The sequence below is a fragment of the Anabas testudineus genome, chromosome 8, assembly GCF_900324465.2.
Source record: "Anabas testudineus chromosome 8, fAnaTes1.2, whole genome shotgun sequence".
Taxonomy (NCBI): Eukaryota; Metazoa; Chordata; class Actinopteri; order Anabantiformes; family Anabantidae; genus Anabas; species Anabas testudineus.
The window spans coordinates 11,817,429-12,020,590 of record NC_046617.1 but is presented as its reverse complement, the minus strand read 5'-3'; the positions used below and the strand labels follow the sequence as shown (position 1 = coordinate 12,020,590).

Genomic DNA, 203,162 nt, shown 5'->3' with positions numbered 1-203,162 from the left:
TTTATGGCAAATATTTTACTTTGCCCATTTGCTAAAATTTCATTACGCCTCCTCTAGCCACTTTGGCAGCGACATGCCTAACTGGCTTAATCATTAGTCCTGCTTTTATGCATAAAAGTGCATAAAATGACGGGGACATCTTTGGTCTATTGGTTCAATTTTGTGTTTTCGACAACCATTACCCAACTATTAAAATGACTTTCTTTAATTCAACACTCTGGCTGAGTGGTTGTGGTGATGTTTACAGTAGTCTGCTGACAGTACCACTTACATTGTGAACCATAATTTCAGACCCACATTTAAACGTGTGTTATTTGCTTGCACACTGGCACCTATCTGAAACCAAGAACAGACTTCAACAGGTCTTTTTTTGCTGACTGACTGTCCCTTTGCACATGTGCAGGTGGTTTTTGGTCTTACAGAAAGTGTGACTGTCTTTGCTGCTTCCATGAGACCATTTCCAGGTGAAGTAACAGACATGGCACCTGTACAGTGCTGTGCGTTATTGTACTACTGCTGAGCTACATGAAGCACTGAACCTCAAATCTGCCTTAAAATAAGTTAAAAACTTTTTCAAGAAAGAAATAACAAATAAATCTACAGGACTGTGGAAACTCTGCTGAAAAACGTATGCTCTTTTCCAATTTTTATGTAAACCAATTTTGTTGCCAAGTTGTATGACTATGTGGCATTTCAGATGGCTCAGCGTTAAATTTAGATTTGACAAAGGAGGCAGCTTTATCCTTTTATGCTCACCATTCATGTTTGATAAGCCAATTTTCTCTTGATTGAATAGCAAGATAATCACCTGGAAGCTTACTCATACTGACAATTTATTGGCTTTGAAATTGTTCAATCTTTCATCTGTGGAAAATACAGAATGATGTCAAGGTGCTGGTAGAACTCAGGAGAAAGTACAGAAAGTATATTTAAAAATTATCTTTGTACGTACATCATCACGTTGTCAGATTTCTTTTTTTTTTTTGTACTCGAGCTACGCAGATTGTTACGTGCAAGTCTGAAAAGAAGATAAGATTTATAAGTGTTTTCTTTGGAATACTTTTCATTAAAGCTGCGATTGGTTTCTCTCATACTGTACCGTCTGCTACATAAGAAAACATTTAAGACAGAAAGATTTATTACATATCCAAAAGGGGGCAGTAAGACTTGTCTGTAAAACCCTCTAATTGTATTTAGTCAATTTTTTTGCAGTTGGATAACCTTCAAGTGCTCAGTGAGGTTGGAAGCATTTTTCTATGTGATGTGACCGTTTGCTTGTTAAATACACTTGTTACTGCATTTCGAGAACTATAAAATGAAACCTTTTTTTAAAATAAACAAAATGTGTTTTACCTTTAAATCACAGGGAGACTGTGCCACTACACCGTTTCAACCAGTTCATGTTGTTAACATTGGATTAATGCACTCAAAAGTGGAATATTGTGTACAAGTATGCTGTAGTGACTTTTCTTTACATTCCAGCTTTTTGATAATGACTTTTATTTTCTTGTCTAAATGTTGTTGTGGCTCAAACCTATGTAGAAAAATTGAAACTAAAGTAATGATGATGAAATGAGGAAATTATTCATGTAGTACAATGCCCTGTTTGCCCTCTGGGGGACAGTGTTTCACTGAAAAATGATATACATATGCTTACATGTAGTGTGCCCTTGCAATGATGTAGAAATTCAACATAATTGTGCAAGTAACTGCTAAAACAAGAGGATACGAGAGGTGTTTTCAAGTTTGTGTTTGTTGAAAGTATCATTTTCATATTGAGTCAAGAGTCAAGTTAACCATTTGAAACGTGCATGTGAAAAATTAACTTTTGCAGTATTTAGTTTGTTTACTTGTTTATTGTAGGCCACTGTCATGTTGATGCCATGTTGATCATTTTCCTCTTTACTTAGTGTCTGTCTGCTTCAGTTGCACATACCGACACTCAGTGTGTGTTTGACTGAACAGAAGCTCTTAACCAGGAACTTTGCAGCTTCATTACAATATGACAGTCCTTTCATGAGGACAGCCAGCAGCTGTTTAAACCACGTGGCTTGTGAAACATCGTTCATCTAAAAATACAGACTCTCACACTGTGAGAAAAGAGTTGTGAGTCTTGGTCCAGCAACCGTATGTGGGTTTGTGGCTTCTTAATACTTAACGCTGTTCCAGGTATTATTTTTCCTCGTACTACCTTTTACAGCAACGAACAATCCATCATGCTCAGCCTTAGAAGACACCTGATATTTTTCCATGTCCCATGGTTTACTTACTGTCTATATCGATGTTGGTGTTTGAGTGATGGTAGCCGTCTTCAGGGTCAAACTCATGACAGCTTCACTTCTGATGCCCTGTCTCTGATGTAAAAGTCAGGAAAAAAGGCAGATTAACTTTCTTACTGTAGTCCAACCTGATGAATGATGGGCACGAACAAGCGATTAGCGTGTATGTCAACAATATATCTACATCAGCTCTTTTTTTTTTTAATAGATAATATGTTGGTTTCAGAGTGGGACTCTCATGCTGCCTATAGCTAATGGACAAGTTACACAACCCTGTTTAACCTGTGCAAAAAAAAAAAGAAATCATCTAATGGTGAGACAGTTATCATCTGTGGTTGTCATGGAGCTCCCCAAAAGAGCAGCATGATGACATAGGTAGGTAATGACAGATAATGCACTGTATAAGATGCGTACATCTCTGTCGCTGTTTGTTTTCAGCGTATCTCGTGTTTTAGTTTGGAGTGAAGTCACAGACACAAGTTCATATTTGTAGTTTCCGCTTTATCAGGCACTCTATCACAGACAGACTACGGACTGACCACTCTGCTGGAAAACAACCACCGGGGATAAAGTTAATCATGTTAATGATGCACACACACACAAATGCTGTCTTTTCTTTCATGCTCTATCTCTTTTTTTTTTTTCTTTGTTTATTGAAACGAGGAGGAACAGACCTCAAACTCTGGTTTGAAACAGAGAACTGACAGATCTTGGAACAGTGTTCTCAACAGAAACAAAAAGTTTTTAAACTGGAATAATTTTTATACCAGATGTTGTGGTTTCCATTCTCAACAATGGGAAAATCATTTATAGCTTTGATTTTTATCTGATGGGATGCTCACTGTGTACATTGACAACATGCTTTTTTAAAATGATTGCCAGACACTCTGTTAAAACAGTCTCATGTTTCAGTCTCTGTGAAGGTCTTATCAAATAGAGCACATTTCTCCCTCACAGAGAAACATGGCATGTACCACTATTAAAGAGAGTGCTCGTGTGTTTGATCATACAAAGGACACGCATTCAATTTTATGCTGATGAGAAATGAGCATTTACAATGTTTCTGTTCCACTGTTACAACAGTAAACACAGATAAGATATTTAGTGCTTAATGGAAAGTCTACACCCAACAACTTATAGTGTACGTAACAGGATTAATCCATTAAGAGCTGTTTGTACTGTCTGGTACGTGATTTGGATCTGGTACGTTCATGTAATGTTATTATATTTATTATTTACTGTATGTCAAGAATGCAGAATTCGTCATTCTCTAACATTTCTACTCCTGTAGATTGATGAAAACAAGAGGAGACGAGCAAACGTTCACTTATGTGAGAGTAATTTCCATTCATGATAAAACCTTCTATTGTTGAAAATGTAATTGATGTGAAATTCTATTTTTTTATAGGTCAGCTTTGCTTTAATAATTCCATATCCTGAACCACTGGCATGCAGCTGCAATACGTTTCCACATTCTCACGTGTGCGATAATAACCAGTGGGACAATAAACACCTCAGTGATTCATATGTTGGCTTCATTTAATTTAATTAGCTGCAGTGGACATTTTTTTGTGGAGTAATGTATCTGGCCACACTTTTAGCCAACATTTGCAAACACAGGCTGACTAAGGCGTCTTATTTTTAGCAGGTTGGTGTTAATATCCTATATTGTTTCACCGTCTTTCGCTCTTCTTCCTAAATTCTGATAGCTTGTCCAAATAGTGATTGGGGGTTGGGAGTTGCATGGTATGTAAAAATAAAAGGTCACAACTAGCCCACCCTAAACACAGTCTATCCCTACTGTGGGAAACTGATCCTGGATGTTAGTTTGTTAATATGAGCAGCTCTGCTCTGCTCTGTCCTGTTGCAAGTCCAGAAACACCAGCCAAACCCATAATATGTCCACCAGACACATTGGTTAGTCTTCATGCCTTAAGCATCTAATCTTTTAACAGAATCTACAAAATTAACACAAACAATGTGTGCAGCAAAGGAACAATCCAGTGTAAGACCTCTTTACAAGATCTCTGTTAAGTCAGTTGAGGATAGCGTCTTTTAACCTGCTCAAGAAACCAATGTTATAACAAATCTGCTACCAACAGCCGTTACTTCAGCCAGCCAAATTAATGGTGACAAATGAGTCTGCTTTTGCCTAAATCTGTGTGAAATCAAGGATCTCCGTTTTAATATAAGGAGCCATTGTTTCCCAAATCACGTTGAAAGCTTGTCTTGGAGAGTAGCAGTCAAGTTCACTTTGTGTATCAACTTCCTGTAACGTTGGACATGATCTTTATTTGCTTGTCACCACCCCTGGACCAGTCTTGATTGGTTGTTTCTCAGGTCGTAACAGGTCAGATACTCTCGCACTACGTATATAAAGTGTTTTAAATGGACTTTGTATAACCACGTGTTTGCAGCGGAGGATCTGTGAAACTATATTCAAACCAGAAAATAGCCATTTCACTGCGGTTTTCACTTGACAGCACTGATATGCCTCTTTTCCTATCTCTCGAGATATTTCACTGCCTCTTTCTCACTGGGTGGTAAGAGCGCTGATCTTCTTGGTTTGGACCGATGACATAGTTGAGAGAATGAGCAATGGTTTCAAATTTTGGAAAAGTTTGTGGGATGGTGAGTGAAAGCCAGGCTTTTCTTTCTAAGCCTTTATAGCCCCCTCCTCTCTCTGCTCCAGCCTCCGGTCCTTTGCAGCCAGTGATCTCTGATCACTGCTGCCTAAAGCCAAAGGGAAGGATGTCACTAAGACATTATATAAAGATGATAGTGAGTTTGGTGACTGGAGGAATGAAGCATCAATCTGACCATTTTGTTGCTGTTGTTGTTTTGTATTTAGTCCATACTCATAACATAATGACAGTGTGTGTAAATTGAATAACAATGCTTTAAAAACTGAATTAATCCAAACTACAAAGCAAATGTTAAATTGTGTGGTCCAAATGAATCTGCACTTATCTCTGTGTTATCTCTTCAAGACACAATTCATCTAATTGTGAAGCAGATCTAATGAGCACTCTTAGTCTGACAGCTAAATTATAGTGCAATAGGAAGAGCGAGCAAAACAAGACGCTGCTGCTTGCTGCTACAGCTGCAGCTGGTAATGAGGATGATTTCTAAATGAAACGTAACGTAATAGAAGAGCAACACTTGGGCTCTTTGACTGTGACATTAGGAAGATTTTGTAGAATACTTGTTCTTTTTAGATAGTAGCCCACCATGGTTCTATCATCCAGCTTCCATGGAAAGGTCACACATATCTCCTACTATATGTCCAAGATGATAAGATAACAGCTGCAATAATGGAGAGATGGAGAGTTTTATCCAAGGCCCATTTTCCCTGTTAGAGCAATTTAGTGTTTGCTTTAATTTCTACCATTTTGGTTTGTGCGGCAGGAAGTGATAAAACTAAAATGATAAGTGAACTCTGGGGGTTTGTATTTATCACAATGCTTAATAACATCAGCAGACAGACAGGGGCTATTAGTGCACCAAGATAATCACATTGCTTATCAACCCAATATAGCCTAGACACTGAGTCAGTCACACTGAACCCTGTTACCTTTGGTTTTCCTATGATAAAAGCATGACCACAACGATAGAAAGAAAAAAGTGTTTGTTGGAAAAATTCACACTAAACTACTCTTAAAGTTTGTGAAAAACAACACTGTTCTCTAAAGCTGATCTGCTGAGCCTCTGAAAGACGTCTCGTCTGTGGGTGGAACAAACAAAGATTTAACAAATGAAATCCATATGTGCATTGCTGTGTTGGTATCAACGTATTGATATATTTTCAGGTTATGTCACAACACACACGATTAACTTTATCCCCGGTGGTTGATTCATCACACTATTATACTATTAAACATAATTACAGTGAATTGATTGGTTGATGTCAGCCTTACATTTTTACCTGTGTTCTTATCCATGAACAACTTGCAGATGTCTGATGTTTTTCTAATGATAATAATACTCTGGAGCCAACTGCTGAAGCCAGTGACTTTTAATTACCGCTACTTAGCTTGTGTTAAAAAACAATTTGTTGAGAACTATTTTCAATGCAGCATGACCTCATTGCTTTAAGAGCTGAGATTTGAAGCTGCCAGTGCTGTTGGAACGGAGGAATCAGGTGTGATCGCTGTGTTTTCTGGCGCTTTCCCAGTGGTCAAAGCAGGTTTCTCCTCCAGTGAGAGTTGCTGTTTTTTACCACCTATCCAAATAAAAGCGTAACACTTCTGACGAGAAAGAGATTAATCTTATGACGCAAGTAACGTTTCCATTATATTTCTCCGGATTTGACAAGGAAGATAAAAGCGATATGGCATGTACGCCTCTGGCATGTCAACTTATGTATTATCAACTGATAAATATCAACAGTGAAACAGTGAAAGTCAGTACTTTGTCTACATTAACTTGAGTGAGTAAATAAGGTTAAACAGGTTTTGACAAGAGTGACTCATTGATCCTCACTGACCTCATTGATCTACTACATTACAGTAGCAAGACAAGCTTCAGTGCTCCTTCTTCAAACACAGATCAACATATGTGTCTGCAAATTCCAATATGCCTTCATCTATTGAACTATGACATTTTGTCCTCATTTAGCAGATAAACATAGGTTTTGGACATGTTTGTATGTATGAACTGTGAGTCCCAGTGGAGTGGAGTTGTTAAGTCATTAACACCTTGTGGGTTGTTGACACCTACATGTGGATTGTTGTTCCACTTGGCCAACATGTGTATAAAGGCGACGTGTAAACTTGTGACCTAACTGTGAAGGGATGTCAGGACCGTGATGTAAATGGCCGACAGATGGTGTCATTAACTGCCCCCTCTGTTTAGTGATGGTCATTCCAGTTTGATGTAGATGGCCTCCTTTAATCCTGTGCTATGTACCAACTGTGCCATGCCAGGCAAACGACCACTTCACATATGCATGGCGTAACACAGACGAGCCAGCTCCATCTGCACCTGAAAGACAAGAGACACAGCTTTGAAGACAGAAATGTTCACATTCTGTCCAAATGAGACAAATGAGGAAAAGGGATCATAATGGTGTTAAACACAAAAAGGTGTTAAACACAAAACATTACAGATGTACATTATTTCCATTTCCATTTCTCATGAATGCCAAGTAAATCCCAAGTCTCATGCTTTTTAACTGCTCTGCATGCACCGCCTGTGTTCACATTGGTTCTCCTTAAGTCAGCATTTCAATTGCAGCAATAATAGTGAAAAGCGACAACTAAACAAGTGATGCATTGCCTATGTAAAGCATAAACTGAAACAGTGTTCACCTATGAAACTGAATTCGCATCAGTCTTAAACCTTAAATGTGCAATTTGGAAATATCAGTCATGTAAATTATGCACAATTTGTGGTGAATGAGCTACACACGCAAAACATGGTTATTTGTCCCTGTAGGACTGAGAGCTACTTATCAAGCTCTTCATGTGAGCCTGTGCACTCCACCATAATTAGTCAGGTTTGCCGACCTCCAAAAAATATTCAATATAAAATGTGACAAACGGGTCCATATATTATTCCTGTGCTCACAAAGATGTGCACACAGAAAGCCAGAATGCAGATATATTTCATAAATGTTCTATTAGATTAGAGTAGAGTAGAGTAGATAGATACTGTATTAATTTAAGAAGGAAAATTCTGGTGTTGCTTTAGCCATTACACAGAGAAACATACATACACATACAGAAGATAATAGGAATATCCATATATTCATTGTACAGGGTGATGGCTGTTGTTGACTTCCTGTACCTTTCCTTATCACAGCAGAGCTGGAGAAGTCTCTGGCAGGCTGTGGAGAGAATGTGTGCCGCTCTCCATGATGTTCAACAGCTTGATCAGCATCCTCCTCTTCACAACCTGCTCCAAGGGTTCCAGTGAAGTCCTCAGCACAGAGCCAGCCTTCCTGATCCGTTTGTTTAGTTTGTTGTTGTCCCTGGATCTGATTCTGCTGCCCCAGCAAACAGTGGCAAAGAAAATTGCACTGGCTGCAACAGACCGGCAAAAGATTTGCAACATGTTCCTCAGGAAGTAGAGTGTGCTCTGTCCCTTCCTGTAAACTCTGTGTTGCATTTCCAGTCCAGTCTGTTGTCCAGATGAACTCCCAGATATTTGCACCCCTCTACCACCTCTGGAAAGGTCAATATAGGCACATATTACAAATTATTGCACATTATTTTGAGTATAATATGAAATGTAGTTCAGATAGAGTGTTTTTATCAATTTATTTAACATTGAATACATTTAAATATTTACATCAGTAATTTAGATTTTCTATAGAGACAGATAATAATTAATAGATCTGTGTATCTCTATTCACAATTTCTGTTGATCACCTTTTTTGTTTTATTAGTTAAAACACACTGAACATTTTGAGGACTTGTACTGTAGATGAATGAGATGGCTCGTGAATTTTCCTCAACATTCAGTTTTAATGGAGCGTGATACTGAAGATTATTCAAAGTAATTTCTACAACATTTCAAACAGAGATAATACAGAATCCATTAAATCTGAACGGCTTTTTATGTTTATGGTAAAATGTTGCTGCCTCTCTAAAAAGGCTAATGTCTTTTTGTGAGACACTATGAGTTAAATGAAAACAAACACAGCGGCGTTCCCCTTCACTTTAGCCTTGTTTGTTGTAAACTGGCCTGACATTTAAATCTCTAAAATAAAGTCACATTTCCCAGCCTCTGCCTGCCTCGAACTTCAGTTTATGTTTTGCATGAATGTGCCTGGGGACAGTTCTTTATCCATTAACACATAACAGTGGAATATTGTTTTGTGACCACATTATAAAACAATTGCTTTCATTTCCTTTTCTTGTATACTCTGCCCCTTCGGCCAAATTGACTTGATTTAAAATAAACCATAGATTCACCTAAATGCCCATTTCAGATGATGGAAATAACACCTGGCATTATAGCTAAAACGTTCTTTTGGACGCATGCGGGAGCGACATTTGCTTGTGTCTATGCCTCCTCTATTAAACAGCAGCAGAACAGAGTTAGTAGGATATTGTTTTGCTCACACCTTGGCCTCTGATAAAGAACCAATTCTGAGGGAGGCGGATGTTAGTCATTAGCTGGGCCATGTGTCATCAACAGAGGATGGAACATTTTCTACCAAAAACGTAATGGGTCAATAGGTGTCAGTACTCTGTGTTTGGAGTGACACACGAAGCTGCAACAGGCCAAGTAGTGTAGTACATTGGTTCTGTATTGATCCTGCGTTCATAAAAAACAATGAAGCTTAAAAAACATAACGTGGATGTAGATTAAAGTAGTGGCTCCCAGTCTTTTTTTGACTTGTGTCCTCTTGGAAAAACCTAACTGTTTATTATTTTCACACATATATGTGTGTTTTTAAGTATCGATTAATAAAGCCTTTTTTTTATGAAGAACTTTTAATCAAAGCACCTGAGTTTATTCCACCACTGTCTGATTTAATCTTGTTTCCTCAATCAACACTTTTATCTTTTGCATAAACCACTTGTATATATCTTTAAGTGAAACCAACTAAAGCTGTATTTGCATCTATGCATCTAAATGCTGTAATTGAACTGATTTACTACTGTGTTCCTGCACCGTGTTTGATTTTGATTAAGTAATGAGGTGTACTGGCTGCGCTGTACCCAAATGCTGCCAAAAAAGGTGAAGGAATGTGGTGCACTTTGTCTGTGCATGTTTCTCTCCACACGCCTGTGACAGTCATTTAGATAGAGGAGTGGCTGGAATGGAGCATATGATTGCATTAGCTGCTGAACAGCAGTTGTTCTCATCACCGGGGTTATTTGCATTTTATGTCCAGTGATTCTCAAATGAAAAAGTCTCTGGGAAACAAATGGAACAGGTAAATGATCCAAAGAAATGACACTTGAGAGATATGACAGGGCCTGAATGGAAACACTGCTGGTGCTTATCGGGTACAGCCAGTAGAACACGATTAGTGCAGATTCCCAGACCAACAAGGTGGAAATTTAAACAGTAAAACTGGATGTGATTTTGCCACACTTGTGCCTGCATGCAGCGTCTGTCTCATCTGCAGCCTCAGAGCCCCTGGTGAAAATCTCGTCATTACATAAATGGGCCCATTAATCCCACTCAGCAGAGGGTGACAAGCCTCTTAAATCTGTAATTGATTAATTATCCCCACTGCAATGCACTCTCACCAAGACATTCAAACAATGATAAGTAAAAATGTCAACAGCATAAACAAAGGTGAGTGCATGTTTTGTGTATGTAAAAGGGGTTTAACATCAGCTGACTGCTTACTGTCAAGAATGTGACACTGACCCCTAATAGACTGACAAGAACCAATCTATAAACTGAGAGTTTGTTTGAAGGGATGAGTGGATGTTGGCAACTTCCAGCGCTGAATATAAACCCAACAGGCACCACAGGGCTTTTACAGTTTGTGTTTGTGTTAAAAGAGGCACAGACAGGAGCTCTCCTCTTGTGTGGGCAGAGCGGCAGCGGAAATATGTTTCCTCACACATCTGCTAATCGTATCATGTAAACACACCATACTTACTGTATATTAATGATCTTTTTAGTGCATTTGTGCCGCACATGCATTTGTATACAGGTTATTATTTTTTATTATCCATTATTTTTTGATTAATCAGATATTTTAAATAATGAGAAAATCTCAAATCAGATTCACCTAAAAGCAACCACAGAGAGTGTAAACAAGATCCAGACACGCTGCTTCCTTGTCATTGTCTGAGCTCTCCTAAAATGGACTGAGCTGAAGTGGAAAAATGGTCTTGTGGTCTGATCAGTCAAAATTTTAACTTTGGCCTCTGGGTTAATGTAGAGCGGGTCATCTGATTATTATAAGTGTACAGTTCAAAACCCAGCAACCCAGGCTGTGGGGGTGGATTAGCGCACACAGCAAGGGCAACCTCTGTGAAGGCACCACCAAACGCTGCTGAACAATAATACAGGTATTCAGGCTCTGGAGCAACAGATGCTACCATGCACACGACATCTTTTACAGGCAATGTGTGACTTATTTCAGCAAGGCAATGCCAAACCCCATTTGGACCTATTACAATGAGAATAGCACAATGGATCTGTGGTAACAGAGTCCAGGTGCTAAACTGACCTGCCTGCGGACTAGAGCTGAGGAGAAAAACATGACAAAGGAGGCCCTGAACTATTGAGCTGCTAAAATCCTACATCAAACATTAATGTGAAAAGATCTTAAGCTAATGGCCTCCTCAGTTGCCAAATGCTTACAGAGTGTTGTTAAGGGATGGGGCGATGCAACACATGCTTCCATCACAAGTCTTTTGAGAAGTTTTGCTGGAATCTATTTCAAAATGAATATATTATATATACATATATACATTATATATTTTTTAAAAACATGTTACGTTTGTGTTATTCAAGGTTTCAAATGGTTCACAGCATGTTGAATAATTACTTGTTTAGAAAGATAGTTTGTTGTGGTTCTTTTGCATAGAATTAAATGTCAGCTATACAAAATATTGATATGCTTTATCTAGTCTAATTTTAATTTTGCAAACATCTGCAAGATACGACGTTGCTTTTTTCATCATTGCTCCCAAATGCTATCAAGTGTGCTCTTGCAGAATCCTAATGCAAATAACAAATATTCATTAAACCCTTTGATGAAAGCCACTTTTCAGTCAGACTGCATGCTTTTAGATGGATAGGAAAACCCATCAACTCTCTACCAATCACTAAACTTAACCCTATCCCTTGCTGTTCTGCTGCTGTTTTCATCTCGTGTGCCCAGTGTTGTTTTTAATGAGCGCTGAGCAGAGCACCTCAAGCTCCCAACCACTGCAAAGAAAAATACATTAATTACATCTTAGCAACAACTTTCTCACCTCCACATATCCCTAGAAGTAGTTACCATGCACCCTATGCTGCGAAAACATGCATAATCAAACAGAGTCTCTTGCTGATAGGGCAATCATCTCGTCAAGAATAACGTCTGTGCCATGACACGAACAGCAAAGTTAACACAAGGAAAAACAGGCCGATGCTGGAGCATCCTTTTAAAAGTAGTAAGGGGATATTGAGGGTATAAATACTAGTAGGTAAAGGATTGAAGAAAGTATGCTAGTTGACATTTTCTGTAATGAATTACAGATGCAAATGCTTTAGCTATCCTGCAGATAATCAATAAATGGTCACTTAGCTGAAGGGTTAGGGTTTGCAACTGAACGGCTTGTTCTAATTATCTATTGCAGAACTGTAATTGTTTGCATATTGTGTGTGAGTAATGGGTTTAATATAGAAAATCACAGGAGACAAAGCAAAATGAAAGTTTCTGCCAAAAATAATACCACAAAATTGTGGTAATGTTTTCTAAACACTTTTTTTTTATCATTTCCATATTGTCTTCTCAGTTGGAATTTCTTTATATTGCTTTATTCTTAGGGGTAAATACAAAATGTACTGTACAAAGGAAGTATTTCATTTAGAGCATCTCGCCCCAGTCTCTGACACCATAATAAAATCTACAGTCACTAATGTAAAGAGGAAACAGGCATGGATCTCCTGCGTCATATTTATTCCCATGCTGCCAGAATCTTTTACAGCTGTTGAGTAATTTATTTATTTTATTTCAGTGTTTTTGTTCTCATCAGCGTGACTTCTGTCCCCACCAATGATATCACACACCTCTAAATTAGGAAGAACTATAGACTTCAATATGGCAAAACATCTGCTTTGTGGTTTAACCTGTGGTTTTGCATGCCACGTGTGAAGATACTACATGTACATGTTATGCACATGGCTCATTCATTTGTGTAACCATGTCTGTCATGTATGTCTCAGGTCACATTTTGTCTCTTTTCACATCAATAGATTGAGGCAATGGTTGTTAATTACTGCCACATATCCACAGCAAGTTGCAAACTTTTAAACAGAACACATTAATACATTGGCTTAGTAAAAAATCTCTAGTCATTACAATTAATTCAACACATTTATGCCTCATCAAGCCACTCACTACTTGGGTGAGGGCAAGATTTTGATCATGGTTTAACCCCAAAATATTAAAGCACAAGACATGACATGTCTGCTGTAATTATAAAAATTAAAGCAGGGGAGAAATGCATTTTTATTCATCTTGGATGTTGAATCGATTCATGTTACATCACTAAATCTGCTTTTCTGCACAACCAGAATCTGTGACTTGGGCCTGTCTGTAATAATATTACTGGGAAGACAACTGTGGGTGCTCGCACTGCACATCTGTATGGAATTAATGGAAATGACAATTACAGAGTAGCTTATTTAAACAAAATTAATCAATCAATTAATCAATTTGAATTAAAAGAAAAGCAGCCGTACTTTATGTGGTTCTAGATACTATGATTCGAAAGAAGAGAGGTGTTGTTTTATATCCCATTTTAAAAATGTTGTTTAGTGATATGAATAAATAATCATTTTGGTCGATGCTCCTGCTGTTGAATAATACAAAAAGGACCTCGTTGAGGTTTTCAGAAAACTGATGATCCATTAGTGTCATTCACATAAAAATAACTCCATATTTTAAGCTGTAGACAGAGAGATGTCTGTGATATTTATAAATCTATTCGTAACATAACTTAGTATACGTAAATGCAGCTTCTACATGTATTTAGCTTGTATGCACACATGTACATTGACACTCTGAAACACAGTTTATGTTTTCAACAGATGTTGAATCAGTGAATGTGCACCATCAGATTTAACCATTACAGAAGCTGTTTATATTCTGTTCACTGTTTTTTTCTCACTGGACGTGTTTGATCAGCTGCCGGACATTATCCTGCTCTCCCTTTTTCACTCCACACTTCTTGGACTTCTCCATTTCCACTCAGTCTGCAGTGAGGTGTGAAATGCATTGTTTCCTGTGCCAGCGCTGAATCATCGCAGCCTGGTTCCAAACATAACTCCCTTCCTCCTTTCTCTGCTCTCCTCTTGATTCCCATCACCACAGCACTCCCACATACCTTGCAAACTACAAGCTGGAGAGTCAAACTGTCACGGCTGTGAGCTATTTTGACGTCAGTTTTCTTGTTCGTTCGGCTTTATGTGGAATTTGGAAACCACAGAGTGTGAGGAAATGGTGGTTTTGCCAGCATAGGGATTCCTGGGAACTGACAATTTAAGTAGATGAGGACCAGCAGTGAGAGTGAGAGAGGACAGGGACAGAAATAGAAACTTGGGCCATGTCAGAGACTGGTTTTATTTCTCAATCAGTCCCTACCTCACATGTTGAAACATTGTTATTCCTCTTTACAACAATGTGTTCGATTTGCTATATTTAGCAGGCAGACTGAGGAATTGTTGTTTTAACATTTCTTAATCATTCAGTTTTTGTTTCTCTCTGCATTTCATAAATAAATACAGTATTTTAGTTTTAAATGTGATCTGGTGAGACGTCTCTTTTAAATTTTTTTATGTTACCTGTGCTAGAGGATAATCCTTGATTCTCTTTTGCTTTTGCTTTAGAAGTTGAATTCTGTCTCTTTGAAAAATGAGACTTTATAGATGGAACATCTGCACCGTCTTTGTATCTCTGCTCCAGTTATTTCGCTGATCGCTGCAGACGCACTGTGCAATAGGGGCTTTTGAGAGAAATATCACTGAGATTATTGTAGCAGAACAGAAGGCTGGCACTCTGAGCCACGCTGCGAATGGCACTGAAGACCCAGACAACAACAAGGAGGGCTGATGTTAATCTCTGAGTAATACTGTGAATCATGCCTATTGTCACATGCATAAAATATAACTCTGCTCACTTCCCACCGGGTTAATCTACCAGTTGCTCATAAAGAACAATTTCCGAGTGGAGTTTAATTGCAAGTTTTTTAGGGACACCACTCTTAATTGCAACTGGAGTAATTTACCATCTGTTTGCTGTGCTTGATAATATGATAATATGATAATAATAATAATAAAGCAGGGACTCAAATCTCAGTCAATCAAATGAAGAACAGCATAGTAACAACCGTCATCTCATATGTTCTACACTGCATCATGTCAAATGCTTTCATCCCTGAAAGAAAATTAAAGAAATGCTGATAATGATGATGTAGTAGGAGAAATGTGACAAACGAACTTCCATAGATATATGAGCCCATTCTGGAAATATTAAGAAGGTGTTTTCCTTTTGTTGTATCTAGGCACTCGAAAAATACATTTCCTTGTATTGCAATTAGGCGCTGTAATGGTTCAGTCATTTCTACAACATTAAAATGCAATAGAAATTTTATTTTTTAGAAAATGAGAATTGCAATGGTTAACCAATAATATCTGTGAGCTCTGATGATGGCATCCACCCAACGACGAGCTATAACTCTAATCACACCAGACTGTGTTAATGGTAGTTTCAGGATGATTAACCTGTTCAACAGCAAGACTCCCCAAAGGCATTTTAAAGTAATTACTCTGTCTAACTTTAACTTTAATTTAACAACATGTATTGCCTAAACCTAACCACAGATGGGGCTCAAGATGTAAACTCTGGATTCTGGTGTCAAAGTTTTGGGCTTTATACACACATCATTCACCTCCTCCATCCTCGCGTGTAGGATATGGTCTTGGAAGTAACTCTGGTCACTAGTAAGCTTGTTAGTCAGGTCGGCGTAACAGGGTGAGTCTGTATTAGCACCATACTTTTTGTGTGTGCATGTGGGTGAAGAGCAATGTTTGTTGCGGTGGAGGGATTTTACTCAGTACAAGTCAAAGGCCACTTGCAGTGAGTTGATTGCAGAGGGTTGATCACTGGTGTGTGTGGGACTACTACCAGTTCGACTGTGTGTAGGTCCCATGCATGCACTCGTATTTAGATGTTGGTTTATTTGGTTACTCGCGCTGTGTTCCTTCTCTGTAGTGTACATACTCGCAACTTTATGTAAATGTAGATTTGAGATTTAATCTTTTGTGTCTCTTGTGTTACTGTGTGCAGGCCAAGGTCCATGTTCAGCGCTCTAACCTTAAAGCTAAGCACCATGCCAGGTGCTGCAGCCTGAAGGGTAGTTTAGGGGTTCCCAGAGCTGGTCTCTGCTTGTTTTCCAATCCCTTCCCTACCTGCTGATGAGCTGTTTAGTCAATCAGGAGATGCATCTCAGATGAGGAGAAGAGACAGTGAACATCAGTTTGTTGGAGGGAATTAGTGAACAGTGACACCTTACACTGCTTTGTCTTGATGGATTAAGAGTGAAAAGACATTAGAGCGATGCAGACATCATTTGACAAGGTGACCCTTTGTCGTGATAAAAGGTTTATGCTTACTATTTCATGTAAAGTGCAAGTTGTGAGCAAAGCAAATTGCTGTTGGCTGTTTTCCAATTTTGTTTTGCCGGAGCTTTTATTTTGTTTTGTTTTCAAATTGCAGCTCTAAGGAGATGGGCATCTGGGATGTGAAGCTTCGCCTATTTCATTTAAATTGAATCTGAAATGCAAACTGGCTTTTATTCTCTTGAGACAATCCAGTTGATATTCAAACTGATAAAGTGTTTGCGAGCAAACTAGGAAAAGAGAAGATCTGAGTACTGTCAATGATGCTCCATCACCTCTAAAGAGTGCAGATTGGAAACACTTAACCTCAGGGCAGCGCAATAATGCCGCAGGAGGGAGGGAATAAATAGTGGCCTGGTTCTGTCTGCAAGTCAAGTGATCCAACATCATAATATCGGGGCATTTTCACTGTGGTGGTACTTGTTCTATTGGCCCTATAGACAGCGTGGTTATGAAAACCTTTGTCATAGCTGACAAAAATTCAATCAAATCAATTCTATGGTAAGTAACCATGCAGCCAGCCAAGATTTATATTTTTATAATTTTTAATATGATTAGACCTGCAGGGAATTTGGGCTAATTGTTAGGCAGTGGCTTTATGATGGAGGAGCTAAAAGTAAATGAATTCCAAAGGACAGGGTACATGTTCTTTATATTTTATTATTATCATTATCATTATTATCACCAGTCAGCCACAGCGTAACGTAGATCGCCAAGGTGCTAAAGTCAATGTTTTTACAATTTATCAAATAAGTAATCTGCAAGTTGAAAGGCTTGTTCATTTACATTTAGTCTTTCTAGTCTTGGACACTTTCATCCAAGCAACTTACAAGGGTAGGTAGGGTAAGCGTAAGCATGTCTTGCCTAAGGACCCCTACTGGAGGTAAGCCACGGCTGGTACTTGAACCCCAGTCTCTCACATGGAAGGCAGTGATCTTGCTGTTTTTAGAAGGTCAAACTGAACCTTGAGGGTAAAAGACACAATAGACACAATAGCTGACAAGACAGTAACATGTAGATGTTTCCCAGCCCTGCTTCATGGTAAATTAATTTTCCTTCTAACCACTTCATTGCAAAGTAAATGTGATACGTTGTTGAAATAGGGAGACATAATGTCTGTTCGTGCAAATGTTTTCGACAAAACCTGAGGTGTGCCATTGTGCTGCATGCTCCAGTAAATACTGTATTTGTTGATTTATGATGGTCTAATGGTATGGTGTGGAGTAACAAATGAGAAACTGTCGGTGGAGATACACTGTTGTTCTGCTCCATCATTGCCAAGGTACCTAAGCGTTGCCTGCCCATGACTGATGAACTCCTCCTAAAACAATCGCAACTCCTCCAAAGTTCACAGGCGCTGTGAGAGCTACACCAAGTAAATAGATGGGTGTGTGGTTAGAATGGATGTTGTAATCAACAAAGGTCCTTATGTAAGAGGAGACTCAGTGTCCCTCAGACTCTCACAGCAAAAACCACTACATCCCCTCGAAAGACACTGCTCAGCCTTTTTCCTTTCCCTCCCCATCAGACACGTTTGCTCTCTACCTCTTGCAGGCTGGCTACAGGCACGCTGGCTCAGCTCCGCTCCAGGAGTTTGCTTATTTTGCTTCTCTAGCTTGGACACACGCAGAGATGAAGATCAGTGATGGCAGGCGGTACTTTAGCATAGATGAAGATCATTAAAGGGAGATTTGATGCTTGGGACGAGTATGAAGAGATGTGTTCCTGGAGCTTCATACAATACGATATGTGTGATAAGATAAAGAAAAAGAAACATCACAACTTCTAATTAATCCAGAACAGCCTGCACCAGTAATAAATCTGCCCTATGTTTTTTCCAGCTAGTTGCAATCATTGTCATCCAATACTCCGACCTCTGCAAAAACCAAAAGCATTAAAATGACTCTTGTTCGTGTTAGTCCATCCATCCCTCTCAATGACATGTGGTTTACAGAATACCGTGCTGTATAGATGCACATTCGCTTGTTTATTCTTTCCAACTGGAGTGATACACAGACATCCTATTACAACAACAATGACCGTACATCATTGTTGAGGAGCAGCCCTAAGCACATACTGCTCACACTGTAATATGACAAAAGGCGGAGGAGGTAGATTTGATAGAGGGTGCAGTGCTCTTGTATCCAGCTGAAACTGCTGTGAGGATCAGCTATCAAACCACAGATGCCTCAGATGGACATACTGATCTCTCTTATTCCCCAGATTATAGGGGCTTGTAGGTGGAAAGATGATGCCGGCCAAGAAGAGGCTGTACTCGGAGAGAGGAGTCTGTGGTCAGGGGGCTGAGGATTTGTGGTGAGGGAGCAATAGGTTGTTTTGTAATGGGGGTCTTACACGAGATGGAAATGCAGAGAATGCAATGAATGGCTTAGAGATGATGATTACTCCCCTTAATAAAACGTGTCTGCATCATAAAGGACGACATTTTGGAGCTAAAATAAACAGTTGTACACTGAAATATGGCAGCAGTGAGATGCCAAATCAGAAGCCGGTTTAACCCGTGATGACTTGTGGTCATATATATTCTACTGGAACCAGGGATTATTTTTATTTGCACTTGTGGACCCTGGTAGATTCAGTGGATTTATGAGCACACGTGAATTCAGAACAGGCAGCTTTCTGTCTTTTATGTGAAACCAGCTGCGTTGTGACTGAGCGCACAGTACAGTCCAAATCCAAGAGGTAATCATTAACTTAACGTTAGGTTGTTTGTTTACATCTCCTACCAGGGGGGTTGAGCACTACACCGTGCATCAGTATTCACTCACCGCTTTGCTAGATAAACGAGTGTGTGGAGAACACGGGAGACAGCTTTAATCTCCTGGAGGCTTCTGTTCGCTGATCTGTTTCCTCAGTGTGACTTGGCACCAGGTAGCAGAGCAGCAAGGTGTTAAAGTAGCTTCTCACTCAGAACTCAACAGTCTCATTAAAACCATATTTCCAGCTAAGGGACTTTCCCCAGGGAAGAGGACTTTTTTGCAGAACCTGGATGTACGACCTGCGTTTCCACAGGAGTCCCACCAGCTATAAATGACAAATATACCATGTTCTTGTGTTTTTCTACTAGGGAAGAGAAAAAGGGACAACAACCTTTTTTTATGCTCTACAGGGGATGGATGAGGCAGAACCAGGTCTTTCTTCAGACAGGACAGGAGCAGCAGGACCACTGCACATAGAAATCCAGGACAGCCAGAGACACCTAATAATAGCCAAGGCTTTATAAAAATGATGTATGAAGTATGAAAAGTATTTATTGAGATCATAAAGATGGTAATAAAAGCATTAAAAGGATGTACATTTACTTCTATAGGTAAAGAACAGATCCATGATTTTGACATAATAAGTCAGAACACAGTTGTGGAGCTGTCTGCATCTGGTCACAAGGTTTATTATTGATTTCACTAGGCAGAAAAATCCATTCAATCAGGGTGTTGTTGTTCAATTAGGGAGGTTGATCTAATAATCATGTGTACTTCCACATTTAATACTTAGATTCTGATAATGCACTTCAGGTCATTATTATAACTACAACTTTATTACAGTTAAAACATGCAGCTTAGCAGAGTCCTTTTTAAGTCAAGAATAGACACATTTAAAAAGATAATTATTTCTTTAATGTCTTCTTGTCCTTTGTGCCATTTTTTCCATTTCCTATCATTTCAGTAACTACCACATAATTTAAAATAACGTTTTTCACAAGCTTTTGTAGGAGCCCAGCTGGAGATTTTGTAGGCAGACATTTGATTTCCGAGATGGTGCTATGAGTTATGCCAAGGTGGGACACCTTAAGAATGTGATGGACTGTGAAAGAAAGAAACAGTCTTTGGGGGAGTTTCATCGGCAATGTCTGAAATAAGGCAGTGTGAGTACTAGGAAACTGTTATATAGCTATAGCTATAGCCAAATCCCAGAATAAACATGACATCAGTTTAGCTTTTTTGGGGGGGGGTTGCAGGATGGTAAAATTGTTCATTTTCTTGTAATAAAGGTTTTGTAATTAAAACCCAGAAATCGGTCTTATTAAAAAGTATTGAAAGCCTGTGTCACATCTGTATTTTCTTAAACAGTGTTTAATGGAATGTAAAACAGCCATGTGCATTGTGTGGAATACAAAAAAAAAAAAAAAAAGAATTGAATTTAAATCTAATCAAATTAAGACTGTAGCTTGTTCCTGATCATCCTACCAGCTAGGAAAATCTGTGAGGGAAAAACTAATGAGTTACCATGAGATAACCAACGTTCTTAATTGTTCTGTTGCATCTGACAGAAAACCACTGCGCCCCACAGTATTCCCCGAGTGTGGATGTGCAAACTACTGTATATTGAATACAGGAAAAAGAAAACTGCAAGACTCAATCACATTCCCTATTTTTCTAATCTCGCTCCAAGGTTTCTTCCTGACCTCACCTCGCAGCATCTCCTCTTCAGTCTCCGTGAGGTGGTTTACTGACAACAAAACAAGGATGAACATTCTTTTGGGGCAGAGTTGTGTAGAGTCGGAGTACCACAGACAGGGGTGTGCAGTAGTTTGTCACTTTGAAATGTTTCAGCAGCAACATAAAACAACAGACTCTCTCCTTGGGCAATTTGAGATTTCCCTACATGCCTGCACATCTCTTCCACATCATCAAACAAGAGTGTTTCCACACAGCAGTGCAGATTTATCTTTACATCAAATCATCAAAGGCTCCATTCAAATGTTAACTACACTGTGACATGACAGTATCACATCAGCAATAAGTACGTCTCAATAACACTAAGCGGTGAGGAACACGTTCTGCGTCGTTACCCACATTAGCATCTGCCTATTTTCGCCACAGTTTTATGATGAGTGGCGAAGAGAACGCACACTGCTCGCGTGTCAGCTGCTCTTAAATGCATCCCACTATGTGCGACAATCAAGCTGTCAAGTCGTTTTTCAGTAATTCATTACCAAATTGGCCAAACTGCGCATGGACTTCCAACATAATAGAAGTGAATTAGTGTCTTTTAAATAATATCTGTCAATCAAGACGGGCCCGTTATAGTATGTGTAAAATTGCTTTTGGTCATTGTCAAGCCTTTTTTTAGCTTATGTAGCAGTTATATCTTGACTTGAGTAAATGATTTTGCTCCTGGTGTCTTTTTATGATAATCTCCTTAGATAATAATAAGCAAGGAGAGAGCTATTAAGTTGTCTGTTAAATTGACAAGACTGCCTAAATTATAAGTGGAAGTTTTGACTTAACAACTGGTGACTTGATTGAGTCAGCCTTTGTAGACTTAATAGAATAGTTAACATGCCTATTCACTTTCTGATTGGATTAGCTGAGAAGATTGAATCGACTTATTGAATTATTTCTAGAAATGACAAACAAAACTTAAATTTTTTAAAGAATACCCGGACGTTGCTGCTGTAAGATATCTGCAAAAGCCTTATATTCCCTTCTTGAAGCTTTTCTCACACTGATGAGCACAGAATGATGACGTGCCTTGTGAGCTCTCCTTTTAATCTTCCTCTCAGAGAAGCTTTTGGTTATCAGACCCGCGTCCAGGCCAGCGAATTTACCCATTGGTCACTCTGCCTCAGTGCTTCCGTTCCAGCCACCACACTGTCTGAGATTGGATTTATTCATCGTATTCTCTCTGTGATGGCTCTAACCTGATTGTATATTCTGTTGATTTAATTTGGCGTGCTTGTGAACAGACTGTGCAGGGGTGTTGACAGACTATTAGTCTCAGATGAGGCTCGGCGTATGATTTGTGTGTGTGTGTATAAGCAAGAGGATCTTCTTCATATTACATGGGGACGTAGTAGTTTTAGTAGATTGGGTTGCTTTGATCCACAGTGTGTGTGTGTGTACCCAGGGGGAATCTGGTCTGCTTGAGAAAGGCGATAACACAACCTCTTGAACAAAGCTAATAAGATCTAACAAGGTGACTGATGACGCTCATGCATTAACAAAACCAGAACCATCCGGTCTTTGCTCGCCTCTCATGTTGTCTTTTGTGCAACCGAGTAAATGATGCTAATTTGGCTGAGCAGCACCCAAGAAACATGATCAAATATATTTCGGTGTCAATGTCAAAAGGATTTCATGGAAGTAAATGCTGTAATATATATGACCTTATAAAATCTATATAAAAAAAAAAAGGGACCATTCACTGGATTATTTATTTTGTTTGTAAGTGCTGGCATTGCCCGTGCTCCCTCACTGTGCCCATGTGTCAGTGGACTGATGTGATAAATGGGAGCTGCCTGGTAAGCGGATTTATACCACAATAAAAGAGGCTGGTAATTGATGACTCCGTAGAGTTTGCAGTGATCAATCGCTAAACTGAGTTAGCAAAGAGCAGTTTAGATTAGCCCTTTATCGTATTGAATGGTTTTCACTAATTCTTTCCAGGCTGCACATGAAAAGTAAAAGTTTTACTTTTACTAAGAGACACACAAAGAGGATGTGATCAGGCAGAAGGAGATTGCTAGTAGCAGTGCAGACTTGGTGAGCGCAACAAAACATTTTCTTGCGTTTATGATCCTGGCGACATCAATACATCTTCATATGACAATTTCCTCTTCAGAGAAACTGCTTTAAAAGTTAAAAGTTTATGTCAGTTATGCTAAAAGCAAATGTTTAACAACAAAGTTTTATAAACATTCACAAGCTCTGTCTCTCCAGCCATGTTGAGGAACCTGGTTTTTAATGATAGCATCAATGAGAGCCTGTCAGAGAGCTGAGGATGGAGCGCACACTGGCTTTAAGGTCCAATCACACATAATCTGTTTGTCCACATCAGGAGATAAACCCAGTTCACAGGCCTTGGGAAGAAAAAGCACCACATCCACTGACCTTTTCCCCTCCGATATATTTGCTCTGTGTGTGTTATTGAGTGCAGAAAAGATGCTATTTCTACCACTTTCCATGTTCTTGCACCCAGAGGACGTTAATTGATTCATGCTGAAAGTGGTTTGCTGGTTCTTTGCTGAACCATCACAGAAAGGAGCCTCTGTGATGTTTGTTGTAGAAAAGCATTCAGCTCAGCAACATATTGCACATAATAAGCTGTTAAGCCAAACAAGGATATTTCTTATACATATGTCTGCAGGAGATGTGTTTGTTTGTTAGAGGGTCACTGGCCAGATCTCTCTCACTCTAATTTTACTCATTTACAGATGTATCTGATCTGACTTTGACACAATTCAATTTCTATTGAACTAAGAGACTGCAATTGTCATAATACATCTGGGCTTTTATAGCAGTAATATTTTCCTGTGACCACCCTGTAAAGCACTTTGAATTGATTTTATATGATATTGTGCAGCACAAATAAATTGAGCACGAACTGTCAGAATCACCGACTAATACTGCAAATACTAATACACTGTGTAGCTCTTGAGGAGGTCACCTGGTGATAGGTGAAAAGAGAGTTCAAACTCGGACTCTTTCTCTCACCGCTGCAGAGCTGGACAGTCACGCGGCAAACTGGGCGTAGCATCTGTTTGGCAAGTTTCAGCGAGTTGCAGAAATCGCCCCACCTGACTCTGACATGATTTCCAGAGTTATCTGATCATCTGACAAGCAGATGCGATGAGGCACGATACTGATCCACTGAAAGATCCAGTGGTTCTTGGCCACAATAAGGAACAGTGTGTGCTACCAAACAGCACTGGCCCCCAGGGCGGAATCAATACTCACCTCTCTTATAAGCCAAGCTGGCATTCAGCCAGCCAGCCATCCACTGCAGTCTACATCACAAACAAGGTAAGAAAAGTCAATCCATGTACTGTTTTTTATTTTAACATTATGAGTGTTCACCAATAGAAGAAACACAGAGCGGTAAACTCTTCTTCCACATACAATCTAATTTATTCTTTCACCATTTGGACACAATGGTTAACCCGACACAATATATTATGAAATACACCTACACAGACTGTGTGTACTGATTGTTCCTCACACCTAAAATACTGTACATAACCACCAGAACCATTTAGAGAATAAAAAGGAAACACACTGACTTGGGCCTTTTAAAGAATACATTCAAACAGAACCACTTGGGTTCAAAAAAAGGAGAGCGACCCAAGCTGCTGGCTTCAAAAACATATATGGTTATAGACACAGCTTAAAATGCATGACGTTTGGAATAAAGTCAGTAAAATACTCCTATTTCCATCACGGTGTCCAAATCTATCTGTTGCTGTGTCAGTATCCAAACAATGCTCCTGTCCTGCAAAAAGAGAATAACACTGCCGATGCTGCTCCCACACCTGTTCTGAGTATTGGATATCTATCTACTGTTATTATAATGGACTTTGATGAAAAATAGCCTCAGCTTGCTTTTTTTTCTAACTCAGTCAACACCAGCACCTGGCTGAAATGCACAGAGCCATTATCTGAATGACAAAACAAGTTGTTGTTGTGCTCTAATTTAGTCCTGACCTACAAAATTACAGTGAAGCAGGGTTGCGTCTTCCTTATGCCATAAATAGGCACGACTTCTGGGAATGTGGTGCGATACTGTGTATCTTTGAGTGGGACTGATGACCTCTGACCTCTGTGTTCTGTGTCATTCTCACAGCCTCACACTCTCCTCTGGCTGCTGTCAATGACTCATCCACCTGTAAAACATCTACAAATCTGGAATACTGAACATTCATATCCACCTGAAAATATACTCTCACACACAAATGCACACACACACACACACACACACGTACATACATGCATGCATGCATGAAATACAATATACTGACAGCAATCAAATAAATCACCTGTATAAACACACATATACACATAGTACTTAGATATAAATTAACAATGTGTAAATAGTCATACATACAAAGTCTTCTCGAGTTAGTTCTGGCAAATTATTTAGCAACTCAATGATTAATTAACGGTCTGCTGTGTGCTTATCTTTTTCCTCTTGCTTTGAAAAATAAATGTATTCAGAAGCAACCCTACCACTGCTTAGTTAGCTTTCTGTGTCACTAGAATGCTACCAGAGAGGTTTTGTTCTGCTTTTAGGGTGTAAGATTTTGTTCAGAGTGTCCTCAGACACTGAAGAAGGCTCAATGCGAAACATATGCAGTCCTGTCTCTGTTACAGTCAGTATCCAAACATTTGTCCTAACCCTGAAACTTCACCACTGAGCACTAGCAGCACTAGTGTGTGCGTCATGCTCCCACCTCATTGCTGAGTATTGGATATATACCTGCTCTTTTACAGTCCTCATGAAACGTTAATGAAAATTAGTCTCAGCCTGCAATTATTTGTAACCCACTCAGTGCCCATGCCCGGCTGAAGTAAATGCACAGAGCTATGATCCAAATGACAAATACATTTCTGTTGTGCTCCGATAGTGAACCTGGACACATCATTAGGAGAGTCAGACTTTTTGCCATTTGCACAGTGGAGATACTGATGTGATGGCACCGCAGGCATCCTTTGGAGAATGCACAATTTGTATGCATGATCGTCCATATTCAACAACAAAGCAGATGAAAAAACTCTTTGAGCCAGAGGTGCTGTTTTGTACATTCATACTTTATGCATGTGTGCCTTTACAGGTCAAGTGTATATATCCGGCGTATTTTTATCCTTCATTTGAGTTCACAGTTTCCCCCGTCAGTTTTCATCTTATCGGGCTGAGTGGGCTACTGAGCAGAAGTTCATATACTGTAGTACACAAAGGGATGTGATGTGGCAAAGAAAATAAATGTAATGCCACTGAATTGCAACTATTCTCCTTGAAAACACACCTAGAACATTAAAATGGTCACAACTGTGGCACTCAGCAGTATTGAAGGTTTAAAACACCTAAATAAGTCAGTCAATGAACATTTTTAGCTTATTGTACGAATCAGCCCATACCGTCACTAGGCCTCCTTTTAAAGTCTATATGTAAGCCAGGAATGGCCTGGTAAGAGCAGCTGCCGATTTCCCATGGCCCCTAGATGGGGCCACTTTAGCAACACTGTGGTCACCTTACTGTGTGAGGTACACTCAACAGAATGGTTCTGCTTTTTCTGTACATTATTATCAAAGTCAGTACAGACAAGAAACCATTTACAGAGCAAAGCAAAGAAAGAAACTAAGCGTTTTGTTTTGAGTCACTTGTTTGGTCATTTTTGTGTGTGCAGTTCAATGTCCAGTTTGCTTTTCGCCTCCAGTACCGCAAAACACACAACTGATATACAAGTTAAAGCTGAGGCTCAAGCGAGGACCCTGTGTGTTGTTTTTTTGTTGTTTTGCTTTTGTTGTTGCTGTTTGAGGTTTCAGGTTTTTTTCGGGTATTATTACACATGGCTTATCGGCCTTGAGATGCTGTTGTTGTTGTCGCATCGTTCAGCATGCAGCAGTTTCCTACGCTGTCGGACGAACATCTACGCAAACCCATTCATGACGCTCACGACACATTAGACATCTCAGCGCGGCCGTCTGCTGTGTTGGTTTCCGTTTTCAGGTTGTGGAGAGGGCCGACTGCTTGATCTCCCAGGGTAGACTGCTCTGATAGATGACTCCATCAGTCCAGCTCTTCGCAGTCACCCAGGGCGGGATGCCAGAGCCAGGTGAGAGTTTAAATCCCAACAACTTTCTTCACTAAGTTCTTGTTTCCATTGGCTTCTCACAGGTGGCTCTCCACACTCTCCCTCTGAGCCTTGTAACATTGCACCTTGTCTGTAAGGCTGATGCTCGTCAGCGGTGTGCAGTTGCTGATGGTTCCCTCGTGCAGCAGGGAGGCACACTGGCCTTCCCCCTTACAGTGCACCAAGCCATTATGACAGCTAGCCATCAGCATGTGCCTCTCCTCAGGGCTGCAGATTGGAGCGGAGGTCTTGGCGATGTCTGGGAGGTGAGGCAGTCGAGACACGTGGTTCAACAGGCTGGCCGTCTTCGTGTTGGGGGTATTGCTGTGGCGGTATTCCTCCTCAATGTTCCTCCCTAGCTTCCAGCGCTTCCACTTCTTCAGGATCTCAGACTGCACCTAACAAGACGGCAGAGGTTAAAGTAGATACTATTCATATAATAGCAGAGGAAAAGTCTAGAGGTTAACAAACGTGTGGTCATGCAAAGGAGGAGACTCACTTCTTTGTTGACAAAACAGTACAAGATAGCCACCAAGAGACCCTGTGGAGACAACCAATATGAAGTCAGTTCGAGGTATTAACATTCAGTTGTCCTACTGCACACGTCTATGTTTATCCACCTTTCTGGCTGCAAGTCTGTTACCTTATGCTAAACCACTGAGTGCAACCATTTGCACGTTAGAGTGTCTTCTGTCCCACAACAGTGTACTGTATGTCTTTAAATGCCTTTTTACTTGTGAGAGAGCATGTCCTGCCCTCTCTGTCCTTTACACGTCATCTGTGTCCCCACACCAAAAGGGTCGCAGTCTTTATGTAAGTGTGACACAGCCAGTTAGTGGTCCAAACAGCATATTATGTTAATGTAATCCATCCTGACACATAAGTAAATATAGCACTTCTCTGTTGTTTGAGGAAAGCAGAGTGCAGAGATTTCTGAGTTCACTGCTGAATGAGCACTCTTTATTTATCGCAGCGTGACTTTTGATATTTGGATGTGATGAAGAGATGATTTAACCCTTTTATCTTCTCTACTTCTTAACTCTCCCACTCTAAACAAACTGTGCTTTCTACTTCAAATTTGTCTCAGTACAGGAACCTCAGGGTCATTGATGGAATGATTTTATCAGTGTCTGAAATAATGAAAATCTAAATGTTAAACTTCCTACAGACTGAGCCACTACTAGCCCAGCATATTTTTCCAAAATTGGCTGATGCTACCGTTTAATTACATAAATGTCATGGTGTTTCTCACTCAAAATCACAACTGAAGCTTTGGTCCATAAATCCCAACCTGGAACGATGAGAAGAAGAGGTCGAGGAAGAGCTTGGCAAGACGAAGACCAATGGTGCCCATTGTGGATTCGTCTGTCACAAAGATAAAGACCACCTGATGGATACCCAGCAAAGGGATCAAGGTTAAAGTGGACTTTGCCAACCTGAGAAGGAGAAGGAAAAAGACAGAGACACAGTGAATAGAAGGAAAACACAATAGCAAACAATATTCTGTACACATCAGACACGAGGGGTCAATTATGTTTTTCATTTACTGGTGTTACGTTTATGCTTTTGTGAAATCGGATGTTCTTGTTACACATAGTCAGAGGCCACAAAGCTTGAGGGGAAAGTGTGTTTGCATCCTGTCCAGGTTTTATTCTGGCCAATTTAGCTTTGTTTTCAAGAGTTTTTTCAAAATGCTGCGTCAGTTGTTTTGTCTCAGTTATTCTATTACATGGCTCATGAATCACAGCGGCAAGAAAAAGTATGTGAGCCTACTGGGATTTTGAGCTGGTCTTCATCTAAGTTGAGAGTATTATCAAGTATGATGTGCCTTAAATAATAATCTAACCTTACAGTGTGAATAATGGCACTATATTTGAAAAGCTTTTGAGGCTTCTATGGCAGGATACGACGAAGGAAGGCACTGCTTATTAAAGAACATTGCTGCACGCCTCACACTGTGAGGTTTTTGTGGTTGTTTTTTTGTGTTATTACTTTAGGCACATTGTATTTGTCAATAGTCTCGACTTAGATTAAGATCAGATCACATTTTATGACAAATAAATGGAGAAAACCATGAAATTCCAATAGATTCACATATTTTTTTGCCACTGTAGATTATAATGCCAACAGTTGGCACAGATAATTTGCCATATTTCAAATCAGAATCTGGAAAAACAAAAACATGATTTTTTTAGTTTTAACATTTAAACTCACCTGAACTTGTAATCTGTGTATCTCATTTGGTGCGCTCGAAGTTTTGACACAAGAATTTTTATGATATGGATAAAGATAAGAAAGTTGATCTGTGAAAAACAGAGGTATCAGTGTTAATAGTGCTTTGTTGTCTTTGCATCTTAACTCATTTCAGCTGAAACGCATTTCCTCACTTAGTTATAGTTATGCACATAACTGACCCTCTAAAAAAGTGTATATACTATACAAAATTATATTTGTTTTCATCAAAGTAATGTAAAATTACTTTCTTACTTTTAAAACTGTCTGGGAAAAATAGATTTCTAATGAACCTAATGTAACTTCTGACCAGAATAAACTTCAAAATTAACAACATATGATAGAACCAAAGCACTGTAAGTATTAATGCATATAATTTAGGTAAAAACATTATTTTCTTTGATCCAACTCTGTAAAATTATAACACACGGTCGAAGCTCATTATCGTTATGGAACCATTTCACAGCAGATGGCATTTCAAGAATCAAGTTGTTCTCCCGATGAAATTGTGTAATGATGTGACCTTTTTTGGTTTAACTGAAATGGCATCGGTAATTAGCAGGTGCTTGGAAGAAAAAAGTGAAGCTGGACGCAATTGTACTTATTGCCTGCCTTTGGGACTGTGTTGTTTTTAATACGTTTTGCTCATTAGAATTTGTAAAAAGAGTGAAAACTGCAAGGTGACGAACATGGTGAATAAAGAAACGATATGTATATTTTTAGTCCATTTAGTTAATAATTAAAGTTATGTTGAACAGAAATCAGGGTAAAACATGTATTGTTTGGAATAAAAATAAAAATATAAAAATGTCTCCAAACAGTAGATTAGCTTCCCAATCCCTACATACAGTATATACAGTATATATAGGTTTTGTTGGACAGTCACATGCACACACAGGCAAAAAGAGGGAAATTGTGAAATGGGAAGCAGGCGTCATGTCCCTGCGACAAATCAAACACAGGAATTCCTGTGAGATACAAGCCACTTAGCAGAACGATTAAGGCATGGAAAATGCCGGGATGTCTGTATAACGTGCCTGAAATAAGAACCATGACAAATTAGACTTATGTAAAGACCTAGGACTGACCTTTTCAGAGCACACATACAATAAAAGTCTGGTCAGAGAAGGGAGTAGCCTAGGGTGTAACTAATTTGTGCAGTTAGAAAAAGAAAACTTTCTTTAATCCAAACCCATTTGACTCTTACATGTTTCACAGATGTTAGGTTTCAACCACAGTCAGTCCTTTACACTTTATCAATAAACAAGGTGTGTTCAATACTGTAAATTATGTAGGTGGGGGGGTGTATTTCTGGGACAACAAGTAGCAAAGCAAAAGTTCTGAATACAGATCTAGGATTTTGGGGGTGAATACACTTTTTTGCTATTTTATTTTAAAGGTAAGATAATAAACAACACACATCTTACATCAAATATTAATTTTAAACATAATATAAATGTAATGAGTGGAGAAGGTATTTACCACAACTGCCAGCAGAATGGGAGAACGAATGATCCACCAGTAATTCATGTTAATATTTTGCACCCAGCACCTGAAAAAAGAAAAGCGGTGAGGGAAAGACACAACCAGAAATATTCCCCCATAGAGAATTACGCGAGACATGTCGCATTCTTTTAGACGAGACCGTAACACATTTTGTTCCACTGTTTTGCATCTTTTAACCACAGCTGAAAGCTTTACTCCACCTGGCTCACGAGGGGAGACACACCACAGCACCACTTTGGGCTTTTAAAGCTTTACATAACAACACAATGTGTCAGTGGTTTAGAAAGTGTGGCTTAACATCCCTTTCACCCCATTTGCTGCTGAAGTGTGTACATTAGAACCTAAGAGATTGCATAATAGAAGCACTGGGTGCTGAATATTAAGATCAAATATTAACATGTGCTAACACAACTTCTGTTCTCACGTGATTTCCATATCTGGCTCATAAACTGTTTTGTGTGAAAAGTTTACTTGCAGCCAACTGCTTGTGTAGTAATTATGTGTTAAATTGGCCATATGCTGCCGAATGTCAACATTTGGGAGAAAGATCATCTGCCAATTTCCCAATGTCATGCTGTTATGAGGGAGGAATCCATAAGAATGAGTTAAAATAGAAAATGTTTGTCAGGTTTTCACATTGGCTAATAAAACATGAGTTAAGGAAAGAGAATGAGAGAGTACTGCGGAAACTTACTCTTGATTTTCATGCAGGTATTTAGCTATCATCCACGGCACAAGAAATATTAATGGGGTACCTGGGGAGAAATGAGAGCTGTCTAAATGCAAAATATTTTCATCATTTTAGTTTTAAAGCCATTATCTGCTCTGACTTCATTTCCATTAATATCACACAGCACATGATGAACGTGTTTCCACTGACTGACTTTTAACTCTGGTTGAAGACGCACACACATAACAGGCCAGCTCACCCCAGCCAATGCACAGGTAGATTTTGAAGTAGTTCCTTTCTGTAAACACAGTGATGACCAGGAGGTTGTGGAGGTAGATGCCTTCCACCAGAAGCCAGTAACTGTTGGCCATGACGCTGTACTGCATCATCACCACTGCAATGCGACAGCTAACAGTTACCTGCAACACAGCAGAGCTTTCTTTTACACGTGTTAAAATATCAAGCGGTGACGTTAAACATTATTTAGTGCTAGGTCAGTGCAGATGGGAGCTCCTTCTGTCTCTGGCATTTCAGTTTCGATTTCGCCATCAGCACTCTAATTGTACAACAACAGCAACTTTAACACCAACATACAAATGCAAGCAGAAATACACCAAGCATAAAACTGCATAGCTAACTTTACACTTTTAGCAATAAAATGTTAATAATAAATTTACCACTATTCAAACTTGACTATTTAGCAATACTGTGATAAATAATAATAAACATCTTCTCTTTTCAACTTGCAGGATGAAGCAAAGTTTTGAGCTCCTTTTATTTTTATGTTGACTTGAATGAATGATTTTCTTTCTTGAAGATTAAATCTTGTTTCAGTTTATTCTTAGAAAACAAAAAACAAAAAATTCCCTGCGAGACCTTCCCCCAATATGTCAAAAGACAGATGTCAGCTGGGTGCAACTCTTTCTACCATTAATAACTGAAATGGCTTATAATAGGACAGCTTTACTTGACATATTTAACCTTTCTAAACTTTCTGTTATGATGCAGAATAAGCTAAAGGAGGAAATGACCTCAGACCCCACTTTATCAAAAAACAAAACAAAAATGATGCAGATGACACTACTGACCTCATTGTTGACCAGCAGCTCCATTGGCGGAATAGATGCCCGGGGAAACCCCTGCTCCGAGTCTCTGCTTAGGCCGTGGGACGTGCTGTTAGCCTCCAAAAGAGCATCTTTTATGAGGATGGACAGCGCTCGCAGGATGAAGGAGGCAAACAGATTCATGTGGATGTTATTCCTCATGCAGTGCAGTTTTCTGATGAATGAGAATCAGAAGCGAAAAATAATTTACATCTTTTTTTTTACATTTGTTAAATATATTGTTTTCCAATGCTTCACTTCCTTTCTCAGAATTGCTTTTAACTGATCATTATTAGTACCTGAAAAATATGAGGATGCCAAGTGCCAGCACCAAAGCCACCAGTGATAAGGAATAACCCACTGTGTACATGATCCAAATGTGGTCGTAGTACTGCTGCAAATTAAAACGCACAAGAACACATAGACCTTAGAAGTTTCTTGTTTCAGCTGCAGGTTTAACATTGCATTTAGTGTGTGACACTTATACAAGTTCAGACAAAGGCAGCATTAGGTGTTCTTGTTGGCGTAGTACATGCAGCTCTAAACTCTTCACCTCCACCTCTCTCCCCATACACAGAGTCATTCACAAGGTGTTTCATGGATTAAAAAAAGGAAGGCAACGTGTCATAACACACAGCTACTTCTTTTTTGGATGATAACATTTCCATTAGGAGTCATGCTTAAAAGCATTCCTTCTTTCTCACTAAGTAAAGTAAACCAAGTAAAAGCGACTCCAGTATTGTTTCTTACCAAAATGTGACAGAGCTCTCAGACATAAACAACAGAATTTCATGTGTTGGAATATTTTGTGCATGTTGACATTCGTAAGATGTGCAGTTTGAATTATATCTCCGAAGTTTATACTAGCAGTAATAATGTATGTTAAGATGTGTTTCCACTGTGCTGGAGCTGACATATTTCACGTCACAAGAAGATACATTAAGATTTGCTGTAACTTGTGATGTTTGCTGCAAACCTAATGACACAGCTGTGCATGTGTTTCTCTTGATTATGTCTAATAAAGAAACTAGATGAATAAATGGGAATAACAAGAGAGACATTTCTTACCGGACGTTGATCATTGGAATCACATTCGCTGGTATTCTTCATGGTTACCCATTGCCCATTTGCATCACATTCCTGATACACCATGCCGTGCTGAACTACACACACACACACACACACACACACACACACACACACACACATATACATTAAAAACAACACTTTTTTGCTCTGTAGGGTATTTTATGTCGCTCCGCATCAACATGTGTCTTACCTTTATGGTACCATGGTAGATACCACGGACAGGCCACACTGACAGTTGTGTTGGGAAGTCCATCAGGCCAACATGCATAATTGTCAAAAGTCCTGTTGCACACAAGACCTGGGGATAAAAAAACACATGAAATATGGGTCAGGTTTTTAACCTAACAATCACAGGCATTACACAGCACTCTCTGCTGTCTGTGACCTCGAATGGTCACATGCAACATTTCTTTCAAGGGATGGCTGCTGGTGGTCATTTCAGCCTCGTTACAGATTGTGTTTTTCATCTTGACTTTAGAGTAAAATCCTCTATTGACGATGTTCCACTTATTTCACACCTTTCATCTTCCAAGCAGAGGATCTTTGGAAGATGCTGACTGTTTTTAAATGTTTCTGTGTAGACAGCTGGATCACAACTGGAAGGGATCTGTCCCATCTCCTCGGTACCTGCTTATCAACTGTTATATTCATGGGGTGACAAGGAGGGTATGTGAGTGCTGTGGAGTGGCAGAGAGGAAGACTGTGATTTTACACTATACCTTTTTGAAAGTCAGACCTATGTTGTCCTGCTCGCTCCCTCACGATCAAAAAACATGCTAACAGGCTATAATGTAGTTTAACACTCTGTTGACTGAGCGAACCAGAGCCAGTTCTCTCTCAGCATGAGCAGAGATGCAAATAGAAAGCTGGGAGCGGCTGTATGCAGAGTGATTATGTGATGGTCCTGTGCAAGAAGCAGAAACTGTAGCTGCTCCATAGTCCGGTCAAAGTGTGACCTAACCATCACATCCTCTACTGCATTAGTTACCTGCACTACAAGCTAATGATAAATACAGGTTATTCCCTAGTGTGTATGCAAATTAGATTTTTTTTGTTAGTTTGTCACACTTCGCCCACGTTTCACTAGAAAAAATGCTCTTTTATTCCTAGAATTCTTGTGACAACCACCTTGATGCTAGTGTTTTCTAACCTTTAAAAATACACTATGCTCAGCTCACCGGTGCTCAGTGGATATCGGCTGTTGTTGCGTTCACACTCCTCCATGTACAATTTCCAGCTCTCCGTCAGCTCATCCAGGGTAACAGCAGGAGACATCTGAGGACACAGTGAAGCACAAACGAAGCCAGCTACAGTTTATCAACATGGCCTCTTATTCGTGAATTTATTGATGTAGTGTAAGCAGCTTGGCAGGGAAAATGTTGGGAATGTGAGCCCCAGACACACCATGAAGATGCATTAACTGAATTAACATTCATCTGTTTCACTTTACTTCATATATACAGAAGCTGTAAACAACCCACCCTCTTGCTGGAGATATAATACATCAGGATGACAGTGTTCTACTAATGTGCTGTCAGTATCGGGCTACTGTATGGACAGACTGGTACATTGCACATTGTACATTAAGTACACTATGTCATTAAGGGACAGCTTATTTAGGCTTCCACACCACAACTCTCTGGCCTGTTTCAGAAGGACTAAAGAAACAAATCCCACCTCCCAAACTGTAAAACAACTAGTCGAAGTTCACTGTATGGAGTGAAATATATACATGTATGTATATGGACATGCTTGTGTGCGTATGCTTTTGGGACCCACCTGGATTCTGCAGAAGACAATGAGTAATGCCAAAAGGAGGAACAGCCGGGACATCCCTGCCTCCTGCAGTTGGTGCTGGTAAGGGAAAGTGCAGGACAGGGGAAGGGTTTCACCTCATAAGGGGGCTTATCTATGCTCACCACACTGCCTAGATGACACAGAGACACACAATCCATCACAGCTTGTTGTAAACACACTACTTATTACCATGGCTCAGTTCGGCTGCGCGCAACAAGAGGGACAAAGCAGGAAAAGGCTGGGTCATATCTATCACACTATAATTACACCGTACGTTAAAGAGAAAATGTCTTTTGTGAGTCGTTTCCTAAAAAGGTGCTGTTGATATAGAAGGGGAGCCAGGATAACCATAGTCTCATTTACATCCTTGCCATACCAAGTAGAACCAGAAACAACAAGGTGTAAAGCGGCATGATGCAGCAGGATGGACAATCCACAACCATGCTGTCCCGAGAGTGAATCACGGAGTCAAACCTCTCCACGAAATGCTCTTCATCCCATCAGTGAGACAGCTGCAGCTCAGCAATGCTGAACTGAATCATTGACTTGTAGTTGGCTGCTGCCCACTCTCATCTTAAAGCCTCTCAGTGGGAGTGTGTGTCAGTGTGTGCAGGGGGTCACTCACCTGAGTATTGATCGGTGCCGCAAACTCCCCCGAGAGGTTTGGTCGAAGCCGGAGAACGGAACGAAATCTGAAACGTTTCTGCAAAAAACACCTTGACCATGGAAACATTTTTAGCTAAAACGTTTCAAATTCCATTCTGTTCCAGTCTCGTGGGACGGAGGAGGATGGGCTTGTAATGTGTTTACAGGTTGTGTGGTATTTGTCCAGGAGATAAGAGCACAATGTGTAATGACAGACGTATGCAGCATATGCGCTTGAGAAAGCCTCAGTTCCATTCAAAGACTTGATCAGTCGGCACTTTGTCTCAATATGTCAACAAACTCAGATCCTGTCACAGCTCATTAGGAAGTTGAATGTATGTAACCTACATCTTCAGGTACTGTAACGGACCGGTGCTTTACACTAATGGCACAAACAAAACAACAGCAAAAACATCTCAATTAACCAAGATTAAGCTCTTCCGCGCCAAACACCTGCGACTTATTAGTAGCCAGATCCTTACCAGAGAAAAAGATGAGGCCTCATTCTGCGGGTGCGTGATGTTTACGCCATGTGTCCAGTTCTGTAGAGAGGTTGACATCTGTGTGGCTGAACACATGCTCTTGCTTACGCCATGGGTTTTATGTCAGTGTGTGATATTCCTCTAAGGGTTACCCTCTTTCACATACACACACTCTCTCTCTCTGTCTCTCCCTCTCCTCTCTCTTTTTCTCCTGATTACCACATTTTCTAACGCCGGCCTGCCTGCAGCACTTTCTGCAACTTAACACCATGTAAGACCAATGATTAACCAGACTCAGTGCTCGGTGGAGTCCTGCAGGGGGAATGATAAAACAGGGAGAGGCAGAGGGTGGTGGAGGGGGGGTGTCAAAGTAAAAGAGCAAGACGCAGAAAAAAGGGTTTCCCAACGCTCTCTAGTCCTTATTTTGATGTCCCCTACAGTCATACACACCAGCCAGTGGCCTCGCAACAGATTCCTCACTGAGCATCCACAATATTCAGTATCCCAAAAGGTATGGCCTGCTCCCAAGGACCCTTCCCAAGTTTAATCCATTCTACGACCTTTACACTAAACTACCTTCTTTTCAGCAGTCTGGATCACAGTTATAGCAGCTTTCTGCTTTGATTCATATTGAACCTGCCTGTTTTGCTCAGAAATCACCAAATGTGCCTGAATCGAAAGACAAAATGATGAGGAATGAGGATGAATGAGGAAAGGAAAGGTTGCCGCTCAAAGTAAAGACACATCCTAAAGACATACCCTTTTAAATCTCTTGTTGTTCAGTTGTGCATAAACATCCTGTACAATGTGTCAGGTTGAATGTGTCTAGTGCAGGATGGTGGGAATAGCATTGGTCACTTGTTGGGAGACCAAGTGGAACTAAAGGGATTGCAGGTATGAGGTTAATTAGATTTGTTTAGTTTATCCTGTTGTCATGATATCCTGCCAGAGCTACAGTTCAAGGCTCTCACTTAGCTGTGAATCTCTCGGCCCGCTGTGGCTCCAGACCAATCAAGTTCCTCTGGAGCGTGTTGTTTAAACCTCCGAGCCTCCTGTTCCAAGAATTGTCCTGTAGATTTTATCTCTGCAGTTGCACGTCTGATTTAAAAGTTGAAATGACTCCTGGGAGTCACACAGGCAGAAGCAAAGGGACCTCTTGGGATGCTCCTGCCAGTTTGCTTTAGTTGCTTTCATACTGGAACAAGTTACTTAAATCAATAATAATGATAATGTTAATTAACTTATTTATTGACAGATGTCGAATATGAAGCAAAGTAGGTACAATTTTCACAAAGGGATCAGTGACACTTTGTAAATGACAGGGTTATTGATCCTTCTGTTTGGAAGGACAGACAACTTTTTTGCCATTTACACATATATGTGTAGAAAAAAACAATCACTGCCAATCACAAATGAATGATGTAAATTATACCTGAATGTCCCAAACAAAAACAAAAAAATGCTCTGTGTTCAAGTGCATGTTGGATGGCTCAATACAATGGCCACTAACAATTACTGTTGTTTGTTGGAGAGTACTTACCTTTCATTTGATTACGCTGTCTAACAAATGAAATTATAAAAGGGGAGTATGTATACGCATGAATGTGGAGCAACAGGGAATGAAAACAACCCTTTCGGAAAACATGACAACTGTCTGGTTCAGAAAATGCCCCTGAGCAGCAATCATGCAGCTTTCCCAATGCAGATTTGCTAGTAAAAGTAAAGGCAAAATCCTCCTACACTGCCCACCTTGCACAACTTCTATTTCTATGAGATCTACTCTACGTACATATACAGTTTAAAATACCAAAGTAGCATTGATTAATCAACCTTTGTTTCCGAAATGTTCAAAAGACTCTCAAGTTGGACTGATGGTCAATGCGGCACAACAGTGTGCACCAGTGAATTCTAATCATGTTGCTTAGACCAGATGAAATAAGGCAAAGAGGCTGAGGGCTGCCTATGCTGCACTGAGCAAGACAGGGCTAGATGAGAGCCCCACTATCTGATAATGGGGTGAAGCAGAGTTCAGAGGAGACGGAGCATCATGCAGCTACACGCTCTGCAACTTGGCTGCTGCAAGGAAGACGGGACATCACTTAGATCTAGGCGCTGCACTAGCCTTATCTTGGGTATCTCACTTGTCTGTTATTTTGTAAATGCTCCATCAACGTCAGACTTTTCTCTGACGCTCAAACTGCCGAGATTGTCTTTAATACATTAATTACAGCAATTATTTTATCTGATCTCTACTACTTGTGTACTGTTCCTTCAGAGGCCATGTTTTTTTTTCTCACATTTGTCTTTGAAGAACACCAGAGAACATGTCAGCATTTATACAGCACATTGTTTTTGACCTGATTTCTGATTTAATCTCCATTAATTGTCATTGTAAATTGTCAGTGTCACGATCCCTGACTTCCTGGTTCATGCTGCTCTCTAACTTGACTTGTACTTTTCCTTTTGTACTTTTATGTGGTAACCTTTAGAGGTTTCGAGTACTTCAGTAATTTTACTTGAATAGAAAAATTAAAGGGTACATTAGTTGACAGTGAAGTGTTTTTCTGGGCAAATACTTGCACTTTTACTTGAGTACTGAGTTTGTGTACTTGATCCTCCTTCAACAACTTGTTCCAGTCTGACTCCCTGGCTACTCTCTGATAGACTGCTCTGATTATTAGTGTTACTCATGTCTCTTCTGATGTGAAATCGAATTTGGAACTAAGGATAACAGATTCTTGGATTATGCATATTTTAGTGCACAGAAGGGGATTTTGAATGCTAGACATATAATTGATATTATTGTGCTTTTCTTTTTCTTCTTTTCCAGAACATACAATGTGTGTCCTCTAATTCTATTCATGCATATGCACACCTCTAAAAGGTAATAGGTAAGAGCCTTCCACTGGATAATTACTGCAATAATTAATATGGTACAGTTGGCAACACAAAGAGACACATAAACCACCACAGAATCCAGACCTTAACCCCACTAAGAATCTCTGGGATATATTGTAATAGACTTTACGCAGTGCTCCTATCATTATTACAAGATCTTAGTGAGAAACTAATGCAACCCTGGATGGAAATACATGTACTGACATTAGATAAGCATGTTGAAACAATCCTATGATTAATGCAAGCAAAACGTGATCCAATAAATATTACATATTAATTTTAAGTGTATTAAAAGACATTAAAAGACAGACTGTATTAGAAATATACAGTATATCCCCACTCCCAACCTTTGCTGCTTCACAAACCTGTTACATAACATGCCAGTGCTAGGAGAACAGAATCCATACATTTAAGTTATAAGTTCCTGAACAGGTTTTAAAAAAAAAAAGCAGTTACGTCTAAGTCTACATGATCCACGACATGCCTGTGATGGATAGCATCCGCTGTTAAAACATGTCGTATATACACTCGTCTTTCGCTAACAACCAAGTAACCATCCTCAACATGGCTGTGCCTTAATTTGGTCCGTCTGTCAGATGTCAGGTCAGGATGTTTCAGGGGATATGACAGGAGATATGACATGCACAGCTTGGCTAATCGTTTGCTGTCTGCTGGAGTTTCTCTGTTCAACAGTGTTTGGAAAATGTGTCAAATCTAAGGCTTTCCATGCGTCATTGAATATGATCTTTTCTTTTTCTCTGCATTACTTCAATATTCCATGACTGGGCTTAAGCAGCTCTTACATGCAAATATTGTAGAGATATGTTCGAATATACAAGTCAAATGTGCCAGAACAGTTTAGGATGTTGTGGAATCACCTAAATTATGCAAAATTTCAATAAATAATATGATTTGTAAAAAAATACATATTGAAATACAAAATATTGATGCACATTTGACTGTCTCCTCTCTCCAGTTTCCACAGATCATTTTCTCTACCGTGAAGAAAACATGTTTAAAATGATCATTGGCAATGGGCAGGAAAATGATGCTCTTGTGATGTTGTTGTTTCCTTCTACACAATGAGTGAATAGGGATGATAGCAAAAAATGGAGGCTCAATAACCCAATGAGGAACAGTGGTTCTGATTTCAGCAGCTGTGTAATGTGGGTAACCTCTGAACTGCTCTAGATGTTTGACACTGACCTTGTGACACTGTGGGAGAGCTGTCTGTCTGTGAGGATGCTCACACACCTCTAGTGACCCACGGGTTGAATGCTCCAAGCCTCCCATCTATGTGTTGGCTATTCACATGTTTTAATAAATATTCACTTTTCCTATTCAGAGGTCATATCTGAATATTGTGAGTGGGAAACAATGACAAGCGGTTGTGTAACAGTTGATAAATACCTGTATTGTGTATTGAGTGGATGTTTTTTTTATTTATTTTTTTATGTGTGTGTGTGGGGGGGAGTGCATTAGCTGGATCCTCTTTCATGAGGTGTGTGTGTGTGTGTGTGTGTGTGTGTGTTGTAGAATCTGTGCCTGCTATGATGCACCAACAACCCTACAGGGAGCTTTTGACTATTAGTTAGTGTGTTCACCATCCCACACTGGTTCTGCTGCATTTGTGGTTCAGCTGATTCAACTATTTTAAGGATTTATATATTGTGATGATCGCTTGGATTTTCTTATGTAGATTTGTCTTAAAGTTGACTAACAAATGTTTGTTTGTTGCAGAAATGCTAAATAGTTAAAAAATGTAGATGGGGTCAGTTATGTTTGTTTTAGTTTGTTTATTTTTTATTTATCTTTTATTTAGTGACTATTTAATATTTTGTACAGCACTCTGGTTAGCTGTGAGTGCTTTATAAATAAGAGTTGATTGAATTGGAAAACAAATAAAGGTAAAGGATCCATATCAACATCGGTGGTTTATGTTGTATGTTTAAAACTTACATTTCATATGGGTCTATATGTTGTTGTCTGATTTTTCAAGCAGCAGTTGAGCTACAGAACGAAATAGAGGGTGCCACTGAGCGAAGTGGATTGTGTTTTTTTGTTTTTTAATCTAAATAATTAACAGTAGTAAATGTTTTATCAAACCCTAATATGGATGATATCTTGCGCCCTTTCATTTGTAATAACTCCCTTAACTTATCAATCAATCGTCTATCTCCGGTGACTTTTTTTCTGTTAACTAACCTATTTATCACTGAATTGTGTCTGACATCAAGTAGAATTTCTGATTGTAGAAGAACATGATGGTTTTATTTACGGTAATGAGGTGATTCTTCAAACTCTGCACAAAGGTATTAACTTCCTCCAGGGAAAACCTATTTTGTGGTGCAGCCAAGAGTGTGCTCTTTATCACAAAACAATTTTCATTACACAAAGCTCATTGCTTTTAAAAAGATAAGTATATTAATCATGAACCAGGACAATCATAACTGCTGATAAGTGGAGGTTTCCAACTGTGCTGATTATCCTATATCATGAAATACACAAAGATTACTGGCCTGATAACTGTGAGACAGTGTAATTCCAGTCCAACAATTACAACAAGAGACACCGTCACGTAGATAGTGTCTGTGCAATCATCTTGGCAGAACACAACACTTAACGCAACATGTGTTAACATGTTACCAACAAGAACAGCACTTGTTTTTTGTACTTAGTGATATTCACTGACCAAGTTAATGCAGAGACACTTCATGCCGTGACCAAACTATAATAACTAATAAGAACGATTGATATTGGTGCTGGTTTCGTTTAGTTTTCTTGAAAGAAAAAGAAAAAAAAAATATTGAATACGCCTAATTAGGCAACATAAATGAAAAGCCCTGTCTGATAGGCTATAAGTTTGTAAGCATAAAAGGTTTATGCACATAATACATGATCAATTATATAAAAACAATTCCAATATACTCTAAGTAGGTTAGCTGCAACATTTAAGTGCTGTTACTTCCAGCAAAAGGGTTCAGTCTACATAATTTATTATGTAGTGTGTGACAGGGGTGATTTAAAGGAGTCACTTTAAAGGTTGTAAATACTTGTTAAAATTGTTTAAATTATTTAGATTACCTTGTAGGCATCTGTTTTTTGTTTGTTTGTCGTTTCCATTACTTTTTCCATGTGCTGTAAATGTATATTTCTAAAGTCAGTGTCATAACCCACAAAACTAGTGAAGTATTTCAGCACTGTCCCTTGACAGTAAAAAACACTGCTTTGTCACACTAATAAATCTCCTGTGTCATTCACGGAAATGTGGTATAAACAAGCAAGTAAGGAGAAAAGTGGACGCAGCAGTGCCGTCCGTCAAGTCACTTTGAAAGCTAGCACGACAAGTGAAACACAGTGATTCAACTGTCTGCACACAGAAAGCAGTCCTTAATGTGACATTTACTAACAGCATTGTCTGTCTGCATAGTCTGTGCCTGTGTCAACAGGCTTTTACATGATAGGATGGGCCTTCATAAACACATAGTGGTGAATGTTCCAGCAGCTTTCAGAGTGTGACAGTGCTGAATTTTCCATTGCAGTAAATGTCTGGATAAGGACTAAAACAACAACATACAGTCCAGATCGCCTTTCTGTTTAGATATGTGTTTGTGTCAGGGGGTCTGACACTGTACAACATAGTTGGTCCTGATAAGGGCTTGTGTTTAGGGACGGGAGCCGTTGTTTAACAAGCAGTTATCAGACGCACATGATAAACATGGCTAATTAAACCCCATGGGTGTTGTTGAGGTCAATAGCCATAATCAAAATAACAAAAAAATAATACAAGAAGAAGCAAACACACTTTCTCCCCAAGGAAAAGAACAATTCACACTTTGAGCACATGAGGACACTTGAGGAAACTGGACAGAGAGATTTGCTTCATTCTTAAACTAATCAACTAACTCCTGGCAACAGTTTCTGCGAGAGCTGCACGATCAAGTGATTGGATTGTATGAAAAGCCATTAACAGAAATAGGGGAAATGTGGCTCCAGAACAAAATAAAGGGGAGACAGATTACGAGATAAGAAAAACACACAGGATATAAAGTAATGTACAGTAGTTGACTTACTTTCAGTGTAGCCAGATGCAGGGATATCTCCAACATGCCTCTATTTCACACACACAAAAATCCCTGTGAGGGGTGTTTGACAGTATTATATAATGTTAAATATATATATATACAGCAGAGGAACAGAAGAACTCACACAGGACCCTCCTACAACGCCCTCATAATGTTTAATGTTTATCAGGTAACAGGACAGGAGTCTGCTCCCGACGCCGTGTCTCCTCTATCTTGTATCCACCTTGTATCTATTGTATATTTAGCTCTTATAGATGCTGGCAGGCAGTGTCTATGTGCGCTAATCCCCTGAGCTCCTCTACACTGCTCTGGTGCTCTGGAATTTGGCTGCCATCAGCCTGGAATTTATCAAACAGCTGCAGGAAGGGGACGTTTGCTGTATACAGTGGCAAAACACAGCACAGTGATACCCTAAATCTCCCTCACCTTATTTAGCCAGGAGGTTGATCCCACAAAAAGAAAAAAAAAAACATAATTGACAAGGAAAAGCTATAAGGAATGAGATCAGACTTCAGAGAATTGATAATTAACCCTGATCTAGAGCAGTGTGACAATGACTCCATACTGTTTCTTCTCCATTTTTACTTTTATCTACAGCAAGTTGCAGTTTTTGCTTCTACAAACACAGACCACATCTCCCTGTGTGCATCATAAACGAGTGACATTACGCTTCACGGAGATCAGGAACACTAGATTAGAACAGTACATAAACGCGCCTATGAACTTAATGTTGGTTGAATCACTGCTGCAGAGGCTGATGCTGTTTATGTGTTTAATATTATCACCTTATGCCCTGAAGAGACTGAAACCAATAATAAATTTATGCCACTAACAAGTTTAGAACTGTCTGTGTAGCTTCGGTCTGATGACCTTTATGCCACAACTATACTGCGATCCAAAAGCAATTTCTAAAAAGCTTGCACTTGGTATTCAAACTTACTAAGCAGAATAAATGACTGAATACTGAGGCATAACCTATTTCAGGCTTTGGTTAATATATAATGAATGAATATTCTAACAGAAGCTAAGCTCTACGAGGAATAAAGTTTTACATCTTACTGCAAACATGTAGGTAAAACTGTGATTTGTCTACATTTCACTTGACTCCCACAGCTTCCCCCTCTCCTTCTCTTTATCGCTCATATTCCTCATCTGTGTTATCTCACCCCATTTCCCCCACTTAGCATCTGTATCATCCCAAATCTAAATGAACTCAACTTGGCAGAGAAAGCTATCTGCTGCTCCATCTTGCTGCACACATTGTGCGCTGACACTCTGTGTGGCTCGCCTCTCAAACATTGCACATGCACACACCACCACAAACACACCCTTGCGGCAGACTGACACACAAACAGTGGATGCTTAAAGCCAACATTATATAAACTTTCCCTCAAGTGCTCTGTAATGCACCCAAAATAATTTCACTCAACGGCCCAAACTTTTTTTTTTATGCATACAGTAGCCAAGTCGTCAATTTGCTTTTGACTCCAACTGCGTGTTAACAGCAATAAAATAAAAGGTGCTATGGTGTATTTCATCTTAAAGAGCCATCTGTGCTGCACAGAGCCTCTTTGAAGAATTTAAGGTAGCTGTGCTACTGCTTTTGTTCTGCTCTAGGCTCCAGCAATACCTAAATAGGCCTCGAGTGTCATTTATTCTCCCATGAAGAGTTATGGGTTCACTTGTTGCAAGTGACCCCACTTATAAATGAATTACCACACAAACATACTGGATCGGCAGCAGCAGACGTGATCTGGAAACACAAAACTGCGCGCTCAGCCTGATATACAGTAAAAACACAAAATGTGATCCACGAACAAGGGCTGTATGTTGTCAAATGCTTCTGGCCTGGTTTGTTTTTAGTCATTTAATTAGGCAGGAAAGACCTACAACGTTTCCCACGTCTGTGCATCGGACACATAGTTTATAGACTGTAAAATAACATATCCTGCCTCTCATCCCTGAGGAGGACTGACATGCATTGTGCAGCATCAACATCTTCATGGGAATGTGTGGTGCAAGGCGAGCGAAAACACTAACATGTCATGCAACAGAAAGAAGCAGAGTGAGAAAGAGAAGGAAAGCAGCTCAGTAGATCCAGACTGAATAAATCTACAGCCTCCAGTATAATAATGTCAATGCTACCATTTACTATAAATTACTATCAGCAATTAGGAAACATGTTCATCGTAGTTCCCCGAGATGACGCCACAGCGTCACTACTGTAGATGATAAAACAAGAGCCACTGAAGGTGAACATGTCTTTTACTTGCTTGTTGGTTTAGAAATAAGATCTGTTCTTCTCATAGCCAAATCCTACTGGGTGGATTGAGTGTGAGGCTGTCAAGCTCTTGAAAGACGCTGAGCAGTTTAACACAGGCCTTTGGAGAGTCTGCATAATACTCTGTAGCAGCACTGGGTTAGTGTGTAATATATATTTGATGTGTTTAGTTTATAATAACGTGGCTCAGGGGGAAAGGAGGAGAGAGCTTAGTTAATGGCAGCTATTTAAAGGAGGGAAGGAGATGAGGTTTGACAGGCGAGAGGTGTACAGCCACTGTGACATTCATGAATCGCCCTTCAGAAAAGAAGCCGGGACTGAAAGATGTGACATTAACATCAAGTGAACGAAGACATGCCAGAAAACTCAACAATATATTATTGATGAACAATAATAAATGATGTAGTTCCTTATTCTGACACTGACTGCACAGACTATTTTGTCCTGTAAAAACTTTTCTTGACGTGTGACATGTTTGTCAACATACGTGTTTATAGAAAAGGGTTGAAGTCACCAAAACCAACACCAAACCCCTGTGGGTGCTTTTCTGTGTTCTGATGACAGGCGACTGAAAGGAGTGTGTGTCGGTGCGTGTCACATGTGGATGGAGGTCAATGTCTCCCATTGTGTACACAGCGTTTGGACGCCCATGTCCAGCCCCCTGGGTCAAAAACACACTGACATCAGCAGTCTTTACGGTGACGCAGGAGGACATGATGTTGTTTTTTCGTTTTTTTTTTTTAACAATCACAACCGCCGAAAAATGAAGAGAAAGGCTTCATTCATAGCGAGGAAACATGCACTGCTGGAAGATATTAGTCTGACACTGGGTGCTTGAATTTCTGCCCAGCCTTCGTACTAAACCGTTTCTTATACCTGTTACATCCACCAACGAGCGTCACTGCAGCAGTGCTAATTGCTGCTTTCGAGGACATTGTCTCACGTCTGTAAATTTTGCAGTTATTAAGTGTTATTGTGAAAATACGTATCAGTATCAGTATCATATTAGTAACAATAATCTCCAGTTCTGTGGAAATGTATGCTGCAGTATCTCATTAGATATGACCAGCGCGCTTCACTTAGGTAAAACATACCGTGCCGTGACTCTGAATTCATATACGCTGCATTCTGTGCATGTTACTGACCTTGCACAGCTTGTCCTTCCCCACAAAGTGGAGGAAAAATAAGCCAAGGTTGCGCCTTGCGGTTTGACCATTTCTAAGGGAATTTGGGCACATGTTCTGGTCGAGGACTGTTAGCCAAATGATTCTCTAAAGGTTTGTTGGACGGAAAAACCACAACAGTCACTTATGAGAAATGGTTTAGCAGAAGTGTTGTGTGGTTTCATACATTTTCTCAATTGCTGTAAATGAACAATGGACATAGTGTGTGTGGGTTCTATGTTGAGAGTTTTTATATTTCAAAAATAAATCTAGAAATTTGGTCAATGACAACACAAAACTGCTTAAAACCTTGATTTTAAAAAATACCAATTGCCTTACATACCCTTGAGCCATTATTTACTCTTTTACCTTTGTTAGAGGGTCTCAAATAGGCAGCTTATTTGTGTTTTCTCTCTATGTTCCTCGTCATATTCTATTGCCAGGATTATTGTTGAGGAGGACTTCATCTACACTAAACTATAGCGCTCTGGTTCACTGCATTCTTTCAGAAGGAAAAGCAGCAAAACATTTATGACATATGACACGTACTGTAGACACCTGGAGGCATTAAATCTGTATGAAATCTATTTAAATCATTCTGGACCTTATTTTTCCTTAGAGTAGATTATTTATCCACCATTTTAGATGTTTGTTTTTTATGTGGGTATTATTTTTTATAATTTAGTTGTGTTTTACACTTATGTTATTAGCAATATACTTAACTTTATAAGTTATAAAAGCTTTTTTTAAGCTATACAATTAGTATAGTATCACTATAAAGATAAACATATAGATTTTATTATTCAAATTTTTGACACTTTGATGTTTCAATTTGTGGAAAACAAACCCTAAAAGCCAAAATGCACACTGAAGGACAATGCAGAAGGCAAAACAACAACAAACCTTTCACTCTTAAATGTGCAGTGCACCAAAAATGTACGAATCATTTGTTTGTGGCTTGAAAAAAGTTGTCAAGTGGACAACGTGCGTCCCAAAGCCCATGGCAAAGACACGGTTGTGACAGTTTCCAGTTGAGCAGTGTTGAGATAAAACGAGTGCTGTTTGTGCTCTGTACTGTGATAATAGGCTGTGTTGGGGAGCAAAGGGAACTACACTTGACCCTCGACCCACACACGTTGCAAGCGAGGAGGGGATATTTTTAGCACTGCGCAAATGTGGCTCTGAACAAATAGAAAAAAGCTCAATACCGTTATCTTCTCCAGGGTTTAAAAAGCAGTTTAGAGAAAAGCAAAGCCCTGTTGTTTTCTTTTATCTTTGGTAATCCTTTGCTGCATGGCTGCCGGCACTGACTCTCCTGTAATAAATCTTTTTTGCTCCAGTCTCCACCCTACATGGAAATGCCTCCACGTGAAGAAGAATTTACTTCCCACAGGACTGGCTGGCTATCTTCCCCACTGAGTGCAAAGTGAGCTGGACATGAACACAACTGCCATTTTCCAAGCTCTCAGATCTGATCAACAGCTTGAACTGCAGTGACCCCTACGTGCACATTGCCCCTGTTCCTGTATATCAAAAGCCAAAGAGGTTGCAGGACATGAGGAAATCAACACCAACCAGCAGCGCAGTGCCAGAGTGACGTTGACGTTGACATTTATAAACGTCATTTGGCAAATAAAACACCAAATGGCAGGAAGAAAGGTTCAAATGATGCCCTCTTTGGCTTTCAATGCTGTGCCACCAGCACTGGAGTGTGCAAGTCGGTCAGTAATTAAATAATTTACATTGGACCTGATTGTGTGATTCATCTTCCTGAGGGAAAACACAAGTGATGTTTTTCCATCATCACAGCGCTCCATCTCTGATGGATAATTCCGGTCATGACCTCTGTATATCCATCTCCAACGCATCGGTTCTGAGTGAATTTCACAGGCAGGTAAATTGTCTGTAGAGTGCTATTTACCAGAGACCCTAGGATGTTAAGTATGAACATATGGAATGAAGTCACGAAATTACTCTGGGTTCACATCTGTTGAGCTCAAATATCAAAGACTATTGGCTCTCCACACTCACTTGAAAACCTTGCTCATTTTATAAAATCAAGGGTGTTGACAGTTTAACATAAGTAACTTCAAAACGCTGTTTAGATTTTCATTTAGACATAATCTATCACTTTATGAATCTGCATAGAAAATTATAGTTTCTGCTTTTATGGAATCCAAGCACAGTAGTTTGAGCCAATGTCTGGTTTCATCTGAAAACCTCTCTGACTAATTCAGCAACAATACAGGAGCTAAATCAATTATGTGTGTGTGTCTGCAGACCTCAAAAATGGAAGTCTGTATTATAAAAGTCAAACAAAAGTCAGCAAAAGTTTACTACATCAGAAACAGCAGCCACAGAGGCATTAAACAGCAGGGGGCAAACAAGGAACAATTAAAGTCAAAGAAAGTAATTTAAACAGTTCAGACAATGTTTGAATCATTACTGATGTTTTATGCAGTAAAAAACAGCGTTGCTAAAGTAGAAGGGGTAAAAAAACAAAATAATTTTAACAGCTAATCTGTAATATGTGAGCACAATAGGTGTAGGTTAAAAAAGGCATTATTAACAATATTAAAATTAACAGTGAGCAGGTTTTGATTTAAAGTAGCAGATTAAACTTCCTTAAAGAGAATCAGCTCCAACGTTTAGTCAGTCGCCTGTAAACCTTATTCACACTGGGACGCTCTTTACACTATTCCTTGTGGGACTTTCTTGAGCTGATTGAGTGAAGACAGGAAGAATATGATTTAAGCTTTTCAGCATCTGGCTGATTCCCAAAAGGGAATGCGGTCAGTCATTCGTGCTGTGAGGCTGAAATAGCGAAGCTCTTACGGAACCAAGAATGAAATGATGCATTGGGTTTCTCCAGAGCACCACAGCCCTGGTTTTGCTTTATTTACTATTTTATAATAGCTTTCTTATGTTCAGCGTGTGAAAGAGGCAAACAAAATGTCCAAATGTTTTCTAACTGTGGAAAACCACACACTTACTGAAACATAATTTATATATGAATGCAAATTCAAAAACACATATTTAAATCGCTGAAGTGCAAATCCCATTTGACCCCTTAGAGGACTCACAGTTTTCCCGATGCAGAGCAGGCATCATCAAAACACTGTCTGGATTTATTCACATGGGCAGGAAGGTAAGATGCTGGCAGCCGCCCAGACCACAAGAAGTGGTGGAATGTGATGTATCTGATTCTAGTCCTGGTACTGAGCATAAAAAAAAAAATAGAGAGGAAAAGGAAGCAGATGGTACCCAGAGACCACAGAGCCACATCAGGACACCACACAGATGGGCAAATATGGCAAATATGTTAAATGTGCACAGGAAACAAGACGTCTGCTCTGCATGAAGTCAAACAATGATGTAACAAAAGCCAACTATGCACAACAAACAAACTGCAGAAACATAGATATGCTTGGCTTCATTAATGATGTGTCTCGATAAAAACGTCCCCCAACAATATGAAATTGCGTGAATGCTGCACTTTCACGAGTGCTGTTGCGAGAAGAACTAATCACTATGTTCTGCAGGCATTTTAGAAAGTTTGATCTGCATCGAGTTCACACCGGTGCACCGCCTCCAGGGAAATACACTCACTGTAAAGTCCAACACTGCACCTTCTGCTGCCCATTTATCTTTTATATGTTTTCAAAATAACTCCAAAGCATATAAAGTGAAGCATTTCAACTGCAAATACTGCAAAATTATTAAAAAAAACATTTTACAGGTCCGGTCCCATTACATACAAGGAGAAAAACAGAATCAAGCCTTTCACCAGCTACTCACTAGTAGCCTGACGTGGTGTACCGTACTGATCTGAAAAGCAAATGAGTGATTAAAATATTCTCTGGATTTTGATTTGTTTGAAGAGGTTTCTTTAAAGGAACTAATAGTTGTTCTGCTACTGGCACACTGTTGGGTGCATTTGGGAACATTTAATAAACTCTTAAGTTATCCGTTTAACCTAGCATGTGCCTGAAAGTCAAAGTGTTGCTCCAAGCAAAATGGGAGTCGATGTCTATTCAATAAGCAGTAGATGTTTCCTGCCACTGACAGGAAGGGATTGGTTCTGATCCTTCCCATTCAATTGTTTATATAAATGTTGTGTATCTACAAGTATACAGTATGTGAAAGAGAGAGAGTACATATACATCTATTCTGTAACTTACTGCAATTCTAAAATTCTCTTTATCAGCAAGTCCAGGCCAAGTGTAAGCATTTCCTAAAGTGAATGTATCTGTGAGAAATAGAATTTCAGAATTGCACAAATTGGCCTAAGTTTGTTTACTTTTATTATGATTATTTATTTGGTTCAAGGGATGCCTGCATCATTTCTGGTATTACGTTTTTGTGTGATATTATTATTTGTATCTGATATTTTATTTATTTATTCATTTTTGCTTTTTTTTTCCATTTAGGTTTCTGTGTGTACACGTATGTTTGTGGACAAGGAGTGGGATGGCTCACTCAGAGTGAGTGGAGCCCAGCGGCGGTACCCAGACAGACTCTTATCACCACTCCGCTGCAATCCAGAGTGACAGCTCCCTGTAGTGGAAGCTATTCTTAGGCCCCCTGGGTCCATCATGGGGGTTCGTTTGAACCTGGAGTTTGTAAAGCAGCGCAGAACGTCTGTGATAACTTGATGGGTGATGACACCGGCGCTCCTGCTCACACCTGTCTTCCGCACCACCACAGGCCATCATCCAGCTCAGAGTTTCCTCACTTATCTCTCTCTTTAGACCTGTCCATTTTGTTTGCTCACCAGTCTGCCTCTCTGCAATTTAAGTCTCTTCCCTCTGCCTTTTCTCTTTCATTTCTTTCTCTCTTCCTGTGCTTCAGTCAAAGAAAAGGTAGAAAGGAGCACAGCAGGAAGTATGCAAAGCCACTGAATTGATTACTTCTGTTTCTCACTTTCATCGAGTTAAGATTTCTCACGTTCAGGAAACCACATAAGACAGAGATATGTGAGGCTAGGCTCTGTCTTCTTTTCTCAAGCGTCATGTCTTCCTTTTGTTCACCTCTCTTTAACCTCAATCCTGCAACATGTCAATTATGTATTGCACTGCAACATCGTGGACAAGCCTAATGCATTTTTACAGCATTGCATGCATTTTTGTCTTCCACCCTTTGGCTCTTAATTACAAGACAGTTTAATGTGAACATGTACTCTTCAGTCCACAGACAGAAAGCTGAATGTTTACAGACAGGATAACTCTTGTCTTGGCAGCCCGAGCAGCCAACACTCAAATCCGCAAGTTACAGATCAAAGAGGTACAGGACGAGCAAATGTTTGTGAATAATGAAAGCCCTAAAGTGCTTCGCAGACAGCACTGTAATGTATGAATGTGTGATTGGATCTGTGTGTCGCCACCGTAGCTCCAATCGTGCAAAGACATCACCATATTTGTTCTCACCCTGAATTAATATTTTTTTTGCGAGCTCTTACATAATTAGTTACATCTAAAAGGCAGCGGTCACTTGAACCATGATTCCTACAAGTGCACTTGGTTTAAAAGCTTTTTTTTAAAGGTTCAGTGCAGTCCTTTATCATTGCAATCATCACTTGCATCATCAATGTGCCGCATGAATATGAGGGTCAAATATATTTGTAACCTTAAAACACATGCAAACCCTAAAGCTATATTTTCATTCATCTTTTTCATCCACATACATAATAATTGAACTTGCAAGCAAAGAAAGTTCACCCAGCTGATTGTGGCAGCAGGAAAACACTTACATCACAAAACTGCACTAATGTCAATTCTGTATGCATTAAATCTGCACACTGATGTTTGCAAATGACCACTAGACACAACATGCTGCGATGAGCTCATCCACAAGGTGCACCTGCACAGAGCATGCATCTCTTATATCACTGCAACAGATGTGTTAGGGTAGTAATGAATATGTTTGTTTAGTTATGTGTTAGAGGTGTTTACCTAATAATAGGCACATTTATAAGCCAGTCTCTGTGCAGTGAAATACAAGATTCACAAGGGAGTGGGGGGGCCCACATGTTGTTCTCTCACTTGCGTGATGCTGCTCAAGTGGGTCTAATTAAGATCAAAATCACTCATGGACAATTAATTCCCCTAACAATTAAATCTTTATATATTCACAGTTAGAAGAAGCTCTAATGAGTTTATTCTGCCTTGTGTAGGATTACACGCTTTTTTCCCCCCAGTATAGTTCATTTGCTGCTGCTTTTAAAATTGCCTAGATAATTAATAAATTAAAAACCAGGTAGCACAGGTAGCTAAGGTATAATATATTGCAAGTTGCATATAATTATGTTACTTCTGCTCTGTACTACTGTAAGTAGGATGCTCACTGTATATGTGTCTGGACTTAAATGAAAGAAACACATCTGTATGCAGCAGTAACTTATATTGTAATTTAAAGACTGGTTGATATTTGATATGACTAGATTGTGCACAGCGTGTCTAAGCTGACTCAGACCCGCTGCTGGACTTGACAGAACCGGCCGGCAGATTCCACTTGCTGGTTTAGATAAGACTGCATTTGAACAGGAGCGATAGATAGACAGATGGAAGTCTGAAAACGTTTCTAAAAATCAATGTGTCACAAAATACACACACAAAAAAAAAAAAAAAAACACGCACAATCCCTGACTGTGGCTCTCGGAGTTTGTATAGGATATAAAGCTTTCTAAATAATAAAGTAACAATTTACAGGTGAAACAAAAAGACAATTACCGTTGAGTGGATTCCGCTGATTTGCACTATCTGTGCGTCTCTGTTCATCTTCTGAGCTGCATCTGGTGGAAAAATATTCCTCAGTTCAAGCGGCTCCGCTTGCAGCTGTAATCCAACTTTCAAAAGAAATTACTGCTCTCAGCTTCGGAGAGGAGTCCTGTGTCCTGTCGCCGACGGCGAATTATTCAGCTAATTAAATGCTAAATGCTGTTTTGAGGAAAAATAAAACTAAATTAAAAAAAAAAAAAAGTAAAGTAAACGGTTTAGCTCTATGCGCGGTTTTTGGCACCGGCGGCTGAGTGAGCGAGAGCCGCGCTGCTCCTCCTTGTACCCGTGTGACGCAACAGACGGAGGTGGATTTAACCCAGGACCGAGGTCTAGTTTGTGTGTGTGTGCGTGTGTCCCAGTTCACAAATTCACAATGTTTAATGCAGCCTAGAGTGCACTGTCTCTACTGGTTTCTATATTTATTGTAAGTCTGCCTTTCTGTTTTCTAATGTGCGTAAAGGGGGCTTTAGAAAACAGGACCCTCTCTGCGCACTGTAAGTGAAGCTCCTGCTCTGTGGCTAAAAAAAATAAAAAATAAAAAAAAATGCTGAGCATGTCCAGTTGAGTCTGATTGTGATGGAAAGGAGAAAAGATTAAAGGGACTTTGAAGGAGGATTCATTGTAGAAGCACATGGCACTGGCTTCACATCTGTATTAAGATTCATGGCAAGGAGGTGAGGGTCAGGACGTGTTGGTCAGCAGCTCACATTTGATCACTGTGATGATTTTTGACTAGTGGGCGAATGCATTTGTGGCACACAGCAAGAGACATCTGGATGCTCCAGTGTGGGCATCCAGTCGCTTTGTTGTGCAGCGTGGGTCATTTTGTTGGCGTGGTTTGGGTCCATCTGTTCTCTCAGAAGGAAGAGTCCCTGCAAACCAATCCAACGCTGTTCTGAGTGATGATCAACTTTATCCTGTGATGAAACAATTGTATCCTGATGTAAGCGGTCTCTTCCAATGTCTTTCACATGCTTGCAACCATGGCGACGGGTCACTGAATGGTTTGAGTACGAAAATGATGAACACGCACCACATCTCAACCCCACTGAACACCTATGGGAGATTATGCTATTTAGCACAGTCATTAAAACACCAGATGAGGAACTATGTTTGAGAAGAATAGAGTACAGGAAATACAGTCAAAGCTGAACACACAGTAAATTAGATGAGCACCCAGGTTACTTTCCTACCATGTACACACTTCACTCGCCTGCAGTGTAGTTTTGTTCTTCACAGGACTCATTGGCCAGATGAGGAAATTTATTTCATGGACCCTCACGGTTACAGGGATGCTGAAGCATGACTTGGCCTTAACTTAGCCCAAAACTGGAAACCGAGGTAAAACAGCTGTCCAAAGATAACACAATTCCACTTCTTAAATGCTGAGAGTCTGGTGATTAATGCTACTGTCACAACTAGTGGTTATTAATGACTGTGAGTCAGCAACCGCATAGCTTCGAAGATCAGTGTCCACTCCCTCGCCAGCACCACTGTGGCGCTCTTGAGTAAGGTCGTTAACACCGTCTGCTGCTCAGTGGCCACGGGTTGGACTGTGGTTGTGCTGGGCTGCTTCCAGCTGTGAACGTGTGTAACTGTGAGAGTCATGTCACACAGTCAACCTCTGCTCAAATGGTTGTTAATCATTTGCCCCTCTTAGGTAGAGAGATTACTTTCCTGTAAGATAGGAATTCACTTTCCTGTGCTGCAACAGAAATGTGTTATAGTTAGGTGACCTTTGGTAGTCGTAGTAAATATGACATACACAAAGTTGAAGAGTTAGAAAGTCCCCACAGAGAGGAGTTCAGGGGAGATGGATGGGTCAGACAGAAAGCTGGACTTTCCCACATGAGGCCTACATCCAGTTCCAGTGTAAAACCATTTTATCAGACATAATTAACCACGTTTATTATTTTAACCATGATAACAAGGGTCATGTAACGTTAAGGAATTATTTTAAACCAAACCACAGTCTTTGAGCCTGACCAATTAGCTTCTGTACATCAACCAACTCATGACAGTAATTTAATAATATGATTGTGTTTATGATTGTGTCCAGTATACCGCCATCAGCATGCTATTTCAAGTGACGCATGTTATCATAAGGGCGCTATTTCAAGAGATGTTCTGGTGGGTCATATGATATGACAGAAACAAACTCTCTCTAGTTGTTTAAGCTGGAGGTCTTGTTAAGACAGAGTCAGGATAGCTGTTTCCACCTGTTTTCAGTTTTACTAGTCTAAGTTACTATTACTACTATGTTACATTAATGCTATAGTATACAGGACCTGTGTCTTAATAATATTATAAATATATATTATATTCTGTATTTTTCAAAAACAGAATTTTGAAACCTACTGCGTGAACGTGACTGACTAAACATAACAACATAACAAACACAGAGCTAAACAATCGGACACAGCATTGAACAAATGAGAACAAATAGGGAAAAGGGCGGCAGGGCTACAAGCTGGATGTGAACTAAACTCAGTGAGCGCACACATAGGCTGGGGAAAACATAAATGGTACAGGCAACACAATGCAGAGCATGAATACATAAGCTTGAAAACGTAGCGTGAAACAACCAACTCTGACCAAAGAGAAGACCAAGGACATGCTCAAAGCTCAGTCCACTGATGGTAAATAGTGTGGTACGACATGGGTGTAAGACAAGAGGGCAGCAGACAACCTGCAAACAAGTAAACACAAACTGTGTACTTAAGGACCATGGCTTGATCAGAAGCAGCTGAGCAGGGGCGTGGCTGGTGACAAGAAGGGACCGTGAACAAAGTGAGAACAGGAGAAGGGAGTAGCAAGGTGCACGTATGCAGAAACCAATAAAAGGCAAAGGTCAGAGGGCAAGACAGGTGGGCAAGGTTCTTAATTATGTCAATGAGCAATAGTTCTTTACTGCAAATGAGTTTGCGTGATCTCTGCTGAAATGCCAAAAAACGAATGTGTTGTAAGGTCAGATGGATGTGTTCATAAATGATTAGACTGAGCAAGCAACTCAAAATGCATTAAATACTGTCTAAAAACATTTAACCTTACAGTAGACAAACAGCAATAACAATAGATTAGTGTTCACTGTGACAGTGAATCTCTGAACAAAACAGTGTTTCTTGCAAAAGACACACACACACACACACACACACACACACACACACACAGTGTTTAACATGAACTTTGCCCATAAACAGGGTTCATGGACCTTCTGAGTGTGTCAATAAACTCTGGGGGCTGAACTCTGCAGCCTCAAATATACAGTAATATTTTAAAATGCAGTATTAAACTTCAGCCGGTTTGTGCTGCGATTTTCACATGAGATACATTCATGCTTTGTGTCCTCGTCGGTCATTCCATCATTTGATCATGCTTATTACATCTAATAAACAACAGTATTCCTTTTGACCTAGAAACCCTTTTCACCTTTCATTTAATAATCGTTCTTTTCTGTTTACTGTGCTGATAAGAAAACTCATAGAGTATTAGTGGACTAATTCAGCAGATTCAGTTTCTCCACCTACATGATTTCTATTCAGTGATGCGATGTGCAGTACTGTAGTAGCTGTTGCTGAATAGGATGAGAGAAGGAGTGGAAAGCAGCAGCTCCTGTAACTTTTGTCCTCTCATTATGAGATATGGGATATATAAGAATAAGAATTTCCTGAGCTGTGAGATCTTTTGTCACACAAAATAGTGTGATAGAGTCCATCAGGACGGCATCACTGCCTCTACGCTGAAGTGCTTTTAAATCAGGAGGAATTAATTAAAAAGGTTCAGTCAGGAGCTGGGTCTACCGGCTACATTTATTGGCTCTATTTCTCTAAATAACAACATTTGCTGAACTGCTGTCTGATCACGGCACCATTTTTCTCTTTGTTCTTGGCACTTCATTAGCCATAAAAAGAGATATCCTAATTAATAACGACCATTAAATAAAAGCATTTACGATTTTTTAAACCCCCTTTTAGGGCATGAAATGAAAAACGTGATATGTTATGCTGCAGTTTTCTTGCTGAAAGCTGTTTAGTATAATGAACCAAAGTCCAACCAAGTGTGTTTGCATGTGGCAGTTCTCAGATTATCCAACAGAGGGACCACTAACACAAAACTGAAACTAAATTAAATCTAGCTTCTGAATAAAGATGCACACACATACATGAAGAGCTCGACGATTTCACATTTTCCTGGTGTCTTCCTCGAAGCTCCCTCACCTTCATTCTCCTGCTCTCTGTGCTGTGCCTGCAGCCTGCTATCTGCACTGCTGCTATGTCCACAAGTCCCATTACAGCGCACATGTATGTTAGCAACTGTATGTAAGGTAAATATTTGAAGAGTGATTAGCCCCCACAGAAAAAGGCAATGTAAACATTATATGTATAGTTCAATGGGTTAGACCGCTGAGAGAATTATGATTTTTTTTTTCTGGTGGTAAAACATGCCTAAGTTATAAGAAACAGACTATACAGTTTAATGCGAATGAGACAACTGGTGTGTGTACACACTGGACTATTGTGGTATTTATACATATAAATGTGAAACTTTATTAAATAAAATAAATGTATTAGCTAGTGAGAAATACTGCTGCTGCAGAGATAAACTCAAAGTAAAAGTATGATATCATATAAAAATATTCGGTGAATATTATATATTATCACTGCTATTTATTGTTTATGACCATGAAAACGTGTCTGAACAGTGTTGGCAACACTCAGTGCTGAGGTGAAAAGGGTCTAAAAAAGCAAGCTGGCAGTGGGAATAGACAGGTGTGAGTGCAGAACATAGCAGTGTGCTACGCCTTTGGATCAACTGTGGTCTGGCCTCCGGTCCCTCTGGGCCCTTAGACACAAGTTTGTTTTCAGAGTCTGGTCACGCTCTTTGAGCCTTGCCGTTCAACTAGCATTTGGCAGGATTGGATTTTTCCATGTCAAACAATGAGATCAGTGAGCTGTGACATACTAAAATTCTTCTACAGTTTCGAACCTGATCGTAAAATTTCTTTTTGTTAATAATACGCAGTGATTGGCCAGAAACTTTTTTTATATTTCTACTCAGTTCAGGGTAATTGTTGTGTGTGGTATATGTGGGCCACATTAGGCAACAATACATACCATCCCATAAATGTAATTGACAACATTGTCCATAAAATTATACAACAAAAGTTTTCAAAAGTTCAATTAGTTATAATCTGACAACTTTTATAAATCTAATACTGTGGCCTGGATTTTTCTGCTAATCAGGTCAAACCAGGCGACTTAAGGCAACTTAAGAAGCGTCCTACTGTGCATTCTTCCATTCAAGCATCTCCGTGCACTTGTGATGCCGCTTCAGCCTCCATCGGATCTTGGTCAGTAGTAATAGAGCAAAGTGCTCACAGACGAGCTGATAGAAACGGTCACGCTGAGAGCTCTGTTCTCACCCTGCAGCCTCTGACAGCCAGCTGGTCAGAGCCTGATTCTACTCATGGAGGTAGAGAGAGAGTGGATACCTCTTATCAGATGTAAACTTTCCCCTCTATGGGGTTAATAGGACCATTGCTGAGTGGAAGTAGGGTTCATGACACTTGGAGTTCAGTTATAGATGATAGAGAGGCTTCAGTGAGTTGTTATCATTTGTTAGCATATTTCTCTCTTTCTCTCTCTCCATGTTACACTTACCCATCATTTATTGCATGCAGTATTTTTTTTAATCTCTAGCTTTACCTTTATTTCCAAATTATCATTTATTAGCAGTATAATTTAATAAAATGTAAGAGCAAATATGTAGACATTCCACATGTTCAGTGAATTCTTAAGGGAAGGCTCGCCCTAAACTTGGATGATGGGTGTTGGGATTTCAACTATGTTTTCCTCTGTTTGCACAGTCCAGCTGGTATAACTGACCGTTAGTAGCTTAAAATACTAGATGGTTATTCACAATTCAGAGAGCTGTTGACTTTCAGGGTAGCTTATTCTAATTGAGTTGTAATCTACAAGGCACGCAGTTAGTTAAAATGGTCCACATTTGGTAATATTAGTCCCCCATCCCACCCCCAGACAACAGCAACACATTTGTCTATATCTGTACTGATGTCATCAAGCATCAAGCAACAGAACAAGCCTCAGGTTTAGTTGAAATAATTTCTTGTTATATTACTTACAACATTAACATTTTAAATTTAGACAGTAAGTGTGTAATGCCATTTAAATACTTTAATTCTGATCCAGTGATGGAAACTAAATGATAAGCAAGAGAGTTTTTCATTATACGTAGGTAACTCTCCTCACCTTTAGTGGGATACAGCGCATAATGTGAAAAGCAGTGTAGCCATGGATGCAGTGCTTTCTTCAATGGAGGCTACTGTACTCGGCGATAGAGCAGCTCACACAGTGTTCATAATTATTCTGAGAACAGAGGCAGGTGTTTATTCATGTGGATTACAGAGGTACAATAGAACCCAGCAACTCATGTCACACAGTTGGACCGTGTCCCTGAGTGTAAAAATGACCATTTGGCAGATAGTGTTATCTCCCTATTCATGCACACACCAACAAAGACACCATCTACTTCCACATGTCCCTCTTTCAAATGCACTTTTCAACAATTCCAACTCTCCAGCAGAGCTCATGTTACAAATTTCTGCGAATCCACAAAAACAAAATGTTAAAGTCGTGTAATACAGAATCCAAACCGCATTCATGTGTCTGCAAAGACTTGATTGCTGCAGTTTATTAGTCTCCAGTAAATCCTACAAACACAGATAAGACAGCAGAGATAACTTTCCCTCTTAAATTCATCCAAAAGGCTCAATTTGGCAACGTCTGACAAGAGCTCAGATGCAGTATTTGATTGAAAAGTCTGTTTAAATTCCTATTTAAACCAATTATGGAACTGAAGGCATGTCACTGACTGTTGCATGTTTCTGTGTTGACCTATGAGCTCTATAGTGCCATCACATTGATGTAAATTCAGCAAAGGGGGAAAGGGAGTTAGGACATCCGAACCTGAACAAACCAGCATATTATTCAAAACTGGCCAAACATATCTTATGTCAGCATTTCCAAATATATTTGGCTCATTCAAATTCTGCCTGCCTGCAGAAATGTCTTTGTACAGATTCATTAGAGTCGCCGATGGACAAGTACATTTGTTTAGATGATAGGTAACCCCTCCTACCATGCTCTGCTGCTCAAATAATAAAATTGTTCAGCATAAAGCTGCAAATAGCTATCCTGTCATCACAGCAAAATAAAAAAAACTAAATACATTATTCAACATCTGAAACTGATTCCTCCTTCGTATTGATTCCCCATTCACCAAAACACATCCAGGCTTAATGGAGCCAATGCATCGTGTGAATGGGATCAGTAAGAGGTATGTGTGAAAAGTGGACTAAACTAAACTAAAAATAAATCTATTAATAATATAGCTAATTATAATAAAATTAATAATATAATAAACTGATTTTCTTTCAGATGAGTTAATAAAATGATACAGTACATACAGTGAGCAGGATAAAACCTCTATACATAACCTCAATACTGACACCACTTCGATGTGACTCTGCTCCCAGAGAGCGATTTCATTTCCATCCAAAACATTTTGCTCTGTGAAGTTTTCAGTGACACCGAGTACTGCCTGCAACACAAAGCTGAAATGGATCTGTTTGTGTGTTTTTTCTTTTTTCCTTTTACTACTAACTACAACTGTGCCAGTCTGTGTTGTTCTGACAGGAATCAGTGAACTGGATTTAGGTTTTAACAAAGGTTTTACCAAACACCTGCTATTATGACACACAGGCAAATTTAGAAGCCTGTCCTCTCTTTTAGCCCTTGATGCCGTTTAAAACCTGAAAAATGCTAAATCACATCCTGTTGTTTGATTTCAGAATTAATGCCATTAAGAAGTGATTGCTAAATGAAACTCTGGCTTGTTTGTTGGTTGGTTAGTCGCCCCAAGACTAAGGGGCCATAATTATGGTTATTACTGCATTTAGAGTGGCATAATTGGTAATAATGGGTGGAAAGCTGGTGGGACGCCCATTCCTATTTTGGCTACAGGCCATTCAGTTAGTTCCAACTGTAGACATCCGATGAAAAGGAGTCGGCTCAGCAGCTGTTTACCCCACACAAACATCCATTCATCCTCTAGCGCACAGCACAAGCAGTTAATGATGACACCCATTTGAATATAAACATTAAAACAACTGCTGCACCACTATGGAAGCGATCTGTTGCACATATGTAATGATGGCATTTTCCTGCAGCTTTCATGCTGTTACAGTCTGGAAAGAAACAAAAACGATATATTTTTTGGAGCTGTTGTTGTACATGAACCAATATTAAAAATGAAACTCTGCCTTTCCTCTCGTCCTGTTCTCTGTCTCTCTTTATTCTGCCTCTCTCACGTTATCTCTCGGCTTCAGTTCTGTTATAGACAGTTTTAACTCACTCAACCATTGTAGAGAAGGACAGACAACACGCCTACAAACACACAATTGTTGTGAAATGAATCTCACCGAATCACATATAAATTTCCCCTCTTTCTGTTATTATGTACTCAAAATATACATACATAATTCCAGGCAACAGAAAATGAAGTTAAAAAAGAAAGTTTACAGACTGGGCTTTAATGATATGTTTGAGCTGCTTTTTGTTTGTGAACAGGCTTCAGTTCATTCTGTCATCATCACAGACTGAAACTGAAACAGACTAAACATACAGGGTCAAACTACACACACAGTAAGGAAGTTTTACCGTTTGCAGACACTTTTGGTTGCCATCAACAAGCTTGTGGCATATTTCTGGCTGGATATTCAACACCTCCTCTTGGCAGAATTAGTAGAGTTATAGTTTTTTGGCACTGACCTACCTTTTAAGCATGGTCTACATATTTTCAATGAGGTTGAGTTCAGGGCTTTGGAACGGACATTCAAAAATCCTTCTTTATCGATTCCACAACCAACTTTGACGTGTGTTGGGTTTCCTTGTCCTGCTGGAACACCCAGTTGTGAGTAGTACTGTGTAGTCTAGCTGAGGTTTGACAAGGTAGTCCTCCTTCTTCATTACTCAGTGCACTTAATGCCAGGTCACAACGCATCCACTGGCAGCACCAGACTCAGACAATGATGCTTCCACCACCATTCATTTTTTGGAATAAGATATACAATAATTTGTGTAACTGATGAGCTCAGAATCTGCAGATGTTTGGATGTTTACTACTATACTAATCTATGATCCTTTATCTCAGATCTGCACTGAGCCCCTTGGACTTTACCATTGTATCATATGTTGGTCAAACCAGTGCACTTTTTATGTTGGCACAAAGAAGCTACCAGTTGTAGTCAATCACTGTCACTAACAGGAAGTTAAGAAGTCTTGGGCTTGGCCAATTAAAATCATTTTAGAACTTCACTAGTGAATTAATAATCTGAGTGGGAACATGGATTGTTTAAACTATATGAACACCTTCTTTCATAACTGTATCCTCTATTGTTGTTGAAATCATATAACGAGAGCTACTCCAAAAACATAATAACAGAAAGTGGGAATAATTATCATGTGATTTGGTCAGATATATTGCATTTCACAATACTTGTGTGTTTTTTAGGGGTGTTGTCTGTCCTTCCCTCAAAAACTGGCTATAACAGAAACATATGTGCCTAAAGTCAAATGAGAGAAAAAGAGGTGGAATAAGAAACAGGAGTGAAGCCTCTCTGTGGAAGCACATCATCAATCGACAACGTTGCCATCTCAGATGTGTGGAAGTAAAGAAGGGGAGGTTGCATTCACTGCCACAGTGTCTCAGAGGGGAAATAAAGCATGAAAATGTCTTATAGGTTTTGTTCTTTGTTGCCCTACACAGCTTCTGACACATACAGTATTTACTGCATTGGTATTCTGGTACTTTTACTGTCTATTGTTTTAATTTCACTTTATGTATATGTTTTCTTAGTGTCTGAGCCAAACAGTTCTTACTAAATGTTCAGTTTGTGTAGGCGATTTCTGCACAGTATGAACAACAACTCATATCGTTTTGGTTTTGGCATCTTGGTCACCCACTATCTACTAATGCCTTCTACCACAGCCACCTCCTGCAATGATGTATTTGAGACAAAAAATGAGGAAAGGAGACAGTGATTTCCTAACAATGTTATTTTACAAAGTGTTTATATAAGACATGACTCAACTCGGCTACAATTACATGAACCACTGGAGCTGCCCAAAATATGACCTGGGTTCCTGTGCCATTTCATACAAATGGTTTATTCTTGATTGAGTCCTAAGAATATCAAATTGAAGTAGATTATATTTCATGAGTTTTGTCTTATTTATTTTGCTCTGCACAAACACATTGACTGCAGGATATATAACAAATGGTACTCCAAACTGTGTTAGCTGTGGATTGTTCTCACTTATCCTCATCTCATGATGTTGAGTTAATGTTTTAATACGAAACAGAAAGAGAAAACATACAACTGCTGTTGTTTTGTAAAGGGATGAATGTTCCAAAGCTCATTTCCTGTTTTGGGAAGACTTTCAGACTGTTTTCATACTGAGATTTTAATATAGTGTATATATTGCATCTTGTCTGCAAAGTTCTTTTGTTGAGACCCTGCAGTAAATGTTGGATGTACGAAGCGCAGACCACTACTGCCCCCTAGAACAAAAACAGGTTAAGCTTTTAAATGACACTGCCCCGCTCTCTGAGTGTCTCTCACTGCATCTCTCTGGTGATTTACACATAAATAAGACTATGGATCAGTGTGGGTTTTGTCTTTGTGTTCACATGGGAACAGAACATTGGGTTCAACTCACCCGAGCAGAGGTTGAAATGCAATTAACTACAGTGTGAAACAATCAATCCCAATAAACCAGGACACATACTCACACACAGCCTTTACACTCTTTCAAACTGTGCTTTTATTCCCCCATCCAGTTGTTAAGCACTGAACACTTCAGGGACTCTTCACTAGCTGTACTGTTTTCTTTGAACGAGCAAAAGCAAGACAAGAGAAGGCTGATTTTATTTTACAATGATGAATCTGCACTTAAGAACAGAGAAGCTTGGATAATATTTTGCTATTGGCTGTTGACATTGTTTCTGTTCAACTGTGCTCAGCATCTCAACTAACAGAAGGACAGAACAAAGGGCTGAGTGAGAACGATACTCGAGGAGACGCTCGCTGACTCCCCATGTCAAGTCCAAACTGACAGCCCGGGGTAAAGAATCACACAGACATTGGGGCAAACACAAGCTGTTTTCTCTGGGACAATACAATACCAGATCTTGGTGGCAGGTCTCCAGAGAACGCTTAGAGGTATCTTAAGATTAACAGAGTCACTATTCCTCCATGACACCAAAAACTGCAGAAGATCCTCCCCTCCTGGTCACGTCAAAGCCAAGACACCTTGGAGAAGTTATAAATCGATCCCTAAGACGCACGCTGATGTTTGATATGCACTACATCCCACATACTGCACAGCACCGAAGAATATACTATACTGGTGAGTAAAAATGGTACAGTTTGAACTTTTACAAAGATCCGCAGGTCAATTATATAGTTCTTCATGGGCTTTCAAGTTAATTTCTAATCAACAAATTTTAACCTTCACTTGTTATTACAATAGTTGCTTTAAATCCTAAAAAGTAGTTCTTCTCATTTTTGCAAATGTTGATATAATAATGGTTAAATTGAAGGTACATGGGTTTCCCCTCACTGCGTGTCCCTCAAAACGTCACCCTCAGTGTGTGGCTGAGAACATTTTACACTCTCACCAAAGGTCCTTATGCATTGGTGCACTACATTCAGTATATAGGTTTATTAGTGGATGTATTTTTAGCTGTATAAATGCCCTAAAAAACACAAATTATATATATTTAAACACAAAATATTTGCACCCAATGACAAGCAACTCAGCTTTCAATATTTTTAATACTACAGGCGATGTAGATCAGTTAATAGTGTAGTTTCTTCAAAACCTAATTAAATGCTCCGAAATGGTATTTAATATTCTGTTTTGTTTATTTTGTTTCCACTGTGCCTAAAGAAAAACACAATTGACTAAGTCTGCCAACTCCAGGGACGAGCATCTTTGCAAAGAAGCTTCACTCCTCATCAGTGTGATTAGTCCCGCAGGAGTGTGTTTGACCAGAGGCAGAGCCAGCAGCAGAGGGAGGTGAGGAACACTATCCACCGAGGAAGCAGGGGGAAACAACACCGTGATAAACCAGAATAGGCCCCTTGATGACTGTACAAGGAACGATCACAGCCTCTGGCTCTACTCCATTTAGTTGAGGGAGCTCAGGTGTACTGCATGTGAGGACTCACATTTTCAAAGAGGTCGTGCAAATCAGCCCTTGCTCTGAGCTGTTCCAAATAGTCACACAGCCCAGACCAGAATGTGATATATAAGAAAAAACTGCAGTCCTCCTGTAGGAGCTGAAGACAGACACAGAGCTCAAGACCAAGGACACCTATAAAGGGTTGCTTCATATGTGACTCCAGTTTTTCTCCAATCAGTCCAGTCATCAATAGGTTTTTCCAGGCTATTATGCTTTTCTAGTCAGGAATGAGCTTTATGAAAGGTTTAATTTCAGAGAAGGAGCTTTTAGAAGCTGTGGAAAATTTCCACCAGCCTTAGCAACAATCATCTCAGGCAATCGTCTAAGTGCAGAATATGAACTTTGCCATTTTAATTTAGGAAAAGCTGCCCTTTTATTCTACTGTGAAAGGGCGGTGCTTTTATCATGGGTCCCTTAAGTAAGTTACATGTCCCTGTATCTAGGGAGTCGTAGCTCTCAGAAAAAGGTCCACACAGACACAGTAACAAGATAACAGCCTAAGGAGAAGCCCTGACGGTGTTTGTAACATGTTTTTGCTCTGTGGGAACTGCCTCAGTTTACTCTGCAGCTACTTTACCTCTACTGAGGATAAGCTTCTCAACAGATTAGAAACAACAGTATGTTTGACATGACACAGGTTGTGTTTTTTAACCCTACTCTTATTTTTCTCCCATCAGAGTCCTGTTTTTTGTTTTGTTTTTTTCAAACATGGAGAGAAATGTATCTTTCCCATTCAACTCAACCTCTCTCCCAACTCACTTCGCTCTCGTTACCGCGGATGGCATCAATGCCACAGTTAAACCCTTCAGTGTGTTTGATGGGTGTGATCATCAGGTTGAGGCCATCCTGTTTGACCTGACCCTGCAGTGCATCAACATAGTTGTGGGAATCCCTGCCAACTTACTCGTCATTGCAATACTTATCCGCAATCATAAAGAGCCCTCAACTTCTGACATATACTTGGGCTGCCTGGCCTTCATGGATGCCTACTTTGGTGTCATGTCCCCCATTAACCTCCTTAATCTTTACCTTTGGAACAGCAAAGGGGTGTGGTCTGCGGTTAAGTTCTCCTACGGCGTAAAAGACACCAGTGGCCCATTGTTTCTCTCCTGTATCTGTTTGGATCGCTTCGTGGCTGTGCTCTTTCCAATTGCATTTGGGCAGCACAAACATGTTAAATACAGGATAAGCCTATCAGTGGTGGTACTCTGCCTCACCTTTGCCTACTCTGGAGCAAAGACTGTGGGAGGCCTCCCCAACTTCGAGAAGGTGTTCACTGGTGAGGTCCTGGCAACGTTTATTTGGATGGTTGTTTGTAACGTGAGCATCCTGTGGACCCTGAAAAGGCCCCGTAGTTCGGGAAAAGATGAGATGCACCCCATGAAGAAGAAGGCCTTCAAGATTGTGTACTCCATTCTTTGTATCATAGTGTTTAACTACCTGCCACCTGTAGCACTCTTCCCTTTTGAAGATCACTATTCCCCTGATGTGTTTCGCTGCTATGTGCAGCCCACAGGCTTTGCCTTTCTCAACATCAGCAGCACCACCCAACCACTTGTCTACCTGGCCCGTCTGGAGAAGGTCCCCTTCCTCTCAGACACCTGTGTTAAAACGTGCTGCATCCGTGTCTCAGCGGAAAACAAAAAAAAATCACCAGCACAAAACTCATCTGTTTAGGTTTGCATTAAAAAAATCATACACATATTGTATGAGCTCCTATGCTGATAAAAAAAAATGTACCTACAACGAAGCTTTCAGCAGTACCCGAATGCTCAGATTAAATTATTGTTTATCTCAGTGAAAATTTCATGGTTTTATTTCTCTTTATTTCTGTCATATGTCCTTTAAATTAGTAGATTTCAATGCATAGCAACACATTAATAATATTAGTTTTCTAACTTCATATATGTACCATCAATGTAGAACAAAGTGGAAAATCAAAATTCATGACTGTGTTCTTCACAGCTGCTGTCTACACAGTTAAAACACCTGCAATATTACTTTGACTTTGGCGCCATCGTGTGTACAAAATAGGCCAACAAGCAGTATGTACAAAATCCTTCAAAGTAGGCCGTTAGTGCACTTGATAAATTGAGCATCACTTGTCCAAGTTGGAATTAACTGGAAATTTAAGGCACAGACCTTTTTAATGCGTGTGTGTTAGAGTTTCCTTCATTGTTACTATTCCTGTCCTCAGTGACAAATAATTGATCCACTAAGGGCTGAGATAGTTGCATAATTAGTAAAATGCTTCATCTTCTTATTGACGCAACATTGTAAAAAGTACCTTCTCTGGCATTATTCTCAATGGATGACTGCTCTGTGTATAAAAATATGGAAATAAAGTCTCTGTGAATGTGTGTTTAAATGTATAAATGAGGGTATCGTTCACATTATCAAAAAAAGAGACTGTGCCTTTGTTGTATTCCAGTTGCACTTTGATTTGTTTGGGTGTTGTTGAAAGTGTCAGTGTTGTGGGTGGGGACGTCATTGCCCTGAATGCACCGTCTCGGAAACACAAGGTCCAGAAGCCATATTCAGGTCGAGCAGAGATCTCAACATTCCTGCGTACAGACAAAGAGACCACACCCAGGAGCCAATCCTGATTCCTTCCCGTTTCCACAACCCAGCGGTGACTTCCTGAGCCGAGTGCCGTCATGGCCACCACTTCAGCGCTCATGTGGAAGCGCTCTGGGTTGTCAGGGCAATGGCTGGGCTGCTTTGAGTAGTGGAGGGAAGTGAGGTCGTCAGACAGGATGAGGCAGGGGTGAGCCGTGTTTGGGTCCAAAGTCACTGAAGCTAGGAGGCAGGAAATAAGTCAGAAAGATTCATTTTAAACAGGGTTTGGGTTTGACTATTTTACTCTTCCAATTAACTTTGAAATGCACTCACTAATGTCAACGTGGGCCAGCATTTTCTCCAAGACTGTATACTTAAGGTTGGAGAGATGCTTGGTCACATCAATCAGTAACCCAGACATGCTGTTTGAACCAAACGCTATGCTTCTGCATCTGTGACAACAGCAGATATTTTACACTTAGAACATGCCACAAAAAAGCAAGAAAGAAAATTAATTCATGTTGCAAATTGATATTTACGTTGACCTACCTGTCCTGAGTGTCTTTAAAAGTCTGGAATATAAAAACATAGGAGTGTTATTGTGGTACAGTTGGTTTTTGGAGACAATGATTAAAAAGCTGAAGTAAAATAGACTTAATGGACCTTCAATAAAACCATATCGTTCTCTTTCAGCTGCTCCTGTATGATGGAGATGGTCTCTCTGAGAGACTGAACCTCTGCAGAAATGTCTTTAATCCTCTCCTTCGTTCTTGCAGTCTTCTCTTCTTCCTCCTTTTTTACAGCTGCCAATCTGGCCGACTCCTCTTCGTAGAGGATCTGGTGGAGCTGCTCAAACTGGTCCTTGATGATTCTCTGCGTGCTCAGGACCTGACTCTAAAGCAGATTTTTGCAACATTTTACTTCACTCTTTATTCTTAACAAATAATGGAAGTGGTGCCACCTCATTGCCGCTTACCTTGATGTAACCAAACATGTCCTCAGAGTTCCTCTGAATATGTTTGAGGCTGTCCAATTTATCTTGCAAGATCTTGAGGGATATAGTGAGTTCATCCTGAAAGTTTCACGTGCATGCTTTTAGTTTCGGATTCAATAAAATCAATAAAAGGTAACAATGTGATTGAGGGCAAACTCGTGGAACCGCATATTATTAGGTGTTACCGTAAAGACTACAAAAGCCTGTTTAGCAAGTTGTTTTTTTTTTTTTTTGTTATTGTAATTTCTCTTACCTTACAGTCCAGCACCGCCTCTTCTATAGGTGAGCAGTCGTGTGTTTTGTGCAGCTTGGATGACTGACACACCACACAGATGGGCTGTTTGTCAACCAAACAGAAGAGTTTTAACTTCTCCCCATGCAGATTACAGTTCATCATTTCTTCCTCCACTGAACTCTGTCTCCTGACCTGAAGAAGAGCCTCACAGACATTTTTCAGAGCCAAATTGCAGGGAGGACTGGACTTGGAGGCTCTTTTCCTGCACACTGGACACTCGCGTAACCCTGAGTCCCAGCAACGCTTCAGGCAGCCCCTGCAGAAGCTGTGGCTACATGACAGCAAAACAGGGTCTGTAAAGATGTCACAGCACACTGGGCACGTAAGATCCTCCTCTGGCAATGACATGATCATTACGTTGTAGTTGTATTCAATCAAGTAAATCCACAGCGTTCCAAACTGTATACAGTCCTCAGATTTAGGTCCTTAATGATTCCTCTGTCGACAGCAACATTATGGAGAACACCGAGTCAAATTGTCTCAGAAGGTATGTGCTGCCGGTCCATTGTTCTTGACATGAAAGTAGTAAATGCTGCTGGTTTTCCTGTGAGTAACAAATCAAGCAGCAGTGTGGAGAACACACTGTATGTAGCAGGACTGGTAAGCAGGAAATACAGCCCTATTGGCCAGCTGAGGCAGAGCTAAAACTAATTGCTAACTCTGAATGATTGGAATGTAATCATTCAGGTTATTAATGTGAATGTTTTAGTGTTGACATTAATGGTAACACCCCAAGGCTACACAGTAACAACCTGTGTAGCCTTGAGTTTGACCCAAACTCGCTGAACCAGCTCAGCATAGTCATAGTTTTCTCACCAACAGGATTTTTCAGGTCACAAATTAATCAGGTCACAAGAAAAAACATGAATATTGTGCTGTAGACAAACTAAGACACTGATAGTATTGGCTGGATAGTGTCTTAGGTTGATGCATCATAAAATATAGATTGCATTTTAATGTGGGATAATCTTTGACATTTGCTGTCTTCCTCTTTTTCTTTCCTTGGCACTGTGATCAGTACTCAAACAGGTAACATCCAAAAATAGTTGAGACAACACAGTGATCATTTCATCTCTATTTTTGGCACCAGAGGAGAAAAGGCATTGCATTAACACATATCTATGTAAACTGCACATTTTTAGAACTATATACTTGTAGGGATGTTTCAGATTCAGATTCTGAATGCATTATGACAGATGCTGTCTTAGACATAAAGAACTAAATGATGGACCTGTGTCTGTCGATCCGCCATGTGTTTTGTATTGCTGTGTTGTCTGTTAGCTGACAAGTACATGTCAGTGTTAGGTTATTATAACGAAAGGTAACACAACACCATTTTCACGGGATAACCAGTGAAATTAAGCAGATAATAAAAATCACAAGGCTCTTGATCAAATATGGCTGCACACCCTAGGAAGTGTATATATTGTGAAGATTTGTCATTACCAGTGTTAGTATTTAGAGATTCAACGTGCAAACCTCATGGCGCCAAAAACTCTGTGGGGAAAATGTGAAATTGTTACTGTTGAAAAATCTATAATTTATCTTGAAAGTGAACTTGTTACATTTTATACGTCATTGTCCTTGTCCTTTCAACATCAGCTCACTGATGCTGTGTTAACAATATGAAAAAACAGTGTTTCAGTAGTGACCTTGTTGATGAACTGTGTAGCTTCTTTTTGCTTTTTAGGGGGTTGGGTAGGGGAGTCCGTCAGTCCACGAGAATAATGAAAATCTTATTGAAGACTGATGCGGCTCCTCGCATCCTATCCGCCATTTCCACGGGTCTTGGTTCCTCCCTCTCTCCTCCGGTCTTTGGTTACCATGGCGATGACGTCAAGTTGCACCACCGATTCAGCCCAGTAGACGGTCTTCGAGGCGGTGCAACTAATCCCGTGCAGTCTTCTGCAGGAGCCATCATCCCGTGAGTCCTTGCCGGTCAAATTCCCATCTCCTGCTCTATCGTCCTCCTGCACATCTACCGAAAATGCGCGAAATTGTGCATTTGCAAGCTGGTCAGTGCGGAAACCAGATCGGAGCCAAGGTACTGTTGTACTTTTGTTTTCTCCCTCTGTGCAGTTTTGCATTCCGCTCATGAGGAGCTCTCTAATCCATCCTGCAAGAATTCTCTAGAAGAAACTTAATGCGGAGTCTTTTCTCTCGATTAAAGTTTCGTGCAGTGAATTCAATTTGAAATCACAGAAGACTTCATAGATATTCTCTGCACGGCATCATTGGCGTGAAGGTGCACGCACACGTGAATTTATACATTGTTGTAAAACAGACTTTATTTTATTTTAATCACTGCATGCGGAATTGACTTTGATATTTGTATTATTTGTCGAATGATAATTATTTTATATAAACATGCAAAGTGTTTCTCTAAACGTAGTACTGTAACGTTATTGTGAGTGTGGGGGCAGCCTCCCCTCCCCCTCCACATTCATGACCTATTTTTAACTCTGCTTCTTTTCAAGCCAATTTGCCGGTGAACGTCCTAATTTTAGACGTATGCGATTTGCAAATTCATCTATTTTAACATTAATAGTACGGGCCGTTTGTATAAAGATACTATTACTCATCAGATTATGCGTGAAAGCTCCTGAGACACTCGGCATTTCAGACTAATGGACTGCACTGATGACCTGTACTCCACTGCAGAAGTAAAAAGTCTTGCAGCAGACTTTGAACTTTATATATAAAGATTTTATTTTTAATTAGCATGTCTTTTTCTCTCCCACCACACCTTCTGTTTTTCTCAGTTCTGGGAGGTGATCAGTGATGAGCATGGCATTGATCCCACCGGTACCTACCATGGAGACAGCGACCTGCAGCTAGACAGGATCAGCGTCTATTACAATGAGGCCACAGGTGGGAACAATCCCTCATTTTACTTCACTTACCCAGCTACACACAGTGATTTGCATACACACCCCTGTTTTACATTATGCTTCACAAGGTCTTAAGAATTACATAGAATTACATTGAAGACATTATATATTTGCCTGATTTCAGGAGGAAAGTATGTACCCCGAGCCATCCTGGTGGATCTGGAGCCTGGTACAATGGATTCAGTCAGGTCTGGTCCCTTTGGGCAGATCTTCAGGCCTGACAACTTTGTCTTTGGTAAGCTTTGTGACTATAAAGAATCTACATTTAACTAGTGAATTGTCGCCTGTTCCTTAAATCATTTCTAAAAAACTCCCAAACTGTGATTGACTATAGGTCAGAGTGGAGCTGGAAACAACTGGGCCAAGGGCCACTACACTGAGGGAGCCGAGCTGGTGGACTCCGTCCTTGATGTAGTGAGGAAAGAGGCTGAAAGCTGCGATTGTCTTCAGGGCTTCCAGCTCACCCACTCCCTGGGCGGTGGTACTGGCTCTGGTATGGGTACCCTGCTCATCAGCAAGATCCGTGAGGAGTACCCTGACCGCATCATGAACACCTTCAGTGTAGTGCCTTCTCCTAAGGTGTCCGACACTGTGGTGGAGCCCTACAATGCCACCCTGTCCGTCCACCAGCTGGTAGAGAACACGGATGAAACCTACTGCATTGACAATGAAGCTCTTTATGATATCTGCTTCCGCACACTTAAACTCACTACCCCCACCTACGGAGATCTCAACCATTTAGTGTCCGCCACAATGAGCGGAGTGACCACCTGTCTGCGTTTCCCCGGCCAGCTCAACGCTGATCTCCGTAAACTAGCTGTCAACATGGTGCCCTTCCCTCGTCTGCACTTCTTCATGCCAGGCTTCGCCCCCCTCACCAGCAGGGGCAGCCAACAGTACCGCTCCCTGTCTGTGCCCGAGCTCACCCAGCAGATGTTCGATGCCAAGAACATGATGGCCGCCTGTGACCCACGTCACGGCCGCTACCTCACTGTGGCTGCAGTGTTCAGGGGCCGCATGTCCATGAAGGAGGTGGACGAGCAGATGTTGAATGTGCAGAACAAGAACAGCAGTTACTTTGTCGAATGGATTCCAAACAACGTGAAGACAGCCGTCTGTGACATCCCACCCCGTGGCCTCAAGATGGCTGCCACTTTCATCGGCAACAGCACAGCCATCCAGGAGCTGTTCAAGCGCATCTCCGAGCAGTTCACGGCCATGTTCCGTCGTAAGGCTTTCCTCCACTGGTACACTGGTGAGGGCATGGATGAGATGGAGTTCACCGAAGCTGAGAGCAACATGAACGACCTGGTGTCCGAGTACCAGCAGTACCAGGACGCCACCGCCGAGGAGGGCGAATTCGAGGAAGAGGGAGAGGAGGAAGTCGCCTAATACCACTCATCCCACCCAACTGCCAAACCTCATGTCACCCTACCCATCCCCCAGCCTCATCCCTTTGAATCCCATGCATTATAAATTGAATGGTCCGCCGCACTGAAAAACTGTCACCACCTAGATCACTGTTGCTCTATTATTAGACATTGATGTGATGTGTTTTCGTATGTTGTGAATGCACTGAATCATTGACACCCATACATCTGTCCTGTCATTGCGTTGCCATATTGAAAAGCAAGTGATTTTTACTGTGAAGCCTTGAAATTGGAGGATTATTAAAGTCTGATTAAAAGGCCACTTTTGCTGTCTCTGAGTTGTTATTGATTCATTTGATGTGGGATTCGGCCCCTGATACAGATTTTACAGCACTTCTTCGTCTGGCCAGTATCTCAAATTAAGGTTTCTTATGAGTGTCACAACATGATTATTGGGATCCATAAGAATATTTTAATTCTAAACTAATTATTCCTTTAATTATTTATTAGGCCAAGGTTGCAACATGGTCTCTGAAACGCAGCCTTTAAAGTTCACCTTGTATGTCACAAATAACGTGAGTTATAGATTAGGAATAAATATTCTAGAGTATTCTGCATAAAAGCAACAGATACCACATACAATCCCACAATGAAGAGTAATTTCTATCAGCTGAAAGACACACAGTCAGGAAACAGACTGTGCTGTAATGTAGATACAGCACACCACAAAAGGAACTGTTTATCTATATGACTTACCCAGCTCCCAGTGATAAGCAGAAGTTATTTTGAACAGTCTAATGTAAAAATTAATGAGGAAATCCAGTCTGTGCATTAAAAAAGCATTTTTCATGTTTATATAAGCTTTACTTAGTCTCTGCTCCTAATCAGCTTATTTATAGTTTGGACTTTTGTTATATCACCAAGTCTCAGTAAATATGAAATGTTTGTCCAGAACTAAGTAAGTAAATGGTTTCTAATATTAACAGCTTGTGAATGAGGTTTAAAAATACTTTACTTCATTTTAAATAAATTCAGTTTTGTTAAACTGAGAGCAGTAACTTCCTATACTTTATCCTAATCTAAATGTCATGCAGAGCAAGCTTATTTCTACTTCACAATCAGCTAGATCGCTGTTATTTACCATCTTAAATGTTAATAACTATACAAATGATGTACAGCCATGTAATAATATCAGTGTTGCTGACAAAATGAGACCATGTAAAAGTGTTACATGCCCACCTTTTCTCTTGCCTCCATATATTTTCATTCATAGAATACCAGCAGAAAGATTAGACTCACTCAACTAACATTTGTTATGTTAAGGTAGATAACAATTGTCAGTTTTTCCACAGACTAACAATGGTTTTGGTAAACTGTGTAAAGTTCAGCCAAGTTTAATCTGCTAAGACTGCTGAACTTATACTCCCAAGAGACTAAATTATAAATTGTTACAAATTATATAGTTCACAATGCTGTACAGACTTTTTAGTAATTTAACAATTCTGACTTGTTTTGAGTTAACATGTGGTTTTTAGTTACAGTATTTATGTATTTTTATTATTAAAATGAAATTCTTTGTCAAGCTGAACAACTATTTTTGTATATTTATTTAATAAAATCAGAAATAAATATGCCATCAAATGGTGAAACATATTCGATTATGATGTATTACGCACTGCATGGTTGAAATTAAAATTTTAAAACAAAGTGACTTTAAATGACGATTATTCAAAGAATACCTGTAAACAATTGCTTGATTTTTTTCAATTTGATAGTTTATCCTTGTTTTTAAATATACAGCAGGCTTTATAAAATTATTTATTACCATTATTATTTGCTACCACTTGTCATAAGAGTCATCAGACACATGGCAGCAAAAGAAATGAGACTGAGGTAAAATATCAGTATAAATTTTAACTGAATCACATCAAGTAGGGGTATGTGTTAAATGTTATAGCAACGGAAAGAACGAGAGTAACGCTAAACTAAAATTATTAGTGGTGATAAAATACTGTAGCTCCTGTTTTACTTATGCAGAAGAAATGTTCAAAACTTCCTTGAAATGTTCAGTTGTTCATAAAATCTATTGGAACTTAAATCCAGATGCTTGTCCTCATTGTGCCACACCATGCAGAAACCACTCAGTGCTTGCTGAAATGAAGCAGTAAGTAAATATGTTATGTTAAGTTGCCCCTCATGTGTCAATCTATCCTCTCTTTCCTGAGAAAAGTTTCCTTCAGTGATCAGCTGAAGAGAGAGAGCTTTGTCGCATGGGAACGCTGCCATCCACATGCTTGCAGTTTGCATTCTTACAGTCTGTAGAGCAAACTCTCAAATGAGTCTTTCCTCTTTTGGTAATTTTAGTGCATCTGGTGCCGCCACGCTACGCGTACCAGACTGTTCCTCTGCACTGGGTCTGTACGTCCCTTCAGTCTGCCTCTTCTTTTTCACCACACAGAAGAGCCAGCCGAGAACAGCCAAGACGATGACAAGGACACCGAGGGTGACTGTAGGGGCCACGATAGCTGCAATGTTAGGTCCCTGCAAACAGAGAAAACGAAGACAGTTACCACTACGGTGACAATGAAGTTATTTATTGGACACGAGAAAGGTTTTACACTCACAGACGGGATGGCAGAAGTGGTGTCAGTTGGAGCAGTGGTATTCCCTGAAAAGAGAGCAGCAGCATCAGGCACTGTTCAGTAAAAATGCTGAGTATTTTAACTGTAATCATCACTCCCTGTCTGTGGTTGTTACATACATGTGTGCATGTGACTCCTACGCTCTGGAAACCTGTTTGAGAGGTCTTTAAATATATGTATAATTGTTGGTGTTGTTTCATTAATTGGTTCACCACATGCAAGCACACGTGTCTAACTTCTAACATAACATTGTTCCTCTCTGTATTGTGGTTAAATATAAAGGAATAGTGCAACATTATGAGAAATAAAAAGATTGGCTGAACCAATTTCCAACAACCAGCAAAAAGAAGATTACTGGTCTTAAAAAATGAGATATAACCTGTTAATTACCAGGATACAGAGGTAGAGGTTCAAAGTAGAAATATAAATTTTACTTTCCACTCATTACTAATGGTATATAATCCATGATGATGATTAGACAATCACTATCCCACAATGAGTGTTTTTGGAAACAACTAACCTACTATTATTTAAAACTGAACAAATTTTTTTTTAAGTGTGTTTTTTTAATTACAGTAGATTATTTTATACAAGTAGAAAAAAAAGGAACAATATGCAAAAGTAACTTTTAGACTCTTCAAGGTAACAAACACAAAAAGCAGATATCACACCAGGTCGGTGCTGTTCCCAGACCGTTTAGCCATGAAAAGCCATGTGATTACTCAGTGACATCACGAAACTACAAAGTAACTACTTGAGCAGAAGAGAGAGTGTGGAGGAGGAGAAGTTCAGGAATGCAGAATATACTGCAGCTACATACAGTCAGCTGATTTAAAAACATACGGTGGTTTGAAATATGGAAAATCAAGTTTGTTGTTGTTGTTTTGTTTGCTTGTGTTAAAAAGCTACTTTGAGTCACTGTTATAAGAAAGCAGCGCTTTGGAAACCAAGTCTCAGAGCATATTTGGAGTCAATCATTTACTATGGCAAACAGCAAGCTTTGAAAGGACAAAAGTGCAACTTGATAACAAAAACAGGGGTCACAGGAGGGGGGCTGCCATGCTCAACAGAGAAAACCCAACATATTGTTACATGGCATTTTTGCCTTTATACAATTAGTCATCCTAATCAAATACTGAATACACCAAACCTCTTTCTCGTGTATTTCTCAATTCTTAAAGTCTAACGTTCTTACAACATGCTGACAAGTCTGTGCATGTTTCACATGCGATGTGGAATGTTTTTTTTATTATTGTTTTATTTATTTTTTTATTTATCACAGTAGGGATTTTTGTGTGTGGGTGTGTGCATGTTTGTGTGTGTAGGTGTGGTCACAATGATGGGCTTGTGTGGGAGTATAGAGGATGGAGGGATGGTTACTGACTCACCCCACACTGGATTACTGCTCAGTACCAGCAGTAAAACACTCCCAACCGCAGATCCAGGAACAGCCGGCACATCCGGACGCGCTGCCATGTCTAGCCGTGACCAGCAGGGCCGATTTTGGGGGGGTGGCAGACGGGGACTGTGGGGCATCAGCTCTGGTCCATTTCATTAGGTTCAGCTCTTCACTGGGTGGATTTATCGCTTTACTGAAACTGCTGAAGAGACATTATGGTCAGTGAAGACACACTGTATGTTCTGCAGGCTGCTTTAATCTTAGGTTTAGTCAGGAAACGAACACAACCACTGAGTCACCTATTCAGCCTGATGTTGAATCACCATCAAACAGGCTAGATGAAAATAATATCCTATTAATAACGCATGAAACCTAAATACACTTTAACAGCGTCTCGTCGAGAATATCATTTATCAAAATGAATACGAACTGAGTGGCTTTTCCATAAGTATAATAGAAACCCTGTCATACCCTTGATCCGGCTGTTTGCAGGTGATCGAGGCGAAACGGGAAACATCGAGCAGGTTGATTCCTCACGAATGAACCACGGTGCTTCCGCCTCACCTTGTCAAGAAATCAGCTGCAGCGAAGGGTTTTAAGTCCAATGAAGATGACAGTTCACATGCTAAAACAAACAAACAAAAAAAAAAACAACTTGAATGACTCCGAACTACATCATCGACTGCACCACAAGCTGGAGTTTTATGTAAAGCAGACTTTTTTTTTTTTTTTTTCGTCTACTCTTCAAATCGCCATTGGTCACATGATTCAGTTTCATGTTACATTACCTGAGAGCAGTTATCTACCTGCAGCACAGCGGACAGATCCTCCTTTGTACAACGTCAAAAGAAGAAAAAAACAGACAAAGTACAAAGAAAAACGCAGTTTGGTGAAGCAGAACAGACCCGATGTCTCCAGTTTCCATCCAAAAAAAACTCCTCAGAATAGACCCTGCTATCTAAAAAAAATTACTTTAATGACATTACTGCCCCGTTATGTCCGATTACTTCCAATAGCTGATTTAAAGTGAACTTTATTAATAGCCTACAATATGTTCCCAGGTTGCTCTGACATGCTCCAACCTGCTGGAGTGCAACTGCGCGCACTGCGCCTCTCTCACCTACAGGAGCAACCTGGCTGATGGCGGCGCCCCGAAACAGCGCCCCCATCAGGTTTGATGTTTCACCAACAATGTGAAAGGATATGGACATTCCTGAGATATTTTGAGGATGAATTCGGCGGCCCGCTGGTCCGGTGGACTCTAATCCTCCCCTAATCTCCTCTTGACGGACTCACAGGGGCAAAGAAAAGTAGGCTGCTTCAGGCCTAATCTGTGGTCGTCAGGTGTAGTTTTCATTCATCAGTGTGTGAAAGCACTGAGGCGTTTGTGGAAAAGCAGAGAGCTGCTATGAAAAGTATTGACTTAGTTTGGTGGTGAGCTGACCACACACTTTTTTGTCCATTTGTTTACTGCCATTATTCAACATTACAAATATTTCATGTTCTGTTTTTGCCGTGTGATTTACAGTGTTAAGTGCAGGCCTAATCCATCCTGAGTCATGTTTAGTGAAGACACGTATTAGTATATTAGGTTAATACACAATACAGTGAGCTGATTTACATCAAGATTTTATATTTATTATTGAAATTAACTGTAAAATATGGTTTAATATCAGGTGCTAAGAGTCATAATTTTGTAGACTAGGTGTCAGACAGCTTCATATTTGACATACTGGCCACTAGAGAGCACATCTAGTTTAAAAACTGTATTTTTTTTTTTTCTTGGCGTGATGGTCATTCTTTCCCTGGTGGTATGCATGTGTTTGAGCTGCTTAAAGAAATATGGACAATCTTTTGAATGGTATTTGTTAAGGATGATTTTTAAGGTTGCGCTGTGAATTCCTTTAGGGCAATGCATTTAGAAACAACAATGACCACATGTCATGAAAAATCACAATAAACAAAAAATGTCTTTATCATGCCAGAACTGTGTTGTTATAATGGATGAATTCAGCTCAGCATACTGTCTTAAGACAACTGGAATATTGTGAACATTTTTCAACATAATTGCTTTCATATTGTACTCTCACTAAGCAGTCAAGGGCGTGTGAGGCAAGACTGCTTTATTTGCATTACTTTTTGTCATTTTGTTTTTATATGATATGATCTTGACTGCTTGTTTAGTGTCTTTGTTTGTTTGATGTTCCTTAATATTAAATGTTTTTTTTTATCTTTTAATGAGCATGTGCCATCTTAGCCTGCTGTCCCCTTGAGTGGACCTCAATAAAACAAGGCTTTAGCCTTTTTGTATTTTTATTATCAACAGTTTAATGGTATGGCAGGACTGAGTAACATCACTAATGCTGTCTAAATCTATTTTTACGTCACTGGACATGGGGCATGCACATGTGGTGTAATATAAATATCTTTGAGTAGAGAAAGTGCATTTCAGCATTGTTGTAGTAAGCAGCCCACCACTAGGAGGCGATAGAAAGACTTTGCGTTTCCAGTGACGCCGACGTCCTGACGTCGCGCACGCACCGTTCGCTTGCCGTAGACGCGGTGGCCCTTGGGTAGAACAGCGAGAGCGGCGGGAGAGCGGCACGTCTATTTTCAAATTGAGTGAACGCTGCTTATTCAGCGCATTAACAAAGTAAGTTATGTGTATTTCTCCGTAAAAATAAGGATTTTGTTAGATAAAGCAGCGGGTGTTTGGCAGATAATAATGTTCACGCTATGAATTGCTTGTGTTGTAGTAGTGTTGCTTTTAAAGCATTCCCCGGGAAACTGGTTTGAACGCTTGTGTTTGGTTTGCCCCGTTTTTTAGCGCTCTAGCAACAATGGCGAAGGTGCAGGTGTTGAATGTGGCTGTCCTGGATAACCCGAGTCCCTTTGGAAACCCCTTTCAGTTCGAAATCACGTTTGAGTGTATGGAAGACCTCCCAGAAGGTAAGTACGGCACAATCGTAAACAGAAGAAGCTATAAACCTGTTGCCAGATCAGTCTGTGTACCATAGCTAACAGCTAACACAGTATTAGCCACATTAGCTACCTTTAGTTATGATTTGTGAGAAGGCGCGTTACTTGCGAAGCTTGAGTAACGTTATTGCAGCGTAACATAGTCTGACACACTTAAAGCTATTTAACTCGTATCACGTCGTATAGTACAACTTAAATATTTGCTAATATTAACTATTAAAAATTCTCATTAGTGATAGGCACATTAAAAGTGCACCACCTTATTATTTACTTTTTACAGTAGTTATGCAGGCCTTTGTGCTGGAAAGCCATTAAAATTGTGGAAAAACTGTGTGAAACTTAACTATAAAAATGACATTAATATTCGCAGGCACATTGTAGATGTTACCAATTGTTGTAGTCCAATATTTATTTTAATCAGCCACTGTCTCATATTACCTTAACTTGAACTTGTGGTTTGGCCTCTGCAATTTTGTGCATGTGATTTTATCTGTACACATTTATTTGTGTATTAAGTTTATATTAGTGTGGATGTTTGCCTAACATGACTTCAATTGATATATTTTCATCTTTTTGTTTTTTTAGACCTGGAATGGAAGATCATCTATGTTGGCTCCGCAGAGAGTGAAGAGTATGACCAAGTACTTGACTCTGTCTTGGTCGGACCAGTACCTGCTGGAAGACATATGTTTGTGTTTCAGGTGTGTGTGGTTGGAGCAGACTATCGGAAGTAGGCCTTTCTGTTGCTTTAAACATTCTTGTGGCATTTTAGTCTATCTTGACAGTAGAGAGGCAGACAGGAAACATTAGGTGTGTTGGTTACACGGCATGTACACTAACCATTGGCAACCAGAAAAACTATTGCTTTCTGTTGCTTTAGCCATATAGGATATACATAAATGAATTGGCGGGTGGTAGGGTGGTGTAGCCGTTAGCACTGTCGCTTCACTACAAGCAGGACCTAGGTTCTAATTCATGGGTCGGGCAAGTGCCTTTCTGAGTGGAGTTTCTATGTTCTCTCTATGCCTGCGTAGGGTTTCTGTGAGTACTCTACCCAAAAGAAGATCTTTAAAGATCAAGTAACACCAACTGCCACAGACACTTGTGCGGTTTTAGTTTATTTGGATCCCACTAGTTTTTCAACTATTGTCAAGTTGACTAAGAATTTGCACTTCAATAGCCCTTACCCTCTAAAAGCCAGTTTTCAGTTAATAAAAACCCAGCAGGATCACCCCATGTCTCTGTGAGACTATAAAGGACCATAAACTCAAACACCTGAATTGTCCATGATTAGTCAAACACACATCAGTCAATGGCATGTTATGTTTGAATAACATAACATGCCTCATTTAATTTATAGTTCTAATGAAATGTCATCACATGTCAGTTCCTTTTTAAGCCAAATCAGTGAGTGAATTCCAGGTGAAGGGGACTTGGCACCATTGTGGGTTGTAAGGGAGGTTTTAACCCAATTGTTTCTACAAGTAATTAAGAATCAGCATGTTGAACAAGTATTAGTACTTTTTATCTTAGTGATTCCACAGCATTTTCGGTAATTATCAAATAAGTTCTTTATGTATTTATTTACTTATTTTTTGCTTTTTCTCCCCCAACAGGCTGATGCCCCAAACACTGGACTGATTCCTGAGAGTGATGCGGTTGGTGTAACTGTAGTACTGATTACCTGCACATATCGTGCCCAGGAGTTTATTCGCATTGGTTACTATGTGAACAATGAATACACAGACCCAGAGCTTCGTGAAAATCCTCCAATCAAGCCAGACTACACACAGGTCAGGCTAATAGTTTTGATTTTCATAATGACGTGACTGCCTAATGCTCATGGTTTAAAGTATATTTGGGATAAGTAATATTTCATAAGCTTGAATGAAGAAGAGTTGTAAAGAAATTTAGTTATAAAATATTAATCTACAAATGTTCTTCAAAAGTACACCATAAAAGCATCGTTTAATAATATAATTAGATATAAGAACATGTTTTTATTGTATTAGCCATAAAATTTATAATAAGAAGAAAGATAGATTGCCTTGCATGGAACACAAATATGGCTAAAGTTGAAACTGAATGTTTGTTTGGCATGTTTGAAAAATTCCTAATAATCCTCTGAAGTTCCCCTAATTATGTAACTAGTTAAGCACTAATCTTACTAATCTGTAAGCAAGGATGTTTATTTTGGTGGTAATTTCAGTAGTAAGCCACTGTGAGTTTTACTGTTATGACATAAGTTTTTGTTTCTAGGTGTCACATTTTTAAGGTGGCTGACATTTGGAATGAAACCTTTCACTCACAAGTGAAAAATGAAATACTGGAATGTTTGGCTGCAGTGATATGATGGTTACAGTTGCAGGAGTGTAGTTTAATGTAGGTTAAATAGTTGTTCATTGTAGAACAAATACCATTTGGTCATTTTAAATCTCATTTTGATCTTCAAACTGATAGCACAAATATCCACATCAGCATAAAATAGCTGTAGGTAAAATCAAACTTATCAGTCAGCTGGAGAAGATGTTTTCAAATGATGTCAGGGTTTCCCCCCTTAGTATACACGTTCACTGTAATAAAAATACTTCTCCTAGGAAACAAGTTAAGACATGGTTTAAACTGTCTAAATTCTCATTGCACTCAGAGATTAACATTAACATGTAAATATAATAGAAATATATAATAATATCCATTAGGTATGATAAATATAACTGCATTCTTTAAACCTGTATTCTTTGATGGCTGTGCAAAAAAAAAAAAAATGTTGTTTTGTCTATCTTTTCCAGCTTCAGAGAAATATTTTGGCATCAAACCCACGTGTTACAAGATTCCATATAAACTGGGAGGGTTGCGCAGAGCGAATGGAAGATTCTGAAAATGTAGATCCAACTTCAAACTCCATGCTCCCTCCATCCTGCCTCCCAGGCAAGGCCCCGCCCTTAGGTATACTACCCGATAACTCCATGGACTGCTTATAGAGATAACTCGAAAGACAGCATGAAAGGTGATGACTTACAGCCTGACACCATATTTTGGAAGAATGCGTGAGGACATTCTCTTGGATGTACAGACAGATTTTTTTGCCTTAAAGCTGTTCTTTTTCCCCAAGGCTCACTGTCAAAAATGAACTCTCGCCTTGAGCTTCAGATGAGTGTTTGTTTCAAGGAAGGTTATGAATATCCCAATGGAATAATCATCAGATACCTGGGGACTTCCTTCAGTATGATGCTGAATTCAGTATTGAAGTAGTTTAACTCATGGAAGAGAAAATGGTATATATAAAAAAAGCAGCTGAACTGAAATAGAGCAGAAAGCTGTGGTGTGATCACCTGCCTTCCTTTTGTTGGTGCAAAACGGATTTGTACCCATTTAAGAGGATTTCAGCACTGAAGCAATAGGTAAATAAATTGCAATATGTTGCTGTACAGGAATCTAAATAACCAGACATTATATTTGTGTTCAAATTCCTTATGCACTTAAACCTTTCCCACTTACATTGTGGAGTTTTTTGGGGGGGGGGCCTTGGTACAGATATGTCACTTCATTTTTTTCTGTTTGCGATTTTGTGTTCAAATAAAAAAAAAAGCTTGTATTTGTTATGTATTTGTGTATGAATGTCTGTCTGAAAATTACCTTTCTTGTTATTATAGGGGTTATTTAGTCGTGACACGTTTAATTATTTTGATTGCCAAAGTTGGAAAACAACACTTTATAAATGCATCTGTATTGATAGCATGTTTTACTCCTGTCTGTTAAGAACATAACACAGCGTACATCTGTAACGCATATCAGTGTGAGTATCCCCATTTATTTCACATTTCTTCTAAAAATAGACTGTGTTAACGTCACATCCAATCACAGGTCGGTCGGGTAAAAAAGGGTGGCTAGGCAGCCGAAATGGCTTAAGAAAATGTTGCACTGCAAACATGATTGCACGATCGCTGCATATGATTTATCGACCGGATGAAACATAGCTTGATCAACGCAAATAACAATATTGATTAAAAGCAGAAAAGGAAAGACAACAGTTAGGATTTAGGGCGTATTGGGTACTAGCAAGGCTGGGAGGCGGGACAATGAATTTTGACAGACGAATCACATCAGTACCGTGATTGGCTGCGTCCACGCTTAACCAATCAGCGCTTGAGTTGCGACATCTGTCGCGTAAGCGTCTTTAGCCAATCAGACCCGACCAGAGGCGGGCCCCGGTGGATGGATGACTGGAGTTTCCCTTGCCGTCTGAAGATTAATGGAAGGGGTCTGTTGATCTTAGGAGTCGACTGTCAGAAGGTCGCTTCCAGGAAACGGGTGAATTAGAAATTAATGAGGAGATATCCATTTGACTTGTCCAACAGCAGAAAAAAGGAATAATTTGGACACCACTTTTGTTATCCAGCTCTCAACCGAAAAGGCCTGCATACACTGAGATAACACCTGGTTAGTTCAGGCCAGGATTCGGCTACGAGGGACGCTAGAAGCTAACGCTAGCCTGCTCGCTAGACGTGCGGAAAACTGCTTTCGACGGTCTGGCTAATGTGTCGGACTGGACGTTGGACAAATCAGGTCATATCTGGAAATAAAGGACGCTCGAGTGACATCTTAAGTTGCTCCTGTTTGCTTGGAAATTGGGGAGCTAACGCGACCAAGTAGACGTCCACTTGCAATCTCTGCTAGAGTTAGCTGCCGTGCTAGCCTAGCCAACCCAAATTAGTGTTTGCTGCAGACTTGGATATACTCGATCGACTGGGGTTTACCGAAGTCAACACGGAGAAGTGTTGGAGTATATTTTCACTCATTAGTCAATAATGGTAGCTGTTAGCTAGTAGCTAGCTTTCAGTTTCATTGAGTCTAGTGACTGTGTTAGCGGGTGTAGCATCACTCAACGACCTGTAAAAGACAACTCAGTCCGAACCCAGGGACTCCACCTTCAGCCTGCCACCATGGGCAACACGCCCACCGCAAAGAAGGGCAATGAGATGGAGAGTGGTGAGTACCTTGTACTCTTAGCTGCAGAAGCTAGCTATATCATACCACCGTTTTTGCTGTAGTCATTTCCTGTTTCCCACGATAGTACCAAGTACAACTTAGCACATGGATAATGCATAAAAGCCCAGAGATCATGCCCAGTGACACCCCATTATAAAATATAGAAGTGAGCAAAATAAGCAGATTGTTAACTTGATCTGAAACCCAATGAAAACTTTCCCTGGCCATTCACTTCCACATTTGAGCTTCAGCCAGGCTCTTTTTACTGCTTTCATCTCAACTGAACAGCAGATGATTATTTATTATCTCCACAGATTCTGTGGGAAAGCTCGTGATTAAAAGCCTCAGGTTGTGTTCAGAGGTACCAGTGGGGATGACAACAACTAGCCTTGTACAACAGTCAGAGCTTTTTTTGTGGTTTATGTTTCTGATGTTTCCTCCTTATAAGGTAGTAAAAGACCCTGTGTGGACTTGGAGTAGGATATCCTGGTTACTTTAGAACAAACATCTGTGTATAGAAAATCTGGGTATTTATTTTAAGAAATGCATAAATGTGAAGCAAGAATGAACATGCACATAATGTTTATCTAAGTGCTGTTGAATCTTAACAATGTTCACATCCATTTAATGTTATCAGAGAAGGAAAGGGGTCATATGATGCATGAGAGTGATCTTCTCCAGGCAGAAACTTGGAGCTCAGGAGTCTCTTGAACATCATGTGATGAGCAGCATTTTAAACAGGGGCACTTGCATGTGTCACTGAGTGTGTTTGTTTGCGTTCATATTTGTGCTTGTGACAGAGAAAAAAAAGAGGCTCTGCTCTTACCAGTAATGCTGTGGGCCATTGCTACCTACAACTTTTTTATTTAGTTCATCATTCTGGTTTTCATCTGACTGATTACTTTTTATTAGTTATAGTTATGAGGGGACGTGTGCATAAGCTGACAAAATAAATGGCAGGTCATTACCGCCTGAACCTCACATTTTAGCTGCAAAATAAGGTAAAATGTAATTCTGTTTATAATTAAGATGCTTGTTAAGTCCATCCAAGCACTCTTCAGTCAGTTTCACTGGCACTAGAGCATGCCTGAGAGGACACTGTTTTATGCTTTATCCATGACACCATAGATAACACTCAAGTGTGCAAACTCTGAACAGGTATCTGCAAAATAAATGTCAGCTACTTGTTGCTGGTTGAGAGTAGGTGTGAAGAATGGCAATGAGTCCCTCTGTAATGTGAACCCACCACTGGAAACCCCTGTAATATGGCCCATGGCGTTCAGGTGTTATAGCAGGGTTGGCCAATCCTGCTGCTCGAGGGCCATTGTCCTGCTTTTTTCCACTATCCTTGCCCTGCCCACTGCTGATTACCTGCATCAAGTGTGTTCTGTCAGTCAGAAACTGTTGTGTGGAGATGGTTGAAAAACAAGCCAGACAGTAAGCTAAAGGACCAGGATTTGCCACTACTAAGTTGTAGAATAAAGGTTTGCTCTTTTAATGCTTTAGAAGTTATGAAAAGTAGATAGTAGGTTATAATGAGAGACATAGGAGGCACTGTTGGTGGGAAGTCTGTTCATATGACATGCCTCACATCCATATCAGCCTAATTGCTGTGGGCACACCCTAACCCCAGAGACAGGTGCAGACCAGGGGTCTACAGCCCAAACTCAGGAGTACAAATTTTCCACAGAGCAGCTAGACATTAAGGACAATGTGGCTGCCTACAAAGCTGATTCTGACCCACAGGAAGAAGCGGGGCGTACAGACACTGAACTGCAGCAGGAAATGAAGGAGCAAGGAAGGTCCAGCCCAGGCTCAGCACAGTTAGTCACAGCAGCTACTGCTCTATAAACCAAACACAGCCGGTTAGAGTAGCTTGAAGTTGTAGCCTTCAAGACGCTGCATCACATATTCTGGACTTCTTACTATTTAGACCATTCAGACATACTGCAGTGTTGAGACTCTACACTGGCTATCAGCTGGCTCCCTCCAGCCTTATATGATGTCTGTTATTCACAGGCTGGCAGGAAGGCTGTTTCACCGAGCTGGGCCGTGTTTAGGGGACACAAGCAGTGGAGATGGCAGGCATGACCAACCACAGGAGGAGCTAGAGGCTTGCTGCTGGAGTGAGTTTTCATTCTGGAGCTAGACAAGAGTATTGGTTAGGGGTGGAGCTGTGGTTTGTGCAGTGTCCTCCTAGCTTAGCAAGTCACAGGTTGAGCTGAAGCTCATACATTTAACGGATTAGATTTTTTTTTTCTTGCTGATGTTTGTTACTAAATTAATCTCATGACTCGATGAGTGTCTGCTGGCTGTAGTTGTTGGTTGTACAAGTATGTATTGTTTCCGCCAAGGTGTTTGCGTAAGTGTGTGTGTGTGTGTGTGTGTGTATGTATGCAAAAAGAATGAATTAGTTGCACAGTGTAATAATGAACCTCTACAAACACAGATATTGTACTTATTGTTCTAGCACTTTTGTGTCATTGTCTATTGTTTCCTTAAGGTCCTTTTAAGTATATCTAATTGTATCAGTGTGTGGTAGCTCTGAAATATTTTCCTGTACTTCACACACAATATCTGACCAAGACTGTGCTCAAGCAGTTATGACATGAGGAATGGTGGCATTTAATTGTGCGTTTTGAATTGTCCATATAACGAGGTGACACCCTGTCAAAGTGCAACTCCCTCCGACTATAAATATCTGTGTGGTTCATGTCCTGCCTCTGCTCTGCTTTGCACGCAGCTGGCTTGTATAACAAGGACAGGTTTGTGTTGGGATCGCTCATCACTTCCTGTTTCCAGTTAAAGGGGCTTTGTTATGAGCCTCCACTGATTATCAGCGGACCTTAATGTTGAAATGCCAGCCACCTCAGATAAGCTTGCAGCTCTGGTGACTTGGCAAGCCCTCATACTTTTAGGGAACAATGCAGAGATGCTGAATCAACCTGAAAGTTAAGAAAAACAAAAGGAATAGAGTTTGGCAATGGCAAAGAAACAGTAGCTTCTTCATAAAGTGATAATGGGGTTTAATACCGATTCTTCCGTAATTCAGTTAGTTGTTTTCTAATGAATCTCTTTATATAAAATAGACTCATACAGAAAGGGATAAACAAAGGTTATTTTTTGGGGGAACGTAGTGATAGACAATTTAATCTTCACAGTTAAATAAATGGATACCACCACTCTACTTGAGTCCCTGCATGCACTTCAGTAGAGGTGAATGTGATATAACACAAGTAACATGACCAGCAGCTCAGTCTGTGAGCTCCTCTACTTATGAATTTATAAGTAGTTGAACTAGCCAATTCAGTTCTAACAGTAAACTATACTGTAAAACAGCTTCCCATTTGTGGTTTTGTTAGTAACTGCTTGCTCAACAGTCACTGTAAAATGTCCACTGCCAGTTTTCAGCGGTTGAATTGATTTCTCAAGTTTATACACATGCGAACACCTTTCTAGCTGACATTAAGCTCATCGTATGTCCCCCGACAGTTTTCTTATGCACCGTTTGGGGCTGAATGCTATCTGAACAAGGCCTCACGCAGACTGAGACCTATTTTGGCGCGCTTCACAGTTAAATGTCGGTCAGCTTGCCCTAATATAACCCTTCTGTTCCTGCGTCAGAGTGGGCCAGTGAGGCCCAGGGGAGATGTAGGATTGATTTTTGGAGAATCGATTCAGCGCTGGCACTTTACAGACTCTCTGGTGCATTTGGGCAGGGAGTAAAAGTTTCACTGTGGTTAGTGCAATCCTGTTTTGCTGGTCTCTTCTAAGACCGCTCTAAAACACCCAGATCAACTCTGAAAGTTTCTTCATAGTTGTGGCATCTGATCTCTTCAGCTAATTAGGGGAAGTTTTAGTCACATTTAGATGCATCATCTCAAGGGTCTTCACTTAGGCCTAGTTTTCCATAGGACTTCCTCTCTGGGTTGAATAAAAATAGCAGCTAGTGTTTTCTGCCCCTCCCCCTGGTGATTATGCCCCCGTTTTGATCAATATATAGCCACTGTGTGTTCGTGCTTTTGCATGTGTGTTTGGCATAAGAGGGAACAGCAGAGAGAGTGCCTTGTGTACAGAATAAATATTGATACTAACCAAGCAAGGGTCCAATTGATCTATGTGAGTGTAGTGGGAGCAGTGCTGATCTCTATACAATGTTTACTGCACACTGGATGTGGATGCAACTTTCTGAACCTGCTTACCAACAAACCAACAGTCTCAAGGAAGACTGAAGACGCCCTTTTGGCAAAGGCACTCGAGTCTGTCTATGGATGAGTGGGGCTGCTGATTTGACCAGAGTGCTCTCAGAGGGAAAGGATAGGTCATGAGTCAGTGGCTGTGAGGAGGAGGCCAAGGAAGAAGAACAGGGGAGACTTTGCAGGACTAATGTGTGACAGGAAGAGCTCCAGAAGGCATGCAGGGAAGAGGGAGTCATCTTCGCGCTCAAGTGAATCAGGGTCGCGCTCAGCAGATGCTGCAGCACCAGAGGTACCCATAGTCATCCCAGATGGTAAGAAATTAGGATTACAGCCGAGTCAGTGTATTGAACTGTAGCATATCACCTGAAATTTCCATTGGCTGTCACAGCAGCAAAGCTTTCCAAATCTAACAGAAAGAAAAACTGAAAGAGGATCAAGAGATGTCTTTAGTCAGCTGTTGATTTAGCTATTTAGCTTCTACCACCCCCCCTCTCCCCTCCAAGTCCTTTCTCAAGCAGCACCACATTATGACAGGAGTAGCTCCATTTGTGGCTCGTTCTATTGGATGTGGGAGATGAACAATTTTCAGGGGAAATGTTTTCTCCCTGGCGACTGGTCTGCTTCTATAGCCCTCTGTGAAAGCAACAGTGTTCTTGACATGTTTATGCGAACTTTGGTCTTTACTCTTCTTGCTGGCTTTCTCCCATCATATTGTTTGAGCTGCTGGTCTTGAGAGAATTTGCAGGAAATCACAGTAGCTACAAGAGGATTAAACCTTCATTTAGTTTTGAGTGTACATGTGTGAGAGATGGATGAAAGTTCTCACAGTTGCTGCTTGTTTACAATATCTGAATAATTTCCTTCACATATTCCTCCAACAACCATAAACTGTATATTGATATCACAAAGCTCATGAATAAATTACCGTGCACTTTCAATATTGACTGTTGACTGGCTTTATTTAAACTGTGCCCCAGGCTGTTGTTTTGAATCGATTAGACAGATAGACATTCCACCATATTCTGAAAGGCTTAACACAGGTTATCTTGTGTAAAACTTGTGCACAAAATTTCATTGCAAATTTAGTATTTTCATATTTCAAACAGTAGTATTAGTCCAGTATTTTGCATGCAATTCACCATATTCACAATTTGGCAACACAAATTGGAACTATTGTCCTTTTTTGAACAATAATTTAATTTTGACCACCTTTGTGTCCCAGGCTTACAGGACATTATCCCTGCAGTGCTAGGCTGGCTAGTTCAAACTAGTGCATAGTGAACAAGGAGGAATGAGGAAGGACGGGTTATCTACATGTTCCCACAGAACACTGTGATTAGCCTCATAAAGATAAGGGCAAGAAAAATGAACTTCTGCATATGACACTAACAAGCTGTCAAAATCTGTCCACAGGCACAAGTCTGTTGCTTTAAGACCATGCACCATATGTGCTCTTCACTAATTTTCACAAGGAGCTTTGTGACTGTTTCTGAAATGATGAAACTTTGATGAAAAGCTGCTAATGCTAACACAGCTATTACTCATTTGAAATGAGAAGTGCATTGTAATATTTATATGCAAAAGGTTCTTTACACTGATGTTAATTAAACATTAATTAATTAGAATCAGCATTGTTTTGTTTTATAGCTATATGTGCATGAAGAAACTTCTTACAGCTTGTAAATGCACTAGAAAAGGCATAACCATAGTATTTGTTAGCATCTAAACCAGGGAGTCTTCTATTGAGTTCTTGTTTTAACTACTTGCATTGGTAACAAACAATGATCAGACAAAATCCACTGTTAAAAGTACTGATGCTGTTTGGGATAGAGATGCATTTTCAGCATGCTGTAGAGTAGGAGCTGCCATAGTTTGAGATGAACGTAAACACTGTGATGCCCGTGAAGTGGAGAAATGCTGATTTTACATCTGCAGCTGAAGGCCCAGGGTCAAACCTCAATGCTGACCAAAATGTCCACTCAAAATAATGTTTTTACAATTGAAATAAGTTTTGAATTTCTCTGAAAGGATCCACTCAATATACAAGACCAATGCCCACATTCTCTGATATAAGCATGCTCTTGAACCCTGAACTTCTCTGAACATTAGGCGGGTGAGCTTAAACAAATATCTAAGTCAGTCGGCGTGGAGACTTTATCCTGGAGCTCCCTAGTACAAAGTCCTTGTAATGGCTCCTGCATGTTCTACCCAGTGACCACCCCTCACCAAAACCAAATAACCATTTCCTACAGTGAGAACCCATCTGGCCCAGAAGATCATCTGGGCACATGTGAACACACAACCCGGGACCTGATTCTTCAGACATTGTCTGGAGTGCATATGTTAAAATGCCTATATTCTAGTTAGGATTAAGGTCTGGATGCTGTCATTCCTGACTAATGTTTTTCTTGCAGTATTTCTGTGCATTGTACTGCATTTACTTTACTTGACAACTTACAGATAAGCATTTTTACACATTACAAGATGTTGGCATCACCATAAAACCTATTGAGTTAATGATACAGAGTTCGACTCTTGCTGATTATAGCAGTCCGTTTCAAAGGCTCTTTGTAAGAAAAAATATTTGTACTTGTTTTAAAATCTCCCACATGACTTCTGACTAACACTTTGAGATGTCAGGCAAGCTGCTCTTTCTTTGCCACTTTCCCGTAAAGCTGTGACTTGTGAAGTACCCCTTGTTAGTCACAAAAATTGGTTTTCAGTGTCTTCGCATCTTTTTAGTTTCATAGAAACTCACCAGCTGTTGGACCTTGCAGTCACAGGTGTTTGTAACCACAAGCCACACCTTGGCTTTATTTTGCTGATCTCTATTTATCTTGTAGCTTTTTAATTATCTAGCTGCACCAGTGATGAATTGGGTGGGTTGTGTGTGTGTAATAGCATAATAAAAATCATCTGATCGTATCAGGTCTTGGTATTAGAAAAATACAATCTCAGACAGACAAACGACAACATAAAACTTTTTTCACAGAGCCACAACAGTAAAGCAAAAAAATAAAAAATCAATCATGAAGTTTACCAATGTCCACGTTTTTTTTCCCCCAAGCTTCATTTTTGTTACATAAATATAGGCATGGTGAAAAAAGATATGTTCTTGTTTGCCTGAGGTTTTTATTTTCCTGATGCTGAGACTTGCTACAATTGTGTTTTTAAACACAAATCTAATTAAAATGGGCTCCTATTTGAAGTGACTAGTAAAGGGAGTAACTAGTACTCTTTAGTTTACATAACATTATAGTGATTTGTTCTGTTGGTTAACTTGAGCAGTATTTATGTGACAAAAAACTTGAGCATTAGGTGAATTCTGCTCCTCTACGGCCTTGTTTTTGTTAATTTTCAAAGTGAGGATAAAAGCAGACGTTTGGGTCTGAACATAATGTGGATCCACATTCTATCTTAAAAATACATATGTGGGCTTCTCTGGGTCTTGGTGGCTAGGTTAGGGTGGCCTTTTATACAAAATGCATTTAATTCTGCTCTTGGTGGGTTTTAAAAACGGATGAACTTGGACTGATGAATATCCACTTTGGCTCTAATTGCAGTGAAGGAGTTTCTTGCCAAAGCCAAAGAAGATTTCCTGAAGAAATGGGAGAATCCAGCACAGGTGAGGGAGTTTCATTCTATAATAATGCAAATAACATTGTTACATAAGTTATTACTGTAAATTGTTATACAGTATCATTACAGCTGTTTTTATTGTATGTCTGCTAATACTGTTGTTTTTTGTATTGAGACAACTTACTGGGCCATGTACGTGCTATTTTATAGTGAATATTAAGCTAACTGGCCTTCTGTTTCCACACTCACCTACTGGGGAAGACTCATGGAGGTCATGAACAAATTAATTTCCTTTCATTTTAGAGGGCAGTGCACCCTCTGCTGGGCTCATGTGAAATATGTTTTTTTTTTAATGGCTTCATCTTTGATATAGTCTATATAAACAAAAATCACATCTTTATTTCAAATTAAAACAACAGTAATTACTGTAAATGCTGACATGACAATACTTTTTAATCTAGGTATCATTTAGGGAAGCAGTTAAACTAAACTAGGCCATATTGTATGTTTTGCACCCTTTCATCTTCCTGACATCCTGTTCTACCCCTCAGCAAACTGCGGCATTGGATCACTTTGAGCGTTTGAAGACTTTAGGCACTGGTTCGTTTGGTCGAGTCATGCTGGTAAAACACAAAGAGACGGGCCAGCATTTTGCCATGAAAATACTTGACAAACAAAAGGTACAGTAGTTATTTCTGATATGATAGTGTCTCTCATTAAGAACGTGTATAAAGAACATTCACATGAAAGTGTGAGAATAATTAATTGCCTACAAAGTGTAGATTTATATTGCGTTAATTATACATTTATTTATCCTTCTGAACTAACAAACTGTAGGTTTTTGACATCACCGTTATTCTCTTTTTACAATCAATTGCTGGTTATTAGCACCATGAAGAAAGGACAAGTGACAGAATCCAATTTCCTTTGAAGCACTAGTGTGCTTCCTCTGATTGGTTAATAGTCATAGAAATGCTCAGATGTCCTTCAGCCATATCTCTACTAACCGATTGGTCATCATTAAAGAGGTCCGGCCTTTGCAAAAATGTCATTGCTATTTGTATTATTGGTACAGATAATACCTAGCTGTATTGGACATTGAGGAGTTGGTGTTCAAACAAACATTTTTCAATAATTGTGATCCCCTCTTTTTTTTTATTTCAATGTGTTCTTGTATATCTGAGTCATTTTGGCAACCTGTGTAGCCTGAGTTACTCTATGTCTTGACCCCTCTAAGGTAGTAAAGCTGAAGCAGATAGAGCACACACTGAATGAGAAGCGCATACTGCAAGCTGTCAGCTTTCCTTTCCTGGTGCGATTGGAGCACTCTTTTAAGGTATGCATTGTGAAGTTAATCTATTTATCTTGAAAGCTCTATAGCCTCCTGTTTGTGTATGTTTTGCATGTCAAAGTAAGACTGATCTCTCCTCTGCTCCCCTCCGCTCACAGGACAACAGTAATCTGTATATGATAATGGAGTACGTACCTGGAGGTGAAATGTTCTCACACTTAAGAAGAATTGGTAGATTCAGGTAAATGGACTTTTAGTTAATTCACTCTAAATATTTCCGCACACTGATAGCTCTCTGTAATTGTGGCTGATCTGTTTTGCAGTGAGCCACATGCCCGCTTTTATGCAGCCCAGATTGTACTGACCTTTGAATACCTTCACTCACTGGATCTCATCTACCGAGATCTGAAGCCGGAGAACCTGCTCATCGACCAGCAAGGTTACATACAGGCAAGGATCCCGTGTTTGTTTCCTTAGCCATCAGCAGCAGCTGGTCTCTGTGCTCTGGGATTACATGATCAGTACTTAGTTGTACAATTTCCCTTTCAGGTAACAGATTTTGGATTTGCTAAAAGGGTGAAGGGCCGGACTTGGACACTTTGCGGGACCCCAGAGTACCTGGCACCAGAGATCATCCTCAGTAAAGTAAGTGTTCACCTCAGCCCATAGCAAACAACAATGCTTCTTATACTGAGAGTAGATGAGTTCTTACTCCAACTATAGAACTTATAGGACCAATGTTCTGCCTAATGTCTGCTGTCAGCACTGATATGACTTTTGTTTTAAGAATATGTCATCCCTTATTTCTTTTGTCTTTTCCAGGGTTACAATAAAGCAGTGGACTGGTGGGCTCTGGGAGTGCTGATATATGAGATGGCTGCTGGGTACCCCCCCTTCTTTGCAGACCAGCCTATTCAGATTTATGAGAAGATTGTATCAGGGAAGGTGAGTTTAGAGAACACAGTCACAAGACTCCCTTTTCACTGCCATGAGTAGATTGGTTGTCCTGACTGTCAATAATTTATAGATCCTCAACTGATGTGTGATTGTTTCAAGCTATATTAAAAAACAATAATTATTTAATAATGCATTTTAAGTAAATATTTCATACCAGTAGTATATTCCTCAGATGTGAACATATTTTATTTTTGTACTGTATTGATATATTAGACCAGATTAAAACTTTTGCCTCCTGTATTTAATATTTTATTCCAAAAAAAAAAAAAACACTGAAATGTTTTTATAAATCATGTTCTAAAATGCCTTAAACCTAAAAATCACTACATTTGTTGTCCCATAATTCCTCAGTTCCTAAACCCCTTGAAAATAGAGTTGTCATGGTTATGAGTGCATTATGATTTCCTTGGTTTTGAATGAGTAGGACACAGATAATGAATCTTGCACTTGACATTTTGTTAATGCCATTTTATTAGATATGTACAACAGTGTCATGTAAACTTTATATCCGTCAACTAACAAGTGCTCTTAGTTGAACATGGCGTTATAGTTGTCAGTAGGTTAGAGTCCCTCACGTAACTGGTCAGCGAGAACAGCAAAAATCAGTTGCAATTCGGTGGACCAAAAGGATTTATGCAACATAAGAGTCTGAAGAAAGTGTAATGCTGCAAACAAGCAGACATGTCACAACCTGGAAAACCACAGGAAAGGTTAACATTAGTGGGCACAATGTCATTTTAGTCTGTACCTACAGCTGTAGACTAGAGTGTGGCAGTCTATTTAGCTTGAGGTATAACATACTATGCTTGAAAACAAAAACGCACACAGCTTTTATGTTTTGCAGGTTCGCTTTCCCTCCCACTTTAGCTCAGACCTGAAGGATCTGTTGAGAAATTTGCTGCAGGTGGATCTGACCAAGCGCTTTGGCAACCTCAGGAATGGAGTCAATGATATCAAGGGCCACAAGTGGTTTGCCACCACTGATTGGATTGCCATCTACCAGAGGAAGGTGAGGTACTGAGGAGTAAACCGCCTCGTTTTTTTGAAATGGTCTCAATAGCTAATGGTGGTTACAGCACTACTGCCATACAATTTAAAGATCAAATCTTTAAATTGGACAATCGTCAGGTATATTTTGCATATGCATAAAGCCTGAATTAGATTGATATTTGACAAATGGTTTCACAAAGGTCACATAACAAAAAAGGGACACCTTAAAATGACTCATCAAAAAAAGGCTGCACACAGAGGGATCCTCTAGTCAGTCACATATCGAGTGCCAACACTGTGTAAACAACATAGACAATAGACATGATAAGAAGGACAAATTAAAAACTACATTTTATTTGTTTATTATAACAAGAAGAAAAGCTTGTGAGCTCTTAGTGTTAATATCCTTGTTAATTTCTCGGCCATAATGCCAAAAGTTCATATCTTTTTTCTTCAGAGAAATCTATGAAATTCCTAGCTGAATTAGAAATAGATAAGGTGGCTTGAGGGATAGCAAATGTGAGCACAGGATCACATAATTAACCCTGCAGTGTGACCACATATGGATTAATGGGCAAGTATTAAAGCGTGATTTCTCGATTGTATAATGTGTTTCATTCCCATTTTAATCAGCTTAAGTTACTGTGTACAGCTGTAAATGTACGTAAATTTGTTTTTAAATTGTCTTTTTTTTTTTTTTTTGATCTTTTGAGGCCTATTTCAATGTCATCCAGGAGTTTATGGTGCATGGTGCTGCGGTGGTGCTCTCTATTAGACCAAACTAGATCATTCTGATGATTTCATTGTCCTGTGTGTTCCAGGTGGAAGCTCCCTTTATTCCTAAGTGCAAAGGCCCTGGCGACACAAGCAACTTCGATGACTATGAGGAAGAGGAAATCAGAGTCTCCTTCACAGAGAAATGTGCAAAGGAGTTTGCTGAGTTCTAGATTCCAACCATGAGTAGCGGCAAGAGAGAGACAGGGATTTAGAAAGGAAAGGGGGTCTGAAGACAGGAAGCACTAGGATGGACTGCTAGCCTGCTTATATGTAATGACAGTGACAACAATGTAAAATCCCCTCAATGGAAAGGTAGGCAAAGTGAAGAAAGATCAAACAGAACCAGCAGTGTTGCCTTTTCTGATTGTTTCTCAACTGTTACCTATTCATTTAATTTGTCCCTCTTGTGTTTGTGGCAGGGGCTTGAGGAGAAAAGGCGGAAGTTGTGGCTGCTTAGACAGCTAGATCTTTTGATGTGTAATGACACGTTTTGAGTCTTTACAGGTTGAGGCATTGACTTTGTGTTAAGGTACTAAATCTGCTAGGCTTTTTTGTTGTTGTTGTTGTTGTCGTTGTTGAACAGGCCCCACTCAGCAGGATTCTCAGAATGGTTGTATTTTGTCACACTGGTTCCCCCTCCATCTCTCCATCCTGAATCTCTCCAAGCAATACCAAGTCCAACAGATGTGCCTATCAAATTGCCAACTTGTTGGAAAACTGTGTCGAAAGCATTGGTGCACAGCTTTGGCTATGGTGGCATTGGCCCTGGTGCCCGTTTTTGGTTGAAAGCTTGAAAACTCTCTGCAGCTGCCTTTGACTGCTCAATGTGGCAGGGGTGACCTCTTTGATCAGAGTGAAAATTATTTATCACCGTAAACTTCACCTAGGTCTTACTCCTTTTGGGGAGCTGTAAGAAATGGTATACATCATGAGGTCTGCGTTTAAGACTGTCCTTCTCTTGGCTGAATTTATTAGAGCATTTTTAAAAGAAAATCCTATTGGTGATCATTTTGTCCTTTTATGTCAATCTCTGTGCTTGTGTGTTATTTAGTGCTCAAGGGTGGGTTAAAAAGCTGTGATTTAGCAGCATCTAACGTTGTGATCACACTCCTGACTATTGTTTATTTAATTCATAGTACATTTATACATGTATATTGAGAATATATATATATATATATATATATATATATATATATATATATATATATATATACATATACATATATATATATATATATATATATATATACATATACATATATATATATATATATATATATATACATATACATATATATATATATATATATATATATATATATATATATATATATATATATATATATATGAGATAGAGAATATAAAATATCCATCTTTTACAACATTGTCTCATAGCTGTGAAACTGATTTAAGATTTCATAAATAAACAATATAAATTCTGCCAAAATTGCAAACTGAGAATATTGCAAGGTTTTCTGTATGTAACTATGATGGTGGTGGATTTTAATACGCAAAAAAGTAGCAAAATGTTTCAACAAAATGTGCATGTTATTTTTGTATAATACTGTATCACTTTTAAAGAAGACATGGCAGAGCATTATGCTTTATTTGTGCTGAGGTACCTGAGATTGTGGATAACATACTTAACTATTAAAAAGGACTCTCAGCTGCTCTACGCTGAAGACGGAACAAGAACCAGTCAAATGTGTGAGAAAGTTCTTCTGGGTTTGGTTCATTGCTCAGTTGTAGGGCAACAGTTTGCTCATAATTGTCATTGAACCTGTGCTTGTCACTTTGCTAATTTTTTTTCTCCCCCTTCCTCTTGTATATATCTTACGTGGAACACCTTCGGACAAATTTGCAGTCAAACCAACTTTCAGGACTGCTGAACTTGAAATTGGAATGGTTTTGTTTGAGTTTTCCAGCTTTGTGTATAACAAATTATATAAGGAAGTTGTCCCCTTTTGCCAAGTTTATTTCTGTGAATGCAAGACAATCGCAGACCAAATCTTATTGCTGGTTTGTTGACTGAACACATAGTTTTGGTTTTATGAAGGATATTGGCTTTTGCGCGCACTCCCCCCTCCCAATCCTTGATAAAGCCCTATAGGTGCTAGACTCTCACTGAAAAGCTTCTGTGAATTGTTTAACGTGCATCAGTCTATTTGTCCTAAAGTCTTGTAACATGACATTTTTGAGAATGTTTTTGACTCTAAACAATTTCAGTAAGCTTGAGTAATTATTTTTGCAGTATCTTACTGTAATTGAGATCAAATGCAGGATACATTTTTGAATGTCTACTCTGATGGAAATGTGTCGATGCTTTTTGGGAATGTGTTTTTTTTTTCCCCCATGCATTTCTTTGGTGAGCTTGGTTTTTCTCACATACGATAAAGCAACCTAACAGCAAGACATGCCCTGGACCTGAGACATGTTTGAGAAACCATTGTTTCCACAGCCAACAGCCTCATCACCATTGAACCTTTTGATTTGTCAGAGAGCATCACATTGAACAATGCAGTGGATCACCAACCAGCCGGTCGAGTCTTTTGCAAATAGTAAAGCACATGCCACACCCTTCCAAATCTCCTGTTTAATTGATTTGTGCAAATGCTTTGGGAGAGCACATGTAGTATCTTTGGTTTTCTGTTCTGATGAATGACTAAATTAGGGTTGGTGGGTAGAAGAATCCACTTCAGACACTAAGGCATTCACAATGCTTTTTTTTTTTTTTTTTTTTTTTTTTTTGGTTACCCATAAATTGTCAATTGTCGTTAATTCTTTCTATCAACTAAACACTATCAGCTGCTCATTGTGAGTTTTTCTCCTATGTTTGCTGTTTCTTTTCATCAAGTTTCCATACACTCTTTACTGAAACATAACACTTTTTACATCTGAGATGTTTTGCGCTCATATTTTCTAATTGTATTTTCAAAAAAAAAAAAAAAGCAAAAACAGAACAATTATCTTTTCCTCATGACCTGGGTACAGTGATTGTGTAGTCTATTGTACCTTTTGGGAAACAATACTCTATAATCCTTGCCTTTGACAGTCTTAACTATCTTACCCTCTGGAGAACTTGACAGATACCCTTACAACACAATGAGTATGTTAAAAAAATATACATAAAGTAATATTTTGCAAAATGTATCATTCCAATAAAGTTTTACTTGTTAAGACTAATATATGTGTGCATGTGTGTGTGTTTTATATAAATATATATATATATAAATAGGATCAATTCAGCAATTAGGATAAAATGAAGTACGAGTCCATCAGAAAATTAGAAGCACTGAAGTCCTCTATACACTCATACCTTGACCGAAAAGACTGCAAATGATTAAAATCAAGAGTAAAGAGGTTTAAATTGTGTTTACAGCACCAATATCTTCAAATGTATTCATAAGACAAATTCTTTTAAGACCCACTTTATTTAGCTTGTGGCGTTTGCCTTTGCAAACAAGACAAAAATCAACTTGCTCCATAAAAATGGGGAGGGTTTGGAGACAAGAAGGAACTGCTGATACCAGCCTGTAAACCTGCCGGAGGAACTGGTTCACTTGTATTTTTTGATGTTACCTCTGACAAAATCAGCACCATGAGTTTGGAAGTATTTAACACTGTATTATCTGCTCACATTCAGCCATATGCGTTGGATGACGCTTCCACTGTGCACAAGGACAGTGATCCAAAGCACGCTTTGAGTGCAACCCAAGACATTTAAAGGTGAAGAAATAGAATATTCTGCAATGGCCAAGGTAATCCCCTGACCTGAATCAAAACGAGCGTGTGATTCACTTGCTAAAGTAAAAGAAAACAAACAAACAAAAAAAAAAAACCTGGCAGAAGTTCACCAGAGAAGCAACAACCAAGTATTAAAACGAACAATTTCATTTATAGCTATATTATATTGTAAAATCGTGTGTATTGTAAAACCCTCTGTAAATTGCAGTTTATGAATGCACATTTTGACATTTTAACAATAAACACACCCTTTCAGATCTATCGTGGGCGTGAAAAGAGACAAAATGACAATGAAAACACGTCTAAATATGCAGAACTGACTGTAAGAACGTCTTCATACACACATAACATAAATTTGTTTTATAAATGTTGGACGTGTTAAAACACAAACTGTTGTTTTTTTTTTGGCTTTCAGTGGCTCTAACGTTTTGTAAACTAGGCTCAGATCACAAAGTTAGACTACATGATGGACTTGATTCTGTAAAGTAGCCTGCAGGTTTTTACAGGGCAGGTCAATTTCCAGCGTGATGAACGTGTTTTCCTCTTGTGGAGGCGTCTCTGCTTTTTTTTTTTTTAAAAGATGTGAACTTAGTGAAAACAGGTGAACTTCACTCGGCATCAAATTTCTTTTTCTGCTTATGTTTTGCACTCGTCGGGTCCCTTGCAGGACTGCCGCATTCCACCTTAAAAAAAAAAAAAAAAAAAAAACCAGCCCTCTCGAGTGAAACTTTTGAGCCCCCTAACTCCGTCGGTCCACCTTAAGCGCACACGCAAACGCAGGAGGCGTTCGGCGAGGTTTCCGCTTCTCAGTGGGGCTCGGACCGCGGCTCACGAAAAAACACCGTGTGTAGCGTTCACGGTTGACGCACTGAGGTGGAGGAGAAGCCAAGAAGCAGGCGAAGCAGCCGGGAACAAACATGTCTGAACCCAAGTACCGCGAGTGGATCCTGGACACTATCGACTCGCTGCGGTCTCGCAAAGCCCGGCCGGACTTGGAGAGGATTTGCCGAATGGTCCGGAGGCGACACGGGTCCGAGCCCGACCGAACCTGCGCAGAACTGGAGAAACTGATTCAAGAGCAAACCGTGTTGAAAGTTAACTACAAGGGCTCCATTTCATACAGAAACGCCGCCAAGGTTCAGAGGAGAAGCAGAAAGAAAGACGATGTCACGTTAGCGATGGCTGCGAGAAGGAGCGCGGTGGAAGAAGCCAGTCATTCCGACCTGAGCAACGGGGACAGCGCGTTAGGTCCCGCAGACCAGGACGAGGAGGATTTGGAGGTATGTGGCTGGAGCTTGATGCGAGGGAGGGAGCCCCGCGACTCACCGTCACATCACGGTCTGCGAAATGAACAGGTGGAGGTGGAGGTGGAGGGGGGAGGAAGGAAAAGCGGGGCCCGGCCGCGGAGTTGTTAGTAACATAAACGTGTCTCCCTTTTTATTTATTTATTTATTTATTTATTGTTTTTCGGTCTGGTCGTGGGGGAGTGTGGTGAGAAGGGAGTGATTTTTGCACCCGCAAAAAAAAAAAAAAAAAAAAAAAAAAAAAACTGCCGCAGACGGGGAGCGGCGGTTGGACCTCGCTCGAGCGAAAAAAAAAAAAAACAACCGAAGGTGCGCGTGTGGCGAGCGCGGCGCGCCGGACGCGGCTAGCCGGGCCGAAAAGCGCGTGAAATGGACGCTGAAGGCGAGCGAGGAGAAGACGGGGGAAAAGTTGCACCGTCCGCAACTGCAAGTCGAGCCACCATTATCAGCAGCAGAAAGCGCTTTTCAAGCCCAAACTCGGCGTTGAGCGAAGGGGAGGTGGTGGTGGAGGAGGAGGAGGGGAGGGGTTGTGTTGAGCTAGCAAGAAAAAGCTAGCACCACGCCGGAAATGAAGCGAGTGCGCTTTCGAAAATAAGAGCGTCAAAAACGCGCGCACGCCTGTGACGCCTTTATTTTGAAGCTCCATAGGTGGAGTGTGTGTGCGCATTTTCGCTGACTTGTCAATGTGGGAGTGGGTGAAGGGGGGAAAAAAAAAAAAGTCTCCAACACCGCGGATGTAGGAGCTTGATGGGGGGGGGGGGGGGACGCTGGGACATTGTTGGGTTGTTGTTTTTTTTTCTCATGTGGGGAACACGAGAGTAGTTATCCAGTGCAAAACACCAAACGCCACCAGAGTCATCGTGTCCACACTACATTTTTGCCTCCCCCACGACGAGATGTTACCCCTCCCGTCTCGACTTTAAAAATATGCCCATCACTAGGTTTTGTCCCGTAAACGCCGAGCAAATCGGTGATTATCGGTGCAAAAGTACTTCTAATAAACATGTGTTCAGTTCATCCGTGCAAAACGAGCCTGTTTTTTCGAGTGATGGGCGATTAGCAACGCAGTGCATAAAGTCGAGCCTCTAGATCCATTGTCGGACACACTGCCAAGCCCGGTCACGTCTAATGCTCGGTGTGGGCTGTTGTTATGGCCTCGATCGTCCCGTACGGCAGTTGCATCTCTTCTCTGTGTCCGTCGGCGATCTGCTGACAGTATTTTAAGATGCCCCACAGCATTGTGATGCAGTATAAGCCAGAAGCCGATAACAATGTGAGACCTGAACTAACGTAAAGCGACCGCAAACTGTTCGTCCGGCGCTAGATGGCGGATGCGCTTGTCCGATTTGGGTTAAGCTGAGATCAAATTGACTTTGTTCTCTGAAAGGCATGTGTGTCGCTGCAAAAACGAATGCTTCGCTACTTTGAAAAGACTGATTCTCGGTGCATGTTATCCAGGTTTTACCCGAATATGAGGGTCAAATGTCTACAGTGACGTGTCCGATAACGGGCTCAATTGCGTTACTCTTTCTGTTCCGTCGCTTTGACTGTAAATCGTTGACCCGGTGCAAAGTCAAAGTGGACTGTGATCGAGGCGACTGGCGATCGTTGTGATCGGAGAGCTGCGTTGCGCTGCCCGTCGAGTTAAAGCTCGGGGTTATCTCTGCTCTGCCGCGGCTCGGCCCCGGGGAGCGCTCCGTTAAAGACCACAGACACAATGGCGAGGTCTTTACCGCGGCTCACCAACTCCATGCGCACTTTGGGGGAAATTTGAGGAAATAAAAAAAAAACCAAAAACGCCTCCCATCGCCCCCCTTATTATACTCCCGTGTATTAGAATTAGAAATCATAAGGCCTCTAAAGAAAGGGACGCACCGCGCACTGCGCTGTGCTCGGGAGTCGGGGTGAAAATCACGTTGCGCTGAGATCCGCGGGGCATCCTGTTTTTGTCACGGTGTCTCGGTGAAAGTTATGTGAAATGCAGTAGGTGGGTGAATGCCATAAGCGGCTCTTTCCACAGGAGCGGGGCGGGCTCAGTGCGCTCTTGTGCTCGACTGCTGGGTCTTGGACACGCAGTCGCACACAAGGTAATTTTTCACTCGGGGCGCCGTCGACAAAGCGCCCCCCCCCCCTCCTCATGAGGAATGAGTGCGTATGTTCAAACTACTTGTAAGCAATCGGGTCGCAATCACATATGTACAAGTGATTATTTGCCTGGAAACACATTTTCTGGTGGCCGGGCTCAGATTGTCTGTGTGGAGTGAGCACTGCACCGCGGAAAGGGACGGAGGCATCCAGTGGCAATAATTTAGCACCACAGCGGTCAAATTACGACATCTGTATGAGAGCGTTTTCATGTGACACGTTCAGCCTACAATTAGTACTCAATCATGATAACTGTCCCTCGTAGGCTCGCAGGCTTGAACAGCTCTTTAAGTTGTTGTCACATAACAAACTTGAATGTTTGTGGTGGCTTTTCTTCCACTGGATTAAATGTATCCACTGCACATTGTATAGGCAGGACATGCTTGACATAAGCTGTTTGTTTAATTCTGCACTTATCTAAGATGTTTTAAACATTAAGTCACATAATCGCTGTTAGAAAGTAATGACAGTATTATACATATTAAAGGGGTTGGAAAATACAGGTTTCAGGCATGCTTGTGTTTTGCAGGCGGACACATCTGTGGCTATGGACACAGACAGCAATGCAGATGAGGAGGGGGCTGATGAGAGCAGGGATAGGCAGAACGGACCCTCTGCTGACCGCACGTATGAAGATGCTGCGGTGCACTGTGACTCTGTGCGAGCCGTCTCTGCCCCCTGCTCTCCCTCTGGCACTCGGCCTGGCCCAGGGCCTGGGTGCAGCTTTGGCTCAGGCCTGGACTGTGCCTCTTTCCAGAAGGCTGGTGAGAGGCCCAGCTCCTTGCCCCCCTCCAGCCCCAGGGCCCTCGCACACAATGACTGGGCTTATGATTCGGCTGTCTGCCCAGTGGAGCTCCAGCACCCAGGAATGCAGAGAGACAAAGGTATTCCCACTGTTAGACAAAGTCTAATATGCACTGGCACAGTGTAATATTGTTTTTTTGTGTAGGTTTTCTGCTTAGTTTTGCTCTAGTTATGAAAGTACGGGCGTTTTTAAATACCTAGATGATTAATTGTTGGGTGACATGTTTGTTGACGGTAGAGATGCCTAGGTTTATGTGAGGTAGATGTAGAGTTGCAGGAGAAAATAACAAGTTTTCATGGCTTAGCAAAGCCTCTGTAATGTGCATGGTTCACTCTGTGTCAGCAGCAGCCATGAAGCCAGCAATCCACCCAGTGACTACCAGCCCTGGTGCTTTAAAAAACAACGTGAAGAAAGAAGATGGAGGCAAGGTGGAAGACAGCAGCCTTTCATCTGACCAGTTGGTACCAGACTATGCAGCACGCCTGGTAATTGACCTCTGTTTCTTTTGTGACAAACAACAGCACCTGTATGTCTCCTGCTTCTTTGATCTCCGTGCTTCCCACCACATTTTCATGTTCCATTTGTTTTTTTCTGTTTTGCTCGTCAACAGGATGAGACAAAACCTGCATGTGATGGACGACCACAGACACTGTCTTTGCCTTCTGATAACTGTAAGTCACACAGTTCCCTTTTTTTTATAAAGGTGCTGCATAGCTTGCAACTATATTGCAGAGAACAGATTGATTACTGGGGTTCTCTCTTAATCAGGAAAAAAGGGGAGTTAATAAATTATATTTTCTGTTTCTCATGTAGCTATACGGCTTTTTCCACTAGACATTTCCTCAAGGCTTTATGAGAGTGTTTTGAATGCTTCACAGACCTGTCCTGCTACCTTCAGTCCAGGCAGCACTCACTTTGACTGTTAAAAGTCATTGCTGTACTGCTCTTCTGAAATACTGCACCATTAAGCACAGAGGAGGAAATCAGCAGAACAGATATAGTTTGAAAAAAAATTACAACTTAATAAAATCACAGAAGACAAAGACATCTGCAGAGGTTTCGGGGTGCCTTCATAATTTGTTATCCTGTTGAAATTCTGATATGTGACATGGTGGCGTTTAATGCGAGAGGAGTGGTTAGAGACTTTTTAACAGCGCCAAACTAGTGTTTTTATCCCTGCGAGTACTGTGTAACGGTGTGCTGTGTTTGTGCTGGGGTGTTGTTTTTCTGGGAGGAACAGAACCCATGGAACAAATAGAGGCTTCACATTGATGGTGTTTGATGTTAAAAGCTACAAACACAGATCATTTTGACTCCAAGAAAAATATGAATGCTCTTTGGCTCCGCCGTGCCTCACAGATTCATTAAAGTGATATTTTCCAACAACACGCCATGAAATCCATTAAATAAGCTGTGTGCAAAAAAAGAGTCAGTGGTAAAATATGAATAAATTTAACAGTAATTTAACTTCCACTTTGTCCATAGGTGCATTTAAGAATATGGATGTATCACCCTTCACAGCTTCTGAAGATGGTCTTCTGAATGGTAGTAAAGGTGATGAAGTGTGAGTATCTTGTCTTTATATTCTGCACCAGAAATGTATTTTGGCAAATTCTGCAGATCACATCTCCTCCTTCCGCCCACAGTAGTTCAGTACAGCTTTATCAGCCTTTACCCTTCAGTACTTCTTTCTGAGGGACATTGCTTAATATAATTACAGTTGGCTACACAAAAGGTCACATCTAGTCTTGAAAAGATAATAATAAAGTGAGAAATTATCCGCTGGTGAAAAATCACACTCTGGTCATTGTTTCTGGTTCATTTTCATCTACTTTTCCTCCAGCTCGGTGACGAAGGACAATATGAGCCAGAACTTGTTGCAGTGGACTGTGGCTGATGTGGCCAGTTACTTCTCAGCTGCAGGTTTTCCAGAGCAGGCTGTGGCATTTCGAACACAGGTTAGTGCACACAACTGCCACAGAGGGCGTTATTTACACTGGAAGCCAACCTGCTTTCCATTATCCACAGTGTTTTCAGAGGCAGATAATGTGCACTGTGTTGCACTTTCCAAAATTGGTTTGTGTTGTAACTTGTTGACTTTGTTTGTGCTTATCAAGATAAACTTTATGACTTTATGCACTGAAAGAAAACTGTTTTGAGGTGGTTAGGGAAGTTCTCTGATTTCTCAATTCAAATAAAAAATGTAATTTCTTCACATGATTTTGAGGTTAAATAGCTGCAATCCGCTAACAGCATTCATTTAGAAACCTAATGATGAAAGTAACTCCCTATATTTTCACTCCATAACAGGAAATTGATGGGAAGTCCCTTCTCTTAATGCAGCGCAGCGATGTGTTGACAGGCTTGTCTATTCGACTTGGCCCGGCCCTAAAAATCTATGAGCGCCATGTAAAGGTGCTGCAGAGGACCCACTTCCTGGAATACGAAGACCTCTGAAGTGGCGATTGACATGACAAGACAGACAATGTTGCATTGACCTAAACATGTATGCAGTGTCCTCTCCCATTTGGATCCTGCCACCCACCTTCATAAACGCAATATATAAAGGGTGAGTGGAGGGGGACAGGCTGCGGTGGAATTAACTTTCACTGTGAGAATGACCAGAAACTGACAGAAAAGTCATCCTACCTCTCATTATGGTCTTTGGTTTTCATTTCATTCCATGTGACCACACTGTCAAGGAACTCAACTGCCATGTTCAGCGTATGCTAAAGTGCAGGAGCAGTTGTTTTGTCTGCAAAGGATGAATAATGGCAGCCAGTGAAGAAGACTGAGGCTTGCACCAAGTGGAGTGCCTCTGGGCTAATGTACCCACACAGAAAAGACTGTGCTGAGTAAAGTGGTGTCACAGCTTTGGGTCCACAAGCAAGAAAACGTCGGCTCGTCATTGCGGTTCTGCAGTTTCTCACTGTGTCCTCCCTGTGTCTACGACAGTACCTTCTGTTAGTCCAGTTTACAAGTCACACCCATAAATAGGAAGCACTTTTGTCGTGCGACTGGACTCCTGACTTATTATGCCACCAATAGCTGCTGATGTTGGATTATGTTTTCAATGTCTCTGTAACACTGAGATATAACCAATACGATCTACTACAACTTGCTGGCAAGGCAATATGATTTCTTGTTTCTTGTTCTTATTCAGAAATGACTGTGGTCCAGCCCAATTCAGTTTTTGGGAACAGTAGCAGAAAGACAAGGCAAGAAAATGTCATTTGCTTTATATATATATATATATAAACAAAACATAGTTATAAACTTGTGAGAATTGTAATTGTAAAACTGAGTGTATTGTTTTAAATTCAATACAGCTGCTTTATGCCTGTTTACAGAGCATAGACCTTGATCAAATGCAATATTTTTATGTTATCATCCATTTATAATTTGTCCAGTGTCACTTTATGTTTTGATCTAAGCCAGCCACTTGAATTGTTACATTCCATATGATGTAGTCTACATGTCCAATGTATCTCCCTTTTTTTATCTGTAACACAGAGACTTCTTCCAGAGTGACAAATAAAGCTTGTGTCTCTCTGTTCAGTCGCTTGTGTTGTGATACTCTCCTATCAACACATCACATAAACGATATTAAATGCATTGACAGTGCACAGAGATATTAATGGTTTGATAATTGAAACTTGGTCTTTTTCAACTCAACACCTTTTGCAACATTTAATCACCTTATGTAGGGAAGAGGTGTGTATCCATGCTGTGACCTATCTCTATCATTATTCTTAAATGAGAAATACAGTGGATGTACAGATGTAGCAGAAACACATGGCATACAATTTCTAATCCAGATCTACTAACTACCATGGTCTAAAGGTCACTTGGATCAGACAAATCAGTAGTGAGCTGCGTGAGGCCACACAGTTGTCAGCTCCAGGCTGCACTCCAGTTTGACAATGCAGATCAGCCTCTTTGTTTCTCAACTCGGTGGGAAAACTCACTGATTAGGCTGCGAGAAGCTATGGAAATACTGTGATGTTTATAACAAGCAAACAGGGCTCTACATGACTAATTTCACAACTTAACAAAGTAGCAAAATAAAAAGGATATTTTTCCTCATCAAGATCACTTACAACGTTAAATTAAGACTTTACTGTAATTCTGAAGGCTCCACTTGCCTGCGACAGTCCACACTGAGAGTAACTGTAAATGCTTCCTACTGTTATCTCGTCACATATAAGAAAATGTTACGTAAAGTCCATATGACCAAAATGAATCTGTGGTATAAACTTTAGTACACAGCTTCTAATGGTTGGGTTGAGGAGGCCCCTAAAAAACAGCCCCGATCAGTGTGGAGTTAGGTGTGTGTTGCAACCATTGTTTTGTCTGCTCAGCCAGGTTCTACAGGATGAAGGGGAGTATGGAGGAGCGCAGGGTTGGATAATCTCTGAACTCCTTTAAGTAGCTGCGGTGTTTGCCTTTGGCCCACACAGTCATCTGGATGAAGGCCACGAGAGTGAAGAAAGCCACAGGCACACACTGGGTCATTACTGTGAAGCCGATCCAGGAGCCCAGCTGTGAGCAAGAAGTTTACACACAAACACACAGAGCGCATTGAGATTTGTTTTTACAAGTGTCAGCTGTAGCCAGTAGATGGCAGCAGAAGAGCTTCTTATAATTACACCACACATGTCAGCCTGTAATGATGAAAAGCTGGCAGAAACATTTACTGGTATTTGTGCAAAACACATAATAAACAGATAAGGTCCTTCGCATCACACGACCCATGTTCTTACATACAGATTGTAATTTAACAAAATTATTGGACAGAAATCATGATTTAATATGTGTGGATATTTTGTGTGTATTAGTTAGTACCCACTTTGAAAAATGTGTATAAGTATCATTAATTGATTTGTGTATGTTTTCACCTCATACGTGTAGTTTGGACAAGAGACCAGCCAGAAAATCCATGTGAATGGATTTTTCGTTGGGTAAGGAATCTTCTTTGTTTTAGAGCCTGTATCATAGGTAAACACAAAATGATTCACGTTTTACTTTGCCTATGTTGACTCCTTTTAAAAAAAAATGGAAATATCTCCAACCTAAAAAGTTGATTACCGCAATATATCACTGTTAACAAATGCATACCTGCAGATTTGAGGTTACGAAGCGCAATATGGATGGAAAAATTCCCCACCTGACAGAACTGTGGGAATATTAAGTTCCAGAGTTATATATCTAGAAAATGATTTTACGGAAATGCAAATATCAAATGTCAACAACTCAAACTCACCAGGAAAATGTAAAGTCCTGTATTCACCTGCTGCTGCCCATAATCTGTCAGTGTGTCACAGAAAAAAAGATACAGATAGATAAGATGGAAGTCCATTGTGACTGGTGACTAGTAAGTAGGCTACTTACAGGGCGTGGTGTAGAGAGGGTGGTTAATGTAGTACGCCATCCAAGCTGCTGAGCACCAGTAATAGCCACAGTTCTGGAATAGACAGTGTGACTAAAATAAACCAAACTGTCAAGATAATACTTCACATCCATTTAGTTTGGATTTCTGAGAATAAGAGCACAGCACTAAATAGTAAATATCAAGTTCGAAGGTCAAAATATGCAACTTACTCACCTTAAATATATTTCTGAGAGGCATGGTCCCATGGGAGATACGATGCACAAACAGCGTCTCCAGAATCCTCTTGATGTAGTGGAAGGAGTGACACATGCAGGCCAAGCTGCAACAGGACACACACACACGCATACAGTATTTAACTCTGATTAATACATTGCCCCGCGGCAGTTCATTACACTTGGCTCTGACTCACTGTCAACATGGCAATATGTTTCACGGCTGTTTGTCGTGTTCGGGGGGCATTTGTGCAAAGCCTGGGATTGTGTGACACACCGCAGCAGCATCGCAACAGATCCCTGGAAACATAAGCAAGCTGATACTCACTGCACGACCCAGTGCTTGCTGCTGGTGAAGTCATATTTTGGAGGGTAGATGAAGGGAAGGCGGAAGTAGAACATTAGGTAGATGATCAGTGGACCTGCGCACTCTGTCAGGAAGACCTGAAGTGTGCAAAGAAAAGGCAGAAGTGTTTGAGATGTTGTTTACCTTTAGCTGCAAAAAGATAAGATATAGAAACTAATAGCACGAAATATACTTATAGCATGATCCATGAACAGCATTATAATTAACAATGCAACAAATTAACTTCTGTAACAGCGACTACCCTAAAAATAAAAAGAATTGCTTTGTTAGATCCAAGAGAAAACGTCATACACATCACTGACACTGGCCTAGCTTTAACTTCTCCAAGAAGCCATTTGTCAAAACCAATCGATCTTCTTCTCCTCACCACTGACAACCATTCAGTGTAACAACAACAGTATTCAAGATGTTGTCATGGAGCAAATCACGCGCTAAGACAGCTCGTAATATCAGCTTTCCACCACTGATATGATCAAGCAAAGCAGCACAGCTGACAGTGAAATCGATCCCTGAATCAGCACCTCGACCAGAGCCCTGGCTCAGCGTGCCTGACCAATAACTACTGGTGATCTCGGCAGGGACACTTCATGCTCCACCACTCACGCTGGCATCAGACTGATGCCTGGTAGGGCACTGGGGGCAGTGTTAGAGCTTGTAAGGACAGGGAATGTAGAGACAGGGTGAGCGAGGGTGAGTAACTTAGGGGGATAAACACCTTTGGGAGAAATGGGGCCATGAGATTTTATGTCCTGGGACAGAGGACAAGCAGAGCTAGAGGGGAGAGAAAGCTGATGCTGTCTGTTTCTGGATATGTTTCAACATATCACAGAAGACATGTATGCAAACTTAGCATTTCTGGTAATAGAGGGGCTACATCTTGAATACTGACGCATCAACAAAAAGCATATTCTCAAGACTCAGTTTTCATAATTGAATCTCAACACAATCATCTGTATTACTGAAAACTAAAAGAAGGTGGGAATTGATCTCTAAACACATCATACTGGAAACATGCACTACGTTAATGTAAAGCATTTGCTGAAACACGAAACACCACTGTATGAGCTTAAGCACTGCATGCCTTGGTGGACTCACAGTTCCCCAAGTGACCTGAGGACCTAGGTCACTGAAGTAAAAGCTTGCTGTGGTTCCCACAGGAAGTGTCTGGAGAATGTCCTCATCCCTGAGACTCTTGGCCTCTGAGAAACATGACAGGTAACATCAGATTACACCACATACATTTATAACTCACTTGTCATTCAAATGAGTTGCATATACGAGGATGTTTTTGGAAAAAATGCACATACTTGCATCCAAACGCAGGGATTGTCTGGCTGGGTACCACTTTGGATCTGTCAAAACAGAGGAACACACTTTACTCTTGCTATGGTAGTGTACGCTGTAATTCAAGACCAACCAAATAGAAAATTTAACATTTGGTTTTATTTCGTTCAGCTCACTCACATGATTTGTGAAACAAAGATTTGATGTCCAAAATAGTGGCAGTTGGCTCTACCTGAAATATAAAAATCAGAAACGATTGCTTTTTTTTTTTGTCCTTAGAAATTTTCATTACTTTTGGAACGTGTCATGGTGCACTTTGCCATTTTCATTTTACCAATATAATGCTCTCTGATATGACCGGGCACATTTATACAAGCTGCTAATCAGCGGAAAGTTCTCGTCAGGTGAAGAGGGACTTCTCACCTCCTAACTGCCCCCCCCCCCCCCCCCTTTAAATAGAAATGTACAGTAACTGATAATAGCTGCACTCCACTGGGCTGTGAGTGAAGTAGATGATTATGTAAAATTACCCATGTGCCGACAGTGAAAACAAACATTTTCCCTCTGACTTCATTGCAGAGTAATCACAGTATGTGCTTATGCTACTTTTAGCACAGGCGTAAGAGCTTTAAATCATGAAACTTTAAATGGAAATCTCTGGGAGGTGATAAACTACACTAATAAACTTAAAAGCCAAGGCATGCAAAACTATTCTCAAGCACCTTTTAGTGACTTCTGGACATTTTAAACATCTGTGAACAGATTTCACGAGGTAGTTATATGCGAGTATTACCATTCCTCTAAAATCACTATGGTCAATATAAAAAGTGTAGGTAATGAGAAACCTTGACACCAACCTTATCCAACAGTAAGAGTTTCTCCTTGGTCTTCAAGTCCACGATCTCCACCTCAAAATACACAATCCTTTTGGCCTTTTTAGGGGGTTTTGGTTTTGGCCTTGGTGCAGCCTTCTTCTCAGGTTCTGCTCCATTCACATTCTTTGCCTCTAAGGCGAGTATATCCATGACACTGTTTGATCCCAAACCTCAACAGCCTGAAAACACAACCTGTGATATGCCCGGCGACGCTGGTTGATTTCCACTGGTATGTGTAGTAACTTCCAGCTGAACTGTCAGTCCAACTCAGATTGTGTCTTCTCTGGTGAATTTCTGACTTTCAGAATAGCCCTCCACCTCGAAAAGAAGAATATATGGAAATGTGTGACACACTTTCCTCCCAGATTTGTGTAAGAGAACGCAGGCAAGCGAGCGGGAAAGAAAGTGAAGACGAGTAGAAGAAGTGCTAGAAGTCTAAGAACATAAAGTAAATCTGCTTCTCACCTGAATAGCAGCCTCTTCATGATCCACAGCCCCCCTTCATGCTGCAAAACGCACTGAAGACGAAACCGGAGACCCCCAAGACATAATCCATAGCGCACCATTTGCTAAGGCTAAATATAAGTTGCCTGATTTGCTCTGCACTGGTTTGCTAACCTTGGGAAGCCACATACAGCCCTACCCAGTGTCAGATGCCAGTGTGCTGACATTAGACCTATAAGACACATCCCCTATCTGCTCTGCTCCTCACTTGGTTACATGTCAACAGGTCCCGATAGACACCTGGTGCTTCTTTTCTCTTCCTGCACTCAAGAACAAAGACCAGCATGTTAACTTCTGTGTGGTTCAAGGTTTACAGGCTGAATGAACAACATTGTTTCTAAAATACTTTATGTAATGGGTTATGTTGTGAGAGAGGAGTGTAGAAAATGCTGACTGGGAGAAGATCAGAGACGCCTTTCAGTGCAAATAGTCAACTTATCATAGCACGTACCCCACTGCATATCTATATTCTGTGGTCTATTAATAACTAGTAGTCCTAGCGAGATCACTGTTTGCATTCCAAGATAATTTTGTATTAGAACAATCATGTATTGATGATCAGAACTGTAATACACAGAGAAGCTGAACTGCATCTGTTTCTTTTTAAAAGTTGTAACACTCAGGTCTGACCGGAGAGGAATGCTTCAACACAAGGCACCGTGGGATCAGTAATCCTCACAGAGAAAGTCTTCATTACTTTATTACTGCCTTCTAGATACAGGGCCTATACAGTATTCAACTCTTATATTTAACATTAAACCCTGTTCAGTATTCAGTTTGCAGTATTTACTCCCTTCTAGCCAGTACTTGGTAGGTGCACCTTTGGCACCTATGACAGCACTGAGTCTATGTAAATAGTGTAGGTTTCAATCTTCTTTGCCTAATGGACACTGTTATCATTCCTCATACTTCTTTGCAAAACTACTCATGCTCTGTAAGGTTGCATGGGGATTGTGAGTGAACAGCCCTTTCATGCCACAAATTCTCAATTGGATTAGGTAAACGCTCTGACTTGGGCAATCATTGACAATTAACAATTAACATTGTTGTTTTGAAACCATTAGTCTGTGGCTTCGGCTGTACACTTGTGGTAATTGTCTTGCTGGAAAAGGAAATCTTCTCTCAAGTTGCAGTTCTGCTAGAGAGTGGGTCAGGTTTTCATCACGATTTCACTGTATTTGCAGTGCATGGACACTGAAACAACAAACCCCTAGTATTTTCTTTATTTATCTTTTTAAGATTATCTTGGTGGATGTTTTTGTTAAATTCTTGATAAAACTGCACCGCAAAGGTTTTGATCTGATCTGAAATCTCTGCAGCCCACTCATGCGCTGAACTTATTTCTGGTCCCCTCTAGTAGGTGCTGTAGAGCTGTGGGCCACCAAAACAACCAGTGAGTAGTTTCTCACAAGGCCAGTTTGTCTCCACAAACCAACACACCCTTAAAAAACAGAATCTAATCATATGGAGGTCTCAGAGCAATCATGTGTAATAACAAATTTACACTTAAAATTTCTATACACAAACACTGTGTCGGTGTCAATGTGTAGACTACTGAACATATACTGAATTCATATCGTGTTAGATTCATCAGCAAAAACAATCTGAGACAAAATTGTGCAATTATCTTATCTTCATGATGGTTCATTGTTTATATGTTAATTCAACTGGTAATTTTGGAAGCAGCAGTTTTTAGTGCACTCATGGTACTGTCCTGTATTATACCTAATATTGCCTCTAATACTTTGTCCAGAGTAGACTAAATAACATTTTAACTTTAATGAAGGCTGCTGTGTTGAACTGCATTACTTTTTCCCAGGTATACTAAGCTTTACAAAGCTTTAGAATAAAATAATCAGGCCTCTGATAAGTGTGGAGGAGCCCTCTTTACATCCAGTCAGTGAAGAGCTCACAACACTGAGATCAGCATTGTGACATGGGAAGGGGCGAATGCCTTGGCGCATGCGTACTTAAATTAAAATTAGTAGAAGGGTTAGTAGTAAACGCACATGGCAGTAGATTCAGTCTACACATTGAGGTTAAGGTAATATCATTAATAGATGTTTTTGCTACATAGATGTATTTTAGGCTTTTAGTTTCAAGGCATATGTGGCCACTTTTTGATGTCTCCCGCGGTCGAAGCGAAACAGGAAGTTGCAGGGAGTGAATGCTCTCGTCGTGGTAACGATGACACAACATCAGCAGCTCCAGCTTCTTCCAGAAGTTTCCTCCGGCTTGGCGGCAACACACGAATACTTCATTTAGCAAAAATAGTTTTATGTTGTGCAGCTTAAATTTAATGTCACTGCTCTTGTCGTCTCCCGGTGTTTAGTGGAGAGCTGTCTTCGGACTTTGACAAGTGGAGGAGGCTAGTTAACCTTCAAGTTAGAGTTAGTTAGCTAGGCAGCTACCGTCAGGAGCGGTGACAGCTGACCACACGGAGGACATGTGTGTGTGGGACTGACACTGAAGGGAAACCGAAGCGTCCTGTGCTCACAATGCTTTTGTGAAGGGGAAGAAAGAACTGACAGGTCATTGTAATGGGTAAAGATTACTACAAAGTGCTAGGAATAGCCAAAGGTGCATCCGAAGAAGAGATCAAAAAGGCGTACAGAAAGCAGGCCCTGCGTTATCATCCCGACAAGAACAAGTCTCCCGGAGCTGAGGATAAATTCAAAGAGATCGCTGAAGCCTATGACGTCCTCAGTGATGCCAAGAAAAAAGACATTTACGATCGCTTTGGAGAAGAAGGTACGTTTGCTAAACCTCCAGTTGTAACTTGGTATGTTTTATTTATTTATTTATGTTTACTTCTTGCGGCCACTTTTCGTACAACTTGTGATATTAACGTTATGTTTCAGTTCAGTAAAAACTCTGCACTTGCACTTGTCACTTTTTGCATTGATGCATCCTCCTAATGCTCCATTGCTGCTCTTATTCCGCCGGTAATCACAGAGTAAAACTGGGTGTGTGAGCACAATAGGCGCAGCTGCAGAACTTGCTGGAAATAACATGCTCTCCTCTGTCGTATCAGTAGATGACTAGACCGATTGTTCTAGTTTGAGTAGTTCAAGAATACACAGATTTATTTTCCTCTCAGGCTTTCCTCTTCTCTTCTGGGTACAGAAGACATTTAGATGTTAAAATGGGAAATATTAAGGTCAACTTTACCAATACTGAGCTAGGTTGCACCCCACTGTGCCTTCTCTATATTAGAAAACCTATCTGCTTCTAGGTGAAAAAAAAAAAACCCTCTAGATGATGTCATCTGGAGGAGTTTTTCATTTCACATGGAGGTACTCTGGAGGACTGAGTCACAAAAAGTATTTGCAGAGAAATATTCTGAAATAGAGAAGACAGAGGGAAGTTTTATACTCCTCATACCTCCTCATGTATTAACCAAGCTAGAACCATGGGATGTAAGCTGAAAATCCTTGCTTTAAAGAAATATAATATATATTTTGTAAGTAAGCATATTGAAGAGGCTCTTGAAAGTGTCTTTTTTTTTTCTTATAAGTGTTAAAACAGAGTTTTGATGTTTGTCTATGTCTCCTTTCTCTTTAGGATTAAAGGGTTCTGCTGGAGGCGGAGACGAAGGAGCCAGCAGTCCAAGCTTCAACTACACCTTCCATGGAGACCCTCATGCAATGTTTGCTGAGTTCTTCGGTGGCCGAAGCCCATTTGATCATTTCTTCTCTCAGAATGGGGATGACAACATGGACATTAATGACCCATTTGCAGCATTTGGCATGGGAGGAATGGGAGGCTTGGGTGGTTTCCACAGGTCCTTTAAATCCCACCCAGGAGTCCCTCATAGAGCATATGAAAAGAAGAAAGACCCGTCTGTGGTGCATGAGTTGAAGGTGAGTCTTGAGGAAGTCTTCTCAGGCTGCACCAAAAAGATGAAAATTTCCCGCAAGAGACTGAACCCCGACGGCTGCACCATGCGCAACGAGGACAAGATTTTAACAGTTGACATCAAACGTGGCTGGAAGGAGGGAACAAAAATCACGTTTCCCAGGGAGGGAGACGAAACTCCCACCAACATTCCTGCAGATGTTGTGTTTGTAGTTAAAGACAAACCCCACCCAGTGTTCAGAAGAGATGGATCAGATATAGTTTATCCTGCAAAAATATCACTCAGAGAAGTAAGTGATCACTGACAGATCAACACTGGTTTCTGTTTGTGTCTGTTTAATACCTAGTTTTCAATTCTCTCTTTCTCTCTCTTGGTCTTTCCCTCTCTCCAGGCGTTGTGTGGATGCACAGTCAGCGCCCCAACACTGGATGGCCGGACTATAACTGTGACCTCCAGAGACGTTGTCAAACCTGGAATGAAAAAACGCATTGTTGGAGAAGGGCTGCCACTATCCAAGTGCCCCGAGAAGAGGGGCGACATGATCTTGGACTTCACCATTAAATTCCCAGACAAACTGGGCCAGAACACTCGTGATGCACTGAAAGAGATTCTTCCACCATGACTCTGAATTATAAAAGGTTTGCCCAAAAATCCAAGTAGTAAAACATTTCCAGTGATATTTTGGCCTAGACAAATGAGGCCCGAAGCAGATTTGATTTCAATATCCAGTGGGTTCAGTGAGTCTTAAGACCTGGGAACTGACAGAACAGCTGACTTTGGTCCATTAGGAATGCACGCTTGCATGTACGTGGCCTGTGTTCAGTAACAACCTGCCACACTGTCAGATTAATGGAAGAAATGTGGACAATATATAAAATATGTATGTACATAGTCATGCCAGGTGTAAAGTAAAGCTGTTTTGCTACAAGGAAATCAAGAAACCCAGTATTCTTAAAGTTTGCAGAATGGCACCAGTTAAAAATGTAATTTAGTTTGTAATTTAGCAAATGAGGATTTTGTTTAACAGTAGCAGTTTTTGGAAGAGCTTTAAGGTAACACACAGCCAGGTGATTAATAGTACCTCAGGTGCAATCATGCTTACTTGAATGTAGATGTCACTACATTACCCAGCAGGACATGATTTTGGTTGCTCACCAATAACACAGATACTTGTGTTATGTGTGGATCCTGAGCAGTGAGCATTATAGTACTGATTAGATCAGTGATATTAACACAAATTCTCATGTTATTAAGCTTTAAGCAGATTAGCATCTGCTAGATATGACAGATCTACATTAAATACAGTTTTGTCTTTATCAAAAGAAAAGTGTTCAGTGGCTCTTAGTCACACTCACAGTGTCTGGAAGATGAACATAAAATACACACAAACCTAAAAGTAATGGTGTGCGGACATCTTCAGTTATGACAAAGCAGTGAAGTTAGTTATGCAACCTTACATGTACAGTAACCATACCAGTCAGCCCCATGCAGTAACACAGCATTACACTGATTTTAAAAGTCTCCAGTCTTGCATTAAGACATTTAAAATAACTCTAATAACAAATTATCTTTTAAATTAAACTTGATAAAATTCCTTTTTGGAAAACTAATTTTTTCGTTCTATTGAAAGTTTTGGAGGTTATAGTCTGACACCTATTTAAGTTGCTTATTAGACTGGGATTAGGCTCACATTCACCTTTTAAGGTGAACTCAGAGAAACCTTCTTTTGTAGTGTCACACTCGCACACATACCTCTTTCTGGCCACAAAAAAGAGCAGATGACTTATTATTTAGAAAGTTAAATCAGGATCAATCAAGGTCAGATACAGGAATCCCTAAGGTTTAATATTGTGCAAATGTCCTCTTACAAGATCTTAGTTTTCCAGGAGTGCACACTTTATTATGTAAAATATTTCAGGTTTTGTGCCAAATAATATATGTATGTGAGTGTGTGTGTGTGTGTGTGTGTTAGTGTCTAAAAGTGTGTAGAGTGCATCTCTTCATGTGGTGCTTAAGCTATTTACTTAATTTGTACCACTTGAGGATGCAGACCGTGTCCTTTTTTATTTTTAATATATCCAATGTGGTATCAATCTGTTGCATAAGTCTGGTACCATTACAGGTTGATGTGAAACTAAGACTACCGGTAAGCCCCGAATTTAAATGCCTGCAGAAAGTAGGATTTTGGTTTGATTGTTATATGACTGAGTTATATCATGTCTTCTCTTCCAGCTCATACCTGACAGAAATCGCTTCATGATGTGCAGTATGTGTAAACTTGGTTTCACAGTTTAGAAGTAGTCCTAAAAAACACTTTCTTTGTTATATTCAGCTCTGTACATCTTTGACTGTGAAGACAGACGCTAGCTAATAAGTTAACATTTGAACCGTTTTAGTGTTAATGTGACTGTCCGAGACCGACTGATCCTCTCTGCTCCTGCCGAAGTTTGAACATGTGGTTTAACGTGGCTGTAGGAATGTGTAATCTCTGTAATGTTCTGTAACTCCTTTGTTGAACAGGCAGATTTGGAGTTTGTTTTCATCTTTGAAGGAAAAATGATGTGAGCCTTGTTTTATTTGACCTCTGGTTTTATGTTGTTTTAAACATTTCCAAGATGATTTGAGTTTTGACAACAAAGCTGTTAAACGGATAATAGGATGAAAATTGTAATAGAGCATTCCAATGCTGAGGATTTAAATTTTCACATTAAAGGATCTGGAAAACACAACTGCCAAATGTCTTGTTGATTCAGGTCATTTTAACAATTAAATATCCCCAAAACTCTTCTCTTAAGTGTCACTGTAATTAATTACTTTATGATTTTTGATGATGCTGTTGTTGTTATCTGTCGGTAAACAAGTCTAAAAGCCTTAGGGCCAGACAGCGGCCCTTAGAGGCTGAAATGATTATTACAATGCACAAAATTAGAGTGTTGAACAGAGGCAACAAGAGTCTTTTAGAGCACTAAAACAAGGTTAAATGCTCTGCTGGAAGTCTAGAAGTGAACCATCGTGGGGGCTTGAATATCAGACACATTGCAAAACTTCAATGAGCTCCTGCTTTCCATAGAGCAGGCCTGTGATTAATATGAATGTCTCATCCAGGTCCAGTTACACATTTGGTGGAGGACTGAATATGTACACTGCTATTATTATTGCATGTTAGGTTCTGAGTGGAAGTATAACCATTGTCCTCTGGTGGTAAAAATGGAGAACTGGAAGATTGGACCAGAGATATTAAGATCAAGATCTTAATGTGTACAACCCAATGTTATTATCATCAGGAATCGCAATATCAATATCTGTAAATAATACTATAAATGACTGGCTTGTGTCTCAGTATATTTATATTTTAGTCACAGGACCGAGCATCACTTTTTTCTAAATTACATCTAACATAGCATTTTTTTAATGTATGAGCCTCATAGTGCGGCCAGTCTATTTCTACGAGCTTCTCAAAGAGTTTATTAAAACAGGTTTTTGCTCTCACCACAATCATGAAGTCAGCCACAAAACTATCAAAATGTTAAATATCTATATGTAACCTCAGAATAAAACTCTGATGTCAGGTGACCACCAGAGGGAAGTATATACCCATGAATACAGCTAACTACTGTTTCCAGGCTTTAAGTAGATAAAGTGCTAAAATAAAAGTCAGTGTGGACATTTGTCATTAACTTAGATTATGGCTCTAGTGTAATATAGCTGGTTAATACTACTACTACTAACAATAAATACTAATAGTTAATATTGTGACTTTAACGCAACACATGCTGAAGCTTAAAATACCTTTTATTTAAAAATTAAATATAAAACTGCAAAGTCGTACCTTATATTTTCACACGTACACATGACATATTCACTAATCTGACAATTAATGTTCAGGATTGTGTCCTATTCTTTATTCTTCTATTTTTTTTTTTTTAGTAAACTTGATTTATGATGGTCTTCAGCTCAATCGTTCCACTGGGAGTCCAGGATTTACGAGGAAACGTGAAGGCGTCACCGTTCCACCCCTGCGGGATGTAAGCTAGTTAAATCTCCGACACACACACACACACACATACCGACACACAGATCCTGTACTTACCTCACTGTCTGTCCAGCCCAAGTTAGGACCTTAACCTGTCAGGAGCGAAGGAAAAAAAAAAGATAGCGGACTTTCTCGGCAAGTGTAACGTGATTTTCCACCTTTCAGAGCATCACCGTTAGCAGGTTAAGCTAGCAGGAAGAGCTAACGACAGTTGGCTGAAACTCCTTCTCCGGTAAGAATGACTGGTCTGCCATGTTTACTCCCTTCTTATCACGTCCTGCGATAGTTAAGCTAACTAACCCTAAAACTTGAGAAATGCTAACGCTGCCGCTAACTACCAAGATAGATTAACAGGCACAGATTTAGCTTCCGTAGCTCAGTGCTAATGTTTGGTTCTACATGAGAGTTATCAGCGTTTGTGTTGCTAGAAGTGTGTGAAATGTGCCTCAGAGCTAACGTTAGCTCGCTGCTAACGTTAGCTCTGCGTGATTTCTAAGCTGCTGTTCAGGCTGCAAGATGGATTTTATAAGCAAGAGGCAAGCAGGTAAAATAATGTTGTAATATATCTTTAAGGTTAGCAGTATTGCATACATTACATACATGTTTCTAGAGGCATGTAGTAGTACAGAATAATAAAAGTGTAAGCTCATGGCTGGTCAATTGGTCAATGTATGAAGGTTGAAGAGTTTCTGTTTCTTTTTTTCAGCAGATGTCAACTGGACTGCACAATACTAGATATGTGAACTGCTATGTGTGAATCTGTAATTGCGTCCAGTGTCAGGTTAAGACAGCTGGTCTGGAGGGCCATAGCAGTACTCTGACATAAACGTCCAGCAGACCTGATTTTGCTGAACAGGTGTATGTTGGCCTGGATCACAGCACAATTCCACTGAGCAGCCTCTCACCCTTCACTCCTTCTGCTGCCCCCATCGGACTACTATGCCTCTGGGTTTGGGAAGAAGGAAGAAAGCATCCCCTTTGGTCGAGAATGAGGAAGCGGAGCCTATCCGCGCAGGTCTCAATGTTGCAGGTGTGGATGGCCTAGACGGAGGGGTTGTTGGGCTGGGAGAAGGTGCCACCTCTGAAGGTCTGCCTCCTCCGCCCAGCAGCCTGCGACCTCGCCTCATCTTCCACACCCAGCTCGCTCATGGCAGCCCCACAGGCCGCATCGAGGGCTTCAGCAATGTGCGGGAGCTCTATGCCAAGATTGGTGAGGCCTTTGGGATACCACCATCAGAGGTGAGTTGTTGTGCTGATTTTGATGGACGTAAAGATAAATAGATTTGCTTCAGCGTGTCATGGAAGATTTTTTTAAGGTACATCTAATTTGTGTGCTGTGTCCCTTTACAGGTTATGTTCTGTACACTGAATACTCACAAGGTGGACATGGATAAACTGTTGGGAGGTCAGATTGGACTAGAAGACTTTATTTTTGCTCACATTAAAGGCCAGAAAAAGGAAATAGAGGTGTTCAAAGGGGAGGATGCTCTAGGATTGACCATCACTGATAATGGAGCTGGCTATGCTTTCATCAAGGTGTGGAACATCAAATGGCAAAGAAAATTGATTTCTGTTGACTCAAGTTTACTACAGAAGAAAGCATAGCACTGGTCTATATTTAGAGAAGGTGGAGACAGAGTAATTTGAGTGTTTTTGTTTTCAGAGAATTCGCGAGGGAAGCATCATCCACAAGATTCAGGTCATTAATGTGGGTGATATGATCGAGTCCATCAATGGCCATCGCCTGATAGGCTGTCGGCACTACGAGGTGGCCAAGATGTTAAAGGAGTTGCCCAAAGGGAAGGATTTCACCATCAAGCTGGTTGAGCCTCTCAAGGCCTTTGGTGTGTGTAAGAAAAAGAAACCTGAAATAATTTGAGATAAGTTTCTTGTGTTCAATTGGGCAGGCAGTACAGCCCCACAGTGTGGCAGCCCAATGTGCTCCTCAGTCTTTGTCAGAGTCTTATCTGCACTCTGAGTTAGTGGACTATTCCAACAGTCCACTAATAACCAATTTGCTAGGTTTTATAGTATATTAAATGTAATCCATCTTTGTTCTCAGAGCAACTCTTAGAATAATTGTTCATAATCTAAACCCTTAGACTCTTAACCATCAGATGCAAGCCTTGCAGAAGTAAGGCAGCTTGAAGTGCTTGAAATAAGGACCTTTGCTGCACATACAGTACTTGGCACAACTCAGTGGCACATTTTCTTTAGTTGGAAGTTCAGATGTAGTCTGAAAAGGAGGTAGAGGTTTTCTTTAGAAGATGTTATCAGTGTCACAACTGGAGAATAATAACATTGGCCCGATTAGGACTGTAAACAGGTGTGATTGAATATTTAATTTGTTTTGTGTAGATATGATCAGCCAGCGATCCGGGGGGTCCAGGTCAGCATCAGGGGTTCAGCTGGGGACTGGCAGAGGAACCCTTCGGCTGCGATCTAAAGGTCCTGCTACGGTGGAGGAACTGGTGAGTTGTGTTGACTAATGATAGTCTCTGGACTGTTTTAGAAAATGAAATTATATGGTATTGCTTGAGTTTGTGTGTTGTAATATTTTCCCTACAGCCTTCTGCATTTGAAGAAAAGGCCATTGAGAAGGTGGACGACCTCCTTGAGAGCTACATGGGCATCAGAGACAGTGAGCTGGGTAAGTGTGTGTGTCATGGATCAGTTGTGTCCTTTTGCTGGTTTAGGTTTGCTAAATGTCTTCTGACCTCTCTGTCTCATCAGCGGCTACCATGGTGGAGCTGGGAAAAGACAAAAAGAACCCAGATGAGTTTGCTGAGGCTTTAGACGAAACCCTGGGAGACTTTGCTTTTCCAGATGAATTTGTCTTTGACGTCTGGGGTGCCATCGGCGATGCTAAGGTTGGGCGGGTGTAACCACAGTAATTAATGGATCAGAACAACCTGTGTCTGACACCCACAGCGTTCAGCACTACTAGAAAACACAACACTACTGTCATGAGTTTTGTATTGTTAATTTTGAGCATACCCTTTTGGGAGACTCTGCTAGAGGATGAATCCAGTGAATGGGAGAAGAACACGACTGCAATGACTTCCCAAGTGCTTTTATTTGTCTTCCGGCTTTTTCCTGAAACTACAGGCACACTGATGAGCTTTTCCTCTGACTGCGTCACATGAACCTGCATGTCACTGTTGTAGTTGCTGACAGTGGAACAAGTACAGCACAAGTCTCTGAACTGGGAGAATAAAAGACAACTGCTAACATGAAGTAGATATTTGATACTCAGTAAAAATGTGATTTTTTTTTTTTTTTTGTTTTTTCTTTTCTTTTCCACATTGCACTGTGTTGCACTGCGCTGTAAACCAGCAACAGAAGCGAACAGAGACCGCACTGTACCTCACCTGGTGAGTGGCACAGTTATTGCACAGTAAAAGGCATCGTGCCTCCCTGAACTACAGTGTCGTCCTGAACCACTCGATGTTACTGTTACCAGTTTTATAAGCATGTGCTGTTTATAGTTTTATCCTCATTATGAATTCTGCTGGTTTTATGTTCTTCTGTTAGGTGTGGTTACAGAAGGGTCATAGTAAATTGTAGCTCCAGACTAAATGATCAGTGGTGTTTATTCACTGTTAACACGCTCCATGCTGTAATGACGTTAACTGTGTAGACGGCAGCACATTCCAGTTTTTCATATATTTGACAGTGTTACAAAAAAGTCAGTGTTCTTTTCTTTGGTTGAAAGACTTTCAGTAGGAATGAGAAGAAGGTTTGTGGATCATGTTGAAGTGTTGTTGTTGTTTTTTTTTGTTTTTTTTTAAACTAGTGTTTTTATATAAAGTGAAGTGATGTTTATTTTAAAACAAGGCTTATGTAACAGGTGGACATGTAATCTTGTGTTACAGTTACATTATTGTTTTGACACTACAGTCACAAGAGAGAGCAGTATTAAAGAAGATGCCTTCATTTTTACATTTCATGCATTTTACACATTTTTGTTCGAAGTATGCATTCTGTTGGAAGGTGCTGGAAAAAAAAATCAAGTAAACTGTTGGAGCAGAATGAAACCAAACTACTTCCATTGTGTGTTGAAATGACTTTGTTTTGTTTGTGAAGAGGAAAAACAGGCAATGTTGCACCAACTACTCAGCGTAGGTAAACTTGTGTCTTAAAACACCTCTGGTGTTGACCCTTTCAGTATGTTTAAATGTATGAAGCTATTTTGTAGGTTTGTTTCATTCTTCAGAGTTAATGAATATCTAAGTGGGTTTATGTAATAAAACTGATGCTTTAGCACTGTAACACTGAGAAAAACACATTATTTTGATGGCTTTGTATTACACATTTGTGAATGTCCAATTATAATGCAGTAACATTGAAATGGCAGTTTTCTTCTGTTTGGTATTTGCTGAACTCGCTGTGATTGGCTGCACTTGGGAGTACGTTGAAGTGTAAAATGGTTATTTAGATCAGATTGTTTGATCTGCTGGAATATTTTCCAGTGTTTACAGAAGCAGTCCCTGATGGCATGTGTGTTTGTTTCCTCTCCCTCCCGTGTCCTCCTGAAATATATATAACATTTAACTAGACAGTCAAATCAGTTTGAGTATCAGCGAGTAATAAGATAGGTCCTTGTAAACCTGATAGTACTGGTCAAGCTCACTGGGGTCACTTGCAGGACCTGCATGGTAATCAAGGAAGGTGGCAAACGTGATATCTGTCCCAGTTTAACACAAAGCACTTTATCACTGTATGTTTCCAATATAAATATACAACAAACCTTTATGCAGGCATTTTGAGTTGTGTTTACGTCTGGCATCAACCGGGGTCCTACTACTGTTGCTGCTGTGGTTTTCACACAAAAAAATAGACAAAAAAACTGGCAGAAAATGTTCGGCAACATGTTTGTGTTTTCTGTGATGACAAAAAGATGCCATTTGACGCTGCTGGAGTTTGCCCTGTTTTACAGAACGACGTGGTGACACATCTTGTATACACCAGAGGCGAGGCAAACCAGTTCTTCGAGTCCCTGTAGATCTATAACCCTGGTTGATCATAAACTGTGTCCAGATTATTCTGTGCACTGCAGTCAGTGAGGAGCGCGCCTTGCTAACAGAACACTTTCTGCAACTAGCAACCACAGATCTTAAAGTCACCACCACCACAACAACACCAAAAGGAACCTGCCATGGCGTCGCGTCCGCGAGCTTCATCTCAGCCTGGGAAACTTTCCTTCTTCAACAGTTCCAAGGCACCTTCAGCCCTTCGGCTCCGCGCTGCTTCCTCGTTTACAGGCACAATGCTAGAGGAGGAGTTGACTTGTACTGTTTGCTATGAGATCTTCAAGGACCCTGTGGTGCTCAAGTGCAGCCACAGCTTCTGCCACGGCTGTCTGCAGCAGTTCTGGAACAAGAAGAAGACCAAACGCGAGTGTCCCATCTGTAGGAGAACATGCTCCCTGACAGAGCCTAGAGTCAGCCTGTCCCTGAAGAATGTGGCTGAGACCTTCATGAGGGAGCAAGTGCACGGGACGACCACAGCTACGACAGGAGCGGGGGTCAGTGGAACGGGGGAAGAGGCGAGGATGGTGGAGGCGAAGTGCACCACACATGGAGAAGTTCTCAAACTGTTCTGCCTTGATGACTTCGAAGCCTTGTGCTGTGTGTGTCACACATCCAAGAAGCACCAGGGCCACAAACTGTGTCCCTTGGAAGAAGGTGCTCAGGATCTCAAGGTAATGTGCTGTCTTGTTTCCAACTATTTGTCTCTATACAAGTGTTCAAGAACCATAAACAACTTTTAAAAAATGTTCTCACTATTGAAATGAAACTGAGAATAGTGGAAGATTCAACATTTCCTGTCATGGCATCAGCGTCAATGCAGGATGTGTATTCTCTGATATTTTGACGTGTTCTCTACCCTCACCCCTCAGACAGAGCTCAAGAGAGAGCTGATTCCGCTGAAGAGCAATCTACGTCGCCTGTATGAGGCCAAGCAGGAGTGTGATGACACAACTGTGCACATGAAGGTATCAATAAATACTAAGATCCATGAAACAGTAGAGGACCTGCAGGAGGCTGATGGAACTGGGCGACTGAAGTTGAGCCTTGTACTGTTCGTGTGTAAACACATCAGGCAAGGTGCTAGAAGAGACTCATTTAAGTGTACATTAATGTCGACCCTTATTTCATGTGTGTTAGAACCAGACTCAGGCCACAGAGAAGCAGATCAAAGAGGAGTTTGAGCAGCTCCACGAGTTTCTGCAGAAGGAGGCGGCAGCCCGACTAGCTGCCCTGCAGCAGGAATACGATGAGAAGAAAGAGCTAGTGAAGAAGAAGACAGAGAGCATCACTAGAGATATCCTCACTTTTTCCAATGCCATTGTTGCCATTGAGAATGAGATTGCATCCAGCGACGCTCTCTTCCTTCAGGTGAGCACGTTTAACATGATTTTCTCTGTGAATTTCAACTCTCCTCGCGAACAGTGTTCATAATTCTTTCTGTTTTCATTCCAGCATTATACCAACACAAAGAAAAGGCAAGTCACTTTCTGCAGTATGCTCCGCGCCTGTATGCCACATGTAGCTTGTTAGTTATACTCCTGTGTGTCATTTTCTTCTCAGAGCTCAGATCCCACAGAATGATCCAGAAAAACTGCCGGGTGTTCTTATAAATGTGGCCAGTCATGTTAGTTCTCTCAAGTACTGCGTGTGGGAGAAGATGGTGAAACTGGTCCAGTACAGTAAGAGCTCCACACAGACATATTACTTTATATATTTACCTTCACAGTGTGTTAAAACTGGTTTTGAGAGGACTTTTTCTGAGAACATATCATTCTATCTTTTATTTCTATCTATCTCTTCTCCTTTTAGCACCTATTACCCTGGACCCCAACACTGCCTACTCCTGGTTGTCTCTGTCTCCAGACCTGACCAGTGTGGCCAACAGCGGATCTCTGCAGCAGCTCCCAGACAATCCTGAACGTTTCGGCCAATTTGTGTTCGTGCTTGGCTCGGAGGGCTTCACTTCAGGCCGCCACGCCTGGGAGGTGGAGGTTGGTGACAAGGAGGACTGGATGCTGGGAGTGGTCAAGGAGTCTGTTGACAGGAAAGGCCGCATCTCAGGCTGCCCCAGTAGTGGTTTTTGGATGATCTCCCACTCTGACGGCGAGTACTCGGCCATGACGAGGCCCAGCACCCCGCTGCACCTGGAAGGGGAGCTGACCCGAGTCAGGGTCCAGCTGGACTACGACTGTGGAGAAGTGACCTTCTCCAACCCTGTGAGCATGACACCCATCTACACCTTCACTGACTTCTTTACTGAGAAGATCTACCCCTTCTTCTGCCCCGGTGCCAACATCAATGGGAAAAACCCCAACCCTCTGAAGATCTGCCCCGCCAACGTGGCCGTGTGGAACAGTGTGACATGGTGATTTGAGAAGATCTTACGAAGCTTGTCTCAAATTTAAGAAATGGTGTGAATGAAATAATTTATGATGATTATGAAGAAAAATGAAGATAACACAGGCAGAACAATCATTGGTTTACTTTTAATCACCATTTCATGTTTGACTGCAGTTAATAAAGCCAAAAAAAAAACTGTTTTGTTATTATTTTTTTTAGCACTTGCTTTTTTTTGTTAGCAGCTAGCTGAAATAAGTAAGACATCAGGCTATCAGAGTTTGCTATGATTATGTGACAGTGATTAGATACAGAAAAAGGCTGTTCGAAGCTACCAGGCAATGGGCTTGCCTTTATAATCCAGGAAGGTTCCAGTGTCCCTTTCAGTGAGGGAGGCTATCACACCAACCATTCCCTTCACACTCTCCTGGGCATCGATATCCGCCTGGTGAGACAGACACAGTTATAATGAAGAGTGTCACAGGTGCTGATTACTACTACAGTCATGGGTGGTTGGCTTTTTATTTTACAAAAAGCATTTTTTTTGTCATATTTGCTGAAACTTTCATTAGACTATACTCTGGCAATGACAATCACAATGAACACATTTGGTTCCTTTGGCTCCTCCTAGTGCTCCTTTAGGTGAAGTACCAATCAGAGCCAGGAGGTTGTGCTAATCCTATCAATCACTTCTATCACTGCTCGTGCACACTTGGAGGTGCTGGGAGGGGCGTACGAAGCAGGGCCGAACATCAGAGGAGGGAGCTCTCATGCCAAATTCACCCATTTGTCACAGTTTCCTAACCCTACTTTAAGAAATAGACAGCCTGTCTAGATACAGGCTTCATGGCTACATTCACACCTAAATTGGTTCAGAACATTGTTTTTTTATCTCAATCTCATGTGACCTGACTTGTGACACTTCTAAATCAGCCTGACACATTTTTTTCACTCAGTCAGTCTATGCAATCATGTAGGTTCATGTCTACACACATAAGAGAGCAGTGTGAATGCTAAATACCAAGAATCAGTTTTGAGTAAAGCCTGTTAATTAAATACTAAAACCCTTCAATGTGAATGAAACATACACTGTAATGAGATACATCTCCATGACAACTTGACAGCTTTGTTAGTTTTTCTTTTATTAAACTCACTGACAGGACAAACATATGATGTACTGTGAGTTTATGTAGATACAGTAATGTAAAACTTGACTCACCCCCTCTCCACCCATGTCAGTGCGGACCCAGCCAGGGTGCAGTGCAGCAAACAGGATGTCATCTTTCTTCAGCTCCTCTGAAGCACACAGTGTCAGCATATTCATACCTGCCTGAGAGAAGAAGAAGAGTGGGAGGACAAAGAGGGGACAGAATAAAAAAAGGGCCGGCGACAGATGAGCTGCTCCCCTCGATGAACTGAAGACAAAACCTTTGAGTAGCAGGTCACATCGTTAGTAGGTTGTTGCTTACCTTGCTGATGCGGTAGGAGATGGCAGGCAAGACATCATATGTGTATTGTATAGATTGAAATGAGCCCAGAAGTGCAGAAATGTTGATGACGGCTGCTTTTCTGCAGGACATCCCTGGTTTCCCACTGGCCTTCACTGCTGCACGAAGGAGAGGCAGGAACTCCTAATAATGACCATGAGGAGGCAAAGAGAAACTCAGCAAGAGATAAGAAACCTTTAAAGTGCAGTGGGTGGCAATAAGCTATTTCCCCCTTTTATTACAGTTATTACAGTTGGTTGCTCTCTTTACGCACTTTGGTGATGTTCGTGGGGCCTACGACATTGGTGGTGAAAGTGTTTTGCATGTTCTCTGTAGTGGTGGTTTGCAGACTGTCTCTGTGCAGGATCCCTGCATTGTTAATCAGCAAGTTGAGACCCTCTGTCCCCACCACAGAGCCCACCTGCTGGGCCAATTTTTTTATGCTACTAGGGTCAGAGGCGTCTGAAAGAGATAAGAAGAACATGGAGCATCAGTAGTGGTGGTCAATAGCAGAAAATCAAATGAATGAAACACTAGTCAGAGAGTCAGTGCCAGTGCATGTCTGGACATGGGAGCAGGAGTTATGAAATAGAGTTCATACCCAGATGGATGATGGAGATGACGTTAGGATATTTTTTTGCCAGTGTTCGCAGGGCCTATAAAGAGAGACATAAACAGTTTATGCAAAAGAAAATCCCTCACATGTCTCGTTAAAATCATCTGTGCAGGTTTCATCTGAGTCCTAATGATCTCTGCAACTTTTAACATAAAGAAGAATTAGAGAAGTAGAAATAAATAACTTAAGGAAAGAAGTTAAGACTTTCACCTCAGCCTTGGGTCCATCTGGGTCTCTGCAACAGGCGAACAACTTTTTCACTGGTTGGGACGTCTCCAACATTTGCTTAACCATCTCCAGGCCCAGGCCTCGGTTGGCCCCGGTGATCAGAATGCTGATAGGCTGAGCTGCCATTTCCTTCGCCTCAGTTTCCAACAAAAAGTCTGTCTGAGCACACTGAGCTCACTTTCAGTCTGTGTTCGATATTTAGCCTTGTCCTTGGCCACTCCCATGTTATACAACCTCAATATATGTTTTCCCCTCCCTCAAATTAAGCAAGTCATCATGACAAGTCAGAAATGTGTAGAGATGACACAGTGGGGGGATAAAGCTTTAGCATATGATCAAGCGACATTAGACACACTCATGACTTTAAATAAAAGGAGCCCAAACGCTGTGTTGATAATGATCAGATGAATGGAAGGAGTGGAATTCATGTGGGCATGGATATCTATCTAGGAAAACAACCAATTAAAACACACCCTGTGCTTTGTTTACACTAACTCACTAAACCAGTTGGCTAAAAGTCACATTCGACTTTGCTTATATAAGTCACATGGATAAACAGACTGACCTTACATAACGTAGAACTGGGTGGTCTTTGATGAGCTGGGGGGACATTAATGTAGATGAATTAGAGCCATTTAGTGTGAGTCATAGTCGGTGTTGATGTGCTGAAGCAAAAAATAGCTCGGGGACGTGAGATCGGTAAACCACACAAAAGATAGACTGTCAAAATAATGTGAATCCTTCAATGTCAAGCTTCTCTTACATCTGACAATCGGGTCTGAAGGGATCCTGCTCACAGCTGCACAAATTCACACCAAACAAACGATAGAGCAGTGACAATAAGCTATAATGACTGACCTTTAATATATACATATTTTCATCTGTTATAATGGCACTGAAGCTACAGCAGTGGTGTTTGCAAGGGAGCATTCACACCGCATGGCTGCACTGTTTTTGTTGTGCAAAAAGGGCACATTCAGAATTTCTGGCAAAAAGATTTACACAAGCTTGCAAATCCTTGATAAACAAACCGTATAAATGTCCACCCTAACAAGTGTTGTACAGTGAAGTTATTCATTTGTTTCTTTATACAACTAAAAGTCTGATTACAGCTGATACATTAGCAGAATGATCTCACTCCTGTTGAACGGCTTTCACTTGTTCTTAGAGAAATGTAGAATGAAAATGAAATCGAGCAAACTACCTTCTTGTTAAAATGGATATTTATAGCAATTTGCAATAAATACAATAAATAAATGTATTTGTAAAGCTTATAATACAGCTTCAATACCAGAGAGCTGATTCAACACCTCTCTGACACCAAAATGTCTCCAAAATGTCCCATTATAAGCTTCACAAATGTCTTTTATTGCAGGGTTATTATACTGGATAGATTTGAGTTCTGTTATTTTGTCCATCCCCTGCAACAAACATGCGAGTCAGTAAAAGCAAGCTGTGGCTGGACGGCTCACACTGACTGACAGAAGCGGAGGGCGAGGGACTTCAAGGAAAAACAGGCAAACAATACACTCCTAACTGAGAACAGTAACTATTTCAGACAACAGTGTGACTGAATGCCCTGCACTGACGAAATGTTCTCAACGGTCTGTTTAAGTCCATTATTGAAACTGGTGCTCTTTGGATTCCTCCGCTGCTGGTGAGCATAAAACAAATGTCTGCATTTGAAAGCAGCACATTGAAACTTTTGAAAAGGATTTATGAGGACTAAGAAAGACCAAAACAAAACGAAACAAATGAAAAAAAAAAAAAAAGACACGTGTGTGCACTGTAGTGTCAGCATTAACAACATTAGGCATGACGAAACACAACTACGACACAGAGGAGACAAAAATACATCCCTTGGCTTTCATTTGGCAGCAGTTTCCTTTGGCTGTCCAGATAAAATTGGCAGTGTCTTGCTCCTGATCCATAAGCATACATACAGATTCATTCCCTCACACTCACACACACACACACACACTGCACATTCATTCTGCACATACACGACGCAGTACATAACATGCGCATACACAGATATAAATACACAAAGTTTTTCATTAAATGCACTTCTGTGTCCGCAGCTTTCCGCTTTGAAAATAGGAAGGTGCATAAATAAAAACATTCCTATCATTATACTGTAGAAAAGGTCCATGCATGTCCGGCACCTCTGAGTTGACGGAGACTGAATGTGGAGAAAATATGAGGGCCATTAGCCATCTGGCTGCATCCCACTGCGTCAAACCAGTTCTTGATTTCTGTTTCCCCCCTCAAGAGTGTGTTGTTGTTGTTTCTCCTCTCAATGGCAGTGTTTTGACAGTTTGTCTTTTTTTGTCTCTCACAGATGGGTGCTGTCCTGCGTATCGAACCTGTGGCTCTCAGAGAGTCCAGCGCTGCACTTCCTGCTGCTCCCCTGATTGGGTACCAGAGAGAGAGGGTCTGGTCTGATTAGGTACCTGCAGATGGGGCACAGACAGGGTGGCAAATAGCAGCCTGCAGTATTTGTAGCTTTCATGCTGTGCTCATTTCATAGGGCTATTAATTATATTTAGTGCTGTGTACTCACACAACATCGTGCAGCTCCAGTCTGGTGTCTGGAGAAGGGTTGATGAGGATGTACGACAGTCTGTTCCCTTGGTCTGTCATCCCATCTGACACAGGAAGAAAAGAGGTGTGTGAGGCAGGAAATAGAATAGGCACAGGATATACTGCAGGCTGTGCTACATCCGCACACACAGAATAGAGGCTATGTTGCAGTGAGTCACAAGACAGGAAGACAAAAGTATATAAATATGGACACAGGTGGAATACAAAGAGAGTATTAGACAGTGAACAGCAGAGGTGGAATGAAGTAGATCAGTAGAATTAAAAGTACCAATGCAACATGTAGAAGTAGTCTATAAATAAATAAAGTCCCTGCATTCAAAATCCTAAACATAGAAAAACACATATTCTCAGCAAATGGTCATGTTATCAGCAACATTTGGATGAAGTCCCAAATATAAAAGTTCTCATGCTGCAGAAAAATTATCCATGTGATGTTATTTGTTTGGGGCTGATACACATTAATGTATCTTATGAAGCATTCTTCATAAGATAAATCAGAGGGGTTGAGGAATTTCTAACGGGGCAAAAATTCTGTACTGAATTTTATCTGATCTTCACTTTTGCTTTATGTTGTAAATAAATTAACTAATTTAATAAATTAAAAGTAAGTATTTAGTTAAAGTAGACACTTTTTTTTTTTTACCAATGTACTGTATTTTATAAGCTTATTATGCTTAGCATAATTAGTTCACCACATAAATGTAGAGTAAAAAGGTCACTTTCTAGTTCAGAGGAAGTGTATTGCTGTAGAATTTTGATGTGGCATAAAAGGGAAATAAATAAGGCAAAAAAATAAAGTATAAATATTTAAGTGTAGTGTGCACAACAGCTGTACATATGAGATCAGGAGCAGAATATTTAATACACAAAATCCTGCAGACTCACTGAATCCTGTCGGAGAGAGGCCCAAATGTTTCATTCTTGTTCGCACCAGGGCGTTGAGTTCCTGCCTCTCTGAGCGCCTGAACAGGGTCAGTCTCTGCTGACTGATCCTCTCTGCCGCACTTCCCGGACCACCTTTGGCCCCACTAGAGCTCCGACCTCCCTTCCTGCTCAGCCGCCGTGCCCACTGCATGCTCTTCCTCCTGAGCAGTGGGTGGTCTGAGGAATGGGAGGAAGTGGAGATGGGTTCTGAGGAGGTGGAGTTGCGGTGTGCACCAGACCGGGACAGTAGTGGCTCTCTGGGTTCTCGTGTGTCCTCATAGTCCTCGACTGTGATGGATACCTGGGACTGAAACATACATATAACAAGATGTTAACAAATCGTCTGTCATGGCGCAAATTCAGTTAAATAAGTTATTTACCAGTGCTATTAAATGATTTTCATTAATAAAAAATTAAAAAACGAAACTAAATGACAGTAGCAGCTGACCTCAGAGACCAGGAGCTTGTGGGCTTCTGTCCGGTAGATACCTATGGGAATATCTCCTGTGGAGGAGCATAGTTTCTGGTAGAGCCTGCCGTAAGTGCGGATCCACAAGTCATCCTCTGTGATTTTCATCTTTAAAACAAACAGCACAATAAGAGCTTCACATGCACTCCACTGTCCAAACAGACTGCGTTCAAGATGCTTGTGTTTGGCTACTTACGGCACATAGGAACCCTGAGCCAGGCATGGAGTCTAAACCCAGCAGCAGCCTGGTGATGGAGATCATGTAGTCCTTCACAAATGACTGGCAGGAGCACACAGCAAACAAGTCAGCAGGAATAGATCATATTTTGGCATCGTGCAACACCGGGGGAACAAGGTTTTTGTGATTCAGTGACTGTTTGAAATACCTGGTAGAGAAGAGTGTCCAGCATGCTGACACTGAACACCTTCCCTGCTGCAAAGGGCAGGCGAAACATAAACACCAGGTTGGAACCTTTCTCCCTCTCCTTCTGCGAATCAAACACACACAAACACATGTCTTACAGAAGATGTGTGTTGCTCTACTCAAACAGCATTTTATAGCCTTCTCATTGAATCTGTATTGTTTTTATAATGTGGAATTAAACCAACAAACCCCATGAATACACGCATGAAGGAAAAGGCTAGAAATCCACCAAAGGTGCTTCCAGCTGTGAGGCTGCTCGCTGCTACAAATTTTAATAATAACTGTCTCATACTAATGTTAACCCCAGATTGAAATGCATTTTACGATGTCAATTTACTGATTTGGTAATAAATATTATTGATGCCCAACAGGGGAATTCATCCGCAGCCACACAGCGAACAAAATTAACAACAACCGATATTAAAGAGGCAAATAGCAATAGGATGGAAAGAATAAAACCCAAGGCTATAATCAGTGACAAATGTTCTCTAAAGATTTACAGTGGCTGTGACAAAAGATCGCTGCAGCCTTTCATCAAAATAAAGCAACAACGGCTAGGTTATACAATGCAAAACAATCTGTGAGTTTGTTCCTATAGTCTCTGGTGTTTGAAGGTAAATAAGAGACAAAGAATATGAGATTTAAAGCTATGAAGTTTTTACCTTTTCCAGTTTGGACAGAGCCAGAGAATAATGGTCTTTCACTTTGAACTGCATAAAGCGCATGTTGGCTGGATGTGTAAGCTCCGTGATGATACTAAGAGCTGGGAACAATCTGGGGAGAAAAAGAAGCACCGATTATCTGGAAGGGTGAAAAACGCATAGCATGTGAGACGGTGGTGTGTGGGAGAGGCGAACCTAAAGAGGGTCTGGACATTGACGATGGTCTTTGCATCAGCCATGTAGTCCTCCTCTGCAATCATGGAGCTCTCCTTGTCAACTACCACCATCGTGTCGGCGAAAGTCACTCCACATCTCAGCAAACTGTCCAGACTGCGCAAGGACATGATGAAGAAGAACGAGTGTTGAGCGGCAGGTTGAATAAATAAGTGCAAACGATGTCATATGAGAGGAGAAGAAAGTTAAAACAAATAAAAGAATTCAAAGGATTACTTGTCGATGGAGCCCACTGTGTAGAACACCATGGGAAACCAACAGATTGCCTCCAGGAAGTCTGCTTCAGGTCTAAAACAATCAAAATACAAATAGCAACTTCAGATTTCCAAAAGTAGAGATTTAAACATGCCATGATGAAAAGCTAGAGTACCTTAGGGAGAAGAGACCCCCCTCTCACTTAATCTGAGAAATACAGCCCAGCCACACTGCCTGCAGAGAGAGCTGAAAATAACAGCACTCCACTGAAGTGACTCAGCATTTTATTGCCTTTTTATTGGATTCCACTCTCCTTTGGCTGCCTGCATTTGTGTACCAGCCACAAAACACGACACAGGATTGCGGAGCACCTTGTCCTGAATGGGTTCAGCATTTCCCAAACATGTTTACTGTGACCTTAAATAACTCTGTTTTTCTACTCCACTGGCTTTTTAAGGAGGAATCCATTTTCCCCATCCCGCGCAGCATGGATTGGTAGTGGAGCTGTCACGCTCACGGCAATCACTTTGGATAACACCTGTGTCAGTTTGACGCTGGTTTTTACACGCGTGGCAACTGCATCACACCAAATAATAACGATTTAGTCTTACATGCTTTCTAGCAGCAGCACGATGGGGTTGAGTTCCTTCCTGGGGCGGTAGTAGGCCCGCAGAGGCACGATGAAGTTGTAGAGGCCGTTCCCTGCACTCTCCGCGGACACAATGATCAATTTGTTTTTGAAGCCATATGAGCGGGCGTCCTCAAAAGGTATGTGGTGACAAGCCTAGGAGAGAAAGTAGAGTAGAGGATGACATCAATCTGAACTTGAACATAAATAGCATGAAATTGAAACCCCATACCTTGTCCATACGCAGGCAGCAGAACGGCATCTTCTCTTGCAGAAGATGGCACAGTGCAGGTGAGCTGCCGATGTATGGAGAGTTCAGTGGGTATCCCTTCACCCACCTGCAGCAAAAGCCCACAGTTACCCCTGAGCATGTTCATTTCAACAACCCGGTGAACACACATTCAAACTGCATGTTAAGTGCTTACTCGCAGTGTTGACCCCACCAGTGGGCCCCCTCATCTCGGTCGCTGTCTTCCTTTCCTTCTTCTCCCCCTTCATCTTCCGACTGGTCTCCCAGCAGGTCAAACGTGGGGTTGTTGACACCGTCCACCAGCTCCAGCACGGGGGCGATGCTGTGTCGCCTCTCCTCAACCGAATCTCCCATGGCAGGCAGAGCCAACGTGTTAGCGCCACCCATCTCCGTCCTGGAGCTGCTCCTGCTTCCTCTTCCACTGCCCATCCCTGTGCTTCCCTGGTCCTGGCCTTCAGGGCTGCTGTCGCTGGAGTCCTGCAGGTCAATGGCAACAGTGCCTGAAACACACACACACACACACAATTATTAAGAAACTCCATCACAATCTAATTAGAAAGACAGGTTATAGTATAAACAGAAGCAAAAGCATAGAAAACCGGTGAGCTTGTCAGTGTAACTGTTGTCCACCAGGTGGTGTGTTTGTAAAACTGCTGCATCTGACGTTTCTCTTTTCATGTGTGACTTAGAATCAGATACATGGAAATTCCTGCAAATCTCTGAATATTTTGAATCACAAATGCTTCATTCTGACAGCCGTGCTGTGGTCTAAGACAGTTTAATGACAGGTTTGACCAACAAAAAAACTGCGAACAGAAGGTCAGTGTGTAAATGGTACTCTTAATACCAAGCCTATTTGACTGACCCATGCTGGCGATGATACTGTGGACTGGCAGACGGGTGAGCCCATGGTAGATGGTTTGGTGCACTCCTCTGGTATTTCCCCCTGTGCTGCCCCATGATGGCTCCCTCTGGCCTCTGACAAATGCTGAATTCTCCTCTTTGGAAATATTGATGTAAAAACATGTGTCAGAGGCCCCCATGATGTGACAAGGACCAGGGTTCAGTAGGATGTTTGTGGTGTCCAGTCTGCGTACTCCAATCAAACATACTCCATACCTGCAGCCACAGAGACAGGGTCAGCTCTGCATGTATGCATGGTATGTCTTCAGTTCTTGGCTTTTGCGCATTATGACTTACTTTTTGTGAGCATGAAAGGAAGCAAAGGTGAAACTCTTGCCCTGGTATTCCCCAAAGAATTTACTTTCCTCCAAGCGGATGTGATGCACCTCATTGGCTGAGCAGCGGCGGTAGGTTCGGTGCCATTGGTCTGCCGAGCATGCACCACCCTCCCTGAGACAGAAAAAGAAGAATCGGCCATGTGGGGAAAGACTGACCTTTAGAATATGCAACACAAAGCATCTGCCTCAGCACCAAGGCCATATCACTTAATTTTTCACTCAAGGTTGCAGAGGTAACAGCTTACATCTCTGTTTAAGCTGCTGATCAATACTTCAATCAGCACACCTGTGTGGGCAAGGACACCCAGCCTTTCTGAAAAATAGGTCCCAGATGTTCACATTCACACAGTTAAGTGGACAACAGTTTTCTCAGGGGGATATGGCTTTAGACGCGGAGGCTAAAGAGGTGATAACAGGAAGCAGGGTTGTGGGGATGTGTGAATGTGGGAGGCCTGTGACAAAGACTGCATTATATAAACAAGTGTTATAGCGAATTTGCAGTTTACAAGAACTAAGTGCAAGGCAGGGGAGGAGGACAAATCCTAGTTATGTAGCAGCCAATAAACCAAATGGCACCCAGATATAGAAGCGTACTTATGAAACACCATGCTTCTGAATGTTGAACTCATCAGCCACCAGCTCTAAAGTAGTTATATTAGTATTTTCACATATAGATTCATATATTTTCACATATCATCAGAGAATTTGTCCTTTTTATGTTCCCTGCCTGTTTATTATTGGAGAAAAAAAAACATGTCTGTTCTAGTCTGCACAAACATTACTGAAACAAACCTTCAAATGAAAGCCACCATTAGTAATTTGCATTAGGTTGCTGCCTTTATTTGATCTGATTTTTGGAGTCAGATAAGAAAGAGGCTGGTTATTTTTGCAAAGATACTTTTTTGTTAAGTTGGTATAACAGAAAGTAGCTTTAAAAAAAGATGTATCAGTCTTCTGTCTATACTTTAATTAAAATAACTGCCCAGACATCATATTTATTTGAAGGAGACCATCATTAGACTGAAAATACAAAATAAAACCATCAGAGAGGTAACAAAAATAATTGGGAGTGGCTGGGAGTTTGGAACATTTTTAAAAATAAGGAATTAACCAGCAAAAGCCCGGGAGACTGGAAGTGTGTGTAAAAGGATCCTTCAACAACATCTAGTCAAGTCATGTATGATCAGATCTGAACCCTGTCACTGGTGTTTGCTAATGACCTGACTGCTAATAAAAGTATCAGGATGAACTCTGAGGTGTATAGGGCTATCTCCTCTGCTCAGATTCAGACAAATGCTGCAAAAATGGATGCTGCTTTATATGGCAGATGAATAATGATGCAATAAATATAGCAAAAGCTAGCAAAGAGTTTGTCAATGCAAATCAATGGGGTATTCTTTAATAACCAAGTCAGTCAAAAAGACCCACAAAGCAAAAGTAAAAGCCTGGCAAAGCATCTTGAGGGATGAAACTCTGCATGTGTTCATGTTCTATGGGTTCCAGAAGATTTTTCTTATGTTTGTACTTATGTTAGTTTCATTCCATTACTTATGAAAATATGCGTGTGTATGAAAATTGTTAATTCCTAAAGGTTAATGCCACACTTTTGTCAAACACCATGAATTTAAGCTGGAAGTCCAGACTTTATTCACATCTTGAATATTTAATTTCAAATTCAATGTGTAGATAGGCCAAATACCAAAAAAAAAAAAAAAAAAAAACATGTCATCATTCCATTATTTATGGACCTAACTGTATAATTATGCACAGTACAAAAATGTAAATGTAAAATGTAAATCAACATGCAATTGGCTGAATGCTAAGCATAAATATCCTTTGTGTATCCTACCTGTTGAGGGCTTGAAAGGCTCCTACACGCTGCTTGAAGGCCTCTTGGGGTGTCGTCCTGAGAATAAATAAATAAATAAAATAAAAGACACAATAAAAAGCTCAGCCTGAACATTATATCTACTGTATATTTGAATAAGAGCACACTTTTAATGGGGAGCTAGAAAGTGAGTGAACTCACTGTCCTCTGGAGGAGTGGATCAATAGAGTGATGAGTGTCGATGTACCAGGGCACACACAGTTTAAAGCCAGCATGGCGTACTTAAACTCCTCTTCACACACCACATGATCTGCAGACACAGGAAATGAGAGAGACAAAGCGACAGAGGTCAGACATGCCTCGGCAAAACACAAACACTCTGCGCGCTCCATAAAGGTTTCAACTCTGAACCAAACAATACGGCACTGAATACAAATGTGCATTTTGATAAGAGTTTCCTGGGCTCGGTAGGTGCGTGTGTGGATGAGTGAGCAACAAAGGAACTGATTGTTTTCCCTACCTGATGTGTCACTTCATTAATCCATGTGTGTGGGTCAAGGAAGAAAACCCTCAAAGGGTCAATTCATCAAGATCACAAAAAAAAAAAAAAAGAACTTTTCTACTTTTCTCTCAGTGATATTTAGCCAGGCACAGTGTGAACAAATTGTGGTGCTGCCATAATCATTGTCCTTACTAAAATATTGATCAGCCATTTAATTTATATATGTTGTCTAGTTCTCAATATAGCAGTGTAAAAGCCAAACATGTCACAATTTTATATTTGCAAATGTTTGTAGATGCTTGATGCTCGTCTCACCTCAAACATTTAAGCAATGCTAAAAAAAAAATCCTGTTTACTCCGATGGGACCTATTTGATGTCATCGCTGTAGCCTGCAGCTCAGTTTTTTGCAGCCAGCGATTTAGTGTCAACCTTATTGAACCACCTTTCACTCACATCATCAAACATTTGACACGGCCCTGCCCGAGAGCCAACCAACCAGACTGAACAAACACAGATGAGTCTCTCGTTTACCTGTTGCTACACAGCCGCGTCTTTGAAAGGAAAAACCAATAGAGCGATTAATGTTTGTAGTGGGCCAATCAGCGAATTGGGCCAAGGGAGCAGCCATTTCCCCTGCTGTGTAATTCCTGATTGCATTATCTTCTGTGATGAGCACGCAGGCATATTAGAGCTGCCTTGTTTACCCACAGCGTCGAACTAGGTCCTAAAAGCACAATGTGTGTTCTGTATTAGGGAATAATTGGTGACAAATGCCTGACATGGAGAATCAAACTCTGTCAGGAGTGTCAGAAGGTCAGCTGAGATGTAAATGCAGCGTTTGAGAAATGAGTCAGGTCCGTTTTTCTTGAAGCTGAGCGATAAAAACCGTTGATTGTGGATATTCTGTTGATGCACCAATGTTCTTCAGGCTCTGAACAGTACATCACAATGCAGCTCACACACAAACGCACGTGGAAGCCTCTTGCTATTCAGCCTGTGAATTTCTTTCAAAGCGGAAGCTTTTACAGAGCAATGGACATCAGAAGACTGCCGCGATAAAGACGCAACACTGATGTTTCTTTTTTGTTTTCTACAGAGAAACAGCATTCATTATGGTTCCACACACATTCTACTCTAAATACACACACGCCCGTCCCCAAGTCCCAACGCAGACACAGTAGTCACACACCAAATTGAGTCTTTTTTTTTTTCCGGTGTCCAATCTCCACTGTCCCTCTTTCACCTCTCTTCACCACAATCATCCTTTTCCTTCCCATTTTCTTATTTGCTTTCCCTTCACCACAGCCCTCCATTGTGCACTCTGTACTTCAGGTACCTGGACCCAGACCAGGAGAGAAACCAATTACCGACCTCGAAACACTGCACACACACACACACACACACACACACACACACACACACTCTGTCTCTCTCTCTGTCAGTTGCCCTCACTTAGAAGATGTGGGTTTTCGGACCCATCTTTTCAGACTGTGTCAGACTAAGTTTAATAAAGTGTAATCGTGTGTGTGTGTGTGTGTGTGTGTGTTGATGTGGTTATTTTCACCCTCTTCAGAGTACAATTACTACCTGACCACAGGTCCAGCGGTTGAACTAATTAAATCAGTAAGCTGTTATTGTTCGTTATGAGTGAGCTGCCATCAACGCCGCGTGGACACAATGAGCTGAGCGACTGGCTACTGTTGTTCAAAACATAAACTGAGGAGATTAATCAATGAACACTCTGTACCCAGATTACTCAAAAACCTCAGGGTTTCCTGCCCTGCTGCAGCATCATACCGACAGATCTTTTCTAATGAACACCAAGCTGTTATTAAGCTATTCCTGTGGAACAAATTAAATCTTGTATCTCTTGCTCATTTATGCCTCCCACACTAGCACTTAGTGAGTATATTCTAAGTGGTGTCAAAAAATGGCATCTGTACTTACAGTAATGTCCGTGTGATTGACCGCATGCTGAGTCTACCTACCACGAGTACAGGACTAGAAGTAGTATTCAGCTGATATGAACTTTCATTTGTCCAAACGCATGAGTAGAAGTGTTTAAAGCTGCAGTAGTAACTTTTTTAAGAATAAAAATATCTTATAAAACATCTTAATCTTAATGTGGAGAGGTGCTGACAGACTCATTAAACAGCACTGACAGTGGTGTGTTCAGGTTTACCAGTGAGGCTTTCCCTTCTGACCAGTCGGAGAAGTTAATTGATTTCTGCCTGATTATTTCTTGTAATTTGGTGATGACTCATTTCTGAAGGGTGGTGCAGGGTGTAGCAGATGGTAGAAGACCATCGCAGGGAGCAGGGAGAGGGAAGGCTGGGCAGAGCAGAGTGGATTGACGTTAGTGTGCTGCTAATGCTATCTTAATTTGGATACTGTAGCTTTAAAGTGGCACTGTACTTTCACTGTTGTACAGGGCCTTTCTTATTCAGCACCAAATAAACAACGAAAACTAGGCTGTTCGTTACTTCATACCGAACAATACACTATATTAACATCAGACAACTCTAAAAAAGCTGGTTTACTTGTGAACATGAATTCATCTTGCAGCATAACAATTTCTGTCTCACTAATTCACAGTCAGTCTGTGTCAGTGAGAGGTTTAAATGGCACTTCAGGGGAAAATGAAGATTGTCTGCCAGGTTAGTGCAACAGCAGAACTCATCAAAAGAAGGGGATTTTGTTTTGCCAAGGTAGCAAAGTGATAAGTTAATCATTGATAGAGACAGCTGGGATGAAGGCGGCGAGCTAGAATTGAGTTTGACATTCTCCAGGGCTGTAGGCAGAGAGATGTATAAGAGACAGGAAAGGATGAGAGAGAGAGAGTCTGGTTCCTCTTCTTTCCCTCGCAGATGATTGACTGGCATCTTCTGCTGAGCAGGAGAAGAAGGGAACCTCTCCAAAAAGCAATGTAAAAACTCACAGAAATCCTCAGAAGGCTTACAGCCAAGCTGAGCCAATCTGTCCTGCACTTCTTCAGAGCTGGGAGGACACAGAGCTCTGCTGCTGCACGGCACGCTGACAGAAACAACATTTTTTGAAAGCTCACAAATCAGACGGACAAAGTCAGGTAGGAAATTGGATGTGACAGCTGATGACACACACTGAAAATAAAGCACAAACAGGACATCTCAGTTTCCCATGTCACTGTGATGCAACGCTGTAGTAGCAAAACAATAACGCTTACCTAATCCTAATCACTCATCGTTTACATTATTATCTTGACTGGTGACAACACAATTGAGCCGACAAGATCTTTTTTTTTTTTTTACCAAGTGTCATCTTATTATCCCCTGAATCCTGATGTGATGAAATAAGAGCAGTTGCATTCAAAGAAGACACACACACACACACACACACACACACCCCTTCAGTGCCAGCACATTTCATTTCACACTCTCACTGCCCACCTGCAAATTTGACGTGGAACTTGTTCTCTGGCTTGAGAATCTGGACGTACAGGGGGCAATTTGGAGCAAAGTCTTTCACAGCCCAGGCTCGCAGGATGGTCTGATGATCCTGAGAAAATTGGAAATGAAGATAAGTGAGATGGATGGAGTGAAAAGATGGGAGAGAGAGAGAGAGAAGAAAAGTGTGAAAGGTAGAAAGCCATCATTAGCAGCATCAGATTGTCTCTCCTTACTAATAATCCTCTAAAGCCACTGACTGCACAGAGCAATTGAGTGGCCCATGCAACATTAGTACAATTCTGACATGATGCTATGGAAAGGGATTCAATGCTGTATGTAGAAAATCCACGTCATGGCCATATAGAACTGAGTAAAAGTGGCCCTGAGATCCTTGTTTTATACTGTGCAATTAATATTGTAGTGGAAAATTATAAAAGAAGCACCAGTAAAAGAAATTCAGGGAATGCAATGAGTTAAATCCACTCATTGCATTGTATTTTGTAAAGCATTGCTCAAATGAAAGCACGGTACGTTAATATTAAAAGCAAATAACAAAGTGTTTTTGCTCATATGCTTTAAGAAAACAAATATTAAGATGTATAATCAGGCAGCGAGGAACATACAGCAGCTATGCGGTCCACTTCAAACCGGTTACTGAGGATAAAGCAGGCCTCAGCATCGTCCATCCTGCAGGCAGTTAGTAGAACATGTGGCCATGGGAGCAAGAGAAATAAATAAAGAGGGAGAGGGAAAGAATTGGGGAAGCAGTGAGAAGAGAAGACACAGGAAGGAGGGTGTTGTCATGTTACTGAGGGAGAAGACAAAAGAGAAAAAGCAGCAGGACAATAGAACAACAAATGAACAAATGTGTCTTTCAAGCCCACACCATTTATGGACGAGATAGTAGGAGGCAAGGAGACAGGGAGATTTAATAAACATGGTTTTCGCTCCTTTTCTTTCCCTGTGACAGAGCTAGCCTAAGGTGCTGCGGCTGTATTATCAAAAGCCAGGGGGTAAACAATAAGCAATATGACTCAAATGATAATTACAGCTGTTACTTCAAGGCTGCAGGTGATTTAGGTATTAATTATGAGCTGTGGCCTTTCGTTTCAATTCATCTTAACTCATTTTGTGACAATAGAGCTTTTAATGGATATGTAGAGACAAATGGAAACGTACGTACTAAATGCAGCTATAACATCAGTTACATACTTTAATACTAGATCTTTTATATTGTTGTGCTTGGTCACAATAACTCACTTGGCCCTCATCAGATCTTGGTCTTTGAGGGCAGACCCCTGCAGGTAGATGACTCTCTGGGCCCAAAGAGGAACATGAAGGACCCTCCGGACCTGGACATCCATCTCTGCTGGGCACAGAATCACCACATAGTAGTCCTAGAAAGGCACACACAAACATACACACTAATATTAACTGGCAACCAAAGTTCAGTCTTCACTTTTAATATTAGTTTGACAAAACACATCTCAAATCTAAATCAAAACATAGTTTTGTCACGCATACAGGAGCCAAGCAGTGTGACTGTAGCTATTTTTTATGAGGGAACTCTAAGGTTTTAAATAAAGAGACTGAACTGAAGTTACCTGCATGTGTCAAAGTATGCACATGCACTTGTATTGAACGCGGAAATACACACGAGTGTGTACCCTCAGGAAAACACACATCTGTGCTCCAACATGAATGCAACAGTGTTTGTATCCCCCCCCTGTTATTGGTGAACTAATCCTCTGCTTTAACCTCAGCTGCTTGTCCTCCTGGAGAGGATTACAGACAACAAATACACACAAACACAAGACACCCCCCCGCATCATCCTCATGTTCTACTTAAAACCATTTGTAGAGACCTGTAGGCGGGGGTGAGCGAAGAATTCATTCAGGAAGTCCATGAGGAGGTCAATCTTGAGACAGCTGACACACAGCACCACGTGTTTCTCTGTCTGCGCCCTGTAGCGGCTGTAGTTCCCCCCGGACTTCTGCCGCTCCATCCACAGAAAGGCCAGCTGCTCAAACTGCATTCAGGATGACATGCATCACATTCAACTGATGGAAATTGGATTAGGTTAGCTGGAATACAGGGAGGATTCAGGTGGTACATGAAACGGAAACAATGCCGTATAGTGTTTCTGTCTGATTAGGGAGAGTGTTTAAGGAAATTAGATAAGTGGAGATTTGGTTCAAGATGAGGCTGAGCGTAATGTGACAGCAGACATTAACAGGGGAAGGTAAATTAGGGAAATAACAGTAGCCTCAGTCTGTTTTTTTCAACATGCTGAAGAGGAGCAGGTGGACAGATGGATGTTGCAAAGTGTTTTAATTTGTAGATAAAGAGATGCAAGAAAGGAACAGATCTTTCTCTCTGTTTTTACATGGATGATTCACTAAATAACTTTACAACTATTACAAATATTACAAACTTCTTATTACACTTTTTTGTTTGTCTAATTCTAAATTTCCTTTGTTTTTTGTTTTTTTGCTGGTCCAGCAAGAACCATCACCCTAATGCTAATGTTTCTCCCTGTCAAAGCAGGTATACTACAGGTCCTCATTAATCCTAACTGTGCGTCTGTACAATGTGGTATTGACAATTTAGTTCAGCGCACAAATTTCACTCATAAAGATTTCTTCCCCAAGAAGCTCCTCCATTAAAGTGACACAGACTCAATACTAAACAGGTAACAAGACAAGCAGATGTAGTGAAGCCTGTGCCAGCTGCGATTCAGATCCTCAGCTCTTCAACAGTCACAATAAAGGACTGACGATGCTCCTAAAGATAGATGTTGGCCGCGTCAACAGAATTCAATAGATATGCTTTGTTTGTGTACTGTTTATCTCTAGGGAGTCATTATTTGGTCCAAGATGTAGCTGGTCCACTTTGTGCCAAGGTAATGTTAGCCTGGTAAAACTGAAACACGATCGGGGCGTTTCACATCTGTATGACAACAGTGTTTTCTTCATCATTTCATCATCATTTGTGTGCAGACAGTTCTCAATCATACCAGCTGTGGTAGATTTGTGATGCGAACAGTCAAACCTCGATTTTAGCCAAAAGAGAGAGTAGATACATTTATTTCATTTTAAGAGAAATATGAAGAATATGTCCTGCAGTTATGTAGTGTGGTGAAAAAATACAGAAGCTGAAGCGTGATGTGCCGTATGACTTCCCTGTGCAGCCTGGAGACAGAACAGTACACATAAATACACACACACACACACACACTCAGGGTGAGGCTTGGGGTTAGGGCTAAGGGGGAGGGAGGGTTTCTAAATGTCAAGGGGTATTTATGGATAAAAGATGGGGAGAGAGGACTGCATGGCATCCATGTGGTTGATGTACAAATCGTCATTTCTCTGTGAGTCGTCTCATGAAAGTTCAGGAAAAGTATCTTCATGCTAATGTCTTTTGTTCTTGTGAAGATATTTGCCATCAACCAGTCACAGCTGATGGAAAAGAACAAAACACTCAGTATGTGTTGATCAGGCATGTGTGGGAAGCAGCCCCAAACCTTCTGTTTATGTGACACAATTTTAAATAAAGAAGAATTATTAAGTTATAGGATCATCTCAAAAGAAAACTAACTAACAAAACCAATGCAAGTTAAATACATTTTATGAATTGTTCATGTGTATTGTGCGTTTGATGTGTTAGACTGGCCTCTAACTGCAGGCACAGCACAGGAAATTCCTCCCATTAGCACTTTCACATCTTTTGGGAGGCACGCAGGTCTGTTAGCTACCTCACAGATAAAAGGTATACATACATCTGAGGAACAACAATTAGGATACAATGTTTGTGAAGGGCCTTTCATCAGCCCCTGAACAAACAGTGTGTGTGTGTGTGTGTGTGTGTGTGTGCGCGTTAACAGTTCTTGTAATTCTCTGTCATGAGCTTCCCTCAGTGGAGCCGCTAAATGACAGGAGAGGGATTTGGGGGATTGAGTGAGTAAGGAATACACTGTTGCTGTTCTCTGAATAAAAATAGTGTTGTAAATCTATGTAGGATGCAATGAGTCATCGTATTATTGTGCAAGAAGGAAATACAAGAATTATTAGTCTTAATGATCTTTAGTCTTTAATATTTCACTGATTGTTTTTTAAGGCATATTTGAATTTAATTTAGCTGAGATTTCAAATTAACTTTTGAAGAAAAAAGTTAAATTAAAAATTAAATGTGAGACTGGTGAAATGGGTTTTTGGACTTTTAAAGCTTTCTGTTACGTGTTTATTATGTTGTTTTATACTGAGACAAATTATGACCACATCTATTTGTTTTTGTATGGACTTGATGTGTGATTGTACTGCAGGTTATCGCCATTGTTTCTTACCTGAATGGGAAGTACAATTAGTGCCACAAAGATCATGATGACCACCAGCAGCTGCGAGGGCCAGATCTGAGGAGTGACGTCTCCGAAGCCCACGGTGGAGAAGGTGACCACGCAGAAGTAAAGCGAGTCGAACAGGGTCAGGTTGTTGCCCGCTCGTTCGAGGTGCTGGATACCGCAGATGCTGATGGAGGTTGGCAGTGTAGAAAAGATGAAGAAGGAAGGAGAGTGAAGGAAATGAGTATCACTGAGATAGAAACCCCACCCGCTGGGTGAAGTATAGCTGCCTGTAGGGGGGCTGTCTTTCATACAGTGCATGTGTGACTTCGTATGTATAGAGATGGAGGTGGATGCTCCAACTGTTTTTCGTATAGCACAGGCAAACATCTTTAATACATTTGTAGAAAAGAAGTATTCTTGCAGTTTCAAGTATTTCAATGAGTCCCCTATAAGGCGAGATGGTCAGAAAGCTTAATTCACCCTGTGTGTTGGATCTTCTGGATTAGCTCAGGCTTTCACACCAGATATGCATCCTTCACTGCACTCAAGCAATCACCAGTTGTTATTTTAACTCTCACAGTTACCAGTTTTCCTTTCTGCTCACTGTCTTTCTTTTGGCTCCATGACCAGCATTTGTTTTTAGCTTGTTCATCTTATCTTTTCCTTTCCTCACCCTGTCTTCCTTTTTTTTTTTTACAATCTACTCTTAACGTAAGCTGCGAGGATACTCACCATGTAAACATGAGACAGACCAGGGTGCTGATGAGTATCACCACCTGGTTAAACATGGCTGAGTGCGTCCGCTGGATTGCCCTGTGAAGATCATTCTGCAGACACACAGGAAGATAAGTGTAAACGTACAGAAATTACAATAACTCAAGCATTAAAAAAACAAACAAAAAACAAAAAGCATTGATGTATTAAAAAAATAGAGTGGAGAAAGCAACAGCAATAGATAAAATATTTAAATGTGCCAAATAGGAGATTAAAATATTTAGAGTAGAGAATAAGCTTATTAGCTGGATGTAATAGGACAGATGGAGACAGAAAACTTAAAACCTCATTGCCAAATCCAGGTTGCAAAGTTAAATGTTTATTTACTAATTTACGTTCATGCTGACAGAGATGGGCAATTGCATGCCAACAAGATAATATAATATAGAGGTTAGAAACAGAAGAAGAAGTTGGACAGGTAGCTAGTGCTTTACTCACGATCATGTTCTCCAAAGCGTGTTTGGCCAGCCAGCAATTGAGAAATACAGGAATAAAGAGATTTCTTAAGGAGGGCAAAATCACCTGTGAAGAAAAAAAAGCTTGAGTCTTGGTTCATTCTCATCACTTCGTTATAATGTAAGTAGTCAGAGGATTTCAGGTTGTGTCAACGTCTTCTTGTTGTGCGCTGAGCTACTGTAGCAGGTATTAAACGTGTGTAGTGTGTTGTGGGGGGGTGGTGGGACCTCAGTGCCAAAAACAAATGGATGTCTGAAAGGCTTCCTGTGCTCAGTTACACATATTCTTCCACTCACAGTGATCATGAACGGAATGGCGCTGATCATCTCCAGAATGAAGGGGACACGTAAGACCTGCTCCCAAACGTTGCCCTGGAAACACAAACCACACACACAGGTCGGGAAACTCCATCGCCATGCCAACCCTGTTTCCTAAAAATTACATTCCTATGCAGCTAAGCTACAAACTCAATTATGTTTTCGCAGGGAAAGCAATGCACTGGATGATTATGTTTTTTTTTTTTTTGATTGAATGAAACGCTACATTTATTAAAAGAAAGCGAGTCGCAATGCTCCGGAGTCCCACGTGTGTTTGGGCAGGAAAAGCACATTGGTTCATTTTAGAGAAAGAATGTAGTTTTGTTTAAAGGTTAATGAACATATGTCTGAAGTGACAGCAACATTTTCCTGTATTAAACTAACCCAGTGCTGTGTGTGACGAAATATAATCACAAAAGACTTGACAAACTAGCTGTTGTACTGTAAGACCTGATATTGATATTGAATTGATATAATATATGCATTGCGGAACACTTCATTGATATGTGCAGTATCATTTGTGATTTAGGATGTACTTTGTAAATGTCAACAGATCCTCGTTATGTTATAAGAAAACTTAATATGGTTGCAATTACATTCCCTGCAAGAATTAGCTTGCACTTGAGTTGTATGGAAACTTTACCACATCAAAAGCCTAATTGCAAAGAGTCAAAGGGCAGAAACTGACTTTTGCACCTTAGAATGGATGGTGATGTTAAAGGGTTATACAAATCTCTTTCTCAGTTTCCATTAAACTTTGCCATTCAATTAGGATGTCAGCCATGGCCATTCGTATGTGTCTGCCGCCTGCATCTTGCTGACCTAAAGCTGACTAGTGTAGGTGGACAGGCACCGGGTATGTCCACAGGAATCAGTCAGCTCTAAATGCTAAGGCCTCTAGATTCCAGAGTAATCTGCACAGAGACCACTTCATAGGCTTCTAGTGTCAAGTACATCAAAGGCAGGGCAACCCATTGATGGATCAGCCCCCCACTGCATCAACACCGGGGCCTCCCCTAAAGTCTTTCTTATGTGTCAATTACAGGACAGCGCTGAAGAAGCCTGATGGCCCACTGACGGCCTTTCCAAATCCAAGAGCAAAGAAGCAGCATCAGGGGAGAATAAAACACTTCAGTTTAGCAGAGAGAGCAGAGCAGAATAGTGGAAAAACAACCCCCCCACCCACCCACGCCCCACACGTAGACATCACAGCCACAGACATCACAAAAGGCTTGAGAATGGCTGCTGGAGGGGTGGGGGGTGGGGGGGCATGAGGAACTCACCTTATAGCTTAGATACACGAGCAACATAGTTTCTGAAAAGCTGATGAAAGCCACTAGCACCTGCAAAAAAGAGGGAGAGGTGGGGGTGGGGGATGGAGGGATGGAGAAGTAAGAGTGAAATATAGAGCTACAGACACAGAGAAGAACCGAGATAGTCAGAGAAAGACCAGAGCAGAGAGAAATTAGGAGTCGCAGAGATGGAAAGGAGAATGTGGGAGGAATCAGTAGGCGTGCTGATGATTGAGCTTCAGAGGGAACAGGTTTAAGTGGAGCAGGGACAGCCTGGTGTCTGATTGTGTAGATATATGTGTGTAATCATATTTCAAGTGTAAATACATGTCAAGTACAATGATCTTATTTCATGTATTCAAACCCTGTGCATTCATGTATGAAGAAATGTGTGTTAACGGGCCGAGGCCTTGTTTGCACAGGAGCGTGCTTGGTCTGTCTGACCTGCAGTGCCCACAGCGGTAGAGGTCTATCCACCCAGATGATCAGTTTCCTATAGAGCAGAAGAAAAGACAGCACAAAATATGTGTATAATAAAAGTCAAAAATTAGACAGCACCCAACATAAGACAACATCTTAAAATTATTTTCCGCCCCAACACAATAACGCTCAGCTGGGGATCATGATCACAACTCATGTCACTACATTCAATTTAATTATGCTGTTTTGCTCAGTAAAGTGTACAGCTGCCAGTGTGGTCACATTGTAGGAGAAAAGTAATATTCACACAATCAAATGGAAATTTACAGGCTTATTGTGAGAGAAAGGCGTTTTTTCTTTTTAAAGACACCCTGGGGCTTATCGTGGCTGCTTGCCTGCCTGTGTTCTGATTTGGTCCTATGAGTCTCCTGCCTGGAGCAAGACGCAGCCCATCCCTTTCCTGAGCTTTCTCTGTCAGGCTCCTTATTCATTTGGAGCCAGAGCTTAGCCAGTGTCACCAGCCACCAATTAGATCAATAGGTCCCTAAGCAGGAGACATGGCAAAGCCTCAGGTTCATGTACACTTCCAGATTTCTCTCTCTCTCTCTCTGCTGTTGTATATTACATACTTTATCTCCACTAGATCGCTGTTGATTAGGCTGCACAGGCACTACATACATATTATGCTGACAGGAAATCCATAGAGTTGGATTGTGATGAATGAATGTGGATTTGTAATGCCCACTGTCAGCATTGTGAATTGCATCAGTTAAGTGAAGTTGCATTGATTGCGTTATACAACATTTCCCGACCAGCGGGCTGGTGTTGGGGATGCCAGTCCTCCAGGGTGTGCAGTCTCATGGTCTCTGTCTGCAGGCTACAGGCTGCAGGCTGAAGCCATCACTCCTAATTAGAAACTCACATGCTTACCAGTCAAACTCACTCCAGGGACGGGTTGATGTGTTTTGTTTGGTGCAATTCACTCCACTCGTGCTGCAGGTGACAAAAAAATAAAAAATAAAAAAAGACACCACAACAGGTGTAATTGTTCTTGCTATCAAGCCTCCACGTGCACACAAACTTTTTGTCACTTCATTACACTCCTTTTACCACCATTGCTCTCACCAGTCCTGTCTTTCCTCTTGTGGGTTGTCCAAGAGGACTCTGACAATGTAGAGGAGGCAGCTCAACACCTTCAGAGCAAAGTTAAACATTCGCACCCGCAGACCTGCAATACATAAAAAAAAAAGATCAGCTGTAAAAAATAAATATCAGCTGATTAAATTATCAACTTATGTTTTTATTCCATTTTAATGATCTTTTTAATAAAAAAAATAAAAATGTAATGCATGATTTGTAAAGTAAATACAAGCAAATACGTGTAAGTCATGAATAAGAAACAAGATGACATGAACAGCAACACACAGAATAGCTCTGAGGAACCACTGGCAGCTCATGAGCCACTAAAGTACCAAAAAGTTTCCTCAGAATGTTCTGCAAAACATGACTCACATCTTCTGAATTAACCATGTGCAGCCATGTTTTTTTTTTTTTTTCAGCAGAAAGTTAATCTCTAGTGAACCACAGTTTATATTTGGAATAATTAAAGGTAAAGGTTAGTTGTTAATATTAAATGAATAAAATGCTAAATAAATGTGGAATCATGTCCACAAACAATCAAATTGACAAAGACGTGAAACAAAAAGAGTGAACAAGTTAAACAACTGGTGATGAAATGCTGAGCAAGAATGACAGCACATCACACGATAAAATGAATTAAACCTTTTCGATGAATAATAAGGGCAACTCACATCGAAATTAAACAAACAGCAGACAGGAAGTTCTTCGGAATAATTACAGACAGAAAAAGCAGGATCGCAAACACTCACTGGATCTTTGGTTTTTGATGAAAAACAGCTTGAGGCGCTCCTTGAAAGTGTTCTCATTCACATAGAACTCTACCTGCACCCTAAGAGAGGGATGGAGAGATGAGCACAGACAGTAAGAGAGAAACAGAGAAACTAGTGCGAGAGAAAAATCAGACGAAAAGTATGTGGGAGGTGCTGCAGGTGACTGAAGGGATAAAATACTTCTTTAATGGAGTCAACAGACGAGACAAAACAAGTGGAGGGCTGGGAGACAAAAGAGAATAGAATAAAGGTGAGGAATAAAAAGTGTACAATTGAGGAAATTGGAGATAGAAAGGGCGATAATGATTATTTGAACACTGAAAAGTATGGAAATAAGACACTGTGGCTGGTTGCATTAAAGACTAATGGCTTTTGGAGGAAATGGTGTTCCTGCTTGTTCGCCTGCCCATAGGCCCAGACAGCTGCAGTCAGTCTCGTTATCTCCGCTGATTAAATATAGAGCAACAAATTACTTCCCTCTGATGTTTCTGCTGAACATGGGAGGCCATAATTACTGCTCTTTCTCCCTTTCCATTCTGGCACCCTGCTGTTAGAGGGACCTGCACAGACACATACCTACTGTACACACACCGGCCTAAAATACACATTGGCAAGAGTGTCATTAGGATTATTAGACCATTCACACACCCATCTGACATGGACGCTCATGAAGAGACATGATGAAACTGCGGGGGGAAAAAGAAAAACCCTCTTTAGACAGCTCTTACATGTGTACAGGCACATAACCAGACAGACTGAAGGTGACTGTATTTCCTGTCTGACCACCTCGGGGGAGAATTCTCAGTAGCGCTCCTTTCATCCTATGGAGGGAAGAGGGGATGATTCAGGTCGAGGATTAAAAACGCCAGGCCCGGCTCACTGGTGGTCTTCTCACAACACACAGACAGATGAAAGAGAGGAACAACAACTGCAGTCTATTCTCCTGTCTGCAGGAAGAGGAAGAGGTTGTGGTGGTGGCAGCGGCGGGGTCTTCCCAGGGTTCCAGAGTGACGCTATAGCAGCACCCCACAGACACACACAAACCTAAACCAACGTCAGTCATTCCCAGCAACACTTGGGGTTGGGGGGTGGTGGTGGTGGGGGGGTAACTATCCTCTTTGTTGCTATGGCAACACTGGATTCGTTGTCTTTTTCCTCTCTTTCTCACATGAACAGATGTGAGCAAACACATGCTTGTGAAGTGTGTTCAGCCGTCTCAGTCTGTAGCTTCACTCCAACTTTTTGATGCTTTTTGATCCACTCGCTCGCTGAGCAGCCTGCTGACAATAACAGCTTTTGCATACATGATGGAAAACACCGAAACATGCGGACACACACACACACACACATCTCCCCAGGCTCACAAAAGCCCAGTGGTGTGTAGTTGCACCTTTTGATTAGAAAATGACTTCATATGGATTGCTAAAGAGATGGGACACCCTGCAGTATTTGCTGTTATAGACAGTAGAGAAGTAAAAAAATAAATTTTGTGTGTATATGTCTGTTTGTGATGACTCGTACTGAGCTAATTGACCATATGACTGTATGCGTTCTTTTATGAGCACAGCTATCAAACTGTCCACAGTGGCAATAAGCACAGTGCACTACTAGTTTCTAAAGCAAATATTATTACTCGGCCATTTAAAGAAGCATGGCTGTATTTGCAAAATTAATATAACTGCGTTAATTAGAGAGAAAATCAGATTAAAGGCCCTAAACAAATGTCAGTGATTACACATTGTTTACACTTGCATGTTGTTTAGCATTAACAAGCGCCAGGATGGCAAAAACAAAACCATATTTTCATGCTGTGTGATAATTTAGCATCCTGTGAGCAAAGGTCTGGAAATGCTCAGAGAGCTAAGTGACATGTTATTGTTTTGTCTTGTGGGGGTTGACATTCTACAGGAGCGTATTAAAAGTGTATTATGCAAAAATCTTTACATTCAATGCAAAAATATATTATTACCAATGAAAATACTGGCAGCGTTCAATGACTCTAATCAACATCGTTCTTTCTTTCTTTCTTTCTTTCTTTCTTTCTTTCTTTCTTTCTTTCTTTCTTTCTTCAAAGGTTACTAAAGAACACTGTTTTTGTTTAATGTAGTACACAGCCTAGTCTGCAAATTAGAAGATAATCAAAAGGCATTAAGGATTATTACAGTACAATGACACGCCATCAAGATGGTTTTATTCAAATGCAGAGAGGATATCTTTGTGTAACACATTAATGAAATTAGGAATGATGCCCTCAAGGGGTCACATTATGCTCTTTTGGTTTTTTTGTTGTAACTTCACTGTTGTGATGATGATGGGTGATATAAACATTATCAGTCCATAAACAGACCGCTATTTTGGGTCCACATGCCCACCATATACACAGTCTGCGCCCACCTGCTTAGGGTATCTGGGAGGTTTTTCCGTCACTCTGTTTGGTCCACTGACAGCCTTCTGCAAGCTGGCCAGTCAGAACAGAGTGGGCTTGAGGTGAGTGAGGCCGTAAGGAGACAGGAGCTAAAATAAACCATTTGAGTCAGAGCACTTTCCCTCAAGCTAATGTCCTCTTAAACAGCCAAATCCATCAGTCACTGCACCTCTACATCTGACCATGACAGGATTTTATTATTTTTTGCCAAATCACCATTTTCTTACTGCCTGCTATTGCCTTAAGACACTTAAAGTGTCATCTGCTCCTGAAACAATCCATGCGTCCCTCCATTCATCAAGATTCTTAAAGCTTCCGCAGACTCTGTGACGAGATAACTTCCCACGAGATGAGGATAACTTCTGAGATCATCCTGCAGCTCGTGTGTTTCTCTGAGCAAGAGCTTTTCCTCTTGAGTGTAAAACAGACGGTGAAAAGTAAAGTGGAAATATGGGCCAATAAAGCAGTGAGCTGTGGGAGAGATTTACAGTTAGGATCTTTAATCTAAGTGGTGAATGGGAGAGAAAAATGCATTAAAAACTCATGGAGAGAATTATTTTAGAGCAAAAGACACGCAATCACATCAAAATGGCACCTCTGGGCAACAGCCATGTATTAGCCCCTCAAGACCCTCCAAAAAGCACAGGGAAAATAAATGATAAGATAATTGCTGTGAAAAGCTACTTTGGGATCTTTGCTTTGTTGCAGACATGAAAACACATCATTGGATGAAGGAACAACCATTTGAGAGTAGTAGTTCAAAATTCATCATGGGAGAACAACCCATAAAGGTGTTCCCCCTTCTTTTCTCTCTCTTCTCTACCTCTGATTCAAAATATCTAGCCTAGTCCAGTCTATCAGTCTAATTATTTTGAGCCAAGGTACTAAGGCTCAAATCTCATCGGCTCTAATAAAGGAAAACCACCAGCGTTAACAGCTGTAAACAAGAAAGCATGAAGGAAGGGGAATGGCATAACATTTCCAACCTGAGGCTTGAGAGAGAGAATTTGCATTTGTGCATTTGCATTGAAAGAGAGTGAGAGGGAAAGAGAGACAGAGCAGACAAAAGTACAGAAAGATAAATAGACGTAGACAGATGGAGAGACAAACAGACAGAGGGGCACATGCGGAGGAGGATCTTTGAGAGAGAGAGAGCTGAACCTTGTTCGCCTGCTGCTTCCACCCATGCCTGTGCTCTATAATGACACAGCGCTGGCCATCTAATGACACAGTGGAAGAGACTAAAGAAACCCAAATCTATGCGTGCACAGCAACGCAGCACTGGCTCATCACAACCTCCACACAAAAACTCTGAAATGGTATTCATAGCAGTGGTGTTGTAGAAAAAACACACACACACATATACACACATGCACAAGAAATAAGGTAAGAAGATTCTGCCTGGAAAAACACACATAAAGACGAATTACATCAAGATTTATTCAGGGTAATTAATGCAACCAAGCAAAAACATGTGCTAGGAAAACAGAAAAGGAGACCATCAACCACCTCAATGAAAGGGTGGCTTCAAAAATGTTTAACTTGGTTCCTATGGTTCTAATCTTGGAAAGGGGGGAGTGTTTCCTATTGTAAACAACATATCTGCTTCAAGTTAAAAAAAAAACATACGAGTTCAGATGGAGGAGCTCTGGAGAAGCAGACTGACCAAGATTACAATCTCTGTAGTCAGAGCAACCAGATGACTTCATCTGAAATAAAAACACCTCCAGTTTATGTCATCTGGAGAAGCTTGAAAGAGGGAGATATTTTCATTTTAAAGTTTAATTAGAGCAATAGGAAGCAAGTTGAACGTTTATGAACGATCTGAGGTTCAGATAAGAAAAGGCAGGTTTTAGGATGAATGGAAAACATACTTGGACTTTAAAAGGAGACTGTTGTAGTCGAGTGAGAAACTACTGATGCTCATAAACCGCATTGAAGTTTGCCAGACATGCTGTATTAAGATGAATGGAGGATCCTTTGAAGAGGACAAGGCCAAATAAGCAGAAATGGGGTAAAAGCAAAGACATTCAATAAAAAAAATAATATATACAAACTACAAATGAGGGCAGGAGACATTCAGTGGGATGACAAGAGGCAAATCAATTGCACATCACCACTGGGCCCCTTTAACAGCTTAGGAGAGGCAAGCTGCACTCTGCTTCATAAACCCCCCCCCCCCCCCCCCCCAATGATTGACAGAATGGCTTGTCCCTGACCCACATACTGAACCATTACACACATTACAGTGTGTTGATGACAGGTGAAGATGAATACAAAAGAAAAAGAAATACAAAATGAGAATATGTTCACATGTCCTCTCTGAAGAAAAGAGCTTCTTCTTGCGATAATGGGCACATTTTCCTTTCAAGTCTGACAATGCAAGGTTAGATTTTTTTTTTTTTTATATCACTCATCAGTGCTATTAAATTGATTTTAACATTCAGATGAAACAAGCAAGTACTGTCATAATAACTTAATGATGACTTTCAAAAAGGGACCTTTAAAGAGTCTGTCTTCTTTCTTGTCTCTTTGTCTGTTTACAACTAAAGCAGAAAACCAACCAGTCTATGTCATGACCAATTTATCCACAATTCTTCCTACTGTACATGTCTATAGCCTCCAGCAATCACCGTTGCGACCCCAGTAGCCTGCAGCAGGAAAATTACAGCCATCACTTACATGATTAGTGCAATTGTATGGCACAGTAGATTGACAGTAAGTAAGTATGAACTGCAGCTTTTTCTTGTGGATTAAAAATCTCCATACATCATCAGTGGAAGTGCTCCAGCCGTTCCTCCTCCCTGCTCCATGACGTAACCAGCCTTGCCTCATCCTTTTCCTGAAATGATCATTCTCAACTTATTGCTCACTGGTGGATGTGCTGAAACACTCACATAGCCTCCTCTGTTTACCTAAAGGAGGAACACAGAGCTCCTCTCAACTGTCTAATTCACAGAAAGCAATGACTTATCATCATCTAAGTTTGTTCACTAAAAAAAAAAAACACCAATCCATCCTTCCTAGCATGAACCAAAATATGTCTTGAATTGATGTGCAATACTATTAAAAGCCATTGAATGACGTACCGTCTCCCTGTCACTTCCAATTTAATCAACGCAAGACATCCGTCTATTTCAAAGTGGCCTTCGAAGCCCAGCTTTGGTGATGACTTGTGCGATGCAAAAGGAGTGAAACACGAGAGGACTCCTCTATGTTGCCCATCCCCTGTGTCTCACACCACCAGAGCCCCTAAGTGCTCAGACACCTACTAGTCAGCTCCAAGGCTGTGTCAGTATCCACAGCAGGAAGGCTCCTAAGTGTTGACAGTGATCATCTAACCAGGAGGCTGATCAGGGAATTTAATACCTGGTGCACTGCAGAAAAAAAAAACTCTAAAAATAAAAGAGCCATGATGACCATCTAGGACACACCCTGCACTGGCTCTGTCGTCACTACAGCCCTGGGCTTTGATTTATTAATGATAAAAGTGAAAAAGGCCACAACAAATGCTCCCTAGCCACTTTATTAGGTACACCTCTAGAAAAACAAATGTAATCCAATACAGCAGCTCTGCCATGAATTCTACTTTTACAAGGTTCAGTTTTCTCAGTTTTGGTTGAAACTGTCAGACCCTATTTATATAAAAGAGGGTGCTAAAACATTTGAAACACCTCCTAATATAATGCACTCCAGTCTCAACGACTCAACCACCCACTGTGACCTCAGTAATAAACATATTTTCACCTTTGTGACAGTTTTAACGAAAACTGAGAAGAGAATTCATGGAAGAGTTGTTAGATTACATTTCTGTACCTAATGACGTGGCCAGTGTAGATGACCTGAACCCTACCTAGCCCCAAGATTCAGAGGTTGGCGTAGCAAAACATACAAAGTCAAACTCTCCATGTGCGACCAAACCGTGTCTCGTACTTCTTTTAACTATACACGGACATCTCAGATGACAGCAGCAGCTCCCACCAGATCACACTCATACTGTATATAAATTCTTTATTGTCCTCTCATTTGCTCCCAAACAGACCTAAAGTCCAGCCCTACTAGCAACCTTTGCTTTTTGCCAAAACGACTTAGACTTAAATGTTTTATTCATTAATAGGAAAGTACCTAATGCTTTGGTTTTATTACCCTACGCCGCTCTATGTCCCTTATGCAGATCCCTCCAATTAATTCCCATTAGCAACTGGGTGTTTTTAAGTTGATTTCACAGCCCAATTATGCACATGGCTGTGAGAACCTGCACGTGAGTCATAAAAGAAGTTATGAGGTCTGTCTGCTCCCTCATCACCCCTTCTCTTTCATCCAGCTTCGGCTCTGATAAAATCACCTTTTCACAGAGTGACTCTTCTCATCACACATGTCATCTGTATTGTTAATAACCTGCCTTTGTGCCAGCTCTACCTCGGCAGATACGATGCATAAAACATCAGTGGCTCTACAATTCATTATAAATATTGCTGTCACCTTTCTAAACTGTCTTATAAATGATATGACTAAATAACCATCTAAGCTCTGAAAGTCTCGCTAAATGACATCAGTATCCAGCTCAGAGTGAAGACTAAGCACAGCAAAACTGGTGTGAATATTGGCAATATTGATGGATCATGCTCTGCAATGGCCTTACGAGATTAACGTCTGCCTGGAACAATTAACAGGGAAGAAAGCGAGTAGGACCATGGGGAGAAAAGAAAGAGTGCACTAAGACAGAGACTGAGCTGGAGAAGATGCGGACGCGACAGCCATTAAGAGATTGTTTCAAGCACAAAAGGCTGTCATTTGCTTGGTAATCCTGAACTCCGAGGAAAGCTCCCGCTGAGGCTGCCTATTGTGGAGCGATGAAGACTGTGTTGTGTTTTATTTCACTTTGACAAATTAGACACACAAGCAGAGCTGTGCAGGGAGTCATGTGTGTGTTTATAGGCTGTTGTGAAATTGCTACCAACGCTGACAAAAATAAATAAAGTGCACTAAAATTTTGAGGCGGATTAATTGCTAAGCAATAGGCCAGAAGATGTAGGTATAAAACTTTTTCTTTGTCACTGAAAAGCAACGAGAGCAGCTAGATGAGTGTTTGGGTGATAAACAGATATTGAACATTACTTTACAAAAAAGTAGTTGAGAATAAATTTACAGAAAGTTAACACACACATTTGATATCAAGTTCATTTCAAGGAAAACCCAGATGCACCCTTGACTGGCAATATTCTTATCAGGAAGCAAAAGATCTGTATTTAATTGTTTAGTCATCTGACATTTCCTCAAAGCAGAAGCCTCTGACTCACTGCCAGAAAATATAAATACTGTTCGAACAGTGACATCAAATGCTCCTACTTCTCTGTCCTCGACACTTTACTGTAAGAGCAGGAAACACACTGACATTTCACTTACTGCTCAATTACAAGGCACAACCTTTATTAAAGTCATGGGAAGTACATAGAAAATGACAGTTGGCTGCTGTAACCCAACTTTTAGCAGCAGATCCTTATTCAAATTCTTTCTGGGAGAGAGGGCTTGTTTCACTGTGTGGAGAGGAAACGAGGCCAAATTTCATTTTGTTTTGCTCCAACTTGTCAAAAATAGACACAGCCAATTAGAATTTCTTTTCAGTTTTGCATTCTGTTGAGGAAATCTTGTAAACTGTGTGAAATGAAAGTGGAAAATAATTAGGAATATACATGAGGACAGCCCTGTCCACAATTGTCCACACACACATACACAAACCACAGCAGCTTAGGACACAGGTCCATTTAAAAAAAAAAAAAAAAAAAAAAAAAACACTAGAAGAGATTAAAAAGGAGGTACTACAGAAAGCAGGAGTACAATTTGGAGCATAGGAGATCCCAGTGTGTGAAATTATTTATTAAATCAATTCTCATTTTTTAAAAGTCTGTGCTGAAAATTGCTTCACCTAAGAGCCGTTCAACAGCTTTAGCAAAATGTATTCCACTGAGTTACAGGAGGGCTCTTGAAAGAGGGGAAAGCCTGGTATTGGAGGCACTTTAATCAGAACCAAGATGTAGAGGAGAGGGAAGGAGGGGGGGCAAATGTTAAAAGAGGGGAATGTATGGATACACACACGCAAGTACACACACATATGTCCAGAGGGATGTGAGCTAGGAGCAGAAAAGTGCTGGAGGAAGGCCTATGGAGTGTGACAGAAAAGGGACAGTGCTCAGTAGTGTGTGTTCTCTCAGAGGAGAGTGGAGCCATATGTGTCAAGGAGATAAGTTAGACGAAAACACGGTGACATTCAGACGTGTGAGAGAACGTACGGGCTGGAACGCGTCGTACTGTATGGAGCTATCTGTTCACCTGTGCCCAGTGGGAGCATCTAGTGTTAGTTAGAGGTTTGATTAATGGACCATGGCAGACAAACCCAACGTGATTCAGCCGTAATTAAGCTTTCTGTCACTATCAATCACAGCTCGCGCTTCCTTTCTAATCAGTCCATTTTATATCAGCTAATACTCCCTGGACACCCAGATCAACATCTTGATCTTCTTAATGAGGATTCCTCTCACACACACACACACACACATAGGAATCTCGACATGCATGAAAGCATGAATGCATACAAAAACACCCAGCCCCCCACCCACGCAAACTAAGCACACGCCCACACAGAGGAAGCTATAGTGAGTGTGCAAACGTATACACGCACATTTCACTACATGCATCAGGATTCAGCAGACTGTGTTTCTGTTTCGCTGGAGTCAAATGCTCAAAATGAATCTTCTTACTACAGTACAAGACACAGGCAGCACTGGAGTGTGCACTGGACATCACAGCTCTGCAACAAAACAAAGTACATGTAAAACACACCTACACCTACACAAGTTTAATTGGACACACACAGTCCTTTCCAGCTGTTTCAGCAGCCTCCATGCCATCCAAAATTAATCACGTTCACCAGTTCTGTCTTTGTGATATTCACTTGCTGATATCAACGAGGCCAAAGGAGAACAACCAGAGGGAGCAGGACTGTTTGGGTTTCGACTGTGCAAAAAAAGACGCTTTGATTGGTCAGGAATGCAATTACACAGTATGAGTTACATTTACAGGACAAACGGACACTCCTGGGTGCTTCAGCATGGCCAGCTGCAATAATAAGATAAGCATTATTAACAAGTCATTGACAATATAACTGCAGAGCCTCTGTTATAACTCCTGGCAATGGCTAGACTTCAAACGATAATCTCCCCCATGACTTCAACAGCAGCTTTCCCCAATAATATGACTCCAAACACCCACTCAAGTCGACAAGCAAGTGTTTTGGTCCTTATTTCCACCTAGCAACAGGAGACACCAAGCGTGAGATGGAGGCTAAGGTTTTCCATTAAACAGAATAATGAAATAGCCAAATTAAGCAGTGCATATCACATGGCACGTCAACCCTACTGTCCTGCAAATGGAGTGTAAGCAAAGGTTAATTGCCAGTTACTGAGCACCCACTCGAAATTGCCTGTCCAGGTGCCAGATGGTTCAATGCACCTCTGAGGAAATATGGCATGAGGATTAACATAAATATAGTCACATACTATATCTTCCTGCTTCATTTCCCAACTGAAAGGAAGGTGTTTTAACCTATTTACATGAAAAATAAATGAAATATCTCTGATATCTTAATGTTATGTCTCTCAGCCTCTTTTGAGTTCTGCTTCTCTTTACATTTCTTTAATTAGCTCATGTCTTTTGGTGTGTTAGTAGTAGATTTAGCAACAGTCGCGTCTGCGCAAACCTGTTGCAGCATCCATAACTGAGCAGCACAGCTGACAGTAAATTACTCCAAAACATTCACAGACCGGAGACCACAGCATCACAGAGACAGAAATGCAGACAACACTTTTTAGAACAAGGTGATATTGTGTTCCCACAGGGTACAGATGCGCAATAGAATCAGTGCGCCGTGCGTAAACGGTGCAAGCGGCGTCTTTACCTGTCGTCAGCCTGCCAGTCCCCGAGCAACAGGTCTCGGAACCGGTACCGAGGGGGCAGCGGGAGCACCTCCTTCTCCAGTTCGACCATGGTCCTCTTCAGAGCACAGAGACAAAGACAAATATCACCGCAAAAACGCGGATGTGGACACCCCCAAAACAAACTCCGTGCCCCTTCCTTCTGCTATTGAAAACGTAGATTAATAACGAATATATTGGTACACCTCATGGTATCGTTTTCGACCTCCCTCCTAAACAGAAAAATCAACTTCCCCTTTTTTCTTGACACCAGTCACAAAGCAGCTCTACTTTCTTCCTTGCAAGGCAACAGGTCGAAGATGTTCATCCGTCGGTGCGTCTACTGGAGGCTCCACTATTACTGTGACAGCTGGAGAGCAACTGGTTGTCTCCCTCAACACCAGCATCCTCCCTGTTTGAGCTAAGCATGGATGCACTGACTGCAAATGTGTAACCAACCCTTGGGGAATACTACACTGTTGCGACGACTTTTCATTTCAGAGATACAAAAAAAAAAAAGCAATGACGGAAAAATCTCACAAAAAAATTCAAATAATGTTCTCCATCAAACATCTGCGCAGCGCCACAGGCACTGTACTGTTCCCTCTTCTGCTGAATGATAACACTATCACACATATACACGTGATCTCTAAAAATGTCTATCATACCTCTGTGGAGATCTGTGCGCCTCTCAGTCGTGAGTCTCCAACGACATTTACGTATATTGATTATCTGTGCACAGAGAGTTGTGGTTTGGGCTTCTATCAACTGTAACGTGGTTACACTTATTTTCTGTGTCAGTTTATGGAAGCACATATATACATAATGGGGATGATCTTGCTTAAATATACCTGAACACATCCAGTTTGTTTAGTGCAACGCTTTGGTCGTGCACGTTGATTTTCAGACACTTAACACGATTCTGCACGGCTTGCCAACTAAGCTCTAGAGCTGTTGCTCAATCACCAAGCATCCATATGCTAAATATAATCTAAACACACAGTTGGAGCTGAGGATATTTCAATAAAACACTTCTTTTTATGCAAAAGAACCATGAGAAGTTCCTTTGAATGTGGACTATTATATTTTAAAGATACAGAAGTCCCCCTTTTGACTCCCTACTACCATTGCCTATTTCCCCTTGTGAATATTTAGCTAGTTCTTATTATTACTAATTCATAAACACTAAATCAAGCTAGAAGCACTCAACTGAACAACGGGATTTCTACTGTAGCTCTGCACTGATGCACTAGACACCTGCAACACACAACAGGTGTTATTCAAATTAACTTCAAATTAATATTAATTACAAACAAATGTGCCTTAATAAACCAGCAGGCCTGTAGGCGCCAAACAAAACCTTCACTTAGAAGGTCAAAAAGGATTAGTGCCAATTGAATTAATGAAAAAGAACAATAGATTGCAAAGATCATTTGATATTATTTAGACAGATGTAAAATTTTGAATATGAATAGTGTTATTGTTTTTTTTTTTTTTGCCCTCTACAGCTCAGCTCATGCGCCTAATTTGACTATAATAGCATGTTATTTTTATTTTGAGACAGCTGAACTTACATAGCATATCATTCAGTTCCACAGTCAAGCATCTTGTCTATTTTGCCCTCTGGTGGCGATCATGACACAAACACACAATCTATAGTGAGCTGGGTTCATTTATCTGACAGTTGGGTGACAAGTCAGTCAGGATGGAGGTATCAAATGCATTTATTAAGCTTGTGCCGTTTAAAGGAATTAAAATCCTCTGTGATATGCTCAGCCACAAAAAAAAAAAAAAAAGATTGACAGGAATGCAAAACAAAACACAACATTTCAAGTGGGTGGGCCTAACTGCGTAGCCATGGTAACAACAAAAAGTGTCTGAGCATATCACAGGAGATAGTTCATGTGTTTCAAACCTCATTTAAACCCCATTCAGTCTCACATTATCATAATGTGTACTCTGAGGACAATTTGCAGAGGCGGAGTGAAGACGCTTGTCGCAAAAGGCAATCAGGCTTGATCCCCGCAGATCAAAAAAGCCATTGTTTCCACTGCCAACAAAACAGGTGACGCAAATACAAATATAAACAAAGAGTAAGAAACCAGTCGTCCATAAAAAAGTCATTTAAAAAGATATAAAAATCTTTCGGTCACATCTGTTTCCGTTTAGATTAAAACTGTTAGTTTCCAAGTTTTATTCCAGTGTAATGTTAATAGAGGCGAGGGCATCCACTGCCCAGCTGGGATACTGGTCACGGGAAGGAAACATCCGCTTCATGAATGTCCGTATAAACTCAGGGAAGCGGCCTTCCACAATGCTCTGTCTCACAGAGCGCATCAGGTTGAGCTGCAAAGAGAAATGCGTCATGAATCAAGGAAGAACAATTTCGAATATTGATCACCAATGGGACATCATCTATTCTTATTCCCCATCAGAGTGTATGGATCTGCTATAGGTCAGCTTCCTCAGAGTTTACTGTACTAATGTTTACATGCTAATATTTACTATGGTAACATTATAAGGCCACATGTACAGTTGCTTCAGACTTCACTGTGTTGTCAGTTCGATCTGAACATGAGACAATTTCCCACCAATCTACACTCAATATTCCGTAATGACAAATGAAAAAAATGTGTGAAATCAAGTGTCTGAAATTGAAAGAAATTGAAATCTCTCATTTACAGAAGTATTCAAACCCTTACTTCAGTACTGTGTTGAACCCCTTTATCAGCAGTTACAGCTTCGAGTTTTCTTGATAAGTCTCTACAATCATTGCACACCTCGACTTGGGCACTTTATACCGTTCCTCCTGGCAGATTGGATGAGAAGCATCGGTGAACTGCCATTTTCAGCTTTCTCCATAGATGTCAAGGACAGTCAGAGACTTGTCTCAGAGACAGTCCAGCATCGTCTTGGATGTGTTTTCAGATCACTGTTGTGCTAAAGGACCCCAGTCTTCAGGTCTCATGCAATCTGGAGGAGGTCAGCGAGCTCCCTGTATTTGTATTTGGCTGTATTCATCCTTCCTAAAACCTGACCAGTCTCCATGTCCTTGTTGATAAGAAGCAACACCAAACTATGAAGCAAACAGGATACATCCAAACTTAATTTAAACTGCCACATTGAAGAGACTGAACACTTTTGTAAAGTACAGATTTCAGCTTTAGATTTTTAATAAATTTGCAAGAACTTCTAAAACATGTTTTCTCTTGGTCATTATGGGCGATAGAGTGTAGTTTGATGGATAGTTTCATCTGTTTGAAATGTTTGTCAACATGTACTGATATAACCTGACAGTATCTGTTGTGCTCTTTATGCTCTCTTAACAGGAACTGAATTTTGGGCCACATCTGTCATACAGACTTCATTGTTTTGATAATGTCAGGGCTGCAAGCAAAGCACGTTTTTGCCATTTTGACAGTATGGGGGGATTTATTGGCCATGTCTGAGGTTGAGATTTAACATTATAATTTGAATTTGTCAACATTTTTTTGTATTATTTCAGGACACCAGCACCACTGACCTCAAGGTTCTTAGTATGTAGTGTTTATGCTGTATATGAAATTGATGAATTTGATAAAGCTTAACTATAGTTCTAGGCTATGATAGAGCTATGTAATTAAATATTATTATTAATTTTTAACTTTTTTTTTTGCTAGAATACTTCCAATACTTACCTGATAGGCAATGTTATGGATGGTGATGTGATGCATGGCTGCAGTATCACTCTTGAACAAAGCATGTAGGTAAGCACGACTATGTCTGAAATAAAATGAAAAAGGCATATTATGTACATATTTACAACATATCCATAACAAGGAATGCAAACATTTTGGCATTGTTAACCACCAGCAAGCCATAATATTAAAACTACCCCTTCATCAGGAAAAAAAAGAAGAAATAACACCTTCCTGCTTTGACGAATCCAGGAAGAGACAAACCTTCAGTCTAATACCATCATCTATTATATTAATCACTCACCTCTTGCAGGTGGGGCACTGGCAGTCTGGGTCTATGGGCTGAAAGTCTTTGGCATACTGCTTGTGTTTTACCTGGAGAGATCCCCAAGGCACCAAGGCAGAGCCAAACCTCTGAGAGAAAATAAACATTGATTCTTGATATCTATGATAATCGTAACTGCTAAATGACAATTCAAAATGTGTGTAAGGTCAAAAGAGCTTACTGCAGTGCGGGTGGGAAACACGCAGTCAAACATATCACATCCTAGAGCGACGCACACCACCAAATCCACAGCATACCTGCAGCATGTGAGGATCACACAAATTCTCATGTCAACTCATGACACTACAGTCAATAAACAGCAGTGTTCTCAGTAGGAATTTCACTGCATTCACTCAAACATACCCCACACCCATGAGGTAACGAGGCTTTTCTCGTGGCAGGTGGTCCGTGCTCAGTGTGACCATGCGCCAGAAGTCATCCTTCTCCTCTCCACCACTCAGGCCACCAATAGCAAAACCAGGAACATCACGTTTAGTCATTTCTACAGAAAGAGGATATGGACATCTAAAGCACCTTTTTAAGCAGGAATTGGGAAATGAAATGTGCATGTGCATTTCTGTTCTCCTTCCCTGTTAAATTTCACGGTAAATATCTAGTGTAATAGAGAGTTTATACCTTTATTGCCTTCCACCTAATTCACACAGTATATTTGTTGGATTGGAACATAAAAGCTGAGCTACAAGCAAAAGCTACAATCATGGGTGCATGAAAATGAGGAAACATTGCATTTACATATTTTAATTAATATGGTGTTTTTCCTAATCACTAGAAATAAGTGGATTTTCAAGGCTTTTAAATATTCATTTAAATTATTTTTAAAACGTTCTTTCCAGCTCTTTTTAACATGATCCAGTCATCTCATATGTTTGTATACGGTGAGAGAGATATGTGAGCAAAAGTGGAAAAAACATGATCATTAATGAGCTACATTATTTTTACCATCTAGACAGGCTTTACGAAGGTCTGCATTCAACCCTCCCTGGATGATGGCGAAAAGGTTCTGTTTGTCTGGGTTTTTATTGGCTGCTATGCAGCGGTCCAGCCAGCGAATGGATCTGTGCATGGCCTCTTCCACGCGTGGACCTGTCACAGTACTGCTGACCACGTCATCCAGTTGCATCATAATGTCTGATCCTACAAAAAATAAAATCAGGAAAAATACAGAGAGGCTCTCGGTTAACTACAAGGAAACTAAGAGGAAGACCCAAACCTGTGTTGCTTGACACTGAAACAAGATATTTTACTGCTCAGACCTAGACTGTTCTGTATGCTGATGGATTTCTCAGGACTTAGGAGGATCTCTTTGCCATCATAGGGGGATTTGAACTTAACCCCTTCCTCAGTCACCTCTGATAGCTCAACAAGAGACACCATTTGAAACCCTCCACTGTCCTGTAAACACAGTGAAACACACATTATAGCACAACGCTCATTAGCCACATCTTGGACTTGCACTTTACATTTTAGAACCTATGACTTATTCATGCAGAAAAGGCCCCACTCACAGTTAAAAGATTTCTCTTCCAGTTCATGAATCCATGCAAACCATTGGCTCTCTCTATCAAATCAGACCCCTGTAGACAGCAGAGTTGACATGGAAAACACATTCACTATACAGAAAGTTGCATTAATCCATATAAAAACTATCGAAACACAGCGAATGAGAACATTTGCTATTATTTTAGTGTTACCTACCGGTCTCATGCCGAGGTGATACGTGTTCCCAAGACAAATCTGACATCCAAGACCTTCTAGCTGATCCACAGTGATTCCCTTCAGAGTCCCCTGAGTACCGACAGGCATGAAAACCGGGGTGCTAACGGTGCAGTGTGGCAACATGAGATCACAAGCTCTTGCCTTAGTCACTGGGCATTCAGCAACAATTCGCAGAGTGAGGGGAGAAGCAGCCTTTAGAGCTTTCTTAAGCGACATGTTGTTTACTGCAGCATTTGAATCAGACCCACACTCTACGGTAGCAGCCATGTTGCTGTGAACATGTGACGTAAAACTGAAGGTCGGTTTGACCAATAGGAGTGCAGCTCTTCTTCTTCGACGTTTAACGGCTGTAGCCATTGGTGAGGGATTATATCATTGTGTTATGTAATTGGTTAAGGATGAAGAACACGCCTCAGGGTTGACCAATCAGGATGCTTATTTTACAGAGCGACAGCTGAATTAGCCAGTAGGCTTTCTAGTTTCTCAGACGAGCGGTGGGTCCAGCTTCACCGGTTTCGATCGGATGTCTCCTCCCCGGACCGGATGGCGTTCATATAGAGGAAGTTTTGTTTTGCGAGTTTTCCGTCCGTTTCGGCTTAGTATTTCGTGTATATGCTTAAAAGGACAAATTATACACACATGATATTAATGTGAATAACATTGCCGGTAACTGGTGAAGTGTTCGCTGATAAAATACAAGTACGGACTGTTTGAGACGGTGCAACTCAACACTTCAGAGTAACCCGAGAGCACCTTACTGCTAAGCTAACGTTACCTAGCTAGTCAGTGCAGCTAGCGTTAGCTTTGGTCTGTTGTATTGAAGGGGCTGTTGTAACGAAGCCATGGGGAACCGGGGCATGGAAGACCTGATTCCCCTGATCAACAAGCTTCAAGACGCTTTCAGTTCCATTGGCCAGAGTTGCAATTTAGACCTTCCTCAGATTGCTGTGGTCGGTGGACAGAGCGCTGGAAAAAGCTCAGTCTTAGAAAATTTTGTTGGCAGGTAAGTGATTGTCGTTAATGACGTTAACCCTTCTTTATAGTTTACGCAGTTTTATGTGGGACTTAAAATCTCAAGCTGTTTTTGTGTGTACGACAGCTACGATATGTGTGGGAATGTCATTTGCAGTTAAGCTAAGCTAACCTTATCCACCTGTACGGAACGACAATTGTGAGTTAGTTGTTGACCTGCCTGTAAAGTGCAGAGTGGATGCAGGTTCAACTTGATGTAGTAAACCAGTCCGTCCGCCTTAGAGCTTAACACATATTTTTATGAAGTTGGGCTGTTGAAGTGTAACAGACACATTTGAAACGAGAATGAAAACAAAAGTAAAATAGTATCGTTACATATTAGTAGCAGCACTGGAATATGCCCTTTGCCCGGAACACTCCCAGATTATTAATGCTTTTCAAAGCCTGTTCATAATTGTATATAGAATTTCTATATGAAATAATCTAGTCACTGTTGTTTGGCTGTCAGCTGTTAATTTGAGTTTCAGTGGGTCACATGACAGTTTATTGTTTTATTAGCATGTTTTTACCTTTTTAGTTATGACAATACAAATATATGGAGGTGCAGTGGAGATAAACCAAGTCACACCCTTTCCTTTGGGGATGTGGATTTTTGTAGCTAGGTTTATTGCTATTGCATTTTTTATAATGCATTGCTTTTGACCTCAGAGCATACAAACACTCATCAAAATTCTGCACAAACTCACATCTGTGACAGACACAGCTTCTCTTAGCATCTTCCTCTTTTGCTACTTTTCTGGCAAAAAAATTAAGGAAATAAGATTGATGTGTCTCTGTTATCTTTGATGTAAATATCAGGTTAGGCTACAGCATTGTTTAACAGGCTGGTTTGTTCTCTTCTTCTTCATCAGCTGTAAGTGAGATTACCTTGCAGATAAAGTAACAAAACAAGTTTGCTCCAAAGTAGCTTGTTTAACAGGTTTCAGGCTAGTTGAGAGAAAGTGTGTGTGTGTGTGTGTGTGTGTGTGTGTGTGTATATACACATCCGCGTACTTGTGCGTTAACCAACCCACACAGCAATCACACATGTACATGCAGGCCAGCTGACAAAGAAAAGGAAGTACATCAGCTTTTAAAAATGGCCTTTGGTTGTAAACATACAAGGCAAGAGCATGTCAACCACATGTAGATTACATTACCATTCAATGCACTTTAATTCACGTGAGTGAGAGTGCACCTGACACATATCAGTTTAAAATTAACATGAAAAAATTCATGCTGACCTCAATTTTCCTGCCTAGGTTGCCCTTCTACTTTTTGCTTGTTAACAGGATTAATACATTCATTTCATAAAATGTTACACGAGCACTTTGCAGGTATGTTATGGTATACATATATTTGCACATTTTTATGATGTTCATGTGTGAGACACTTAAGTGTTTCCACATGATACAAAGCTCAGCAGCTACTGCTAATGCATACTGATGCCATTCAGGTGATCTTGGGGGCCATCCAATTGAAACCGTAGAAGTCAGACTCATAGCTACTTACTTAAACCTGGAAGCACTTGGGAATTGCCACACAGCACTATAGCAACAGACACACTCATGGAGAGGTGACTCATTGTTGATCTAAGGGCTTGGTAGAGCTGAGGAGCGGCCAATACCTAAATCCTTTCCCTTGCTTTTTGTCACCTGTCACACAGGACGTTGAGTGTTTAGTAATGTAGGGTAATTGATTTGCAGATTATCTGTGGTAATGGCAGACAAACCATGAACACTGAGCTACTATGCCACAACTTGTTGCGTCAGGCTCTTTAAATGGCAAATTTTCTGCCATCATAATCTGCATGTCTGCCACTGTGCACTGCACTCAAATAATCATTCAGCACATTTAGTTTTTGCTTTAAATTACCTGACTGCGTTGGAGTGAAAGGGTAATATGGGGCTGGACCAAAAAGGAAGTGCACTTCTCCTGCACTGAAATATGGCGTGCTGGAAATGTCAGCCCTTGTAAACAAGCTCATCTTAATGATCGATGCATGATACGACGTTTTAACTGTTTATTTGCATTGCGGTGCCGCCTTCTGCACAACTTTGCTCTGGGGAATACAGTAGGGCTAGACCGTACTGTATTTACCCTGTACTTACTGTACCAGTTATCACAGTCCTGATTTTCAGCCTGAACAGGTCAGGTGGGATTTGCTGCTTGACCCGTGTTGCTGATGTGATTTAGGTCCCTGTTTCCGTCAACTTTGGCTGGCTGCTCTGCATACTTTGCTGGACAGAAACTAATCAAATCAGTCTGGCTCAACAGCCTTATGTATTTGTGTGTTTATCTCTTTTCAGTGGTGTGTGTATGTGTTAGGCTTGTTCTGTTTAGGTTTGCGCTAAGGCAGAGTACAAAGGAACATGTTGCTCAGAAATTAAACATAAAATAAATATAAGTGAATTCATGCCATTCAGGTGCATTAGTGCTATGGCCCTGATATTATACTGGCTAGCACAGCTAAATGAACCAGAAACATCTTCTGTGTTTTTAGTTACACAGTACCTGTGCTTATTCCATGCCAAGTCAAAATACCCACTATAGAGAAAGGTCATGGATGGATATCTTAGAAAAGCCTGCACTTACTTGTTTACACTAGCTGCTACGTGTATACTTGAAGGTTTTTAGAATCTCTCTGAAACAACATCAAAATAATTAAAAATTAGATTCATAAAAGGTAACAAGTTAATAGTTTTAGAGGCAAAAACTTGATTGTAGTAACTTTTTTATTTATACTTTGTTATACTCTGTTTTACTTACTGTTATATTGGATTATAATTATGTCAGTTTAGAGATGATGATCAGAACTGCTTCTTTATTTTTATTTTTGTCCGTTTTATGATGTCATTGTTCGAAGTACGGAATAAAGACGTCATATCTTGGACTGCAAGCTGGCCGGGTGGAGGCTGTTATCAGTCGTTATCTCTGGCAAGTAGACTCCTGAGGAACAAGGAGTTTTTTCAACTGTTGGACCAGTAGTTCTAAATTTAAAGCTTTACAAGGTTATTTATTTGAAATGGTTTGCTTTTTTGAAAATAGCTAAAGGTTGGCAGGATGACTATATAAAATAATTATACCAGTCTGGGGGCTTATGTATAGCATAGTAGATATCCCTGTGAGGAAGAAGTACAGACAGCAGAGTGACAGAGAGTGAAGGGATTTTCCACTAAGCAGTTGGATTTTGGAAATGCTCGAAGAGGCTTTGCTGCCTAGTGATGCCTCTTGGTACCCACAGTAACGCACAATTGTGTGGGAATGCAGGTAGCCATAATTATATGTTCATTATAATACCATAAACCCAAAGGATCTGTCTCCCTCCCCAAACCACAAACACACTTTTGTGTACTTCATCCTCATATGAGATTGTACTATAACCTCAGAGTTTCTCATAGCAGTTTATATGTTTGAAGATGAGCCCACTGTAAAATTGAGGAAAAGGAGATGGGATCAGATGTGGGCTATGGCTCCTCAGTTGCTCTCTCTGCTTGTTACAGGCAGAGGCTGTTGAGGCAAGCGGGCAGGGGGAGGGGAGTTGGTGCTCTCTCTTGCCTTTGCTTTCTCTCGTGTTAGATGAAGGGGAGGCTGGCAGTCTGATGCTCTTTGCTTGGCCATTCATAATGCATGAAATGATACACAATCTGCTGAGCCTCGTCTATCATTTACAGCGCATCAATAATGGAGTCCTGGCCTCTTACTTCTTTTCAATATGCCCCTGCTGTTTATCTATTCCTGTTTTTTTCTATGTTTTACGTACACTTTGTTGCCACTTTATTTTATTATTGCAGCCATATATTGAACTACTTATCCCATCCTCCCACACATATACACACACCCTTGACTAGCTTTGATCTGTATCTCTCCCTCTCTTTTTCCATTCCTCATCTAGGCCTTTCTTTCTATACTGTTCAATGTGTGGACGAATGCCTGCATGCTTCCACATTATGTGCATGACACAGCACCAGTGCTGAACGGACCTGTAAATTTTTGCTGATGAAAGGAACATCCAGAATGTTCCCCACTGTTTCACCACAGGACCACAACCTGCAAAAAGCAGGCAGTATGTTGTATCCCAGCTCTTCTCTTTTCTCCTGTCATGTATCTGACACATTGCTTCCAGTCTGAAGCCAGTAGGCATGCTGAGCACCACCATAGCTCCCTCAGGCCTGTAGGTTTGGCAGAATGGAGTAAAAGGGGAATGTAGGTTACATCACTTGCTTAGCTCTGCTAGATAACTCCAGGACTAGGGCTAGTAATTCCCATCAGATGTAGGATGTTTGCAGAGCAGCGGAAAGGCCTTAAGGACTGGGAGGGGAGTGTAGGAGAGCCGACTAAGCAACTTTGACCTCATGGTTAAACATTCCTCAGGTTCCTTGCCACTTCAAGCACAATAAACAAACCATCTGGCGAAAAGGTCCCTGTTGTTTCATATAGGCTGTTGTCTGCACAGTTGCAACAATAGCATATGCCATTATTTGTTTTTGTCATATCGTCCTCCATGCTCTATCTTACAAAGTACAGTTCAAGTTTGAAGTTGACAATGTGCTAATGAGACATTGTCAAGTGTCAGGCTTTAGTCTGTTGTGGTTAAAGTGTTGTCATGGTTGATATATCTGGAATTGACACAGGGTGGGTTCACACAAAAGCCAAAATGACCAGTTGAAGCAGAGCCAGTATGTCTAGCAACTTGTATCATTATGACTGCAAAGTTTAAATCCACCATGAAACATAATTTGCACTTTTCCAAATGTTTTGATTTGTAAGCCCAGTCTTTAGAGGGACAACTGATGACCGCATCAAGCGACATGTTTTGTAGTTGACAATCTGTGTCAATTCCAGATATATCAACCATGACAACAACTGTCTGTGGAGCAGCTTCTTAGATGATTTCTTTTTAGATGGCATTATCACTACAGTCTGTTTAGTTCAGCATAAAAAGAGACTTGTTTAAATTCTTAAATGAGAAGTGAAATGAAGTGTAGAATACTGTGGTGTAGGTAACGTCTGTAAATTTTATTTTAGGGTGGTATAGTCTAAAGTCTGCATAATGACAATAAAGTTGAATCTAATCTAATTTGAAACTGTTCTCCCTCAACAACAAGAGTGGCTGTGCATGGATTGATCTCTAAAGCTCTAATGATGAGAGAAAATGACTTTGTATCATTTGATTTGTTGTGAGACAAGTTGGAGGCGTGAAATTCTCCTGTGCCCATCAATTTACCGGAAGCCACGCTGTGAGAAAATGGACATTGAGTATAATGAATCATTGAACATTCTCCCTGTCTCTGGTTCTCTTTACTTTTCCTTCTTCTGCTTTATCCTCAACTGCCCATTTTACCCAGCTTGTCCTCCCACGTTTTGATGTCCTTCATTCATCTATTTTTACGTCATGCAATTGTGGTATTTATTTTTCTTCCTCTCTTTTCTCTCTCCTAGGGACTTTCTTCCACGTGGATCAGGCATTGTGACCCGCAGACCTCTTATTTTGCAGCTGGTCAACAATAAAGCAGGTGAGTGTGTTTGTTCTCTGGAAAGCTGCATCCTTGCCATTGTTTATAGTTGCCCTGCATATAGCCTCTCTGTCACAGTGCCTCAAGCTAGTCACAGTGTCTGCTACTTGCTACAATCATCACTTCAATTTAATATTATCCTTGTCTATCTCTTCTCTGCTGTCTTTTATCTTTTTTACCTTTCCTTTCCTTCCTGTACATTACTTTGTCCCTCTCTGTGCAGAATATGCTGAATTCCTGCACTGCAAAGGAAAGAAGTTTGTGGATTTTGATGAAGTGCGGGCGGAAATTGAGGCGGAGACGGACAGGATAACAGGCTCCAACAAAGGCATCTCTCCCATCCCAATTAACCTGAGAATCTACTCTCCACATGGTACAACAATACATTATTGTTTGGACCTGTTTGATCTGAAATCCGAAACTTACTTTTGTGATGTAATGTGTTCAGTGAATGACTGTCACAAAGACCTATTCATCTTCTTGTGGGAGCCATCACTGAGAATTCACTCAAATACTAACCCTAACCCTCTAACACAAGCCCCAGTAAAATGTTGAATTGAGGCTTTCAGTTTAAATGTTTGTTGTTGTTTTAATGAGAAGAGAGGAAAATGTAGTATGAGTATCTTTACCGGCCATGTATTATACAAGATCACATTAACATTATGAATAGGGTTCATGTTTTCTTAACATGGTGATTGGCCTTTCATTGACAGTTTGACAATGGTCTTGACTAATCATTTAAGTGGATCACATCCCAACTACTTGGGTCTCCAAATGCCATATCAAGTAACTTATGCGTCATATTAAAAATGCTTAAAAAATACTGTGGAAACACATTACCTGATGTTCAATGATATTTTGTGGAAAATCATATTTTCCTTTTGTCCGTGTCACTCAGTGCTGAACTTGACCCTGATTGACCTTCCGGGAATGACTAAAGTTGCCGTTGGAGACCAACCAATAGACATCGAGCACCAGATCAGGGACATGCTATTGCAGTTCATCACCAAGGAAAGCTGTCTGATCTTGGCTGTCACCCCTGCCAACACTGACCTGGCCAACTCTGATGCTCTGAAGATTGCCAAGGAAGTGGATCCACAGGGTAACCATACAGCTATTTTGTAGCTCAAACAAATTCTTGATTCCACTTGTTTGGAAGGTGTGGCTTAACTTTTCATGATGATACAGTCTGATCAGACCCTTGTGATGTACCTGCAGGTAAAGACAGCAACAACTCAGCTTTAGCTAACAAGACCAGAGTTAGGGATGGATTGAAAACATCCAAATGTACACATGTAATTTTACTCACAGAATGGTCCAAAAATCATCCTGGACACTGTGCAGGTCTAATACACTGCTACAAGAAGAACTTGCTTAATGTTATTGCTGCCAAAGGTGGTTCAACCACCTATTAAAACACGTTTTACATTACTTTTTCTAACCGTTAAGTTCTGTGTTTAAGGGGTGTGTTCAATAATGACATAAAAGGTCATACCTGTTTTTGTTTCATCAGCTTAGAAAAATTGTCTCTTTAGATAAATATCACTTCTGTGAAGATCAGATCACATTTCATGACATAGTTATGCATCAAACCAGGGAATTGTTTCTCTTGCACCTATAAAATCTCCCAGTTAGATATTTCTTCTCTTTTTGTGGCTCTACCACACACAAAAGTACACTGTGTTGCGTTCCTCACAGCAGCACTGGTGAGGCATTCAGGGAGATTGGAGATTGAGTGTAGGCTGTTTGTACACAACATATCGGCATTATAAATTTGCTGTCAGCCTCCCTGTCAATTAAAACTTGGCATTGGCCATTGGAGAAACCTGTACTGGTCAACCACAACTGGGTCAGAATTTCTGTCTTTGATGTATCTTTTAAGCTGTTTCTTAACCAGTTCTAGGAAAAGGTGAAAGATGCTAACATTGTTCTTCTGCATATCAGTATCATATGTAGTAGGAAACAACATGGTATTAGAAGTGATATAGATACACACGTATTTGTACAGGTCTGCGCACAATCGGTGTTATAACAAAACTGGATCTGATGGATGAAGGGACGGATGCAAAGGAAATCCTTGAAAATAAACTGCTGCCACTGCGTAGAGGTAATGATCACCTATACACATACACACACACACACACACACACATTTTTGGGCTTTGTTTTTGACTTTAGAGTTACTTATTTGCGTTATTGTTTGCAGGTTACATCGGTGTAGTGAACCGCAGTCAGAAAGACATTGATGGCAAGAAGGACATTCGTGTTGCCCTAGCTGCAGAGAGGAAGTTTTTCTTGTCCCATCCCGCCTACAGACATATGGCAGAACGTATGGGCACACCACATCTACAGAAGTTACTCAACCAGGTCTGCTATCAACTTTTCTAACACTGTGAAATACTGTGAATTTAGCACCTACCAGGTCATTAGTTCTCTCAAATAATAGTACTACCTCTGCTTGTCTCTAGCAATTGACCAACCACATCAGAGACACTCTGCCTGGTCTGCGCAGCAAGCTGCAGAGTCAGCTTCTCTCCCTGGAGAAAGAGGTGGAGGAGTATAAGAACTTCCGTCCAGATGACCCGACACGCAAAACCAAGGCCTTATTGCAGTGAGTGCACCTGAAGCTTGAGCCTCATAACAATACAGCATAGATGTATATTAATGCTGAGGGAACACAAGAATGTTCTGGATGCAAAGGTCAACTGTTTATCAGCCCTGCACATTAACTTTAGGAGGGATTTTAGCCCTCCTTAGAGCAGATCTTCAACTCAGGAATGATGATTGGTTTTCTTCCAGTGGACTGGTAGAGAGTAAACCATTCTTTTGCCCCTTTACCTCTTCAAGATCAGACTTTAATAGTGAAGAACCAGATTTCTTTTATTGAAATAAGGCAGGGTCTTTCCAGGTTCCCACATGATTGTCATCATCTTGATTAAAACGATTTGGAAACAATATTTGCCACACACACAATATGAGGAATGGATTGGATTTTTTTTTTTTTTTTAAATAAACTTTTTTGTACAGTTAAACTGCGTCACTGTACAGTTGAAATTGTATTAATGAACATTAATATTTGCACTGGCTCATGTTGCAAGGCCATTCTTTACACTGCCACTTTTTTTTTCTTTTTTGTTCTTTAACTTTATTAGGATGGTGCAACAGTTTGGTGTAGACTTTGAAAAGCGTATTGAGGGCTCCGGAGATCAGGTGGACACCAATGAGCTTTCGGGTGGCGCCAAGATTAACCGAATTTTCCATGAACGCTTTCCATTTGAACTGGTCAAGGTTGGTGTTTCATGAAGTTGTGACAAGCTGGGTACTATTGATTTTGTGTTTTTGGTTTAGTTGTCTACACAAAGATTGAAGTACTATTTTTTTGTTTTCTTCTCCCACCCTTTAGATTGTGTTTGATGAAAAGGAGCTAAGGCGAGAAATCAGTCATGCAATCAAGAACGTTCATGGTGTCAGGCAAGTGACCCGACTTTCAAAGTAGCAACCCACTGAGATCAATACACAACTGTATTATCTGTTTTCACATAAAATACTACTGTACCCACACGCTTTACTTTTTACATTCATCAAGGCTTTTATTCTTCTATAATGCTAGTTTTTATAATCAAGCTTTGCCATTACAGACTACAAGTACCAATTCAAAGTGGTGTATTCAGAAATTGATTTCTACTGTGATGGGAAATGTGTTTTCTCTATTCTACTCCCTTATCTCCTCTCTGCAACACCTCTCTCCAATCCTTTTCTCTTTCTGTCTGCTGAAACCGTAAATATATTTTGAGGTTTTGTGTTACATGTACTTTTGACCATACCTAATTTGTGGGTTTGTGTTTGTTACATTCACACTCGACTGTGCTTTATCTGTCTTCCCCATTTTGTGAATGTCACTGTGTTAATTTTCAGTTTTTCCCATTGTCCTTAACCTTACATCACTTCAGCCACATGGTTGTACCTCATTATTTGTCTAATCATTTGTTTTTGTTTGTTTTCTTTTTTGGCCTTTGTGTTAACTGTCCCATCTGTCTGCCGTTGTGCCTCTGTTTCTCTGTGCATCCTCAGAACTGGGCTGTTCACTCCAGACCTGGCGTTTGAGGTCATCGTGAAAAAACAGATCATTAAGCTGAAAACGCCCTGTCTCAAATGTATCGATCTGGTCATTCAAGAGCTCATCAACACATTCAGGCAGTGCAGCAACAAGGTACTGCAGGTGTCCAGCATCTCCCGACTCAGCCGAGACATAGGGCAAGGGCAACCATGGGTGTGCCAGAGCGTACGCTGACACAGAACATTAGTTGACAGTTTTTGGCCACATCTTGAAAAGTTTCCACAGTAGGTTTGTTTTAAAAAAGCAAAGTTCTGTGCAGTTTGCCCTCAGCTCAGCCCAGCCCAGTGAGCCCTGTGTGCAGGCAACGCTGTCGTGTTGTGGAGTGTTGTGACAGGTGACGTGTCGTCGTGGAAACGAGATGTTTCAGGAAATGTCTGAGCATCTCTGGTCTCTTTCGGACAAGCTGCAAGTCTCACAGCCCAGTACACATAGCCAGCAAAACATTGGGTGGTCTGTAGGCTTTAAGTTTGCCTGAAGTTGGAGGTGTTCATCTAGCTAGATTAATTTAGCTTAAGAGGAACTGGCTATGCAGCAATGAGGATGTGAAAAACTTGTGGCTTGTCTGCCACTGCTTGATTTGTCTGTGAAGAAGTAGAAATGACTAACTGAAGATTTGTCTGTCTTTATTTCTCCTTTTTCCTTCCTGTCTGTCTTTCCTTTATCTTTTCTTAATGTCTGCCTATCCCTCTCCCTATCACTGAAACCAAATGCAATCTGACCTCGTGACCTTCCAGAACAGGGCTCTTCACCCCTGACCTGGCTTTCGAGGCAATAGTAAAAAAGCAGATCCTCAAACTTAAAGAACCCAGCCTCAAATGTGTGGACCTTGTGGTGTCTGAGCTCACAGCACTCGTCATGAAGTGTGCCGTTAAGGTAACCAGGGATGTATCTGCTGGGATGATACAAAAAGAGAACAGATTTCTTCCTGTGTAAATGTGTATCTATGTCATCCAAGTACAATGATCACCCCAGTGAAGTCAGATAGAACCCCTTCGCTTGCCACTGCAACATCCATATTCAGTCATTTTAATGTGTGTGTTGTCCATACACCCTTCCCATTGTGGAAGACCCCATGCAACTCAGATTGAGCATTGACCTACAATTCATGTCAAATTTTTTTTAAGCATAACTTAAAAGTTCCACCATCCAGCTCCCACATGCTGTTAGACCATCAGCATCAACTCATTAAATCAGTTTATTTTCTGGACCCTTCTATTGCGTCCTCCATCTCTTTTTGCCCCCGGACCCGGACATGTCTGCTCATGTGGGCTGAGCAGAGCCTTACTACGCTCCCTCGCTGGCCCACATGTCAGAGTGGCATTCTGCTATGTGCTGAACTGGATGGAAAGAGAGTGATGTGAGGGGGGGTGAGATGATAAAATTGCCCTTGTCCTCTGTGGGTACAGTGGCAGCTTGAATTAAGTGTTTCCATAGCAACAGTGCTATATTGCCATCTTGTGGACAGAGGAAGGGCCTGCACTCTATTAAATGCTCAAACATACACTCATCCTTCTATGTTTCTCTCAGTTTCACCTCTGTCTCATCCTATGCTGTCACTTTTTCCCTCTTATTCAGTAAAATCAATTCTACCAGCAACCAGAGATGATTTTTTCAATTTATTCACAATTTGGAAATTTTCTCTCATCTCTGTTTGAGTTTGTGTTTTATTATTCTAAAAAATTATTACTAGAGCAATGGCAAACCTGAATAATTCACACATTGACTATTTTAACAAAGTCATCCCTTGCTGGTAGTAAATACCTTGTAAAACAGACAGTCTCTGTACTGTGTGTGTGTGTGTTTGTGTGTGTGTGTGTGTGTGTTTTGGACTGAGGTTGCCTGAATTGGTGTGGCTCTGAAATGTCACTTGACTGCTGCTTTCCCCTTTTCTTTCTTTTCTACTTATTCTCATTTCTCACACCTGTTTCTCTGTCATACCTGCTGGTAAGTATGACCTATTAAGCTCACGCTCACATGTAAGTGTGTATGTGTGCATGTGTGTCTTAATTTGGTGCTGCAGTTGTGTGTTATGGTGCTTTTCAGCTCAATTCATACCCCAGACTGAGGGAGGAAACTGAGAGAATTGTCACCACCCACGTCAGAGAAAGAGAAGGGAAGACCAAAGACCAGGTCAGTTGCTAGGATGTTGACTTAATAGAACAGTAACCGCTCAGGTCAGCCTTTGATGGTTTTTATTTAAAATACTGTGAGATGTGCATTTGAGGTATAGTCCTATGCTAATATGATGTTTAGAGGCTAATGAGAAAAGGTGACGGATCAAGTTGTCTTACATTAGCACTAGATCCTAGCATACAGTGAAGTTAAAAACTGACAGTGTTAGCTGTAATATTGTGTGTTCTAAGGCACAGAATAGGTGCAAAAGACATATGCATAATGTGATTTTTGCAAACGTCAGACAACTTTTACTTGAACAGTAAAAAACTTTCCACTGCTGGGCAGGGCTGCTACAGTACTTGGTGTGATTGTTATCATTGTTTGTCAGTTGATGTCAGCATGTTAACTTGACAGCAGAACAAATAAAATCTTAATTAGAATTTGAAAGGAAACACTAATTCATCACAGTATAACACCAACTCATTTAAACTACAGGGATATCAATCTGCCCATTTAAGAAGTACTTAATAGTTAATAGTGATTGTGAATCAGTCCCACCTGCAAATGGTGCAGATGAAAATGGCAACAGGTGCCATGGAGAGACAAAAGCAAGACAACCCCCCAAAAGGGAAGGTGGCCACAGGCAAATGCTCTCTCCTTTTTTATTACCGATTTGTCTTAAGGTTTGTGTTGTGCCAGTGTTCTTGTCACTACTTGAAGCAGCAGGCAGGACCTGCATCCCAATCGAGTTGAACAAGTTTTACAGCTACTTTCAAGAAGGCAAACCTGTGCATTCACAAGAAGGTTTGCTGTGTTTGACAGCAAAGTCTAAAGAACATCTTAAGCTGGACATTGTCAAGCTTACAGCCCAGCACCATCGCTCAAATGGCAATCACTAGAGAACAGAATAGGCAGGTCTGCCATTGGTGCTTTTTTCTCTTCACAGAGAGAGATGAGTTTTGCAGTTCACGTATGACAAGCATGAAATGGTCCCAAGATGCCACAGTGAATGTTATGCTGCCTGTAACATCAGGCATGACTGGTTTGGCAGTAAGTCAGTGGTGGTCTGGGGAGGCATGTCCTTAAAGAGCTGCACAGACTTCATTGTCATAGCCAACCGGGGTACCAGGGTACCTCACTGATATCTCAGCACACATTCCCTGACTCATCAGGAGTATGCCTAGATGTTGTCAACAAGTAATATGTCATATTTCTTCCCACAATGTTTAAAACACACATTTAACAACCTTTTACAAAATGTTTTTAAGACTAGTTGGGCTTTTGAAACCACATTTACTAGTTAAAAACCAAGATTATTCAGAGATTTAGCTTTAGTAGCCACTATTTCAGGAAGTGAGTGAGATGAAGTTGTGATGTTTATCATTATATTCTCAATTCCATGACATTTGTAATTTGATAACATCAAATTGTTTTCATACAGCCTGTAATTTCTGTTTCAGTGGAAAATGTGAAATATAAGAATTGAAACTTTTACTTGTGCTCTGTGGTGTTTTATCTGTTATCTATGATTTTCTGTCTCTAATTAAGGTTCTTCTGCTGATTGACATCGAGCTGTCCTACATCAACACCAACCATGAGGACTTCATAGGATTTGCTAAGTATGTATCTGCAGTGTCCTTTCCTGCACTTTTTAAAGCCAAACTTACAGCTTGTTGCCAGTGACCCTAGATTCAGCACAGGCGTGATTCTGATTAACTAAATCTCGCTTGTTGTTTGAGGGCTTGTGAGTTTACAACGGGGAAAACCCTGTAACCCTCAGCAATCAATGCACATAGAACCCAGCTGCCATTTCATTAACTTAAAAAATCACCAACAACTAAAAATAATCACCACTTGACAGTTTCTAAATCAAAGCTTATAATTGGCTGCGTTTTGAAAGATACATTACTATGACGTAGCATGCCAAATATCGATTCAACCACATTGGAGCATGTGTTTCCAAGTGGCGAAGGTCTATGCCACAATAATCGAGGTTGCATTAGTTACACACCTCTTGCCCTTGCATGGAGCAGTATCTGCAGCATTGACCCTCAAACAAAGTTAATAAAGCAATGCTTGATTGCTAGACAGATAAACTTCCTGTTTGCTGCAGGCTGTTTGAGGTTTACTGAAAAGTATGCTTACATGAAATTAAAATGGACAGCGCAGTGTTAATGTTGTGCTACTTTCAGTTAGACTGAAGCTGTGGTGCAATGGAAACTGGCTTGCACATTGCAAAGCACCTGCAGGGTTTTGTGGTGTATTTCTAAGTAGTTTAGAGTTCTTGGTTAAACTTACATTGCTGCTAGTGTAGCAGTTAGCATGTAGTTGAGAGGTGCTTGTGTCCTCTGTGTGGGTCATGTCACTGACTGTGTAACAAAGCAAGCCCCTGTGTGCATGTGTGTAGGTTTATGCATAGCCTCTGCATGGCAAGTAGATTGCTGTAATGTATCAGAGGTAGGCCAGGGCTATTTAATGGTTCTCATGACGTCACTTTCAGTCTTGACTACAGAAGGCTGGATGATGGTAGCTCCCCAGGGTACAGCAACAACAGGTGGGCTGACAAAAAGGATGTAGGGTTGTGTGTACAGTATGTGTGTGTGACAGACAGTTTGACCCTTCATGTTGTCCAGAATTCTCTGCAACCTGCGTGTGTAGTAGTATGATAACAACAATAATAACCTTGAGAAGCTCCAGTTTCATTTATCAAATACAGATAAATGCTTTATATAAAGTACTAAAGACTTTAAAACATCTGAACCGTTACATATTCATAAAATTTAATTGAAGAAGAAGTGCCACATACATATTTAATGTGTACATTTTAAACAGACTGCTTGATGTGATGTCATACTTATTTATTTTCTTTGTGTAATGACAGTGCCCAGCAGAGGAACACAGCTGCAAACAAGAAGAGGCCCATGCCCAACCAGGTACATTTTATCACTCAGTTCTGGCCTTTTCACCAGTCCCAGATTTATCCACTCTTGACTGGTGCCTCCCCTTAGCTGCCTATTAATCTACCATGTAACCCTACCTGACTGCAGCAATGATTTAGCCCATAGCCATTAATCTATCTGCACATCTCTAACTGTTAATGATACCTTTCCTGTAGCCAGCCCAGGTTCTTCTAATCCCGTATTGTTTGAACTGGCTACTCCTTGTCCATGATGTTGGAAACCCAGTACATCTCATTTTCTGTTTTATTTAGATGGATACATAGCCTAGTTTGCTGACCTTTTAACGAGTATTTATCAGACCCTGAAACATGATTATAATACAGCTTATCAGCTTTAAAGATTGCACTTTCAGTCAGGGGGGAGTTATTAAACTTAAAGAAGACCCTGCTTCCCTGCTTTTCTGAAACAAACATTTATTTCTCTGGCTTGTATTAATTTGTAATTTGCATGTGACCCAGGCATGTTCTTCAACAGCAAAGCAACAGTTAATTGCAGAATAATGAATTGTTTTGTGGCCTTCCCATTAACTCACGAGCATCTTTTGTATTGAAATTCAGAATGTGCATGGACCTCGCACCTCTCAACTCAGCAACAGATATGACTTAACCAAATTGTGTTACACTTGAAGTAATTCTAATTGCATGTAACTCTCTTGCTCTGTCTCTCTCTCTCTTTCTTTCTCTCTTTCTCTCTCTGTCTTTTTCTGGTTATCTTATGACATTCCTGTTTCCTCCTTTTTTTACACCTTTCAAATCATATACAATTTTTCATTCCTTCTCCTTCTTTGCTCTCTCTTTGCTCCTCTTTCCTTCCAACCCTCCACCTATCACCCTTTTCACTCTCTCCTCCTTCTTTCCTCTCTCATCTTTCTCTCATCCTTGCCTGCTTGCTTTTTCATTTCTCTTGCCTATGATTTTATACTACCCTCCTTTGCTTTAATTTCCCTTCCTATTACTGCAGGGTGAGATTCTGGTAAGTACCCCACAGATTTAAACCACACCCTGCCAGGGGGCAGCAGGGGGTAGGCCATACAGATGAACTGAGGCCATCACACATAGGTCAGCTCATATGGTTAGGGTGAGTTCGGTGAAGTAACAGAATTAACAGTTGACTCCTGCAAATACAGGAATCGATGCTCTTCACTGTAATAAGTTGTTCTACCCCTCTGCAGCTTGACGGACTGTGGGAGGTCCATGAGGAAAAGGTAGAGTCTCCAGACCGATCAATCTGATATCACTTACAATTCTAGCATCAGCACACAGTTACCAGTAATTTGGAGCTGTCTGTACAATAACATCCAGCATATCTGCTCTCATAATTCTCAGTTTTATTTAAATAAGACAGTAATTGTCTTTGACTGTGCATCCTTGGGTAGCTACTAACATGGCACTTTTTCCATCAAATATTTTAAGCAAAATCTGAATTAATTAACTTGGATATATATTGTTGGCACTTCAGTGTATGTTCTCTTTAAAGACCACAGTGAGCGAACAGGGAAATCTTCCACCACTGACCATGGATAGCATCAGTTCTTGTGTTTTAAGGTTTATACCTCTGCTGCTGTCTCATGCATGGTGTCTCAAAAGTTTGCCTTGTGAGAATCCTCGTAAATGTCACTGGGGACAAGCGGGGAGGGAGTGGGGAGTGATCGAATCAACAACACACACTACACATAATTTTCATTGTCTTGAAAAATCATTTTCATTCATTTATAGTGTTTTTAATTTGTTTTTCCAGACGAAATGCATGTTTACAGTTTTTAAGTCACAATTGTCTTATTACAGTGACTTAATACATTAGCTGGCCATGGCTTGAAGATTTATGTCAGTGATTTAATCAAAATGTTTCATTGCTCAAATTTCTTGATTGATGTCTGTGAGTTTTCATAACTTTCAAAATTTTTTCTACACATGCCCATTTTAATCAAATGCCTTTCCTATGCTATGATTTTTTTAAGTTTATCTTAAATAAACATCTTCCATTAACTATTGAATACTTAGATTTACAGAATATTTGGAAAACCTTATGACAATTGTGTACCACAAGCAAATAGTGATACAAAGGCATCTCGTCTGCAACACCCTAACATATCATTGTTTCCTCTTTCTTAATGTTAAATTGGTTATAACATTTCCAACTGACTTGAATACAGGGGATTTCAGACTTTTCTTTGTTCCTGAGAAGTTGTGGTTTCTCCTCGCCAAGGCAAACTACCAGTTTAGCTCCTGTGCTTTTGTCTCCTCCTCCCATGTTTATGTTCGAGCTTTTGAACTAATGAGTTTTTCTTTAAAACTCACTCCAGTCCTTTTCTGGATGGAGAGAGTATTTAGGATATATTTCCACTTAGCCTTATTAAATGAGAACACGCATTTCTCAGATTTCATTGTACTTGAAATGGAGTCTGTGGAAAAAAATTAAATACAGTAGCTATGAGGGCTCCTCTAAAATGCATGACTTTTTTCTTAGAATTTGGTCTTCTCTCTCTGTCTCGCCACTTCAGAACATTACCGTTTTCTTCTTTCTATCCTTCAGTCAGTCCTGATAACTCTATCAGTTAGTTACTAGCCTCTGTATTCAGCCTGTTTATTAGCAAATATTTTCTCCTCAACTAACCCTGTCTTTTGAAGTCCCTTATAATCTGCATTTTTTACTTAACCATGCATAACCCCATCTTGTTTTTTTAATCCACGCCATTTAATCCCACTAGCCCTGTTCTTTTTTAAGTTGTATATATGCAAACCTTTACTGACCTAATAACAACACTAACATACCACCGTCGACCTTTGGCCATTAACTCTGTGTCATGGCTGGTATGGTCTGGACACCATCTGGCCTGATTTGTTAGTTTAATGGTGTCTTTTCTGTTCAGTGAAAGATAACAAAGACTATGTCCGACCTTTTGATGCTTTTGTATACATTATATATTATACACAATATTTATTATTGTGCATGGATCACTGTCCTGTAGTCAAACCATGCTGTCTAGTCTTTAATTTTCACATTAAATCCATGTGTATGTCATGTAGTGTATATTTAAGGTTAAATGCAGATGCAGACATTTTAATATTAAGATAAAAAGTAATAAAAACATTCACCGTGACTTGGCAGGTAAGCATGTATGATTTTATTAATATCAGTCATATCTAGTCTTAATGGGGCAACACTTACTGGGGCCCTTATGTCATTACTGTATAAGCCTGTTTGTTAAAGCTGTTTTCCCCCATCCTCCTCGTACCCTCTCCCTACCACCTGTTTTTTTCCCCACCTCTCTCCTTGCATACTGCAGGTGATTAGAAAAGGCTGGTTAACCATCAACATCAGCATCATGAAGGGAGGCTCCAAGGAGTACTGGTTTGTACTGACTGCTGAGTCCCTGTCCTGGTACAAAGATGAGGAGGTGAGAAGAATCTGTGTTGCATTTCACTGGACACACAGTAGATGCCTAGCTAAGATAAAATTACATTCAGCACCACAGGAATGCATTTAGATGCAGATACTGAATTTGACATTGTTTGGATAAACTCTTTGAAGTTGTTATTCATCAGCTACGCTGGCTGCAAGTGTGGGTGTCCCAGCCCAGCCTAACCAATGTGCAGACTACTGTTCAGCTGTAGTCTGATGAACAGGTAGTCTGAACACTGGGGAGGCGGGGGGGTGAGGAGAACTCTGATGGGAGGAAGGACCCTGAGGTCATTGCGGCTGCAGGTTACTACCCTAGGACAGTGGTACAGAGGGCACAGAGAGCAAACATTAACTTAGTGAAACAATTGAAAAAAAGTCATGTACATTGAAAATATTTGTATATTAGGAACAGTACTATTCAAATGCTACAATGCTTTTCATCCTGTTAAACATATTTTAAATAAAGCATACATTAAATTTCTAACTTTACTTTAAACTTATTTAGATAAATAAATCTAGAGAGTGTTTAGCTGTATTGTTGAGGTTAGCTTAAACTTTACAGTTTATTTATAATGTAGACATTTTCAAAGTTGTATTTAAGTACTTGGGGGAGTAACATTTGGTACAAGGAAGCTTTCATTGCATTGATGGGTAAAGTTTGATTAAAATCCCATACATTTTCACTGATTGGTTTTGGACTAGATTCAAAATAAGTTATTTTTTTATATCCAATGTGTCTATAATGCATAAAATGTACACATAGCATTGCGGTCGCTATACTCACTGCTTGATCTTCTTCCCAAGGCCTTGGTCATATCCATTTCTCCAGCGAAAAAAATAAAAATAAAAACCTTACGATAAACCATACTACTACAAATCACTCCTAAGCATGAACTCCAGTGCAGTGGCCTTGTTGTGCCCAAACTCCAACTGGAAACTGGGCATTTTTATGTCGGTCACTTTTAGCGAAAACGCATAGAGAAAGAAAGAATGAGAGAGGGAGGATGGTGGAGGCAAACTGACGTGGCAGGCGGGCTGAAATGTTCCAGCCGGGATCTGACTTTGGAATTTGCAGGAAATCGTACTGGGTTACGGCAGACAGAGGGGGGTGTGATTTCTGTGTGTGTGAGTGTGTGTGTCCTGTCATACGTTTTAGTGTTTGGGCTTTTCGTATCTTTATATCTATATGCGAGTGAGAGAGTTTATGTGCACACCCAAATCACCCATGTTAGTTCAGTTCATTCAGGTGCATGTATGTTTGTTTGTCTTTGCACATGCAATTAAGTGTGTGTGTGTGTGTGTGTGTGTGTGTGTGTGTGTGTGTGTGTGGTGGGGGCGGGGGATTGTGTGGAACTGTTAGTGATGTAACTGTTGGGCCTGCGCCACTCTGTGTTAGTTCAGACGTAAATGCTTCCAGATGTCTCTGCTTAACAGCAGAATCTGGCACCCCTTCCCCCAAAATTCCTTCACTACTCCTTCTCTTCTTTTCCTTCTTCTCCTCCTCCTCTTCATCGTACATTTCTCCACCTCAATAGCTTGGTGGTCATCCACAAAGAGGAAATGCATTCCTTCCTGTCTGGTCATTGGTGAAGTGTTAGAGCCGATGTTCTGCTTCCATGTCTGTTATGAAAATATAAACAAATGCGTACCTTAAGCTGCTTTAACCTTTCTTGCTGTATGTTCCAGGTTTAGGGGTTCCTCTATTTTAATGGAGTGGCTCCTGTAAAATCACAATTCTTCTGTCTTATACTAGGAAAAAGAAAAGAAGTATATGCTGCCCCTGGATAACCTTAAGCTCAGAGATGTGGAGAAAGGCTTTATGTCCACAAAGCACACTTTTGCAATCTTCAACACTGAACAAAGGTCAGTTTATGCTGTTTTTTAAAATGTGTGAATGAATATTGATCTTATCTTTTTGTGTTTGCGAGCAAGCATGTGTACTGGGTACGCCTAGTCACAAGCACTTGTGTTTTTCTGTTGTTTATCCATACAGAAACGTATACAAGGATCTTCGCCAAATAGAACTGGCCTGTGAATCTCAAGATGATGTGGACAGCTGGAAAGCATCCTTCCTCAGGGCAGGAGTTTATCCAGAAAAGGACCAGGTATGTAGGTGGTACTCTGGTTTCTTTGAAAGCCATGACTTAGCCTTTTAACTTAGCTGACATGCTACTTTTATTGAGAAAAACCACTATATAAAGATATATTGGTGATATGTGTTGTCTGTGTTCTTATCAGACTGAGAATGAAGAGGCTGCCCCTGCGGACACTTTCTCTATGGACCCTCAATTGGAGCGGCAGGTGGAAACCATCCGCAATTTGGTGGACTCTTATATTGGCATCGTCAACAAATCCATCAGAGACCTTGTGCCTAAGACCATCATGCACCTTATGATCAACAGTGTAAGTCCTCAGCAGAAGACAAAAGACTTAGTAAAGTAAAAGTGTATTAGCACTACGCTAGATTTTACATAAAAGAATACTACTGTGGTATCACTTCGACCTTACTGTACAATTAACATCCCAGAACACGTGGTGGGATAGTTGGTGTATTTTTGACTTTTTGACCTAAACACTAAAAATGTGAGCACACGATCTTACAGTGCTCTACATGGCCTCAGCAGTGCATATTGTAATACTGCCTATATGTAGTATTTAAATATTTATTTATTCAGGGTTAGGCATATGTATATCAGCTTTGTTGCCCTTATAATATAGCATCTTACATTACTACATTCTTTATAAAACCCAGTGATCTGAGTTGAAATTAAACAAACTATTTAATAGAGCTAAATGTGACAGTATAGTGTTACCTTTTCATTTTAGTTAAATGTTGGTTGTATATTTCATGTTAACTGAAGGTCATAAACTTAAAGACGCTATTTAACAGAGCTTGTGATGCACACAGCATCACAAACAATTGTCTCCCAGTCTATAAATAATTTTTGCTCTTAGATTTAATTACTTCCTTTCCTTCCTATCCCTAGCCTGTCAGTTATTTAAGCCACATTTTGTCATTTCTGGACCTTGTTAAATCCATGTTTGAAAGTTTACTGTTTATCAATGTATGTCACCACCCACCATCTGTGTTTTCTAAATGCCAATTTTAGGCAAAGGATTTCATCCACTCTGAGCTGCTGGCCTACCTCTACTCATCTGGAGACCAGAATAGCCTCATGGAGGAGTCAGCTGATCAAGCCCAGCGCAGGGATGAAATGTTGCGCATGTATCATGCACTCAAGGAGGCGCTGCTCATTATTGGTGACATAAGCGCTAACACCATCTCCACCCCAGTACCTCCACCTGTAAATGACACATGGATCCAAGAAGCCAGGTGAAATGAGTGTGAACTAGCATTTAAATGAGCTGTGGACTAAATACTGTAGGAACTGGAACATATTGTACTGTACCTAGTAGCACATGCAAGTGTTGGAAAGGAACATCTTTTAGAAAGGATAGAGATGAAACATTCTTCCATCCACTTCTGTAGGAGAATTAATGGGATCTTTCAGGTAATAATTACAGGTCAGTTTCATTTACTCATATCTTCCTCTCAGCCCCACCCCTCAGCGCAGGCCGTCTCCAGCATCAGCCGCGCCACCCACCCGTCCGCCTGCTGTTCGGGGCCCAACACCAGGACCACCCATGAACCCTTCCCCTGCCTTTGGAGTCCCACTCAACCCTTCTCCCGCCTTCGGTGCTCCACCAATCCCATCTCGCCCAGGCCAGCCCATGAACGCTTACAACAGCAGCCTGGATCCCTTCAGCGCACCCCCACAGATCCCCAACCGACCAGCCCGCATTCCACCAGGTGTACCCAGGTATGACTTTCTTTTTATAGAGTCATCACCAAAGTTTTATGTTAGTTTTGTAATTTTGTTTGTCTGATTAACATTTCTTTTAAAAGTCAGAAGGCTGGTTTGTCATTTTCTCCCCCTTTATCCTCTCTATAATGGGTATCATTTATTTTCCTCTCACTCTTACTTCTCTCTAACACGCTCCCTCTGTCCTCACATACCCTCTTTTCTCTCCGTCGGGTTGTTTTGGTTTCTCCACTGTGTGAGCACGTCTCACTCTTTGTTCTGTATGTTCTCTCCTCATTACAGCCGAAGACCTCCTGGTGCTCCTACTCACCGACCCACCATTATCCGCCCTGCTGAGCCCTCCTTGCTAGACTAGACCTGTGGCCAAGCCCACCTAAGTGTGTGTGGGTGTGTGTATCTGCACACTATAAGGCGGGGGCTCGAAGGGAGGGGCTGACTGATAATGATGCATAATGTGCATTGTCCAGCCGTAATAATGTGTCTATTCAAACAATGTTAATAAGCTGCTAATGCTGTCTTTATCAGTGCACATGGAGGAACGCCCTTAACCACTTAAATAATAATATTTGACTGCTGTGGAAAATGTGTAATGGAAAGTAAAACCCAGCAGATCTGGGCGGTACATTAGCTTCTATCAATAGAAGATGTGTATCAAATTCAGTCGAGAGCTTTTTTTTTATTGTAATAACCTGTTTATTTCCTCTGACAAGGTTCCCAAGCAGAAACTCATTAAATAACTTATTAACTGTTACAGGCTGGCTTTCCTCTCCCCTCCCTTCACCTTTTTAGATTGGCCCATATGCTGTCTAGATCAGTGTAATATACATAACCTGTTAATGTTTTACTGGGTTCTCATTTCCTAACTGATTTCATACTGGAAAACAATAGCTTTTTATCACTGGTAAAAAGGTTTTTTGGTGGTGTCAATAACATTTTTGTGTGTGTTATTTTATTTTGAGTGACTTTGTCCTTTTTAACTACCATCATAAATGTAGCTTTAAAAACGAAATCCTAATTGTATAATAAGAAACAGGGCCGGGTTGCAAGAGACGAGAAGAATAGGCTTCAGCTCCGCCTCTGTCAGAAGATGTCAGATTGACCAATTAGAACCCGAGCACTTCTAACCATCTAGCCTTACAACAAGCCACTCTTAACGAAGATGTTGTAGTCCATTACCAGAACACTATGCACAAAAACCTGGGAGAAGGAAGGAGACAGGCTGAAGGATGCACTTTGTGAGAAGCTTTCTCCTCAGTTATTCTGTGTTGTTAAAGCTTTGAATTTGAATCCCTTTTGTTTCAGCTGAAACCTTCAGCCTTCGGGTAGACTTTAATTCCCGGATTTGCTGATTCATATCGAACAGAGCACACAGTACAGTTTCCTTTCAGAAAGGATGAAACTCAGTCAAACAGTGGGGTGTGTAGATTAGGACAGATCTTTGATTTATCATATAAAGATGGTATTAAGCACTGAGGAGTGAGCACATTCTCCTTTTGGGCTTAGTTATAAAGGACATTTATTAATGCTATCACTTCTGCATCCATGCATTGAATATCATTATATATAGCTGGCTTAAACTGGATAGTTGGCACTTGTCTCATTTAATTACAGGGTTAATGATAAAAACATGCTTCTGATTATAATCTAAGCCCAACATGTTAGAATACAACTGTATGGGTTCATAAAACTTACCAATTAGATCTTAATCAGGTGAATGGGGGGGAAAGCGACTGGTCATTTCCTCATGCGTTATTTATAACCTGGGCATTTGTCTTTTTTCTTTTTTTTAATGGTTGCAATTGTATAGGTTCTTTATAAGTAAATGCTACTCAGCCCCCAGCTTCTCCTGGACTGTTTGGGGTTCTGCTACAGGGATTAGCTTAGTTTCAACAGGAGGGCACTTGGGGCTGCACATATACAGCTGCGATTATTTCATAATGGTATCTTTCTTAGACCATATAAAGCCTGATTTTCTTGAACTATTGTAGTTGTCTAGCAGGGTGTGACATTTGGTTACTTGGATGTCTTCTGTTTTTGGTTTGATCAGTAGAGGTGTTAAGTGGGTAGTGGGAGTTGTGTATGTGTGAAAGCACATCCTGTCTAGAGAAGCTGCCTAGACTTTTCTCTGCTCTCACCACAGAGGATAGAAACTTAATTAGCCAACCTGACAAGACAAAGAAACGGAGAGTTTTAAATTCCTTACAAACCACAGAGTCTTGAGACAGAATGTGCTTTTTCCTTCCCCTGCATCTCTCTACAGGCCTGGCTTTAAGTGACGGTGCCGCAAAGACTAAAATGTTCTTAAAGAACAGTCTCAAGTGTTTCAATTGAAGACCCTACACTTTAAATCTTTCACAAGCCACTGAGACACAAAATGTGGTACTTTGTATTATTAACTTGTTGCCATTCTTATGCCTGTCACTTCAGCCTACCCTTGAGACGCCCAGACTGTAAGTGTCCTGTAATACATTAGGTCGCAGCAATACTGCCTTTCTCTATCGATGTATCCTGCCTCTTTCCTCTTTCCCTCTCCTGTCTGGATGTGGTGGGAAGGGTTGAAAACCAACCTGCAAATGTCTCTGTTTTGCAAACCCTTGTCAAGTGCCTCTGTAGCAATTGATTTTGAATAAACAAGATGAACTGATTTAGAAAAGAGAATAAATAAAGAGGTGTTGTGTACAATAAAGGGACTCTCTCTGGTGGTTGGTGTTTTCTTGTGTCCTGTGTGATACACTCTCTCCTGTCTCTCTCTCTCTCTCAGGTAACGTAGAGCCCCCTCTGGGATTTCCTGACCTCAATTGCCTCTTCCTACATCTAAACAAATTCATATTGACATAATCAAGCATATACTGTAATGGAAACCTTCTACTGTTACCTGTCATGGAGAGGCATTGCTAAAATTATAGTTCCTGTTACTGCATTTTCTCCATATGTAAAGAAATAAACAAAACATCTTTATCTTGTTCAAAAACTCCAACAGGAAGTATTTATGGAGGTAACACAGATCTTTTTAAAACATCAGTCGTAGGCCTATTTAAATGTAATTCACTTTGAGCTGCAGGCCTCCTAACTTGGTTTTGTGTCACTTAACTTCAACAGAGTTGAATCATCTCACTTAGCCATTAATTAGATTTGCCCTCACTGACGATTTGCTAACATTGTTTGTGTCAAAGTAAAGACATTAATATTGGCTGATTGTTCCTGAACAGGCGCCCAGCTCCCCGACGAAACCAGTGATAACGTCAAGCAGTCTGCAGTGGACACGAAAAGACTTCGACAGCAGGACCACAGAAGAACTGCATATGTTATTTTCAGCTCATTTAAAAAGACAAGCTTGAACAATGCTGTAATGAACCTCCATAAGTCAACTGAAGTCAGGAAAACAACATATGTTATTAATTACTGAGGCAGCAAATTAAAAAACAATAGGAAATCTTTGAAACTGCAATATTGTGCAACAATTTACCAGAAATCCAGTCCAGGTAATTCACATTCCACTAGTTTTTACTACATTACTTACTTTAGTTATGAGTTTAGAACCAAAACTGATTTAAGATAGTTATATTGCACTTTTAGAGAGAATTCACAGTGCACATAAAGACAGACATGAGAACTTGTCCTGTATCTATTCTGTGATGATAGAAGAATAACTTTAAAGTGGTAGAACAATCAATGATTATCACAAGATTGTTAATGGCGGCTTAGGAAACTGAGCCGTCCTCAGTATGTTCCATGTTATGTTGTGTGTGTTTCACCAACATAACCAATTAAAGAACAATTGAAAAAAATGACTGCAGTGCATATGAATAATGACAAAGAAATAAATGTTTAAGTCAAAACGAAAACGTGAAATCAAATAACCTCACTACCGTCTGCCTATTTAACCTCTAGATAGAGAAAATACAGATTGTTTTTGCGGCTGTCACTACAGTTGTTTTTTTATCACAGTAAATAATTAGGATGAAAATAATGAGGATGAAAAATATTTTTTTAAGAGGTGAGGTTTCTAAGGTTATTATTACTTTGTTGTGTATGTGTGTTTGTTTTGGGCTACTGATCTGTTCAAATGTAGCTTAGAGTCATAAATGTTAATCTGAAATTCAATAAAACAGCACTCGAGCGAGAACAGCTGTGGTTTACTAGCATACCTGATGCCATTATTAACAAATATCAGTGTGTTGTATTTTTATAAGTGTATTATGGTATAGATGCAATATGGGTGTGATATTATACCTGTATATGCAGGTATAGACATAAATGGAATTTAAAATTCTTAAAACACTGACGCCTTTTCGGTTGTTATAAAAAAAAAAAAGGTGCATGATGAGTCTGTGACAGTGTGAACTGTCCCTTTAAATTCAGTTCCCAAGGCATGTGTGGGCTGATTCTCTTGAGTTCTGTTGCCTATGTGCAGACCCGCCTGGTGTCATCAAAGAGGCGTCGCAGGGTGTATATCTGTGTGACAGCGACAGTGAGCATGACAAGCAGGTTGAGGCAGGACCAGAAGGACACCTGCCACAGGTTGTCCTCCAGAAGGTAGCGGTCCCTCGCCTCAAAGGCTCGCAACACGGCCTGCACCTGGCGACTCCTCTCGAGGTGCTGGTGCACAAAGTCAATCCTCGCCTGGTGGAGATGAGAGAATGACATGAAACAGTTTGACACGAGATGATTTGGAGTGGAATAATAGCTGCAGCAGGGATAGAGGCACTTTTTGATTCTCTCTCTCACCCTGATGTCCTCCAGTTTGTACCCCACCAGGCTCTCGGTGGCGGCCATGTCTGCCCACTCATCTCGCCCTCTGCTTGCGCTGCTCTGACTATTAATGATCACCTCGAAGAAAACCATCTTCTCGGATAGTTTACTGAAGCTGTTGTCAAAACACAGCCGGTAGTCTCCTTGCTCTGTGGAATCCAACCTGGGCCAAAAATTTAAATAAAAAAGGTTTGTAAACAGGTGGCATTTGTGTTTAAACTCACTACAAACACACAAAGAAACAGTAATCACTTTTAATATCTCTCAGTTTGAAAGCCTTTTAGTGACCCACATGTGGATGCCATCAGATCTCCTGAAGTCAGAGACCAGTCGGTGTCCGGTAGGTGAGATGAGGGTGAAGCCAACATCAAGACCTGAGCCGGCTATGACCTGTAACACAGAGTTAGACACAGCGTTAGTGGTGGGTAGTTCAGCACATTCATATCAGCCACAATATACGAACGTCTCCACTGTCTTTTAACGACACATTTCCATACAGCTTGCAGCCCGCATTCAAATTTAAACCGTGATAGGAAACTGGGCAATAAGCTTACTGATATAATCTCCATGATGATGAACGGCCTGTGCGGCTGTGTCGGAAATTTTTCACGACCCCCTATCACCCACTCAAGTTAAAGAAGAGCATGGTTTGGTTTATCATCACACCTTGTGAGCTCTCATCCTCCATAAAGAAAAAAAAAAAAAAGAAACCACTACACAAGTGACTCAGACTGTTATGTGAGCAAGGTCTTTGGTTCTTCTTCTGGCTGCAATATGCTCTAAATGAAGAAGAGCAGTTCCCCGTTATGATTCAGCTTTCCACGTTACAGGCCGCTGCAGGTGCAGTGGTGTGAAGATTTGGGCCAAATCAGCAGATGGCTGGGGGGGGATTGTTTGTGAACTGTCCCGGAAACCACAGGTGCGGGTCACAGGAGGGAAACCGGTGACTTTACTGTAAAACAAGTCTGCAGTGATAAGAGGTGAAGCAATGCAAAGGCCAGTGGCCATAAACTGACAGGAGCCGAGGCCACACTGTGAGAGGTGTGCTAAAATATGTATTTGTAGTTTGGACATGATGACATTCATTTGAAATTCATTTTGCTGCCTATAAATTCACCTGCACTCGCATCTTGTTGGTGTTTATTTTAGTCTCTAAGCATATTTGTCACCACATGTACAACTGTGACTGGTTCCACCTGGTTTCCTTATCTCATGTCTTCAACAAAGGCAGTAGTGAATAGTTTTTTTTTTTTTTTTTTTTATCTCTCTGCATGAAAGACCAAAGTCCACTCCCTGTTCACTTGATTTAGTGTTACACAAACTTCCATCAACGCTTCTCCAAACTCTGAACATTGCACCTTGTGCGTCCAAACCCTGACAGCGCCGTGGATTTACCTGGTATTCCACTTCCATGTTGTCGTTCCTGGCGGTGGTTTGGAAAAAGCACTCTGTGCTGCCAGCAGGTAATAGAAAGGTAAATCCCACGTGTTGGTTTGACCCCAAACCCAAAGTGAAGCCCACAGTGAGAATTAAAGATCCCAGCAAACCGAACCGAGCGCACACGTTCGTCATCCTCCGGCCGCAGCGCATCGTCCATTTATTCCAGCTCTGCCAACAGTGGTCAAAGTTACACGTCCACAACAAAGCAGCGTTACGGTGAGTCTGTAATTGCTTACTCTCATACTCTGCCGGTTGGAGACAAGCCTGATAATACGCGCTTTCCTGATCCAAGCTGCGAGAGTGGACCACGATCTGTGCAGTCTGGACTTGAGCCACATGCAAAACTGAAAAGCAGAAAGGTGACAAGGTGCAATAAACTAGAGGAGCTTATTATACCTGGAGTGCAAAGGCCTGCGCATGCTCAGTGAAGGGGATCAAACCAACACAAACAAACAAACAAACAAACACTCGTGCGTTACTTTTCCTAATGATCTAAAAGTTGCTTTCTCTCTCTTTTTTTTTTTTTTTTTTCTGAACAAGTCCAAATGTTTATTCATGAAAACCTTCTGACAAACGCTGTAACGTGTCTTCGTGTCCGACAGGTGGAGATGTGGGTAAGAGCAGACGAGTGCGCTGAAGTGGGTGAAGTGAACAACACAGTGGACACGTTTTTGGATCATGTGGACAGGAGATCATATTGTAACGGAGTGACACATCACTGATGCGGTTTGAGCAATATGACTTTATGAACTAACTGCAGCACGACCATGATTATTTGTGACTATTTTATTAACAGCGTCATATTTACACACACACACACATATATATATATTTATTTAAAGCCTGATTACATCCGGGGACCAACACGGTGGCAGTGGATTCCGTGAAGTAAGTGTGAATAAAACATCAGGTGACATGACTCATACTGACCATGTCTCCATGGTGCGTAAATCATAATGCAGCCTTCATTATTATGCATCAAATAATTACGAATGACGCATTAGTTCTGCGTTACTTTAGCGTTTAATTTGTGTTTATAAGTTGTGATCACAGTAGTTTCTTTAGTTCTGCAACCTCCAGTATCAATTTAATTCTATTAAAAAATCATCTGAATTTTGTAAATGTTTCTTTTTATCTTTTATATTAAGTCTCAACCATTAACTAACCCAGCCCCATAGCAAATTAAGAGCAGTTGGCAGGTTTGGGTTTTGGAGCAGCTTTTTAAAAGGACCAAAATGAGGAAGTTAACGTTGTGCTGGGGGCACTCAGTGAGGAAGCAAGGCGCCAAATAAGTGTTTTAGAACATGGTGAGAGGGAGCAGGTGAAGAAGGTTTCGACTTATTGAGGCTGGTGATAACTCCTGTACCAGTTTTACATGCAAGTTTTTTTTAGTTGCAGGCAGGTCGTAGGTTAAACTGTGTCAACATGTGTTTTAAGATTACGTGAGTTATTTTGCAGGCCACAGAGACACAACCCTGCGGATGCCCCCTCCGACAGTGCCCTGCACAACCAGCAGCTGTTCCTAAAGGAAGCACCGTTGGCCCTTTGCCCTAAAGATGTTGGTTTGTGCAGAGGAAGATGAGCTTTTGTAGGACAGTGAATCAGTGAAGCTGCTGAGGTCCAAGAAGCAGGAGTTGTACATCTGCCACATGAGTCAAGGGCCACAGAAATGTTCATAGGGACATGAACGTGTATAAATATGTAGTCCCGATCCCTATAGAGTGTTCTTAGGACAACAGCAGAGACTGACAGTCATACATGGACCCCATGACACTTGAGCCTGTCCTGGGAGGAGGATGGCGCTGTCAGAGCTGTCAGATGTGACGACCCGCTGCTGAGGACTTGCCAGAGGAGGTGAAAAAATGGCCCTAACTATTTGGATTTATTTACCCAGCCACAAGGAGAACTATGCGCCCTGCTGCTTAAATGGGAGAAAGTGTTTTCAAAGGATGATGATGACTTTAGGGGAACAGATTTGGTACAACACCAGATTTACACTGGACATGTGGCACCCCTCACAGAGAGGTATCCACTATTGCCCCCTTCAATGTACAAAGAGAGGAAGACTCTTCTCTCAGGTGTGTTAGAAAAAGGAGTGACTAGAGAAAACTGGCGTCCCTGGGCTGCATCCATTGTCCTGATAAGGAACAAAGATAGAACCTGGAGGTTTTCTGTGGACTGTTAAAAGTTGAACCCTGTGACTCACATGGATGCAGTAATAGATGAAGTAGAGATAGACCACCAAAATCAGGAAAACTACATGACCACTTCATCACTAGGCCTGTACAAGTTTAAATGTATGCCATTTGGACTCTGTAATGGCCCAGCTACATTTCAGAGGCTAATGCAACGGTGCCTCAGTGGTCACCTTGCAATGTAAATTTAGAATATTTAGATGATGTCATCTGAAGATGCATCTGGAAAAGTTCTTTGCCTTTTATTGGGTACACTGATGCCAGTAACTGGGGACTTTTCTAGCTTATGCTAGCCGTAGTCTACATCCATCAGAGAGAAATGATGCACATTACAGCTCCTTTAAACTAGAGGCCTTGGCACTCAAATGGGCTGTGAGGTAGTTCAAAGATGACCTCACTGGTACCAAGGTTATTGTATACACGGATAATAATCTTGT

At 40.7% G+C, this 203,162-nt stretch overlaps 17 protein-coding genes across 29 annotated transcripts; 9 read left to right on the top strand and 8 right to left on the bottom strand.

Moving 5' to 3' along the window:
• Positions 1 to 27,150: 27,150 nt before the first annotated feature.
• Positions 27,151 to 54,153, bottom strand: gcgra (glucagon receptor a). The gene is made up of 14 exons (XM_026360465.1): positions 53,854 to 54,153; positions 35,554 to 35,701; positions 34,953 to 35,049; positions 33,965 to 34,072; positions 33,754 to 33,848; positions 32,985 to 33,079; positions 32,671 to 32,860; positions 31,842 to 32,001; positions 31,607 to 31,667; positions 30,889 to 30,958; positions 29,389 to 29,477; positions 28,466 to 28,610; positions 27,674 to 27,715; positions 27,151 to 27,572 (listed from the first exon to the last, which is right to left on the bottom strand). The coding sequence occupies exons 2-14, from the start codon at positions 35,605 to 35,607 to the stop codon at positions 27,213 to 27,215; spliced, it is 1,566 nt and encodes a 521-aa protein (XP_026216250.1). The 5' UTR covers positions 35,608 to 35,701; positions 53,854 to 54,153; the 3' UTR covers positions 27,151 to 27,212.
• A 12,783-nt stretch (positions 54,154 to 66,936) lies between these two features.
• LOC113157453 (G-protein coupled receptor 183-A-like) lies at positions 66,937 to 67,905 on the top strand. The gene has a single exon (XM_026352956.1). The coding sequence runs from the start codon at positions 66,937 to 66,939 to the stop codon at positions 67,903 to 67,905; it is 969 nt and encodes a 322-aa protein (XP_026208741.1).
• Positions 67,906 to 68,041: 136 nt separating this feature from the next.
• Positions 68,042 to 71,753, bottom strand: LOC113160834 (E3 ubiquitin-protein ligase TRIM39). The gene is made up of 6 exons (XM_026358287.1): positions 70,035 to 71,753; positions 69,764 to 69,859; positions 69,451 to 69,681; positions 69,337 to 69,359; positions 69,121 to 69,239; positions 68,042 to 69,027 (listed from the first exon to the last, which is right to left on the bottom strand). The coding sequence occupies exons 1-6, from the start codon at positions 70,428 to 70,430 to the stop codon at positions 68,489 to 68,491; spliced, it is 1,404 nt and encodes a 467-aa protein (XP_026214072.1). The 5' UTR covers positions 70,431 to 71,753; the 3' UTR covers positions 68,042 to 68,488.
• Positions 70,310 to 74,671, top strand: zgc:153426 (tubulin beta chain). Of its 2 annotated transcripts, none has more exons than XM_026358304.1 (5): positions 70,310 to 70,398; positions 71,767 to 72,000; positions 72,839 to 72,947; positions 73,092 to 73,202; positions 73,302 to 74,671. In XM_026358304.1, exons 4-5 carry the CDS (start codon positions 73,142 to 73,144, stop codon positions 74,357 to 74,359), a joined length of 1,119 nt encoding a protein of 372 aa, XP_026214089.1. In that variant the 5' UTR covers positions 70,310 to 70,398; positions 71,767 to 72,000; positions 72,839 to 72,947; positions 73,092 to 73,141; the 3' UTR covers positions 74,360 to 74,671. The 2 variants fall into 2 exon arrangements, with proteins under 2 accessions (XP_026214089.1, XP_026214083.1); XM_026358298.1 differs by having other exon boundaries at positions 71,767 to 72,120.
• Positions 74,672 to 75,926: 1,255 nt separating this feature from the next.
• crb3a (crumbs homolog 3a) lies at positions 75,927 to 79,683 on the bottom strand. Of its 3 annotated transcripts, none has more exons than XM_026362529.1 (5): positions 79,167 to 79,683; positions 78,850 to 79,003; positions 78,368 to 78,577; positions 76,962 to 77,005; positions 75,927 to 76,878 (listed from the first exon to the last, which is right to left on the bottom strand). In XM_026362529.1, exons 3-5 carry the CDS (start codon positions 78,513 to 78,515, stop codon positions 76,669 to 76,671), a joined length of 402 nt encoding a protein of 133 aa, XP_026218314.1. In that variant the 5' UTR covers positions 78,516 to 78,577; positions 78,850 to 79,003; positions 79,167 to 79,683; the 3' UTR covers positions 75,927 to 76,668. The 3 variants fall into 3 exon arrangements, with proteins under 3 accessions (XP_026218314.1, XP_026218293.1, XP_026218303.1); XM_026362508.1 differs by having other exon boundaries at positions 78,368 to 78,580; positions 79,167 to 79,678; XM_026362518.1 differs by having other exon boundaries at positions 78,368 to 78,580; positions 79,185 to 79,678.
• A 1,251-nt stretch (positions 79,684 to 80,934) lies between these two features.
• On the top strand, positions 80,935 to 84,950 carry asf1ba (anti-silencing function 1Ba histone chaperone). Its single transcript, XM_026366112.1, has 5 exons — positions 80,935 to 81,031; positions 81,206 to 81,327; positions 81,943 to 82,058; positions 82,974 to 83,150; positions 84,147 to 84,950. Exons 2-5 carry the CDS (start codon positions 81,219 to 81,221, stop codon positions 84,336 to 84,338), a joined length of 594 nt encoding a protein of 197 aa, XP_026221897.1. The 5' UTR covers positions 80,935 to 81,031; positions 81,206 to 81,218; the 3' UTR covers positions 84,339 to 84,950.
• A 613-nt stretch (positions 84,951 to 85,563) lies between these two features.
• On the top strand, positions 85,564 to 99,288 carry prkacaa (protein kinase, cAMP-dependent, catalytic, alpha, genome duplicate a). 3 transcript variants are annotated; one of them, XM_026354984.1, is made up of 10 exons: positions 85,564 to 86,346; positions 94,109 to 94,170; positions 94,676 to 94,804; positions 95,362 to 95,460; positions 95,574 to 95,656; positions 95,739 to 95,865; positions 95,965 to 96,060; positions 96,238 to 96,360; positions 97,217 to 97,381; positions 98,184 to 99,287. In XM_026354984.1, the coding sequence occupies exons 1-10, from the start codon at positions 86,301 to 86,303 to the stop codon at positions 98,307 to 98,309; spliced, it is 1,056 nt and encodes a 351-aa protein (XP_026210769.1). In that variant the 5' UTR covers positions 85,564 to 86,300; the 3' UTR covers positions 98,310 to 99,287. The 3 variants fall into 3 exon arrangements, with proteins under 3 accessions (XP_026210769.1, XP_026210760.1, XP_026210778.1); XM_026354975.1 differs by lacking the exon at positions 85,564 to 86,346 and adding an exon at positions 88,301 to 88,472 and having other exon boundaries at positions 98,184 to 99,288; XM_026354993.1 differs by lacking the exon at positions 85,564 to 86,346 and adding an exon at positions 90,347 to 90,856 and having other exon boundaries at positions 98,184 to 99,288.
• Positions 99,289 to 102,671: 3,383 nt separating this feature from the next.
• samd1a (sterile alpha motif domain containing 1a) lies at positions 102,672 to 109,695 on the top strand. 2 transcript variants are annotated; one of them, XM_026361641.1, is made up of 7 exons: positions 102,672 to 103,163; positions 105,862 to 106,216; positions 106,483 to 106,622; positions 106,748 to 106,808; positions 107,623 to 107,701; positions 107,981 to 108,095; positions 108,448 to 109,695. In XM_026361641.1, exons 1-7 carry the CDS (start codon positions 102,801 to 102,803, stop codon positions 108,592 to 108,594), a joined length of 1,260 nt encoding a protein of 419 aa, XP_026217426.1. In that variant the 5' UTR covers positions 102,672 to 102,800; the 3' UTR covers positions 108,595 to 109,695. The 2 variants fall into 2 exon arrangements, with proteins under 2 accessions (XP_026217426.1, XP_026217415.1); XM_026361630.1 differs by having other exon boundaries at positions 106,480 to 106,622.
• tecra (trans-2,3-enoyl-CoA reductase a) lies at positions 109,375 to 114,577 on the bottom strand. Its single transcript, XM_026361655.1, has 11 exons — positions 114,250 to 114,577; positions 113,573 to 113,624; positions 113,416 to 113,460; positions 113,204 to 113,307; positions 112,070 to 112,185; positions 111,743 to 111,848; positions 111,529 to 111,601; positions 111,401 to 111,444; positions 111,256 to 111,313; positions 111,036 to 111,124; positions 109,375 to 110,679 (listed from the first exon to the last, which is right to left on the bottom strand). The coding sequence occupies exons 1-11, from the start codon at positions 114,415 to 114,417 to the stop codon at positions 110,506 to 110,508; spliced, it is 1,029 nt and encodes a 342-aa protein (XP_026217440.1). The 5' UTR covers positions 114,418 to 114,577; the 3' UTR covers positions 109,375 to 110,505.
• A 2,310-nt stretch (positions 114,578 to 116,887) lies between these two features.
• Positions 116,888 to 121,387, top strand: dnajb1a (DnaJ heat shock protein family (Hsp40) member B1a). The gene is made up of 3 exons (XM_026361316.1): positions 116,888 to 117,522; positions 118,336 to 118,919; positions 119,022 to 121,387. The coding sequence occupies exons 1-3, from the start codon at positions 117,312 to 117,314 to the stop codon at positions 119,250 to 119,252; spliced, it is 1,026 nt and encodes a 341-aa protein (XP_026217101.1). The 5' UTR covers positions 116,888 to 117,311; the 3' UTR covers positions 119,253 to 121,387.
• A 1,244-nt stretch (positions 121,388 to 122,631) lies between these two features.
• gipc1 (GIPC PDZ domain containing family, member 1) lies at positions 122,632 to 127,014 on the top strand. Of its 2 annotated transcripts, none has more exons than XM_026356200.1 (7): positions 122,632 to 122,895; positions 123,373 to 123,902; positions 124,014 to 124,199; positions 124,327 to 124,507; positions 125,022 to 125,134; positions 125,232 to 125,313; positions 125,397 to 127,014. In XM_026356200.1, the coding sequence occupies exons 2-7, from the start codon at positions 123,603 to 123,605 to the stop codon at positions 125,546 to 125,548; spliced, it is 1,014 nt and encodes a 337-aa protein (XP_026211985.1). In that variant the 5' UTR covers positions 122,632 to 122,895; positions 123,373 to 123,602; the 3' UTR covers positions 125,549 to 127,014. The 2 variants fall into 2 exon arrangements, with proteins under 2 accessions (XP_026211985.1, XP_026211977.1); XM_026356192.1 differs by having other exon boundaries at positions 123,370 to 123,902.
• A 98-nt stretch (positions 127,015 to 127,112) lies between these two features.
• Positions 127,113 to 130,229, top strand: trim35-12 (tripartite motif containing 35-12). The gene is made up of 6 exons (XM_026356177.1): positions 127,113 to 128,367; positions 128,566 to 128,661; positions 128,834 to 129,064; positions 129,149 to 129,171; positions 129,257 to 129,375; positions 129,506 to 130,229. The coding sequence occupies exons 1-6, from the start codon at positions 127,822 to 127,824 to the stop codon at positions 130,063 to 130,065; spliced, it is 1,575 nt and encodes a 524-aa protein (XP_026211962.1). The 5' UTR covers positions 127,113 to 127,821; the 3' UTR covers positions 130,066 to 130,229.
• Positions 130,167 to 132,582, bottom strand: LOC113159485 (C-factor-like). Its single transcript, XM_026356210.1, has 6 exons — positions 132,347 to 132,582; positions 132,122 to 132,176; positions 131,795 to 131,982; positions 131,503 to 131,664; positions 131,253 to 131,363; positions 130,167 to 130,478 (listed from the first exon to the last, which is right to left on the bottom strand). Exons 1-6 carry the CDS (start codon positions 132,488 to 132,490, stop codon positions 130,365 to 130,367), a joined length of 774 nt encoding a protein of 257 aa, XP_026211995.1. The 5' UTR covers positions 132,491 to 132,582; the 3' UTR covers positions 130,167 to 130,364.
• A 1,129-nt stretch (positions 132,583 to 133,711) lies between these two features.
• Positions 133,712 to 165,817, bottom strand: LOC113163164 (potassium channel subfamily T member 2). Its single transcript, XM_026361536.1, has 30 exons — positions 165,640 to 165,817; positions 155,240 to 155,319; positions 154,476 to 154,578; positions 154,281 to 154,343; positions 153,375 to 153,423; positions 152,922 to 152,981; positions 151,618 to 151,692; positions 151,304 to 151,387; positions 150,824 to 150,918; positions 150,095 to 150,275; positions 147,617 to 147,781; positions 147,012 to 147,148; positions 146,375 to 146,438; positions 145,752 to 145,860; positions 142,025 to 142,133; positions 141,845 to 141,901; positions 139,955 to 140,107; positions 139,620 to 139,873; positions 138,930 to 139,254; positions 138,737 to 138,842; positions 138,488 to 138,660; positions 137,898 to 137,969; positions 137,643 to 137,777; positions 137,448 to 137,559; positions 136,748 to 136,849; positions 136,558 to 136,641; positions 136,341 to 136,469; positions 135,854 to 136,199; positions 134,928 to 135,012; positions 133,712 to 134,817 (listed from the first exon to the last, which is right to left on the bottom strand). Exons 1-30 carry the CDS (start codon positions 165,726 to 165,728, stop codon positions 134,700 to 134,702), a joined length of 3,714 nt encoding a protein of 1,237 aa, XP_026217321.1. The 5' UTR covers positions 165,729 to 165,817; the 3' UTR covers positions 133,712 to 134,699.
• A 1,441-nt stretch (positions 165,818 to 167,258) lies between these two features.
• qtrt1 (queuine tRNA-ribosyltransferase 1) lies at positions 167,259 to 171,662 on the bottom strand. Its single transcript, XM_026361548.1, has 9 exons — positions 171,374 to 171,662; positions 171,184 to 171,252; positions 170,932 to 171,070; positions 170,618 to 170,812; positions 170,021 to 170,159; positions 169,839 to 169,914; positions 169,637 to 169,746; positions 169,333 to 169,417; positions 167,259 to 168,001 (listed from the first exon to the last, which is right to left on the bottom strand). Exons 1-9 carry the CDS (start codon positions 171,659 to 171,661, stop codon positions 167,849 to 167,851), a joined length of 1,254 nt encoding a protein of 417 aa, XP_026217333.1. The 5' UTR covers position 171,662; the 3' UTR covers positions 167,259 to 167,848.
• A 267-nt stretch (positions 171,663 to 171,929) lies between these two features.
• dnm2a (dynamin 2a) lies at positions 171,930 to 198,341 on the top strand. 4 transcript variants are annotated; one of them, XM_026352437.2, is made up of 21 exons: positions 171,930 to 172,397; positions 177,848 to 177,921; positions 178,145 to 178,294; positions 178,820 to 179,023; positions 179,930 to 180,028; positions 180,127 to 180,287; positions 180,389 to 180,531; positions 181,073 to 181,208; positions 181,324 to 181,391; positions 181,992 to 182,130; positions 184,081 to 184,167; positions 185,701 to 185,771; positions 187,034 to 187,085; positions 188,073 to 188,084; positions 190,399 to 190,509; positions 192,268 to 192,377; positions 192,508 to 192,619; positions 192,753 to 192,917; positions 193,625 to 193,848; positions 194,072 to 194,335; positions 197,548 to 198,341. In XM_026352437.2, exons 1-21 carry the CDS (start codon positions 172,237 to 172,239, stop codon positions 197,573 to 197,575), a joined length of 2,571 nt encoding a protein of 856 aa, XP_026208222.1. In that variant the 5' UTR covers positions 171,930 to 172,236; the 3' UTR covers positions 197,576 to 198,341. The 4 variants fall into 4 exon arrangements, with proteins under 4 accessions (XP_026208222.1, XP_026208208.1, XP_026208230.1 ...); XM_026352423.1 differs by lacking the exon at positions 197,548 to 198,341 and adding an exon at positions 194,621 to 197,037; XM_026352445.1 differs by lacking the exons at positions 181,992 to 182,130; positions 188,073 to 188,084; positions 197,548 to 198,341 and adding exons at positions 182,772 to 182,910; positions 194,621 to 197,037.
• A 272-nt stretch (positions 198,342 to 198,613) lies between these two features.
• Positions 198,614 to 200,940, bottom strand: tmed1a (transmembrane p24 trafficking protein 1a). Of its 3 annotated transcripts, XM_026352475.1 has the most exons (4): positions 200,486 to 200,861; positions 199,383 to 199,480; positions 199,067 to 199,253; positions 198,614 to 198,961 (listed from the first exon to the last, which is right to left on the bottom strand). In XM_026352475.1, the coding sequence occupies exons 1-4, from the start codon at positions 200,678 to 200,680 to the stop codon at positions 198,743 to 198,745; spliced, it is 699 nt and encodes a 232-aa protein (XP_026208260.1). In that variant the 5' UTR covers positions 200,681 to 200,861; the 3' UTR covers positions 198,614 to 198,742. The 3 variants fall into 3 exon arrangements, with proteins under 3 accessions (XP_026208260.1, XP_026208253.1, XP_026208244.1); XM_026352468.1 differs by having other exon boundaries at positions 198,614 to 199,253; positions 200,767 to 200,940; XM_026352459.1 differs by having other exon boundaries at positions 198,614 to 199,253.
• Between the last annotated feature and the right edge of the window lie 2,222 nt (positions 200,941 to 203,162).

What these genes read in the sequence shown, in the direction of transcription:
- gcgra (XM_026360465.1), bottom strand. Translation starts at nt 35,607, where the DNA reads ATGTCCCGGCTGTTCCTCCTTTTGGCATTACTCATTGTCTTCTGCAGA. An exon ending in ATTCCAATGATCAACGTCCG is followed by an intron (nt 33,080 to 33,753) that starts GTAAGAAATGTC and finishes TTTAATTTGCAG; the next exon opens with CAGTACTACGACCACATTTG. An exon ending in CTACCTGTGCATTGGCTGGG is followed by an intron (nt 31,668 to 31,841) that starts GTGAGCTGGCCT and finishes ATTTCTCCCCAG; the next exon opens with GTACCCCATTAATATTTCTT.
- LOC113157453 (XM_026352956.1), top strand. Translation starts at nt 66,937, where the DNA reads ATGGAGAGAAATGTATCTTTCCCATTCAACTCAACCTCTCTCCCAACT.
- LOC113160834 (XM_026358287.1), bottom strand. Translation starts at nt 70,430, where the DNA reads ATGATCATGTCATTGCCAGAGGAGGATCTTACGTGCCCAGTGTGCTGT. An exon ending in ACATGTTTGGTTACATCAAG is followed by an intron (nt 69,682 to 69,763) that starts GTAAGCGGCAAT and finishes AATCTGCTTTAG; the next exon opens with AGTCAGGTCCTGAGCACGCA. An exon ending in ACGATATGGTTTTATTGAAG is followed by an intron (nt 69,360 to 69,450) that starts GTCCATTAAGTC and finishes TTTATATTCCAG; the next exon opens with ACTTTTAAAGACACTCAGGA.
- zgc:153426 (XM_026358298.1), top strand. Translation starts at nt 72,064, where the DNA reads ATGCGCGAAATTGTGCATTTGCAAGCTGGTCAGTGCGGAAACCAGATC. An exon ending in CTATTACAATGAGGCCACAG is followed by an intron (nt 72,948 to 73,091) that starts GTGGGAACAATC and finishes GCCTGATTTCAG; the next exon opens with GAGGAAAGTATGTACCCCGA. An exon ending in GCCTGACAACTTTGTCTTTG is followed by an intron (nt 73,203 to 73,301) that starts GTAAGCTTTGTG and finishes GATTGACTATAG; the next exon opens with GTCAGAGTGGAGCTGGAAAC.
- crb3a (XM_026362529.1), bottom strand. Translation starts at nt 78,515, where the DNA reads ATGCCCCACAGTCCCCGTCTGCCACCCCCCCAAAATCGGCCCTGCTGG. An exon ending in GAGCAGTAATCCAGTGTGGG is followed by an intron (nt 77,006 to 78,367) that starts GTGAGTCAGTAA and finishes CTCTCTTTTCAG; the next exon opens with GGAATACCACTGCTCCAACT. An exon ending in CCACTTCTGCCATCCCGTCT is followed by an intron (nt 76,879 to 76,961) that starts GTGAGTGTAAAA and finishes CTCTGTTTGCAG; the next exon opens with GGACCTAACATTGCAGCTAT.
- asf1ba (XM_026366112.1), top strand. Translation starts at nt 81,219, where the DNA reads ATGGCGAAGGTGCAGGTGTTGAATGTGGCTGTCCTGGATAACCCGAGT. An exon ending in GACATATGTTTGTGTTTCAG is followed by an intron (nt 82,059 to 82,973) that starts GTGTGTGTGGTT and finishes CTCCCCCAACAG; the next exon opens with GCTGATGCCCCAAACACTGG. An exon ending in TCAAGCCAGACTACACACAG is followed by an intron (nt 83,151 to 84,146) that starts GTCAGGCTAATA and finishes TATCTTTTCCAG; the next exon opens with CTTCAGAGAAATATTTTGGC.
- prkacaa (XM_026354975.1), top strand. Translation starts at nt 88,346, where the DNA reads ATGATGTCTGTTATTCACAGGCTGGCAGGAAGGCTGTTTCACCGAGCT. An exon ending in GCTAGAGGCTTGCTGCTGGA is followed by an intron (nt 88,473 to 94,108) that starts GTGAGTTTTCAT and finishes CTCTAATTGCAG; the next exon opens with TGAAGGAGTTTCTTGCCAAA. An exon ending in AATGGGAGAATCCAGCACAG is followed by an intron (nt 94,171 to 94,675) that starts GTGAGGGAGTTT and finishes TCTACCCCTCAG; the next exon opens with CAAACTGCGGCATTGGATCA.
- samd1a (XM_026361630.1), top strand. Translation starts at nt 102,801, where the DNA reads ATGTCTGAACCCAAGTACCGCGAGTGGATCCTGGACACTATCGACTCG. An exon ending in AGGAATGCAGAGAGACAAAG is followed by an intron (nt 106,217 to 106,479) that starts GTATTCCCACTG and finishes ACTCTGTGTCAG; the next exon opens with CAGCAGCCATGAAGCCAGCA. An exon ending in CTGTGGCATTTCGAACACAG is followed by an intron (nt 108,096 to 108,447) that starts GTTAGTGCACAC and finishes ACTCCATAACAG; the next exon opens with GAAATTGATGGGAAGTCCCT.
- tecra (XM_026361655.1), bottom strand. Translation starts at nt 114,417, where the DNA reads ATGGATATACTCGCCTTAGAGGCAAAGAATGTGAATGGAGCAGAACCT. An exon ending in AACTCTTACTGTTGGATAAG is followed by an intron (nt 113,625 to 114,249) that starts GTTGGTGTCAAG and finishes TTTATATTTCAG; the next exon opens with GTAGAGCCAACTGCCACTAT. An exon ending in CTCAGGTCACTTGGGGAACT is followed by an intron (nt 112,186 to 113,203) that starts GTGAGTCCACCA and finishes TGCACACTTCAG; the next exon opens with GTCTTCCTGACAGAGTGCGC.
- dnajb1a (XM_026361316.1), top strand. Translation starts at nt 117,312, where the DNA reads ATGGGTAAAGATTACTACAAAGTGCTAGGAATAGCCAAAGGTGCATCC. An exon ending in CGATCGCTTTGGAGAAGAAG is followed by an intron (nt 117,523 to 118,335) that starts GTACGTTTGCTA and finishes CTTTCTCTTTAG; the next exon opens with GATTAAAGGGTTCTGCTGGA. An exon ending in CAAAAATATCACTCAGAGAA is followed by an intron (nt 118,920 to 119,021) that starts GTAAGTGATCAC and finishes CCCTCTCTCCAG; the next exon opens with GCGTTGTGTGGATGCACAGT.
- gipc1 (XM_026356200.1), top strand. Translation starts at nt 123,603, where the DNA reads ATGCCTCTGGGTTTGGGAAGAAGGAAGAAAGCATCCCCTTTGGTCGAG. An exon ending in TGAGCCTCTCAAGGCCTTTG is followed by an intron (nt 124,508 to 125,021) that starts GTGTGTGTAAGA and finishes TGTTTTGTGTAG; the next exon opens with ATATGATCAGCCAGCGATCC. An exon ending in CTGCTACGGTGGAGGAACTG is followed by an intron (nt 125,135 to 125,231) that starts GTGAGTTGTGTT and finishes TTTTCCCTACAG; the next exon opens with CCTTCTGCATTTGAAGAAAA.
- trim35-12 (XM_026356177.1), top strand. Translation starts at nt 127,822, where the DNA reads ATGGCGTCGCGTCCGCGAGCTTCATCTCAGCCTGGGAAACTTTCCTTC. An exon ending in GCGACGCTCTCTTCCTTCAG is followed by an intron (nt 129,065 to 129,148) that starts GTGAGCACGTTT and finishes TTTTCATTCCAG; the next exon opens with CATTATACCAACACAAAGAA. An exon ending in TATACCAACACAAAGAAAAG is followed by an intron (nt 129,172 to 129,256) that starts GCAAGTCACTTT and finishes TTTTCTTCTCAG; the next exon opens with AGCTCAGATCCCACAGAATG.
- LOC113159485 (XM_026356210.1), bottom strand. Translation starts at nt 132,490, where the DNA reads ATGGCAGCTCAGCCTATCAGCATTCTGATCACCGGGGCCAACCGAGGC. An exon ending in CAGATGGACCCAAGGCTGAG is followed by an intron (nt 132,177 to 132,346) that starts GTGAAAGTCTTA and finishes CTCTCTTTATAG; the next exon opens with GCCCTGCGAACACTGGCAAA. An exon ending in GCCCCACGAACATCACCAAA is followed by an intron (nt 131,665 to 131,794) that starts GTGCGTAAAGAG and finishes GGTCATTATTAG; the next exon opens with GAGTTCCTGCCTCTCCTTCG.
- LOC113163164 (XM_026361536.1), bottom strand. Translation starts at nt 165,728, where the DNA reads ATGGTCGAACTGGAGAAGGAGGTGCTCCCGCTGCCCCCTCGGTACCGG. An exon ending in AAGTGGACCGCATAGCTGCT is followed by an intron (nt 145,861 to 146,374) that starts GTATGTTCCTCG and finishes CAATTTTCTCAG; the next exon opens with GATCATCAGACCATCCTGCG. An exon ending in ACAAGCTCCTGGTCTCTGAG is followed by an intron (nt 136,200 to 136,340) that starts GTCAGCTGCTAC and finishes TGTATGTTTCAG; the next exon opens with TCCCAGGTATCCATCACAGT.
- qtrt1 (XM_026361548.1), bottom strand. Translation starts at nt 171,661, where the DNA reads ATGGCTGCTACCGTAGAGTGTGGGTCTGATTCAAATGCTGCAGTAAAC. An exon ending in CAGTGCCCCACCTGCAAGAG is followed by an intron (nt 169,418 to 169,636) that starts GTGAGTGATTAA and finishes ATTTTATTTCAG; the next exon opens with ACATAGTCGTGCTTACCTAC. An exon ending in TCCATAACATTGCCTATCAG is followed by an intron (nt 168,002 to 169,332) that starts GTAAGTATTGGA and finishes TTCTCTTTGCAG; the next exon opens with CTCAACCTGATGCGCTCTGT.
- dnm2a (XM_026352423.1), top strand. Translation starts at nt 172,237, where the DNA reads ATGGGGAACCGGGGCATGGAAGACCTGATTCCCCTGATCAACAAGCTT. An exon ending in CAAGGAAGTGGATCCACAGG is followed by an intron (nt 179,024 to 179,929) that starts GTAACCATACAG and finishes GTATTTGTACAG; the next exon opens with GTCTGCGCACAATCGGTGTT. An exon ending in ACTGCTGCCACTGCGTAGAG is followed by an intron (nt 180,029 to 180,126) that starts GTAATGATCACC and finishes TATTGTTTGCAG; the next exon opens with GTTACATCGGTGTAGTGAAC.
- tmed1a (XM_026352459.1), bottom strand. Translation starts at nt 200,680, where the DNA reads ATGCGCTGCGGCCGGAGGATGACGAACGTGTGCGCTCGGTTCGGTTTG. An exon ending in ACATGGAAGTGGAATACCAG is followed by an intron (nt 199,481 to 200,485) that starts GTAAATCCACGG and finishes TCTGTGTTACAG; the next exon opens with GTCATAGCCGGCTCAGGTCT. An exon ending in AGATCTGATGGCATCCACAT is followed by an intron (nt 199,254 to 199,382) that starts GTGGGTCACTAA and finishes TTTTTGGCCCAG; the next exon opens with GTTGGATTCCACAGAGCAAG.